The 288,358-nt window shown below is 45.6% G+C and overlaps 1 protein-coding gene and 1 long non-coding RNA gene across 5 annotated transcripts; one reads left to right on the forward strand and one right to left on the reverse strand.

Moving 5' to 3' along the window:
- Positions 1-43,564: 43,564 nt before the first annotated feature.
- On the reverse strand, positions 43,565-47,943 carry LOC119973562. The gene is made up of 2 exons (XR_005462349.1): positions 47,871-47,943; positions 43,565-43,911 (listed from the first exon to the last, which is right to left on the reverse strand). It is a non-coding gene; the product is annotated as an uncharacterized LOC119973562 (long non-coding RNA).
- On the forward strand, positions 47,220-239,431 carry sfmbt2 (Scm like with four mbt domains 2). 4 transcript variants are annotated; one of them, XM_038811888.1, is made up of 21 exons: positions 47,220-47,361; positions 58,959-59,129; positions 74,362-74,456; positions 77,458-77,698; positions 138,027-138,115; positions 138,575-138,821; positions 142,730-142,827; positions 162,629-162,730; positions 163,526-163,673; positions 164,910-164,992; positions 180,745-180,871; positions 187,220-187,333; positions 190,579-190,621; positions 193,446-193,507; positions 195,243-195,382; positions 200,138-200,247; positions 211,046-211,221; positions 212,172-212,332; positions 212,841-213,107; positions 217,104-217,232; positions 233,127-239,431. In XM_038811888.1, exons 2-21 carry the CDS (start codon positions 58,994-58,996, stop codon positions 233,265-233,267), a joined length of 2,709 nt encoding a protein of 902 aa, XP_038667816.1. In that variant the 5' UTR covers positions 47,220-47,361; positions 58,959-58,993; the 3' UTR covers positions 233,268-239,431. The 4 variants fall into 4 exon arrangements, with proteins under 4 accessions (XP_038667816.1, XP_038667817.1, XP_038667818.1 ...); XM_038811889.1 differs by lacking the exon at positions 47,220-47,361 and adding an exon at positions 47,533-48,291; XM_038811890.1 differs by lacking the exon at positions 47,220-47,361 and adding an exon at positions 49,242-49,438.
- The last annotated feature ends 48,927 nt before the right edge of the window (positions 239,432-288,358 follow it).

A 288,358-nucleotide genomic window follows, 5' to 3' on the forward strand; every position in this document is an offset into this window, starting at 1 on the left:
GCCTTCAGATCAGATATTATATTGTAGTCCTGTTTGGCAGGTTCCCCTGGTATTAATTAAAGAAGAGTTGGAAGTTCTTAGTTTGCTTGCCAACATTCCTCTCTGAACCAACGCCATCAAAAAGAGGATTAACTGGTCCTTTGCATTATTATCATTTCTCGGTCATTTCTGGTGAAGAATGAGTAGTCAATTTCTAAATTATTGCTGCTCAAAGATAAACGGTTGTGCCAAGTTATTTGATACAATGCTATGTAAATACGTGTAACCTATATTGCAACTGTCTTTAAATTTAAACAAAATGGGCCCTCAAATGTACTAACGTGTTTTCTTAATTCAATTTCTTTGCAAACCTTTACGTCTTATATTGACAAATAATTTTTTGAATAAAATAGAAATTAAATTCAAACATTTATAAATAAACTAATGCATGTCACAATAATGAAAGGAAAATGTCCTCATTAATAAATGTTTGGCCACTAGAGATCAGAATGGCAGTGATTTTTTTGAGAATCACAGATTGATACAGTGCAGAAGAGGCCCTTCGAATCTCACCGATGCATGAAAGGCACCTGACCTACCTACACAATCCCATTTGCCAGCACTTGGCCCATAGCCTCGAATGTTATGATATGCAAAGTACTCATCCAGGTACTTTTTAAAGGATGTGAGGCAACCCGCCTCTACCACCCTCCCAGGCAGTGCGTTCCAGACCGTTGCCACACAAGGGTGATGAACCATCAATTGGACACGAGACACGATGAAGATCCAAACTGTGGCTTTAATCAGCTAGTTGTTAGCCCGGTGGTCGACCACAGAGAAAAGCCGACCGCCGGGAAACCTGGGTACTTATACGCCGTCTCGGAGGTGGGGTCTACTTGCCTCTCGACCAATTGGTGAGCAGTTACGTGACTAGTCCCAGCCAATCAGACGAGAGGCACATGACCAGCCAGAGCCAATGGGAAACCAATGCTCTGCACCAATGGCAGTGCTCCCACTCATATCACCACAAAGGGTAAAAAGGATTTTCCTCAAATCCCCCTTAAACCTCCCGCCCCTCATTTTGTACTTGTGTTCCCTCGTAACTGACCCTTCAACTAAGGAGATTAGCTGCTCACTATCCACCCTGTCCATGCCCCTCATAACCTTGGACACCTCGATCAGGTCCACCTCAGTCTTCTCTGCTCCAATGAAAACAACCCAAGCCTATTCAGCCTCTCTTCATAACATAATCCCATCCCATCCCAGGCAACATCCTGGTGAATCGCCTCTGCACCCTCTCCAATGCAATCACATCCTTCCTATCATGTGGTGACTAGAGCTGCACACAGCACTCCAGCTGTGGTCTTGTTTCTGTCTTGTCGTCCATCAGCATGTTTTGATGCAATTACCACCAGTACGTTTTAGATCTGGGTCTTTTATACCTTACAAAGGAATCCACCAAACACCGCGACTTGTCCAAACCAGAATCTTTTATTGAGTCTCATGTGGTAAGATAGCAATCTGTTACACAGCACATTATCACGGAGTCTGATTCCTCTGGAATCTGCACTGAGCGCTGGTCATTCACATATATGTCTTATTACCCTCGCAATCGTCTCCTAAAGATGGCCGGGTGTGTCTTCCCTTATATGAAGGTCAAAGGTCATATGACCTTGGTCTTGAGACCACATGATGTGCCTGCACCACCACCTGCTGGTTGAAGGTCACATACCGTCCATCTCTGAAATAGCCCATAGGCGTATCGCAGCAGACTTTGTTGATATTGGGTGCGATTCAGTGGACGTAAAATGAATTCCGCTGTCGGACATGTTAAGCAGGGTGTTTCTCGACAGGTGCAGCAATGGGAAACGCTCTTCGATTGTCTGGCACTTTGCTGATTTTTCTTGGCCTTGGGGAGTTTCTCTCCGCTGAGGCCGCACTTAAGAGAGATTTATGGCTGTTCACAGATCAGGGCGACGTTTTGATCAGCAGGCAAGTTCTTCACCCCCCCCCCCCCCCCCCCCCCCCCACTCCCCCCCTCCCTATTCAGGCCTCCCCTGCTCTTGTGCAATTCACCCCTGTCGGACGCAATGGGGGTCGCTGAATCACGCCCATTGTATTTTTTCAATAGCTCTAATTAAATTATATATTTTATTCCAAGAAATGCTATAACAATTGAGAACATAGGAATTGCTGTTAAAACATAAAATTAACCGGGGCGGCACAATGACGCAGTGGTTAGCACTGCTGCCTACGGCGCTGAGGACCCGGGTTCGATCCCGGCCCCGGGTCACTGGCCGTGTGGAGTCTGCACATTCTCCCCGTGTCTGCGTGGGCCTCACCCTCGCAACCTAAAAGATGTGCAGGGTAGGTGGCTTGACCACGCTAAATTGGCCCTTAATTGGGGAAAGAAAAGAATTGGGTCCTCTAAATTTATTTTTAAAATTAAGAGTAACCAAGGTTACGTAAAAATCATGGTCTGAATTCTCCGTCGGTGGAGCCTTCCACTTCGCCGGCAGCGCACTCGCCCACGGATTTCATGAAGCGGTGCCCACAATGGGAAACCCCATTGGCCGGCTGGCAGGACAGAGGGGCGCGCAGCACCAGAAAACAGGGGATCCCGCTGCTGGTGAAATGTAGGATCCCCCGATGGAGAATCCAGCCCAGAACAGACGGTAAATACACAATAATAATCAATAATAATAATCTTTAAGGTCACAAGTAGGTTTACATTAACACTGCAATGAAGATACTGTGAAAAGCCCCTATCGCCACATTCCGGTGCCTAATCGGGTACACGGAGGGCGAATTCAGAATTTCCAAATTACCTAACAGCACGTCTTTCGGGACTTTGTGGGAGGAAACCGGAGCACCCGGAGGAAACCCACGCAGACACGGGAAGAACGTGTAGACTCCGCACAGACAGTGAGCCAAGCCGGGAATCGTACCTGGGTACCTGGCGCTGTGAAGCCACAGTGCTAACCACTGTGCTACATAGACATAGATAGTAGTAACTAGTGTTGAACAGACCTAGCCTTGAAAAAGTAGTTTTATAAATGTTAAATATCTCCATTGCCATTAACTATTGGATTTTAAACTTTAAAAACATTATCATTTTAGTTAAAACCATTTTCTCGTGGAAGTTCAGCTTCTTTCTTCATCGGATGTTCATGTCCCAAATTGTAGTTTACTTAAGATAAAGTTATTTATTAATGATTTGACTTTAGACCTATTCATTTTCTGGCTGTGGACCTGTGAGGATCTTTTGACGTGATTGGCTGCTGCCTGACATCACAGCAACTCCACGCTGGGAATGCCCCTTCTGAAACTCTGCGACCACCGCACAGTCAAAGGGTTTCTTGCCACGGAGATCACCAAAGGGGCTTTCTTCCTGGTCAGTTCCTTGCTTTGCCACTGACCACAAAATCCAGACGATTGGCAAACGGGCGAAGTGATGGAATAGGTCAGCGTAGTTCTCGACCTTTTTTGGTGCAATGTGTAATCTTTCTGTCGCTTCACTGTGTTTATCTCATCCTGGTTTTAAAAATGACGATTTGACGTTCTACAGCCATGATGCAGGTGGACCTTCAAAAATGGTAAACAGCTAAGTTCATTATTTTTTCTCATTTCAAGTGTTTTGCTTTGTTCCTTGAAACGGAATGAAATGAACATCGCTTATTGTCACGAGTAGGCTTCAAATGAAGTTTCTGTGAAAAGCCCCTAGTCACCACATTCTGGCGCCTGTTCGGGGAGGCTGGTACGGGAATTGAACCGTGCTGCTGGCCTGCCTTGGTCTGGCTTTAAAAGCCAGCGATTTAGCCCTGTGCTAAACCAGCCCCTGCAACTCTAAGGCTTTAAGAGTTGAAAGTTACAGCATGGAAACTGAATATTGGCAGTGTCTTTTCATCAACACCAATAGGCACTATTTAAACTAGACGTAAAATGCATACACATCAAAAACATCAAGCTTAGATCTGAAAGGCCTTTTTCAATTATGAGTGGAGCAATGTAACAGAGGAGAAATAACCGCAGTCTTAAAGGGGCCGAATGCAACATTAATGTGATCTTGATGCCCCAATTATCCCTGAGATTCTTGCACAATTGCAGCAAATAGGCAGGCAGCCTGATTGTGTATCACCAGCGAGAGCTCAGTTATTCTCAAGTCATGTTATCTTGATTCCAATTATCCGCTAGATTTATACAGAAGAAACCTGAAAAGATACTGGTACATTACAGTTTGCTTTTGTTCTTTCCATTGCATCTTTCATTGAATTTCTTTTAAAGCTGATGTTTCTTTCTTTTTTGTTGGTTATATGATACAATCTTCATTTCTGAACTTACAGCACTGCTCTCCCTTATAATTAAGGTCTAAATTTGGGAACTTGCAAATGCATGTCAATTTTCTTTATCCACACAGGAGGTCTTTGATTACAGTGGGTAAACAAGGTTCTGCTGTATTTCTACATTCATCTGTTAACAGCTTGAGATGACTTCATTTGTTACAAAGCACTTCAAATGTAGGTAGCGCAGTCTGCTAAGAAAACAAGAAAGTACAGAATGTGGAACAACCTTTTGCCTCATTCTTTCACAGGTTGTTTTGTCTTATTTTATTGTGAAATCTATCCCAGAAATATATTCATCTACCTGAGAGGATGCCCTGTCTTACTACTCTCTGATCTCGTACCTGCATCATTCATGTGACGCTCTCTTGAAATGTAAATACCTTAATTGAGCTGCAGGGGAGTTCGGTGCCCATTTAGTGGCACCGAGGGTTACCCAGGAGGCAAAGGCAGATGGCAGCCAGGATGGCCATCGACTTGGAAGTGGTCAAACACCCAAATGAGAGGCAATGTGCACGACCGAGTGCCATGTCCCCCGCGTCCCAACATCCCTCACCATATTAAAAAAACCTTCCGCTTCTCGCCGCATTGAACTCGAAACCCGTGCACAAATGTACAACAGATTTTCTGGGCTCACTAATTTACAGACTGGACATTGCATTCTCGCCCTCTGTGACCCATTTAACAAGCTTTTCAAGGAGCTGAATGGTCTACTAATTGGAAGGTGCCTTCCCATCTCCCCCCCACCACCTCACTTCCCTTTTCAAATTTGAGCGCATCCGGGAAGTGTTGGAATCCAGCGACACACCGTGCAGGACTGCGATCTTTGATCTGTGCTTTTAACCTTTGTGGATGCCACATAAGCTCAGGGGACAGGATTCTCACACCCCGGGGGCCGGCCGGAGTATCGCCGTGACCAGCGCAAATCATGCCACGCCGCCCCGACGCCGGTCCGCTGATTCTCCGGAGAGCGGAGACCAGAGCGGCGCCGGTCGGGGGCCCAGCCGCCGATTCTCCACCTGGGATGGGCCGAGCAGCCACGCTAAAAGAGCCGAGTCCTGCTGGCGCCGTCCACACCTGCTCTTACCTGGCGGCCCTCAGCGTGGATGCTTCTGGGGGGCGGCCTGGTGTTGGGGGGGAGTCCGACCCCGGGTGGGGGGGAGGGGCCTACGCTGTGGTCTGGCCAGCGATCGGCGGGCCGGCCTCTCGGATTGGAGGCCTCTTTTGTTCCGCGCCGGCCCCTTTAGCCCCATGCCATGGGTCAGGGCGTCAGGGCCGGCGCGGAGAAGGGAGCCACTGCGCATTGGCGCCTGCCCCACTGCGCATGCACAGACAGGGGAGCCCGTTTGACGCCAGGGATCGGCATCTGGAGTGGCATGGGTCGCTCCAATGCAGTGCTGGCCCTCTGTCGGGGTCAGAATTGCTGCTCCTGAGGCCACATTAACGCATCGAGAAATGCGACGGCGTTTACAACGGCGTCAACACTTAGCCTCAGGATCAAAGAATCCCGCCCCCGGTTTTGGGGTAACATAATGCACCACAGATCTCTGTCAAGGGACGAGCAAGGGAGATGGGATAGAAGCTAAAGTATTTTTTCAACAGTGACGCATGTAAAGTCAGGTGAAACATAGAAACTAGGAGCAGGAGGACACCATTCGATCCTTCAAGCCTGCTCTGCCATTCAGTAGGATCATGGTTGGTCATCCAATTCAGTAACCTGTTCCTGATTTCCCCCCATGTCCTTTAGATCCAAGAGCTATATCAAACTCCTTCTTGAAAATGTACCGAGCGCAATCTAACAGAAATGTTTCTAAGTGTCATTGGTGGCATGTTTTGCTGGGAGTTTCCCATCAGCTCCACCGGACAGATCCCACTGCGAGCTAACGACACTTAGGGCAGGATGCAACTAAATGGGAACAAAGTCCTATAGCGAGTGCCTGTACCTGCATGTTTCCCGGTGTTCCCAGCACCAAGAAATACAATGCTAAAAAATGGCACTGCGTTAGATAAGGGGGTTCAGCGAGGAAGGAGCGGCTGAGGCCCCATATAGCCCCGTTTTCTGCTCTGAGGCTCCGCTCACTGGAACTCTTCTGTGTAGCAAGAGATCGGGACGTCATTTTTAAAGGGTGTCCTGATCTTTAAGTCAGCTCGTGGGTCCCCCAGACCACCCACCTGTGGGCAATTATTGGCTTCCCTGGGGAGGCTGGTAAATCCTGGGAGACTGGTACATACCGGGTGAACTCGCCTAAGTAGGTTTTGAACCCTATTTTGTCGCCTTGAAGCCTAAAGCCTGCGTGCGGTGGTAGCCCTACACAACATTGCAGACCCACACAGCAAGCCGGCCCCAACTATATAGGCCCCCCACCCAAGATCACATGCGCCCGCCAATTGGTGGCCCCCGATCGTGAGCCTGGTCGTCCTGGAGGCCCCCTTCTGTGGCAGATCCACTGCCCCCACCACTCCGAGCTCCCGCCGGGTGGAACCATGAGTGAACCACGCTGGCGAAAACTCGGCCAGCCGCCTCTTTCAATGGCCGCCGACCAGCGCTGCGTCGACCGCGCGCGCGACTGGTGGTGATTCTCCGGTCCGTGGAGAATCGCAGGAAGGCGTCGGACCCGATCGCAGGTCTGACGCCCCATTCCCCACCCCCGCGCCGAGCACGATTTCGGCGTGGAGGCTCGGAGAATCCAGCCCAAGGAGACAAAAACTGCATACAATGTTCCAGATATGGCCTCACCAAGGCCCTGTATAATTAGAGCAAGACATCCCTGCTCCTATACTCGAATCCTCTCGCTATGAAGGCCAACATATCATTGCCTTCTTTACAGTCGGCTACCCCTGCATGCTCATCTTCAGTGACTGGTCTTGTTGCACATTCCCCCTTATTCTTTATAGCCATTAAGATAATAATCGGCCTTCCTGTTTTTGCTACCAAAGTGGATAACCTCACATTTATCCACATTATACTGCATCAGCCACTCACTCAGCTTGTCCAGATCGTACTGAAGCATCTCTGCATCCTCCTCACAGCTTACCCTCCCACCCAGCTTGGTGTTTTCTGCAAATTTGGAGCTATTACAATTAGTTCCCGTATTTAAATCATGAATACATATTGTGAGTAGCTGAGGTCCGAGCACCGTTCCCCACACTACCCCACTAGTTACTGCCTGCCATTTGGAAAAAGACTGTTTATTCCTACTCTTTGTTTCCTGTCTGCCAGTTTTCATTCCATCTCGATACACTATCCCAATCCCGTGCACTTTAATTTTACACATTAATCTCTTATGTGGGACTTTGTTGAAAGCCTCCTGAATGTCTAAATAAACAACATCCACTGGCTCCCCACTCATCCCAGTCCAACGGCGGCACCTCCGCATCATTAAATCTTTGATAATGGATTCTAAAATTTTCCCCACTACTGACTTCAGGTTGACCGGTCTATAATTCCCTCTTCTCTCTCTACCTCCCTTTTGAAATGGTGGGGTTACATTAGCCACCCTCCAATCTGTTGGAACTGCTCCAGAGTCTATAAAATCTTGGAAGGTGACACCAATACACCCACTATTTCTAGGGCCACTTCCTTAAATTCTCTGGAATGTAGATTATCAGGCCCTGGGGATTTATCGGCCTTCAAACCCATCAATTTTCCCGACACCATTTCCTTATGATTTCCTTCAGTTCCCCCCTCTCACTGACAACAGGATCCTGAGCCCGTGTGAGAGCGTCCGGCTACCCAATCAACGAGGAACCATCCTGGGAGCAAATTGCCTACTTAACTTTTCACATCAGTTTAGAAACAACTTCAAAGTATGAAAGAAAGTATTAGGAGCAATAAAATGTCCCTGACTAGGATTCAACTAATGGCGAACAATTCACTTATCAACTTTGTGGTCTCACATTCTATTCTCAATGCTTAACTACAAAAAGGAGAATTTAGCAGCTACCACTCTTAGGAAGATACAAAATTGATGAAGGACAAGCTAATCAAGCCTGCCTTTCTGCTATTCCAGCTGAAGGAGATTTGGACATGACATTGTCAGTCATTTTTAAAAAGAAAGAGAGAGAGAATAATGAAACTGAAAGAATAATGAAACTACATCAGGACATGTAAGACCATGAAATATCAAGCAAGCCTCAATGATTGTGGTCTGGATCTTGTCCAACTACTGTCATTTCCCCGACACTCTTATCTGCTTCCGACTAACAAAAGCAGTTAAGTCAATTTATGGTGAGCAATATCATTATTTTTGATCACACAAAAAGTTAAATGCTTATACTTACTTAATTTTTAAGTATAAAATAAATTAGTTTCTGTGCTTGCAGAGCCAAACTAAAATGAATAGAACATGCGCTAAGACTGAATTTGATGAAGAATGTGAGCCTCTTTGTCAATATGTGGCAATCGTGACACTTCCTCCTCATGTCACAGGTTAGGTTTCACAATAGCATTGCTGCTCGGGTGTAGTTGCGGGATAGAAATGTTCACATTTCATGCTCGTCTGTAGCTTATTGAACCATGTAAAATCACAAAGGTCCAGAGTTCATTCCTTGTCTGTGATGCTTTTGCTGGTCTCAAATAGGATGGCATTATCTACATTACAAGAGGTATGAATGAGCCGAGTTTTGGGAGGAGAAAAATCAATTAGAGTTCCTGTTATAGATCCTTGTACTGTGACCCCTGCCGGAAAGTGAGTGATACACGAGTAATGAAATAAGTTGAAGGACATGCTTGGACATGCCTGTGGTTTTTCTCAAATTAATAGCTTTACCAATACTCAATATTAAGACTCACAGATGAATAATAACTGTGGTAATGTGCGGGAGAGCATCAAGTGCCTGCAATACGAGTCAGCGCCTTACGGAGAGGGATGATGAAGAAATATTGGCAGCTCATTGAGGACAGAGCAGGTTTCTTTGATTGAATTCAAGCACGGGATCATCAAAACAAAATGATAAAACCAGCCGCATGTAAGAGATCTCTTTCAGGGATTGGGCACAAGCTTTGCAGCCTCCTCCTTCTGTTCCGTAAACTTACTTTAAATCGCAACGGGAAAAATCAGTTATTTTAAAAATTCTAGGCAGGTAGGATCTCAGTTTTACATTCTGATTCGCCCGGCAGCGACCAATCAGATAGCAGAAACAAAATCAGATTGTTTCTCGTGTGAGGAAAGAAATGAGAGACTCAAGAGGTGACAGCATCGGAAAGCAATAGTGTCAGGAGATTGAAGAGTTGAAAGAGTGTCTCTGGGACTTCAGAACTAGACCGCATTAACAGCAGAGGCTATACTCCAGCCGTGGAACTATCTGTGAACAATGCCATGGAGGGCTTCTTCGTTACTTTTGTGTTCCCTTTCTTAAATTTTATTTTTCTTGCCTTTTCTCTTTTTCACTGCTTTGATTTTATAGTCTACTTCATTCAAGTTAAAAATTAGAATCAGCTGCTCCCCATAAATACACCTTCTCCACTTGGCCCCAATATTTTATCCCGGAATAGTTATCCCCACTTTGACACCAACGTCCTTTAATATAATGCATTTTTCTAGATTCTTTCCCTTTTCTTTCACACACACACATTTATACGCACACATAGCTGTGATGTTCTTTGCTGTCTGAATGAGGATGGCTTCCAAGCGTAGTATCTCACAAAGAACATCAAGGTATGTTTTGAACAAAGCTAATTTATTAACACTACAACTGGTAAATAGATTCAACTTGCTTACTAGGATATTAAAGACTACAGATAAACTAAAACTGTGATTCGAACAACAGAACTTCTGAAAACACAACTACTCTCTATGCCGCATGATCACCTTAACCCCGAATCACGAGTATCACGTGATCCACATGTATGCGCTTGATCGCCATCCATGGTTCGATGCAGTTACAGTAAATTGCTAACCCTTCATTATCCTTACAATGTACATATTGTCACAATAGAGACACACAGCCAAACACTTTCTTCACCAGCCACCAGCAGTCAAGAGTAAGAATCCAGTGTGGTAAATCTTCTGCCCAATTCAAGATTACGGATGATTACGTTACAACATAAAAAAACAGGAACAGGAATAGGCCATTCAGCCCCTTGCACCAGTTCTGCCATTCAATAAGATTGTGGTTAATCTTCTGCCTGGCAGAACTTGATGCTCTGAGTGAAAACAAATCCATTGATTTCAGTCTTGAATAAACTCAACGATGGAGCATTCACCAATCTCAAAGGTAGAGAAATCCAAAGATGCATAACCCACTTAATGAAGAAATATCCCCTCCTCTCAGGCGTAAATGATCAGTCCCTTAATCCTGAGGCTGTGTCCATGTGGGTTAGATTCTCCGGCGAGGGGAAACAACACCTTAGTGTCTACCCTGTCACTGAGAATCTCTTATGTTTCAAGGAGATCACTTCTCATCTAAACTCCAGAGATTAATTTACTCTGCCTCTCAACATAGGATAACTCACTCATCCCAGGACCCAATCTAGTGAACCTTCACTGTAGCATATCCAAGTTAAGTATTTGTATGCCCAACCTTAATTACCCTTAAGGGGATGGTGGTCAGTTGCCTTCTTGAATCGCTACAGCACAGTGCTGTTACAAAGGGAGTTCCAGGATTTTGACTCAGTGACAATGAAGGAACGATGATATATTTCCAAGTCAGGATGGTGAGTGACTTGGAGGGCAACTTCCTTGTTGTTTTCGAGGGTAGAGATTGTTGGTTTGGATGGTGCCGTCTAAGCAGCCTTGGTGAGTTCCTACAGCGCATCTTGTAGATGGTACACCCGGCTGCCACTATGCATCAGTGGTGGAGGGAGTGGATGTTTGTGGACGGGTGCCAATCAATGGGGCTGGATGGTGCTGAGCCTCTTGAGTGTTGTTGGAGCTGCACTCATCCAGGCAAGTGGAGAGTATTCCATCACACTCCTGACCTGTGCCTTGTAGATGGTAGGGAAATCAGGAGGTGAGTTACTCGGCATAGGATTCCTAGCCTCTTTCCTGCTCTTGTACCCACAGTATTTATATGACTAGTCCATTTCAGTTTCTAGTCAATGGTAACCCCCCCAGGATGTTGATAGTGGGGGATTTAGTGATGGTAATGCCATTGAATGTCAAGTGGGATTTGGTTAGGTTATTTCTTGTTGCAGATGGTCTTTGCCTGGCACTTGTTTGGCGCGAATGTTACTTATCACTTGTCAGTCCAATAGTCTTCCAATATCCAACCTTGAATATGGAGACTATGAGCTGGATTGTTAGTCCAGGTTTTGAAACTGACAACCAAGTCATGCCCACAAGATGTGTTACAGGCCCACCCACCCAGATGTATATAGGGCCAGGCCAATTAATGGCTGAGGTGGGAGCTGCTGATTTGTAATTCAGAAATAGTGGCCACCTCAATATGAAGGTGCCCTTGGAAGCAAAGGCCAATGTATCTCATATTAAGAAATAGCACAGCTGCCTGAGTGTGAATGTGGAGAGGCAGCTCCTTCACTTGATAGCCAACAGCCTTAGATGTGGCCTGGAAGCTATGACTGATGTTGGTTGGGGAGAGTGCCTCACAGGATGAAGTGAGAAATCGCCCCATTTCCTGACATCAGGCAGCCATGGTTACCATCGCCAATGTCTCTTCATCACTTTTCCAACTGGAGATCCCAGTCGGGGCTGGCATGGAGCCTTAATGTGTCCTGTTATTGGATCCATTTTCCCTCAGTTGATTACCCGCCATATGTTTTCTATGGTTCATTCTTAATAATAACAATAATCTTTATTAGTGTCAGAAGTAGGTTTACATTAACACTGCAACGAAGATCCTGTGAAAATCCCCTGGTCGCCACACTCCGGCGCCTGTTCGGGTACACCGAGGGAGAATTCAGAATGTCCAAATTACCTAACAAGCACGTCCTTCGGGACTTGTGGGAGGAAACCGGAGCACCCGGAGGCAGGCCACGCAGACACGGGGAGAACGTGCAGACTCTGCACAGACAATGACGCAAGCCGGGAATCGAACCCGGGTTCCTGCCGCTGTGAAGCAACAGTGGTAACCATTGTACTACTCTGACCCCCCCCATAATCAAAGCGGTATATTTCAATCCCTTCTCTGACCCTGTCTAGAGCAACTATTTTTTTTCCTTGCGCCCATTTATTGTTGAAATTATTCCTAAAAGTATAGGGCTAGATTATCATTTTTATTGGCTGGGTGATAATCTGTTGGAGTGAATCACCCTGAAGTCAATGTGGTGAAAAACATGCGGGTTTTATATCGAGTGGACCTTCTGCCCTGTCAGATTACTATCTGGACATCGAAAGCAAATCTCCTCATCTCTTGACATGCTCTCAGCCTCTTCACCTCCTCCACTTACACAATGGATTTTCTCATTTCAAATTCTTTGGCAGACTTCTGCTTCGGGAGACCATGGTTTGTGCCTCGATGGCCGACTCTGTTAAACATCGCCCAGTGCGGCTCAGAAGCCCCACTCTGGCACACAGAGGGCCGGTGCGGACTCGCTGGGCTGAATGGCCTCCTTCTGCTCTGCGTGGATTCTGTGACCTATTGGACCTGTCAGCTGCTTTGTACCTCAAAGTGTTACTTATTGATTTGGGTTTTAAAACGGGCACTGTCTTCACAAAAACAAATCCACAGAAATATATTTTTCTGGCGGGGGCAAAATGATGATGAAGGCAACATGTGTTGTCTTCATCATGATGATCATTTGCAAGTGACGTGATTCTCCTGAATATAATTTATAGCGCCCCATGTTCTGCCTGTTCACGCAAGCCAAAAATAGTAAGCACTTTATCACATTTCCTTTTAAGTGCATATAATTTGGAATACTACTAACCATATAATTCTGTGTGATGACTACGGAGCCCTGTTATTAGTTGCTTTCTAACTAACACCTGGTCTCTTGCACCATCTGTGAATATTGGAATAAATCTTTCTCCCTTCAAGGCGAGCCTTAAGTTATAAAAAAGAAAAGATAAAACTAAGAATGGTTCTCGTCTTATATGCATGGTATTGAGCTCCCTTGTTCTTATTTCATTTCGAAAGCATGATATCTTTTCAGCAAAGATAATGAAGGAGATCTTCACATTCCATTGCAACATCTGCTTAGATTTCTCTGCCTGCATTCGATCCTGAGTACTTGATCGGTTTTATATTTCATCGAAGTCTCAAAGCTTTCTATTTGTTTAAAAACATATATTAACTGCTTTGGAGAAATGATTAACTTAAAGTCTTTAAGCCCAGATGTTGATGTCACACTATTTACTGTTAACTAAAATTAAGCCTGGAGTTTTGAAGTTCTGTGTGTCTTAACTTGGTTTGATTTCCAGCCGCGAACAGATGGTCATTATAATGCACCCGGAGAGAAAAAAAATCTGAAATTAAAAAGTGCTGAATATTCACCGTGGTTTCAGTTGCAGCTGTACAGACAGAAGTTCATTACAGGACTGACTAAAGAATATTGGGGGATTACAATCTGTAAAGGCCAGGGTTGTTACTATCTGCTTTCATGAAGGGACATTTGGTACATTTCCAAACAATTCTTCTCAGCATTTCACCGATATGTCTAAATAGCACCCTCTGTTTCCAGTTCTTTATTTGTTCCTTGACGTGACACAGAAATGTCAATTTTAACTTGCTTTGGTAGTCAGCGTTGTGGGGGCTGAAGCAGTTGACGAGCCATTCAGACCCCTCATCCATGCCCCCATCCCCCCGTGTATGAGGCCAGAGGATTTTGGCTAGAATTCTCCAGCTGTTGGGATTCTCTTTTCCTGCTGGCGCGCAACCCCACCTATTAATAATAACAATCTTTATTATTGTCACAAGTCGGTTTACATTAACACTGCAACAAAGTTACCGTGAAAAGCCCCTAGTCGCCACACTCCGGCACCTGTTCGGGCACACGGGGGGGGGGGGGGGGGGGGGGGAGAATTCGGAATGCCCAATTCACCTAACAAGCACGTCTTTCGGGACTTGTGGGAGGAATAGGGAGCACCCGGAGGAAACCCACGCAGACACGAGGAGAACATGCAGACTCCGCACAGACAGTGACCCAAGCCGGGAATCAAACCGGGACACTGGCGTTGTGAAGCAGCAGTGCTAACCACTGTGCTACCGTGCTGCCCTGTGGGTTTCCCAGCAGCGTAGGATGGCTTCAATGGGAAATCCCATTGACAAGTGTTAGGAAGAGAGAACCCCGCCTCCGAGGAACAGGCAGCGTGTGGTCCAGCGAATTCCACCCTTTAACTCCCAGATCTCATTTGTATAACCTGACTAGGTCTGAAATCAGGGGCCAAAATGTCATCCCCTAGAAATTGGTAGTCAAAATTCATCTGGTGGGAGGGAAGAAATAGTGAGGCCACTGTCAGGGCTCTGGAAATGACCCATGGCAAGCGAAGTACAGATTGGGGAAAGGACATTGACACTCAAGGAGGGGAATATTCAACCCCAGGACAGAGGGGCACAAGACGATCACTTATGTGATCACTCCTGCCTATTTGCAGCTGGCTTCTACTCACTGACTGGAGTGGAGACCATGTGGTTTGAAATGAGACAAAACAAACTACGTAAAAATGCAAGGCCACCTTCCGAGATGAAGATAAAAAACAAACAAATGACCCTCAGGAGTGTGCGAGGAGAGAGGCATTTCCTGTACTTCAGAGGCCCATTAATACTAACCACTGTCTAAAGAAGAGACATTAAACTACAAAGTACTGGCTATTGAAACAACGGCTGCCACAGGCAGACACATCCAAATTTCCCTGAAAATACACAACAGGTGAAGTATTTTAGAGCAAAACTGCCAGCCATTGCACAGAGGTTGCAAGAAAGTTTTTAGCAGAATGAACATGCTAAAAGCTGGGGTTTCTCCTTCTCTCTCTTTCGGTACAAGTACACCACCCAGTTTGGGAGCCAATTTTAGTAGAAATCTACCGGCGAAATGAGATCTCAAATTTATTGTGACAACTTCTGCATCTGACCACATCCACAAAAGAAACAGATCCAAACTTACCTCAGCATTTAAAAAAATATACCTCCAGGACAACCAATGGACACTTAACTACATATTCTTTTAACTTTTTTTAATTGGACTCTAACCTCCCTTATTTCTGATATCTGTGAAATGTTTATATATTTTTTCCCTTGGGTTTAATGGTTAATAAATCTGTACTTTCTTTTGACGCAATAAAACTTTGTTTGGCTGGCTCCAAACTTGTTGCTCTAAGTTTAAATGGTTAATTACCTTTGGATTCATAAAAAGCGTATCCTCGTGAAAAATAATTTTAAAACTTTGTTACGATCTTGGAGGAGGCTGAAATGGGGGGGGGGGGGCAGTTCAGCCCTTCTCACCTGTTTGTATCAGTTTAAATCCAGCTCCAGTCTCCATTATCTGCTCATTATAAAGATCCTTTAAATTTAGACAGTCTTGATGCCCCTAACTGATAATTGAATTCTATTGGGCTGCTGAAGCCGGGGCTAAGACATGTGATTTAGGTATATTTAATTGTTGCCTGCATCTAATGCAGAAAAACATCATGCTGGCGTGTTGCATTTCCCAGTGTTAACATTCATCAGATTGCTTTTTGAGCCATAAAAAAAAAAAAAATTTGCATCCCATTATATAATACTGCGATTGCAGATTTTAAAGAGCTCGGTTATCAACAAAATATTTAAGCAGAAGGAACGCAGCAGTTTGATATTAATATTCACAAATCTATTTCCCAACCCCAAAGGCTTTTCCTCACGCAAGTGTGAATTTATATCTCGACTGATGCACTTATTAGTGTTGTCCATTGGGTGGGAGTGCTGATATAACAAGGACGCCGAGAACAGACGTTAACCAATGTAAGCAACAATGGGGGAAAAATATGACTGCCTGAATCAGCTGGCGTTGAAGATTTCCCTGCTATATTTCAGCTGACTTGAGTCTGACAATCCTGCGTGTTCAAATAGCGATCTAACCATTCAAGATAACATTCGCAGAGTAATATTTACATTCCTGGGGATGAAGGAATGTGCTTTTTGCTCAATATGCTGGCTGCACAAGCAATTGGAGAGAGAGAGAGAGAGAGAGAACGCGTTTGCAGTGGTCAAATAAAACCTAACATAAATGGCTGGAAAATCAGGAACAACGTGCCTGTGACTTCCTGAAGTATGTTGCTCATGATGTTGCTTCTTGCCAGAAGAGCAGGATGGCAAAAATCTCTCTTACTAAATAATAACCCGGGGGGGGAGGGGGGGGACCAGAGCGGGGGGGGGGGGGGGGGGGGGGCACCAGAGCCATTCGGGCAAAAGTAGAGTCCTTACTTGAGTAGAAAATGTTAGTATTTCAGATTAACTTCAGAATTTGGCATTTGCATCGGAGTCGATACTCAATTTGGCAAAAAAGCGCTAACATTTTGGGAACATTTCAGATTTCAAGCATGTATTTGTTTTAATTTATGCGATTTGATTCACTGACAATTCTCTTCCCAAAATGTTTGAACAGCTTCTATTTTGCTCTTCAGTGTGATTTTTGCCTGCCCTTTTCATCTTGTTCTATGTCAATTCCATCCTTTTCCTTGCTCTTCATGTATTTTTCTAGCATTGTTGTCTACCTATTGTTCTCCTCTCCCCTCTTTGCTCACTTGTCAGTCATTTTCCTATCTGATTGTGGCAGTTTTGATTAAAGTTCCACCAAAAACACAACCTATGTTTTCAGATAGTAATGGATGTTCCCTTGAGCTCTCAGGATTTTCTGTTATTACTGTACACTGCCAGTATGAGTCATTTTCTTCTACTTATTAAGTATCCAGAAAAATGTTGATCCTCCACCACTGACGTAACAAATGTGAAGTGTTGGATATGACCCTTTTGATGGCTATTTTTCTTCAATTCACTGCTTGAAGGCAGATCCAACTCTATAGCAACATGGGTAGAGATGGGGAGGGGCAGGTCCCAAATCCACTCCATCTTTAACAGGCTAAATTGCTGTTAATTCCAATCTACTCCACATCAACTGTCCAGCCAACGGGTCCGCCATGCCCCACCCCTCAAGGAGTCCAAGTTGCGGTGACAACATATACTTTTAGAAAGGTCTTCTCCGATTCCCCCAGCCGCATGTTTTTCGATGGCGCATCGCTTGCTGGCGGCGGGATTCTCTACGCCACTGCTTGTTAACGGGATTTCCCGTTGAAGCTACCCCACGCTGCTCGGAGACCCACGGGCGGGAAAAGTGAATTCCAATGGCCGGAGAATCACAGCCTTAGTCTGGACAATTGTGATGGTAGAGGTTCCAGTTTCTTTCCATCACACAGCCGACCAGGAATATCTGCAGCTCTTACCACCTGCCAATGGCGTATGTTGGAAGGGTCTGCAAGTTGAGTCAGTCTGGCCAAGTTATGAAACTTCCTAGGCCATCAAGTCCTGGATTGGGACTTGAACCTGGAGCTTCCGGCTCAGAGTCAGGGGGTTACACACTGCACCACAAATCTTCTTTGCTGGCTACTTCGCATCAGAATTCCTGGGGATTGGGTCACGAGATGAAAATGGACACGGGACCATTACCGGTACTGGTATTACTGGGAACCCATGGGGCAGGAGCGGATTTTTTAAAATTTGTTCATGGTGTTATGGAACAGGGTTTAGAAAACTCCATTGTATATCATGGAGTTCACCTGACCTACAACTGTCGATTAACTTTGGTTACAAGGAGCACAAGGGCCTACCTTTCAGGTGTTAATCAACAGAGGCCTTAAGCACTTTTAATCAAAAACAAAGTTTATTCTACAAATTTAGTTAACATTTTTATCAATGACAAACATAAATTACCCACACAGCTATACTACTCTATATATAACCCTTAATAAATTTCCCCCTTAAACTGTTCCAATTTAATAACAAGATCCCATAAACCAGAAAACCTTTTCAAAGGTGTGGCCCAGCACACAGCACTCAAGACCTGGTTTAGATGCTCTTGTGTCCTTTCCAAAACAGCAGGTTTGAATTTCTTCCAGAAAACAATTATTTATTTTCACGTTATCAAGTAATCTGGAAACATCTTTTAAAATGCGGAGAGCGAGAGAGACAGGACAAGACTTCTCTGTCTGAATCCAGCAGCTAAATGTGAAAACGAAAGCCACAAAACAGCCCCAAACCAAAGTGAAAGTAAAACACAGAGCCACAGCCCAGTTCCATCCACACAATGACATCACTAAAGCCATGTGATAAGACAAGACATTTCTTAAAGGGACACTCCCATGACAATGGGATTCAGGCATCGCTGACAAGGCCAGTATTTGTTGCCAAATCCTAATTGTCCTTGGCGGTGAGCCTCATTCTCAAACGGAGTGGCTTGCGAGGCCAATGAGGGCAGCTAAGAATTAACCAGATTACCGCTGGTCTGGAGTCGCATGTAAGCCAGGCCAGGTAAAAATGGCAATTTTCTTTCCAGAAGGGACATCAGTGAACCAGTTTATTTTTTGCAGCAATCAATGATAGTTGGCATCGTCACAAGTACTGAGACCAGGGGCGGTATTCTCTGACCCCCCCCGCAGGGTCAGAGAATCGCCCGGGCCTGCGTAGATCCCGCCCCCGCCGGAATTTTCCACCACCCGGGAATCGGCAGGGGCGGGAATCCCGCCGCGCCGGTTGGCGGGCCCCTGCGGCGATTCTCCGGTCCGAGATGGGCCGAAGTCTCGCCTCTGACAGGCCTTTCCCGGCGGGAGGAATTGGAGTACATCTGGTGCCGGCGGGAGCAGGCGGCGCGAGCGAGCCCCGGGGGGTTCCCCCAAGTTGGCCTGGCCCGCGATCGGGAATCACCGATCGGCGGGCGGGCCTGTGCCGTGTAGGCACTCTTTTTCTTCCGCCGCCGCCACGGCCTCCACCATGGCAGAGGCGGAAGAGACCCCTCCTACCGCGCATGCGCCGGGATGACGTCAGCGGCCGCTGAAACTCCGGCGCATGCGCGGCCTCACGCCGGCCGGCGAATGCCTTTCGGCCAGCCGTTCGCGCCAGCTGGCGGGGCGGAAAGGCCGTTTGCGGCGGCCGGCGGTGCACCAACCCCACCGGCGTGGGCCTAGCCCCTAAAGGTTCGGCCTCCGCACCTTTGGGGAGGCCCGACGCCGGGGGTTGGTGCCACTCCGGTACGCCAGGACCCCCCACCCCGCCAAGTAGGGGAGAATCCCGGCCCAGTTTTCAATTCCAGGTTTTATTAATTGAATTTAAATTCCACCAGCTGCCGAAGTGGGATTTGAACCCGTGTCCCCAGAATGTTAGCCTGAGCCGCTGGATCACCGATCCAGGCATATTATCAATATGCCACTGTCCATCAGAACATTACCTGTAAAAATATGTGTCACCATCATTTTGAAATAGCAACGTTAACTGTGAAATGTAGGTTATATTTTTATTTGGTCTCTCTCTCTCACATTCTCTTTTTAAAAACCACACCACTCAATCCCAATCACTATGTTCCAAACAGGGCCAAAGATCTCGACAACATTGTGTTTCATCAAACTGGCAAAGCAACCTATTTATTTCTTTCACCACACATTCTTAAGGAATGCAAACTGCGCTGATCTCTCTCAGCAATAATATTTTTGCCAAGAGTCCTATGAGGTAAATTTTCACATTCACTCCCCAGGTGACATTCTGGCAGAGCAGGTTGCTCATGCATTGCATAATCCAAACAATTTTCATCTTCTTGATATGAATTGGAGAGAAAATCAAATGGATTCTCTAATGGGTGAGCGGTTTGCTTTCCCAAGGACCAGTCAGCCAGTGCAAATAGCAATTCACCCGTATTCTTCTCAATTGCTGAGAAATCTACGTGATTAACTAAGGCCCATAGATCAGGGCACTTCACAAGGTTGAAAATACAAGGTTAGTCAATAAGTATTGGCTAGGTGACGCCAAGGTTAGATATTTAGAACGTGTAGATTATAGAAAGAAGACTGTCTGGGGAGGGGAGATGTAATTAGTTTTCGGGCATTGTAAATAATGAGTTTAGAATATGACATGAATCTTGATTTCTATATGCTGAGGATATAAGCACCTGAAATAGTGGATTCATAGCTCAGGAGGAACAAAAGAGAAAATGCTGCCTGAAGCTGTACTGCAGTAAAAGGCATGCTGTATTCTTAACTTTAAGTATGGCCTGTATTCAGTGTACAATTTTCTGGAATTGATTTTTCTTTGAAACAAATATTAGCAGTCTGCTAAGATGGCTGCCAAGGGTCAGGTGACTTTTGCGATTCCTGCACAGACTACCTCAGACCTCCAGAAAGTAACCATTTTATTGACTATGAGTGAGATGTGGCCCTTGAATAGACAAACAGAGATGAAGCCATTTGTGGAATTCACACCTATTGTTTTTGGACTTTCCCAAAGCTCAAAATCAATGGACTCTGAATTTTAAACCTAAACTGGAGAGTTGCAGAGAAACCAGTTTGTCCTAAGTAGGTGTGAACGACCCACACCGATTCCCCGTTGTGTAGGAATGGTTTTGAACGTCAAAACATTCTGGGTCGGAAAATAGAAGGATTGATCATGTGGTCACCTGGCCAAAGCTGCCTTCAGATAATTAATTTTGTTACCCCAAGCACCAGGAAGAAACCAGTCAGTCTGCAAAGCACAGAGCAAGAAAGGCAGCAGCAAATGCATCAACATCTACATCTTAAGACTGTAGACTGCAACATTGTAAGGTCCCCCAGCCTACTCCTTTACAAGTCCACGAGTGCAGAAACTTGACTTTCTGGTAAGAATACTACTTTGTGACTTGCTAAATATCCACCTCTTTAAGGGAATCCTGAAATAACGTTGATATATGGCAATGGCTATTAAATCCGCTTTGACGAGCATTCAGGAGTGAAAACATTTCACAGGTCCATGAATCCATTGTTTTTGAAGACAAGTCAAATAACTGAATTGCAAACTTGTCAGATTGCACTATTCTCTTGAACTGTATTTTTCTCAAGTGTGAATGAGCGAATGATGTAGTGCTAGACTTTAGGGGTGAATGTGTGAATAAATAATCCTCTTTCTTTAAACTCACAAACTCTTGCTGCAGGTAACTCAAATTGACCAGACACTCAGGGATTAAGAAACACACACATTTTCCCTTTTTTAAAAAAAAATAATTTTTATTAAGATTTTCACAAAATATAAACAACATAACAATATTAACAAAACAACCGTGGTAAAAACCCAAGAACAACACCCACCCAACTTCAAAAGCAACTGCAAACAAAAAAACAAAACAAAAAAAGCCCCAAAAAAAACCCAAACAACAAAAGGGAAAGAGATAACACTCGCCACATCCCACAAACCCATGTACACAGTTCTCCCTCCCACCGAACAAAACCCCCCCCCCCCCCACCTTCCCTCCCCCCGGGTTGCTGCTGCCGTTGGCCTATTTCCCTACCGTTCTGCCAGGAAGTCCAGGAAAGGCTGCCACCGCCTAAAGAACCCTTGTACTGATCCCCTCAGGGCAAATTTCACCTTCTCCAATTTAATGAACCCCGCCATATCATTGATCCAGGCCTCCACGCTTGGGGGCCTCGCATCCTTCCTTTCAAGCAAGATCCTCCACCGGGCTATTAGGGACGCAAAGGCCAGAACACCGGCTTCTTTTGCCTCCTGCACTCCCGGCTCCACTGTAACCCCAAAAATTGCGAGTCCCCAGCCTGGCTTGACCCTGGATCCCACCACCCTCGACACCGTCCTTGCTACCCCCATCCAAAACTCCCCCAGCACTGGGCACGCCCAAAACATATGGGCGTGATTCGCGGGGCTCCCCGAGCACCTAGCACACCTGTCTTTGCCCCCGAAAAACCTACTCATCCTCGTCCCAGTCATGTGGGCCCTATGCAGCACCTTGAACTGGATAAGGCTAAGCCTCGCACAGGAAGAGGAGGAATTCATTCTCCCAGGGCATCCGCCCACGTCCCCTCCTCAATCTCCTCACCCAGCTCACCTTCCCATTTCCCCTTCAGTTCCTCCACCGAGGCCTCGTCTACCTCTTGCATTACCCGGTATGTGTCCGAAATCCTCCCTCCTCCAACCCACACCCCCGAGAGCAACCAATCCCGCACCCCTCGTGGGGGCAGCAAGGGGAACCCCTCCACCTGCATGTACCTAAACATGTTCCCCGGGGGGAATCCAAACTTCCCCTCTAACTCCCCCAAGCTCGTGAACCTCCCCTCCACAAACAGGTCCCTCAACCTCCTAACCCCTACCCTGTGCCAGCCCAGAAATCCGCCATCAATGCTCCCTGGGACAAACCGATGGTTCCCCCGTATCGGGGCCTCCATCGAGCCCCCCACTTCTCCCCTATGCCGTCTCCATTGCCCCCAAATTTTGAGGGTAGCAGCCACCACCGGACTCGTGGTATACCTCGTTGGAGGGAGCGGCAACGGCGCCGTTACCAGCGCCTCCAGGCTCGTGCCCACACAGGACGCCACCTCCATCCTCTTCCATGCTGCCCCTTCCACGTCCATTACCCACTTACGCACCATCGCTTTGTTGGCAGCCCAATAGTACCCACAGAGGTTGAGCAACGTCAGACCCCCCCCTATCCCTGCCCCGTTCCAGGAACACTCTTCTTACCCTCGGAGTCCCATGCTCCCACACAAATCCCGTAATACTCCTGTTGACCCCCCTAAAAAAGGCCTACGGGATAAGGATGGGGAGGCACTGGAACAGGAACAAAAACCTCGGGAGCACCGTCATCTTAATGGACTGCACCCTCCCCGCCAGTGACAGCGGTAACATATCCCACATTTTGAACTCCTCCTCCATCTGCTCCACCAACCTTGTGAGGTTGAGCTTGTGCAGGGCCCCCCAGCTCCTAGCCACCTGGACTCCTAGGTACCTGAAGCTCTTCCCTGCCTGCTTCAGTGGGAGCCTACAAATCCCCTCATCCTGATCCCCCGGGTGCACCACGAACAACTCGCTCTTGCCCAGGTTCAGCTTATACCCAGAGAAGCCCCCGAATTCACTAAGAATCCTCATCACCTCCGGCATCCCCCCCACCGGGTCCGCCACATTCAGCAACAGGTCGTCCGCATAAAGCGACACTCGATGCTCCTCCCCACCCCGCACCAGGCCCCTCCAGTTCCCTGACTCCCTCAACACCATGGCCAGGGGCTCAATTGCCAACGCAAAGAGCAAGGGGGACATGGGACACCCCTGTCTCGTCCCCCGGTACAGCCGAAAGTACTCCGACCTATTCGTGGCTACACTCGCCATCGGGGCCTCATAGAGCAACCTCACCCAACGGACAAACCCCTCCCCAAACCCAAACCTCTCCAACACCTCCCACAGATACTCCCACTCAACCCTATCAAAGGCCTTCTCCGCATCTAAATCCACCACTATCTCCGCCTCCCCTTCCACAGCCGGCATCATAATAACGTTGAGGAGCCTTCGTACGTTTGTATTCAACTGCCTTCCCTTCACAAACCCCGTCCGGTCCTCATGAATGACCCCTGGCACACAATCCTCTATTCTTGTGGCTAGGATCTTTGCCAGCAGCTTGGCGTCTACATTTAGCAGCGTGATCGGCCTATATGATCCGCACTGCAGAGGGTCCTTGTCCCGCTTCAGGATCAAGGAAATCAGCGCCCGTGACATAGTTGGGGGCAAAGCCCCCCCCCCCCCCCCCCCCCCCCCCCCCCCCCCTCCCTTGCCTCGTTAAAGGTCCGGACCAACAGAGGGCCCAACAGGTCCGCATACCTTTTATAAAATTCCGCCGGAAATCCATCCGGCCCCGGCGCCTTCCCCGACTGCATGCTCCCTATCCCTTTAACCAACTCCTCCAGCTCGATTGGCGCCCCCAGTCCCTCCACCTGCCCCATCTCCACCCTCAGAAATCGCAGCTTGTCCAAGAAGTGCCCCATTCCACCCCCCTCCACCGGGGGTTCAGGCCGGTACAGTTCCCCATCGAAGTCCCTGAAGACCCCATTAACATTTACCCTCCTCCGCACCACCTTCCCAGCTCTATCCGTCACTCCCTCAATCTCCCTGGCCGCGTCCCGCTTTCGGAGCTGGTGTGCCAGCATCCTGCTCGCCTTCTCCCCATGTTCATACACCGCCCCCTGTGCTGCGGCGGCCCACCGCCGCCTCCACTGAGCTTCCGCCTTTCTGGTAGTCAATAGGTCGAACCTGGCCTGAAGGCTACGCCTCTCCCCCAGCAATCCCTCCTCCGGAGCCTCCGCATATCTCCTATCCACCCTCACCATCTCCCCTATCAGTCTCTCCCTCTCCCTCTGCTCCCCCCTCTCCCTATGGGACATCTTCCCTTTCAACAGCACATCGATTGTGGAGAGAATGTTTTTTTAAAAATTCATTCATGGGATGTGGGCATCGCTGGCTGGGCCAGCATCTATTACCCATCGCTGATGGTATTTAAGAGTCACCACATTGCTGTGAGTCTGGAGTCACATGTAGGCCAGACCAGGTAAAAACAACAGATTTCCTTCCCAAAAGGACATGAGTGAACAGATAGATTTTTACGGCTATCGACAATGGTTTCAGGGACACCTTTCGACTTTTAATTCCAGATTTTTAAAAATTTGTATTTCACCACCTGCTGTGGCGGGAGTCGAACTCGGGTCCCCAGAGCATGACTCTGGGTCTCTGGATTACCAGTCCAGCGACAATAACACTACACCGTTGCCTTCCCTTATTGGTGTTCGTAGGGTAAGGTATTGTTATGCGTCAGGATTTAGAGAACCCCAAAGTGTATCATGGAGTTCACCTGACCCACAACTTTAAATAGATTTTGGTTATGGGGAACACAAGGCCCCACTTTACAGGTATGATGCAACAGAGAACAAAAAGTATTTTTAAACAAAAACAATGTTGATTCTATCAACCCAGTTAACATTTTATAAACATACAGTGAACAGCTAAGCAACCATCAATTCAAATACACCCCCCAAAGAATAACAGTACTCTATAAGTAGCCCTTAATCTTTCCTTTTACCATCCATAAGACAAAAACCCTTTTTACAGAAGGACAGCAGGTTTAAATTCTCTACTGAGAGCAGTTGCCACTTTGAAATCACCAAATGAACATTATTTCGCTTGCAGAGATTCACACACATCTTGCTGTGACTGCAGCTTCTCCAAATCTAAAACAAAACTAAACAGAGCCACAAAGCAGCTTTCCAGCTCAAAATGAAAGTGAAAATCAGAAAGACAGCCCAGCTCCACCCACACTATGACATCACTGCTGCCATTTGAGAAACCCACATTTCTTAAAGGGACTCTTACATGACAGTGTAGAGGTCTCAGTTCCCTCTCACCCTTGTCCGTAATACCTGATACGGTAAAGAAATGAAGGTTGCGATGGGGCGGGCAATGTTGAAGGTGACAGAGGGCTCATGCATCAGCTGGCAAGCTATATGTGTTTCATGGCAGTATGTTATACTGTTTTGGACATGGATGTGGCATGCACTTTTCAATTTAGACAATGAGCAACATAGAACATACAGTATAGAAGGAGGCCATTCAGCCCATCGAGTCTGCACCGACCCACTTAAGCCCTCAGTTCCACCCTATCCCCGTATCCCAATAACCCCTCCTAACCTTTTTGGTCACTAAGAGCAATTTACCATGGTCAATCCACCTAACCTGAACGTCTTTGGACTGTGGGAGGAAACCGGAGCACCCGGAGGAAACCCACGCAGTAACGTATTGTCACAAGTAGGCTTCAATGACGTTACTGTGAAAAGCCCCTAGTCGCCACATTCCGACACCTGTTCGGGTACATGCCACAATAGCTATCTTGACATTAGTGATATGAAATATATGGCAAAACCAAATTAACTATGATGGAAGAGGGACAGTTCGTGTCAAAAGGCTGAATTGTGTCTGAAATCTTCAGTAGGAGCTAGGCAGCAGAGTGAGAGAGGGAATGCCGATGGTGCTGAGATGAGGGTTTGCTTCTCTCATCAAACTGGTAGCAATAAATTCCTCACAAAGCATCTAATTCCATACTTTCTAATTGCAGTGGATTGGATTGGATTTGTTTATTGTCACGTGTACCGAAAAGTATTTTTCTGCGAGCAGCTCGACAGATCATTAAGTACACGAAAAGAAAAGGAAATAAAAGAAAATACATAATAGGAAAGATTGTAAGTTAAGTAAAACGTGGATCTGTTAGGGAAAGCTCGCCGAGAGTCGCCATGCTTCTTTCTTTTCTTTCTTTTAATATATTTATACATTATACCATTAAAGTTCCACTCTGAGGAACTTTGTTTGAAAATCAAATAGTCACAATAGCTTATCCTAAAGTCCAGGATTTAGCTCATCTTTATTTGAATTACTTCTGTTTTATGGTTCAGATAAAACCTCTGCGAATTGGACAAATCTTCAAAGTTTCTCTTCGCAAGAAAACTACTAGCTTCATTTGGAGAAACTACACTAAGAACAATTGAAGCAGCTTTTTATTTTATGTTGACCATTTAACTTTGAAACATTAAGGGGCACTCCTCTGCTCCCCCCCCCCGCCCCACTAAAACTCCCACCTCAGCCCAAAAACAGGTTTGGTGCCGGGCGACAAACCCATTCCCAGTCCCCAGTCCTGCTGCGCTGACCATGATGGGCCTCCTGCCCACCGACAGCTACATCCTGCGGCAATCGGTCATCTCCAGCCTCTAAGGGGCGCACCCCAGGATGGGCAGTTGGCTCTTGGAGGATAAAGTGTATCTGCTGAGGACCTGGCCAATGACGCCAGTAAGGAGGCCGGAGATTGTAGCAGACACCTGGTACAACGAGACCCATGTGACCACCCGGACAATCATTGAGCGGTGCATCGGTCTCCTCAAGGTGCGGTTCCGAAGCCTTGACCATCCTCCCTCCACGGGGCAGGTCCGGGTAGCCACTCAGCGGGGCCCTCTTCCCGGTCGGTGCCCAAAGGACCCTGGGGTTCACCATGCGACGGAGGGGCAGCTGGTTCGAGCACTGGCTTCCCTGCATCATCTAGCTCTGCCTGTCTTGACGGTTCCCCATGGTCCACACCATTGTGTCGACGCCCTCGGGGGGGGGGGGGGGTTGGATGCTCCCTGGGGGGCAAACGCGTCTCGGGGGCGGGGAAATGTTGTGGGGGGGGGGAGTGGTGTTGGCGTCTACTCACTTGTGCTGCCTGGAGCAGGTCATTGACCTTCTTCCTGCACTGGAGGCCAGTCCTCCTGATCACACTCCCGGTGCTCAGAGCTGCCGCCACCTCGGCCCAGGCAACACAGGACCCTTGGGGTTACAGGACATTCCTCTTGGCCTCCGCGGCGTCTATGAGCCTCCCTCAGTCAGCGTCCCCGAATCTTGTAGCCGGTCTCCTCGGTGCCATTGTTGCGAGCTGGCTGAGTTGGCTGAGCAATTGCAGCTTAAGTGCTGCGCGACCATGTTGGCGGGGGGCTGGCGAGCACGGTGCCGGAGAATGAACTGTCGAGCCTTCATTGGCGGCAAGAAGTCCATGAGACCTCGTTAAGTGGTCCAATTAACGTTGAATAGCGTTGCCGGCTTCGCTGGGTTGAGCGCCGGGAAGCTCGCGGCAATTCCCACTCGCAACAATACTTCGAAATCTTTCCAGAGAATCGCGCCCTGTATAATTTACTTCACCTTGATTGGTGAAGCATTTCACGTCCAAATAACCGTTTGACTGTCAAAGCATTCTTCTAATTTCCTGCTTTACACTCTCGGTAATTCAAAAATGATATCTGATTATTACAACCAGTGGAAATGATTTCTCTCCCCAACTGTTTCGTAACTTTGAACACTTTGAATTAGAACCTCCCAGTTAGCCTGTTCTCCCCCAGTTAATACGGCCCTTGTGTTTCAAGCTTCATTCAAATTATATCCTCTTATCCCTGGAATCATTCCGATAAGGTTACATCAACAGTGAGCCTGTACAATATGAGAATAGGAACAAAAACACTACAAGGATTAAGATTATGATATTTCACTTCAGTTCAAGCATTTGAATTGCACCATTTCATTTGTTTTATTCAGAGAACAAAATACGCACATAATTTTTGCAAAATCCCTGCACAGCTTTGTCATGGGGTACTTACAAGATATTAATCCCGAAATGAATTTTACAAAATGCATTGAGGCTTGGGAACACATAAAAATTGACAAGGTGAAGAAAATAAGCAAGGAACTAACTCCCAGGAAATAATTGAATGTGACACAAGCTGAAATCTTCTGCTGGTGAATTTCTTCTTATCCAAAATATTAAATTTTCCCCCTCATCATAGAATTTACTGTGCAGAAGGAGGCCATTCGGCCCATCGAGTCTGCCACGTTCCTTGGAAAGAGCACCCCACTTAAGCCCACACCTCCACCCAATCCCTGTAACCCAGTAACCCCAGCTAACCTTTTTGGACACTAAGGGCAATTTTATCATGGCCAATCCACCTAACCCGCACATCTTTGGACTGTGGGAGAAAACCGGAGCACCCGGAGGAAACCCACGCAGACACGGGGAGAACATGCAGACTCCGCACAGACAGTGACCCAAGCCGTGAATCGAACCTGGGACCCTGGAGCTGTGAAGCAACTGTGCTAACCACTGTGCTACCGTGCTGCCCCTCTTTTTCTATGCCTGCTTTTGAGTTTCATTTGTCAGTTATTATTTAGTGTCCTCTTTACCATCATCTTTAACCATTTCTCAAGGGCAACTAGAGGTGGGCACTAAAATTAAAATTGAAGTGACTCCCCAGACATAATCCGACAGCCTGGGGGTTCTGACTGAATGCTCCTGCCTGAGGATCTCCACTAGCTGTTCCTAAGCATCCTGGTGCTGCACCGACTTCAACATCAGAAGCAAGGAAACTCATCTCCTTTCATCCTAATCCCTCTTATTTAACCCCTCCCCCTCCATCTATGTTTGTTTGTCCTGTGTGTGCTTGTGCAGAGGGTGTAACAGTGGCATGGGGGGGGGGGGGGGGGGTGAGTAGTAAACTTGCTGCCCATTATTGCATTACAATTACAATTATTGCATATTTCAACTTCATACCTGTTATAAATAAAGTTATTTTCTTCAATTTTCAAACCTGGTGGCGATAACTCATTGAGCAGTCAAGGAGCCAGAAAGTCTGCAAACCTTATGCAAATTATTGGTTAATTCACTTGTGTTGGGACTCCGGGGTCTGTGGGGCTGGAATCGACCGTGCGCTGGCCCAGGGTGTCATGACATAGATTTTTGATTTCTGCGTTTAATTGGGCATTTGCCCTTGTCTGAAGTAGCTCTGGAATTTGCAATTGAAGTATGCTGAATTGTATTAGACCGTGGGTGCGTTTCTCCGTTCCGTTGCACCGGATTTCTGGTTCGGAATGCCGCGGGCTGGTCAATGGGGTTTCCCATTGTGAGGAAGCCCTACGCTGTCGGGAACCCCCACCCCCAGGGTGCCGGCAAAATGGAGAATCCCGACGGCGGAGAATTTCGCCCACAGTCTTTGAGCCAATGTATCAGCACTGGCAATTGTACAGTTAAACAGAATATGTCGTCCACAATTAAAAATGAATGGAGTTTTGTTCTTCGGATTGTGGTAGTTTATATATAGAATCATAGAAGCACAGAAGATGTCTGCACCGGCTCCCGAACGAGCTACTTAGCTAGTCGCATTCCCCAGCCCTGTCTCAGTAGCCCTCTAAATTCATCACTTTGAAATACATATCGAGCTCTCTTTTGAAACCTCCTATGGAATCCATCTCCACCACACTCCCAGGCAGCGCATTGTAAACCCCAACAACTCTCTGAGTAAAGACGTTTCTCCTCATCTCAGTCCGAGCTGTCTTGCTGACCATCTTGAAATTGTAACTCTTGGTCAATGACATACTAACTAGTGGAGACAGAATGTCTTTCTGTACCCTGTCAAAATTGTTCAGGATTTTGAACGTCTCAGTGATGACACCTTTTAATCTTCTCTGCTCTAAGCAGAACAAACCCAATTTCTCGAATCTTTCCTTCTATCTAAAATTCCTCATTCCTGGAATCATTCCAGAAAATCTCCTGCGAGGGCTTTAACATCCTTCCTTAAATAAGGTGCCCAGAACTGAACAGAGTACTCCAAATGTGCTCTGGCCAATGATTTGTAGAGGTGTAGCATCACTTTCTTGCTTTTATAGTCTACGCCTCTATTGATAAACCCAAGGATCCTATGAGCTTTCTTAAGAACTGTTTCAAACTTATCTGGCCACCGTCAAAGAATTCTGCACTTGAACCCTGAGGTCCCTCTGCTCTTGTACTCCCCTCAAAGTTGTACCATTGAACCGAGTTTGGCTCCCCTATGTTTTGTCTCCCAAAATGCATTATCTCACATTTCTCTGCATTGAAATTCATCTGCCAGGTGTCTGCCCATTTGGCCAACTTGTCAATGTCCCTCTGAAGTTGCTCTCAATTCACTATTCCCCCTAGCTTAGTATCACATACAAATTAAAAGATTTTGCCCTCAACAGCCATCTATACATCGTTTATATAAATTAGAAAAAGCAATGATCTCAACACTGAGCCCTGGGGAACACCACTTTCAACTCATCTCCACTCTGAGAAATACCCATCTATACTTCTTTGCCAGCTTTTAATCCATGCTGCCATGGACCCATCAATCCCAAACATTTCTAAGTTGCTATCCAACCTGCCACGTGGCTCTGTATCAAATGCTTTTTGAAAGTCCAAATATACAACATCCAATGTCCAAATATACATCACCTACAGAACTACACTCATCTACTGCCTGTGTCACCTCGTCAAAGAACAGTATAATTCAGGGAACAGTGAAGGAATTAATTTGCAGAGCCAAATTTGGAGACCAAACAATACTGAACAAAAGGTAATTATCCAGAGCAAGGATTAATTCCCATATACAGCTGGCTTTACACAATGGGAGACAAATGTCAAACCATGAAGATTTAAGAAGATTATATATTTAACCTCTCAGAAACTAAGTGTGTAATAGTGGGATTGTCACTCTGTGTGGAGGTTCATACCTTAAATTCCAGGTGGTCCCATCTCACTTCACCTCAGGCTGGACGGGATCTGGGTGGTACTGTGCGTCTTCCCGGTATCTAGATCGGCAGGGCTTTAGCGTCATGGGTAAGGACGCCACATCACAAGGGGGTTACATCACCAGCTGTGGAAACCAGGTAAGTTTAAATGTCTAGCAGGTTTAAATGTCTTTGACAAGGAAAAGGCAAAGTTGTGAATAGGATTGGGGCATAGTTTAGGTCAGGATTGGGGGAAAGGGTCGGGTTAAGATTGGAGGAGTGGTTGGGTAAGGATTGGGTTGGCCGGACCAGTCCCTGGGGGATCAGGACAGGCCTGGGAGTAGGGCGGTTGTGTCGGATTGGGCTTTGAGGGGATTTGGGTTGGACTTTGGCAGGGGTATGGCTGTTGGATTGGACGTTGCTGAGGGGGTCAGGTCGGGTTTCGCTTTCAGGCGGTTTATTTTGGACTTTGGATGGCGGGGGTTGTCAGATAGGATCTTGGTTGTGTTGTCAGGTCGGGTCCGCCCTGGGGCAGTGGGGGGAGGGGCGGTGCGGGATGGTTGTGTCCTGCCTTGGAGGAGTGTCATGGTGTGAGTTAGGCATGGCGGAGAGGAGAAAGACTCCCCATGGCAGTGTGGGCAATCTCATGGGTTGGGGAGTTTCTATCGGGAGGTGTAGTCCCTTTGGGTTGGGGGTGTTTTTTGTGGGTTGTTTGGGGTTTCAGGAAATGTCCCCTGGGGTTCGGGAGTGTGGCGGACGGAGTCCAGCGATGGGGGTTACTGATGTGGGTCGATGCAATAGTTACCCAGAAGTTTGAAATGATTTCAATTCTTTAAAGTTTTTATGGGTATTTATTGATGTAACAGTCGGAACCTTCCAAGGTTTGTGATTTAAATCAGGGGCAGGTTTAGCACACTGGGCTAAATTGCTGGTTTTTAAAGCAGACCAAGGCAGGCCAGCAGCACGGTTCAATTCCCGTACCAGCCTCCCCAATCAGGCGCCAGAATGTGGTGACTAGGGGCTTTTCACAGTAACTTCATTGAAGCCTACTTGTGACAATAAATGATTTTCATTTCAAATCACATTTTAGGATGGTTGCCAGTTCAGGGCGATTGCCCATCTGAAGTTTACATTTCCCGAGCAATTGCTGTGCAAATCGTACCTGGGACTGTCCGAGGGAGATTTCTCAGCACTTCTTTGGGATACCCTCCCAATACAGAGCCCGAGAGTTTGGAAACTACAGCCCATTAATATGTTTGTCTCATTCTTCAGGTGGTCCAAGGCCAGAGCTTCTGACTCCAAGACAGGGACACTACATGAACACTACCCACAGCATCACAAGACGTCCTCAATAGAATCGACAGAGATAACCTATTCCTTTCGTGGGGGAATCCAAAACAAGCACATATAATTAGAGCTAGGTCCTTCAGAATTGATGTCAGGAAGCACTTACTCACACATAGTTTAGTAGAGATCTGGTGCGCGATTCTCCGACCCCCACACCAGGTGGGAGAATCTCGGGAGTGCCGGCCGATTCACGCCACGCCGCCGGGGCACCCGCACGCGATTCTCCCGCCCCCCCAAAACGGTGTGTCGCGTTTTACGACAGGCCACTTGGAGAATCGCCGCTCGCCGTTTCTAACGCTCGAGCGGCGACTCTCCGGCCCAGATGGTCCGGGCAGCCTGCCTAATCCGACCGGTTCACGCCGGCGCCAACCACACCTGGTCGCTGCCGGCGTGAACAGCGCGCGACCACTGCGTGTGGGGCCTGTGGGGGGGGGGGGGGGGGGGGAGAGGGAGTATCGAGCACCAGGGGGGTGCTCAGGAGGGGTCTGGCTCACGATCGGTGCCCACCGATCGTCGGGCCGGCATCTCTAAAAGACGCGCTCTTTTCCCTCCGCCTCCCTGCAAGATCAATGCTCCATTCTTGCGGGGCGTCCGCGGGGAGGACGGCAACCGTACATGCACGGGTTGGCGCCGGCCAACCTGCGCATGTGCAGGAGAGTTAATTTAGGCGCCACCGGCCACGTCATTGAGGCGGCGCCACTTTGACGCGGGTGCCAAGGCCCGGTGAGCGAAATTGACGCGCCGCCGCTCCTGGCCCCCTAGGGGTGGGAGAATAGGGGGCAAGGAGCGGCCTCCAACGCCGGAATGAAACACTCCGGTTTTCACTCCGGCGTCGGCGCTTTGTCTCCCTTTGGGAGAATTGCGCCCCTGGAATTCTCATTCCCAAAAGCTGTTGAGGCCAGGGGCCAATTGAAAATTTTAAAACAGATTGATAGATTTTTGTTAGACAAGACATATGAAGTGTTACAGAACCAAGGCAGATAGATTTGATTTTGATTTGATGTATTGCCACACGTACTGAAGTACAGTGAAAAGTATTTTTCTGCGGCCAAGGGAACGAACACAGTATGTACATAGTTGACCAAAAAAGAATAATCGACAGAGAACATTGACAAATGGTACAACGACAAACAGTGATTGGTTACAGTGCGGAACAAGAGGTCAAACAAAGCAAATACATGAGCAAGAGCAGCATAGGGCGTCGTGGATAGTGTTCTTACAGGGAACGGATCAGTCTGAGTCATTGCCAAGTCTAGTAGCTGTGGGGAAGAAGCTGTTCCTATATCTAGCTGTGCGTGTCTTCATACTTCTGCATCTTCTGCCTGATGGAAGGGTCTGGAATAAGGCAAAGCCTGGGTGGGAGGGGTCTCTGATAATGCTGTCTGCCTTCCTAAGGCAGTGGGAGACATATAGCAGGATGGTTCAGCCAACAACCTGACATTAAATTGAAATCAGTCCTGATCACATTGATTTAAATTCCTGATTGACAGAGATAATTAACTGCACTGATTGCAGGATTTGAATGGAATTTAACAATGTGACTTACGTGGAATTTCTTAAATATTTTTTGTCAACAAAGCTGAGGTAAAAACCGAGCTTGTTAAGTTTTCTTAGTGGCAAGTTTCATCTTAACAGGTTGAGTACCTCGCAAGCGTAGCCCATTCTGAACCGGCAGTCCTCTAACCAAGTCAGATTATGGGAGGTCTTATGACGCAGTGGGTAGCATCCTGGTCTCTGAGCCAGAAGCCCTGTGTTCAAGTCCCACCCAGGAGCTTGATGGCCAAGGAAGGTGGTTCATAACATGGCCAAACAGGTTGACAATTAACCTGCAAAATCATTCCAACGTACCGACGGCAGGATGGTAAGAGCAGGAGGGACTGCTGGTCAGCCATACTTGATGCAGAGTGGTGCCCCTCAAACTTTTGGCCTCTGGCGACAGGCTAGTGATCTGGTCCAAGAAAAAAAACTTGCTATGGGAATAAATGTGGGAAACAAAAAGTAAAACTGTCAGATGCAGTCTGTGTATTTCCTGCATCGATAAAAATTATTCTGGAATTAAATCATGAGGAAACGTTCAGGAAATTGGGCAGTTGTTTTTAAAAAAGGGTATTCCAAGGTTTGAAGATTCAGTTTAAAGTGGACAACGTTCATATAAGGTATTGTGCACAGTTTTGGTCTCCTTATCTAAGGAAGGATGTCTTGCCAAAGAGGGAGTGCAACGGAAGTTCACCAGACTAATCTCGGGATGGCGGGATTGGTTTATGAGGAGAGGTTGAGGAGGTATCCTCCGTAGCTTTGAAGAATGAGAGGTGATCTCACTGAAACTTGCACAGTTCTTACAGGGTCGGTAAAGATGGGATGTTTTGCCTGGTTGGGAGTCTAGAATCAGGGAATACAGTCTCAGAATAAGGGGCAGGTCATTTTCGACTGAGGTGCAGAGCGATTTCTTCATTCAGAGGACGGTGTATCTTTGGAATTCTCTACCCCAGAGGCCCATGGGAGCTCAATCATTGAGCATGTTCAAGACTGAAATTGATAGATTTCTGGATACTAATGACATCTAGGAATATGGGGATAGTGAGAGAAATGCGTGTAGAGGATAAGCCATGATCTGTTTGAACCGCAGAGCAGGCTTGATGGGCCAAATGGCCAATTTCTGCTCCTATTTCCCATGTTCCTTTAACGACTAAGGAAGCCAGCAGTAGGAAGGAAAAGATTTATTTTACTTTTAACAATAATAATAATCTTTATTAGTGTCACAAGTATCGGAGGCACCGTGGCACAGTGGTTAGCACTGCTGCCTCACAGCTCCAGGGTCCCGAGTTCAATTCCGGCCTCAGATGGCTGTCTGTGTGAAGTCTGTACATTCTCCCCGTGTTTGCATGGGTTTCCTCCGGGTGCTCCGGTTTCCTTCCAAAGTCCAAAGATGTGCAGGTTAGGTGGATTGGCCATGATAAATTCTCCCTTAGTGTTCAAAAGGCTCGGTGGGGTTACTGAGTTATGGGGATGGGGTGGCGGCGTGGGCTTAAGCAGGGTGCTCTTTCCAAGGGCCGAATGCTCTCCTTCTGCACTGTAAATTCTATGATACCTATGATGAAGTAGGCTTACATTAACACTCCAATGAAGTTACTGTGAAAAGACCCTCCGGCGCCTGTTCGTGTACACTGAGGGAGAATTCAGAATGTTCAATTCACCTAACAGCACGTTTTTCAGGACTTGTGGGAGGAAACCGGAGCACCCGGAGGAAACCCATGCAGACTCGGGGAGAACGTGCCGACTCCGCACAGACAGTGACCCAAGCCGGGAATCGAACCCGGGTCCTTGACGATGTGAAGCAACAGTGCTGACCACTGTGCTACCATGCTGCCCACAGTAGTAACTATCCACAATCACAGTCCCCGTTGGGACAACCAACATGCCGGTCCCTCCTCAGCCCAGCTTTTATGCTGTTTAATGAGCCCCAGCTGGTTGGGCCTCCGCCCCCTACCTGGGAAGCTTGCCCTCCACGAGCCTCATGGGGAGATCGATAGTGACAGTTCCTATGCCAAAGAGGCTAAATTGCCAGGACACACTAGTTAAAATGTGAAATAAATAGAAGGGAGGTTTATTAAATATGGAATCTCGACAGTGCAGAAGGAGGCCATTCGGCCCATCGACTGCACCAACCCTTCAAAAGGGCACACTACTCATGTCCACTCACCTGTTCAACCGACCCTATCCCCATAACCCCATAACCTAACTTGCACAACCCAGGACACTACGGACCAATTTATCAGGGCCAATCCACCTAAGCTGTACATCTTTAGACTGTGGGAGAAAACTGGAGCACCCGGAGCAACCCACGCAGACACGGGGAGAACGTACAAGCAGTGACCCAAGGCCAGATTGGAACCCGGGTGCCCAGTGCAGTGAGGCAGCAGTGCTAACTACTGTGCCATCAAAAATAACATTTGTACAACCAAAATAAAACAGAGTTGTTGAAAAAGTTATCAGGGAATGTTAATGAGGCAGACAGTATAATTGGCTTCATGAGCCAATCTGATGTAACTCTGGAGGGAAGGTATTGAAAAATATAGTGAGAAGATGGATAAGTACAATTATTTTAGGGGCTGGTTTAGCACAGTGGGCTAAAACAGCTGGCTTGTAATGCAGAACAAGACCAGCAGCGCAGGTTCAATTCCCGTTCCAGCCTTCCCTAACAGGCGCCGGAATGTGGCGACTAGAGGCATTTCATAGTAACTTCATTGAAGCCTACTTGTGACAATAAGTGATTATTATTATTTTATGAATAGATGGTAGGAATGAGATTGCTGGATTGAATGGCCTTTTCTTGGTCTAAAATTGCTTACGTTCTATTTCATTTGAATACTGTAGTAACAAGTTTTATTTTTGTCATCACTTCAGAAGTACAAATTTATCAGTTTCCAATCCGAAGAGATCTTCTGGAATTGTCCGGAGGATTGAATAGGAATCAAACCAGAAAATGGGAATTCTTAAAAGTTGTTTAAGTGAAATGGAAAGAGAATACATTAATATGTCAGAAAGGACTAAAGTAGCAAAAACCTAAGAATACAGTTGTTACATAAAGAGGCAAATTGATCCAACAATTAATAATAATAATCTTTATTAGCGTTACAAGTAGGCTTACATTAACACTGCAATGAAGTTACTGTGCAAATCCCCTCGACGACACACTCCGGCGTCTGTTCGGATACAATGAGGGTGAATTCAGAATGTCCAATTCAGCCAACAAGCACGTCTTTCGGGACTTGTGGGAGGAAACCGGAGGAAACCCACGCAGACAGGCGGAGAACATGCAGACTCCACACAGACAGTGACCCAAGCCAGGAATTGAACCCAGGTCTCTGGCAGAGTGACGCAACAGTGCTAACCACTGTGTGACCGTGCATCTGTGCTGTTAGATGAATTTGAAGTCATGAGAGTTTGGAATCAGAGTAAAATAAAATTAAGGATAACTAAAATGAGGATTAGAAGAGGTAGAAACATTGTGAATGTCAGCAAGAGGTCTTCAAAGAATGTTGTTGTATAATTTTAATAACATTCTTAAAAAGATGGGTTAGAATATGATGGGAGATCAGGAAATGGTAGTTCCATTAAGTGATTTATTTTTTTACATCAGTTGTCAAAAATGAAAGCATGGGCAGATTGCACCTTCTCATTGAGCCAAGAATGTACAAATCTTTTTAACATATACTGATGTAAATAAAGCATATGTTGTAAAAAACGCACAATGTTAAACTTTACAGGATACCAGCAGCAGATGAGACAAACAGACATTAAATAAGTAATAGAAAAGGTAGGTTTTATAGTAGCTGATTTCAGAGATGTGTGTTCTTTGCTTAGAGCCTTGCCCAGGAGGCCACACATCTGAAAAAAGCAGCTGAATAAGCAGAAAACTATGGGTCCCATGCCTGCATTTTCCCCAATATGTGCTTCCAACCTCAGGCTCCCCATTAGGATCACACTTTCATTAAATTGGCTGCATACCTGTCCACCTTACATAGAACATAGAACAGTACAGCACAGAACAGGCCCTTCGGCCCTCAATGTTGTGCCGAGCCATGATCACCCTACTCAAACCCACGTATCCACCCTATACCCGTAACCCAACAACCCCCCCCCCTTAACCTTACTTTTATTAGGACACTACGGGCAATTTAGCATGGCCAATCCACCTAACCCGCACATCTTTGGACTGTGGGAGGAAACCGGAGCACCCGGAAGAAACCCACGCACACAGTGGGAGGACGTGCAGACTCCGCACAGACAGTGACCCAGCCGGGAATCGAACCTGGGACCCTGGAGCTGTGAAGCATTTATGCTAACCACCATGCTACCCTGCTGCCCCTGAACCTTGTTAGCAGAAAATATTCTTCAGCACAATTTGCAATATCTGCAGTTTGATGTCAACCATAAATGTCTATATTACTCCCTCAATTCCAAAGTGTATGATAATCAAGAATGGCACAACACAGACCCCTATCAAATACCAGTCAGTTAGCGAAACTTCCTTTTATCCTGACCATTCTTTTTCTACCTTCTAATCACCTCTCTATTCAAGTGCACTCATTTCCTAAATTCCAGGCAGCGTTATTCTTGCCATAAATCTCTTATTTAGCAATTTTCTTTATTTGATAATCCATATAAACTGCATCCATTGTATTCCCTTTACGTGTCTGCTGTTATTTCTGGGAAGGATTGTGCAAGGGTGCTTCAGTATGCAACCAGTCTCTCAGTATGCAACCAGACCTGTGGTGGGTGGCACTGTTTCATTCATCTTTCCCCAATTGCTTCATAATTTATCTTCGTGATATAGATTTACTGCCCTATAATTTTTCGCTCAACCCTATATGCCTTTCTTTAAAGAGAAACATTGTGTTTGTCATCCCACAGTCCCCCAGCACAAACATTTCAAACATATTGATTTTCAGATGGGAAGCAGCCAAACTACGAATGTTATGGGACATTTTGCAACATTACAGATGCTACATAAATACAAGTTGTTGTTCTACTTTGTGCCTGATTTCTATGCTTCAGTTCCACCCATATGAGTGAATGTTTGTTTCTACCTTTCAACATTGTTAAATAAAAGTGCTCTGTCACTCATGTTTCGAAATGTCATGTTTCACGCACAAATGAATATAAACTGGATTTAACAACAATAATGAAAAAACATGTCGAAAGCTGTGTTCACTTCTGTTCCTTGATCTTACCTTGTGCAATGCTGACATGTCTTTGCTATATTGTCAATAACACAATCCCTCAGTATTATTACCGAATGTTGCAGTGTTTCATTTTTTTGTTAACAGCAAGTGAATAATATTGTCTCCTATTACTAGCCCTGAATGCCAATTGCTGGGATTTTTTTGGAAACTAAGTAGCGTTTGCTTTAAAAAATGACTGGAATTCAAGTGTTGCAACTGCACGAAACAAAGTAAGTTGCTCCGTGTTGAACATACTGTGATGGCAGGCAGTATATTTCAATTTAAGACACTGGTATTGTAGGGTAGAGTGTCATGGATCAAGCAGCACAGTTTTGCTGCGGCTCCTGAGCAGACGTGTCCCACTCTGTAAATTCAACAGTGACCTACGTCATCCATTCCCAGAATCCAAGCTGCAATATAAAAAGGCCTCAATGTTTGAAGCTCTTAGTCAAATACAGTTTTTTCTTTCCACCTTGAACTTTGATAGGTTAGCTCCTAGATGCAGAGAACATCGAGAAAATAAGGTCGAAATTCTTTGGGGATTTCCTCAACTTTCCACCAAAACATTGGTGGAATCTCCAGAGAACCAAAATCGGTGCCTGCCTGTGTCATGGCTCTGGAATTTCCACTGATCTAACACTAATGTTACAGCAGGACATGGAGTGACCCTTGTGGAGATTCTACAAAAAGCATATTTAGCTTGGTTTTAGATGTGATATGACCGTTGGACTTTATAAAGATTTTTATGTTTTAAACTGTCTGCATTTAATTTAAAGTAAGCGAAAATAATTTGAAGAGAGGGATGTGACCACCTAGGAAATCTGCCCAGAGGCAAGCCCATGTGACCTCATGCTAATTCCATATGGGGACAAACTCATGTGATCTGCTTGTTATGGAGACAGAAACTGTTCCAAGAATTTAGGCTTGTCAAAAGTTTAAAAAAAAATTTAATGTACCAATTATTTTTTTTCCAATTAAGGGGCAATTTAGCGTGGCCAATCCACCTAATCTGCACATCTTTAGATTGTGGGGGTGAAACCAATGCAGACACATGGAGAATGTACAAACTCCACACAGACAGTGATCCAGAGCCGGGATCGAACCCGGGTCCTCAGCACCATAGTGCTAACCACTGTTACGCCGTGCCACCCCAGGCTTGTCAAAAGTTAAAGGTCAAAGAATCACCAGAGTGTGCCTTGCTATTGGAACACAATTTGGTTATGGCCAGAAGATTGAGCAATGGGTCTTAATTGTTTAGAAGCACACTTAACTGTTTAAAAGAGGCATTTCAGTGGGGCAGGGAGAGGGGGTCCTAGTGAAGCTGGAACCAGCTTGGAAATTTAAACACAAGATTATACTCTGCTGAGAGTCCAATGTATAAATGGGGTGTGGTTTTTTTGGTTTTGGGACTATCTTTTCTGTAGTTTAGTGTACTAGTCGTCTACTAAATATTGTTTAGTCAATGTTGATTTTAATGTGTTTGTTATGTTAAAAGTCTTATAACATGAAATATTTTCCTGCAATGCTTTCCCTTAGTCACTGCAAAATTTCTAACTCTACTTAAAAAGTAGGCGATGCCGACATGGATTGTAAGAGAAGCATTAGATTATACCTCACAATCCACAGGATATTTCTGATAAATTTACAAAATTAGTGAATTAAAACTCTTTCATTGAAAATAATTATTAGGGCTTGTGGAACTAAATTAGTTGGCTACAAATGGAAAACAGCAAGTGGCAATGAATGGAAGAAGCTGTGTTGGAGGGGAAGTGAGTAGCTGATATCTGCGCTCCTCTAATTCTGACATCTAGAGTATTCCAGATTTTAATTGGCTCACCATTGGTGGCCATGCCTTCAGTCGCTGGGATGATAAGCTCTGGTACCCACCTTAAACCTCTTCGTGGCCTTACCTTTCTTCAAGAAACCTACTCAAAACCTTTTTGACCCAGCTTTTTGTCATCTTCTGTAATATCTACTTATGTGGCTCAAAGCCACAATTTGGTTCAGAATGCTTCTGTGGAGTGTCTTGGGTATTGTAGGCACTTTTTCATTGCAACTTATTGTTTTAGGTTTCATTCTGTTTGTATTTTCCATAGTTATAACATTTCCTGCTGTTACCTCCCTATGGGATATATTTCTCCCTGCAATTTTTGGGAAAACAGCAGTACAAAGCAGAGAATGCTGTTGTGTACTTCCTGGCTACCAAGATTAAATGAAGGCAAATTTATATCCCGTGTGTCAATTGTAGAGGATCTGAACAAATTAATGGGCGAGTTAGAGAGTGTGAATTAATTTCAATGCAGGTAAATTCAAAGTAATAAATATTGGTAAAGAAAACATAAAACAGGTTAGACAACAAATGGATCCACGATTAACCAAGTTTATTTGAGAAAGCCTGATAGGTGTGTTGGTTTGGATTGAGCCCAACAAATGAAGCTGCAGGGCTAAGGGGATAGAGTGAGGGAATGAGGGTGGATTAGATTATTCTACAAAGAGCAGGCATGGATTTGATGTCCAGTGATTCTGTGCAATAAGGATCCACGACACCATAGCTCTGTTAGGTAAGCCAGTGTAATTGTAGTATTGCGCTTCACTTAAAGGTATGAAGCTATTTAATTTGCAGGGATGGGAACCCAACCAAACTAGTTTTAAAAAGACAGTGAAAAGGCATAGTTCTATTTAGAACAGAAAACCTGCAGCAGCAGCACAACTTTAACTGCACTAACGTAACATCATTTTTTCCCCTTAAAGGAGTGACACCTGCCAACCTAACTTTATGAAGCAATACAAAATGAAATAAATCAACCAGATTTAATGAAAGGTGTCTAATCAAGTGAAGTGAAAGGAAAATGTTCCTATTGGTTATATGTTGGTGCTGAAGGGTCATACAAATGCAAAATAATGGCTCAAAAATAGGAAAAGGTCAGATGAAATCTGCCCAATGATTCTATGCATCTTGAATCGAAAGATGTGAATGCAAGTTTTCTTTATTCTTCTGGAATGCAACATGCCAGAATTGAATCGTGCATTCTGTCAAGTTAGGGTGCACATAGGCTGCATTTTCCTGCCTAAGATTGTTAACTCTTCTTGTAGTTTTGACCAGCCAGCATCCTGTTTACACTGGCTAGCCTCTGCCTCGTTGAAACCTCAAGTTTGCTGCCCAGAGAGAGATCTATGTGCTTGTGGGCACTCATGGACTGCACTCTTTACACCTGGTTTAGATTTTAGAGAGCCTCAGTTTGCTTCATGCTGCTGTCAGGTTCCGTATTTACGCAATATTAGTGTCATGTCAGCAAATAGCTGAAATTTCACACCAATGTTAAAGTTCCAACGTAAATGTATCCATGCATTGATATTCTGGAGTTCATTAACATTGAGGGTGATTGACTGTTACTTCAGGGAGAGCTTTATCTTCTGAGATGTTAATATATGTCTCGCTCAGGAGATTAAATCAGTGGGGCATAGTCTATGAGAGTATCAATAATACACAATTTATTGGAAGGGGTGGGATCACTGAGTTGAAAGGGCTCTTTTAGATTAGTACATTCGTTTGTCCATGTTTTTGTTTCCCCCCCAAGCTTCACTCCCAACCGTGGCAGGTAAGCCAGAATGATGGCAGCCTTGGAGTTAGGCTGGCAGTCATCTCAGTCTCTGCTATTATGATAACGTTTCTTGATTCTCCAAACTTCAAAGAGTTAGAGGTACTGCTCCATTTAACTTGGAAGGCACTGCACTGGTCATGTTGAACTTGTGTGAAAATCTACTTTAATTAAAGTTGTACAGATTAAGGCAACAAAAACATTGTAGGAATTCTTGTGTGGAAGCCTTGAAAAATATAAATTTGGACAGGAGGAATGAGCAATTTAAAGAGGAAACATGTCTTGGCCCTGATATGCTGTGCAAATGGGGACAGTAATCACTTTGATTCCTAACTCAGGTATTTGAATAGTGGGTTGAAATGCCCGTTAAATTTAGAACTTTTCCATGCAATATAATTGCCATTTCTGTCAGAAGAATATTGCAACCAAAAGAATAAACATACACCAGAAGTAGATATTCAGGAAATAAAATTCACGTTATTTTCCTTTATGTCAAGACTCACCAAAACATCAAAATAACAATGAGGGATTTTGAAAAAAAGATTCACTTAGGACTCGGTGAAAACTATAATTTTCATCGACTTTAATTCCTGCCATTATCTCTATTACAAAATGTGATTAATAAATAATTGGTTTTATTGAGATAGAAAATAAATCTGCAGCTACAACTAAATATAAGACAAATATAATAATACAGTAGTGTTCATTCACACTCCAGGCCTTTTGGACGTGGACTTTGTATAAGTGTTGGAAGAAGTCCTTGTGATTATTACTAGTATTTTGCTTATGGACTGCACAAATCTTACAGGCACCATCGAGTTGGCTCCACATAAATGTTGTTGCGTGTCATAGGTTACCAGTTGCAGTGAGTTGCAGACAGTTGTCTGTCTCTCTGTGTCGATCACTCAAGGTTAGACAAGTTTCAGATGATTCTCCATTACGCCTGGGCTGTTGCATCGTCTGAAAATTTGCGTGAGAATCAATGCAAAACTTCACGCAAGCCTTGGGGGAATCCCAAGGAAAGTCAGAAATTATTTGCAGATTAGTAAGGATCACTTGGATGCAATACGGTCATTGTAGCTCTGGACCTTTCGAGGCGATGGAAGGGTATCCTGATTAACCCGCAGTTCTGATATTCTCGACTCAGTAAAGTTATTCTGATCGCTCCCATGGAAGCGTAACTTTACTGCGTTGGCAGATCTTAAGTTAAATGAAGGGCGTAACACGTACATTTTAAACCTGCCTTTGGGGACGCTGCTGTTGCTAAGCGTGTAGGAGAGCCATTAACTCTTCAATTGACGTGCTGCGTTCATAAAGTTTACATTTTTTAAAACCGAAATAAAAAGTTTCCCCCTCCTGGGAGTTCCAGTAAACCCGTTTTAGGAAGGTTGCGTGTAATAACCAAGAGTGATTTAAACGTCCTCCGTTCTCAATGTTTAAACAAGTAACTGCAAGTCACAACTTGGTTTGAGGAACATAGCGTTAATGAGAGCCCCCATTATTTGATTGCTGGATTGGCCCCTGCCCCCTCCCCAGTTGAATCTCAGAGCAGCACCTCTCAGGCAGCAGATGGCAGTAGCGACTAAGCTAGGAACCACAAATGTTTTCTAGGTCGGGTATCCAAACCAGAGGAAACTTTGCAAAAGAGAAAAGGCACGCGTCGGAAAGAAGTAGGTTTGTTCCATTAATTAATTGCCCTGCGTTTAAAATAGAAATTGTTTTTTTTCCCCTCTAATTCAGTGTCATTCTCGGCTGGCGAACTGTGTTTTTTTCATTCCAACTGTTTTGGATTGCAAAAGAACCTCCCTCAAACCCCTCAAACTCGCTGCCTATACACTCAGAGACACAATTTCAGGGTTTTCTGATGAGGTGCTTCTGTTCACTTTCGCCGCCGCTTTGCACTGTTCATCTCCCCGCAGGCTTTATTTTTTATTCCAGGCGAACTGGACTCCTGAGGGTTTGAAGGTCTGAGTATTGACCAGTAGAAGTCCCGATCAATAAGTTACTTTGATTTAAATTGTCGCTTTCACATGGCGCTTTGGAAATTGTACACATGTGTTGCGGGAGAGAGAGAGGGATTAAACATTACAATTATAATCAGTGCTGTATAGAAATGCGATGTGCTGGAGGATGTCCTGACATTTTGGCCAGTGAGAGATTGCAATTGTTAGAGGTACATTGAAGATTATATACGTGCCATTGAATCTCACGTAACAAACTTCGAAGTTTGTTCCTCCGTTTAAACCATGCGTTTTCATTCTGTTAGGGTAAGGGCGGGATTTGAAAGGTAGAGCGTCCTTTTAATATGCCTGCCAGAAAAATGGCGATTGGAAATTCTCCGTTCTTGTGGTGTGCCCATTTGTAGTGATGGTTACAGGGAGATGTCTGGGAAGGGTCGTGCCGGTCGACTGCAGTTTGAAGTAGGCTGACGACGGCAGCGGCCAGGGCAACTTGAAGAGAAGACGGAATCTCTCACCTTCAAGAATGCTATGCGGATGTTGGAACCATCCCCTGGGAAGACGTTGCCCAGTGAATTAGCAGACACACACAAGTGGGGGAGAAGATTACGTTCAAAACACAAACATTTGCCCCCATTCTGCTTTTGACAATCGTATTACTGAAAAGTTGGACTAAATATCCCCTTTGATAACTATGGCTGGGGTCCCCAGCAAACAGTTGGGAGTTGGACAGGGAAGAATATTTAGACGCTTCCAGGGTTTTCTTTGCCCGCCGGGGTTTGGAGACATTTCTGGGGGTTATTATCTGTTTGCCCGCGGTTTGATCATCCCAATGATGTTTTTTTTTCGATGGCAGAGGACATGGACAATCTGAAAATTTCCAAGGGAGGAGAGAAGGACCTGTCATGTGGGTGGGGGTTCTTTGACGTTGATTCATCTCTGACTCAGATGTAATATTTACTGTGAGTCTTGCCAATTCAGTGACAAAACAAGTGCAAATTACAGGACATTGTAAGTTCCCCGCGGTAGATACTGACTTGAAATGAAATTTGCAAGGAAACTGACACGCGCACAGATTGTCTTCCCCCCTAATGTTTTTAGCGTGTGCTTTGCCTGATGTTGCCAATGAAGCACATCTTCTCAATGTAGGATGTACATTGGAGATAGATGGATAAGCTATTTATTCACAGGTGTATCGCCAAAGTTCCACACCCGCACTTTGACATTTAAGGAAGTGGCGGTGGAGAAAAACACACACACATAAAAGTGCCAGAGATCCATCTGTACTCAAAACTAATAACAGTTTCGTTGGTGCGGAATGTTGGGGCTGGGGTGTCGGCGGCGGGGAGGGGAGACTGGGCGCTGTTGACGAGATTGTGATCGTCAGCATTTTTAATCTTCACGGGCGAAGCTTTAAACTGTCTGCTTGCTGACTGCTTGCGGTCGTGTCGCTCATATTATAGTGCGCAGCATCGCAAAAAAAAAAAACCCATACCACAAAGAAACGCCATTTCCAGCACCCAAATTCATTGTGTGGATCGGCTTTGAAGAAGTGGAGGCATCACCACAGACATTGCAGCGTGAAATACAACCGTTCATGTACAGGGGGAAGGGAGGGGGAGAACAGGCGGAGCACACGCATTTTAAATAGATATATGCACACATAAACCCTCAGCAATGACCATCAGCGAAAGGAAAAATGAAATGCAAATTTCGCATCGGCCCACGATGCGGGGTTTTCTCCTCACTGAAAAAAAAAACGAGTTTCAAGTTTCCTAGAATGTATCAGTTTCGCAATGGACGAGTTGAAACAGCGCGATCTGCATTATAGGGTTTTGGAGAAGGGGGGAGAGTGGGGGTTGCTCCCTCGGCAGGGAATAGTTGGAAATTTTGTATAGTTGCTCTCTCTCCAACTTTGTTTTTTTGTGTGTGTGTTTCGGGGGGGGGGGGGGGGCGCTTTTGAAAGAAAAAAAAACATCAAGAAAACGTGTCAGTTTCACAAGCGGCCGGATCGAAATGATTTGAAATTGATGTGATCACAAGGGGGTTTCGGGTAATGATGTCAATCAAAAGATTTGGCAAGGTTTTTTTGGTGATTGTGTTCGCTCTTCGAGACAAGAGGTGAGGGGGGGGGGGGGGGGGGGGGGTGAGAGAAAATAAAAAAGTTGGACGTGCATCCCAAAGAATTGATTTGTAATTGGCTCAGTATCAGTCTTCCAGAGAGGAGGAGAGAAGGAAAGAAGGGAAGGGGAGGGAGGGAGGGAAGGGGGTGAATTTTGCAACTGCTGTAAAGGTCATAAGGAGTTGGCAGGAAAATAATTGGTAACGCATGCGCGCCGGGAGGATGCCATATTGGAATGAGGCTGAGAAAAGAAATCGCCTGCTGAAACTGAGCACCGAGAGGAGGGGTAGGGGGGAGGCTTCTTACTCCGGCCAAAAAAACTTGCTGCCGGTGAGTTGGCGCTCTGCCCTTCATCTCCTTTGGGCAGCCGGGCGCCCGGGCTGCCCGGGGCCGTCGTTCTCTGGCCCGCTGCCGGGCTGCGGAATCTTTTTCTCGCTGATGATCCGAAGCTTGTTTTTGGCTTTAGTGGGGGGGAAAGAGAGAGAGAGAGAGAAAAAAAATGACGTTGGGAGCAAGTTGTGCAAAGTGTTTGCCTGTGTCTGCGCGTCTGTATCCCTCTCTCTCTCGCTGTATCAATTTGCTCGGAGTATCTTTTTTTTTGCTACTTTTGCTCAGCACGCGGGAAAATGTATCTATGTGTGTGTGTATCCCCGAGACCATCTCCAGGGTTTTAGGCACCGATTATTCTAAACGCCGTCAGACTTTACTTGTTACGCCCATTCCTTTATTTTGTAAACCTGCCGTGTGTATTTTCTTTTAATTTCCCCCCTGCCCGAAGAGAAAAGCTGATATCCTGTCATTGCTCGTGACCTCCTTTCGATTTTACTAAACTGACCTACCTTTGCGGCGCTGGCTTTGCTCTTAACGTGAGCACCTCCTTGGCTATTTCACTAGCCTGTCTTTTTGTGTGTGTTAATTTCCTGCTAAATTAACCCGCTCGGTAGATTTGGCAGCGTTTTTTTCCCTCTATCGCCTCCCCCCCCCGGGCAAGTTACGTAACTGCCTGTATAAATATTGGACAACCTTGCCAATTTCAATATGGCGGGGAAGGTGGGTTTTATTTTTGCAAAGTGAAGCGCCGAGGCTTTTTGCACGGGAAAAAACCAAACCGCTCCCCTGCCCGACTTTCCTCCAGCGTGTTTGGGTGCAGCGGGAGCTCCTCTAGTCAATGAAACGGTAAATTAAGGCGTCGCTACCCCGGCAAAGTTTTTTCCCCCCGAAGACTTTCTGACGAAAGAACTAAGCTGGCAAAACACCAAGGTACGTCGCTGTGGCCGAGGGCCCGTTGCCCAACATCAATCGGTGATGAAATCAGAACGAATAATGTTGAAAAATAACTGGCCTTGCCATCATTTGTCCCCCGCCACCCCCCCCCCCCAAAAATCCACTAAATCTATTGTCGGCGAGGATCAATGATGATGCATAGCTAAAAAATTGCGATGCAAATTAGGTGCATCGTGTGTTGCATTACTAATTGCGCTTTATTTTCCCTCGAAACCACTTGTTGGCGTTCTAGATTGCATCTCATAATGGAACTGTCTGTGCACAATATGCGACCGTAGGGGTTCTGGGGGTGGAGGGAGAGAAAACGGGTTTGTAAAGAGGCGGTGTGTGGACTTTCGGTTTAACATTTACTTTGGGGCAAGTGTGTGCTGTGGGAGGGAGGATACTGTAGTGGAGTTTCAGACTGAGTTGGGGGGGGGGGGGGGGGGGGATACTTCCTGATTTTAATTTTTTTCCTCTCGCTCCTGTACATTAGAGAGGCAGCTTGTTAAATTGCTTTATCGCTCGTGTCAGGTGGGAAGCTGTTTTGCTCAGAGGTATTTGACCGCGTTGTAGTGGAGTGCTGTGAAATGACATGGACCATCTTTCGGTGCTGTTTTTTGAGCCGGTTGCAACAAATACGCCAGTAAATAATGCTGACTTTGAGGAATAGCAGCGGGGGGTTTAAAGACACAATGCCTTAGACGTAATAATGCGCGATATCGTTTTGAGATCCGAATTGTGTGTTGCACATGTACTCTTGTTTCCGACTAGGCTGGAGTTAACAGCCAGAGCTCCCCCCCCCCCCCCCCCCCCCCCGGGACTGGATTTGTTTGATGCAAATAAGCTACGGTGCGGTCCATCTTTAGCTTTGCGGAAGAAATCAATATGCCGATATTCTTGTCAAGCGCGCATGGCAAAACTCTACTTCTGCTAATCAGACACACTGGTGGATTTGGAGGCGTTTGCACGTCGCTGTGTGTTGTGTGCGTGCGGGTGTGTGTGTTTAAAGCAATTGTTCTTAATCTTGGCTCCAGGGCTGTAATTGTAAATCAAGATGTAACCCTTGTCCCCAATACAGAAAGAGGTTCGCTCTCTCTCTCTCCAGCGGCAAATGATCACTGTTTGGCGCCATATGGACATGGTAAGCTGGGGAATGTGTAGCTCGTGTCAGTACCTCCATTCTTCCACCGGGTCCTAATGCCCGCGTCCCACCAAAGTGAACTGGATGGAAACGGTACTTTGGGGGACATACGGAGCAGTTGATTTTTTTTCTTTGTATTGGTGGGTGCCATTGGGATGACTGATCGATAATGTTTCCTCGTTCGAAGTGACTGTTGTACCTCCCGCCATCGGCGTGTGATTTGCGTTGTTTTGGGCAATATCCAACTGTGTTCGAAATTGTGCATTATTGTGTTGTATTTACCCCCCCCCCCCCCCCCATCTTTTTGGGACGCAAAGCGTTTGTACCAGGACTCGGGGCAACCTGGCAAGCGAACAGGTTGTCAGACGCAGCACCTGTCTGCACAGACCAGCTGATCCTGCAACCTTCCTCCAGCAGTGAGAGCATGAGATTAAATTGCAGAGAGTGAAAGTGGAAGGCATTGTTCCGCCTGATCAATGTTTAGGAAAGTTACTGGTTATCCTGTTAAAATATTGTCTTGTCACACATCATTTCCGGGTTCCCGAAACAAGGCGCAGATTGACAACCAATAGTTGTTAAATTTGCTGAGAACTGCTATTCTGGAAGGCCCCGTGTATTTATCTCAGATCCTACAATCTTTCGCTAGAATGCATGTGATAATATTAAGAAAATGTTTAATACAAATACAGACGTAGCACCTCAGGTTCATTACTTTGAGCCCCTGCTGCTGACGTTCCTGTGATTTTTAAGAGTTAGTTAGCAATTTCGACAGATATATAATGGTTCCTGAACATTTATAAAGTGGCAGCATCGCTTGGTACTTGCAGAAAGCCGAGCTTATAATTAAAAAGTTAGCGTCACACTGTATTTAACATAATGTTTGGGTTTTTTTTTGTTGGAAGTGGGTATTTTAATGTAAATCTTTAGAATGCTGCGTAAAGTGGTTTGCCCCGAACTGTCCAAAATAGTGATCCATGATAAACTCAAAAGTTTTGGTCATTGATTAGCCGAACACCATTGTGTGGGCTGCTCTTGGTGGATCAGCTGCTTTATCGATGATAGTACGGGGTGACCATGAAGCAGGAGACAGAATTACATGAACTTTAAACTGAATAGTAGCAGATCTAAGATCCTGATTTTGATATTATTATAAAACCATTTACCCTTTTTGAGGCCTATAAACCCAAAGGACCGCTCGCTTATTTATAGCTTTGTTTCTTGCATTGTTCTATCCCGGAGAGTCCATCAAGAACACATTTTTAATTTGAAAATTGGTAGGGAGTTAATAGCGGTGGCGCTCTGCTGTAAGGATTAAAGAACCACCAGATCTTTAGAGTCCAAAGTATAATGGATGGATATTGCTATCTTGCACATCAGGCCGGGGAAGCTGTCACGTACTTGCATTGAATCCCAGCCCCTCCCTCTATGGGATTACGCTCGGGACATTGATTCGATGCATAACAAAATGATAAACACACGGATATGTGACTTTTTCAAATTCGTATTTGTTGTGATAGACTTGTGAATAGTGGGAAGTCAGTGGCCCACGAAGGAAAACGGGTAGTTGAGCAGTAAGGAAGAAATGTTAACTTACAAGGGGGTGTTTTATCTGTGGACTTTCTTTGGTATGTATTGCAATGTGACTATGGGTAGTGTGGGAGTACCTGATATTCCCACGTGGCTCTGCTTTTTCTTCTCTTAAACAACTCGCTTTGAATCACCAAATAGGAGAACCAGTGGGGCTTTAAGGTATTTCAGACCTATTTCGTTTCTACTAAGAAGCGAATGTGCTAGTATGTACCACAGTTGAATTCCGGGTCGTATTTTGTTTGTAAGGTAAAGTCGCCACATTCCCCAGGCTGCTTCCTCCCCCTTTCTGCACCGCAAACCAGCTGTCCAGCCCACTGAACTAAATCGGCCCCACTTACTTTGTAAGAAGTAGAATTAAAGATTAAACATGACCAGTGAAGCTAGTTGTTCTTAAAAATTCTAACATGATCAGCTGCTTGAGTAAAAGTTGCCTTATTATTGAGACCTCTGTGTGGCCAGATACTGCATATTGCAGAACATCGCCCAAGGGTCTCTCTCCTTAATCACCCGCACGACTAATATGGTGAGCGTTCTGCAGGTATAAATAGAAGAGTTAAAATTGATGGTTGCAATGGGTGTTGCTGCTGTTTTTAAAATGCAACGTCCCGTTAGAAGTAAATGTGTGTTTGAAGGGAAATCCGATGGTGATGTAACGTTTGTGTGCGTTGCTGAGCACAGCGAATTGATGCTTGATTGAACCTTTTGTTGTCTGGAGTAACCATCACTAACTGCTGAAAAGTTGAAGACAAAACTCTAGGAAGTCTGCGCAGCAGTACATTATGTCATGTTGTTTGCTGTACCTGAGGGGGGCAACATCTTCGTATGTATGTCTCCCAATGGCTTGTATAGTCTGAATTTTGCTTTGATGCTGGGTGCAGGACTAAATGCTGGTGGCACGTTTGGTGAACACGCTGCTTGAGAAGTGTTGCACCCCCTTGTGTCACCGGAGGACTCGAATGATAATTACAATCGGGACACACCCACAGAAGGAAGGGGAGGTGTGGCCAACGTGGTCGTTTAACATTAAAACGCCACAGTAATCCAGCAAGTGTCCAATGTATCTACGAGATCAATCTTGGGAATCCACTGTGATGGGCACATAGGAGAAATTATTTGATCATCAATCAGCTATTGTATCTGCGTTATTTACAAAGCAAAACGGCCAGTGCCATATTTGCATAAATGATACATGCATTGCAATGAGTGGAATCTGCTCACAACACCAGCATGGACAAGGGCCCTTTAATGATATCCCATCACAGCAAATCCAACCATGCAGAGAGCCAGATTGCAAATTAACTTTCGGGGTGTTTTGGAGATGCAACAGGCGCCTTACGTGGCGGTAAATGGGGTGAATGTTGCTGGCAGGAAGGCTGCAGGGCCGCCCGCAGTGCTGCCATCCCCGGGGCGCCGGCGCTGGGGCAGCAATTTTATGAATGAGTGCGGGGGCGGCCAATCAACGCTGGGCGGGATGAAGGGGGGCGGGGCTCAGCATGCGCGCCGCGCGACTGTGGCGGGCACGTGGCAGTGGGGTCTCGAGGCCGCGTTGACGGTTGGTCACTCGGAGCCGGGACGGCGTCCAGGGTGGTGGGGAGGGGGGAGGCTGTGAGCGCTGGGGAGCTCCTCACCCCCCCCCCCCCCATCCACTCACACTCCCCTGGGTGAGTGGGCCTCCTCTGCAGGCCTCACCTCAGATACCTTCACTCAGGAGGCCGGCTGGACTCGGTGTTATGCATTCCCCTGGGGGAGGGGTGGGGTCTTGTTTATTCATAAGGATCTGGGATCCACTGTCCTAACTTGAAAAAGACTTGGGTTCCTCCGGTGCCTCTTCCAAGCACAAGAGGGTCAGGGGTTATGGGGGGAAGGCAGCCATGATTGAATGGTGGAGCAGACTCGATGGGCCGAGTGGCCCGATCCTGCTGCTGTGTTTTTATGGACAGCGCCCCCAAATTCTTTAGATCCAGTCAAGTCGGTTTGAAGTGCAGGCACTGCTCCTATACTGTGTAGGAAACACAGCCGGTTTGCAGACAGCAAGCTCCCGCAAAGAGCAACGCAACGACCACCAGTTACATCCGCAACGTTGGGTAAACATGTCCAGGGCACCAGGGATAATTCACCTGCTCTCTTGAAATAGTGCCATGGGATCTTGGCGACCGCCTGAGAGGACAGAAATCTCTCCGTTTGACGTTTCGTCTCAAAGGCAGTACCTCTGAGAGTGTCGCCCTCCCTTGGTGCTGCATTGGGGTGTCAGCCTTGAATTTTGTGCTTGAGTTCTGGAGTGGGGTTATGGCCTCACCGTCTTATGTCTCTGTTCGGAGAGTTACCAACTGCGCCACAGCTGACCCCTAAAGGCAAGAGACCATTTGGCCCAGTGTTGTATGAGATAGATGTCCAAGGGAAAAGGTTGAAGAAACACCTGGACTGTTTGAGAAGGAGAGCATGGCACACTGGACCAGTGGGTTCCCCACCTAGAATGCCTGGCAATGATATTGCTGTGGATGAACGAAGAGCCCTGTATGTTCCAGGGGGAACAGAGGAAACTATCTGCACGGACGCGACTTTGCAAGTCAAGAGTCAACCTAACAAGTTACATCTACGATGAGAGCAGTCGCTAGTGAATTATGATGCTGCCAAAGGATCAGAAGTCCCTGGACCGACACCTTTTTAAGGGACTGTGCTGAGATCCATTTATATAATATTCTCAAGTAGTTCAAAGGGGGAGGAATGTGCTGGTGTTCCCCTTGAGGTGAGCTCTCAAAGGGTCGTGACCCATAGGGTTAATTGGGACGGTGCACGTGAACCCTGGGGCTGAGTGTGGGGCTTTACTTTAAGTTAGGAGTTTGGAGTCTTGGAGTACTGTAGCCTTTTTCTCTCTGTCAATAGTTATTTGTCTTAATAAACCATTTATTCATTAATCTACATGGTTGCCTGTTCTCAAGATTTTGTAATAACAATTCTCTGATTACCTCTGCTTCAAGGATAATGTCCTTAATTTTTCTAACCTATTCTCAAAACCATTTGACGTTTTCATTATAAGAATATTTGTAACTTTTTTTTTGTTATACTTTTTATATTAACGTTTTCTCCAGGGACTTGTGGCAAGTTACGAGTTTGATTTTTGGCCTTCACTGAGTTAGCCAAACTGAGATGGGGCATTGCAGTTAATTTTCACACCCTTAAATTGGGGAGGGGTCAATTAGCAGGCTTTCCTTCTCCTAATGGCTATCCATTTGATTTCGAGAGGAATGTGTGCATTGATGGTTGGATGAGGACAGGACCTGGTTTGAGTTTCAAGCCTCACTCAACCCTCTGGTTAGATACCAGGGGACAACAAACCAGGGGATTTTGCCCAAGTAAAATTGAGTGTTGAGGATAAAAATGTGCACATAGATTTTAAGGTTAAAAAGAGTCTTGTTTCTGAATAGTTATCTTGTTAAGTAGTGCCATGCTGTTGCAAAATCGAACATGAAGTCATGGCTGCATTGTTTCAGACAAATTTTCTGAATGGTATAAAAGTAGTGAAGGGTGAGCTGATATGAAAGCTGGTATTTCATGTTTGAAGTGCTGTGCTTCACATCGATATGGGGAAGGTTATTTTTGCAATTTGTTCACATGATACTTCTGGCTGATTAATCAAAGGGGAACCAACAAGGCCAAGGAGATCATTCTGGGGCACTCAATGTTTACATTCTGAGTACCTTTGTTAATCCCGCACCTTGCACCTATTTTGCTGGGCATTGTGCATGATTCAAAGGGAAATTAACGAATGAGCACATTCACTTAGATGTATTTTAACAATTAACTTTTGAAATATTGTTTACTTTTTGAAACCTTTATGTAATCAGTGCGACAATTTTAGTGCCAAGCTTGGGAGCAATATAGAATTATTTCAATTAAAGCATTAAATACGTTTAACTATTATGCAATGCAAATAATTGACTTGTTTGCACTAAACTCAATGACTTGTATTTTTATATATTTCATTTCATCTTCAGTCTTTATACCCACAACTTCTATGCATGTATCAGAACATTTACTCTCCCTTTACCTTTCTATTGCTTGCTTTTAACTTTTCCCATTGCTTATCACTTCTCGTGTCCTAGTTTAGCTTCTATTGGAATTCCACTTCAATACATGTCTTTACAGCCCGTTGGATTATAGGGAACATAGGATAACATATAATTATCAAATTGTTAATTTGATTTTGGCAGGAGGAATTTAATTTTCTCTTAAGAAAATGGTGTATTACCAAAATAGAATTATGAGCTGAAACCCACCCCCTTGCAATTGCATAATTCGACTTGAAATATCCTGGCATTAAAAAAACAAATATTTAATGATGTTAAACATTAGATGTTTTCTTGTTGATGACACCCAGGCTTGGAGGAAAAAGTTGCTCCACTATTGTTTGGAATCAAGTGGCTGAACTTTTCCAACTCTATGGTGGCAGACTTGGAGGTATGGTGGCAGACTTCGAGTCAGGGGGGCCAGGAAAATAGTGGAGTACCGCGTTGGGACAGCTCCATGCTATAGCTGATTGGTGCCAGAGGCTCCATAACCGCTAAGACAGATCTCTGCTGTGACTTTGTGCTTTTATCAATCCAGCTAAGAGGTTTACCCTCCAACCTGTTTGATAGAATGCTGTTTTTAAAAACAAAAATCATTAATGTGCAGCCCAACATTGGTGCACCATCATGGTATCTGAGTTGTCTCAGCAGTGCTCACCATTCCTGGTGGGCTGCTGAGGTTCTAGAGTGGGCCCACAGCATCGAGAGTCCACCTGCCATCCTTAATGGTTTGGCAATTCCCGAGGCAACTAATTAGGAGGCTGCCTCCTGGCCTTGCTGCCGACAAATTCACGTACAACCCATATTTAGTCCTAATGTTTGAGGCCAAATCCATGCAATGTTATTTATAGTGGATAATGTTTCTTTAAAATAAATTTAGCGTACCCATTTTTTTTTCCAATTTAGCATAGCCAATTTACCTACCCTGCGCATCTTTGGGATGTGGGGGTGAAACCCATGCAGATAGGGGGAGAATTTGCAAACTCTACACAGACAGTGACCTGGGGCCGGGATCAAACACGGGTCCTCAGCGCCCTAGGCAGCAGTGCTAACCCTTGCGCCGCCATATAGTGGATAATGTTTAAACAGATAATCTCCGTCAAATGACAATTGTCAGCAATATAAATGTGGATGTTGCCACTTTATAGGTTGTTGATTTTGTAGTTCATTGATATTGTACTCCACGCTCAAACACTTGAAAATAAATGACTATTAAACCAGATTTGTAAATAAATATCAATTTACCTTCAGAGCAGCAGTTCCAAGGTAATAGAAAACATAATGGGCAGGATTCTCTAGTCCGTCAGCGACGTTATCCTGGGTGGCGTGCCCTCGCCGGCAGTGGGATTCTCTGTTCCCTCCATCTGCCAGTGGGATTTTCCATTGTGGTCACCCCGCGCCGCTGTGGGCGTGGCTATGCTGTTGGTGGAGAATCCCACTGCACGGAGCAAACCCTGCCTCCCCCTCACCGACACCATCTACAGTAATTTATTATAGCTCTCAGTAACAAATGTACTTTGCATTTCTACTGCTTTCTAGTGTCCACACTGAAATTAGTTAATAAGCACAAGATTGCATGTTGACCCACCAAACAAAAGGCTTGAGCTTGGCTGCAGTTCACCTGGGCCTTCAATGAGCAGGTTTTCTGAGATGATAATAGGTCAAGATGTCAAAACTTTACAAAGGAATGTTTCTTCCTACTCTCCATGGCACTCCTACAAAACTGAAATACTGAGGATGCTGGAAACCTGAAATGAAAACAGCAAATGCTGGGAATACTGAGCAGGTCAGACAGTATTTGTGGAGAGTTGACATTTCAGGTTGTGGTGATGTTTTATCAGAGAGGCCATGTTTGATGAAAGGTCATCTTGACCTGAAAAATTGACTTTCTTTCACGCCTAACCAGTACTTCCCGACTACACTCCCTGCGTGCTAATATCTTTATAGAGTTAGTTGGTAAGCCCTTGTCTGTGTCATTTCATGATGATGTTTTACTTGATAGGAATGGCCTTGCTATCTTTTTCTTTTTCACAGATTGCAAAGAGAAAAGTTCAACTCCGCAACAATTTTATGAAGGAAAGAGTGTCACATGTATTGAAAATAAACAAATACTTGGGAAATCTATCCTGTCATTGCCAACGTGAGCACTAAGCCTGAAAAATATGTGCATATGTTGTCCCAGGTCTCTGACAGTAGTGTTAGGGGGAGATACTGGTGCTACAACGTTTTGTGGTTTTTGTGGAAACATTTCATACTGGGTAATCGGTGTTTTTCAATAGTCCATTTGCAATTGGGAACTTGCGGAGAACCACCAGGAAAATATCTACCTTGAGTTTTCTCAAAACAGTATTATCAGAGGACATTTTATTGGGGAGGAAATCATTTTTCAATTATATTAGAACTTCAAGTCGTCTATTGACAGATTACTTCGATATATCTGCCAAAAATCAACTGAACAGTCACCAGCATGAGGATCAGTGCAAACTATAAAGCATTTTGTGACAAGGTGACAATGTATAGAGAATTAAGATGCCCTGAGTGATTCCAGCATAAAAGTCTTTTTTTCAAATTGTCCAAAAGAAATGAACTGAGATCCCAAAGCTCCTGTGATTTATAACCATTATTATCTTGTCTAATGATGGCATTATAACTTTGAAGTCCCTCCACTTTTATTTAAATAACATTGGACGTCTTGAATGGAGTTTGACTATTCTGGGATTTCTTCAGGGAATGCCAAGGGTTACAATATTGTTGCACTCGATACAGTAAGCTGTGGTAACTTTCCACAATAGGTTAACAATTCTGAATTGATACTTACACATGGAGTATAAGAGCAAATACGTCTTGTCTTGCCGCAGTTCATACCATGTGCACTACATCTACTTGAGGAAGGATAATCAGCCTTGGAGTGAGTGCAACAGAGATTCATGAGTCTGATTCTTCAATTATGAGGAGTGATTGAGTAGATTGGGCATATATGTCCTAAACCATCCTTTTTTTTAGAATAATACCCTAGTTGAAACATATGAAGCTTTTAAGGAGTTGGATAGAATGGAAGGAAGTTTCCCAAGGATGGGGAGTCTAGAAGGGAAGTTGGAGTGAGGACAGTGTCTCAGATAAGGAGATTGGCCTTAAGTTCTTTGATCCCGAGGGATAACAAACACAGAAATATGTCTCACAGGCAACATCATTGAGTTGCTGCGTCACCAAGATAAAATGATTGTTGGTGTTATTGAAATAAAGCATGCTGAATTGTAGCGAAACCTATTTGAATATTGATGCGTATAATATAACTGAGGAAATCTGAGCATGATTTCCACTGTTCAGTTTAAATGACAGTTTTCTCTCATTTATATTGGAAAAACCTGAGGTAAAATCTCAAATTGCACATTTTAATTTCATAGTTCTTTTTGACACTGATGGTGGAGGGACAAGTCTAATCATCTTATATTGTAAATAGTGACAAATTGATTTTGTGAATGTGTCAGTCTGAACTTTATTTTTAGCTAACTCAGTGTAAGCTCTGTGCTTTTGTTCCTGAGAGAAATTTGTCTTTGATGGTTCCACACATTTCCACACATTTAAGAGTAATAGGCTATAGGTAATGTACCTGCAGTTGGATGCAATAGAATAGGATAATCCAAAACAATGGGTGGGATTTTTGGGTCTTTCTTCCTGCTGGGATCATCTGGACCCGCTGAAAGTCAATGTACCTTGCCGGCTCACTGCATACCCTGCGTCCTGACCAATGTTAAGCCGAGAGACTAAATTTGTGGGTAGTTTACCTCCGGCTGCTCTGATGTATATGAACATAATTTTTTTTTGATGATTTGTATTAATTTGCCTGTTGTTTCCTTCTACAGATAGTGTTTAAGTGGCATGACCTAGACCAGAGGAAATGGTTGAATGCTCCAAACAGGCTTTATTGTCCTTGGAACCAGAAAGCAGAAAACCCTTGATTTCAAGTATGCAAGAACCAACAACTTTGAAGACTCAAAGTTCAGCTAATCTAAATGGAGAGCAGTATGGCTCAGGTACCCATTCAGTGTTTGTTATTTAAAAAGCCAGTCGAACATTGAATTTCCAAATATAACTGACTGTGAAGTAAAATCTTCGAAACAAGTGCTGACCCAGGTTTATTCATATTGCTCTGATTACATGGTGTTGTCATATGGAGCACTTGGTGATGCTGATTGGGCTTTAGAACAGTGCTATGATGTATGTGGCACACAACGCTGAGATATAGTGATGAAAAGAGTGAGATTGCAGCTTGTCAGCATAGTATTGCTGTCATAGCACACCAGGGGTGGATTTCAACCCCCTAAAAATTCGTATATAGGGCGGGTTTGGCGGGCTGTTTCCAGTCGGCTTTTTGGGTGAGATCCACACTTGGGGCGCGATTTATCCACCGTGTTGCTCCCGGTGCAGATCTGAGTGCGCTAGTTAAATAGCGGGAGAGGCCAAAATAGAAATTCACGGCGGGCATAACGTGGTGGTTAAACCATCTGTGGTCTGCTGTGCCCTCCACAACATGGCACAGTAGAGGGGCGACATGCAGGAGGAGGAGGAGGGAGAAAATGGCCTCATCTGATGAGGAACTGCTGGACCAGGAGGGGATGGTGGATAACCCCGGGGAGGAAATGCAGGAGGAGCCGAAAGGTAGCACTCATGCGGAGACAAGGGTCCAGCATACCTGGAGGACCAAACCTGTTTCTCGTAGAATGAGGCTTTTTCCATCAGCTCACCCACCCCCACCCCAACGACTGTCCAAGGGTCTGGGTTCTGGGTTCTATCACCCCAGAGTGGTGGGCCTGAACCTTATCTCCAAGGCTGACGTGGCCGCACTTCCAGTTTGAAGGTCGCCAGTTCTACCTGGGATTGCTGGTGCTCATCATATGTAAGACCTGGCTGTATTCAGCAACCATGTTGCATGAGGGAAGGACACTATCTAGAAAGTGGAGGAACGAGTATTGGAAATACTGCCTTCCAGTACCTGCACCGACCCTCTAATAGGACACCCTTCCTATTCCCGTAACCGCACCTACCGTTTTGGACACCAAGTGGTAATTTCTACCTAACCTGTACATCTTTGGACTGTGGGAGGAAACCTGCGCAGAACCCGGGAGAATGTGTAAACTCAACAGTCACCCGAGGTTGGAATCGAACCCAAGTCTCTGGCGCTGAGGCAGCAGTTCTAACCACTGTGCCACCACGCCGTACCTGAAGTGCCTGCCAATATCCTTTTGTTAAATCCAGGGAGCTGATGTATCCAGTTGCTCAATTAGTTCACCAAACCAGGGGATGGGGTATGCATCAATGAGGGAGATGGCATTGATTTTACAAAAATCATTGCAAATCAGGTTTTGGTACCAAGATGGTCGGGCTCACTGAGACTCATCAATAATCCCATCTCCAATATTATCGTGACTTCCCATCTGGCCTCTTGTCGGACTTCAGATATTCGATAAGGTCGGAGCCTTGCCTTACGGGCTGGGTCACTATTGTGTTGTGTACAAATGCCGTTCTTCCAGTGAGACTAGAGAACACATCTTCATTTTGAACAAGAATTCGCGCACCTTTTGTTTCTGTTATGGGTTCAAACCCCCCAGTGACACTTCTAACACGCAGTCCTCTTCCACTGGATCAGGTTTTAGGGAGGCTAAATTCTTTTACAGTAAATTTACATGGTAAATCCGCTCTGGTTTTCAGCGACCTGGTTGCCTTATTTATAGGTAACCAGACCTACCTTTTTGAGATCTTCATAGGGTCCCTTCCACCTCACAAGGAACTTGCATTCTGTCGGCACCAAAATATGATTTCCCACCTTGGGTATGGCACCTCTTGTTGTAAGCCCTGGTCTGGGCCACCTGGGCTTTCTCCAATTGTTCCTTTTACTATTAGAAGTATCACATGTATCCATGTTCTCATTTGATTGACGCATTTGATGAGGACATGGCTGATCCTCCCAGGATTCTTTTGCGGTGTCCAGTAGGCGTCACGGTCTTGTGGAACACAGAAGCTCAAATGGCGAGAAACCTGTCGCAGTCTGAGGGGCAAGTAATGAAAATGGCAATAGCTGGACCCAATTTCTTTTATCCTTTAGCATCTGTTTTAAGACTTATCTTTCCACTAGGCCATCTGTCTGCGGCTGATATTCAGTGGATTCTGAAGGGCCATATGATCTGAGGCATGAATGGGGGTCCCCTTGTCAGTTAGGATCTCCTTTTGGTTGACTGACTCGGTGGAGAAAATAAGAGACATGTTCCTGCTATATTTGTGGTTGTAGTGGCAAAAAGCCGGTTGGCTTCAGGATACCTTGTAACATAATCAACTATCACTAAGGTGTATTGATATCCCTTAGCTGACTACATGAGGGTCCCTACTAGATGCATTTAAAGGGGTGTCTATCAAGGGAAGTGGAATGAGTGGACTCTGATAATCTGGCCTGGCATTCTCTGTAGGTTCTGCAAAACTGTTGCACATAACCGTAAGATAGCAGGGCAGGTGGATACAGTGGTTAAGAAGGCATATGGTATACTTGCCTTTATTAGCCGAAGCATAGAGTTAAGAGCAGGGAGGTTATGCTGGAACTGTATAATATGTTGTTCAGGCCACAGCTGGATGTGCAGTTCTGGAATCCACATTATAGGAGGGATGCAATAGCACTGGATAGGGTGCAGAGGAGATTTACCAGGATGTTGCCTGTGTTGGACAGTTTTGGCTATGAAGAGAGATTAGATAGACTTGGGTTCTTTTCCTTGTAGCAAAGGAGACTGAGAGGGGTCACGATAAAGATGTATAAAATTGAGGGGCACAGATAGTGCAGACAGAAGCAAACCTTTTCCCTTGGTGGATGGGTCAATGACCAGGGGGCATAGATTTAAGGTAAGGGGTAGGAGATTTAGAGAGGATGTGAGGAGAAACTTCTTTATCCAGAGGGTGGTGGGAGTTTGGAATTCACCGACTGAAAGGGTAGTGGAAGCAGAGACCCTGATAATATTTAAAGCATTTTCGATGTGCACTTGCAATCCCAGGGCATACAAGGCTGGGGCCAAGTGCTGGAAAATGGAATTAGAATGGTTCGATGATTGTTTTTGACCAGCGCAGACGTGATGGGCAGGAGGACCTTTTCTATGCTGTAGGACTCCTGGTCAGTAAACTGGTTCAGCAGTCGCTCCTTTGCCTTCTGTACTCCCCAGGTGTCCCCCTAGTAAATGGGCTAGATCAAACACAGTGGGTGCAATTCTCCCAAACCGGGAGAAATCGTAAGGCTGGCGTCAAACCTGGGCGGGTTTGACACCAGACCCCCTTCCCGACCGGGAACCGATTCTGGTCCCCGGTCGGGGCTAGCAGCCCGACGCCGTAAGCTCCGGCATCACGGGCTTAACGAATTTCGTTAAGCCCGCTTGCCCGAGTTAGCGCCGGCTGACGCGTCATATGACGTCAGCCGCGCATGCGCGGATTGGAAGACTCCAACCCGCGAATGCGCGGATGACATCATCGCGTATTTGCGCGAAACCTGCGCATGCGCGGGCCGGGATGCCCCTCAGCCGCCCCGCGAATGCATACTGCGGGGCGGCGGAAGGACAAATAGTGCGCGGGCATTGGGCCCGCTGCCCGCGATCGGTGCCCACCGATCGTGGGCCCATGGCACCCTTGGCACGGCCGTGGTACTGCCGTGCCAATCGGTGCCATGGTTATAAAATGCGAGTGTTTACGGCCATTTTTACGAACGGCCAGACCAGGTGTGTTTGCCGTTCGTAAAAACAGCCGTAAAGGGCTGGGAACTCGGCCCAGCTGTCAGCTGTGAATCGCTGCCGGCCGTAAAAAAACGGCGGCAGCGATTCGTATCGGGAGTCGGGCGTTTGGGGGGGGGGGGGGGGGGAGAATAGCGGGAGGGCGTCGGAACAGCGTGGCCGCAAAATTTTACGAGCCACGCTATTCTCCGCACCGTCGGGAGTGCGGAGAATCTCGCCCAGTGTGTTTTGTTAAGATCAGGGAACAAAAAGCTGTCCCATCTCAATTTCTCCCCTTGTCTCCGTTCTTTTTTTTTTTGAAATAATTTTTATTGAAAAATTTTGATTTTATACAACAACATTGACACACCTTAGTAAAATACCGAAAATAACAATAATATTAACAATCGTATACATTCGCCCCACCTCCATGAACCCCCCCCCCCCCCCCCCCCCCCCGGGTTGCTGCTGCTATTGACCAAGTTACCTATCTCTGAGCCAGGAAGTCCAGAAAAGGCTGCCATCGTTTATAGAACCCTTGTATTGATCCTCTCAGGGCAAATTTGACCTTTTCCAATTTTATAAATCCCGCCATGTCACTGATCCAGGTCTCCACGCTTGGGGGCCTTGCATCCTTCCACTGTAACACAATCCTTCGACGGGCTACTAGGGACGCAAAGGCCAGGACACCAACTCCAAAGATCGCGAGTCCCCACCCTGGTTTGACCCTGGATCCAACCACCCTCGACACCGTCTCCGCCACTCCCTTCCAGAATTCTTCCAGTGCTGGGCATGCCCAGAACATATGGGCGTGGTTCGCAGGACTCCCCGAACATCTGGTGCACCTATCCTCACCCACAAAGAACTTACTCATCCTGGTCCCGGACATGTGGGCCCGGTGCAGCACCTTAAATTGGATGAGACTAAGCCTCGCACATGAGGAGGAAGAGTTAACTCTCTCCAAGGCATCCGCCCAAGTCCCGTCCTCTATATGCTCCCCGAGTTCCTCCTCCCATTTAGCCTTCAGCTCCTCCACTGACGACTCCTCCAACTCCTGCATTACCTTATAGATGTCAGACACCTTCCCCTCTCCGACCCACACCCCCAAAAGCACTCTGTCCATCGTCCCCTGCGAGGGCAGCAAAGGGAATCCCTCTACCTGTCGCCTAGCAAACGCCTTTACCTGCAGGAATCTGAACATGTTCCCTTGGGGAAGGCCAAATTTATCTTCCAGTTCCCCCAGGCCCGCAAACCTCCCGCCAATAAACAGGTCCCTCAATTTGCTGATGCCCGCCCTTTGCCACCCCCTAAATCCCCCATCCGTGTTCCCCGGGATGAACCGATGGTTGCCACCCAGTGGAGCCTCCATCGAGCCCCCTGTTTCGCCCCGATGCCTTCTCCACTGTCCCCAGATTCTTAGGGTCGCCGCCACCACCGGGCTCGTGGTAAACCTCTTGGGGGAGAGCGGCAACGGTGCCGTTACCATGGCACCCAGGCTCGTACCTCTACATGACGCCATCTCCATTCTTTTCCACGCTGCCCCTCCCCCCTCCATCACCCATTTACGCACCATTGACACATTGGCTGCCCAATAGTACCCCAGAAGGTTGGCAGCGCCAGCCCGCCTCTATCCCTTTCTCGCTCCAGGAACACCCTCTTCACTCTCGGAGTCCCATGTGCCCACACAAAGCTCAAAATACTGCGAATCACTCTCCTAAAGAAGGCCCTGGGGATAAATATGGGCAGGCACTGAAAGAGGAACAAGAACCTCGGAAGCACCGTCATTTTGACGGACTGTACCCTCCCCGCCAACGACAATGGCAGCATGTCCCACCTCTTAAACTCCTCCTCCATCTGATCTACAAGTCTGGTGAAGTTATGCTTGTGAAGAGTCCCCCAGTCCCTGGCCACCTGCACCCCCAGGTACCTAAAGCTCTCCCCTGCCCGCCTAAGCGGGAGCCTGCCAATTCCTTCCTCCTGGTCTCCAGGGTGCACCACAAACACCTCGCTCTTGCCTAAATTTAATTTATAACCTGAAAAGGTCCCAAACTCATCTAGCAACTCCATCACTCCCGGCATCCCTCCCACCGGGTCCGCCACATACAGTAACAGGTCGTCGGCATACAACGACACCCTATGTTCCTCTCCACCTCGCACCAAGCCTCTCCACCTCTCTGAATCTCTCAACGCCATCGCCAGCGGCTCGATTGCCAGTGCAAACAGCAAGGGGGACAGGGGGCAACCCTGCCTGGTCCCTCGGTAAAGCCGGAAGTACTCCGACCGCCTCCTATTCGTGGTCACGCACGCCATCGGGGCCTCGTATAGCAGCCTTACCCATCTAATGAGCCCTTCACCAAATCCAAACCTCCACAACACCTCCCATAGGTACCCCCACTCCACTCTATCGAAGGCCTTCTCCGTATCCAGCGCCACCACTATCTCTGCCTCCCCCTCAATCGCCGGCATCATGATGACATTCAGCAATCTCCGCACATTCGTGTTCAGCTGCCTTCCCTTCACAAAACCTGTCTGGTCCTCGTGCACAACCCCTGGCACACAGTCCTCTATCCTGGTGGCCAGGATTTTTGCCAGTACCTTTGCATCCACTTTGAGGAGAGATATGGGCCTATATGAACCACACTGCTGGGGGTCCTTGTCCTTCTTTAAAATTAACGAGATCAGCGCCCGCGACATCGTCGGGGGCAAAGTCCCCCCTTCCCACGCTTCGTTGAGTGTCCGCACCAGCAAGGGGCCCACTAGGTCCACAAACTTCTTATAAAATTCCACCGGGAACCCATCCGGCCCCGGTGCCTTCCCTGACTGCATCTGCCCGATCCCCTTAACTAGCTCCTCCAGCTCAATCGGCGCACCCAGCCCCTCCACCTTCTCCTCCTGCACCTTCGGGAAAGAAAGCCTGTCAAGGAACCTCTCCATTCCCCTCCTCTCCCCCGTTGGCTCCGACCGGTACAGTTCCCCGTAAAAGTCCTTGAAGACCTCATTCACCTCTACCCCCTTCCGCACCACATTCCCACTCTTGTCTCTCACTCCAGCAATCTCCTTAGCCGCATCCCGCTTGCGGAGCTGATGAGCCAACATCCTACTCTCCTTTTCACCATGTTCGTACACTGCCCCTTGTGCCTTCCTCCACTGTGCCTCAGCCTTTCTAGTGGTCAGCAAATCAAATTTAGCCTGCAAGCTGCGCCTCTCCCCCAACAGTCCCTCCTCTGATGCCTCTGCATACCTCCTGTCCACCTCCAGCATCTTTCCCACCAGTCTATCCCTCTCACTCCTCTCGCTCCTCTCCCTGTGTGCTCGGATGGATATCAGCTCCCCACGAATTACTGCCTTCAGGGCTTCCCAGACCATCCCCACCTGAACCTCCCCCGTATCATTCACCTCAAGGTACCCCTCAATACTTGCCCGGACCCTCCTACACACCTCCTCCTCCGCCAACAACCCCACATCCAACCGCCACAACGGACCCTTGTCTCCGTTCTATATCGCAGCTGGTTGTTTACCACAAAATAAGGCCGGGTTAGAGGTGTGGTTGCTTCATTCTGTTCGATATCAATCATTTACACTTGTGCCCAGGCCTGTTTTTAAGGTTTGGGTCTTCCAACTGAGCCATTCCAAATTCACCCCACCATTCCCTTCCCTACAGTTTCGGCAGTTCAATCTCTGGTATCATAGAATCCCTGCCATCCAGAAGGAGGCCATTCGGCCCATCAAGTTTGCACTGACCTGCTGAAAGAGGACCCTAGCTAGGCTCGTAGCCCCACCTAACCTTTGGACACTAAAGGGCAATTTAGCATAGCCAATCCACCTAACCTGCATATCTTTGGACTGTGGGAGGAAACCTGAGCACCCGGAGGAAACCCTTGCAGGCACGGGAGAACGTGCAGACTCCACACAGTTATCCCAGGCCGAAATTGAACCCAGGTCCCTGGTACTGAGGCTGCAGTGCGAACCACTGTGCCACCATGCCACCCCGCACAGTAGACCATCTTCTTCCTCCTCCCCACTTGCCTCAGCTTCCAGGGGTTCATCAGTTGTGGGGAATGGGTGGGGTGGGTGGGGAACGGGGACGGACTGTCCTCTGCCTCATGCAAATATACAGTTTGGTACCACACTTGCTCCCATTACTCTTGGAACAGATTTTTATCTCGAGGAACTATTGCTGGGGTGACTGCTGCTGAGTCCAGTAAAACATCCATGTTCTGATGTTCCACCTTGGCCTGTCTGTCTGCAGAACTGAGTTTGCAGTCCATCTCGTCCTCTCCTGCTATATCCTGCTCTCTGGTATGGGCATTGCACAGCAAGGTGCCCCTTTTCTCGGAAACCATAACATCGGCAGGCGTCTAGTTCTGGAACCCAGCCTTTCGTGTGTCTTGGTCCTCGCCCTGGGTTTATAGAGTCATGGAGCTTAACAACACAGAAAGAGGCCCTTCGGCCCATCATGTTTGGCCATTAAGCAATATCTAATCCCATTTTGAGCACTTGGTCTGGAGCCTTCTATTCTATGGTGTTTCAAGTGCTCATCTAAATGCTTCTGAAATGTTGTGTGGGTTCCCGTCTCTACCACCATTTCAGGCAGTTGAGTTCCAGATTCTCAACACCTCTGGTGGGAATCTGTAGCTCAATGTCTCCAGACATTCCAGACAGAGTTTGTGGGGAGTGATTCTGCTCTTGACCGCCTGTTTGCTCTTCCAACAGCAACTGTTTGGTAGTGGCTTGTGTCTGAGTTGCTTTTTGTTGCGTCCGGGTTATTACCTGTTACCTGGGTGAACTTCTGGATAAGAGCGTCCATGTCTCTTTCGTCTCGTATTAGCAACCCATAACCTATGCCCACATTCTTCACCAATTACTTGCATTTGTGGCGCAACGGTAGCTCATCTGACTCCAGATCTGAAGGTTGCATGTTCAAATAACGTCAGGCTGACGTCCGTTGCTTCCAGGAATTTATGGGCAGCATAGTAGCCCAGTGGGTAGCACTGTTGTTTCACAGTGCCAGGGTCCCAGGTTCTAATCCCGGCTTGGGTCACTGTCTGTGCAGAGTCTGCACGTTCTCCCCGTGTCTGCGTGGGTTTCCTCCGGGTGCTCAGGTTTGGATAGTGGCGCAGTGAGGGAAACGGGACGCCCGAGACGTGAATAAGCAAGGAAACCACCAGTGCATCTCCTTAATCAGTCAAATGAAAGATCAAGCAGATGGGCAGCATGGTAGCATGGTGGGTAGCACTGTGGCTTCAGCGTGCCAGGGCCCCAGGTTCGATTCCCCGCTGCGTCACTGTCTGTGCAGAGTCTGCATGTTCTCCCCTTGTCTGCGTGGGTTTCCTCTGGGTGCTGCGGTTTCCTCCCACAGTCCAAAGACGTGCAGGTTAGGTGGATTGGCCATGATAAATTGCCCTTCGTGTCCAAAAAGGTTAGGAGGGGTTATTGGTTTGCGGGGATAGGGTGGAAGTGAGGGCTTAAGTGGGTCGGTGCAGACTCGATGGGCCGAATGGTCTCCTTCTGCACAGTATGTTCTATGAAAGGATTGAGAAACAAGCAGCAAGAGTTTCAATGTTAAATTAGGCACAGAGAAAGAAATAGAGGGGGAAAAAGATTAGACAAGAAAAGAGACATCAACAACAGTAAACATTTTTCTTTTAATATTTTTTTAAAAACATCACCATTTTGGGAAATTCTCTGAAATATCTCTAATAGTTCAATTTTAATGCCAAATGTTGATTGGTAGTAATTAACAATGATTGCATTTTTTAAAGCGATGTTTTCATTTGTAATGACAATTTAACTTTTTGTTACAAATTTTTAGTTCATAGCTACAGTGCAAATAGAGCAACTACATGCTGTCTAATGGAGATCAATAGACAGTGAGGTGGCGTGGTAGGTGCAACTATACACCAGTTTTGGGATATTGCCATTTAACAACCCATCTACACCTCACCTGAAGCACCATTATTGACAGTAAAATCAGACTCTTAATCAGTGGTGCTTTATTTTTGTTTTCCAAAAGTACAGCCAAAAGAAAAATTACCATCCATGCAGTTACAAACATAAGATAGAGTATTTGCAGTTAAGAGAAATGAGCGTCACATTGCTATCATTAGGAATAATATGATTTCTGATATTTTTGATGCAGTTTATTTAATAAGCAAAGAAAGAGCTTGCAACTTCGCGCAGGTTCGGATGCCGTATTACATTGAGTGTGTTATAACCTGCCTGATTACTGCTGGCTGGGGACTAATGGCAATCCCACAATCCTTAGTGAGTATGAGCTTCCCCAATGAGAGAGGGGGGGGGGGGAGGGGGAGGGGGAATCATTTGCAGAGTCACCTGCATAATAGAGCTGGCCAGTGTGGAACCAGTCGAGAGGAATGAGCAGTGGTGGAGTACTGCTGCTGTTGTATATATGTAATTGTAAATTAAGTTATTTCTTTTGATTCTACAAACTCATGCTGGATTTTTCTTGGCCCTCACAAAAATGTGCCATGTAAATAAAAGCAGAACTTAATGCCAGGATCTTTCAGTGGTAATGGTGGTGAAGCTATAAGTCTTCCCTGTCATTTGTTCTGCATGCGCAGATCAAGGCGGAAATCCATAAATTGTTATCAGTGATTCTCCAGAGGTGTATTGTTGAGGACCCTCAGATTGCAATCTATAGGAAATCTTTGAAATGATGAGAACGTCTTGATGTTCCTTTTTTTTTTACACCTTGTTGAATGTGTGATGAGCTTTTAATGGAGTATGAACGGCCCTGAAAAACTAATTTTACGTGGAATGCCAAATTTCTCCATTTTGATAAAATCCACATTTTAAACTTTTTGCATTTTATTTTATTTTTATAATTTATCCAATCATTTATTTTGTTATCTTAAATTTTACATTAAAGGTATTCAGTGCTTTTAACTTCCTGGTTTGCTGTGTTTAACTACTTTAGTGTGATTCACTGCTTACCTTGTTTACTGACATCAACTGGAGTTGACACCTGGATTTCTCCAATTTATTTGGCATGAGATTTAAACTGTCTTCAGGAAAGGAGAACATGACTAGATTGCTATATCCTTGTGTGCAGCTTTCTTCAAATTCAGCGTGAGATTTATAATAATAATAACAATCGCTTATTGTCACAAGTAGGCTTCAATGAAGTTACTGTGAAAAGCCCCTAGTCGCCACATTACAGCGCCTGTTTAGGAAGGCTGGTACGGGAATTGAACCCGCGCTGCTGCCATTGTTCTGCATTACAAGCCAGCTGTTTAGCCCATTGTACTGAACCACCCCCCTTTACTTTGCCACTGACCACAAATTCCAGGCTATTAAAGTCCGATAGAAGGAAAGGTCATCCTATCAGTACATTTGTCTGTTCCATTATGACATGTAATTGTGTTTTAAATGGTAACCTTATCAAGCAAGGTGTTATTTCAATGTTTGAATGCCTGTTTAATTTAATGAGGCCCTTTTCCAATTGTAAAATGTAAGGTTCTCGCAAAATCCTTACTCATTACACTCATCCTCACATTTAGGAAGGATGGTAAGAAATCGGATCCCGAAGGTAGAGATCTCAGGATTACTACGGGTGCCACGTTCTAGTCAGAGTAGAAATGACAGGATATATAGGATGAATACGTGGCTGAAGGGATGGTGTCAGGGGTTTCAGATTCCTGGGGCATTGGGACCGGTTCTGGGGGAGGTGGGATCTGTACAAACTGGATGGGTTATACCTGGGCAGAGCTGGAACTGATGTCCTGGGGGGCTATTTGTTAGAGTGGTTGGGGAGTGGTTAAACTAATGTGGCAGGGGGATATGAAATGATGCAGGACGTCGGAAGGTAGTAAAACAAGGGCAGAAACAAAATGCAGTAAGGGGGAGAGTGTAAGGCAGAGAAGACATAGTCAAAAATCAAAAAGAGTGACAGTACAAGGTACAGTGACTGAGCGGAGCTCAGTGAATAGGCCCAGTAATACTAAAAGGAATAAAACGGGAAGTAAAAACATAAATGGAAAGCGACGCGGCAGGTTGTGACATGAAGATATGGGTTCAACGACAAGGAACATTAGGAGAAACATTAAGAGGTAAAATTACTTGGGAGAAGTTACTGATCAAGGTGTTAAGATTCAAAACAGGTATAAAAGCCAACATAAGTGTACTTTACCTGAATGCTCGTAGTATTCTGAATAAGGTAAATGAGTCAAAATCATCGTGAATGACTATGATTTAGTGACCATTACTGAAACATGGTTAAAGGATGGTCACGACTGGGAGTTAAATATCCGAGGGTATCAAAACTATTCGGAAGGACAGAGTGGATGGTAAGGGAGGTGATGTAGCTCTGTTATTTAAAGATGACATCCGGGCAATAGTAAGGGATGACATTGGTGCTATGGAGGATAAGGTTGAATCCATTTTGGTGGAAATCAGGATTAGTAAGGTGAAAAAGTCACCGATAGGAGTAGTCTATAAGCCACCAAATAGTAACATTATGTTGGGGCAGGCAATAAACAAAGAAATAACTGATGCATGTAGAAATGGTACAGCAGTTATCATGGGGGATTTTAATCTGCATGTCGATTGGTTTAACCAGGTCGGTCAAGGCAGTCTTGAGGAGGAGTTTATAGAATGTATTTGCGATAGTTTCCTAGAACAGTATGTAATGCAACCTACGAGGGAACAAGCAGTCCTAGATCTGGTCCTGTGTAATGAGACAGGATTGATTCATGATCTCATAGTTAGGGATCCTCTCGGAAGGAGCAATCATAATATGGTGGAATTTAAAATACAGATGGAGATTGAGAAGGTAAAATCAAACACTAGTGTTTTGTGCTTCAAGGAGATTACAATGGGATGAGTGAAGAGGTAGACTGGGCGCAAAGACTTTATGGTGAAACAGTTGAAGAACAGTGGAGAACCTTCCATTGGGATTTTTCACAGTGCTCAGCAAAGGTTTATACCAACAAAAAGGAAGGACGGTAGAAAGAGGGAAAATCGACCGTGGATATCTCAGGAAATAAGGGAGAGTATCAAATTGAAGGAAAACGCATACAAAGTGGCAAAGATTAGTGGGAGACGAGAGGACTGGGAAATCTTTAGGGGGCAACAGAAAGCTACTAAAAAATCTATAAAGAAGAGATAAATAGATTATGAGAGTAAACTTGCTCAGAATATAAAAACAGTACAAGTTTCTACAAAAAAGAGTGGCTAAGGTAAATATTGGTCCTTTAGAGGATGAGAAGGGCTTTTTAATAATGGGAGATGAGGAAATGGCTGAGGAACTGAACAGGTTTTTTGGGTCGGTTTTCACAGTGGAAGACACAAATGACAGGCCAGTGACTGATAGAAATGAGGCTATGACAGCTGAGGTCCTTGAGATGATTGTTATCACTAAGGAGGTAGTGATGGGCAAGCTAATGGGGCTAAAGGTAGACAAGTCTCCTGGCCCTGATGGAAATCATCCCAGAGTGCTAAAAGAGATGGCTAGGGAAATTGTAAATGCACTAGTGATAATTTACCAAAATTCACTCGACTCTGGGGTGGTCCCGACGGATTGGAAATTAGCAAACATGACACCACTGTTTGAAAAAGGAGGTAGGCAGAGAGCGGGTAATTATAGGCCTGTGAGCTTAACTTCGGTAGTAGGGAATATGCTGGAATCTATCATCAAGGAAGAAATAGCGAGGCATCCCATTGGGCAGACGCAGCATGGGTTCATAAAAGGGCAGGTCGTGTCTAACTAGTAGAATCTTTTGAGGACATTACTAGTATGGTAGAAAACGGGCAGCCAATGGCTGTGGTATATCTAGATTTCCAGAAAGCATTTGACAAGGTGCCACACAAAAGGTTGCTGCATAAGATAAAGATGCATTACACTAAGGGTAAAGTAGTAGCATGGATAGAGGATTCGTTAATTAATAGAAAGCAAAGAGTGGGGATTAATGGGTGTTTCTCTGATTGGCAATCAGTAGCTAGTGGTGTCCCTCAGGGTTCAGTGTTGGGCCCACAATTGTTCACAATTTACATAGATTATTTGGAGTTGGGGATCAAGGGCAATGTGTCCAAGTTTGCAGACGACACAAAGATGAGTGGTAAAGCAAAAAGTGCAGAGGATACCGGAAGTCTGCAGAGGGATTTGGATAGGTTAAGTGAATGGGCTAGGGTTTGGCAGATGGAATACAATATTGACAAATGTGAGGTTATCCATTTTGGTAGGAATAACAGCAAAAGGGATTATTATTTAAATGGCAAAATATTAAAACATGCCGCTGTGCAGAGAGACCTGGGTGTGCTAGTGCATGAGTCGCAAAAAGTTGGTTTACAGGTGCAACATGTGATTAAGAAGGAAAATGGAATTTTGTCCTTCATTGCTAGAGGGATGGAGTTTAAGACGAGGGAGGTTATGCTGCAATTGTATAAGGTGTTAGTGAGGCCACACCTGGAGTATTGTGTTCAGTTTTGGTCTCCTTACCTGAGAAAGGACGTACTGGCGCTGGAGGGTCTGCAGAGGAGATTCACTTGGTTAATCTCAGAGCTGAAGGGGTTGGATTACAAGGAGAGGTTGAGTAGACTGGGACTGTACTCGTTGGAATTTAGAAGGATGCGGGGTGATTTTATAGAAACTTATAAAATTATGAAGGGAACAGATAGGATAGATGTGGGCAGGTTGTTTCCTGGTGGGTGAAAGCAGAACTAGGGGGCATAGCCTCAAAATAAGGGGAAGTAGATTTAGGACTGAGCTTGGGAGGAACTTCTTCACCCAAAGGGTTGTGAATCTGTGGAATTTCTTGCCCAGTGAAGCAGTTGAGGCTTCTTCATTAAATGTTTTTAAGATAAAGATAGTTTTTTGATGAATAACGGGATTAAGGATTATGGTGTTCGGGCCGGAAAGTGGAGCTGAGTCAAAAAAAGATCAGCCATGATCTCATTGAATGGCGGAGCAGGTTCGAGGGGCCAGATGGCCTACTCCTGCTCCTAGTTCTTATATTCTCATGTTCAGGGGTTGCTTTAGCACGCGGCTAAATCGCTGGCTTTGAAAGCAGACCAAAGCAGGCCAGCAGCACCGTTCAATTCGCGTACCAGCCTCCCCGAACAGCCGCCGGAATGTGGCGACGAGGGGCTTTTCACAGTAACTTCATTTGAAGCCTACTTGTGACAAGCAATTTTCATTTCATGTTGTTGTGTTTGCATTCCGTTTAGTAACATTTTTTTTCTCCACTGCAATGCTTCAAACTTGCAGGCAATCAGTATTATGAAATCACAAATATTGCTGACTTTTGTACTTGACTGACTGGTCCTGCCAGCTGCAGAGTCAGAAACCATTGCAATTCCTGAAAATAATATTCCTTCAAAATTGTAAAAATGTTCAATATCTTCATAACTGAGTGATCCTCAAAGAACTTTGCTTATGCCAAGTTGGGCTCATCAGGTGCTGCCTGTAAAGGCAGAAAATTGTAATTATGGATAACTGTCAGGTACTTCAGTTTTAAACCATGAAGTAAGATAAACCCAGATGCTAAACCTCTTCTTTATCCTGTTTAAACAGATGTAGGCTCTGGGGGCGAGGATGTTGATTTCAACTGGGATGATTATCTTGAAGAAACGGGTGCAAGTCCTGCACCACACAACTCATTCAAACACGTACGTATGTCAACTCTTGAATATAATGAAATTAATGCCCAATATAATTTTGCCTCATCTGTAGTTTATAATTTTAAGAACTATCTATTTTGGGGCATTATGTGAAGTATTTAATATATTATGCTGTGGTATGTCGTTCATCTTTATGTGGAGCAGCAGGAGTGACTCAAATACGTTTTAAATCAGAACCCACAGTCCAAAGATGTGCAGGTTAGGCGGATTAGCCGTGCTAAAATGCCCTTTGTGTCCAAAAAAAGATTAGGTGGGATACTGGGTTACGGGTGTAGGCGTGGGCTTAAGTAGGGTGCTCTTTCCAAGGGCTGGTGGAGACTCGATAGGCCGAATGTCCTCCTGCGCTAATTCTATGATTTAGCAGATCCCCACCGCGACGGACGCCTCAGAACTTTGTTCATTTTTAGGACTTGTTAACTGTTACGGCAAGTTCATTCCGAACCTTGCAACCATATTGGCCCCCTTACATCTCCGACTCAAGTGCCGACGTGGAGGAAGCCGCAGGAAACGCTCTTCTGCAGGTAAAGAGAGAATTATTGTCTTCTGGGTCAGTAACCCACTATGATCCCACCAAACCCTTACTCGTCACCTGCGATGGATTGCTTTACGATATTGGGGCCGCCCTGTCGCCCTGTCACATCGAGTGGAGAATGGCGTGGAACAGCTGATTGCTTTCGCCTCTCTGTCAGAATGTAAATATCCACAGATCGAAAGGACGATCTGGCAGTGATCTACGCAGTGAAATAATTTCATACATTTACAGCCGCCATTTCACTTCACTTATTACCGCCCATAAGAGATCCTGTCCATTGTCTCCACGAGGATCTAACGCTGGGCCCTGCTGTTGACCGCCTACTAATGTTCATTCGAGCATCAGCCGAGGACCGAGATAGCAAACGCCGACACACTGACCCATTTGCCTTTACCGACTAGTCCCACATTGCCCTCCCAGGATGGACAGAGGGTCGCCACTCTAAACTTCTTGGATTCTGTGCCTGTTATGGTGTCTCGGGTCCATGAATGGACTCCAACAGACCCGATTCTCACAAAGTTATCTGGTGGCAGCGCCTGGATGTGGACATTGCAAAGTTGGTCCAGCGATGTCGAGCACCAGAAGCTCCCACTGGCTGCGCCGCTTCAACCTTGGGAATGGCTTGAATGGCCGAGGGCATAATTGCATGCCAGTTTTGCTGGTTCAATATGCCTCCTATTAATTGACGTCCATTCAAAATGGCTAGAGGTCCATAAAATAGTGGCAGTCACCTCCCGGTCAATCATCGAAATTTTGATTGTCACTTTGCACGCATGGCATCTCCAAACTGCTTGTTGCAGACACCGGCTTTCATGAGTGAGGAGTTCTCGGGATTTTTGAAGGCGAAGTGGGTACAGCACATTCATGCCGTCCCGTACCACTCAGTTACTAATGGTTTATTGGAGGAGGCAGTACAGACGTTCAAAAGAGGCCTCCAGAAGCAGTCTTCTGGTTTGATGGACATCAAGTTGGTTTTTTGCCTATTTTGCTGCAGGACCACCCACACGCAGTGATTTGGGTGGCCCCAGCTGAAATGCCGATTGGTAGGGCAAGCTTTGAACCCGCCTTAGTATGATTTTCCCTGACATAAGTGCGAAAAGTGCATCTCAACCATGAGCTTCAAGGGCGTTTCGCCATTCAACGTCAACCCACCAGACCAGGTGATTTTTCTGCACGTTCGAAACTTTGCAGACAAGTGCTATCCTCCACCAGATGTGGCCAGTTTCCTGTCAAATACAAGTCCCAAGGTCGAATCATGCGAAAGCACCTTGATCATATTTGGTCCAAGTGACCAATTCTTTGAAAGTTTCCTTGTGAGTGTAAAGTTTTCACCCAGTCGACTATGATGCCGCACAAGCGCGAAACGGAGCCCCAGTGGGCCAAGACGGCGAGATGTCTGAGGTCGTGGACATCGATTCGGAAATGGAAATTCGAGCATTGAAAATCTTGATGGGAGTCAAGAGTACAGCAGCCACCGAGACATTCCAATTTGAAGCGGCATTCGCCTTCCAGGTTCACACAACCCAATCCGGCACCTTGTGTGCATGCCACCCAACCAGAATTCAGTGCCCTCCTTCCCCACAGATATCGGAGGATTCGCCTGACTTGGTTAGAGGAGGAGTGGGGGGGGGGGGGGGGGGGGGGCGCAAGTTTCTTTGAACTACTCGACGTGGATTCCATCATGGCCTCCTAAAATTTACCATCAGGACACTTGTCGGCTTGATCGGCACTCCCATCCACCACCTTGTAAAGTCACTCTCTATGACTGGCGCAGTGTACCAGCTGCAAGATGCATTGCAAACATTCACCGAGGTGCCTTTGATAACCCTGTGGAGTATGAGCTTCCTAGACCCGAGCAGGGACCAACATGTTGGTTGTCCAATGGGGACTGTGAATGTAGGCTGTTACTGCAGTGGGCAGCTTATTGTTATAAGTAAAATAAATCTTTTCCTTCCTACCGCTGCCTTTCTTGGTCATTAAAATTGTAAAAAGAATATAGAAGCATTGCAGAAGTTAGGAAAAAAAAATGACTCGGGTGATATTATAACTTGAAGGTTATACTGATTGGGAAAAATTAAATAGGTTGGAGCTCTTTTCTCTCAAAGGCCTGAGGTGCTTAAGACTATGAAAGGGTTTAATACGATCGACTTACAGAAGGTGTCCCCACTTGAGGGACAGCCAAGAAATAGAGGCCTTAAATCTATGATAGTCGAGTAATTGAGGTGAATATCATTGAAGCATGATAAGCCGGAGCAAGGAATAAAATAATGCATTTGATGGACGTAGATGATGGAGGTTTGGGTGGAGTATAAATAGCGGCATTGAACCTCTTTTCTGTTCTATCAGTACTATGTAATTCAGGTGATTCTGCTCGGACCATTGTCCTCCATAAACTGGGACTGGTGACTAGTTATTAACTGAATAAATAATGGGTGTTTTTAAAACATTTATATACAGGTGGAAATCAGTCTCCAAAGCAGTTTCCAGCCAGGGATGAAGTTGGAAGTCGCTAATAAAAGTAATCCTGATACCTATTGGGTAGCCACAATCATCACAACATGCGGTCAGCTTTTACTCCTGCGCTACAGTGGATATGGAGATGATCGCAGGGCAGATTTCTGGTGTGATGTCATGACTGCTAATTTGCACCCTGTTGGATGGTGTTCACAAAATAAAAAGGGACTGAGACCTCCGAAAGGTAGGATTTATGGATTATCCCTGATAATTAGGAATCACAGAGATTGACAGCACAAAACAGGTGACTTAAGTTCTTGGACATGTTCTGAGAAGAAAGCACAAGAAAAATAAAATTAATGTGTAAGCAGTAAGATCAACGTAATATGTTTAGCACAGTGCTGGGATACTGATTCATGCTCCACCCCCTACTGCGAGCACAAATGTTGAAAATGGGTGTGACTTCCCCATCAGGATCCTGCCTGCCATCTTTTAAATTTCCGGTGTCAGCCTGTGAAAATCTGGCCGACCAGAGTTAACATTTGAGGTTGATCACCTTTCTTCAAAACTGAAAACTGTGAAGTTACTACAGAGTCAGGGAGGAGAACAAAAGCAAAGGTTTGTGTTATGTTGGGAGTGCAGGAGAAATTAAATGACAAAATGAATGATGCTGCAAGACAAAAGCAGATGGTAATGGAGCAAGTAATGAAATGATTTGGGTCTATAGGAGGTTGAATTGCTGTTATTTGAGCTGTTTATTGCATGTACTGGTAGTGTATTCACTGGCAATCATGACACCTAGGCTCAGATTTTCACCACAACAGTGAACCTTTCCATCATGGTGAAAATCCCAGAAATGGCCAAAGTATCTCAGTCCCGCTCCTGAACCTAGCATTCCCTATCTTCACTGAGTGGGTCTGGATGTGGGCCGGGGTTCACACATGCACGACTCATGGAGGAAGCTGTCCATTTAAATTGTCAGCTGCTTCCACTGAAGTGGGATTTTGGAATAAATAGGTTAGGATTTGGAGCGTGCAGATTAGAACAGCTCAAAGGAAGTCCGGATTGGTGGATTCTTATAAATAACCAGGGTACTGCTTTGGAGAAGTACATCACACCTTTGGATAGTGTTCCGGTACAACTTTGGGAGAGTTAAGATACACTTGAATGAATGAAATGAAAATCGCTTATTGTCACAAGTAGGCTTCAAATGAAGTTACTGTGAAAAGCCCCTAGTCGCCACATTCCGACTCCTGTTCGGGGAGGCTGATACGGGAATTGAACCGTGCTGCTGGCCTGCCTTGGTCTGCTTTCAAAGCCACCGATTTAGCCCTGTGCTAAACAGCCCCAGTTGGGACTTTGGGATTCCTAAACTGAAGATGGTACATTTTTACGCATATTTGTATATACAAACTGTCTAATCTGTCAAAAATCCATCCAGAAAGTGTCCAAGGATAGTAGGTGAGTTGGCATGAAGTGGGTAAGGGGAAAGGGCAGTGAGCTGGCATGAAGGGGTAAGGTAAAGGGCAGTGGGGGAAAAGGGTTGACATGAGTTAGCACCAAGTTGGCATGGGGCGATGGTTGCCATAGGAGAATGAGTGGCTGGGTGCGCAGGGCTGGCACGAATTGGATATTGTGTGTGTGGGGGGGGGGAGGCCTGAGGGGTTTATTTTGTATTGCTTATTTATTTAAACACCGTTCTTGCGCCCAGCCTGCAGATTGTTTAAGGGTTGTTTCTCTCTTTCCTCTCTTCTCCTCTCCCCCCCCCCCGCCTCCCCACTGAAAATCTGACCTGTGGGTGAATGAATTTTAAATGTTGCCAAGCTAAGAAATCACCTGACTCTGTGCTGACCCAGGGATGGAAACTTGGGCCTTAGTTTAGATGGTTTCACAGCTTCTGGTCTATTTGCAATTATTTCCCACACATTAGGAAAGTTCAGGGGCCAATTCCAGATCTTGCGATTCTACTCCCTGCATTGTTTCTGGTATTGTTTCAGTAATGACAAAATGCGAGCAATCCATTTTCAATATAAACCAAAATAATTTGTAGTTTGCTTTTTTAAGAACTTCATTTATTCTTTTCAGTCAGAGTATGAGGTTGGATCAGCACCAATTCTCCACTTTGTCATTTTTCTTTAAATCATTTGACCATTTTTGACACAATTTGATATTTTAAAATCTTATTTTGAATATTTTGGAAAGTATTAACCAATAAATCATGTGGAATAAATACCATTTATTAATACTATGTTTCCACGCAATGCAGTTGCTTCTCAGTGAAAGATTCTTCTGTTGTTTTGCATGAAGGCATGATTTTCATAAAGCTAAGCCATTTTTCTGCAGCTAAATGTGTGGACCGGTTTTCTCAGCATATAAAATTCTCGGGAACATTACAGGCAATAGTCTCTGGGGTATTCTTGTAGCAGACATTGTTTGCACATGACATCTTGAAAGGTTTGTAAATTTGAAAAGATGTTTGGCATCTGAGAAACAAAATTACACATTGCATAAAAATAATTTATACATTTGTGCCATTTTGTAATTAAATGTAATCAATATAATTTTGGACATGTGCAGACAAGTCTTTATATTTAAGTATTGTGTCTGAGAGACAATTGAATGAGCTATTGTTTTCTCAATTTATTTAAGTCAATCATTTAATTTCTATTTAAACTTTTTTTAAGATGTAATGACTCATCTCAAACTGTTGTTGTGTAACAGGACTTGCTCGGATAGTTACTAAGATGCGATCATTTATCCTCATCTGAAATCTGCCCATTTCAGACCACTACATAAAACGTTCTTTTGCACCAGTGTGCTTAGTGAACTGTAATGATGAATGTCTTTCAAAATGGTATTGTTCTTTTTTCAAGAAAGTAATGTCTTTTTTTTTAAAAAGATTATTTGTTTTTGGGGATTGAACATATATTTGAAGTACAGTATTATATTGTGGTCTTTAACCTGCAAGGTCACCATACTTTGTATAGACATAGCTGGATGAACTTGCATCCTACAGAAGCAGATTTGATGCCAGCCGTGAAATAAAAGGTCTGGGTATTATAGTGAGTAACTCCCTAAATGTTCATGAAGCTGTAGCTAAAGCAAGCTAGGTTCTAGGATGTATTCATTTGACCAATTTACTACAAAACAAAGCATTCCATTTTGTCTTTATAAAAGACCTTGGCTTGGTCTCCGTTAGAATGCTGTGATCAGTTTTGGACCCCTCACATGATCGGGAATTGAAACTCTGAGGAGGGCCACAAGATTAATTACCAATTTAAAACATTTTAGCTATCCAGATGGGCTCAAAGAGCTAGGCCTGCATATATTGGAGAAGTTTAGATTCATGGCACAGTTTTAGTCAAGGTGTGAACCGCGTCATATTTGACAGCAACTGTGGTGCAGCATCTTGCTCTTATTCTCCCTTCTGTTTCCAGGGTGTTCATTATGGTTGACTATGTTGCTCGATCAAATTCCTGCCAAAATGAATTAGTTGCCATTGTGAGCTTTCATTGTGGGTCTTTAAAGAGGCTCAAATTATTTGTTTTGGGTGCAGGAATAGTGATAGATTTTGATTTACTAAGAAGCTGACATCCGTCCTCAATGTAGGTGGTTATATATGGATTTTTTAAAGTCATTTTTAGTTATTTAAAATCCGGTTACACTCCAATTGTAGACTAGGCATAAAACTGCACCTGGTTATTGTTTTGGAATATATTGCAAAAAATGTTTCAGAAAACTGCTTTCCAGAATGCTGCCCGTTTTTGGGCTTGTCACGGACAGTTGCAGACTCCGTCATATCCAAATGAGTGAGTGGAACCTTGAGCAAAAAACCCCTTAAAATCAGTGCCATTTGCAGCCAGATTGCTGATTTTTTTTTTGTGCTTAGTGGAACGCTTCACCATTTTGTTTCACCCTACACCACCAATTCTGTATTGCCATTGATTCTGTCATGCTCCCCAATCACACTCTCAACTGAACCGGACAAGTGCCATCTTTTGACTTTGAGCTTTTAATCCTACATTTTATCCACTATCCAGGTGCTTACTTGACCTTTGCAATATTGCCCACTTCTGTCCTTAGTTTAACTCTTCAAAATGCTGAAACCCATGCACATGCTCGTAGACACCTTGCGACTCCACTGCTTGAAAGCATTGCTTGTAGCACTCCCATTGTGCACCCTCCATAAACTCTAGTTTTTCCAAAGTTTGCTATGTGCCCCACATTAATTCATCCTTCCATTTGTTGACAGCAATTACTCATACAAGATCACAGACTTGAAACGTTTACAGTTTCTCTCCCCATAGATGCCGCCATATCTGCTGAGTATTTCTACATTTTTTTATAATTTAGATTACCAATTCCACAGTACTTTGCTTTTCTATTGCTTCATCAACTTTGCTTTAAAACTGCCTTCCTAAATTTTTTCGCCTTTATACATTTCTTGCCAACTTTTATAAACCTTGGGGCCAATATTAATTCCCAGATAGAAATCTCTTGTGATCTGCCTAGTTTCCACCTAAAAAGGGCATGCATTTAGATATGGGTGTTTGGAATGGCCTTCCAGGAAGTAAGGAGGGTTGTGTCCAATGTCATTTATATCGGTATTTGATCATGGGTGCTGCTGGCTTTGGGTGGGCTGGTTTAATAAAGGAGCTGTTCCTTGAGGAAATAATTTGAATTGATTGCATTTGTCGAGAGTTACTTGGTTCTTTTAAACATGCCTTAAGATAATGAACTATAACTATGATAGATATCTTTATGAAATTGACCTTTGTGGATGCTGATTGTATAGCAAAATTAGGGTACAGATACCCAAAAGATGCTTCTTGGCTTAATAAATGCTCTTGCAACCCAGGCAAATGATGCTTAACTCAGCATCTAAATATTTTATACAAAAAGAAGGATTTCTAGATGATAACACTGTCCGCAAGAGACCTTCATAGGAAGGAGATGCAGTATGTAAAATTGTGCCAGTGGTATTGTGGACTTGCTGCATCAAGTTGAATGTTTGGGCGTAGTGATGACTAGTGTGATATCCCATTAAGGGAATATGCAAATGAACGAGTATCCTGGATCCAGAGCAGCAGGGTCCAGCAGCCTGCTTGCGTGTATGTAGAATTGTAGTTGTGCTGTGCTCATGAGCAATAGTTTCTGAATCTACAAAATAGATCTGTTTGCCAAGTCATCCTGTACTCTATCTTCAAATAAACTGAACTTGTGTCTAGTTTGTCAGTCTTGTGAGAGATTGGTAAGTTTGTGTAAAGCAAACATAGAAATGTAACAAGAAGAGATTGTGAACTTCACACAAATACCACCTATTTGACTTAGTTATTTATTTGGTGACAGACATTTAGGATGGAAATCTCCCAACCCGCCCGCGACGGGTTTGATGGGGAGGGGTGGAGGGGGCTACTAAGGCAGTGAATCTGGCAAGAACCAAAAAGACAGAAACACGCCCATGTTAAATCCCGCTGCAGTTCTCCCAGTGGTGGGTCGCTCTTCCTGCTGACAGGTGTGCAATTGCAATTTGAATTCATTTGCATCTCATGAATGCTGTGGTGAATCACAGTAGTGTAATTCACACTGTATTTCACATGTTGTACTATGTCTCTGTAAGCTCGGCACACGAGCAGTTGCGCTGCTCTGCCACTAGGGGGAGATGCACTGGGAGTGTACGGGAGTTTGTACTGGGCTCCGCCCTTGGCTCCACCCATGACTCCTCCCCTAACCGGAAGTATAAAGGTCGATGCTGAGTGCCTGCCTGCCAGTTCATCTGGAGTTCATCGTGTCACAGGCAGGCTCTGTTGTAAGACGATTAAAACCACTGTTCACTTCTAACCATGTGTCGCGTGAATTGATGGTCTCATCAATTTAATCGTCTTAAGAAACAGTAAGGAACGACTATGGAATCAGCCCTCAAGCCTAATCGACTGGAACTCGACCCACAGGATGCAGAGGCGAAATAAATCTTTTCTCATTGGCTCCGATGTTTTAAGGCCTACCTGGCTGAAGCAAGCACCCCAGAAACGACGGAGGAGCAGAAACTCAGCCTACTGCACGCAAAGGTGAGCCATTGTATATCTACTCAGTTAAACTGTACCGGGCTCATATACAGAGGCCCTGGCCCTACTCGACAAAATGTACGTGAGGCCCGTCAATGAGGCCTACGTGCGCCACGTTTTTACTACTCGCCGCCAGCGCCCCACAGAATCTCTAGAAGAATTTCTAAGAGACTTAAAAGCCTTATCCCAGGACTGTAATTACCAGGCAGTAACTGCTGCTGAACACAGAGAACTTGCTGTCCGCGATGGCTTTGTTGCAGGCCTTAGATCAAATTACGTGCGCCAGCGACTGCTGGAGAAAGGGACTCAAAATTTAGAAGAAACTGTTGAACTCGCTACAACTATGGAGGTCTCATTTCGTAGCCTCACCTCGTTTCCTGCGGACTCCGCGACCCCGTCATGGGCCCCCGACCAGCGACTGCCCCAGGCCTGCGCCGCACGGCCACCCAGCCACCATGCTGCCCCAGCCTGCCACTTTTGTGGCCATTCCCAGCACCCGCGGCAGCGCTGCCTGGCCTGCAATGCGACCTGCAGCAGCTGCGGGCGAAAGGTCACTACGCCAGAGTGTGTCTGACAAGGAAAGCCCTGCCCCTAACCCTCCCGCGGCACAAAGCAACCGCTCTCCACACTCGCAGGCCCTGGAACGCTGCGGCCTATGCCTCTACTCTGCCCCCGCCCGCCACGTGCGATCCGTGGGGGCCGCCATCTTGGCGGAGCCCCACCACGCGGCCGACCACGTGTGACTCATGGGGGCCGCCATCTTGTACGCCACCTTCCTCGCCGCCCGCCACGTGCGATCCACGGGGGCGGCCATCTTGGGCTCCATCCTCTCCAAACTCGGAAAATTTGATTGAAGACTGCAACCTCAGCGGGCACTCATCGCGGGGTCACCCCAGCGCAGCTGACCGAGCCGCCAACGACCTGCAACTCAACGCAGTCACACTGGACCAATCGCGCCCAAAGCATCTCCACAACTCGATGACGACGGTCCAAATCAACGGGTTCATTACACCGTGCCTTTTCGACTCCGGGAGCACAGAGCTTCGTACACCCAGATCTGGTAAGACGCTGTTCGCTCCCCGTTTTCCGTGCACGGCAAACTATCTCCCTCGCTTCGGGTTCCCAATCTGTCCATATCCAAGGGCGCACCGTCGCAACTCTAACAATCCAAAGCGCTAGCTACTCTAATTTTCAACTATACGTCCTGCCCGAACTCTGCGCCTCCCTCTTATTGGGACTCGACTTTCAATGCAATCTCAAGAGTCTCACCCTCAGCTTCGGCGGACCCCTACCCCCACTCACTATCTGCAGCCTAGCCACGCTGCGAATCTCCCCCCCCCCACCTCTCATTGTCAACCTCACTCCGGACTGTAAACCCGTAGCCACTCGCAGCAGGCGGTACAGCCTACAGGACAGGGTGTTCATTCGATCCGAGGTCCGGAGGCTTTTACGTGAGGGGATCATACAGGCCAGTAACAGTCCCTGGAGAGCTCAGGTGGTGGTCGTCAAGACCGGGGGGAAATTCCGCATGGTCATAGACTATAGTCAGACTATTAATCGGTTTATGCTCCTCGACGCGTACCCCCTCCCCAGGATTGCAGACATGGTGAATCAGATCGCCCACTATCGGATTTTTTCCACGGTGGATCTGAAGTCTCCATACCACCAACTCCCAATCCGCCCGGAGGACTGCCATTTCACGGCGTTTGAGGCCGATGGGCCTTTGCTATCCCGTGCCCCGATATGACCTCCCACACAGTCATTAGGGCCCTGCATAGTATCGTCACCCTGTTTGGTTTCCCCAGCTCTACACAGCGACCGGGGTTCGTCCTTTATGAGCGACGAGCTGTGTCAGTACCTGCTCGGCAAGGGCATCGCCTCGAGCAAGACTACCAGCTATAACCCCAGGGGGAACGGGCAGGTGGAGAGGGAGAATGTGACGGTCTGGAAGACCGTCCTACTGACCCTCCGGGTCTCCTTCGGTGTTCCAACGAGCAATGGACCGAATGGTGGACCAGTACGGGCTGCGGGCCACGTTTCCGTACTTGGATAACGTCACCATCTGCGGCTATGACCAGCAGCACCACGATGCCAACCTCAACCGATTTCTCCAGACGGCCCAGAAGCTTAACCTCACATACAACAAGGAGAAATGCGTTTTCTGCACAACCAGACTAGCCATCCTCGGCTATGTCGTGGAAAACGGAGTCCTGGGTCCCGACCCGGACCGTATGCTTAGAACTCCCTCTCCCTCATTGTCCCAAGGCCCTCAAACGGTGCTTGGGATTCTTTTCGTAATATGCCCAGTGGGTCCCCCAGTATGCGGACAAAGCCCACCCACTCTTTAAGGCCACACTTTTTCCCCTGTCAGCTGAGGCTCGCCAGGCCTTCAACTGCATCAAGGAAGACATCGCCAAAGCGGCCATGCGGCCGGTGGATGAAGCCGTCCATTTCTAGGTTGAGAGCGATGCCTCAGAGGTAGCTCTTCCAGCCACACTAAATCAGGCAGGGAGACCAGTCGCATTTTCTCCCGAACCCCCTCCGCTTCGGAACTTCGACACTCCTCAGTCGAAAAGGAAGCACAAGCCATTGTGGAGGCTATTCGTTACTGGAGGCACTCCTCGCAGGTAGAAGGTTCACCCTCATCACCGACCAAAGATCGGTTGCCTTCATGTTTGACAACTCGTAAAGGGGCAAAATTAAAAAAGACAAAATTCAGAGGTGGAGGATCGAACTCTCAACCTACAAATACAATATTATGTATCAACCGGGGAAGCTCAATGAGCCCCCAGATGCCCTGTCCCGCGGGACGTGTGCCAGCGCACAGAGCGACCGCTTAAAAGCCATCCACAATGACCTTTGCCACCCGGGGGTCACCCGGCTCGCCCACTACATTAAAGCCCGAAATCTGCCTTTCTCCACCAAGGAGGTAAAAGCCATCACCAGGGATTGCCAAATCTGCGCGGAGTGCAAACCGCACTTCTACAGACCAGACAGGGCCCACCTGGTCAAGGCTTCTAGGCCCTTTGAACGCCTTGCTATCGATTTCAAAGGGCCACTCCCCTCGACTAACAGGAATGTGTACTTCCTGAACGTCATAGACGAGTTCTCCTGTTTTCCCTTTGCTATTCCGTGCCCCAATATGAAATGAAAATGAAAATTGCTTATTGTCACGAGTAGGCTTCAATGAAGTTACTGTGAAAAGCCCCTAGTCGCCACATTCTGGCGCCTGTCCGGGGAGGCTGGTACGGGAATCGAACCGTGCTGCTGGCCTGCTTGGTCTGCTTTAAAAGCCAGCGATTTAGCCGAATGAGCTAAACCAGCCCCTTGGTTTTTTTTTAGGCTGACCGCACTGCACGTATGCAAATTTCCCCGGAACAGCCAATCAGTAGCTCTGCTCTGCCGCCCTCTGCCTTCTGTGTGACCTCCCACACAGTCATTAGGACCCTGCATAGTACCTTCACCCTGTTTGGTTCCCCCAGCTATGTACACAGCGACCGGAGTTCGTCCTTTATGAGCGACAAGCTGCGTCAGTACCTGCTCGGCAAGGGCATCGCCTCGAGCAGGACTACCAGCTATAACCCCAGGTGGAACGGGCAGGTGGAGAGGGAGAATGCGACGGTCTGGAAGACTGTCCTACTGACCCTCCGGTCCAGGAATCTCCCGATCTCCCATTGGCAAGATGTCCTCCCCGACGCGCTCCACGCTTTTAGGTCCCTCTTATGTACCGCTACCAACCAGACCCCTCACGAGCGGCTCTTTAGTTTTTGCAGGGGCACTACCACGGGGGTTTCGCTCCCAGCATGGTTGAAGACACCGGGCCCAGTACTCCTCCGGACGCACGTCAGGGCGCACAAAACTGACCCACTCGTAGAGAAAGTGCTCCTACTGCATTCAAACCCCTAGTACGCCTTCGTAGTGTTCCCTGACGGCCGTCAGGACACTGTATCCCTCCGGGACGTAGCACCTGCAGGATCCAACCCCCCCACTACCACCGCCGAGGTACCCCTCACACTACATCCTACCCAACTCGCCCCTCCCCGCCCCCGCACCTACCAGTTTGCTACATATTTTTTGTGCGCCCGTGCCAGCTAGCTCCCAGCGCCCCCAGTCAAACCAGACGGGTACGAAGCTCGGGCGGAATCGCCCCCGGTGTCCGCCATCGTACCCCAACCGACGGTGCTCATCCAGCTACCAGACAACTCGGCCACCGGACAGACTCGATCTGTCAGCCACCACCCCCGCCGGACTTGATTTTTTTTACAGGGGGTGAATGTGGTGAATCACAGTAGCATAATTCACACTATTACACATGTTGTACTATGCCTCTGTAAGCTCGGCACACGAGTAGTTGCGCTGCTCTGCCACTAGGGGGAGATGCACTGGGAGTGTATGGGAGTTTGTGCTGTGCTCCACCCTTGGTTCCACCCACGACTCCTCCCCTAACCGGAAGTATAAAGGTCGATGCTGAGTGCCTGCCTGCCAGTTCATCTGGAGTTCATCGTGTCACAGGCAGGCTCTGTTGTAAGACGATTAAAACCACTGTTCACTTCTAACCACGTGTCGCGTGAATTGATGATCTCATCAAATGCTCATTAAAACAGCTGCCCACCTGAATCCCATGCGATCTTTCAATCTTGCATCACACAACGGGAAGAGTGGCGTGCACAAGACCGCCCTCAGTTTGTCAGGAGACTTCAAGGTGAGTGCGACATACAAAGCCTACCTGCCGTAGTGCCGTGCTGATCCTGATGCGGTCTGCTCCAGTTTGCCGGAGCAGGCCGGTTCCTGTCCTCCATCTCCATGGTGAACTCGTCTTCATGGGGCGTACAGTGGTTTCCTTCCACCACGTCCCTCCCAGTAACACACAGCAATGTCTTATCTGGACAGTGCTGTGTTGCAGGGCACATGCAGCCACTGCAGCAAAATGGGGAGAGGGCCTTTAAGTGGCAGTGCACACAGCCTCCAAATGGGGTGGGTACAGATTAGTGTGGCATGGGCGACTCACACAGGTGGTAGGCTCTGGTTTGGGGGAGGGGCAGGTGGGAGGGGGGGGAGCGTGTGTCAATGTCTACCACAACAACGGTTCCAGTATTAGTGGGAGTGGCTGGAAAATAACAGGTGGCATCACTACCTGCACATTGTGAAGCTCCATATAAATTGGAGGCATGTGGATAGGGAGCTGCTTCCAGAGGCTTGTCATTTGCCTGGGACTGAGCAGGTGGCTTGTCTCCAGCAGCCCTTGGAGTCCCTGAGACCTGGGCTGTCCCTGCCTCAGAGCCTAATCTTGAACTACGTCCACCAAGGGGTGTGTCTCTGTGCTGGTGGAGGATGCAGGTGAGGGCCGTGATCCTTCTTTCTGAGTTCTGTCAGACGTACTTCGAGGGCTCAGAGACCTCAGAGGAGCTGGCAAACTGAGGGCGGTCTTGCGCACGCCACTCTTCCCGTTGGTGTGATGCAAGATTGAAAGAACTCATGGGATTCAGGCGGGCAGCTGTTTTAATGAGCATTCATGAGAGGTAAATGAATACAAATTGCAATTGCACCACCTGTCAGCAGAAAGAGCGACCCACCACTGAGCTGGTGGCTGAGCTGTTTGACGGTACCTACAAAAGGACAGTTTTAGTGGATGAACCGAAGCTAATGTGAATTACAGAATTGGGTAAAGTGATGGAACTTAGCTCTGTCCTGGGTTACTGCGAGAGACCATGCTCTGAGTTGCCATCGGTGTGATTCTGGTCCTCAATGGTGAACTCTGCAGTAGCTTCCTCTAACTCGGGAAACCGATGATCTCTGCCATCCCTCCCCCACTCTTTTGTGGACAGACTTGGCCTCTTTGGGGCATAAGAAAGATGTGACCAGGAGGTTGGGTAAAATGCATGTCTTGTGTGCGGTGAGCTCTTTCCAAAAGGGGCAGCTAATAAGAGTTTGAGCAACAAGACCGATGGGATGGTGGGATTGTGAAAGTAAGTGTGGATTTGTGTCCCCCACAAGTGTGTGAAGGCAGTAGCTGTTTGAACACGTGATGCTATGCTGGGAGCTTTATTAGTGGAGGGAGCTGAGAGAGGACTTATCCTGGCGGAGTTGATGAGACCGTCCGCTCTCTCACCGGATGGTGATTTGTGAGGGGTTGACAGCCACATTGGCCTCCCAGGCTGGAGAGGTGTGTATGTCTTTGAGGCATCCCTGAGGTAGAGAACATGCCGGTGGGCTCGCACTCCCTGAATATGGGCCTCAAGGGTCCTGGAACTGAAAGCTGGTGTTGCCTTCTTCCTGAGGCTGCTAGCCCTTTTGCCTCTGGCTTCGGAACATGTTGAAGGGTCTCGAAGACTGGTGCGCTCTGGAGAGAGTGATAGAAGTGTGCTGGACTGGTCTGTAAATATGATGCTGGGTCCTTCAAACCTGTCAGCTGAAGACTCATCAGCTGCTGGCCTGCCAGGGGAGTCGAAGGGGAACCCACCGGTGCATAATTACGGTCCAAGCACTGACTCTGACGCGGGATCTTGCCATTCTGGCCAGCGGAACAGGTGCTGCTGAACTCCCTGCATTTCCTTTCAAAATGGGAGGATACCGTCCATGGTTTTATTTTTAATGCTTTGTAAAAGGCACTTTACAAAAGAGTCTATAAAATTTGAATCCTGTAAGTTTTTTAAATGTTCTATTTAGAAAGCGAGATGATAATGTTCAGAATAGATTGAGTTTCATCGAGTAACTGGCAAATTAAATTTGAAAGATTTCCCTTTTGTGCACATTGCTTTTGCATTACTATTTGCCCCTATGCTTGCATGATATCTGCACTACATTTTTAGATCCATGTGGTGTTTGCGGATGTAAGCAATATGGGATGTCGTTATTGCTTGTGCCACATTTTCATCAAAAAGGCTTGAGCTTTTATAAGTGCACATGTTGGGAGTGTGACGTCTTGAAATTAGATTGCCGTTATGGTGTTACACAGCTGTTGTATTGTTGCTGGACTAATAACCCAGAGACCCAGGGGATGCTCTGGGGATCCGGGTTTGAATCCCGCCACGGCAGATGGTGAAATTTGAACTCAATAAAAATCTGCTGGAGTCTAATGATGACCATGACTGGTTCACAAAGTCGTTCAGGGTAGGAAATCCACCACCCTTACCTGGTCTGGCCTACATGTGACTCCAGATCCACAGCAATGTGGTTGACTCTTAAATGCCCTCTGGGATGGGCAATACATGCTCCACAGCCAGCGACGCCCATATCTCATGAGTGAATAAAAAAAGAACTCAACAAAAATGTTGAATATATAACACCCGCTAAGGTGATGCAAGATCTCTTGGCTGATTTTGGATGGCCCTTTGGATTAAATGCACAAGCAGAACTCCATTTCATTGTCTGTACTGTAAATATTTGGTAATATAAATAAAAGAACATCTATATGTTTGACGCACCTGCACATTACTGCCACTGAACATCTGTGCATAGAGGTAAATATTACTGACAAGATTTTATAATTGGTGCAATGAAGTAATTTGAAAATAATTGATTATTGTTGCAATAATCATGCCCTGTTGTTTGAAAGGCTGTAACTTGTTTCTCAGGGTAGTTAAATTAATGAAATGAGTACTAAATCTTCCATAAAGTCATTCTACTAGACATGTATGGGCGGCACGGTAGCACAGTGGTTAGCATTGCTGCTTCAAAGCCAGAGTCACACGTTCGATTCCAGGCTTGGATCACTCTCTGTGCGGAGTCTGCACATTCTCCCCGTGTCTACATGAGTTTCCTCCGGGTGCTCCAGTTTCCTCCCACCCACAAGTAAAGATGTGCTTGTTAGGTAATTTTGACATTCTGAATTCTCCCTCAGTGTACTCGAACAGGCGCTGGAGTGTGATGACTGGGGGCTTTTCACAGTAACTTCATTGCAGTGTTAATATAAGCCTACTTGTGACAGTAATAATGATTATTATTATTACAAATAGAAAAAAATTCATTGAATTGTCAGATAGTTAAGTTATTAGGAAGGATGTGGAAGCATTGGAAAGGGTACAGAGGAGATTTACAAGGATGTTGCCTGGTATGGAGGGAAGATCTTATGAGGAAAGGCTGAAGGACTTGAGGCTGTTTTCGTTAGAGAGAAGAAGGTTAAGAGGTGACTTAATTGAGGCATACAAGATGATCAGAGGATTAGATAGGGTGGACATTGAGAGCCTTTTTCCTCGGATGGTGATGTCCAGCACGAGGGGACATAGCTTTAAATTGAGGGGAGATAGATATAGGACAGATGTCAGAGGTAGGTTCTTTACTCACAGAGTAGTAAGGGCGTGGAATGCCCTGTCTGCAACAGTAGTGGGCTCGCCAACACTAAATTCATTCAAATGGTCATTGGATAGGCATATGGACGATAAGGCAATAGTGTAGACGGACTTTAGAGGGATTTCACAGGACGCCGCAACATCGAGGGCCGAAGGGCCTGTACTGCGCTGTAATGTTCTATGTAAAGACAGCAAAGGGAAGAAGAATTTCACAGGTAATTGCATTGTATTAAAACAGCAGAGATAAAAAAGGTAGCACTATATATCAAATATTTGTAACCCATTGGCTGAAGCCTTTGAAATTGACAACGATACTGTTACTTTTCGAGTGATAAACTGATCAGTACAAATTTGATGTTGGCGATGAGACTAGAAGCAATTTGCATTCCTGTGGCACCGGTTGAAATTAAACTCTTATGTAAATGTAAAATACAACCTTCCAAGGGTGGGATTTAAAGGTGTTTGTGTGAACTGACCTGGACCTCATTTTTTCCCAATTGATTATTATTTTGATGTGAAAAGATGGCCAAGATTCTGAATATTTATAATCCCATAGTAAGGTAGCCTTAAACAAGCCAAAACTCCTACTTTTGCTGCACTATATATTAGGTTGTGAAAAAGGTCAGTAAACTTTTCTATAAAACCACATCTGTTGAGTGTTAATGAGCAGACTTTTAGTTATTGCGTGTCAGCTTACATTCAGCTCACGTGTCCACAATATTGTCTCCAGGAGAATAATCTGTAATGTACATTTTCCAAGTTTAAAGTTGTGCAGTACAGTATGATATAATTTGTGCGACAGAAGTTGTGTGACTGAAACTAGCAAAATCATTGATGCTCTGAAGTATTGTGGTATTGCTGATCCAAGTTTTGCAATGTGGAGTTATGGAACTGTTAGTTCTGTTTCCTTACTCTTTGTTACTGATCTCAACCCTAATGCACTGGGCCATAGCAATGGATACGTCTGGTTTCTTCTCACTGTTTTAATTCCCACTGGTAGTTCAGATCAACATTAATGGTTTTTCATTGGTACCTGTGCATATTCTTAAAAAAAATAATTTCACAGGATGTGGATCTTGCTGGCAAAGCCAGTCTATTGTAGTCCATCCCTAATTTCCCTTGGACTCTGGATTATTAGACCATTGTGTGTGTGTGTGCGCGCGCGCGCGTGTGTATGTGCATGTGCTCTCCTTTCTAGTCTGATTGCAGCCTTTTATCCACTGCTTGCCACTTAGTGTCTAGGCTAGTGTTTATTTAAAATGTGCTGCTTGAGTTGGTAGTGACAGAATTTTCTGGGGCATGTTGGACTCATTTTTCATAATCCTACACATATCTAGGAGTAATATAAAATCACTGATCGGTAGCAATTTCCTCCTCCCCAAAAAAAACTTTGGCCTGGTATAATTTTTTTTCTCCTTCCCCTCCCAGGCCGTTCCCCAACGTCATCTCCATTGTGTTACTATGAGATGGAAATGTTAGAGGATGTTTCATCTTTGGAATATTCACATCGCATTTAAAGGGAGTAGTGGGGAATGTACCACCTTGTCACTCCCTAAAATGATTTGGCATTCAAATTCCAAGAAATCGCTTCTTGTCCTGTATAATATGAAGCCTTGCTGATCAGACATGATTATGGTGCACTGGAATCACATTAAAATTGCTTGATAACATTCAGTGGTGCAAACGGTATATATACATTATGCAGCTCAGTAGAATTGTTTTTTTCACATGCACAGTTGCAATTTTTGCTATTATTGGATGGCGTGTTTAAATTACAATTTTTTGCGTTTATTCAGACTATTGGAAAATGAAGTATTTTACTGCAGTTGTAACCTCTATTTGCGTAGAATACCTTAGAAATTAATGTTTATTTGCTCAGCCCTGTGGCCTAGCTTGTTGACCATCCTACAGAATTATCTCTGCGACTATTATACCCTCTATACTTCTCTACTACACCACCTACATAATTTTTTTAGTACAATCACATTTTCATTGCAGTGAATTTATATTATGTTATATTATATTGTATTCAGGGGGAAAATCAAGTTGAAAACTTTAGTTTTATCTTTTTGCACAAAAATTGGCAATCAGTAGCTAGTGGTGTCCCTCAGGGATCCGTGTTGGGCCCACAATTGTTCACAATTTACATAGATGATTTGGAGTTGGGGACCAAGGGCAATGTGTCCAAGTTTTCAGGTGACACTAAGATGAGTGGTAAAGCGAAAAGTGCAGAGGATACTGGAAGTCTGCAGAGGGATTTGGATAGGTTAAGTGAATGGGCTAGAGTCTGGCAGATGGAATACAATGTTGACAAATGTGAGGTTATCCATTTTGCTAGGAATAACAGCAAACGGGATTATTATTTAAACAATAAAATATTAAAGCATGCTGCTGTGCAGAGAGACTTGGGTGTGCTAGTGCATGAGTCACAGAAAGTTGGTTTACAGGTGCAACAGGTGATTAAGAAGGCAAATGGAATTTTGTCCTTCATTGCTAGAGGGATGGAGTTTAAGACTAGGGAGGTTATGCTGCAATTGTATAAGGTGTTAGTGAGGCCACACCTGGAGTATTGTGTTCAGTTTTGGTCTCCTTACTTGAGAAAGGACGTACTGGCACTGGAGGGTGTGCAGAGGAGGTTCACTATGATAATCCCAGAACTGAAGGGGTTGGATTACAAGGAGAGGTTGAGTAGACTGGGACTGTACTCGTTGGAATTTAGAAGGATGAGGGGGGATCTTATAGAAACATTTAAAATTATGAAGGGAATAGATAGGATAGATGCGGGCAGGTTGTTTCCACTGGCGTGTGAAAGCAGAACTAGGGGACATAGCCTCAAAATAAGGGGAAGTAGATTTAGGACTGAGTTTAGGAGGAACTTCTTCACCCTAAGGGTTGTGAATCTATGGAATTCCTTGCCCAGTGAAGCAGTTGAGGCTCCTTCATTAAATGTTTTTAAGGTAAAGGTAGATCGTTTTTTGACGAATAAAGGGATTAAGGGTTATAGTGTTCGGGCCAGAAAATGGAGCTGAGTCCACAAAAGATCAGCCATGATCTAATTGAATGGCGGAGCAGGCTCGAGGGGCCAGATGGCCTAATCCTGCTCCTAGTTCTTATGTTCTTATTTATTTTGTAAACTATCTTGCAAATACTGCAGTTCACCAAGTTACAGTATCTAATACTTTTGACATATTACATGGTATGACACCGCTTGACCAAGTGATTGAAATGTAGATTGAAATGTAAACTATGGGGCATTGTCATCTGTGCACTGTCCAAGTTCTTTATTGATCCAGACTTTCCCTTGAAGTTTCTAATTTTGCAATTTGAGGTAAAGGTGGTGCAGAAATCATGCATATTTGGTTGTGGCAAGCCATTACAAATTTAACTACCGGTACTCATCTGCTGAACTGAAGTGGAAGTTTAACAGGTTGAGGTTGTAAGTCTGCGGTTTCGTATAAATATGTAATCTGTTCCAGAAGAAATATTGTAGATTTCTTTTTATATTTTTCTGACTTTTGGCACTATGCATATGCGTTTGAAACAAATATATGGCAGCATTGTTGTAGAAAACTTTGCATCTGTGCGAATGCAATGTATATTTTCTATTTTTGTCAATTTTCTCTGCCCGTTTCCTCCTCCTTGTTCTGAGTATGTTGGTTCCTTGCACCTCCTCTGGTAACTTGAGATTCTTGAGTGAGGAGTGTGTTTCAAATCCAAGTCTGATCCTTTGCTCCCACATGCAACATACATCTATTGCAGCGACATTTAATGGATAGCATCAAGATTGGTGGTACTTTGCCTGACCCTGGTCCATGATATTGCTCTGGTACAAATCAGCTAACTAAGCACAAGCTGGGAATTAAGAATTTGCCTGGTGTATGGCTACTTGTGTTATTAATTCTAGACGGCTACTCACTGACTGAGCTATTGTTTGAATTTCGTTTGTCGATGTTATAATGTGGATTATTGTGTTCTAAAGTAGAACCAGCGCACATGCATGTAAAAGTTCCATTGATAAATTTACTTGTAAAATACTAGTTGCTACATTTGTTGTGTTAACAGTTGGGATTCCTTCTAATGTAGGGTGAAACCTTTTATCATTTTGGTATGTAGTTTCTCTGAGGACAAGTTATTTCACAGTATCTTTGAATAAATAAATATGAATAAATTATGAACGGATTTTCATGTAATAAAAGCAATGGAAATGAGCAATCATAATTTTGTTTCCTTTTTGGGGTGGAAGGTGTGATTTGGGTGAGGGGGTGTCAGATCGTGGGGGCTCTCGGAGGAGTCACGGGGAAGCCTTCTGAGATTGCAGGGTAGTTGTGGAAAGTTGGAGCTGATGGGGATTTTGGAGTGTGTCAGATTGAGTGATTGGGTCGGTTCAAGATCGTGGTTTGGGAGGGGGTAGTGGATATGTAAAGAGGATAACGTGGTTCTGGAGGACCATTTTCCATGTGCAAAATGGTTACCATTAAGTGTGATGGTACTTCATTAAGCATTAGTCACAGTGCCTATAAACTGTTGTTACACCTATTTTATAGTGCAAAGCTGGCACTCTAAATTGAACTGTTAAACATGTTCTGCACCACTGCTTACTCAGAATCATGCTGAGTAGAGATTTTGAACAAACTAAAATCCCATGGTCAAGTACCCAGCATTACTAGAGCAGTGTAAGAATACTGACTGTTGCATTATTGAAGTGCATTAGAGGCATTGGATTTGCAGTGGCAAGTACCGATCACAGTGGGAGTATAGAGACCTAACTTTTCTAGTGCTGTATTATTGTCTAAAGCAAACTGATCATCATGACATTTTGTGGAGTTCTGATTCCCACAGCCTGTTGAAGAATGAAATTGTGGCAGCAGGTCTTTACTTTGTTGTTTTATCACTGCAGTCTTAAGCGCACTAAAATGAGTACAACTCCAAATCTTTAAGGCTGGGATTTTCTGGCACTTAGACATCGAATTTACAGTGCAGAAGGAGGCCATTTGGCCCATCGAATCTGCCCTAAGACCCTTGGCCCTTGGAAAGAGCACCCCACCCAACCCCTTTGGACACTAAGGGCAATTTAGCATGGTACCACTGCAGCTGGTATCTGTTTGGGAGATGCGGTGGGCTAGCCAAAAGTCAATTGGAGTGGATGATCCCAATGGCATGCAGGGCCTGATAATCCTGCCATAAGTATAAGAGAACTAAGTGTTTGTGTCATAGAGTTTTATAGCACGGAAAGTGGTCTGTTGGCCCATCGTGTCTGTACCAGATATCAAGCACCTATCCGAATCCCATTTTCAAGCACTTGGCCTGTAGCCTTGTTGAACCGAATCTAAAATTTTCCACTAATAGGGCAGGATTTAATGGGCCCCTAAGCCCGGTCGCAAACCTCTTAATGGTTGCTAAATCTCACAAGCAACCAAAAATTCAATTATTTTTTTTGAGATTTTAAACAACGCAGCCAGCAGACGTCAGGACCACCCGCAGGATTTTGGAACATGTTATTGGGGAGGGCTGGGGAACATTGCAATCAGCTTCATGCCCAAGAAGGGCTCCAACCTGATTTGAGTTTTGAATCCATTATAATATACTTACTGTGGTTAATGTTGCATCTTCAGCCCTCATTGAATCTTCCCACCCACCAGGCGTTGCATTATTCAAATACATTATTCACTAGTGCGAATTGCTACTTTTTTAAAAACCGGAACTAGGTGTTTCGGAACTAGGTGCTATGACCTTCGAGGCATGAAGGAGGTGAGCATCACTGTCTCCACCTAACACCAGGCAGTACCCAGACAGAGCCCACTTGGGGTTTCCGGAATGGGGGTTGGGGTTAGTGTGGGTGGTCCTGAGGTCTGCTGCCTGCATTGTTTAAAATCGCTTGGAGATGTATTAATCTGATGCCTGGCATTCGGGTGTGGAGTGGCTGCCGGCCGCCGGGTGGGGTGTGATGAATTGAGGTGCCTGCCTAATGGACTGGGTGAATGAGACCCCAAAAGCGCAGAACTGTAGGTAAGTTCCCAACGATACCGATTGTTGCAGTAAATTGTGCTGGGAGAACAATAATGAGACCAATACGACACTGCCATAAAGATGCTCTTTGCCCATACACTAGTGCCTAAACACTTGTACTTGAAAATAGTAGAGAACATTATTGATTTTAGCAGCTGATTTTGGGCAGTTTCAAAGGTGCTGGGCTAGCAGACCTAATAGCACCACTAGGATATGTTGGATGCTTCCTTGGAAGCAACCAAATCTCGTCGTTATGCTCGGGTGATCAACAAGTAGCATATCCTAATTTGTCACACTAGCCAATATGCTACCAACCTTATCTGCAGATGACTATTGTGGGAACCATCTTTTCAGGGTTGGAAGAGATCAATATGCACAGTTGTTCTTTCTGCCACAATAGTTGCATGATACGGAGTGCCATGGGGCAGGCACAGCCGCTCGTGCTCCCAGTCAGCTGTGACTTAGCCTGTTTCCACTTTCTCTTGCTGGCAGGCAGTAGTGCTGACCTTATTAAAATCAACTCCATTTTCCAGTGTTTTTATTGAATCTCTCTTACGCCAACCTTCTAGTTCAAAAATGAAATCTGACGTATGAGTATTTGCATAAAAGCTCTATAATCTATTTATCTGTTAAGTACACTAATCAGGCATCCCAGTATAAAGATACTCAACTAGTACCATTTTTGAATTTTAATAATCTAATACAGTATTTTGTCCAGTTAATTATTTTGATATTATAAGCGTTTGGATACTTGCCTATATGAAGCTGCTAAACAGACTACGTCTCCACAATTACACATGCTTTGAAGTATATGAATTTTAATACTGCAGTTGATTAGCTTAAAATTATAACTTAAAGAAATAGGCGATAAACATTAAAAAAAAGTATAGTATCTAATTAGTTGGAATGCGCGCGCACTTGCGTGCACATAGACTACTGTAACCAGAAAATGGCAAGTACGGAATAAATGTAGCATTATTGCAGTTTTATTATTTATTGTCTTGGTGCACTTCCACACATTTGATGGCTTATTATTTCCAACAAATCTGGAGTCAATGTTTATGCATATTTCTTGGGTTTGTGACTATAGAACCAGTATCCTTCAATTGCATTGCAGAGAATTCTTTATCTCTTCGTACACTTCAGAAGTTCACAAATTCAAGACTGACAAAATAACTGCCAAATCTCCAGTTCTGGCATTGTGCAATATTCCACAGGGCACAGTTTACAAAACACTGGTTTACAGATACAGGACAGGTACCACAAGGTGGTTGGGGGACAATATCTCAAATGGGCATGAATAAATTATATTTCTAGCTTGAGGTGATTTATTCTGATAGTTGCACCTTTAATTATCAAGACAGAAACTACTTTTACATGACCAATGACAGCAGCAAGTGAATATATAGAGTTATCTTAGACATTTATCCGCCGAATAATATTAAAGAGCAGGCTATCTGTACCAACAGTAAAAGTTTCTTGTGAAAGTAGATACTCGTTTACATAACAGATCAGAATTGTAGGATTTCGATTTACTTACAGTACGTATACTCTTCATTTTTCTCCATATGGAAGCAATGTCATACTCGCCCAAGTAAGCAATCTTTAACTACATTCTATAGAACGATTACCAACCAGTTACTCAATTATGGAAGGCATCAAAATGGAGCCTGCTCCTACTTTAAGGTGACATCAAACTCCTACACCTATAGCTAGAGGCCAGAGGGTGGTAATCAAGAGCTGCACTCCTGACTGATTTCTCTCACCCTCTACCACCACCTTAGTTCAGAAGTAATAAGATAACTTCAGTCTCCTAGCTGAGCGTAGCTAACTCAATACATATTTTAATCACAGCTTGAAGTTAAAAGCCTCAGAAGAATGTTTTGGTGAATGAAACATTTTATTGCTTTCTAAACAAACTGGGTTCTAATGAAAAAACAGAAAATGCTGATCGAAGTCAACAGGCCAGACTAGCATCTGTGTAGAGAACAAATAGTTAAAATTTGTACCGCTGATGCTATAAATCTGAAATAAAAACAGGAAATGCTGGAAATACTCAGACTGACAGCATCTGTGAAGAGAAAAACAGCGTTAACCTTTTCTGGCTGACTTTGGTTAGATGGCAGATCGTTAACCTGAAATGGTAACTCAGTTTTTCTCCTCGCACGTTACCAGACCAGCTGAGTATTTCTAGAATCTTTTTTGAATTTAAAATTTTGTGTGTAGATTCTTCATATGAGATCTCATGATATTAATTAAAGTTATGTTTTTAACATAAATACCTCCCAAATAATTGTAAAATTGAAAGACAATGACCTGGATTTTTCTCCACAATGTCTGACATGGCAAAAATGGCGGCTGAGCCCAAGTCCGGCCCCCAAACACTTCCCATTTTTATGGGACTGGTTCATGTTTCGTGCATGTGCGGTTCACAGAGATAGTTGGAAATTTAAATCATTTGCTGCCTCCACTTTAAGTCATATTTTGGTAGTCCAGCAATGTGAAATCTGAAGTGTGCAACATTAATCTGGTAAGAGTTGATCTTGTGCATTTCTTTGAGAACAGGGTATCCCCATGGTAAAGTAAGGTAGCCTTTAGGATCTGGTCCTGGGACATCTTTGTGGGAGAAAATGCGTCTACATAATATGCACGATAGCTCATTGGAACTGTCAATAGACTTGTTAAAATCAGTTGCTAAAACTGTTGAGAGGACCTGGCTAAACAGAGGACGTGGCAAAAGCAGCTGTAAAGGCATAAAAGCTTTGCGCTTTTACATCTTTGCAAATAAATCATACTTTTAAACCATAATTGGTTGCTATTCACCAAGTCTGATGACCTATGCTTAAAGGTCTCCAATATTGGATCATGCTGCATGACTGATTCCACAGCCTTCCATTATCACAGCAGAGTGCCTACCACTTCAGTTTGATTGACAGCTGGAACTGGTATAGACTGGTTGAAGTGGGACTGTGAATTCCAATTCAGTTTAGCAGCACCTGTGGAGAGGGAAACGGAATTAATATTTTGTGCAATGGGATTCTTGTTTGGAACTATGAATTGTAATGCTTGTTATAATGTCAACACTGAGCTGACATTGGTTCTATAAAGGGCCATGGAAGGTGGGTACAGGAGCATTGGTGAGCATGGAGGATGAGGGGTTATGGTGATTGGGTACAGCATGAGTTGGCATGGATGGAGCATGTGTGTTGTTGGTGAGTACTGGAGAATGTTTCTTCTATTTTATGGATAGTGTCAGAGCCCCAAGGCAGGTCTTCCATCCAACCAGCCTTGGAACCAGCCTCCTGCTCACCACTACTAGCGTCAATCGCCCTGACTTCTTCTTATACCCTATTCCCCACCCCACCCTCCGACATCCGGCCCATCATTTTTGAAAACTAAGTTTGTGCAGCCAAGAATTCCCTTAACTCAGTGCACTCAACTCGCGAGCAAATGTCCAGGCCAATAATTTTTGCTGTATAGTGGATTAATAATTATGGTGATGACATAGTGATGTGTATCGCGATGTAACAGTGCCATCAGCAGTCACGTGTTAGAGACTCTGGAGAGCAGATGGTACAGTCTGTACACAAAAGATGTACTTACCCTGAAGCCTATCGCATGGCTAGCATTGCTGCCTCACAGCATCAGGGACCCAGGTTCAATTCCACCCTTGACTCACTGTCTGTGTGGAGTCTGCACATTCTCCCTGTGTCTGCGTGTGTTTCCTCCGGGTGCTCCGGTTTCCTCCCACAGTCCAAAGATGTGGGGTTACGGGGATAGGGCGGGAGAGTGGGCCTGGATAGGGTGCTCTTTCAGAGGGTCAGTGCAGACTCAATGGGCCGAATGGCCGCCTTCTACATTATCGGATCCAATGGATATATTGTTAATCAAGTAGTTTTAAGTAATTTGCCTGAGTCAGACCAGAATATATATGATGAGTAGAGGGAAACATTCCCAGTATAGATTTAGCCGCAAGACCAAAAAATGATAAGACATCAGAACAGGAAAAGTGATGCTATCGACAGAACGTCCACGATGAGAAAGTGGAGGAAGACCTTTAGTAGCAAGAATCTGAAAACAAACTCCGGTGAAAGACACACGCAACTGATCGCGATGATAGCACCAATTGAGCAGTCACTAACTACCCCCTTCTGTGGCTGTTTGCAAACCTTGAATGGCCACCGAGCCCAAAATTTGGAGATGGCATTTTTGCAGGTATTGAGCAGATATGCATGCCGAAGGAAAGAAGCATCAGGTTAGTTCTTTTATGGATGAAAGACAATCTGACACTGGATCAAGTGGTTTAATATGCTAAACAAGGAGCGAGCTAAATCGGCTATAATCTGTCGAGACACAGGTTTTGGATGACTCCATTAGTTGAGTAGGCCCAAAAGCGGTGGGAAAATAGCTTTTTGTTTTCGATGCAGCAGTGAATGATAACGTCTGTGCAATTCCTTGTTGGAGTTGAATATACTTCACCGCCTCGGGCCTTTCTTCAGTGTGTTGAGAGCGCAAAAGATAGCTGGGTGAATGCTAATCTATCCGCTTATTGTTCTAGAGAGTGAAGTGTCAGTATTCTGACCCCTCCTCGCTTGGAGCAGTCTTTGAATATATTCCATGATCCTTACAGTTCAACTGGAGTGGCGATTACAGTCCAATTACCAGTCGCCCTGAAAAGCTGCTGTCCCACTTTGCTGAATGTTATTATTTGGCAGGGAAGAGAATTCATAGAATCCTTACATTCGGCTCGTCGAGACTGCACGGACCCTCCAAAAGAGCACCCTATCCCCGTAACCTCACCCAACCTGCATATCTTTGGGCACTGAGAGGCAATTTAGTATGGCCAATCCACCTAACCTGCACATCTTTGGATTGTGGGAAGAAACTGGAGCACCCGGAGGAAACCCAAGCAGACACTGGGAGAACGTACAGACTCGGCACCGTTGCCCAAGGCTGGAATTGATCCTGGGTCCCTGGTGCTGTGAGACAGGAGTGCTAGCCACCGTGCCACCTGCATGTATTAACAAAGTCCTGAGTTGAGAACATTGTAGGAGATGGAAGCCTTTATAACCGTGACTTTTTTGGTAGGGTGAGGGGGTTGGGCGGTGGAGGTGGATAGAATCTGTAACAGTGAAAGAGGTTGCAGAAGTTCAAAACAGTAATGTAAATAGTTGAGGAAGTAGTTTAACATTGTTATTAGAGAGGTTGATATTATACTATATGTCGTCTTCTCCCCACCCCAAAAAAAAGCATAATAGTTCTGGTAATGAGGCGATGATAACATGATGCAAATGTGACATCAGCAGTCACGTGTTAGAGACTTTGTAGAGAGGCTGGAACAGTCTGTACTCCATAGGTTACAGGGTAAGTACATCAAGTATATAGTGTTAATAAAAGTAGTTTTAAAGTAATTGGCCTGAGTCAGACCAGAGTTGCTCATGAGAAGAGTGAAACCTAATATAGATGAGATGAACCACAAACTGCTTTTGCAATTCTAATAATTGTGACCAGACATTGATGCATTTTCATCATCACCCAAAATATAAACCTTTAAATCCACAATTTTAAATTAGACTCCAAAAGCTGCTGTTTTCAAAGCATTTCAAGTAACTGCCATCTGTAATCATAGAAACCTACAGTTCCCAGAAGGAGCCCATTAGGTCTGCACGACCGTCTGAAAGAGTACCCTTCCCTACCCAGGCCTACTCACCTGCCTACCCACCTCATCTTTGGACACCAGGGGACAATTTAGCAAGGCCAATCCACTTAACCTGCACATTTTTGGACTGTGGGAGGAAACTGGAGCATCCGGAGGAAACCACGCAGACACGGGGAGAATGTGCAGACTCCGCACAGACAGCGACCCAGCTGGGAATCGAACCTGGGACCCTGGCGCTGTGAAACCACAGTGCTATCACTTGTGCTACTGTGCTGCCCCCGTAGAAGCTTTCTCCCACTCCATCCTCCATCTTTTCTGTTTCTCTTGATGTACAATTGAACATGGGCATGACAACTGATACTACAAAGGCTGAAAGAGTGCTAAATACATTCTTTGACTTTTTTCAAAAGGAGACAAATTACTTCCCTGACCTAGAAAGGGAACTAGAGAGTATAGCAAGTTTGAGTTGTGACACAATACTATTAACATTATTTTGAACGACAGTTGACAATAAAGGTAAAAAATAATTATGGGCTGTAGGGGATGAGTTGAGGATTCCTAATGAACAAAGAGGAAATCGCAGTAATTCTTGGACAAATTTTCAGCAGCAAATTTGCACACACTAAGATCCCACATGTAGCAATCAGATAAATAACTGGGTTAGTCTGTTTTGGGGATGCTGCTTTTGGGGATAAATATTGGCCAGAATTTTCAGCACTACCCTGAACTTCAGAAAGTAGAATGATGGAATATTTTAGATTTTCCCGAATAGACATTTATTTTCCCGAATTGTGCTGTACTTTTCTTTGTTCTTTAGGAAGATTTTAGTTTAAACGGGCAGCATGGTTGGCATGGGCTTGGAGGGCCGAAGGGCCTGTTTTTGTGCTGTACTTTCCTTTGTTCTTTGACAGCTGGGGGCCAGTTGTTTAACATCTCATCCACATTGACATCTCAGACAATATGACACTCCTCCTAATGCAGTCAAGTCGAGAGTGGGGATTGAAATCATTTTGTTCTGACTCAGACTACCACTAAAATGAATGCAGGCTGTAAGTCACAGTGGTATCCCCAGAATAGCACTTGCTTACTTTTCCTCAAAAAATCCAGAACTGGAGCGAACCATTTGCAAAAAAAATGTTGTGATGTGTAGTGATTTCTGGTATGTTCTGTTTGCTCCAACTATTAAATTAGAGCAGCAGTACTATCACTTTGCAGCAATGAGCTGCCTACCTTTTTAGTCCTGGCATAACTGTTGGATCTAAATAGGAGTTTAATTCAGCTGTTTAATACTAGAATTTCTGTGCCAGACTTGTGTCACTGCTTATGTAAATTTGGTGTGATTATCCTAGTATAACACACACACAAATGTCAGCATGGATGCTGACTTGCAGAACCTCAAGGTGCTGTTTCTGTTATTCTGTTTGATGCTGTGGAGCAGAAAAAAATATTTGTAGGATTATGTTGATGGATTTGTAGCACAACTTCACATTTGTGCAATGGAATACCAGAGTGAATGCATAGATGGAGCAGTCTGTATTTCATGGATGAGTATTGCAGTCCTTACGGCAAAGCTGTACCTCGTCAAATAGAGTTTGGGATTATTTTGATCTGCTCTTCTTCAGGCATCATGGAGAAATTACTCTGCCAGTAAGGGCAAGGAAACAGTTAAAGAAACAAGTAAGAGGGACTACACTGGGTTCTATGTGTTGAGACGGACTGCCCCTGGGGGGTGGTATTGTGAGCCTCATTATATTGGGCCTCTGCTGCCGTCTCAGTCCTCCGCTCTGGCACCATCAGCAAAAACATCAGGCGACATGCCTTGTCCCCGACAAGCCATCCCTGCATCCTGTGGCGACCCACAAATGCCACACATCCACGATTTCCCAAGGATGTAAGTGTCTGGAAAACACCTGCGTGAATAGCATCTGGTGGTCATACACCGGCTACACATTGAGGAGTGGAAGCAGTCAGGACCTGGAAGCAGCCAGTCCTAGACCTTGTCCTATGGCTAGCACTTGCGCACAGCTCGGGTGCCTTCTCATCTACGTTGCAAGACTGGCCCTGGCCTATGCCCTCGCCCAACCAGAGTCGCCTTTGGGCTCCTGTCTGGTTCTCCCCTCCCTTTATTCTCTATATCATTGGGGGTTCTGACAGGGGAGGTTTATATACTTGCACATCCCTAATGGGCAGGGTCAACTGGATGGTAATGTCCACCTTGGGGGCTCATGGATCCTCACTGGCAGGCGTTGAGGTCTGGCACATAAGCAAGCCTCTCGGCCCGTGCTTCAAGCATTTAGCCCCAAACCTTGAGTATTCATCCCATTCTTTGACTTTGGGGACAAATCAAAAGGGCCTCTCCTTAGAGGGTCGTGACACTACGGTGGGTCACGGGAGGTTTGCTAGGTCATCGGTTGCGGCGTTCCCGATTGCGGGAAGAAGAGTCTAAAGGCTGTGACCAGCTTTTAAAAATGCCCGTGATGACTGCCGTCCTGCTCGTGCATGCCCCTTCACCAGTGCTCGGCCTAAAGTCCCGCGAAGCAGACCCCTTCCTCCTGATGTCACTCCGCGGAACCGAGGAACAGATTCTTTGAAAACATTGAAGGGGTCTTCCCGCCAGGTTGTAGCTGCCAGCAATGCTGGTGTGAGCTCCAGCGCCTCTGGCGAACAAGCCATTAAGAAGAAGCTGGAATCAAGAACAAAGCAGTATAAAGATGATATCTTGAGGTGTCGGTTTATAAAATGTGCCAATGCAAATCAGTATGCAAAGCTCATGGGTGGGATTCTCCGTTGGCGGGATTCTTCATTTTGCCGGCCCCCCTCAGGGGTTTCCCAACAGCGTGGGGCTGCCCCATTGACTGGCCAGCGTAACGGAGAATCCCGCCGGTAGGTCGGAGAAGATAAGCGGCGGGGCGGAGAATCCAACCCCTTATGTTTATATGCGGGGAAAACCCTGGCAAATGAAAATTAAAATCCTCAAAAGTTCAAAGGCATTTGAAGACTAAGCATGGCAAGTTCGAGGACAAACCTCTTGATTTTTTTTTTGAAAGGATGCAGTGAGAACTTGCATTTAGCAGAAATGTTATATTGAATGACAAAGCAAGTGAGTTTGTGAGGAACAAGCAGGCTCACCTGCCTCATTAAAGGTAAGCAAAATTGGTGGCTTGTGAAGTTTGGCTTGCATGGGTTGCAAAGATGTGGGTCACGAAGGATGGCCGGTTGGTAAAAATGGGTGCCGGGTTTAAAAAAAAAAAGGTTTGGAAAAACTGCCTTAAAGGCACTGCGCTAAACAAAAATAAAGAGGAAAACTTAAAAACAGTAAAACAAAATGATGATTAAAATGGTCAATAAAGTACTCGAGACCCTGTGGTGCCCTCGATGGTGCCCGTGGACACCGCATATTCCCACTCCAGAGACACCTGGCTGTGTTCCTCGACTGAGACACTGAGCAACTGACATTGTTAACTTTTGATGGCCAATGGTTTGACAAGCATGAGTCTCAGGAATGTTTGAGGGCACAATTGCATTCTGCTTCATGGATAAGCAAAGCTAATAGGCACCCTTACTCAGACTGCATCATTCTGAGATCTCATTTCTGTCATGTCTCTACACTTAAGACTCCTGGACAGCCCATCCAGACTTTTTGCCATCCCTCCTTCAGATTGAGCATCGTGTTGCCTCAACTTTCACGACCCCATCTATCCAGACCTCCAAGCCACAGGCAGAAGACTAACACAGCCCTCTTACGAACTTTTAAACAATGCAGGCAGCAGAATTCAGGACAAAGACCTTATGGAAAACAAGATAGGACATTATATGTGACCTGTCTTATTTTCTTTTTCTGTTGAAGCCTGTGGAAAAGCAAATCTGGTGGAGTCAAAGTGGCTAGGCCATTCCTTATTTCCATGAGTTTTGTGTGTTTGGGGAAGTGGTGCGGGGGGGATGTACCCATATTTTTATAAGTTTGTTTAGTGTTTGTAGAACCTATCCAGTGCAGATAGTGAACCAAATATTTTCTTCCCTTCTTCTTAATTATTGAGTCAAGTGATGCTCTGGAACGAAAAGGGGGGTCTAGATTTTCCTCCTGAATTACACCCACATTGGGATGAATGTGGAATGGTTTTGTCCCGGATGTACTACAAAACTTTCATCTTTGTTTTCCAACAAATAGCCTTGAGGCCTGCTGGGAGTCTTCACACCATTTAAGGGAATGTGGTTAACCCCTTCACTCCATCTCCTCTCTGATCCACCTCAAATAATTTCCACCATCTATATTAGTAGCATTAGAAACTGATGCCAGTTATTTCTCGGGTAAATATTACATTGAGGCTTTGCTGAAGATTGGTGTTTGTTTGCCCGCACTGTAACTTTTATAGTATTTTTAGACATTGAATGAGGATTTCTACTTTTACACAACTCTGTTCAATGTGCTGCATTGCACTCCATAGAGCTGGGATTCTCAATGAGAATACCTTTATTTTGATATCAGAAAAAGTGAAGGAAGACTTGGAAAAAGACCATAAAACATAGGAGCAGAATTAGGCTACTCAGCTCATTGACTCTGCTTCGCCATTCAATCATGGCTGATATTTTCTCATCCCCATTCTCCTGCCTTCTCCCCACAACCCCTGACCCCCTTGGTTGGGTTGGAGGCTCCTGGAGTTAGCTATCACTACAAAATTCATCTCCTTCCTCCACGTAGACACTCCCTCACCAGAGTTTATCAACTAAGAAGGTTACAACTTGGACATCATCACAGCAAGGAGGGAAATGAAACAGCAGAGCCAGCAATCTACTGCTCGAGTAAGGAAAACACAATTGATAGCTTTTTCAAGAAATATAATTCAACTCCAATTGAATATCCCTTTAGACTGTCTAATGAATTCCTCCTGAATGGGTGACTGCTGGTGCCTACACAGATAAGATGGTTGTTGAGGAAGTGGCAACAGCTATAAAGCTGAAAGCATTCAGTCATTGGAGTAGGTGACCTCCCCTCCGCAAGGAGTTCTTATGATGTGAAAAACTTGAAGAGCTTATTTAGCTGTGCACAAAGTGACATTTGCACTCAGCTACTTCTTCAAGGGTAAGAGCATTGCAATACTCTGACAAATTATATGCAGCTGAAACTACACGAGAGCCTTGTCCAGCCTTTAGCAATCTTCTTGACAATTCATGTCCAACTTCACCCTTTCTGTGGTTTTTCTTGTACACATTCCTATATTAAGTCTAATACCTCCACTTAATGCTAATTCACTGTTAATCCTTCACAGTTTTTCTTCAGTGATGCTGGTTGTATACCAACACATTTTTGGAGGGTTATGAAGACAAGCCTCAATGAGGATATGAATGTTACGATGAGAATTGAAGATGCCTTGCCCCTTTAATAAATGAAACGTCCTTGAGGACTAGCAGAAGCTCTAGTCTGCAATGCAAGTTGAAAGACTGATTTTTGAGTAAAGAATATGTTTAGAGTTCCTTGAGTAGTTAAGCCTTGCAAAAGTAAGTTTTCCTGACACCTGGTTGAAAGGGAGATTATCGAAGGGATAGGAAAATTAGTAAAACTGCATAAATGGTATTGGATGTGTATTGACATCAGAGTTTTTGCTTTCATTGGTCTTCATTGTGATGTTATTCCATTTCTTCCTTTGTTGTGTGATGATTCTTGGAGTGCTGAATAGTATTAACTACTTCTGCTATATCCCATGGACAGTCTGCATTGCTCTCCCTTGTCGAGCCCCCTGAGTTTATTTGCAACAAGCAAGTCTTTTCTGGCAGCAAAGTCCCCACAAATCAGTCGCAAACTCTGGGTATACTTCCAGTTGCTGACTAGCCCCAGGGTTGCTGCTGTTTCTCTCACTTGATTTTAAAAAAAAAAATACCTTCTAAATAAAATGGTGAATGCTTGAAAATCGCAGGAGAAGCCTCAGATAGGCTGTGTATGCATCGAAGACTCTGGGAGGCAGTCACTTTACAGACGCTGCATTTCACAGCAGTGATCTGTGGTATGGCAAAAATAATGGTGAATTGGAAGTCCATTTTGAGTCGATTAGTACAAGCTGCAGAGCCACTGCAATGACCTCCTGGAGCCATTCCCACACAATGGACAATGTGTAAAATAGAAAAAAAGCTCAAACTAAAGCCAAACAAAAAGAAAAGTCAAGAGAAAAAAGAAAAACACGCAGCCGTGTTTTTCATCATTGCTGAATCTCTTCATGGAGTAGAAAAGCTACAAATCCCCAACACATCAATACTATGCATAAAAGACAGCAAACTCAGGAAGATGACCTCCAAATTTCCCAGAAAGAATTGGAAGGCCACAGATCATAGAATCCTGACAGTGCAAATACAAATGAAGTTTTTCATTTTAGTTTCATTTACCACAGAACCAGATAAACAAGTGGGAAAATAAAATAGCCATTGGAAATGAGGGGTCGCACATAGTCAACACTTTCCCAAAAGGATCTTACTAACTGTGGAACATGCTCGAGAATCAGCTTTTATGTAAAGCTGAATTCAGAATACATAGAACACTACAGCGCAGTACGGGCCCTTCGGCCCTCGATGTTGCGCCGACCTGTGAAACCATCTGAAGCCTATCTGACCTACACTATTCCATTTTCATCCATATGTCTATCCAGTGACCACTTAAATGCCCTTAAAGTTGGCGAGTCTACTACTATTGCAGGCAGGGCGTTCCACACCCCTACTACTCTCTGAGTAAAGAAACTGCCTCTGACATCTGTCCTATATCTCTCACCCCTCAATTTAAAGCTATGTCCCCTCGTGTTGGTCATCACCATCCGAGGAAAAAGACTCTCACTGTCCACCCTATCTAACCCTCTGACTATCTTATATGTCTCTATTAAGTCACCTCTCAGCCTTCTCCTCTCTAACGAAAACAACCTCAATTCCCTGAGCCTTTCCTCGTAAGACCTTCCCTCCATACCAGGCAACATCCTAGTAAATCTCCTCTGAACCCTTTCCAAAGCTTCCACATCCTTCCTATAATGTGGTGACCAGAACTGCACGCAGTACTCCAGGTGTGGCCGCACCAGAGTTATGTACAGCTGCAGCATGACCTTGTGGTTCCGAAACTCAATCCCCCTGCTTATAAAGGCTAGCACACCATATGCCTTCTTACAGCCCTATTAACCTGGGTGGCAACTTTCAGGGATTTATGTACCTGGATGCCGAGATCTCTCTGTTCATCTACACTACCAAGAATCTTGCCATTAGCCCAGTACTCTGCATTCCTGTTACTCCTTCCAAAGTGAACCACCTCACACTTTTCCGCATTAAACTCCATCTGCCACCTCTCAGCCCAGCTCTGCAGCTTATCTATGTCTCTCTGTATCCTATAACATCCTTCAGCACTATCCACAACTCCACCGACCTTCGTGTCATCTGCAAATTTACTAACCCATCCTTCTACACCCTCTTCCAGGTCATTTATAAAAATGACAAACAGCAGTGGCCCCAAAACAGATCCTTGCGGTACACCACTAGTAACTGAACTCCAGGATGAACATTTGCCATCAACCACCACCCTCTGTCTTCTTTCAACTAGCCAATTACTGATCCAAACCGCTAAATCACCTTCAATTCCATACTTCCTTATTTCTGCAATAGCCTACCGTGGGGAACCTTATCAACGCCTTACTGAAATCCATATACACCACATCAACAGCTTTACCCTGATCCACCTGTTTGGTCACCTTCTCAAAAAACTCAATAAGGTTTGTGAGACATGACCTACCCTTCACAAAACCGTGTTGAGTATCGCTAATCAACTTGTTCTTTTCAAGATGATTATAAACCCTATCTCTTATAACCTTTTCCAACATTTTACCCACAACCGAAGTAAGGCTCACAGGTCTATAATTACCAGGGTTGTCTCTACTCCCCTTCTTGAACAAGGGGACAACATTTGCTATCCTCCAGTCTTCCGGCACTATTCCTGTCGACAAAGACGACATAAAGATCAAGGACAAAGGCTCTGCAATCTCCTCCCTGGCTTCCCAGAGAATCCTAGGATAAATCCCATCTGGCCCAGGGGACTTATCTATTTTGACATTTTCTAAAATTGCTAACACCTCCTCCTTTTGAACCTCAATTCCATCTAGCCTGATCGACTGAACCTGAGTGTTCTCCTCGACAACATTGTCTTTCTCCAGTGTAAACACTGACGAAAAATATCCATTTAATGCTTCCCCTATCTCCTCTGATTCCACACACAACTTTCCACTACTATCCTTGACTGGCCCTAATCTTACTCGAGTCATTCTTTTGTTCCTGATATACCTATAGAAAGCCTTAGGGTTTTCCTTGATCCTATCCGCCAACGACTTTTCGTGTCCTCTCCTCGCTCTTCTTAACTCTCCCTTTAGGTCCTTCCTGGCTAACTTGTAACTCTCAAGTGCCCTAACTGAGCCTTCATGTCTCATCCTAACATAAGCCTTCTTCTTCCTCTTGACAAGTGCTTCAACTTCCTTAGTAAACCACGGCTCCCTTGCTCGACAACTTCCTCCCTGCCTGACAGGTACATACTTATCAAGGACACGCAGTAGCTGTTCCTTGAAAAAGCTCCACATTTCGATTGTACCCATCCCCTGCAGTTTCCTTCCCCATCCTATACCTCCTAAATCTTGCCGAATAGCATCATAATTGCCTTTCCCCCAGCTATAATTCTTGCCTTGCGGTATATACCTATCCCTGCCCATTGCTAAAGTAAACATAACCGAGTTGTGATCACTATCACCAAAGTGCTCACCTACATCTAAGTCTAACACCTGGCCGGGTTCATTACCCAGTACCAAATCCAATGTGGCCTCGCCCCTTGTTGGCCTGTCTACATACTGTGTCAGAAAACCCTCCTGCACACACTGCACAAAAACTGACCCATCTATAGTACTCGAACTATAGTATTTCCAGTCAATATTTGGAAAGTTAAAGTCCCCCATAACAACTACCCTGTTACTCTCGCTCCTGTCAAGAATCATCTTTCCAATCCTTTCCTCTACATCTCTGGGACTATTTGGAGGTCTATAGACAACTCCCAACAGGGTGACCTCTCCTCTACTGTTCCTAACCTCGGCCCATACTGCCTCAGTAGACGAGTCCTCAAGCGTCCTTTCTACCGCCGTAATACTTTCCTTGATTAATAATGCCACACCCCCCCCCTCTTTTACCATCTTCTCTGTTCTTACAGAAACATCTAAATCCTGGAACCTGCAACAACCATTCCTGTCCCTGCTCTACCCATGTCTCCGAAATCGCCACAACATCGAGATCCCAGGTACCAACCCATGCTGCAAGCTCACCCACCTTATTCCGGATGCTCCTGGCGTTGAAGTAGACACACTTCAAACCAGCGTCCTGCTTGCCGGTGCCCTCTTTCGAACTTTTAACCCTATCCCTGACCTCACTACTCTCAACATCCTGTACACTGGGACTACAATTTAGGTTCCCATCCCCCTGCTGAATTAGTTTAAACCCCCCCGAAGAGCACTAGCAAATCTCCCCCCCAGGATATTGGTACCCCTCTGGTTCAGGTGAAGACCATCCTGTTTGTAGAGGTCCCACCTACCCCAGAATGAGCCCCAATTATCCAGGAAACCAAAACCCTCCCTCCTGCACCATCCCTGTAGCCACGTGTTCAACTCCTCTCTCTCCTTATTTCTTACTTCGCTAGCACGTGGCACGGGTAACAACCCAGAGATAACAACTCTGTTTGTTCTAGCTCTCAGCTTCCACCCTAGCTCCCTGAATTTCTGTCTCAAATCCCCATCTCTCTTCCTACCTATGTCGTTGGTACCTATGTGGACCACGACTTGGGGCTGCTCCCCCTCCCCCTTAAGGATCCCAAAAACACGATCAGAGACATCACGAACCCTGGCACCTGGGAGGCAACACACCAACCGTGAGTCTCTTTCGTTCCCACAGAACCTCCTGTCTGTTCCTCTAACTATGGAGTCCCCAATGACAAGTGCTCTGTTCCTCTTCTCCCTTCCCTTCTGAGCAACAGGGACAGACTCTGTGCCAGAGACCTGCGCCCTATTGCTTACCCCTGGTAAGTCGTCCCCCGCAACAGTATCCAAAACGGTATACTTGTTATAGAGGGGAACGACCACAGGGGATCCCTGCACTGCCTGCCGGTTCCCTCTCCCTCCCCTGACGGTAACCCATCTACTTTCTTCTTTTACCTGAGGTGTGACTACCTCCCTATAACTCCTCTCAATAACCTCCTCCGCCTCCCGAATGATCCGAAGTTCATCCAGCTCCAGCTCCAGGTCCCTAATGCGGCTCTCGAGGAGCTGGAGTTGGGTGCACTTCCCGCAGATGTAGTCAGAAGGGACACTAGAGGTGACCCTTTCCTCCCACATTCTGCAGGAGGAACATTCAACTGCCCTAGCCTCCATTCCCACTGAACTAACTTCCCAACCACTGAAAAAAAAAAAAAAATAAATAAATAAAAAAACTTGTTAGTTTAGCAATCCAATGGACAGAGCTTTTTTTTTGGTTGGAGGAGGAGGATGGGTGGGAGACACTACGTAAGTAGTGTTTCGGGTAAAGCTGTCACTCGAGAACAGCCCCTTCACAAACCACCTTCAACTTACGCTGACCGCACTGCACGTATGCAAATCTCCCCGGAACAGCCAATCAGAAGCTCTGCTCTGCTGCCCTCTGCTGGATGCTCACCTTCCGTCAAACTCCTCGGGTCACTGATGCAGGTGCACCTTCAACTTACGCTGACCGCACTGCACGTATGCAAATCTCCCCGGAACAGCCAATCAGAAGCTCTGCTCTGCTGCCCTCTGCTGGATGCTCACCTTCCGTCAAACTCCTCGGGTCACTGATGCAGGTGCACCTTCAACTTATGCTGACCGCACTGCACGTATGCAAATCTCCCCGGAACAGCCAATCAGAAGCTCTGCTCTGCTGCCCTCTGCTGGATGCTCACCTTCCGTCAAACTCCTCGGGTCACTGATGCAGGTGCACCTTCAACTTACGCTGACCGCACTGCACGTATGCAAATCTCCCCGGAACAGCCAATCAGAAGCTCTGCTCTGCTGCCCTCTGCTGGATGCTCACCTTCCGTCAAACTCCTCGGGTCACTGATGCAGGTGCACCTTCAACTTATGCTGACCGCACTGCACGTATGCAAATCTCCCCGGAACAGCCAATCAGAAGCTCTGCTCTGCTGCCCTCTGCTGGATACGCCACTTAGTTGATGGCTTATAGATACCAGCCACAAGAATCAATTGATCAGTTTGTCAGCAGTGCTGTGCGAAGACCAAGGACTGATTTCTCGGAAGCTGAGCTGCCAGAATGAATAATTGAGGTACTTCTAGCTTGAACGCCATTTGAAGCTTTCCAAAGAGATCTTTTGGTGAAAAAGAATGGTCACGGCAGTGACCGAAGCCATGGTAACGGGACAACAGCCACCTTAGCAGTGTTGGCCTTTGTACCACACATCATCTCTTGCACCTGTAACCTCCAAGCGGCTAAGCATTCGCTGGAACGTCGCTGACATCCCCTCCTGAATCTCACGGCCGTATCCTAGCGTCTGCATCAGCTGTGGGATAACCTGTCCAGAGGCTCGGCATCTGACTGGGACTCAGCTGAATTCTGGGATCCAGCAGACCTCCGACTGCTGACCCCCTTGGATGTTCCTTCCTCCACCTGATGTGCATCAGCAACTTGGAGGTGCTGACCAGATTGTGCACCAGGAGCCTGTCCACTAATGCCACCGAAGGAGGTGTGTGCCTCTACGCTGTTGGAAGGTGGGGGTGACAGCTGTGATGCCTCGCTGATCGCCTCAGCTCTCCTCCGAGGTGGTTTCTTTCCCTCTTATTAAGGGCTATCTTCTGCAGGGACAAAGAGAAGGCTTTGTGAGTCACCGCTTAATGGAACAGGGGTAGCAAGCAGCGTCACCAATACCAACCCGTGTTGCATGCCAGGGTGCTGAGGAACAAGTACGAAGATCAGATGTGGGGAAGGTGCAAGGTGTCAGCCAGTGATTTGAGAAGGGTTAGGAATTTGAAGCGTGGCAGGCGGAACTGATGCCTTGAGAGAAGTGGAACATAACCCTTGCAGCTCGGTGGTGGTCGTTGTTCTTCAGACAGTGGATGCTGATACTCCTGGTCTTGCTGCCTGCACTGACAGCAGCTGCCACTGCTACCCAGGGGTATTGGTGGCCCTGATGATGACTGACGGCATAAGATGCCCCGTCTCCCATTCATCGCGTCGAGAAGCCTGTCTGGGTCAGAATTCCCAAAGCAAGGAGCAGGTATGCGCGCTGCCATGCTTGTTTGCTGACTGGGAGTGAGTCGTGAGGGCACGTTTAAAAGCAGCTCCCCCTTGTTAACAGCGAGATGCTGAGTCTCGAATCTGGCGAATCAGACGGCGAGACAGCCAGTAATGGTGAGATGCTTGTGGTGCTTGTTTTTGGCACAAAGTGCCGTTAAATACAGTCCACGATCTTGCTAACGTGGCAGTCGAGAAACACCCCGCCAATCACACCCAAAATGACATTTCAAAATCTTTCCGTTAATTCACGTCCCAGTTCAATCCAGGGTTAGGAAGATTGGAATGTTGGAACAGAAGTAAACTATTCTTCCTCATATCTGTTCTGCCATTTAGTGAGATCATGACTGGTCAATATTTTAACGACATCTACTCATTATCGTTTTATAATCCTTAAAACACTTGCTGAACAAAAGTTATCAGTTTAAGTTTGAAAATTTCCTGTTAACCCCTAGCTTTAATAATTGTGGGAGACAGTTTAATATTTCCACAATCCTTTAAACTGGGATGGCAGCGGGATGGGACTCTCAGCAGGATGACCAGGGAAAGAGAAACAAAACGACAGTAATAAAAAAAAGAACTGTAAAATGGAAAACAGTTGACAGGGTAATCAACGTTGAGGCATTTGGGACCAAAGTACAAAGAAAAGTTAGGATGATTAAAAATGACAAAGGCAAGGTATCTAAAAATGACCCAGGCAAGTATCTTATTTCACGAAGCATTTGGAATAAGGTAGACAAACTGACGGTGCAAATCAAGGTAACTGGATATCATCCTATGGTTACAAAGCGATCAAAACTGGGAACTTAATATTTGGGGATATTTGACCTTTCGGAAGGAGAGGAGGGAAGGAAAAGGAAGTGAATAATAAGAAATGAAATCAGGACCGTTGTGAGAGACTATCTAGGTTCTGATGATGTGGAATCCCGAAGCTCGACCCTAAGGTTGTACAGTTGGCAAAAATGGCCCCCGGGGAAATTGTGTAGATGACCAGGGTGTCCTTCATGGAGCTGTCGGACAACATGTGCCGTAGGAACGCTGCCTCACCAAGGAGACTGCAGTACCTATGTTGCATTCTTTCTAACTTGGCGCCATGTAGAGGTGGAGGACACCCTCCATGTGGCTTTGAAGGTCACGGTAGTTCTAAACTGTTAAACATCAGGGGCGTTCCAGGACTCAATGGGTGAGATGCATGAGGTGACTGGTGCAATTTATGCAAGGGCCTCTTACTTCGGACCGGCAGGATGAGAGGACTACGGCATTTGGCACCATAGCTGGTCTGTCACAGGAGCGAGGGCAATTGATTACATTTGTGTTCCTCCATGCATCCCATGGGCATCAGGGAGTCCCCTTTCATCAATAAAAAGGGGTTTCACTTCCTACTTGTGAGGCTGGTGTGTGACTACCAGATGAGGTTTAGGCACGTGTGAGCCCGTTTTCCAGGGAGTGTGAATGACGGCTACATTCTCAGGCAATCACAATTTCTTGAAATTTTTGAGGGTTACCCCAGGCAGGGAAGACTTGTAGGAGACTAAGAATCTCCCCTGAGGTCTTGGCTGATGAGTGTGGAAGCCTGACACCGCAGCAGAAACCTGATATAACTTGTTGGAATTAAGGTGTTTTGACCCTGTATAAGCTCATGAGGAAAATACATCACAATTTTTCATTTCCTTATAGGATAAAGTATAACAGTGTAATACTAATTTGAAATCCATGCTGTTGCAAATGTCCCTTAAATATTTTGTTTTCAAGGACCAATTACATGCTTGTATTTTTCAATCCAGATTCCAAATGCACTCAAATGTATTTAAATACCAAGCAGTGCAGACAAAGAAAAATGTAGTGCATCAGTCTGAAGAATGGGCTGATGTCAGAGCTTGGGCTGTATCACTAATGATGTACTTAGCAGGTAAGGATAGGGAGCTCTGAAGAAGAGTAGTACGGATGCAAAACATTAACCCTGTTTCTCTCACCACAGATGCTGGCAGACCTGCCAGTTTTTCCAGCATTTTCTGTTTTAATTCAGATTTCTAGCATCCCTGTCAGTATTTTGCTGTATTAAGGAGGGGAGCTGACCTCTTTTGTGAAAAGTTTATCACACACTGCTGTTTGGTGCTGTCAGACACTGATCAGAAAACCTAAAAGCATCAGAGATCATTGATTGACACAGTGGGACTTGAGATGTTACGGTTGTATCTATTCTGAGACCGAATGACGGCTCAGATCATTATTCAACTGAATTGCAAATTCAGCAGATTTATCTCAGCAATGATAGAGATATACTTACTTGGGTTTTGTAAGTCTAGGAATCGTTGAGTCAATTATAGCAATATATTTTTCAAGTGAATAGTATCCGATAAGAATAGTACCTCGGTAATCTGTAAGAATACTATTTTGTTGATCTGTAAGAATACTACCTCGGTGATCTTTGAGTGAAACTGGCAGCTTGTTAAAACCGATATGAAGGTTTTTCTTAATCTCTCAAATGAATTGAAAACCAAAGAGGTTTTGAAAGCTTGAATAGATAGATTCATGTGTACATTAGTGCAATATAGTGATATTAACTTAATGAAGGAAATCTGAGCACTCAACACTGTTTTGCCTCGAGACAGTATTTTGCAAGTGCCCTGTTTATATCAAGTGGACGAACAAACTTCTCATGGCCTGCCCACCTAGAGACCTCGGAGGAGGAATTATGTGGCAGTGTTGTCATGTGGCCCAGTCAACAGTGGTGGTTCGGAGGATTGCTTGGCAAAATCTTTAGTGGCTCATCATATCACAGTTACAGTATTAGAAAAATATGGGCAACCTTACAGGTGCTTTTGCTTATGTGATGTTAGTGTTGAGTGAATAAAAAGCATCTCCATGACAGTGCATAATGTTACATATCCAGGAAATGTCATGGCTCAAACACTTTGTATACCACAAAGTCATTTTTGCACTATAGAAGTCTCATAAGGCCTGATACTAAGGTTTTTCGACCCACTGAAAGCAAAATGTAAAATTACTGAGGTTTGCTATGAATGATGACCAAGAAGTCCCACTTTCCTGCAGTAGTACAGTAATGAAGTTGTTGATCATAACAATCAATCTCCAATTAGTTCAAAACCAATCCAGAATGACTGGATCCTTTTGGCTCGGATCAAGCCCGAGATCAGGTGTAATGCCTGTTCTTGACAGCTTGAATCTAATACGTCTGTGTTGTGACGACCATGAATTCGATTCAACTTGAATTGTTTTTTTTAAGCAAACGAGATTAAGGGCTTGCCCTGTCCACTCTGCGCACTCTGCGCATTGTCTTTGTAACTCTGAGAAATTTTAAAATAAAAAAAAAGATTAACCCGAGTGCTAGAGAGCTATGACGATCCAAAGTCACCTGCTCGTCCCAAGCCTGCAGTACTTGCCACATGTCACTTCTCAATTGACTGATGTACTGGATCCCAAAATGCTACTTTCTCAAAACAATTGATTTAATTTTGCACCATTTTCCATTTAAAAAATCATCCGTTTAGTGTCAGCAAGCTACTTAACCTGGATAACGTCTCATTTGCTTTTGAGCAGTTATTTTTAGACAACATATTAGATTATTTTTAATAATAATAATCTTTATTGTCACAAGTAGGCTTACATTAATATTGCAATGAGGTTACTGTGAAAAGCCCCGAGTCGCCACATTCCGGCACCTATCTGAGTAGACGGAGGGAGAATTCAGAATGTCCAAATTACCTAATAGCACATCCTTCGGGACTTGTGGGAAGAAATCGGAACACCTGGAGGAAACCCACGCAGACACTGGGAGAACATGCAGACTACACATAAACATTAACCCAAGCCGGGAATTGAACCTGGGACCCTGGAGCTGTGAAGCCACAGCACTAACTAACCACAGTGCTACCGCGCTGCCCCACCCTGTTTTTTATAAAATATACTTTCCCAATCCTGGGCTGCTGAGGCAATTTGTAGCATTGAATCCAGCTGAGTCAACACAGATCAGCAATAATGCTGTAGGAAAGTCATTGATAATAAGTAGATTTGGATTGCTAAGTTTCACATCTTGCTCTAAATTGATTAGTAATCTTCAATGGGCATTGTAATTTGTTTGTCCATCTGCCTTAAGGATGGTTATTAGCAAGTAGTGCCCCATCTTGGGTCAGAAAGGTTCCCATGCGCCGGCTTTTGTATTCTTGTGTCATATGTGGGAATTTAGTTGCATTTTTCTCTGTGACGTGATTGCTTGTCTCTGATTCATAAAATTATTTTTGCAAGTAAATCAACACATTTCATTTTTTCCCACAAAAGGTGATAAACTTGTATTTATAATAAGAGCAACAAACTCTAAGTGGCTGAAGTTCCTCCCTGGAGTAAATTACTCTTAATTACTTTCACTTATAAAGAGAAATGAAAGTTGTAAAAAGGTTTTGAACATGCGGCAGTGTTTGCCCATTATCCAAATACCAGCTGGGTCTGGCAGGCAGAAAGATGACCAGCTGTGTGTGACATTTCATTGTCATTCACTGTGCTCCTACTTGCTGCAATGGGCTATAATTCACTTATAAGTATATTGCTTCCTGAAATTAACCGTATGTGTGAACATCCCCAAATTAATGTTGAGGTGATCATCTATTTTTCTCCCTCATTTTAACAAACTGATTATGCTGGTTGAAATCTGTCAGCAGTACCAAGTATTTCATGAGCACATTATCTGTCTACAGAATAGTTGGTTGTCCGGAATGGTAGAAATATAAATTAAGATTATGTCCTATTTTGATCTATCACTTATGCTTCCACGACAGCTTTTCTGTAATGGATTTATTTTTAATAGAACTTCATTGGTGCAATCAGCATACTGTGGCAAAGATATTCAACGACAAGGGACCTAATTACTGGGATTGTGAAGCTTTGTAGGCTAATCTGTGCCTGAGTGCTGAGCTACCATTTAAAATGCTTGCTGCTTCTGTTATTGAATGGCAAATCTCTGTTGAATACCCTGCTGTATGTCATTCATCTGGAATGAATAGGCAGAAGATGCAAAGCTTTACATATCATCCTTCACAACCAGTTGTTCACTGACTGTTTCGGACAGCATTTTCAAGATCTGTGTTTTGTCTTTTCCTCACCTACTTGATCGGTCTTTCATTTTAGAGCTTTGTCCCAGAGAAATGCTTACTTTGGACATTGGACCTAATCTCTCTCTATCGTTATGTAATCAACAACCACGTTTGTGTAAATTCAATATTAACAGTGAATTTTGCTAGTCTTAATATGCTTGAACTGTAATAGATTTTTTTTCACTAAGTGAGCATTGTTTTCTTTTAAATAAAATTTTTATTGGGCAAACCCATACTGTGATCTGTGACCACAGTGCAATGAAATATAAAGTGAAGATATCAAAATGTGTAATACTGCTTTGAAAGAAAAAGTTGTAAGTTTATCAAATTGTAGATTGCAGCCTTATTTAGAAAATTCCCTGTTGAGATTTTTTTAATACAGTGCATTATGATCTGGAATGCTCTGCCTGAAAGAGTAAACGAAACAGATGCACTAGTAACTTTCAAAGGAAATCTAATATATATTTGAAAATCAAGCCCAATGATCTATTAAATCAAAAATCTGGGCACTTTTGCTTGTTAATAATGTGACCACTGTTCATACATCAGTGGACAAGATGAGCCTTTTACAAAATGAAGGCTGCATTTTTTTTCTATCAGTCAACTATACAGTGTTCATTAAGTGTCCTGTGGGTTATAAGCTACTTTGATTAGTTTTGTAAAATAATACTGAGGTTATAATAACGTTACACTGAATTCTCTATCTCAAACCATTCAATGCGTGCAAGGAACTTTACGCTGATGAAATATTGATTGATTTTTACGGATGGGAAAAGCCATTGAAAAATAAACATTATTTTTGATGGTTTGTCTCAATGAGCAGAATTTTCAGAAAAATGACGGTCATTTTCGGTGCAAACATTTGGTGCAATTCACGGCGGTCCCGGTGTCGTGGTCTGGTCTGCAATTTTCAGGCCAGAGGCGCAAATATTTGCCTGACCGGGAGTCATCTGAGAATTTTGATGAATTTAAACAAATCCAAAAGAGAAAATGCTGGAAAATCTCAGCAATCTAGCAGCATCTGTAAGGAGAGAAAAGAGCTAACGTTTCAGATGACCCTTTGTCAAAGCTTTAAGAACTTTGTAATATATTACAAAGAGGGTTGTAATATATTGTATAAAGCCTAAAGCAACTTTAGAGGTGGTAATACTTCACTTGAGTTGAACCTTTTATGGTTTGGCAAAGGGACCTTTCACTTTGACTAATTCATAACATATCTGTAAAAGGTTTCTTTAAATCTGTGTTCATTTTGAGGCAGAGGAATGCTCTTGCACCTAGGGCCATTATTGGGAATGAATATGAAAAAAGTCTTTTTTGACAGAAATTGGGATAAAAGACTTCTGAATGAGGAGTATAGTACGATTCCATTTTTCTTGACCCTATTACCATAAGCAAAACAAAATGCCAATGTTGCTCTTATTAATAAACAAATAATAGAGAGAAGAATTTGACGAAGGATTCATGGTATTTCACTGCACAGAAGGAAGCCATTCGATTCATCATGCCTGTGTTGGTACATTTAAAAGAGCAATGCAATCAGTCCCACTTCAACTCTGTCTTTGTCCTGCATATTTTTCCCTTCAACTATTTATCCAGTCGCCTCTTCAAAATTGTGACCGACTGTGCTCCCACTATCTTTTTCAGGCAGTGCATTCCATATCATTTTGCATTAAAGCTGGGTCTTGTGTTCATTTGCAATTAGTTTTAATGTGTCCTCTGGTCGCTGACTCTCCCACTAGTGGAAACAATTTCTTTATTCTATGAAACCATGTCATGATTTTAAATATATCAGTAAATCTGTCCATAAATCTCCCTTTAACTGTCTGCTCGAAGGAGAAAAATCTCAACTTTTCTAGTTGGTACGCTGATCCATGCTTGTGGAAACCAGTGCTAAGAGGTGCCCGCTCGGGGTCTCCGAGGCGAGGCAGTTAGATCTTGCACTTTGGGTAACAAGGCGTGAACATATTTAAGTGAGCTTAACTGCATACTTAAATATGCAAATCTGGATTCCCCCATTGTGGGATCCAGATCGCGTTAAATCTTGCGAGATGTAACGAGCTTCGTAAATCTCGCAAGAGGCCTCATGAGATTTAGTGGCCTCGTTGCATCCCGAATCGGACACAAGGCTACTAGATCGCGCCCTGTGTGCAAAAGTACACGTCCCTTATGCTTTTTTAAAAAATAAACAGCTTTTTTCAGCTTGTCCTACCAGCTTCAAAGTGCAGTAAAAGTTGGATATGTTTTATCAAGAAATAATAAGTTGAGAAATAAAAATAGTCAATAGTGCTTATACCAAAAGCTTTGTGAGGAAATGAGTGAAAAGCTTAGCAAATGTTCGGAAGAAAGAACTTAAAGGCTCCCTGTTGACAGTGAAGTATTATTTCTGCAGCACTAAAATGAATAATTAATCCTTTTGGTAACAACATAATTTGGAACCAAATGCACTGCAGTTCTTTGTCTCCCAGAGTGAAATTGTACCTTTATTCCTCTGCACCCAATGCAATCCTTTTTTAGATTGTGAACTTATACCATAAATGTTTTTTATATAAAGTTGTTCAATTCAGTTTGGTTTTGTTATTCCTGTCTTTGGGTACTTTATCCCTGTTGGAATCTGTGCCACATTATGTATTTTTTCAGATGCAACCATAAATTGTGGGCTGCCTAATAGGTAAAAACCACTTACAAAAACGAAATTGAGAAGAAATAGTTACTAATATTGGATTATAGCACCATTACATTGTATTCTGTAGTGTTGTTCCACTGCTGCCTTCAGCTTCCAAGCTAACTGATATAGCCTTTTCCAATGTTAGTGACGTATCCCTCTTTCAGCACTTTATTTATTGGTAGTAAATTGTTTGGAGTTACTGATATTTGACTAGATGCTGCAGGTAGAAAGATCCATGTATGCATTAATATAATCACCATATTTTGTCCAAAGGAAATTGGAATCATCTTGATTTGATGTTGCCGATTACAGTCTCTCTTTGTGCAACAAGATTCCAGCTGTCAAATTGTTTTGGATATATTTGAAACATTTTCAACATATTAGTAGCTAGTATTTTCTTTCTGTCGGGCAAACATTCTAGCCCAATTTCATTTAACTAACTGTGACATTCTCATCTGAAAATATTGGAACTGGAAAATTTGCTCCTGTCCAGACTCTCCTCCTTGCCTCTTCTGCATGTGACAGATGGCGCTATGCATCAGGAGATAGCTGCTGAAATGATACATTTGGGGAAACTGTAGCAGTTTATGGAATTTGAAAGCAAAATAGCCTAAAATATTTGTATATGCTCATCCCATGTAAACTGACAATGTGAATACATTTTCTATTTACAGTGATAGCTCAGTGTTTGTGTTTGAATGCCAGAAACTTATTTTCATCTCCTGAGTTATTTATCACAAAATATGTGACATTGATTCCCCCCCCCCCCCCCCCAAAGCATTGATGGAAGAGAATGTGTTCTATTTTTCAGAGCACATTTGATATGGTTGCAATTTTCATATAGCCTGTATGCACTTGTTATGTATCTTAGAATCGGCGTGTTTTTGTTCATGCCCATATGGATGGATTGGGGTAACTGAACAAAAAATGTGAAGGAGCCAGCACCTTTCTTTGCCAAGTATGTCATTTGGCACTATTTTCGTGCTCCCTGGATTAGCACATTTTTTAAATTTTGCCTATCAGTCTGGCCAAGCTCCTCTAGATATGTGCTGTAGTGTCTGGCACAGGTCTTCTAGAAAGAGCTTCAATTGACTCGTACCTTTGTTTATAGATTGAGTTAGAATATGATTCTTTGACTAACATATGTTCCACAGAAGCACGTGGATATCCATATTATCTGAAGGGTATTAAATTATAATTTCTCTTAATTATATTAACAAATTCATAAGGAGGCAATTAGTGCTTTAAAAATATAATTTCTTTTCATATTCTAATAAGCATTTGCTAACAAGTCACCAATTGAATTTGAATCAATTTCAATATGTCAGCATATTTAAATGACTGTGTTAAGCTTCACTGAGTAAATCAAGATAGGTGGAAGTGGGCCAGTAGCAATGAAATAGAAAATAGTGGAAACATTGTCTTATTATTTTTAAAAAAAATATTTTTATTCTCCTTTTTCACAATTTTCTCCCGAATTTACACCCAATAACAATCAATAACCAACAACAAATATCTCAAACCCCATAACAGTAACAACGATCCCATCCTCCCACCATGCCCAGACAGCCCACATGTTAACATGAACATAAGAACATAAGAACTAGGAGCAGGAGTAGGCCATCTGGCCCCTCGAGCCTGCTCCGCCATTCAATGAGATCGTGGCTGATCTTTTGTGGACTCAGCTCCACTTTCCGGCCCGAACACCATAACCCTTAATCCCTTTATTCTTCAAAAAACTATCTATCTTTACCTTAAAAACATGTAATGAAGGAGCCTCAACTGCTTCACTGGGCAAGGAATTCCATAGATTCACAACCCTTTGGGTGAAGAAGTTCCTCCTAAACTCAGTCCTAAATCTACTTCCCCTTATTTTGAGGCTATGTCCCCTAGTTCTGCTTTCACACGCCAGTGGAAATAACCTGCCCGCATCTATCCTATCTATTCCCTTCATAATTTTAAATGCTTGTATAAGATCCCCCCTCATCCTTCTAAATTCCAACGAGTACAGTCCCAGTCTACTCAACCTCTCCTCATAATCCAACCCCTTCAGTTCTGGGATTAACCTAGTGAATCTCCTCTGCACACCCACCAGTGCCAGTACGTCCTTTCTCAAGTAAGGAGACCAAAACTGAACACAATACTCCAGGTGTGGCCACACTAACACCTTATACAATTGCAACATAACCTCCCTAGTCTTAAACTCCATCCCTCTAGCAATGAAGGACAGAATTCCATTTGCCTTCTTAATCACCTGTTGCACCTGTAAACCAACCTTCTATGACTCATGCACTAGCACACCCAGGTCTCTCTGCACAGCGGCATGCTTTAATATTTTATCGTTTAAATAATAATCCCGTTTGCTGTTATTCCTACCAAAATGGATAACCTCACATTTGTCAACATTGTATTCCATCTGCCAGACCCTAGCCCATTCACTTAACCTATCCAAATCCCTCTGCAGACTTCCAGTATCCTCTGCACTTTTCGCTTTACCACTCATCTTAGTGTCATCTGCAAAATTGGACACGTTGCCCTTGGTCCCCAACTCCAAATCATCTATGTAAATTGTGAACAATTGTGGGCCCAACACGGATCCCTGAGGGACACCACTAGCTACTGATTGCCAACCAGAGAAACACCCATTAATCCCCACTCTTTGCTTTCTATTAATTAACCAATCCTCTATCCATGCTACTACTTTACCCTTAATGCCATGCATCTTTATCTTATGCAGCAACCTTTTGTGTGGCACCTTGTCAAAGGCTTTCTGGAAATCCAGATATACCACATCCATTGGCACCCCGTTATCTACTGCACTGGTAATGTCCTCAAAAAATTCCACTAAATTAGTTAGGCATGACCTGCCCTTTATGAACCCATGCTGCGTCTGCCCAATGGGACAATTTCTATCCAGATGCTTCGCTAAACAAATGAGAAAGAAAAAAAAAGGAATCAGGGATTACCCATAGCCATCTTCAACATACACAGTCCCCCCCCCCCCCCCCCCCCCCCCAAACTAATGTTCGATGTTATCCAGTTCTTGAAAGTGCATAATAAATAGTGCCCATGACTTGTAGAACCCCTCCGAGCTTCCCCTCAGTTCGAACTTAACCTTCTCAAGGGTCAAGTATTCCAACTGGTCCCCTCGCCACGCCAGGGCACAGGGTGGAGAGGCCGCTCTCCATCCCAGCAGGATCCGCCTTCGGGCGATCAACGAGACGATATCTCCCTCCGCACCCGTTTCCAACCCTGGCTGGTCCGACACCCTGAATATGACCTCCCGGGAACCCGGGTCCAGCTTCACATGCACCACCTTGGAAATTACCCTAAACACCTCCTTCCAGTACTCCCCAAGCTTTGGACAGGACCAAAAAATATGAACGTGATTAGCACCCCCCTCGCCCCCCCCCCCCCAGCAACGTTCACACACATCTTCTACCCCTTCAAAGATTCGGCTGATCCTTGCCCTCGTGAGGTGTGTCCTGTACACCACCTTCAGCTGTATCAGCCCCAACCTCGCACACGAGGTGGAGGCATTCACTCTCCGGAGCACCTGACACCAGACTCCCTCCTCTATAACCTCTCCCAATTCTTCCTCCCACTTCGCTTTGATCCCCTCCAGTGGTGCCTTATCCTTTTCCAACATAGCTCCATATACCGCTGACACTGTCCCCTTCTCCAGTCCACTTGCTGCCAGCACCTCCTCCAACAACGTGGAGGCCAGTTCCTCCGGGAAGCTCTGTATATGCTTCCTGGCAAAGTCCCTAACCTGCATATACCTAAACACTTCTCCCTGCTCCAGCCCATACTTCGCTTCCAGCTCCCTCAATCCTGCAAATCGACCCCGAGGAAACAAATCTTTTAGAGTCTTAATCCCCTTCTCTTCCCATTTCCGAAAGCTTTCGTCCCACCTCCCTGGCTCAAATCTGTGGTTCTCCCGGATCGGCATTTCCCTCGACCCTGCCCCCAACCTGGTGTTGGCGAAACTGCCTACAGATTTTCAATGAAGCAATTACTATCGGACTCCCATAGTATTTCCCCGGAGCTATCTGGAGCGGGGCCGTTGCTAGTGTCTTCAGCCCCGACCCCCTGCACGAACTCTCCTCCATTCTGACCCACTGGGAATCAACCCCTCTGACCCAGCTCCGCACCTTCTCCACATTCGCCGCCCAGTAGTAGTACATCAGGTTCAGGAGACCCAAACCCCCTGCCTGCCTTCCCCACTGTAGCAGCACCTTCCTCACTCTGGCCATCTTCCCTCCCCATATTAAACGAGGTAATCCTCCCCTCAATCTCCCTGAAAAAAGACTGGCAGGAAAATCGGTAGGCATTGAAAAATAAACAGAAATCGCGGCAACACATTCATTTTAACTGCCTGCACCCGACCCGCCAGTGACAGAGGGAGACCATCCCACCTCGCCAGGTCGGCTTTCACTCTCCCCACCAAACTTGTGATGTTGTATCTGCAAAGCCTTCCCCACTCCCGGGCAACCTGCGCCCCCAAATACCTAAAATGAGTCCCTGCCCTACGGAATGGCAGCCCCACCACCCCTGCCCCACCCCCGGTTGAGACACTACGAAATACTCACTCTTGTCCAAGTTCAGCTTGTACCCAGAGAAAGACCCAAATACCTGCAGCAACTCCAATATTCCTCCTATCGACGCACTCGGCTCCGATACATACAGCAGCAAGTCGTCGGCATACAAGGACACCCTATGCTCTATCCCCCCCTCACTATTCCTTTCCATGCTCCCGAACGTCTTAATGCGATGGCCAATGGCTCAATCGCAATCGCAAGCGCAAACAGCAGGGGGGGACATAGGACATCCCTGCCTCGTCCCACGGTGGAGAGAGAAGTATCTCAAACTGATATTGTTTGTGCGGACACTCGCCTTCGGCTCCTTATATAATAACTTTACCCAGTTCACAAATCTTGGTCCAATCCCAAACCGTTCCAGCACTGCCATCAGGTACCCCCATTCCACCCGATCAAACGCCTTCTCGGCGTCCAGTGCCACCACCACCTCTGTTTCCTTCCCTTCCGCCGGTGCCATAACGGCGTTCAAGAGTCTCCTAATATTCGAAAACAGCTGCCTCCCCTTCACGAACCCTGTCTGATCCTCACCTATCATCTTTGGGAGGCACCCCTCCAGCCTACCCGCTAGTACCGTTGCCAATACCTTTGCGTCCACATTAAGAAGTGAAATGGGCCTATACGACCCATACCCTGTATCCTTATCCTTTTTAAGCAACAGTGAAATTGATGACTGCCACAAGGTTTGCGGCAGCACTCCCTTCCCTATCGCCTCTTCAAACATCCCTACCATCAGGGGTGCCAACTTATCCTTAAATTTTTTATAATATTCCACCGGAAACCCATCCGGCCCTGCCACCTTCCCCGACTGCATCCTCCCAATCGCGTCTTTTATCTCCTGCTCCAGTATTGCTCTTTCTAATGTAGCCTTGTCTCCCTTCCCTAGCCTCGGGTACTCCAACCCATCCAGAAATTCCAGCATCTCACGGTCTCCCCCGGGTGGCTCTGACCTGTACAACCTCTCGTAGAATTCCTCAAAAACCTTGTTAATCAGCTCCGGAGCCACCACCAACATCGTGGCCCTATCCCTTACCTGAAGAATTTCCCTTGCTGCTGCCTCCCTCCGGAGCTGACCTGCTAACATACGCCTTGTCTCCATGTTCATAAACTGTACCCCTCGCTCGCCTCAGTTGGTGCACCGCCTTCCTGGTGGATAGTCGGTCGAAGCTCGCCTGTAGTTCCTTCCTCTTTCCCAGCATCGCTGGGTTCCCATCCTCCGCATAACTCCTATCTGCCTCCAACATCTCATCTAATAGCCTCTGTCTCTCCAACCTCTCCTCTTTGTCCACCCTGGCCTTAAACAAAATTACCTCACCCCTCACTGCCGCCTTTAGAGCCTCCCAGACGACTGCCATTGACACCTCACCCGTACAATTGAATCTTACATATTCCTTAATTACCTTTTCAATTTTTTCACAGAATACTTGGTTCCCCAAAAGCCCCACATCCAGTTTTCACCCTGGCCTCTGCCCCCTTCTCCAGCACCATATCCACCCAATGTGGCGCGTGATCGGACACAGCAATTGCAGAGTATTCCGACCCCTTGCCTCCAGCCAGCAAAGCCTTTCCCACCACAAAAAAGTCAATCTGCGAGTATACCCTATGGACTGCTGAGAAAAACGAGTACTCCCGTTCCCCTAGGTGCAGGAACCTCCAAGGGTCCACCCTCCCATTTCCATCATTAGCCCAGCTAGCGCCTTTGCCCCCCCCCTGATGGGACCAGTGAGCGCGGCCGTGATCTGTCCAACCTTGGCTCCTGCACCAGGTTCCAGTCCCCCCCACACAATCAGCTTGTGTGTGTGTCCAAATCAGGAGTGGCTCCAAACACCTTCCTCGCAAATCCCGCATCGTCCCAGTTGGGACCGTATACACTTACCAGCGCCACTAATCTCCCGTCCAGTGCCCCGGCCACAATCACATATCTACCCCCCTGATCTGCCACTACCTTCTCCATCTGGAAGCGTACCCTTTTGCTGACCAACACTGCTACCCCTCGAGCCCTTCCATCAAATCCAGAGTGAAACACTTGGCTAACCCAGCCCTTTTAAGTCTCACCTGGTCCTTCACCCTCAAGTGAGTCTCCTGCAGCATTGCCACATCGGTTTTCAGACTTTTAAGATGCGCAAGCACCCTTGACCTCTTGACCGGACCTCCTAGCCCTCTCACGTTCCATGTAACTATCCTTACTGGGGGTCTCTCACCCCCCCCCCCCCCCCCCCCCCCCCACCTTTCTTATCCACCATCAACAAACCGCCGGGCCCTGCCCCATAAGCCTGACCCGCCCCTGTCCATTGTTAACATTGAACCCCTACCCCCCCCTCCTCCTGAAACCCCCCCCCTACCTTTCCCCAGAAACAACATCCCCCAGCATCCAACCCTTCCTCCCCTCTCGCTTGCCTCGTAGGCCCATTGACACCTTCTATCCAGGCTCCAATGTCCGCAGCCCTCTTCTCCTCTCGCCTCTGTTCACTAGCTGACTGACTTTAGCTAGCGAGCGCGGGTGGCTCCCCCCCCCCGCCAAGACATATCCCCTTCCACCCAGTCCCAGAGAGAAAAAAAACAAACCCAACAATCCAACCCATACAATTCACTAACATAACATTTAACCGTCGCAACACAGAGCGCCCATCACCCACCATTAACTTCAACTCTATAACAATACAAAGAGAAGTGGATTACAATACAAATCCGTAAAAAGAAAGTTATAACATTTATACATTTTCCGGCTGTTCAAACACAGTCCACAGTCTCTCTTCCAGTTCCGCTCTTCATGTCTGTCCAAGACCTCTGCCTTCACGAACGCCTCAGCCGCATCCGCTGTCTCAAAATAAAAGTCTTTGCCATTATATGTTACCCTCAACCTCGCTGGGTACACCATACCAAATCGTACCCCCTTGTACAGCGTCGCCTTCACTCGCCCAAACGCCGCTCGTCTTTTTGCCAACTCCACCGTCAAGTCCTGGTAGATCCGGACCAGAGTACCATCCCATCGTATCTCCCCCTTCTGCTTCACCCAGTTTAACACCTTCTCCTTCATGCAAAACTTATGGAAGCAGATAATTACTACCCTCGGCGGCTTGTTCACTTTGGGCTTCGGCCTTAACGACCAATGGGCTCGGTCTAGCTCGTACCGGGAGGGGCTCTCATCCTCTCCCATCAGCTCCGCCAACTTCTTAGCGAAGTATTGTGCTGGCCTTGGGCCCTCTGTCCCTTCGGGCAAGCCCACAATTCTCAAATTATGCCGCCTTGAGCGGTTTTCCAAGTCTTCCAGCTTTGCTCAGAGACTATTAATCTCCACCGCCCTCCGCAACTCATCTCCCATCGAGGTGACCTGTTCGCTGTGTCGTGACATGGCTTCCTCCACTTCTTTCATCTTCTCACCCTGCTCCCTCACCTCGGCCAATGCCTTTGCCACTGCCACCTTCAACGGGGCAGTTATCGGGGCGATTGCCTCCTCCACCAGTAACTTCAATGCGGCCGCTGTCGCCTTTTTCCAGGCCTCCATGTGCCTCGCAAACTGTTTTTCCAGCTCCCCCGCCATCACCTCGGTCATCTTCTCCACCGTAAATAGTACGGCCCTGCTTTGCAGTTCGGCTCCCGCCATCCTATCACCACTTTTATTCGTCTTCTCCTTCAGCGGCGACCCCGCGTTTCCTCCTTTCTTCGACGCTGCTTTTCGCATCCTTTTGCACCTTATTGTTTTTCACATTCTTTCTCTTCTCTCTCTCCATCCACCCTTCTGTCCTTCATCAATCTGAATTATTCTTTTTTTTCTAAAGACAAAGAGGAGGAAAAAAAAACTTCACCAAACTTCTTTAAATTTCTTTAAATCTTCCAGCTGTCTTCCTTTCCCCTCTGTACTCATCCAGAACTCCCCTGGAACCAGGTTCCAGCCTTCTTTCTTCCTCCTAGGTGGGAGCCATCCGTTGTGGGACACCGCTCTTACATGGTGTCCTGGACTCGGGCCTACCTCCCCAGCCTCCTTGTAGCTCCGCCCCCTCTGCTCTGGCCCCAACGCCGCACTGGGCCCAGGACCTCAGCCCCCGCCGCACCAAAACACGCGCGGGGTTCTTCACCGGTTTTTAAACCGGTCCCGCTGGCTGCTGGCGACGGCCCCAAAGGGGATTTCCCCAAAATCGGCGCGACTCGCAGCCACCGGCGGGAGCTCTTTGCGCTGCGGCCATCCTGCGCGCCCATGCCACCGGAAGTCCCGTCTTATTAATTAACTGGAATCCAACTAGAGTAGTTCAAGTTAACAGACTTATAATAGAAATCTATGTCATTATGAAGATTATTTGCTATGAATATTGAAAGTTAAGTTTCCTTTAATATTGGGACATAGTCATTTGAAATATTGTAAATCAAACATACTGTAAATAGCGATGGATAGGTTAACATTGCTTTGGAAAATCCTTAATTTAGGATTGACATAGACTGCATGTCTAAAATGTGAAACCAATGTTTAGTGCAGGAAGACATGTTTCTGTTCACATTGGCCATACGCAGTCTACTCTTCCATGTTTGTCTTAAACTGCTCTGTATGTTCTTGGTAACATGGCTGCATTGCCTGCTTGTTCCTTGCACCGACTTATAAGGTGCATAGAATGATAAACATGCATCTTTGAGCTGGAAGGATTAATGCCAACTTCTACCCCGGTGTAGCCCTATATGTGGATTTCTTCGCTGAAAAATGGGAGGTTTGACTTGTACACTGCGAAAGTGTTACGAGAGGGAGATATTAGGAACTTGGATCCAGAAATTGGATCAAAGATGTAGCAGGCAATTTAGGAGTCAACAGACTGAGGGAAATGCTGCTGGAAGGAATCAGAGAGATACACCCAAACCTGGCCTAAGTTATATTGTCCCATTCAGACTTAAACTCGTTATTGGGAACACACAGGACTCTCTATTCAGCCAGTGTGAAACACTCAAGATCCATTGTCCTTCGGTACACTCTTGTCTGACCAGTCATTAGCCAATTAGAGTCTGATGGCCTCTTTTGTCCGTAAATGGAAGGTTAGTTGCATATTAATAGCATGGCTCTTGTTATTTTGTATAAACGGGAGTGGGAAATCACAGCCAAGATATTGATAATGGGTTCAGGTCTGGACAGCCCAGGAGATGACTTTTGTTTGAGGGGCTTGGGTGGAGCTCAGACAGGGAGAGAGAGGATCCTGTTTGAACAGGTAGAAGAGAAGGATTAGAAAAGTCACAGAGAGGTTATGGAAAGCTGTCACAGAGACGGGCTCTCAAAAAGTGTTCAAAAAGTGTTTAGGGGCCTCACGGTAGCATGGTGGTTAGCATCAATGCTTCACAGCTCCAGGGTCCCAGGTTCGATTCCCGGCTGGGTCACTGTCTGTGTGGAGTCTGCACGTCCTCCCCGTGTGTGCGTGGGTTTCCTCCGGGTGCTCCGGTTTCCTCCCACAGTCCAAAGATGTGCGGGTTAGGTGGATTGGCCATGCTAAATTGCCCGTAGTGTAAGGTTAATGGGGGGATTGTTGGGTTATGGGTATACGGGTTACGTGGGTTTAAGTAGGGTGATCATTGTTCGGCACAACATCGAGGGCCGAAGGGCCTGTTCTGTGCTGTACTGTTCTATGTTCTATGTTCTAAAACTGCAGAAAAAACATTGCTCCATCAATGCAAGTATCAACTTTGTCTCTCTGTGTAAATGGAATGAGAGCTGCATGTTCATTTGAAGTGCTGTGTAATGGGAACTAGTGTATTTGGATTGAGAAACTACCTGTAATCTGTTATTGTTAGGATTGAAGTTTAAACATTGTTTTTTCTTTGTTTTAATAAAATTTGTTTATTAAACAACCATGTCCTATTAAACTCCTGGAACAAATCGATCTTTTGTTAAACTTCAAACATTAAAACTTAAATTAAAGTTGTGGCTCTAGTCCAGGGTCTCAGCAACTGCTGTTAGTTGACCAGGCATCTGTAACAATAGACCTCAATATGTATTTTGCTGCTGAAAAAACAAGGATGACTTTTAAGATGGTCTATGGTGGTTAAAATAGTAATGTTGAAGTTTAAGTCCATTAATTTCTTATTATCCAAAAGTTTCAGGTCTTTGTACACTTTAAGGGGCTGTACCAAACATTTGCTAGATGCTATATCCAGCTGATATGAAACCAGTACTTGTCATCTGGAACCACTCTACCTGGAAAATTGCAATAATGGAACATTATCACATCTTGCTATCGTGTCACTTGCTTGTGAATGCTGAAGAATGATCCACAGTGTTTGCGAAGAGGAAGAAGTAAAACATTTTAACCATTACTGCTGGTCGCACCCAGAAATTTCAGGATTCTTGGGCAGTCAGTTTGTTGTAAATTTTAATGCCTTCGGATATGTTATCTGAGTTTAGGGGTGCTGTATTTCCCTACCGACTGAAAGGACTGTAGGGATCCCACCTATCAAATAACTGGCTTCCCCACAGCCATTTTACTCTGGGAGCAGAATTAACCTCCCAAGAGTGAGACTTTTGCACCTATTCAGGGGAGATATTCTGTGTTGGAGAGCTGTCGGCCAATCTGATTGGCTGGTAGCTCTGCAGTCCCAGCACCAGGTGCGAGTGGTGGTAATTGCTGGGATTACAGGCAGCCCCCAAAACCGAGCTTATGGAGCCAGACTTCAAGGTACGTCTGAGGTATCAGCGGGGCATGACTGGCAGACTCCAGCAAGGAGGCAGGGGAAGCAGGTTTGAGAGGCAGGTCATGAGGAAGGTTAAAGGAAGTATGATCTTCGGGGAGGAGGTGCCTGTGGACACAAAGGCTACACCAACCTGCACAGTATAAACTGCTGGGTTAACCATCTGGTGTGGGCCTCCCCCCCCCCCCCCCATAGGTAAAATAGCGGTGAAGGTAGAATGAGGTACTTGTGCCTTAATAGGCTTAAAGTTGGACAGACTGCCTGACACCTTCCTGTACACCATAAAATGTGAAACTGAGTGAATGGGAAGGCAGCGCATTGTATTTTATGACCTCCACCACCTTCTTCAAACCTGAGAGGGGGGCTGTAAATTCCAACCCTATGTCAGTAGCAAGGGCTCTCAAAATATAGGCTTTTGTGATGCTGAAACAAACGTAGTTTCATCATTTTACTTCTATTTAAAATGCCCTATTTGATATGCCCCGCCCTAACCTTTCTGAAACAATAAATTTAAAGGTTAAATTCTAACAGAGCCATTCTGCCGATGGAACGGAGTCGGAGCAGGAGTTTACCATTCAGTGTTGACATGAGCCTGTCATAACTTGGGAAGTTAGCTAATTTACGTCGGCTCGTGTGCATCCACGGTGTGTAACTAAGCGTGTAATACCTCAGATACATGGGAATGAGGTTAGGAAATAGCTTGGATAAAATTTGACCCTTAGATTGACCATTAGGGGTTCTGGAGGTTTAATGGGTGGGTTTTGGAGGAAACCGATATCTGGTGCAGTAGCAGGGTATAAAATATTGCTGCTGAAGAATGTAATGGCAGTGCCTGAGGATGTCGGCAAGCAAAGTTATAACGGTAATAGCAAGATTGATGAAACGTGGCATACTTTAGGGAGTGGGGGTGGGCCTGCATGTCCTCATAATGGAGACATGGAACAACATGTTATATCTGTTTGGGGCCAGGGCCAGAGACCTGCCGAGAGTGTAATATTGACTTTGTTGGGCTGGCAACCTCCTTGAACCCAGGACTTCTCAAAGTTAAACAACCTCACAAAAGTTAAGCTCCCTTTCCTGCAGTTTTCTTAAATTATAGTTTCTCGTACATCACACGAGCAGAAGATTTAGTGTTTTCTGCCGGGGACGAATCAATGCTCTGTAGGTGTCAGCCCCACTCCCTGATCTGCAGATTCAGAATTCTAGGATCCTGATTGAAAAAAGTATGCTAGTTGAATTGAAAAACCAGCCTGCTAATAACATTTCAGTCACTTAGTGCTTTGGAATTTTTCTTTTGCTGCAATATGAGATGGGCTAGATATTAGATTAGATCTCATTTTGATGGTCTGCTTCTCCAAACTACTTGTGAGTTATCTCATCACCTTTTGCTTAAGGGCAGGTAGGAATACAGATTTCCATTTCCAATTGTACATTATTATACAAAAAAAATGCTTCAATAGAAATTGTTTCAGAAGGACAAACTCAATTATAAGAGACTTTTCTCCTATTGTGCAGAGACATCTGGATGCTCAAGGAGGACATCCTGATTTATTGATTTCTACTCAATGGCATTTATTTGTATTTGTTTCTCAGCTCCTATAAAGTTGGCAATGGCTATGTGGATGGTTACAGAAAACCTGTCAATCCGTCCTGGAACAAAGAAAAATATTGTAATAAAGTAGATAAGTAATTCTTGCAGAGTACAGCTTTGTTTTCCATACAGGTTCAAGTATGCCAAACCAACAAACTAATTTAATAAACTCTTGGATAAAATAACTTGCATTTCTATAGGTCTGCACATGTGTGAAAGTCTATACCCTCTTTGTTATATTTCTCTGGATCACTCATCCAGTTTACAGATGTTAAGAGGGCACTGTTCTCTTCAAATATTCCAGACAAGATCTTCTCATCCAAATAACCTCCTGCTGTGAATAATTTTTCCCCTACTGACGACATTCAGTGGCATTTTGTTGACACTATTGTAAGAAGTTTATTGTCAATCAGAAATGTAATTTTATTCCAAGCTATAAGGTTCAAGTCTTTTTTTAACACATTTTTGAAATAATTTATAGATTTTCTCCAACATTACTTTATACCTAGATTCAGTACAGAGAGAGGTGAAGGGTAAAATGACGAAATATATTTTTTGTTTGTTTTCATGTAGCTATGTTAACATTGTAATATTGCGGAATGCGTTAATAGGAAACAAACCAGTATATTGGCAAAAGGTGATGAAATTAAATGAAAATAGCTTATTGTCACAAGTAAGCTTCAAATGAAGTTACTGTGAAAAGCCCCGAGTCGCCACATTCTGGCGCCTGTTCAGGGAGGCTGGTACAGGAATTGAACCCGCGCTGCTGGCCTTAGTCTGCTTTACAAGTCAGCTATTTAGCCCACTGTGCTAAACCAGCACATCTATGAGATGCACTATTTACAATAATGTAATTAGATTTTTTTTTTTCTGGATTAAACTATCATTTTATTCCACCCTTCCTTTCAAATGTTAAATATAATTTGATGGGGGGTATTTATTTATCTCTGTACCTGACTTCATTAGTAGATAGTGTTCATTGACAGTTTAACTTGTCATTCAACTGGGTTCTTGAGAAAATTAATGGCTATGTTTGGGAAGAGGAGCAGTGATCTGGCAAATTGTGATTAATTTCATTTCTATTGGTGAACAGCTAACAAAACTCTATTTCGAAGGTGACAGTTTATGAATACATACATTATGTAGGTTAAAGATCTTTTGCAGATAGCCTCAAGTTGTAACGTTCTGTATAGTACTTTGTCAAGGACCAACATGTTTGTTTGTGATTAAATGACTTGAGTTATTGATTTTTGACCAAATTACTCGGTTTGTTTACTACATGGTTCAAAACCCATTCCAAGTCCTTAATATCTTTATAGAATGTATTGGGTAGCTTATAATTATTTAACCATGAATTGATTGTGTCATCATTGCGATAGAGGGTATTTTGTAATCTGCTGTGTAATTACTGTGCTAAAGTTCGTGTGATTCATCATATTGTAATCAATTATGCTATTTTGTTAAGGAAAATGCTGTGAAACCTAGATATTTATTCCAGGTGCTTGAAACAATTAAAAAAGTTATCACGTGTTCAATAAAAGTTCACAGAACGCTAACAAGCAACAATATCCAATAAGGTCAGTCTAACAATCTCTGATTGTTTCACCAGAATTTCCTTTCCCTGTCTTGCAGCAATTTGTGAGAAACATGGAGACTGGACCGAGTTTCTAATTCAAGATTTGACTGGTGCAAGGACAGCTCCTGCAAACCTTCTGGAAGGGGTAAGCATTTAAAACAAACATAGGCTAGGATTTGATGGCCCTTCATGCCCAGTGGGATATTGCGATCCCTCTGCTTCCACTTTGGGAGGGGGGGGGGGGGGGGGAGGGGGGGGAGGGGGGGAGGGGGGGGGGGGTGGAGGAGAGGAAAGAGGAGAGACAAACCTTGGTGGAGCCATGAAATCCTGGCTCGAGAATATTTGTATATTTTGGAATGTTGCACAATTTTATTTAAGCGAATTATGTTGCAGAAAAAGGACGCACTCTTGATTTTCAGCATTCTCAGCTTACTGCTTGTGTAAGCCCACGATGCTAAAGTAGGAAATAATTCATGCACGGAATACAATGTAAAATGAGAGAGAAATTGTGTGTAAATGCGTGCAAAATCATGTATTTTTTTTATCTGAAGCATAATTTAAAATATTTTGTTGTAATAAGATTTTTTTCTTTCATTTCAAACAGCCACTAAGAGGAAAGAACACTGTAGACCTCGTGACCCCCAAGTCTCTGATTGAACTTCAGGATTCTAAAAACCCATTTCAATACTGGGTAGTCCGTGTGATTGAGAACGTGGGTGGGAGATTGTGCTTGCGCTATGAAGGATTGAACGATGTTGACAAGCATGACCAGTGGTTGTTTTATTTGGACTGTAGACTGCGGCCAGTGGGATGGTGCCAGGAAAACGGCTGCAAGTTAGACCCACCCACAGGTATATATTCTGTGTCTGGGAACAGTTAAAGAGCTATTGTATAGAAGGTATTCATTCAGTTAATCCTGCTGTTGAATGAAACATGCAGTGTCTAATGAAACTTGCCATGTCTACATTGCAGCATTAACTGTTGCGTATATATGCTGAGAAATGGTTAAGTGGTACAGTAGTCATATAAATGATGTACCTTAAATCAAACAGAGGATGCTGGAAAAGCAGAGCAGGTCTGGCAACACCTGTGGAGAGAGAAACAGAGTTAATGGGCTAGATTCTCCGCTGTCGGGATTCTCCATTGCGTTGGCAACTCCTAGAGATCTTGACAGCGTGGGGCTGCCCACGATGGGAAACCCCATTGTCTGGCCGGCAAGGTGGAGAATTCCGGGGATGAGCGGACGGAGAATCCAGCCCAAAGCTTCCAGTCCAAAATGACTTCTTTGAAACTGGATACTGTAAGACCTGCTGAATCTTTCCATCTTCTGTTTTATTTGACTTCCAGCGTCTGTAGTATTTATGCCTTCCCTGTTTTCCCTAGAAATAGAATGCTGCTGCGCTGAGTCCTGTGTGTCAGTGATATCTTATTCACTGCCAGCATTGAATAACATTCGGACATCATGGGCATTGCAATAACTGGAGTAATAAATGGAAATACAGTTTAACCTGATTAAAGCTGATCAAGTTAATGGATTTTGAGAACCAGTTTTCTTCAGATTCTATGAACAATTTGAGATTGTCTTAAACTACAGGTTGCTGTAAATTACCTAGCACAAGTCATTCTAACCAAAAATTACATTGCAATGTAGCCATTTTTCAAAGGAAATTCATATACATTAGTTATCAATTTGAACCTCGTTAGTTTTACGAATGTTTTGTGCTATATAAATCTCATGGAAATTGTATTAGCGTAGACATATATTCCCCTTCTGACCATTTGAGGGAAGCAGTACCAAAAATCAAGATATATTTTTTCAGGAAATGAACAGATACATCAGTAACCATGGTTGTTCCCCATTACTCTTGACAAGGACTGGAGTCCAGGCATAGGTGGATACCAACACTCCTGAGTTTGGTGATTTTTCCTCATTTATCAGTTGAAAATTTAAATAAGAGATCTCCAGGTGCTTTATTATCTGACCTAAAATTGTGTCTCTTATCAGAGGGAATTGGAGCAGGGCGCTTTGCAGTATTTTCCTCTTGAGGGACAATCCGATTTGTATATTTTTAGGTATGGCGCAAAGTGGGAGAATAGTGTCACAGAGATTTGTGATTTGTTATTGTGATCAAAGTGTTCTGGATGGGAGGTGTGGTGTGTGTATTTTTTTAGCCTCCATGATTGTCCCAATTGAAATTATTGTAGCAGCAATCTTCTGTGAATCTAAAAATATAAAAGATTATTTATTATCCCCCACTTGCCTCGGAGGTTTAAAAGCAACCATCACTCATTCACCTCACACAAACTAACACCCTCCTCACAAAAACGAAGGAAAAAGAAACCATACGATTAATTGTCTCAGTCTCTCTGGCCTGCAGTTTATTGGATGAGGTTGATGCCTTTAATTGAAATGAAGGTCTTGTAGGTAGAGATTTCTTAGATTTTCCAAATAAGGTGGGTGGTGAGGTTGATAAACATCTTGGCTGGGATTTCCATTCTCTTTCTCGCCCCCCACCTCACTCCGGCGACATGTCTTGTGGAGGCAGCCCAGATCCCACCACCGTCAGAAGGATTTCCCTTTCTACGCATTCACTGCTTCCAGGAAACCTGTAGAGGGTGTTCACTGTCAATTGGACTGGAAGATCCGGCCAGAATATTCCAGCCCCTGTAATTGTCAGTTAACTCTTTGAAATGAACCCGGTACAAGTATAGATGAGGGATAATCAACATACAATAGGGGTTCTAATGCCCCACTTGCCTTTCCTCCCCGCACCCCCTAACCAAATAATGTTTATCTGAGGATCCGGTATTTCAGCAGCTGATTGGATGTCTGGCTTGTCATTAAAGATACATAATGAGGCTGGGCAATTTCACATTGTTTGTTAACATAAGATAAAATGGTACCAAGTGCTTGTAGTTTCTGCTATTGATACTTGAAAGGACCTGGATGAATGGCCAGTAGTATAAGTTAGCTTTATTTTAAAGAAACTACTTGCATATCCTACTGTCACTGTAGGGTTCATTGATCATATACTGTGTATACTGAGTGAATGGGCATGGAAGTGCCATACTTTGGCATGGGGGGTGGGGGGTGGGGGCGGCGGCACGCAGATAACGATTATGGGGGACGGGGGGGAAAGAGAGACACGAGGAGCCTTTCAAAAAGGTTCCCTCCTGGAGACTTGTGCAGTGAACCACCTTGAAAAGCTGGCTGACTCCACATAAATTGCAGAGGACTAGAATATACCTATCCCAGAAATAGGGCCAGCCATTGGGAGCTGCTTAGAATCTGACCCAGCCTGGACCCTTAAGAGGCTCTCTTGAAAATCAGAAACATCGTGGATGAGGTCAGGAATCCTGGAATTGGGTCCTGTCTGCCATTTGTAAAAGCTCACAGTATCTCCCCAATTCTGTGACAAATCAGCGTTAACTTGCATATTTAATTTTGTCAGAAAAAACCCCACAAAATAGGTACTGAGTATAAAGAAAATCTGTTAAAGGATAGAATTGATAGCTGTAATATTCCTATCTTTAGAACTCTAAACTTCATTAATCTAATCAAAAATATATAGATTAATTTGTAAGATATTGGGCGAGATTCTCCCATCGGGAGATTAAGTTCCGACGCCGGAGTGAAAACCGGAGTGATTCACTCCGGCGTTGGAGGCCGGTCCTCACCCCCTATTCTCCCACCCCCTGAGGGACTAGGAGCGGCACTGCATCATTTACGCGCGCCGGGCCTTGGCGCCACATAAAAATGGTGCCGCATAAATGACGTCGCATGCGCGGTTGCCGTCCTCCCCGTGGGCGCCCCGCAAGAAATGTCGGATTGATCTTGCGGGGTGGTGGAGGAAAGGAGGTCCTCCTTCAAAGAGACTGGCCCGCCGATCGGTGGGCACCGATCGTGGGCCAGACCCCTTTTGAGCCCCCACCCCCGGTTCTGGATCCCCCCCTCCACAGGCCGCACCCTCCAGCGTTCCCACGCTGTTCCCGCCGTACCGACTAGGTGTGGACGGCGCCGGCGGGAACCCGTTGTGTTGGGCAGGCCCCTCGGCCCATCTGGGCCGGAGAATCGCCGCTCACCCATTACAAACGATGAGCGCCAATTCTCTGAGTGGCCAGCCGTAAATCTCGCCGTGCCGGTTTGGTGGGGGTGGGAGAATCACGTGCGGGTGCCGGGGCAGCGTGGCGGGACTCACCCGGCGCCCCAGCGATTCTCCTACTCGGCGTGGGGGGGGGGGGGGGGGGGGGGGGGGGGGGGGATTGCGCCCAATACATTTCAGTTTATAATTATTTCTTTGCATGATTTCAGCTCTGCTGGACATGCTTCTGCCTTGCCAACAAGAATTTGTGTGCTTGTTCACGCTGTTTTTAAGTTCAAAATCTAATGCATGCTTCATGTTAAAATAATTGTGTTTGAAGTACAGAGTTGTTTGTTTTTCAATCATTAAACTTACTGTTTTTCCCAAAAGTACTGTTCATAAAAATAAGAACCAGTTCATTGCTTAACAATGGAGGGGAAGAAGAAGCGGAAAATTAACTGTTCTGGTACATTCTTGTTTTCGGAACAATCTGTTAATTTAGTCAATTTAAGCGAATGCAACACTGAGGAATAATAGTTTTATTATGGTAGCAAATTGATTAGCCCAACAGTCAGATTAGTTTACAGTTATAAATGTGAATTCCTGTGAGTATTCAAATTGCTGGAAAACCTTTTGGACTATGGTGACTTGTAAATTATTTGTGGACTCCTTTGCAGATATCCAGCTTCTTAAAAACAATACTGAATGGAAAGATGCCCTTGAAAAAGCTCTCTCTGAAGCTGAAAGTTTTTCCTTGCCGCTGGAGGTGTTTAAGGTAACTTTTCATTTAGTCTTCTAGATTTACCATTTAAAGTTTCATCAAAATGATTGAAAATTAATTTACGAATTCTAAAGTCAAAATATAATTTTTAGGTTTAGTTGCTGTCCCGTAACAGGTTAGGTGGATCGGCCATGCTAAATTGCCCTTAGTGTCCAAAATTGCCCTTAGTGTTGGGTGGGGTTACTGGGTTATGGGGAGAGGGTGGAGGTGTTGACCTTGGGTATGATGCTCTTTCCAAGAGCCGGTGCAGACTCGATGGGCCGAATGGCCGCCTTCTGCACTTTAAATTCTGTATGTAAGTGCAGAAAATCAGATAATGTATAGCATGTCTACTCAAATATGGGAGAGTCAGTTCAAACACTATGCTAGCTAATTGATTGCTGGCATTTGCACCCTACCAACATGGAAAAAAGACTGCCTGTGCATTCTTTGCAGAAACCATTGCTGAAGTTGGCTGAGGATTTAAATTAAAAATCCACCTTGACCTGTTGAATTTCACACTTGGTGTTTTTTTAAATACATTTAAAACTTTTTTTTTAATTTAGGAGGATGGAAAGCAGGTGGAGTGTGTATACATACTGGCGTGAACCAGCTAGTCAAATGGTCGCTTTCTGTGTTGTCGGTTCTATATGAGGGGCTGTTTAGCACAGGGCTAAATCGCTTGCTTTGAAAGCAGACCAAGGCAGGCCAGCAGCACGTTTCGATTCACGTAACAGCCTTCCCGAACAGGCGCTGGAATGTGGCGACTAGGGGCTTTTCACAATAACTTCATTTGAAGCCTACTTGTGACAATAAGCAATTTTCATTTCATTTTCATTCATTTCATATGAAGACAGTTTATTTTGAACCTGCAAAATAATGAGAGCTGGATAATATGGTTCAGAAAACCATAGCTGCTGAGGTTGGGCGCTGTATTTTGACAATTCTCATGGGAGTGTCCCTTTAAGATAAGTTTTTGTCTTATCACATGGCTTCAGTGATGTCATTTTGTGGGTAGAGCTGAGCTGTGGCTGTGAATTTTACTTTCGCTTTTGTTTTGGCTGCTGTGGACTACGGACAGAAAATAAGTGTTTTGGCCTGTCTCTCTCTATTTTCATTTTAAATATCTGTTTCAGTAAAAAAAACATTGATTATAGCTACCTGCTTTGGTAACTTATAAGATATAGTTTGCTTTCCGGAAGGGTTTAAACCTGCTGGTGAGACGGGGTCAGAATCCCCGAGAAAGACAGTCTTATTCCAGTGAGAATGCAGAGTGCTGGGCTATGCCCTTGAAAAGGGTTTTTTTGGTCTACAGGATTTTATTTTTAATTGGAACTGTTAAGGGGGAATATAGATTACTGTAGTTGTGTGGCGTCTTTAATGTTTGTAATTGATGACAATTCTTGCTGTTTGTGTTTATATTAATGTTAACAAAGTTCTTAGAATAAAGCTTATTTTGATTAAAGTGTCTCGGACGTCTGATGAATCACACCTGAAGGAAAGGCTCTTGTGCTCATCCCCCAGCTAAATTCAACATAAAGGTTACAGGTCAGGTGGACTTCAGAATATACTTTGGAGTTTCTAAACCCTGGCCCATAACACAATGCTGTGACTTATTTTCCATTCCACTTTATCCAGTAGGGATTTGGTGAAGCATCACCAGCACAATCTGTAAATACAGTACTCAGTCTCTGCTTTCTATGGTACTACAGCATTTCTGGCGAAACACTCCCACTGATTTTTTAAATCTCATGCTGCTCTGTTTTATATCCGTACATGAAATGATAACCTAAATAAACGAGTCATAGTTCCATGTCCTAGGCTGAACTAGCGTTAACCTAAGTAGATTAATGAATAAGGCCAATAGGGCTCATTATGAATAAATTAAACCATTTTGCAGCCAATTGTTGACACTGTTGAATTGAAGGACATGCAGCAGCAATTGTTCCGGGAATCGAACCTGGGTACCTGGCGCTGTGAAGCAATAGTGCTAACCACTGTACTACCCTGCCGCGCACCTGCCTATACCTGCGTCTGGGTTGCCTAGTGAACCATACTGACAAGACTTTTGTATGTGAATTTTCTTTGACTCTGACCCACTGCCTTTCCGGGTGCAGGAGAAGGAATTTGCCTGGCTGGTAACTACAGCCAGGAACCTGCAGAATTTTGTCTCTGCAAGTGAAGCAAGTGGTGTCGGGGGAGGGAAAACAGTGGGCAAAGTTGCTTTCCTCCAGCACAAGGAGGAACTGATAACCAAAGTGACCTTTGCAAAACTGTAGAATGTGGTTTACCTAGACTTCCAAATGGCTTTTGTTAAGTGTTCCATGTGAAAGGCTGTGAGTAAACTCAAAACCGTGGACGGTTCAGGTAAGTGATCAGGTTTCCGTACAAAAAAAGGTGAGGCAGACAGCTAAGAACTGAAATGAAATAGACAAAATATTCATGTGGATAGAAGAACATCTGTTGCAATTTAAATTTGCACAAAGCTAAGCCAAAACAGATGAAAATAAATACGCATTAAACCTTGTGGTGTTGTGGCCGACAAGAACAATTTTATTTTGTTGTAAGAAAATACATTAAACTTATCTACAGAGCTTTATTATTCATGGATTCTTGTGTCACTGACAAGGCTAATAGTTATTGCTCATCCTAATACAACTGAGTGGCTTCAACTTGGCTTTTTCAGTGGACAATTAAAGATCAGCCACATTTGTTGTGGGTCTGGAGTCACACATATAGGCCAGAAAATGTTTAGAGGGAGGATTTCCTCCCCAAAAGGAAATGTATAAACAGATGAATTGCAACCATCAAGTAGTTACTTGAGATTATCTTTTCATTCCATATTTATTTTATTAACTGGATTTCCCAATTGTTGTGGTAAAATTTGAATGCGTACCTTTGAATTGCTAGTCCAAAGCTCTGACTTACTAATCCAGCAATGTAACACTATGCTACTGTAAGTAATGTCAATTTATGATAGTTATAAAGAAGCAGATATTAGGAGGGGGTAACTAAGAACACGGTCTGAGATGGAACTTAAAAGGGTCTGAAATATTTAGAATGGGTCTTAGGCAGTCCTTCCGAGTCGAGGATGACTTGCCTCCGCACTAAAATGAGTTCTCGAGTGGCTGATGCGTGACCTGCGGTCTCTATCACAGATGGGCAGCCAGTGGTTGGAGGAGCAGATGGGTGGGGTGCCTTGTTTGCCACGCGCTCCTTTTGCTGTTGATGCTTGGTTTCAGATTGCTCTCAGCGACGAAACTCTAGGTGTTCAGCTCCTTCATGGATGTTTCCTCCACTTCGGGCAGACGTTGGTGTGCCTATCCTGTCAATGTATTTTGTGGAGGCAGCGCTGGTGATTCTTCAGGGTTTTGGTGTGCCTGATGTACATAGTCCACGTCTCTGAGCCATATGGGAGGGCAGGTATCACTACTGCCCTGCAGACCATGAACTTGGTGCCGGGTCTGAGATCTTGGTCTCCAAACACTCTCTTCCTCAGGTGACCGAAGGCTGCTCTGGCACACTGAAGGTGGTGTCTGCCATGTTTTTAAAAAATCTTTCCAATTAAGGTGCAATTTTGCGTAGCCAATCCACCTACTCTGCACATCTTTGGGTTGTGGGGGGCGAGACCCACGTAGGCACTGGAGGCATGTGCAAACTCTACATGGACAGTGACCCGGGGCCCGGATCAAACTCGGGTCCTCTGTGCCGTGAGGCAGCAGTGCTAACCACTGTGGCGGCCAATGTCTGTCCATGTTGACAGTAGACTCCAAGGAATGGAAAATGGTCACATTGCCCAAGGCCTCAATGTGGATTTTGATAACCTGGTGAGGGAGCAGTGCCGTGTGTATTATAAGGGCAGATTTGTAGAGCGCCTAGTTCTGAAAGATGTTTAGTATGAGGCCCAAACTTGTACGTCTCGGTGAAGGTGTTGGCAATGGTTTGGATCTAGACGTCCGAGTGTGCACAAGCATCGTCTGGATACTGTAGTTTAATGACAGAAGATGGGATGACCTTGGATCTAATCTGCCGACGACCAGAGGTTGAACAGATTTCCGTTAGTTCTGTAGTTTAGCTCCACTCCAGCAGGGAGCTTGCTGAGATGGAGCATTGAAGCAAGGAAGATAGAGAAGAGATCAGTGCAAAGACACAAACATGCTGGACCCCAGTCCGAATGCAAATCAAGTCTGTGAATGGATCCATTGGTCAGGATTGCAGCTGAAACAGAGGAAATGCTTCATAATTGACTGTTGTTTAAAAACAAATTTCCAATTAAGGGGCAATTTAGTGTGGCCAATCCACCTATCCTGCACATCTTTGGGTTGTGGGGGTGAGACTCACGCAGACATGGAGAGAATATGAAAACTCTATACTGACAGAGACCCAGGGGTGGGGTTGAACTCAGGCCCTCGGTGCCGTGAGGCAGCAGTGCTAGCCACCGTGATGCCCTCGTTTGACAGTTGAACGATTTTTGAAGGTCAAAAATGGCCATGTTCAAGGGTTGGTGCTGCCTCCTGTATTTCTTTTGTAGTTGCCGTGTGGTGAAGATCATGTCCATTGCGCCCCTTAGTGGGTGGATTCTGCGTTGCGACTGGGAGGAGCACTTCAGCCACAGGGAGAAGGCGCTTTTAAGGAATAATAATAATCTTTATTAGCGACACAAGTAGGCTTACAATGACACTGCAGTGACGTTACTGTGAAAATCCCAAGATTCTTGCAATGACTTTCCCTGTGGCCCACATCAGGGAAATTCCTCTGTATTTACTGCAGTCGTACTTGTCAACATCCGAGACGTCCACCTCCTTTCACAAAAGGAAAATTAGTTTGTGTGTTTGTGCCAGTTGTGTGTCTCTACCATGTTTTAGAGTTTCAGTGGGGATTCCATCTATTCCTGATGCCTTGTTTTTCCTTAGCTAATGGCCTTTTCTACCTTGTGTTGGTTTCGGGTTGTGCTGAGGTGGTGGCAGGTAATATATTGCAATATGGAGGCAAGAAGACTTGTTGAAGACCTTAACAGAAACTCTGGACACGATTTAGCAGACATAACACAAAGATGGCTTTCTGGCTGGTATGGCGGTATGTATCTTGTCTGCTGCAGCGCCAGGATTCACCCCACTGCACACTGACACTTTGCCGGTTTTTTTGGGTCAGAAGTGTGTCTCCCCGCCGAGGCCACGCTTTAAGCGATTTTCCTGTACTGGCGAGGACCGAGATCGGGGAGCAATTTTTAATCTCTGCACCCACCCCTTTGAGGCCCTCCTCTGTTTTCTGGGCACCCTCTTCACCTCTCCCCTCCCCCAAACTTTCTGTGGCTTTTGGACCCCCCCACTGTCTAATGTGCAAGGCCCCACCTCTGGTCAGACCACTGGCAGTGCCACGCATCACCCTTTCAGGACCAGGGTGGTGGTGCCAGGTTGGCAGTCCCAAGGTGCCCAGGTGCCAGTCTACCACCCTGCCCTGTTTCCCCCCTCCTCCCGAGACTCCTTAAATAAAAGGACCCTCCTCCCGAGACCCACTAAATAAAGGGACCCCTCTCCAGAGACCCCCTAAATAAAGGAACCCCCGCGATACCTCCTAAATAAAGGGACCCCTGCGATTCCATGATTAAAGGGTCCCCACCAAGTGACTCCCCTAAATAAAGGGAACCCCCCCAATCCAGAGACCTGCTAAATAAAGAGGACATCCCCCCTCACAGAATATAGTCTCCCAAACGAAGATTCTCACCACCTTGTCTCCCGCATGAGGGATTCCAGTCTTCACATTTGAAGATCTTGCCTTCGAAGTTTCTCTAAGAGTCGCTCCAACTTGGACTGTCTCGACAGCTACCCAGCTTACAGGATTTCAGTCACCTGCTCCTGAGAGCCTGTTCCTATGCATTCTCAAGTATGCACTTAAGCAGAACTAAAGCTTCTTTTCTTCTCCCCCCCCCCAAGCCGCAATCGCCAGTGCTTCTCTTCCCCCCCCCCCCCCCCACGATCTCCTCCTCCCTGCCGGGATCATTGTGTTTGCTCCCTAACTACCGCGCCCCCCCCCCCCCCCCCCCCCCCCATGATTGTCCAGGATGCTCCCACGCCCTCTTCAGGAAATGGTTGCTAACCGCAGCTCTTTTTCTGCCATGAGCCTCTTTCTATGCTCCTCTGACTTGCTTCCAAGCTGGGACCTCTTCATATCTCCTATCTAGATGTCTTGACTTAGGTGTTCATCCCAAGTCTCATGACTGGGGTTTTTGTGTCTTTTATTCTCTCATTATGCTCCCAACCACCACATTTGCGAAATTCTTGAGGTGAGGCCTGCCGGGTCCTGGAGTTCCCGGCCTCTTCTCTCAAGGTAAGTCTGGGTTGTTAATAGTAGCTGATTGAGTTTTCGTACTCATTCTACCAGCAGTCACAGCATAGAATAGAAAAGATTAAGTATAGTTAGAAGTGTGTTTTTTTTTTGTTGCAGTCTATTTGCTGTGCGCATGTTTGAGGCTAACCTGGAGAACAATCATAATTCACTTTACAAATAGAGAAACGCAAAAGTAAAATGCCTGTTTTGGACTGTTCCCGTTAAAGTTAATAACTTTAATTGACAGGAAAAGTAATATTAATTGGCTTATCTTGCCAACTAGGACTGTACAATGAATTTTAATTTGAGTTTCAATGTTCACACTTTAATATGGCATAAAGATAACTACTCTAATCGGGAAACCAACCCCAGTAGGAAGACTTTAAAAAATATTGATTGCAAGAATATAATAATTGTAAATGTTACAGGAAAACATTTTTGTTTGCTTTTAAAATGAAACTTTCCTTGGATCCTTACGCTGGAATTTTTATTGTATTCCACAGTGGCACACTTCACGTATTATCTGTGCTCTATTACTCTCCAGAATATTTGCAAGATAAAGTTTTTCCTCAAAATATTTTCTAATTTCACAAGCTGTTATGTTGTTGGTATTTGTTTCTTGTGTTATACATGCCTTGACCTGTGTTGAGTATTACGGCCCTAATTGCACGCGGCCAAAATATGGAAACTTGATTATCTTGCTAATTTTCCTTATCCATGAGGGTTTTCCCCATTTATAGTGGGTGGATAATAGAGATCCTACAATATCTGATTATTTCATTTAATTATTATACTGATGTACTAAGTTAGCAAAATAATCAGGTTTTGCATCCTTTTATGCCAATATTGAAGATGTGACTCTTGAAATTAATATAGAAATCTATTTAGAAATTAAGTAAAAATCCTTATTCCTTTGCCCACCTTTGGCTAATTGATGAGCACTAATATTTATTGAGATTTTAAATATGCTTTAAATGTTAACCTAAAAGTGTTTGATATACTTATGGACCCCTGGGAATAACCACTTATCAACCACCGGGGCATTCTTCGATTAGATTTGGATAAAGTCACAACATAAAAACATTATTGCATGAGTAGCACACTGAAAAAGAAGTCCAATAATGGACAGCTGGGATTGAGTTACAGGCAATTGCACAAATCAATTATGGGTGTGTTTTGTGGGGGAGGGATTCAGGTGACATTATGAACTATGCAGATTGATTCATTAGCAGCTGAATCCTGTCTTTCTATTTTTAAACCTATTATTTTGATCATTTGTAAAAGTTTCTTTTATTAATTGTTATATCTACAATGGACTGAGATTGTTCTTTTGTTGTTATTAGTGAAAAGCTTAATGTAGCTTACTTTATGAACAAACATGGAGTGCCATTGCGCTGATGTTTTATATCGGTACAGGGTTATCTGTTTGGAGCATATTTTTTCATATCAATGCATACATGTTGCCAAGCATGTGATGGAGAAATTTCCAAGAAATTGAATGACTGTAAATTTATAGAATGTGTTTAATCTGTGAGAAAGACTGTAACTCTTCTGAAAATGTGCAGTAAATGTTGTAGATGTGGCTGGAGCAAGAATACCATTGCAGCAGTTGTGTTCTGAATGGATTTTATTGCCTTGCATTTCTAGGAATGAGTAATAACAAGAGGTCTTTGCAGAAAATCTATTCTGCTTGCCAATCTGCCCTTCTGGCATTCTGCCAGTTTTGGTTTCATTTTGTTTTTGCTGTAATTGCATGTGGGACGCTGGAAAAAATGTTAACAGTGATGCTGGAAACCCATTATTGACAAATGATTGCTGCAGATGTGAGCTGCAAAGATGAATTCTATTTTGTTTATTGATTTGCAATAACCACATTGTGCTGTCTTTGGATGTTTTTATGTAAACACTTTATGAATCCTTTTATAGCCAATAGTCATTCCACTTCTATTCTAATGATGTTTAGTTAATGATTTAAAGCTGTTTGCAGTTGCTACTTGTATTAACATTGTTATCTTCTTAAAATGTGTGCTTTATTCAGACGTCCTATTAATCCCTTTCGATAACTAAGAGTGATGGCTCAGGCTGTCTTACACTTCAGAAAGTGCACATGCTTTGTGAGAAATCTACCATTTCTTAAACATTTAAAATTAAAAGCAGATGAAAAAACATTAAATTGTCATATCTATTTATTTTGATATTTTGTACTCCAACGTTTGAGGTGAAATCAAGAATTGTTTAATGAAAGATTCAGTGCAGACTTTAGTGCAAGTTCAAATGAAGCAAATACAGGTCACTGATTGAAAACAGTTAATGTCAGAGAAATTATATCGTACTTAAGACCCTTTTAAGGCACTTGATGAGTGTAAACTCAAGTCAAAGCTAAATCCTAAATTCGGTGTGGTACCTATGCATTTTTCAACCTATCAGAGAATCTACTATATTTTAGGAGACAGTTTATTGCAAAATCAAACTCTGTTTTTTTTATGCCTGCTCAATAATAGCTTAAATTGCAGAGCAACTGTGGGAAAATTTAGTGTGCTTTTTCTTGTTGATTTTTCACGATTAACGGGTGCAAAACAGATAACTTTTAACAACTGACACTCTTTCCAATCTGCATGAAGTTGTTGAAAATATACAAGCACAGCTAATGAGTATGAGAAGATCTGCTCAACAATTTAAAAATAGCAAAGAAAAATAGAAAAAGGTGGCTCTAATCCCTGAAGTTTAGCCATGTATTAAATTGGGAAGAAAATACATGTAGTCATCCTTTTTAGTTCCATCTTTAAGCCGGATCAAAAACACAATGCTATGGAATCAGATAAACAAAACATGCTTTTTTAAAAAAGTGTGTAAAAATAAGCCCAGTAGCTACAGGTCCGTCAGTTTAATCTCTGCGATGGGGAAGCTTTTAGAAATGATAATGTGGGACAAAATTAATAATCACTTAGGAAATTGCAGCTTGGGTGCCAGGATTGCAATGCTCCGGTGGCATTGCCAAGGGCAAGGAGGGCCTTTTCCATGAAATGAGGGTGGAGGGGTGTTTGAAGGGTGGGGGTGTGCAGGGCAGGTAAGTAGGGGACTCTTTGAGTTTGGCGGGGGGAGTGATGGCTAGGAGAGGGAGTGCTTTAAGGGAGCTTGAGGAGGGGGCTGAAGAGGGGGGACCCTATAACCGGATGTCCCCACTTGGGTGGTGTGGGGTAGTGTCCATGTGTGTGGGTGTGACATTGCCCATGGGTGGGGGGTGTGGGGGACCCATAAGCTCGCTTGGAGATCAGGCGAACCCAATCTCCGTTCAGCTCCCCAGTGCTAAAAAAATTCTCCTCGCCATGGCCCAATAAAGTGACTTAAGTGTCATTGAATAGCAGCGGGGACCGGCGGGAAACTACCTGAAAAATCTGCCACAAATTAACTCTGAAATTTTGGGGGTGAATCATACCCAGGAATTCCAAATCATAAGAATTAACCATAACTACAAATACAATTCTTCCAACTAATAACTACTGTCAAAGTTGATTTGTGGCAACATGACTAATGAAGAAGCAAACTTTCTAGTGTTCAGTTGAATGCAACATAAACCAAATGTGAATTGTGAGACTTTAGATCATATGAATTTGATCAGAAGCATATTTGTCATTTTGAAGACCATTTCTAAGGGAGTGTATAAAATGTTACTGCAGGAAATTATAAATATAGTCTTAAATATTTAAAGAACCAATTATGAAGATATAAAAATGCAGGTAATTTTAAGCACCACCAATGAGAAGAGGGAAGGGTGAGGATAGATCATCAGGTTCCCGAAACCTGACCCTAATCTGCTGCATATACGACTTTCTCCATTTTAATTATAACTGATAGTGTTTTGATAACCTGCTCTGAAGAGCTGGTTCCAGGGTTAAGTGAGGGCTTTGTTCTTGATCTTTGGTAAAGTTTCTGCCACCTACATGGGTTCTGAGGGTTTGGACAGCTAAAGGGAGACAAAAACAGCAGGACTCCTCTGCAAGCAAGTGTTTTTTTACTGCACTGCATGTGGACCAGGAGGAGCAGGACTTTCGCTTGGCCTCTCAGGTAAATCTTTTCAGAATATAAAAATAAAGCAGGAGTAGCCCACCCGGTCCATCTTGGGCCTGCTTCGCTGTTCAATTTGGCTGATCTTGGGCTTTAATGCCATTTTTCCACCTGTTGAGACCTAATATCTGTCTATCCCTTAAGTGTATTCAATGATGGAGCATCAACAAAGAATTCCAAATATTAACAACCCTTTGAAGAAATTATCTGAGTTCTAAATGATTGGCCTCTTACCTGAGATTCTGCTCCCATGTTTTAGATCCCCTGACCAATGGAAAAGCCACCCTATAAATACCATTCTAATTCCTTTCCCGCACCTAGTGGTGCTTTATGGTACACTTTCACCTGTTTCCTTAGCTAGTTATACCTGGAACAGATCGGTAGGTAGTTTGCCACTAGAGGCTTATAGCTTGAGGGGCACCACTCTGCATTTAACGTAGCCTGATCAGGAGTCTCTCCCGCTCTTAGCTCCAGCCATTGGCGTATTGGAAGGATTTGTAGGGGAAGCTGTGGTGTAGTGGTATTGTTGCTGGACTAGTAATCTAGAGACCCAGAGTCATGGTCAGGGGACCCGGGTTCGAATCCCACCATGGCAGAGTGAAATTTGAATTCAATAAAAGAAAATCTGGAAATGAAAGCCATGAAATAGCTGCCCATGAAACCATTGATGATTGTTGTCAAAACTAATTTGGTTCACCAATGTCCTTTATAGGGACGAAAATCTGTTGTCCTGGTCTGGCCTACATGTGACTTCAGATTCTCAGCAATGTAGTTTACTCTTAAATGCCCTCAGAGATGGGCAATAAATGCTGGCCCAGCCAGTGACGCCCACATCCCATGGACAAATGAAAAGAAATTCTCCTCCCTCTGCCACAAGATTGCCAGATCCTTGTTCCCCCTCCCTTCAACCCCTGATCCTTATTGACAAAAGATTGTACAGTTATGTATGTCATAATTGAGAAAACTGATATTGTCATAGGCTTCACCCACAACAAAGGTTTAGAAGCCCATCAGTTGTCATAATCTAGCAGGCAAAAGATTAATTAATGTGTCAACAATGAATGGAAATCAGTGGTTTGAATGAGGCAATTAGATTACTCTTCAAATCATGTCAGTTCCGGAATACAATTAATTAAAAGCCTTTTTTCTATCCTTCGGAGTAGCCCATTTCTTACACATCTTGTTATATTGATTATTATCTGGAAAAGTAGGTACTTACAGAAACTGAATAAGCAATAGCATTGCTTTTTTTTCTGCATGTCTTTTCAGTACCACTCGGGTTTGCTATGACAAGCATAAGTGTATTTTTAAAAGTAGCCTTGACATGTTAGCATTTTGGAAAGTAGCATAATGTGAATAAGGTACAACACTTCTGCAATTAACTTTTTTAGTCCTGAAGGACAGTTTCAGTCTTTGATTTGATTTATTATTGTCACATGTATTAGTATACAGTGAAAAGTATTGTTTCTTGCATGCTGTACAAACAATGTATACCGTACATAGGGAAGGAAGGAGAGACTGCAGAATATAATGTTACAGTTATAGCAAGGTGTAGAGAAAAGATCAACTTAATAATTGAATTAGAACATTGTTAGAGAATTTAACACGGTTGGAATGAAGTTTTAAAAGCATAGAACGAGAGTAAAAGATAGAATTAGAGGGTATGCTGGGCATAGCTTGCAAGAAATCACCTCGCTCCGGTGCCATCTTGGATAATCTTGGAAGCCCTATAATTGGGATTGATGATGAAACTTGCATTTAAGTTTGAATGTTCTTTCGATAGGTGAGCCTTCATTTTATTATTTATCATGTGCAGGAGGATTTTGAATGCCAAATGAGATGCAGTTGATTTAGAAAAATGTTACAGAATTATGGAAAATATACTTTTTCCAAAATGGGCTAAAAGCTCCCAAAGCATAGCACATACCATTTTGGAGATGCTACAGTCAAGAGCAAGTATATTATAATCCATTTCATGAATTTTCTTTTGTTCTTGGCGTGTGGGCAATGTTGACAAGGTTGCATTTATTCCTTTTAATAGCCTTGACCAGTTGGCAGGGAGTCTTCTTATTAAACCACTGGTAAAACACTAACCTCTTAATGGTGCTGTTATGGCACTACATTAGAAATTGTGGAATATTGAACTATGGAGGAATGACCTATCTATCCAAATCTGGATAGTTTGTGCCTTTTCCTTCATAGTGGTGGAGGTTGCAGAAGAAATTCTGTTGAAGTAACCTTAGTGAATTGCTGCTGTACACCCTTCGATTATGTACTGATGCCCCATTATTGGATAGTATGGCTATTGAATTGAGTGACAGGACAGCTGATCAAGCAAATTTCCCTGTGATGGCTTGTGTTGAGTTTCTTAAATGTAGCAGTTACACCTATATAGGCAGGTAGTGGGTATTCCATCGCTCGCTTTATTTGCGTCATATAGATGGTAAAAAAGTGAGGGTTAAATAAGTGAACCAATGTAGAATACCCAGCGTTTGCCCTACCCTGTCTATATGGCTGATCTAGGTAAGATTTTCATCAACAACCACCCCCAAGATGTTGTTAGGACAATTCAGCAGTGATTTTTTTGGAGCCTTGAGGGCGATTATCATTACTTGGAACTTGTGGTGTGGAAATTACCAGCCATTTTCTGTTCAAATACGGTGTTATGCCGAACCTACTGTAGGTTGGAAAGCACTGTTTCATTATCAGCCCAATTCTAAATAGCAAAGAGCACTGCAAATAATAAGAACTCGGCCCTAATTAAATATTATGACACTTAAATTCATTGATAAAGCAGCTGAAGACGGTTGGACACGGGTTTCTTTCCTCAAGGTCACAAATAGTAACATCTTGAGCTGCAATAATTTGGCATCTGACAGCCACAAATATCGTCCTTTGTGTCTGTAATGACACAGGTGCTAGATTATTTTTCCCCCTTTATCTCCATTATGTTACAGCTCCTTGCTGCCATATATATGGGTTGAATGCAGTTTTGGTCTTGAGGCCAGTCCACACTTGTCTCTCCTGGATTTTAGCTCTTCAATGTCGAGACCAAAACTGTAAAGAGATCTGGACTGTGATTGTGACCCCAACTGAGCAGCAGTAAGCACATTGTTAGTGAGTAAATGTTGCTTGGTGGAAGTATTAATGTTTATTTTCATCACTTCACTGCTGATGAGGAGACTGATAGATAGGGTGGTGATTGACCAGATTAGATTAATCCTTTCTTTTTTTTTGTGGACAGGACATATCTAGTCAATCAAGTCAGGTAGATGCTAATGTCATAACTGTACTGAAACCTTGGCTGAGGGAGGAGTTGGCTCTCTTGTAAGCCTTCAGTACTACAGTCCGTGTTGTTGGAGGCCAAAGAATTTGTCCATGACTTTCTAGTTGCATTTGTATCGATTGCAGCACCAAGTTCCTAACCACCAGCCTGCAAGTGGCAAGTATGTTAGATACTTTGAAGACCTAGCATTGCTCAAGTGCTAACATCTTCATTTATAATATTTGTATGTAATGAATTTGTGCTGGTATTATAGTTAATAGTCGAGGGGCGGAATTCTCCGACCCCCGGGGGATCGGGGGATCATCCGGGGCCGATCGGCGGGCAGGCCTGTGCTGTGGGACCACTCTTTTTATTTCGCCTGCCATGGCCTTCACCATGGCGGGGGTGGAAGAGACCCACTCTCCTGCGCATGCGGCGGTATGATGTCAGCAGCTGCTGACGCACCGGCGCATGCGCGGACTTCCGCCGGCCGGCGAAGGCCTTTCGGCCCCAGCTGGCAGGGCGGCAAAGGCCGTTCGCGCCGGTCGGCGGGGCGGCAACCACTCCGGTGCGGGCCTAGCCCCTCAATGTGGGGGTTGGCCCCTAAAGGAGTGGTTGACACTACGCCGGGACCCCCCGCCCCGTCGGGTAGGGGAGAATTCCGGCCGAGGTTCCTGACAGAACGTTAGTTAAAAGAAAGCCTGCATATTTCATCTTTTAAAATTAACTGTTGTTCCAAAGTGCTTTACATCCAATGCAGTAAAGTGTTGTCACTGTTGTAATTTAGGAAAGGGGCAGCCATCTTGTGCACAACAATCTTCCATAAAGCGCAGTGTGATAATGACCAGATGATAATTTTGAGATGTTGTTTGAGAGATAAATATTGGCTAGGGCACTGGGGATAATCCCTTGCTGTTCTTCAAAGTAGTCATGAGATCTTTCATGGTCATTTTGGAGATTATGGGCGGGATTCTCCGACCCCTGCTGGGTCAGAGAATGGCCGGGGGTCGGCGTGAATCCTGCCCCCGCTGGCCGCCGAATTCTTCGGCCCTCCAAAAAACGGCGAGGTGAGAGTCGCACCGCCCGCCTGGAGAATGGCGGGGACCGGCGCGACTCAATGGGCCCCGGGGCTGCCTGAAGTCTCCGGCCCGCGATGGGCTGAAGTCCCGCTCGTTTTCTTCCGGTCCCGCCGACGTGGATCAGACTAGGTCCCTTACCAGCGGGACCTGGCGGCTCGGGTGAGCTCTGGGGTCCTGGGGGGGTGTGGGGCGATCTGGCCCTGGGGGGTGCCCCCACGGTGGCCTGGCCCGCGATCGGCAGGCGGGCCTGTGCCGTGGGGGCACTCTTTTACTACTCGTCGGCCGTGTCAGCCTCCGTGATGGCCGACGCGTAGGTGACCTGCGCATGCGCGGGAATGACGTCAGCAGCCTGCTCGCCGGCTGGCAGAGTCCCTTCGGCCCCGGCTGGCGTGGTGCCAAAGGCCTTCCACGCCAGCCGGCGGGGAGCAAACCACTCCGGCGCCAACCTAGGCCCCTGTGTCATGCCAATCCGTCCCGCCGGGACCTCCCACCCCGCCGGGTACGGGAGAATACCGCCCAAAGTGTTAAAGATCTCATTTGAAAGAAAACCACTCCAATAGACCCACGGTACTGCACTGGGGTGTCAGCCTAGATTTTTGTGCTGAGGCCTTAGGGTGGGACTTGAAGCCACAATATTTGAACTCTGGTGAGTGTGTTACCACTGAACCAGCCTGAAACATTGGTAATTTTCCTTTGTCCTGAAATTTTGAGTATAATAGCTTACTGATATTAAAGTAAAAAAATTGAAGATCTCAAATAAATCTATAACTAACAAAGTCCTGGGAGTCTATTCAATCTGGGACCTGCGTTTAACAACCTTGTTAAAATTAAATTAAGACCCTGAAACATATAATTTTATTGCTGGTGCGTAAACCATATTTGTACTGTAATGTGTAATCTGGTGTGTTACTTAAAATTTAGCTATTTTGTTTGAATTTTGGTAACCTTTCACAGGTTATGTGCACTATTATTCTTGAACTGATTTGAAGGTAACACAGGTGGTCCTTTTGACTTAAGCAAAAATAACCATTGCAAAGGGCTGAGCCAACACGGTGAAGGAAATTTACGGCTGGGGTTGAAAGTACTTTTTAAGTTAATTTTATGTAATGTTTTACAATAAAAGTTATTCTGCCAACACTCGACCCATTCATCTAAAATTCCTTTCTTCACTCTGTGTGATAACTCATTTCCAATCCTCAGACCAGATCTTGCCAGCAGAAGCTTGTTGCTTTAAAGAACAATGGGCACAGTTTCAAATAACCAGATCATGTTAATGCTATAACTAATCTTGTAGCTAATAAACTGGCATTTCAGGGTTTTCAAGAGTAGAAAATGAATAGTAAAGGTAGGATTATGTGTAAATTTACCAGTAACAGTAAAAGTAATGCCCAGAATGTTGATTTTCATTTTGGATATAGCACTCAATATATCCATATTAAATTAATCTTTTGACTATTTCAATATTTAGTGACTAAAGGAATGTTGTGCAAGTACTTTAGCTGGGATTTAAAGGCCACGCTGCACCCGAAAAGCAGCTCACCGTGGCGCAGCATATAGAAGTCCCCCGCTCCCGGGATCCACCTGGCCCACAACGCCTCACAAGATATAATGCGATCTTGCCACTTTTCAACAAATATGTATATTAAAGCTAGTCTCACTTTAATGTGCAGATCCCCGAGTTACCCGAGGCGTGGGATCAGCCTCCCTCACCTTGGAGACCTCGGATAAGTGTCATTCAGTACTGGTCTCCACAAACAGGAACCAGACGGGATGGCACTCGTGGGGTCACCCAGGCATTGCAGGCCCCCTAGGTGCATGTCTTTGGGCATGGTGGCAAGCTGACATTGCTGCTGCCAATCTGGCAGTAACACCTGGGTGCCAACATGACTGCCAAAGTTCCCAGGTGTGCTGGCAGGAGCACTGCCAGGGTGCCAGGTTTGCACTGCAAAGGTGCCAAGCTAGTATTTATTTTGCACGGGTGTGATCGGGCATGGGATGCCTTGCACGGGTGTTGGGTGGGGTGCTGGGGCGGTTGAGGTTCCTCCCATGGTGCGTTGTGGTTTGAGGGGGGAGTTGGTCGCTTTGGAGGCCTTGGGAGATCTGGACGCCATTTTTAAAATGGTGTCTCGTTCTCTCGCTACACCTGAGGAGTTCTGGCGAGTGGAGCTCCTCAGTGCACGAAACAGGGCTATGTGCGGCCTCGGCCGCGCGTTCCCCATTGAAGCCCTTTATGAAACTCGAGTCACGCTCTGTAGCATTTCTCAGCACTATGAGAAACACGCGGCTATAAATACTCACTGTAGGACTTCTGTTCGCATTTAGTAAGATCGCACCCACTGTGTTCAAATGATAGTGTGCACATAATTGTGTGCACATAAACGTTAGAGGAATAGTGATAGAAGCAAACAATATCTGCCATCAGTTAATGAGATAAATAATTCATTTAAATGCAGTAGGGAGCATCAAATACAGTGAGATTATAAATCACTTTCAATTATATTAGCTTCAAGTATTTGTATATTTGGGTCTACTGTACAATTGAAAGCCTTTGCATACGTACTGAAGATTTAGAGGGTATGCACTTGCCTGTAACATGTTTCTGTCATATTTTCTGCATTAAATCCGTTGCAAATCTAAGCTCATGAGACAATCAGAAAAGCAGCTTGTTTATATAATCATGTAATTGTGAAAAATGCTTTTTGCCTTCAATTCCTTGGAGGGTTATTTCTGGAAGTTTGTGAAGAACATAATCTTTTGAATTTTGATATGTTCAGTTAGACATGTACTTATTACCCTTGTTATTCAGTCTAAATGTTTCCATTAATTCCAGATGTGATAATTCTAAAGTAAGTGTATGGTCAGTACATTTCACACTTCTAGCTGTTTTCAAGCCAAGAACATAGCAAATAGTCTGGTCATGTGGTGGACTTGTTTGCCCACTCCCTTCGGATGGTGCCAGACTTTGGACCCACTTGCCACAGATTCCAGATTCTGGCTGCTCATTGAGATCATTTTCAAAATTGCTAGACTTTGGTTCTTCCCATATTTTTGAGCCCGCCCCTCTTTCTTCCAGTCCCTGCATCTACCAGACCCTGCATTTCCTGGACCTTCTATCCCAGTACTTTTACACGGGCTTATTCCCTGATTCGAGGACACACCGCTATATTCCAGTGTTCTCCGATCTGGAGCTCTCCCTGTGCTGAAATAACGTAGAACCCGAATCGATGATCCAAACAACATCCTTCAAGAGTTCCTACCTCTTATGATGTTCACAATTGTTGACAGACTTTAGTAGCTGTCTCTACTGCCACACCTTGCTTAAATTATACCCCCTCTATTATATTCCCAAGAATGATGTTTTGCATCAAGCCATATATTGCATCTCCTCCCCATGATACCGACGCCTGTAGATTTGTTCTTCCCCATAGCCCAATCTTCCAGGACTGCTCCAAAATGACACAGTTGTCACTGCAATTAATCCTCCACATACTTAACTCCAAACTACTGCGGTTTTCCTGCTATCTTCAGGTTGTCTGTGATTTTGAAAAAGAACGGGGTAACGATTAAAGGCAAAATCGAAACACAACATAATAAAGGCCACTTATTTACGTTTCTCATGCCAAAAATGAACAATGATTGAATTCGTTCTCCAAAGCAAAGCCAAAATCCAACTTCTGGATCGGAGACACAAATCATTGTGCATTACATGGCATAACACTATTCCTATTTGAAGCAGTGTGTTCACCTTAAATCAACATGAAATGCAACAATTGATGCACTATGCAAAAAATCTAAGGTCTTATATTTTGCATTTACATCTAGCCTAATGATGATTAATGCATAAATAAAAGCAGATGTGGGACAAAGATTTATGTAAAGTAATCTGTCAGTGATTGACATAGATGTATTGATGTAACTGCGGTGGGCAAAGGTAGCAGATTTCTTTCTGCAAGTCAACGTTGAGGGAGAATATATTTATTCATGCACTCCTGTTTTTTAATTTCTAAACATGACCATCACAGCAAGTCATATTTGTTTACATGTTGGGATAGGAGTTCATTTCCATATCAGGATAGTAATTGTTTAGTGAAGTGTCTTGGATTATCTTTTGTTTTCCAGTGCTGGAGAGCACTGAAAACTGAAGTGTTCTTACATTTGAATGGTATCAGTAAGAGAGAGTGGGATTTGTAAAATAATACGTTGCGAATCATCCCATTAGTGTTGCCTGTCTCTGCGCTGGAAGGAAAATAATTTATACACACTTCTTATGGATTTCATGGCTTGTAGATTCTTTGCTCTCCTGGGTTGCCTAGTATTTAATTAACTTAGACTGTTTAGGCTGTGGCTGCAAATTCCAATATATAGACACATTTTGAGGTATTATCATGTGCAGTATCTTATCACAAGAAGTTTCTGGGGCGGGATTCTCCAGTGTACCAGTCCTGTGTTCCTAGGCGGCACGCCCTCGCCAGTAGCCGGAATCTGTGTTCTCGCCACCTGCCAATGGGATTTTCCATTGTGGCTACCCCACGCTGCTGGGAAACCTGTGGGCATGGGTGTGCCGCCGGAGGAACGGAGAATCCTGCTCCTGGAGTTTCTAGTTTTTCTATATTTGAAGAAACTGTTGAGAATTCCTTACATTAATGTCCTAAGTCAACTTAATACTTGGTAATACCAGAGAGAGCCTTCAGTGTAGCTGACATGATAAATCTAATTTTACTTACACTATCAGCAGTGGAATGTTGGGCTATTTTTGCAAAAAAAATCATCAATATTACTTAGTCCAAATCTCCAACATTCTCGAACCAGAAGTATTCTGCATTACTGAAACAATAGTTGTAGCTGCATTGAAGGTGTTTGTATTTAAAGGCCATCTCTTTCACCAAACTTTTGGTCATCTTCAGCGTCTTACTGTCAGAATTTGTTTGATAACGCTCCTGAGGGATGCTTTATGCATTGAAAGTGATACAACAATAACTTGCATTTATATATTTCACTGTTGCCCTGTAATTCTTTGAAGTGCCATCTCGTAGCGGTGAATTCAGCAGTCCTATCGTGATTACTTTTTTTTTAAACCCAGGACCAACCTGATGTGAGGGACCATTGTTTCACAGCTGGCATGAAGTTGGAGGCAGTAGATCCAAGGGAGCCCTTTTCCATCTGTCCTGCCACAGTAACCAAGGTGAGCATCAAAGACTCTGTCATCAGACTAATTAGACTATCCTTTGGAGATGCTCTCTCTCAACTTAAAATGTTGCATTGTTGTTTTATAGTAATGTACTATTCCAATTTACTCATAATATCAGTCCTTTTTATAAAAATGTGATTGCTTGTTGCAAAACATAAGCAGAACAGATATCTAAATTCTGGAATAAACCATTTGGATTATAGTTTAATTTTAAAAGGAAACATTTCGAATTAGCAATGCACTTTAAGTAGTAAAATAAGCAGTAAGGTTCCCTTCAACTAACATCTATACCTGCATTAAAGTTGCTACTTTTTTAATGGGTGTCATTGAAACCATATAAAAATAAGTAATCGTACAATAATAATCTTTATTAGAGTCACAAGTAAGCTTACACTAGCAATGAAGTTATTGTGAAAATCCCCTCGTCGCCACACGATATGGCGTCTGTTTGGGTACACAGAGGGAGGATTCAGAATGTCTAATTCACCTAACAAGCACGTCTTTCAGGACTTGTGGGAGGAAACGGGAGCACGCGGAGGAAACCCACGCAGACTCGGGGAGAACGTGCAGCCTCCACACAGACAGTGACCCAAGCCAGGGATCGAACCTGGGTCCCTAGCGCTGTGAAGCAACAGTGCTAACCACTGTGCCAACATGTTGCCTGTGGTGTGTGCATTAGTGTGCATGAATATTAAGAATGATTATTTCAAAATAATCAATCAATTTTGAGCATATTTTATGAATACCAAACATTCTTTTTACAGAAGCTACCCGCTCTTATTCTTACAGGTTTTTAATGATCAGTATTTCATGATCACAATTGATGACTTGAGGCCAGAGGCTAGTGAAAACTCTCTACTTTGCCATGCTGATTCACCAGGGATCCTTCCTGTTCAGTGGTGCCTTAAAAATGGGGTCCATCTGACTCCACCCAAGGGTTTGTATCTGTTTGAATTGTAAAGAAAACAAAATTCAGTATTATTTTATTAAACCATTTTTTGTTTACTTTTTTTATTACAAATTTTAATACCTAATTCAACAAAATAAAGGGCGCGATTCTCCACCCCCCCCATGCCGATTGGGAGAATAACGGGAGGACCTCTCGACATTTTTCACGCCCTCCTGCTACACCCCCCCCCCGCCCGACCCACGTCACAAATCGCCGCTCGCCGTTTTTTACTGGGAGCGGCGATTCTCCGCGGCCGATGGGCCGTGCGGCCGGGCCTTTACGCCTGTTTTTTCAAGGCAGCAAACACACCTGCTTGCTGCCGTCGTAAAAACGGGCGCTGGATGCCCGTTTGGGGCATCCAGAGGCCTGTTTGGGGCGGGAGCACCACCGTTGTGCTCGGGAGGGGACAGGCCCACGATCGGTGCCCACCGATCGTCGGGCCTGCGTCCAAAAGGGACGCACTATTTCCCCTCCACCGCCCGACAAGATCAAGCTGCCACATCTCGTCGGGCGGCGGTGGAGAAATGCGGAACCGCGCATGCGCGGGTTCCGTCAATGGCGTGATGATGACACCCGCGCATGCACGGGTTGGAGCCGGCCACGCGTTATCTTGGTGCGCGGCCTTAACGACGGTCCTTAAGGCCGCGACGCCGTGATTCCCGGGGTCCCGCTCCTAGTCCCGATTGGGGGGGGAGAATCGGGTCCCGGGAACGGGCGTGAAGGCTGCCGTGAAACACAGCCAGTTTCACGGCAGCCTTTATGACTCTCCGCATTTGCGGAGAATCTTGCCCATAGTTTCTCACTAAAACTTCGTACTGTTTCAGTAATGTGACTGCTAGCTGTTGCATAGCAACAGTGATGAAAGCGGAGATAAAGGACATCTTTAGTAGTTTGATAACTTGCGGATTTATATCCTTCCTGAATCCGTTACAAAGCAATCCTTTATATCAAATGCTGATTTAAACTTTTTACCTGCTTTTAAAAATCCTACAAACTGGAATATTATCCCTCTACAAATTGTTCACATTAATTATCATGTAAACTATTTGTGTTGTGCATTATTCTGATCTCCAGGAGAGTCAAATTGCACTCCCCCGCTGTATCAAAAAAGGCCATGGTGAAGTATCAAAAGATTGCTGACATGTGTGCCCTAGCATCAGTAAGCAACATGAGAGTAGGAATATGTGCTTATTATTGTTTATATGTTGTCTTGTAATTTTGCAGGGTATCCTGGCTTAGACTTTGACTGGGCTGATTATCTTAAACACTGTGGGGCAGAAGCACTTTCTCAATACTGCTTCAGAAATGTAAGTTGTGGTTTCCAATACAATTATACTGCTCTACAATAAAACTTTCACTGAAGAAAATGTCACTGCTCCGGGAAAATAATCATGGAAGGTTTACATAATTAAATTTCAGTAAGTAATACCAATAATATGTTTTGGGTTATAAAGAGCATGAATCCTAGCAAATATCTTTGACTAATGAATATATTATGAAAATATAACCTTGTGAATTTCAAATTGCTGAATTAGTGCAGGAATTGGAGTTATTTAAATTGAATACAGAAGAACCTCTTTAGGTTTCAGTTAAACAACTCACTGGAGGAAGAGGCTGCGCAAATATCCTCATCCTCAAAGCTGGGGGAGTCCAGCACATCCATGCTAAAGATCAGGCTGAAGCATTTGCAACAATCACAGCCGGAAGTGCCAACTGGATGATCCATCCTGGCCTCCTCTGGAGGTCTGCAGTATCATAGATATCAGCCTTCAGCCAATTTGATTCACTCCACGTGCTGTCAAAAAACGGTTGAAGGCACTGGATATTGCAAAGGCTATGGGCCTTAACAGTATTTTATCAGTAAAACTTTCTCCGCCCCTAGCTAAGCTACTTTGGTTCAAACTGCAACACTATTGTACCCGGTAGTGTCGAATATTGCCCAGGTATGTACTGTGTGCACACACAACTTGGCCAGTTACTGCCCTATCTGCCTACTGTTGATTACCAGTAATGTGATGGAAGGGTCATCAACAGTGCTATCAAGTGGCATATGCTTCGCAATAACCTGCCCACTGACGCTCAAATTGGTTTCTGACAGAGTCTTTCAGCTTTAGTTACAGGTTTGGTTCAAACACTGACAAAAGAGCTGAATCCCAGAGATAAAGTCAAGAGTGATTGCACTTGACATCAAGGCAGCATTTGATGGTGTTTGGCATCAAGGAGCTTTAGCAAAACCAGAGTCAATGGGAATTGGGGGATGGGAGGAGGGGGCAGAATTTTCTGCTGGTTGAAGTCATACCTGGTACTTGGAAAGATGGTTGTGGTTGTTGGAGGTCGGTCATCTCACGGAGGAGTTCCTCAAACTCTGAGGCCCAAACATCTTTAGCTGCTTCATCAATGATCTTCCTTCCATCATAAGATCAGGGCCGGGATTCTCCCCTACCTGGCGGGGCGGGGGGTCCCGGTGTGTCGGAGTGGCGTGAACCACTCCGACGTCGCGCCGCCCCAAAGGTGCGGAATTCTCTGCGCCTTTAAGGGCCAAGCTCTCACATTGAGGGGCTAGGCCCGCGCTGGAGTGGTTCCCACTCCGCCGGCTGGCGTGAACGGCCTTTGGCAGAGGAGGGGGTCTCTTCCGCCTCCGCCATGGTGAAGACCATGGCAAAGGCGGAAGAAAAAGAGTGCCCCCACGGCACAGGCCCGATCGGTGGGGCCCGATTGTGGACCAGGCCACCGTGGGGGCTCCCCCCCAGGGTCAGATCGCGCCCCCCCCCCCCAGAGCCCGCCCGCACCACCAATCCCGCCGGTCAGGTAGGTGGTTTAATCCTCGCCAGCCGGAGAGGCCTGTCAGTGGCGGGACTTCGGCCCATCGCGGGCTGGAGAATTGCCACGGGGGGCCCGCTGACCAGCGCAGCGCAATTCCCGCCCCCGCCGAATCTCGTGGGGGCAGAGAATTCGGGACACAGCGGGGGCGGGATTGACGCTGGCCCTGGGCGATTCTCCGACCCGGCAGGGGGTCGGAGAATCACGCCCCAGAAGTGGGATGTTCGCTAATGATTGTTCAGCACCATTCACAATTTCTCTGATAATAAAGCAATCCATGTCCAAATGCAGAAAGACCTGGATATTATACCACCTTGGGCTGACAAGTGGCAAGTAACATTCACGCCACACAAATGCAAGGCAATTACCATCTCCATCAAGAGGCAGAAATAATGTTGCACAGTATTTAAGTTGGAATTTAGGTTTTCATTGTTTAATAGATTGCACTTGTTGTTTAATAAATGACTCAATATATAAGGGGGATACAGGTTGCACTGTTTCGTTGTTGAAGCGATTACTGAGCACAAACATGGAGTTGAGGAAGTCAAGACTTGCTTCCTGGTTCTTTGAGTTACTATTAGAGCTTATCAATGGTAGCAGTGGATGGTTACTGCCTGTAAGAAAAACGGATTGCAAACTAAGATTTATTCAGACTAAATACTATATTCTGAATTCTACCCTGATGTGTCATTCAAAGTAACAGGGTACAGTATCGGGGTATGACTACCCACAATTGTTTTCTGAGCAATAACCCTATGACAAACGGAAGAATGAAGTTACCATGTGGACATGGGTTACATCCTTGCCCAAGGAAAAAAAACAAGAAATGGCCTTGGCACTTTTACTACTATATGAAAGCAAAGTAAGGCACCAGTTTTTTTCAGAATTGGAGCCAGAGCATTTAAACTCCGATAAAGGTTGAATAAATTATTAACTTTCATGTAAAGGTTTTACAAAAGGGATGACTTGTTAAATGCTTATGAGGCTTGGTCAAGTTTTGACAAATTTAGTAAGTGGGAGGATTCCTCCATAGAAGAGTACATTATGGAATTTAGCAGATTGTATACGAGACTGTAAAAATTCTGTCTAGCAATTCCTCAATCCGCCCTGGCGTTCAAGTTATTGGACTGCTAAAATTACAAATATGGATAGGCTTCGGTTTTGACGGGAGTTAAATTTGCTACCTGCTTAAAAATAAATTGTCATCAGCTCTAAAAGAATATTCCTGGGCAAATATTCCTTCCAACAGTGTTCATGACACAATGGGCCGATCGGTAATAAGACAGACTATGGAAGACACAATGTTAGCACGTTGGTCTAGAAACAGGCTAGAAGCATCCAGACAAAAGAAGATTTGTAACTAAAAATAATGACTACAGATACACCTTTTTAACAATTATGGCAGGAGGAATGAATTGGAAATTTTCAACAGAAGATTGAACTCCGAAATGCCCACGGTGTGGTCAATTGGTGTTTTAGGAATGATTCAAAGTTCCATCATGAAATAAACTGGACTAAGAGATATAATAAGGTGCTTGAAACCAAACATGTGACAGAAGACTCTGAAGAAGACTAAGATATTAAGCAAAGAGATGCCATTACCTTAGTAACAATAAGTTTCAGTCCGGTGATGAAAGTGTTGTGCCGCATTAGATAGCGGATGTATATCTACAGTATGTGGAATGGACTGGTTGAAATGTTACCTGGACTCCTAACTGACAAGGATCAGAACAAGGTTAAGGAGTTCCACAAGTTTCAGTTTTGGGGAGGCTAATACCCTTCAATCGCTGAAAAGAGTAGTGATTCCTTCTAAAATCGCCTGCAGGAATCATTTTATTGGCATGGATGTCATATCCAGTGAAGCATCTTTTTATTATTGAACCAACCATCGATGAAGAAAGCACATATGAAACTTGACATAGAAAACGACACGCTCATCCTATTTGGAAAAACTCTGGACTTGCAATTTACACAATCTGGACACTTGTATCCCGCTAATGAATCTAATTTTTCTTGTAAAGAAATTAAGGAAGTACTGACAGTATTAGAGAACAGGAGTCTAGAAAACAAAGCAGCTGATTGTATTAAAGTTGCAACGGCAGTTTGCCCATCAGTCTTCGCAAAGATTTAAAATTTTGCTCGGGCATAGGTATAAGAGATGACGAATGCACCAAACTGCTGGAACAGATAAGCAACAGATGTGGGGCGAGATCTAACAGCCTTGGTGTCACGACAAGGCCTCCAGCAAGATTAGCGACGCACGAGAAGTCTCGCAAAATTCAACTGAGCTTTGTGAGACGTCGCAACCTGGATCGGGCACAGATCAGCATATTTAAGCTCATTTAAATATACATTCACCAGATTCTCTGGTTTCCCGGGAACTAACGGCCTCCCTAGCGAGGCCTCGACTGGGCGTTCACAAACCTGGACCAGGCGTAACGGCAGCTGGCGGGATTCTGGGAGAACTAACTACTACAGTTTACAGAGTTGGGAAAGCTGAGGACCACTTGCGTAGCTCAGAAGTGAAACCAATATTGGTACACACACCTAGAAAGATTCTTCCAAAGGTAAAGAGATCGACTAAACGGGACCGCAAGGAATAATTTCACCCGTAAAAGAATAAACTAGTGGGTGCTCAGGGATGATACTGGTTCTGAACCCAATGGTTCCATAAGAATATGTGTTTATCTCACACGACTCAACTAAGCTGCGGATAGAGCAGCCCATCAAATGGTATCAGTAGATGAGAGCTTGGCTAAATTAGCGAATAACTCATTAGACTGTAAATTAAATGCTAAGAGTGGAATCTGACAAAATCGAAGCTTCCCATGATGCTCAATACCATTTGGAGAATTATGTTTCAAGAGTTTGCCCTTTGGAATAACATCAGCTCCAGAAATCTTTCAAAACAATATCAGATCTTTTAGAGGGCATCCACGGAGTTGTTTGCCACATGGATGGGATTTTGAGCACGAGTCCAATCGAGCCGAGCACTGAGTGCGAGCAGTACTGAGAAGCTGACAAGATGCAGATTTGACACACAACAGTGTTGCAATCCCAATTGATGTTATAACTGGATGGGAAGATCCCAGAATGGAAACGTGGCTCAAAAGACTAACTTTTACTTTTGTTAAATTAGATTTGGAGGAACAGAGTCACTGGGCTGCTAATTAGTTTTCACAACAAGAAACATTTATTAAACATAAAAAAATGGATTATAATACAATACTCCTTTAATCCCCCTTAAATTAACAATTACAGGCAGGTTTTAGATTAACACGGATGACACAGTACATTTGAAGGTATAATGGTATCATTAACACCCAAAGATGCTTTGACGCGCACATGATGACCACCATAGTCAAATACACACTCCTCTTTGAATCCAAGTTAGTGGGCGGGATTCTCTAATCCCGCGGCAGAGTGCCCACGCTGTCGTAAACGCCGTCGCGAACGGGCCGCTGCCAGAACTAATTCTGGCCCCAACGGTTCATGCCGCTCCAGCTGCAGATCCCGGCGCGAACTGTGCGCCGCGGGATCCACGCATCTGCAGTGGTCTCCTTCAACACGCCGGCCCCGACGCAACATGGTGCAGGGCTACAGAGGCCGGTGCGTAGGAAAGGAGGCCCCCAGCAAGAGAGACCGGCCCACCGCTTGGTGGGCCCTGATCGCGGGTAAGGCCGTATCGGAGGCCCCCCCCCCCCCCCCCCCCCCACAGGCCGCTACCCGACCCTTCCACGCTGAGTTCCCACCGGCTCAGAGCAGGTTAGAACAGCGGCGGCGGGACTCGGTTCTTTTTTTCACGGCCATTCGGGCCGGAGGATCACGGGGGGGGGGCCACGTAGAGCGGCCTGCGACCGGCACCACACCGGCGCCAATGGCTCGCGTGCCGGCATCGGGGCGCCGTGGCCCGGTCGCGGACTATTCTCCATGACTGGGAGAATCCCGCCCAGTGTCTTTGGATTTTCCTCAGAATTCCCCCAGATATTTGTTATATGAGAGTTTCCAAACTTTCTGATCAGGTTTTCCATTAGTAGGTTGCATTCCAAAATCAATGTTTTTCAAAGCACTCTTTTGAACAGAGCTACCACTCTACTTATATTAACGAATCCACTCTAGGTGCTCTATCAACCTCTTTTCGGATTTCCTTGTCTTGACTGCTTTTACACACATTCTGACAGCCAGCCACTGATTGCTCCAGATGTATTTCAATTAACATCTCACAAACTGTAGTAAAATCTCTCAAACCTTGCAACCACTTATGGTAACTTTCTGAATTCTCACTAGCCAGCTTGTTTACAGTTCTGTAACTTGAACTGAACGGTGCCCTGTTCTGCTCCCAGTTCCACTTTGTACCTTTGATCTCAGGCTCCCTGGTAACCGCTCTTCATTTCTTAGTTTCCTAGATTTCTAGCACTGGCTTTCTTAACCATTAATCCATTGTATGGCTTTTCTTCTAGCAAAGCTGAAATAGATGTTTCCTCTCTCGCTGCATGTCACCAACTGCTGTAGCGGGAAGCTTTTTTTTCTTCCAAAGGCCTCTAGTTACTGAGCAACTATATTTACTCTTCATGCATAGATCTCCTTGTCACAGTTGGAACTGAAACCGATCTCCACATATACAAACACCTTTGTCCAGCCTGAATCTAACTCGAAGGCCCTTCCAGACACACAAACATTAAATGAAAACCACCGAAAATTACATCTTATTTCTAATGTTTTCCCATACAAATGTAAGTTCCTTAAAACAACCTTTTTCCCTATCAACAGTAAATGTGAATTTTCGCTGACACCGATATCAGGTTTCTTCGTCACAATAAGTGAGTGCATCAGAAATAAAGGTGGATCCACTGAAAATCAGTCATCAATGAACCTCAATCTCCAAGAAACATCACGAAGTTAGAGGTTAAAACGTCAAATCAATGGAAAAATGTCTTATTTTTTAAAAAACAAGCTCAACAATCCATGACATCAGTTATTTCGCCAAGACAATGACTGCTGTTGGGAAGAAGCACATCAGATACCATTTGAAAAGGCAAGGATGATGCCATCAGAGATGTCAGCTCTGATCTGGATCTGTGATCTGGAATTACTTACAATAGTAACAGTCGACACATGCTCTATAGGATTGGGCGGACTATTGTTTCAGGTACAAAAGAGATGGATAATGCAGACCGGTTTGTTATGTATCACTGCCATTAACAGATACAGGGAAGAGATGCGCAGTAATCTAAAAGGAAGCACGAGCAACAGTGTAGGTATGCAAGAAATGTGCTGATTATCTTGGATCTTCACTTTTTAATAGATACAGACCACAAACCCTTTAGTGATTCTGCTGACTAGGAAAGAGCTTGCAGCAAAGCGATCAGGAGTTGAAAGTTTTAAATTACGATTGGTGAGGTTTGATACTCATATGTTCAAGGGAAATAATCGAGCACAACAGATGTATTACGATGCATTGAAAAGAATCCAGAAAAACGCAATATTGAATTTGTGTGGAAGAAGCTGAGGTTTTGCTAGATTGACAGCCCACACATTTCTGGGAATTACACGAACATTAAGTGAAATCGGAGAGGCTCCAAAATCAGAAGAGGAATGTAAGCAGATCTGAGAATTTTTTATTGGAGCATCGGCAAGATATTCCTGTTATTATATTCCTGTATTAGAGCACAACTGCCAGTCCCAAAAGTATTGAGACTTGATATCTTACAACACCTATGTCAAGAACATTTGGGTATTACCAAGTGCAGAGCCAGAGCATGGTATTTAGTTTAGTGGACTCATCTCTCAAAGTAATTGGAAGAAATTATGTCCAGTATATCATGGGCGGCATTCTCCGAAATGGAGACAAAGTCACGACGCAGGAGTGAAAACCAGAGTGTTTCCCTCCGGCGTCGGAGCCCGTTCCCCGCCCCCTATTCTCCCGCCCCCGGGGGGCTAGGAGCGGCATTGCGTATTTTACACGCACTGGGCCGTGGCGCTGCGTAAATGGCGCAGCCGGTGTCGCGTAAATGAAGTCATCCGCGCATGCGCGGTTGCCGTTCTCCCCGAGGACACCCTGCAAGAAGATGGCAGATGGATCTTGCGGGGCGGCGGAGGAAAGGGGGTCCTCCTTTCCCCCTCCTCATTCCCGCACAGTTCCCGCCGGCAGCGACCAGGTGTGGACGGCGCCGGCGGGAACCTTTCAGGTCGGAGCAGCCGCTCGGCCCATCCGGGCCGGAGAATGGCGGGGGTACCGGAGAATCGGCATTCTGAGTGTCTCGGGCGATTCTCCGGCTGGTGCGGCGCAGAACATGATGGGGCCATTCTCGCCAGTTGGGAGAATGGCGGGACGGCGTCGGACCGGCATCGCGCGATAATATGGCGCAGCCGGCGATTCTCCCAACCGGAGCGGCCTCGGAGAATCGCGCCACATATGTTCAATTGACAAACCGAAATCTGAAGAACCACAAATGTCATCATATTTTCCTAAAAGCCAAGTAAGAAGAAATAGAAGAGCTTCGATTGCAATTGAGCCACAAAATAAGAAACTATGACTAAGACTGGAGAGGTCGCAATCGTCACAATCGAAAGAAGGTATGGAAGCAGGTGATCCTGAATCATCCACCAGTTTGTATTCTGTTGAATATCAGAATAAGAATGCATTATTCCCGACAGACAAGAAGAGAACTAGATACGGTGGACTCCTGAAGGTATCACAACGCTTTGATTGTAAGAGAACACTGAGGGAAGAGGAGAGGAAAAAGAAGAGAGAATGGAGAGAGAAAGAAAAACAATATTTAAGTTTGCAGATTATACAAAGATCTGTAGAGGGACAGGCAGTATTGCGAAAGCAAAGGGGCTGCAGAAGAACTTAGAACGGCTAGGAGAGTGCGCAAAGAAGTAGCAGATGGAATACGACGTGGAAAAGTGAGGTTATTCACTTCTGAAGGAGAAATGGAGGCATATAGACTATTTTCTAAATGGGGAAAATGCATAGGAAATCAGAAGCACAAGATACTTGGGAATCCTTGTTCTCAATTCTCTTAAGCTTAACGTGCAGGTTCAGTCAGCAGTTAGGAATGCAAATGCAGTATTAGCGTTCATGTCAAGAGGGCTGAATACAAAACCAGGGATATACTTCTGAGGCTGTATAAGGCTCTGGTCAGACCCCATTTGGAGTATTGTGAGCAGTTTTGGGCCCCGTATCTAAGGAAGGATGTGCAGGCCTTGGTAGGGGCCAGAGGAGGTTCACAAGAATGATCCCTGGAATGAAGAGCTTGTCGTATGAGGAACGGTTGAGGACTGCGTCTGTACTCATTGGGGTTTAGAAGGATGAGGGAGATCTTATTGAAACTTGCAGAATACTGCGAAGCCTGGATAGAGTGGATGTGGAGAGGATGTTTCCATTTGTAGGAAAAACTAGAACCAGAGGACACCATCTCAGACTGAAGGAACGATCCTTTAAAACCGAGATGAGGAGAAATTTCCGAGGCCGAATCACTGAGTGTCTTTAAGACAGAGATAGATAGGTTCTTGATTAATAAGGGAATCAGGGGTTATGGGGAGAAGGCAGGAGAATGGGGATGAGAAACATATCAGCCATGATTGAATGGTGGAGCAGACCCGTTGAGCCGAGTGGCCTAGATAGATAGATAGAACAGTACAGCACAGAACAGGCCCTTCGGCCCTCGATGTTGTGCCAAGCAATGCCTAATTCTGCTCCTATGTCTTATCCTGCCGTCTTATCTAAGAAAGCAAAAGAGCCTACAAATAACAAATCACTGAAAAGTTCAGAATGAGTAAGAGACTGAAGAACTGTTTCCAAAGAACATTGAAGGAACTTGGGAGGGTGATGGATTATGTTAGACAATGCCCCATCAAGAGTTAACTGTAACAGTCTATGATGTCATGGAAGGAAATGGCAAACACTCATGTGATCAGAGGCGAGTAAGCCTAGTCAAAAGCTACTCTGAAGGATTATTCCCATAACTGTAAATACGTTACATGAAAGTTAGTGTTTTGCAGCCAGCAATCTCAGGATTTATTGAAACTAATCCAATCCAACAATGCAATAATATACTCTTAAAGGAAGGTTGCATTCCCTCCTGGACAATTTTTAGTTTCATTGCTAGAAAAGGAAATGAGTTGCAGGCAAACCCCTCGGCTCTCTGAAGTCTCCTTGAAAATATGGCTGAAGGACAAAAAAGGAAAATTATTTTTTCAGCCATTGGTGCTAGGATTCCAAAGTACAAACTCTGCTGGACATGGAAAGGTATTGCTGAGATTGTCGCACCAATGCCACAGCATGTGGAATTAGTGCAGCATACACATCATTACCAGGTTTTCTCTCACAACAGTCCATTCCCTCTCCTCCCCAATTTCTAAGCACTAGGGCTTAATACATCTCTCATTATCATGACAAATATACGCCAGTATTCACCTGAAAAATGTTGATGTCCGATGCTAAAAAGGTCTCGCTACGCAACAGCACTTTGCTTTTTCTTTTGGTCTCTGGGCGATTCTGTCTGCAGAGGCCGCACTTAGAGTGAGTTCCTGCTTAGCAGGAGAGGCTCCTCGCAGGTCAGGAGCCATTTTGGAAGGCTTCCCCAATCTTCTCCTCTTCCAGGCCCGATCCCTGGCAATGCCAACCTGATATCTGGGCACAGTGCCACTACCAGCCTGATATGCGGGCAGGGTGCCTGATTAATGGTGCCAGACTGGCATTGCCAAGTTGTCTGGGTGCCAGGGTACTGCCCTGCCCCGACCACCCAGGGATCTCCCCCAAGGGCCATTATGGCTGATCCATGTTTGTGTAGACCAGTATTAAACGGCGCCCTGGCGAGTTCACACAGGCACGGCAGGGAGTCCCAGGCGCTGGGAGAATCCGGCAAATGTATATTTAAATGAACCGTATAGCTCATTTAAATGTGCTGATATGGGTCAGATTGGGTCAGAGGTCCAGATTGTGATGTCTCGAGATTCCTTTGGATCTCACGAGACGTATGGAATGTCGCAAATCTTGCAAGAGGCCTTTCGCGAGATTCAACAGCTTCGTCCCAACACCAAGTCTGGCATGGCAAGGCCGCTGAATCACGCCCTTGGACTCAACTCTTCTCTGGTCTCTCCACAGAACCCGCTAGCACAATTCCTTTCTCACTTGGTAGCCTTTGGAAAATCACCAACCTTTCTCATGGCTCCTTCACTTTACACTCTACCTGTGCTTTGCAATCAACACCTCACCAACTTGATTCCATCTTCTCTCTGCATGTGCGCCTTTTGTCATAAATACTTGCTAACTCTATGCTCTGCACAACAACAAGGGAGAAGTGTGAGACCAGGGAGTTCGTAGAAGGCCTTATCCAAATCACAGGGCCTGTAGGTTAAGCTTTAGATTCTTGGATATTTCTGAGCAACAGTGCATGAGATGGCAATGTTTCACCAGGCAGGGTGGTGCTGACATAAACAAAAGAGAAAATGCTGGAAAATCACAGCAGGTCTAGTAGCATCTGTAGGGAGAGAAAAGAGTTAACGTTTCGAGTCTGATGACTCTTTGTCAAAGCTGACATATGTGGCTTGTTGCAGCAGGTAGAAATATTGCAGTAGTTTCTGGAGGTGAAGATTTGCAATTTACATGCAACTTTATAAAAAATTCTCAGAACGTTTACAAGATATGACTTTATTGTGAAACCACTTTTATTCTGTAGACAAACGAGGCGACCATACTATGACAGCAACATCTCCATGAACGGCAATGAGAAGAATTACTATTTAATTAATGTTTTTTAATGACATTTGTTAAGGAGAGCAAAACAAAGCTCCCCAGTGTCCTTCAAGTATTGCCATGGGATCATTAATGGCCAAGTGAACCAGTAAAATTGAAACCTGGATCGTGATCTCTGGTTTGAGGCTTGAATGAACAGCAACCTGACCCAAAGGCATTGTCAAATGAGCCAAATTAATCCACAACAGAATTATTATCCAACATCAGTATCGATTTCTCTCAATTGTGGATCAGGGCGGCTCAATGGCACAGTAATAATAATCTTTATTATTGTCACAAGTAGGCTTACATTAACATTGCAATGAAGTTACTGTGAAAATCCCCTAGTCACCACACTCCAGCGCCTGTTCGGGTACACAGAGGGTGATTTCAGAATGTCCAATTCACTGAACAAACACGTCTTTCGGGACTTGTGGGAAGAAACTGGAGCACCCGGAGGAAGCCCACAGACACGGGGAGAACGTGCAGACTCTGCACAGACAGTGACCCAAGCCGGGAATCGAACTTGAGACCCTGGTGCTGTGAGGCAACAGTGCTAACCACTGGGCTGCTGTGCCGCCCAGATACCGTGGCCGCTATGATCCTGCTGTGGCCCTGCTACATCATGGCGCCTGGGGCCCCTGTTCAATTCTGCCCTTGGGTCACTGGAAGTTTGCATATTCTCCCCGTGTCTGTGGGTTTCCTCCGGTGCTCTGTATTCGTCCCACAGTCCAAAGATATGCAGGTTAGGTGGATTGGCCATGCTAAAATTGCCCCTTAGTGTTCAAAGATCTGCAGGTTGGGTGGGGTTACGGGGATAGGGCGGGCCTAGTGCACTTTCAGTGGGTCGGTGCAGATTCAATAGGATGGATGCCGTCATCCCATACTGTCGGGATTCTGTGAAACTGAGTGGATCAATGTTGTAGAATATGTTTGCCTGAAATCTAATTTGACATTAGTTATTGTAGATGAATCACATCATTGTCTTCACATATACTCACTCCCAAAAGCACGTCTACGGAATGTACCGTAAATTCATAGTTTACTTTTCATCACCAGATTTAAACTCTGACAGCTGTCACAACAAAGATTTACTAACTTGCATAGATGAAAGTTGAACATATCAGTTCAAAGATTATTGCAGCACAAGCTTCACTTTGTCTGCTAAACATAGACAAAAACTGAGGTTACCCAGTCATAATTTAAATGATAGAACAAAACATTTTGGGGGGAATAAGCTCAAAACTTGTAATAGTTCTACTTTCAGTGGACCACCGGCACCAATCTAAAGAAAAGGCTCTTAAGACACATACAAGCAGGAGTTGGATGCTTTTTGAATGGATGATGGGGTTATGCTGTTGACAGAGCTGGGAGAACCAGAGTATCAGCTATGGAAAAGATCACAGGATTAGCCTATGCAGTGTAGCAGTGAGACTCTGATTGTTGTAAAAATCCATCCAGTTCACTAATGTCCTGTTTTAAGTCTGGCCTAACCGTGACTCCAGACCCATAGCAATGTGGTTGACTCTTAACTGTCCTCTGAAATGTTCAGTTAAAGGGAAATTCAGGATGGGCAACAAATTTCTACTTTGACAGCGACACTCTTTAATTGAAAGAATAAAATATTGTGAGAAGGTTGTAACAACTGATGGATAGGCTCCAGCTAAGAACAAACCAGGTAAAGCAAAAGCTAAAATGTTGGTACTGTGCAGAAAAGTTAAATGGACAGGTAGACGAATGGAGGAGCTGAACAAAGTGGGAAGTAATCACAAATTCTTCAGGTGCCTCTGGTAACTGGACTGTCTGGCCAAATAACAACTGATAAAATATTTTGATCAGTCTTTCTCTACGTTGTGTCATAGTTTTGAATGAATACTCTACCTCTCATCAACTCACTAGTTATAATTACATTTCTATACAGCACATAATTGTGTATTTTATACCTTGGTTTTGAATGTTAAATGTTCAGTGTCACAAAAATCAAATCATACCTTGGGTCGAAAGGGCAGGTAATGAATCTATTTCCAGGATGTGCAGCTGGATTTTTGGTTCACCTCCTTTTATATCTCTCCATTATTTGCAAATGAACCTATCCTAGGGACTTGAGGGGATTTGCAGCTAATTTCTTTGCCTTAACAAGATTGACATATTTAATTCCTTATAAATCTTAAATTAACTTAAATATTTTTTTCTGCATTGAAGGAGCGTATTGAATTAATTTTGTGTTCTGGCATTTAAATCCAGCTGACAGAGACTAATGAATAGATACATTGGGTAGGTGTGGGATGGGTAGGATGTAAATTTACAAACCAACCCACCTTAAACCTGCCCGCTTGTGGTTTTAAAGGGGGTGGGGGTGGGAGGGGGTGAGTAGGATGGGCAACAATCCACTTGCAGAAATCGAGATCCTGTTCAAAATGTTTTGACTCCTTGATGCTCAGCCGATTTGAAATGTAAAGTGCTCTGGGAGCACACAACTCCAGTTTGGCATTACTCTCCTCGAGGTTGACATTCATATAAAAGTGCTTTTCAGTGGTGAGATGTGCTTCTCATTTGTTCACAACTAAATAACTGATGTGTACATTTGAGGTGCGTTTTCTTTTACACAGAGCATTTCATGCCCATTAATTAGTGTTTTAATATTCTATCTACAGTATTTATTTAACTATTTTCAGCATAAATTCACCTGTTTCAAGTCAGCGCTTCATTCTGTTACTCTGCTGCTAGCATGTCCGTGTTAATTGCATATCTTTTTGATAGAGTGCAATGCACTAAAGCAACTGCTGTTATATCTACAGTTTCCCATCGGATATTTGCCAGTGTTGCTAGGTAATTTGATACAATTTGTTGCTAAGTGAGCACTGGCACAGAATTTTTTGTTCTGACATTGATTTTGTGTAGGTTACCTTCAGGCACATCATAAACAAAGCTATTGAAGCATATATGAATCCTGCTAGACTAGCAGACGGTTTCTCTTATGTGCCATTAGAAACTATTCAAAAATAAAAGTGACCAGTCTTAATGCATTTACCTCTATAATGAACATGTTTGAAACATTTTAGGATACAAAATGTGATATCTTGCATACATCTGTCCAAATTATTTTTTTAATAGATCTGAAGTAGTGGCAAATTAGGCGTAACTAGAGTAATTGGTAGAGATTTGGAACTCTTTCCTACAAACAGCAGTTGAAACTGGAACAGTTGTTAATTTTAAATCTGAGATGGATAGAATTTTGTTAAGCAAAGATATTAGCGATATAGGCCAAAGGCAGGTTTATGAAATTAAGCCACCGATCAAACCTGATCTTGTTAAATGGCTGGACAGGCTTGAGGATCTGAATAGCCTACTGATTCAACCTACTGTTGAGCTTTGGACTTGTCTTGTCTTGCAGTTTGAGTACAACTCAAACTGGCAATCATCCACATTGCACATGCTCTAAAATCATGGCCGGGATTCTCCCCTACCCGGCGGGGTGGGGGGGTCCCGGCCTATTGGAGTGGCATCAACCACTCCAGCGTTGGGCCTTCCCAAAGGTGCGAATCCGCACCTTTAGGGGCCATGTCCTCACATTGAGGGGCTAGGCCTGCGCCGGAGTAGTTGCCGCTCTGCCGACCGGCACGAACGGCCTTTGGCGCCACGGCAGCTGGGGCTGAAAGGCCTTCGCCGGCTGGCGGAAGTCCGCGCATGCGCAGGGGAGGGGATCTCTTCCGCCCCCGCCATGGTGAAGACCATGGCGGGGCGGAAGAAAAAGAGTGCCCCCACGGCGCAGGCCCGCCCGCCAATCGGTGGGCCCCGATCGCGGGCCAGGCCACTTTGGGGGCACCCCCCGGGGCCAGATCGCCCTGCACCCCCCCCCCCCCCAGCGTCCGCCCGCGCGCCAATCCCGCCGGCACTAGAGGTGTTTTAATTCCCGCCGGCGGGACTTCGGCCTATCGCGGGCCGGAGAATCGCCGCGGGGGGCCCGCCGACCTGCGCGGTGCGATTCCCGCCCCCGCCGATTCCCGGGTGGCAGAGAATTCGAGCCACGGCAGGGGCGGGATTGATAAATTATTCAATTATTATTATTATAATGAGAATGTTTCGGAATTATTTTAATACCCTCCAAATTTATATTAGAACAAGTTTAACCTTTGGCAAAATAATCGAGTTGCATCTTTTAAGAACTGAATATTGATGAATTAAGTATCATTTCGTCTTTACTTATGTACTTTTTGTAGAATTATTTGAGTTTTCTGAGTTCTTTGATTAAAGAGCATTTTTAATTCAATCATATTTTGAATATTTTTTCAAAACTTGATTACATCAAGAATTCACACCTAATTATAAGGTTGTTTCAAAGCTGCTGAATTTACAGTTTCAGAACATATAGCACACAACCTTGTAAACACGTGCAGCAAACTGAGGCTGCTTTACGAGTTATTTTTCAAGTATACAAAATTATTAGAACACAGTTTTTATGTAGCACTTTCTGCTTTATGTTCCATCCATTTTCAGACTTCACTGAATCGAGGCTTCACCAAGAATATGAAGTTGGAGGCTGTTAACCTCAGTCATCTGGCAGAAGTATGTGTTGCTTCAATCACAAAAGTAAAAGGTCGATTAATGTGGCTTCAGCTTGAAGGTAGGATGAAGGAAAATAGAATTATTGGAAATCGCAATTCTTTGACTGGTTAATTTTTGTAGCTGGTTGTCCTGTGACGAGGCTCTGTTGGTTATATGTGCCGAAGTTTATTTTTTTAAAAGTTCAAACCGTATTGATTGCCATATCATTATGCATGTCAGGCATTAAGTCCCAGATCCTTTAATCATTTTAATGACAAACTGGCCTCCAATAAACAGCAACGCTGTGGGCGGGATTTCAGGAAGGTGAGGGGGTTAGCGTGCCGCTCGGCTTGGCGTGCCCCCCCCACCACCCCGGTCTGATTGGTGTCTGGTATGTCTATCAGTGGCAGAACTCAGTGGTGGGTACTGCTGCGTTGCAAGTACGTCCCAGGATGAAGACAACATGGATCTGAGAGAGAGGTGAGCCCAAGGTTTTGTACAGGGAGATCAGAGAGCCGAGGGAAGGTGATCATCAACTCATTCCATTACTTTATTCTCGAGGTGAGGGTACAAGCTAAGTCGCCTTCTGCTGGTGTGTTTATTCTTCGGCATCTTTTCTAGTTTATTGGATGTCTTTCCCCAGCCTCAAATTATTTTACATGGGAACATTAAACTCTCTATGCTGGAGGTTTATTGGTTGTCTTCACAATTGCTGCAACTTAAATTTTAGAGTGAGCTGCGTACTTGTTATTCTTTCTTAACAGCATCATGATAAATAATATGGTACTCATTACTTTTGTCAATTGGCTGGGAGATTGCCACTTGAATTGGCAGAGGAAAAATCTAAAGGATCCTGTGTATGCCGTTAAATCCATGAACCATAGTAATTACAGGCTTGTTCCCGGAAAAACTAGAGACGGGATTCTCCGATCCTGGGACTAAGTGTTGACGCCGTTGTAAACGACAGAGCGTTTTACGACGGCATCATCTGGCCCCTCAGATCAGCGATCCTGCGCCGCACAGGGGACCAGCACGGCACTGGAGCACCTCACGCAGCTCCAGCTGCTGATACGGGCGCCAGCATGACCAGCGCTAGATCGCGCATGCGCGCCACGGCCGGCACGAGTTTGTGCATGCGCGTGGGTTCCCTTCTCCTCCGCGCTGGCCCCCAGGCAACATGGCGGAGCCTTACAGGGGCCCGGCGCGGAGGAACATAGGCCCCCCCAGGATGAGCCTGCCCGCCGATTGGTAGGTCCCGATTGCGGGCTAGGCCACCGTGGGGCCGCCCTGGAGTTGGATCTCCTTCCCCCATACCAGGAAGGCCCCCGCAGCATGGACACCGAGGTCCCGCGAGGTAGGACCACATGCGAACGGCGGCGGTGGGACTCTGCCGAACCCGGTGGGCACTCGGCCTTTCGAGCGCGGAGAATGGCTGGGGGGGGGGGGGCAAATTGCACGGCCCCCGACCGGCGCGACGCTGGCGCCGATTCTCTGGTCACTGGAGAATCGTCGGAGCGGCATCCTGTGATTCGAGCCCCCCCCCCCACGGCGATTCTCCGACCCGCCGCAGGTTTGACTTTTATATGACTACGTATGGTATATGTTCCTACGTGTATAGAATGAATGAATCTATTTTGTAAGATAGAATAAAGGATAATTAATCAGCTATAATAACATTTCACTTATAGCGGGATTTACCTAAGGGTTCACGCCAAATGGAAATTCTGGTCCCACGCCAGCGCAAAGATTTCCCAACGACGAGGGGTGCTGTCAACGGAATTTGGCGGGACCGGGTCCTCCAGGAGATTGGGTGGGGACCTGAAAGGGAGAGGGTGCTTTAAGGAGGCTTTAGGGTGGGGGGGGCACTGAAGAGTGTCCGTGTGTGTGGTGGGTGACACTGCACACGGGTGGGGGGTAGCTCACTTAGAGATCGGGGCACCCTTTCAAAATGGCGGCCCGATCTGAGTTCAGTTCCCCAATGCTAGAAAAATATTCTCAGTGCGGGCTAAACCAGTGAGAAACTCCCCAGGGCCCAAAAAACGGACGAAGTCATTTGGATAGGGGTGGGGACCTCGCCGGCAGAGCTGGCGGAAATCTCCCTGGAATCTCCCCGCCACAACTTAATGTAGAAATTTTGGGGAGAATCACGCTCTCGGTGTACATTTATAGTACATCTCATTGAGTTCTTTGGTTAGCAGTTGTATTTAGTTCTAAATCAAAGCAAGTTATAACCAAATATAACACCTCCAGTAACATTTGGAATATTGTGAGTAAGTCTAGGCACATTCCTCAAAGGATATTGATGTATTTCAGCGGATTGAGATGAAACTGATCCTGGGAAGTGCATGGAAAATTAAACATGGAGAAATATCCTTTGAATGGAAGAATCTAATTGGCTACTGTGAATTTGAAAAATCAAATTTTGTGCACAGTTACGGAAATTGACATCTTCCCTGATTAATGCAACGTTAGCCAATGAGTGACTCTTCATTCAATCATTTGAGGTGCAGAAACACTTTAAACTTGGAAGGGGCCAGTCTAATTTTCAGGCATGGTTAATTAAAAGTTCCAACTGCACAGATGAGATTTGAAATCAATGCACAGTTGAAATTTGGAATTAATGAGAGGGGAAAGCAAATGGAATTTACTTCCAATTTTTGATTGATTTAATCATCCTATTCCACAAACAAAAAATCTAGAGGTGAAAATAGAGACTGCAAATTAGTTACATAAAAGATATATAGTTCAATTTTCACTCTGGATGGAGTCAGGCCAAGTAGAAAACCTCCATTACAACACCAGCAGTTCACATTTTATACTTAAATAAATAAACCCCAGTTTTTGGAAAGAAATTGTAAGGTTGACATACATGTTGCAATTTATGGTAATATAGACACATTTTGCAGTGCAAGCTTTTGTTAACGTAGCAGGTAGCAGAGACAGAAAAATTGCTTCAAATTTTAATCTAATACATTCTATTCCTACCGTGTGGGCTCTCTTAAAGTCGAGGCTTTTAATTTATAAAATCACAGTAGCGACATGGCGCGATCGCACGGATGTAACAAGGCCGTTAAATCTTTGTGATGCTCAGGACACCTCGTGAAATCTCACTAGACGGCGTGATATGGATCTCGTCCTCACTGATAGAATCCAGATTTGCCTATTTAAGTGAGCAGTTAGCCGGGATCGAACATCAGTGCTTGGGAAACCTTGTCATGGCACCTTTTAGCACTGGTCCGCACAAACCTGGACCAGGCATAACAGCACCTGGAAGGGTCTCCAGGCCATCGGAAGCCCATGGGCGGTCGGACTCTGGGCAGAATGGTGCCCTAGCAACCTGACACTAGCAACTGGACACCCTGGCCGTGCCCAGATGACTCTGCCAGATTGGCACTGCCTGGGTGAAAGGCTGGCAGTGCCCAGATGGCAGGTTGCCCATTCCCTATGAGGTGGGGTGAGGGGGTTCAGGACCCCCTAATAAGAACGTTGGGGGGGGGGGGTTTCCGAAGGCCATGGTGGAGGGGGGGGGGGGGGGGGGGGGGGGCGGTGTTGAAAGCGAAAAGATCAGGGCGCCATTTTTAAACGCAGCCTCAACCTTTTGACCCCCTTCCTGAACACCCCAACCTGTTAGTTAAGCTCATCAGTGTAGGAAAGGAAGGTAACTCGTCAGAGCATCCTCGCTAAGGCCAGAAACAGAGACCTGTTTGATAGCAGGGTTGCTGCAGAACGGAACTCTTTTTGTTCCTGTTAAATGATGCCCATAGTCATGATGCCCAGGAAATGTGGTGAAAATTCAAAACTGTATTAGTGACAATTATAAGAAGAATTACCAACAGCATCTTGAACAAAGAATGGAAGTTGTGCTTTCAGTTGACAATGACAGACATTTATAGTTATTGTAGAGTTAGGTGGGGAAGGTTAGCACCCTAAAGGAACAGCAGATAATGCAGCTTGGCAGTCAGGACCGGCAATGGTAAAGTCTTTGACACAAAAGAACTGCCTCATCTAACCATTTATCAGTTGCATGCAGTTGATAAGGTTTGCACTCTTCATGTCACTTTAATTTGTTTTTTAAAGTTTGCAGTTGAATCATTCCAAAATATTTACTGTTTTTCCTGTTGAACAATGACCAGAAACAGAAATACATTATAATTTCTAGGCGCTCCTCCCACTTAAACAAAATGACCAAGGGACCACATTCATTTTAGAATAATTTTTATTTCAGCTGGAGCATTTCTTCAGTGATTAAATAAAGGTGAATTAAACAAAATGAAGGCAGGATTTTGTATCTGCTCATTTCTAACTTGTCCAAGTTGTTAAAAATATACAATTTTAAACTGAATTGTTTGCATCTGTAATCTCCACACAGAAATAAATTAAATATTAAAAAAATGAATGGCATTGCTTTTTATTTAAAAAAAACATTTTGATGGTATCACTCCTAGATACTTGGGCCCTGACTTTTGACCCCGGGACGGTTTTGCCGAATCCAGAAATTTCCTACTCGATGAATGTGTCCTTTAAGAATGCCCACCCGCGGATCAACTTTTTGGTCTGGGGAGGGGTTTGGGCGAACTGCAGCAGGTGTCGGTGCAGGCGACCCCTGAACAAGGTGTGGGCTGGCAGGTGTGGAGGTGGACTGGACAACAGGTCTGTCTCTGTGCCCTGACACTGTTTAAATAAATAAAAGCTAATAAAACCAAAAAATTACTATATCCCTCAGACACTTCCAATGCCACATCTATGCCAAGCTGTCAGCCCAAATCTCCACCCTCCCATACCTCCATGACAACTTAGTGCTAACCCATACCTTCTTCCCTTTTCCTTTACCCCTCCATGCCAACTCAGCTAGTATCCTTCATTGATCGCTTTAACACTTTTGGGATAGCTTTGACCAGTTTGGCAGCTGGACAGTTCCTTCAAGTCCTTGACATTGGGAAAGGTGGCACTAGCAAGGTACTAGGTTGGTATTTTGTCATGGTGGCGGGTGGTCTGTGGTGCCCTGCACGGGTGTTTGGTGGGGGTGGAGATATCTTGGGGGCTCAAGAGATCAGGACACCATTTTTAAATGCTAGCACCAGGAAACACATGGCTAAACGCTCGCTATGGGACTTTGTTCCCATTTAGTTAAATCGCACCCAGAAACATTTCTGTTAGAGCGTGCCCAAAGGAAAAGTATCTTTCATTCATCCTTCAGGTTTTAAGTTTTCATTAAAGGTGTGTAGCCACCTGGGATGGCCACTTACAAAGAGAAACATGGCCACTACAAGGGAAGTATGGCCACTTGCAAAGAATCACGGGAAATATGGCCAATGCAGGATCCAGACGAACTCAGAGCTTAAGTGTATATTTGCCACTAGAGAACCAGACACTATCGAAACCCCCAGTCGATTTGCATTCTAATGGCCCATTTCCCCAGGACAAAAGACTTGTACTCAGGTATCAGATACAGACCCACTCCCTTCACCCAGGAAACCCAAACAGCCAAGGTCAATGACCACTCAGGACATGCCCAGCCATCAAGGCACCTGCCCCTTTATTGGCTAAAATCGAAGGCCGTGATCAAAGCCTGCCGAATTATTTGGTCCAAAGCTAAGGACCGCCCAAAAGAGCGCGAAACTCCCAAGGATAAAAAGAGTCACTGCCATGTGTCCGGTCTCTTTTGGCCCTGGTGCACCGGCACTCTCTTGGCCCGGCGTACGCCTGATACCAATTGTAGCACCACAACTTGAAGCAAGTTCAAACCAACGATTGCTACCAGACGGAAATGAAGTCACTTCTCCAGACCCAGCCATGCAAGATCCGAACAAAGGCCTTGTTCCTCTGCATAAAGCCGGGTGCCTGAAGTTAAGAACAGGTTATTGTGGTGTTAGGTGTAATTTAGCTTGTAGTGTTTTATGTTGCATGTCGAAGTAATTCTTGTGTGTAAATAAACTATCATTGAACTTGAACTAACTAACTGGTTGTTGTGTCTTTGATCGATATCCGGTAAAACCTTGTGGTGGTATCATTTGATACCTGGCGACTCTGAAAAGCAATATCATCATTAATAACTGTCATATCAGTATCCAGTTAAAAAAGAGCAACATTATTGGCATCTCCGGTGTAAATTGGCACCATTATTGGTGATGCTGGTGAGATAGTATCCCACTCATTAAAAAGAGAAACAGGTGGCTGAAACTGTAGGTCATGTTTGTTGAAGAGGGACTATTTCAGGTGATAAATTTGGTATTTTGTTAATCTGACTTGACTAAATGTAATTGGATTTTTTGCTTGATGTTTCTAACATACATGGCATATTCAGACTCATTGGTAAACATAAAACTAAATAGCCACTCCTTGATTTTGGCATGAAGTACTCAATCAACAGAAGCAAGTAATTATTTTTAAGCAATTGCATTTCTCATATAAATCAATTTTATTCCAGACTGTAAGAAATCTATCCCTGAATACATTGTTGATGTCGAGTCAATGGACATTTTTCCTGTTGGTTGGTGTGAAGCGAACAGATATCCTTTAACCCCACCATATCGTGCAGTTTGTAAGTACCATCAAGAAAACACACTATTAAGATCAAATCAACTCGTCATTTTAAAAAAAAATTCTTTGTGCACTTTTTTTTTCACCTCTATAGCTATAAGCTAGATAATTTTAATTTGGGACCCTTCAAGTGGTTATCTCCATAAACTAAGCCAAGATATGTCAACTTTTATTGAATTTTAGCCTCGCAGTACAAATCTCCCAATATAGTTTAAATTGTTCTGATTGTCTCTCAATTTGGGTTGCCATACCTTCTGTTGTAACACAACTCTTAAGTTACATTTCAGCTTGCTTTCAGTTTATTCTCTAGGAAGACCCTCACTCCATGGGCGGGATTCCCTGACCTCCCGCTGGGTCGGAGAATCGGCGTGCGAATCGTGCCACGCCGCCCAGGAGCCGGCACACGATTCGAATCGGCGCTGGTGTGGTCGGTGCGGTGCCAGTCAGGGTATGCGTCGACTCTCCGGTATGGGCCAGCGCGCCGATTCACCGGCCCGAATGGGCCAAGCAGCTGTCAAAAGAAATCCGACTCCCGCCGGCACCATTCTAATATCCTCTGAGCCGGCGGGACCTTGGCGTTGAAGGGTCCGGGGGCAGCCTGTGTGGGGGAGGGGAGAGGGGGTCCGACCCCAGCGGAGGCCTCCGTAGTGGCCTGGCCCGCGATCGGGGCCCAACGATTGGCAGGCCGGCCCCTCTGGCTGGGGGCCTCTTTTCCTCCGTGCCGGCTCCTGTAGCCCTGTGCCATTTGGCATTGGGGCCGGTGCAGGGAAGAAGGCCACCGCGCATGCTGGCGTTGGTGCCGGTGGCACTGTGCATGCCCAGACCCCGTGGCGCCGGGTTCACGCCGGGATCGGCTGCTGGAGCGGCGTGGGCCGCTCCAGCGCCATGCTCATCCCCTGGGGGCTGGAGAATGGGATCCCGGAACAGGCGCTGACGCCGGAGTAAAACACTCCCGTTTTTACACCGGCGTCGACACTTAGATGCCCGATGGGAGAATCCTGCCCCGTGTTCTTGTACACGTACGACGATGGTGAGGGAGGCATTTAATCGGGCAGGAAAGTGGTGGATGGGAACACTGCAAAAATGCAAATGAAAGTCGCTTATTGTCACAAGGAGGCTTCAAATGAGGTTACTGTGAAAAGCCCCATTCCGGCGCCTGTTCGGGAAGGCTGGTACGGGAATTGAACACGCGCTTCTGGCCTGCCTTGGTCTGTTTTAAAAGCCAGCTATTTAGCCCTGTGCGAAACCAGCCCACTGTTGCCTTCCTCCTATTGCCTTTATTAAGTTTGTGGCGTGAAGGCCCATTAGTGATCTTCCTGCTCTGCTGCCAATTGAAGCCCTTAAGTGGACAATTAACCAACCACCAGGAACTCATCATGGGGGGAACCCCAAACCCAAAAGTTGGCGGATTGCCTGTGGTGTCCCGGGTGTTTGCCGTTCAAAGGGCTTGGCAGGCAGCTCTCAAGTGTGTGGAACGTCTGTCCCAGTCTCCTTGATCCTGGGTAAGGCCCACTACTGCACATTTAAATGCTTGATTGTAGATAAATTGGCAAGCTTTTCCATAAAAATATGATGTGGGGCTCTTGTTAGCCCTACAGCTGATGGGCAAGGCCCCCTCCCCCAAATCCCTCCATTAAATACTGCCAGAGAGTAAAAATCGATTACCTTAGTGTCTGAACTAATTTCAATCTTTGCAAGTTAATTATTGTATTCCAATTCATGGTAAGATAGGTGGGGCGGCACAGTGGTTAGCACTGCTGCCTCACAGAGCCAGGGGCCTGGGTTTAATTCCAACCTAGGGTGGCTGTGTTGAGTTTACACATTCTTCCTGAGTCTACGTAGGTTTCCTCCGAGTGCTCTGGTTTCCTCCCACAATCCAAAGATGAACAGGCTGGGTGGATTGGCCATTCTAAGTTATCCCTTAGTGTCCAGAAAGGTTAAGTAGAGTTATGGGGATGTGTCAGGGGAGTGGACCGAGGTACGGTGCTCTTTTTCAGAAGGTCAGTGTAGACCTAATGGGTGGAAATGTCACCTCCTGTGCTGTAGGGATTCTGAGGTGCGTAGCCTGATGGTGGAGAGGAATGAGAAATAACACTAAGCACTCCAAAGATAGACTCCTAAGCAAAATTTTTTGTTTAACCTGAAGTTGTTAGTTCTGCTAATTCTTACAAATTCCAAGGCATTTTTACACATAAATTGCAGTAATTCTAGATTTTTCCACTTGAACCATGAAATGTATATACAATAGAGAGACAGTCAGTAAAGTCGTAATCAAATGAAAGTGAATTTAATGTAATGTAAAGGAAGGGATACATTTTCATGGTGTCAGGATGACTCCCGAGGAACTTTTCAGAAATGGCAGCCGGGAGCCGATTCCAGGGTTTCTGACTCCATTCCCGAGATTTCCAATTTTCGTGAGTGCCTTAAGGGTGGCAGGTTCGTTCTGGTCAAAAGCCCGTACCATGCACTCCCGACCTGGAGGGTCTGTTAATTTAACTGGGGCAATGCCTCGCAGCACTGAGGTGGGCCTTTTAAACAGGTGCCGTCTTAGCATCCAGAAGCTCCTGTGACTGTCTCCCAATCTTTTTCCTGGGTCCGCTGACCCAACTCCAACTCAGGAATTTTCCAGATTCCCATTTCCTGCCTCAAGGATGAAAATCGAGGCCAAAGTGTTCGAGATAAACAGTATGTGGGATTAAAAGCTCAACTCTGATCGAGCAGGATGCTAATATCTGAACCATCTAGTTTAATCTGAGACGAGACATACAGAGTAACTAATGAAGCTTGTGATGGGGCCGAAATATTATGGTTTCAATCTTCCTGATATTTGCTCCAAGGAAGTTATGACTGATGTAAAACTGGATATTGGGCAACTGACAACAACCCGAGATGCAGTGGAAGGGTGGATAAAGGTGGTGAAGCAGTCAAGCTGGCTGTCTCCATTGTATATCTGTCCCTTCATAGATTGAGGTTGATTTTCATATGTCTTTCATTGTGCGAGTGAAATGAGAACACCATCCATTATTGAAGTCATTGGAACAAAGTAGTGGTAGAGTATGAATGTGCTGCTATTTCGTATTACCCACTTAGCACCTCTGCTGAAAATCTATTTCAACCATGTAGACTTTTAAAGGGTAGCTGTCCGCCTTGATTTTTTTTCTCCAGGGGCAGGACACTGACTTGTTCTTGTCGCTGAAAGATACTACAACTCACAGGTGGATAATTCTTCTTTCTATTAATTCACAGGTCAGAAGCAGAAGAAAGTTGCAGTAGTGCAACCAGAAAAACAGTAAGTTTAAGAATTAAATTAAGATCTTGTGCTGCCAGAATCAGAATCTGTGTTGCTCTGGTGTACAAAGCTTTGTGGTCAATTCTACTATCTGTATTGGTGATCATACTGGAGAATAACTTTCCTGCTTTGCTTAAATGTTTATTGGCTTTGTAGTGTTTTATAATCATTGAATATGTGCATTAAACTAGACCAAACCTGATTTCATTCCAAAACACACTTTTCACAATAACTTCTTCATTGCAGTGTTAATGTAACCCTACTTGTGACAACAAAGATTATTATTTTTAGGCATTTCCACACCATTTGAAAAATCTATTGCAATGTCTAAAACTTGCTGAGCTATAATTTTCCTCACTATATTTTTTTACAGCTCTTTTAAAAGATATATCAGAAACATATCAGATTCAGTACGTGTCCTGTGTTTCCAATCTGATATTCATATTAAAATAAATCTCAGTTAAACTGTTGGTTCAATAAGTAAATGAAGCATAGGAACTTATTAGCTATATAAACAAGGACCGGGTCCTATCCCTTGTGATGCTAAGTTCATCTCAGACAGAGTGGAAGGAAACCCTCAGAAGTAATTTCCAAAATGCATTGTGATATCAGGTGAGGGGACCATTGGCTTCAGCTGTGATGCTCCTCATTCAAATTACCCAATGACAGCTGTTGTCCACATTCACACGTGAATTGGGTGAAATAGTAGAGAGGTATTCTTGTTCATAAGAGAGAAAATTTGATTCTGTGAGGTAAAAGGAAGCAATATGAAATCGTGGGGGATAAGAACCAGTTAAAAAGCACTGTGGCAAAGTGTAGAAAAATGTATTTTCCCTTTACTGCGGAGTGTAACTTTGAGCAGCAATAAATATCCCACATTTTTATTTTGGATGGTCAACAATAGTTTAGAAATCAACAAAGGCAATCCACAGAAAATATAACATAAAATAAATCAGGTTTAAACGGTTTTCTTGCAAATCACAAGACAATTAATTCTGTACTAATTTTAAAACCTAGTAATTTTCTGAATTATGGGGTGGGGTGGGTTCTCCAACACCCCCCCCCCCCCCCCCCCCCCCCCCCCAATCGGGTCGGAGAACCGCCAGGGGTCGACGTGAATCCCGCCCCTGCCGTCCTCCGAATTCTCCACACACACCCCCCCCCCCCCCACCCAAAAATCGGCCCAACATGAATCGCGCCGCCTGCCTCGGAGAATGATGGGGTCCGGCGCAACACAACAGGCCCCGGGGCCGCCCGAATTCTCCGGGCCGCGATGGGCCAAAGTCCCGCCCATTTAACGAGGGTCCCGCCGTCGTAAATCAAGGTTGGTCCCTACCGGCGGGACCCAGCTCCGTGGGCGGCCTCCGGGGTCCTCAGGGTGGGGGGGGGGGCAATCTGGTCCCAGGGGTGCCCCCACGGTGGCCTGGCCTGAGATCGGGGCCCACCGATCCGCGGGCGGGCCTGTGCCGGGGGGGCATCTATTCCTCCGCATTGGCCGCTGTGGTTCTCCGCCATGGCCGATGCGGAGACTAACCCTCCCGCGCATGCGCCGGGATGACACCAGCACCCGCTGGCGCTCACACGCAGGCGCCAACTCACGCCAGCCGGCGGAGGCACTTCGGCATTGGTTGGCGTGGCGCCAAGCCCCTTACCCGCCGGCAGGCGGGGCGCAAACCACTCCGGGGCGGGCCGAGTCCCTGAAGGTGTGGAGGATTCCGCACCTTTGGGGCAGCTCGTGCCGGAGTGGTTGACGCCACTCCTCGGCACCGGGACCCCCCGCCCCGCCGGGTAGGGGAGAATCCTGTCCATGGTCTTACCTCTGGATTAAAGGAACAGGCTAGAAGCCTGTTCTTAGATGTCTGCTCAGAACAACTACTAAAAGTACTCAAGACTGCTACGATGCTTTCTGTAGAATCTCTATACTGCAGAAGGACTACCGACCCTCTGAAAAAGTACCGTACATAGGTCCGCTTCCCCCATTCCATCCCCATAATCCAACCTAATCTGCACATTTTTGAACTGTGGGAGAAAGCCAGAGCACCCGGAGGAAATTCAAGCAGACACTGGAAGAACATGCAAACTCCACACAGACAGTCGTCCAAGGCATGAATTGAACCTTCTGCTGAGGCAGCAGTGCTAAGCACTATGCCACCGTAATGTTGTCATGCTGTAGTAAGGAAGCACCTCATTTCTATTGTATGCCTCCACAGTAGTTAACTGAAGAGGAACTCCTGTGAAGGACATAAATTTGTGCAATTCAACTTTGTCAACACGCCAATTTGCCTGGTTGGTCTACAATCAATTTATATTTAAAAATATAAAGATGTCAATCCAATCCTAAAACAATCATTGCTTTTCTGTTCAGATTAACAGAACGTGCCAGTATAACAATTGTCATGTGTATAGCCACTCCATTAAGGATATGGCGGAAAGCTGCACAACAACCCTGCAAAAGAACACTTCATCCATTTTACAATAAAACCTGAAGTCCAGTTTGTTTACATTTTGGATTCTAATATGCCACATTTACAAATTCAAATATTATACTTTGATGCAATTTTGGGACAACCACAGCCTCCTAAAATATTGTTTGTTTGAGGCATCCAACCCCCTGCTTAAAGTTCAGGACAACAAAACAACCTTGGGCATAATTTTAGTTAACCCACCTAGTGGGAAACTGGCTGGATTGGATCAACGATGCTCAGTATCACACCATACACTAATTACTGTGGTCGGTTGAGTGAGGAATGTTTTATACAAGGGCTTTAGTAATATTGTCAGACTTGCAGTTTTGAATTTTACTTGTTTTGTTTCTAATGAATAGACTGAATTCCACACCTGTGGAGCCTGTCCCTCATGACTCGTGCCCTATTGCAACCGAAGCTGGTAAGTTAGTCATGAATGGTTATTGTTATGGTCAGGAGGGGGAGTTATTGTAAACTGCGTTAATTTCTCTTCACCTCCCACCCCTAAACAGAAAAGTATTTTTGGTTTGTTCCCCCCTTTTGTATGCAATGGTGTATTTCCCAACCCCTAAGATTTTGAGTGATCCAATTTTCTATTCACAACCACATCACAAACGTGAGGTTGGATAAAATCCGAGTAGGTTTATTTGCACACAAAACGCACGAGGAGAGCCACAATGTTGTTTCCTTTGCATTCATGCAATAAAAGAGGGATAGAGGAAAGAAAGATTTACTGTGCAGAGACCACAGGAAAGGAATATTGCTTCACGCGGTTTCCAGTTTCCAGAGTCCAATGAGGTGTCCATTCATGAAGGTCTGTGAGATGATATCTGATGCCGGTTAATTCACTGTTACAGTGGTATTGACTTCACACGATAAAATAGACATGCAAAGATAATTCAGTCTTGCCGGCGATGGTATCAGCTTCTCAGTAGCAGCAGTGTAGATGGGGCTAAGGGTTCAACCTGAGGCAGAACTTGTGTGTGATGTTGTTAGATGGTTAAAAGCAAACTGACTTTGCAGTACAGCAAGGCAATATTACTGGTTCCAAAAACTAGACGTTCAAGTCACATGACTCCCACCTCTTCAGTGTCTTTGACAAGGGGTGTGTATCCGTTGTCTGGGTCCCCGAGATTGTGGAATGTCTCAACCTTAAAGAATTGAAAGAAAGGTGGGGGCCTTTTGTCTTAGCAGATGAGGAGACTCCTGTTGGCCAACTTTGGTTACAAAATGCAGATGGCCTTTGTATAGCTCTCTTTGAATTTGATCTGTGCAGCTCACATACATTGTTTGTGACACTTCAGAGATAACGAGATGTGAATCTCTCCGATACTGCCAGGTAGCTCCTCCTGTTCGAGGGTCACAGACTTGTTTAAATCAGCCATGATCGGTGTCCAGCTTTAAATTTTGAGAGATAGCTATAGGCATATCTCTATATATTTTATAAAATATACAGGGTGAGGTCTTAGTCCCTCACTATATGGATAAGGAACCAAATCAAGGTTGGCCAGAATGATTGAATTGCAAATTGTAGCCTAACTAGGCCAAGTGCAGGAGAATCGGGCTGTTTCATGCCAAACACCCAGTTTACATCCTGCCTGATTTTATACACTCCTTGAAGTTGGGAGGAAAAAGCCTGAAGTAAAATTACAACCCCACGCCAACCTAACCATTCCCAGCAGGTGTGGAAGGTTACGATTAAGCATGAAGAATCAAATTGAAGTATCCACACAAGTGATGCAAGACTGTAAGGGGGCTGAATTATGAGGACAGACTGGGGAAGCTTAAGCTGCAGTCTATAGAGAAGAATGTTAAGGTGGACTCTATAGGTCTTGACCATACGTTGTTGAGGCCAGGATGGTTTTCAACAAGCCATTATGTCCATGGCAAATTTATCATCCCAAATTTATACTGAGGCTTTCTTTTGCTCTCCACTACTGATCAGGTTGTGGATCTGTGTTTACACACAGCAGTAATTGTATCTTGTTTGTATTTGATCCATTGGTTTTCATTAATGTTATCATCTACTTTTATTTTGCTGCAGCAAGTTCTCAAAGCTTTACATTATAGGTTTGTTTTCGGGTTGGGTCTCCTCAATTTTAATATATTCATTGACAAGAATCTAAATCATGGTAAAGCTTATTGCCTTTCTCTAGGTACCACCAATGGCAAGTACTGCTGTTCCAAAATATATTTCAACCATCGCTGTTTCTCAGGTCCATATCTAAACAAAGGACGAATAGCAGAACTTCCTCAATCAGTTGGACCTGGAAAATGTGTGCTTGTTCTGAAGGAGGTAGGCCAGATGGAAAATTTAAAATCATATTACCTAGCTAACCAGAAGGTTTCAGAAGTTGAGAGCTAATATTTTCTTGAATAAAACCATGATACGCAAACGTTCACTTTTGAAATCCCAGCTCCACCCTAAATAGTTGAAATAAATCCAGTATTAACTGTCGTAACTTAGTAAGATTGGTAGCAAAATAACATTAATTTCAATTAGAGCCTGAGTACTGTAGAAAGGAAGAGCAATAAAAACAGGAAGAGTGGATTGGCCATGCTAAATTGTCCGCAGTGTCCTAAAAGTAAGGTTGGGGGGGTTGTTGGGTAACGGGTATAGGGTGGATACGTGGGTTTGAATAGGGTGATCATTGCTCAGCACAACATCGAGGGCCGAAGGGCCTGTTCTGTGCTGTACTGTTCTATGTTCTAGTGAGAATGAGGGAGATGCAGGAAGAAGAGGGTGAGGAAATACACATTTGAGACCAAGGGCCAGATTTTCAAAGCTGGGTTGGGAAGCTACCACCAGGAAGGATTTCCGGTTACAACCCCTGCCTGAGCTGCGTTGCTCTTACAATTAGCTTTTTAAATGCAAGTGGTCTGATTGGCAAAAGGCAAGTTCGGTACCCAATTAGAAACACCAAGAAATATGAGCTGCCTACCTGACACCAACAACAAAAGCAGATAGCAGCCATGATGGGGGCTGCCTCTGCCTTGCTGATTAACGGGCAACACCAAACACTGTCTTGCTAGAAGAATCATGCTTCTGTTTTTAACAAATAACAAATTTTCAATTGATCCTAACAGGTGGAGGCTAATGAGCACCAGACTGTTCAGATTCACCAAAATAAAGATTGAAAATCACGGGTGGGATTCTCCCGTACCCGAGTCCTCCGCACCTTCAGGGGCTAGGCCCGCCCCGGAGTAGTTGGCACCCCGCCGGCTGGCGGGATAGGGGCCTGGCGCCGCGCCAATCGGCGCTGAAGGGCCTCTGCCGGCCGGCGCAAGTTGGTGCATGCGTGGGAGCGCCAGCGCATGCTGGTGACATCCCGGCACATGTACACAGGAATTCACTTCCACACTGGGAATGGCGGATGATCACAGCCTCTGGTACAGAAGGAATCGAGTGCCCCCACGGCACACGCCTGCCCACGGATCGGTGTGCCCCGACCATGGGCCAGGCCACAGTGGGGGCACCCACCGGAGCCAAACCCCTCCTGCGACCCCCTAAGAACCCCAGAGTTCGCCCCCGCCACCAGGTCCCGCCAGTAAGGGACCAACTCCAATTTACGCCGGCGGGACCGGCATAGAACGGGCGGGACTTCGTCCCATCGCGGGGCGGAGAATCCGGACAGCCCCGGGGCCCATTGAGTCACACCGGACCCTGCCATTTTTCGAGGCGGGCGCGCGACTTACGCCGGGCCGGTTTCTTGGGGGGGGGGGGGAGTGGGCGGGAGAATTGGGAGGACGGCAGGGGCAGGAGTCACGCCGACATCCCAGCGATTCTCCCACCCGGCGGGGGCCCCACATTCCCAAATGCACCTTCCCCTGGAAACTTAATGGCCCAGTATTGCGGAAAAAGCAGTTTGCCAGTTCCATCCCCTCCACCAGCCCTTTGAAAATTTGAAATTGTTACGGAGGTATTAAATAATCCCCACGAACTGGAGGACTATAATTTTCAAATTGCACCTGGTCCTAAACGAGGGCATTTGAAAATCTGGCCCTAAAAAGTCCAAAGATGAGCAGGCTAGGTGGGGATCGTGTGTGTGTTTGTGTGGTGGTGGTGGGGGGTGGGGGAGGGCTGGTTGTGGTGCTTTTCAGAGGGTTGGTGCACACTATGAGCCAAATGGCTTCCTTCTGCGTTGTAGGGATTCTATGGAGAAGACGAAGGAGAATTTCCTGGGGTGGGGAGGGGGGGGGGCTCCTTGGTGCAGAGGCCTCTATAGAATGAGGGTCTTTGAAAGGGGGATCGTGTCACCCTCGTACGGTAGGGAGAAGGTAGTAACTCAGCAAATGCCATGGCGGGGGGGGGCGGGTTGCAGAATTGCGTTAGCAGGTTGGGGAAGCTATACATAGAGCGAAACGTGCTATACCTGGTTTCAATTTCACATTTGAAGTACACAAGCAGGAATTTAAGTCACTGAGGAAGAATCCTGGATTGGGAGATGCGTCACATTTTGGAATTTTCCACAACACTGTTTACAGGAGCAACCAAATTTTTAACAATCTGAACTGAAATTATAATTCATTGCGGATGCAATTAATTATCTCATTCTATGTTTTACCGATCAGTTTAAACCAAGAAAGGTTCTCTTTGTCACTTTGAGTTTTAAGGGCAGCACAGCAGCACAGTGGTTAGCATAATGGTTTACAGCGCCAGGGTCCCAGTTTCAATACCCAGCTTGGGTCACTGTGCGGAGTCTGCACGTTCTCCCTGGGTGCGTTTTCTCCAGGTGCTCCGGTTTCCTCTCAGAAGTCCCAAAAGACATGCTGTGAGATGAATTGTACATTCTGAATTCTCCCTCGAACAGGCGCCGGAGTGTGGTGACTCGTGGCTTTTCGCAGTAACTTGATTGCAATGTTAATGTAAGCCTACTTGTGAAATAAAGATGATGATTATTATTATTATTAAAATAAGTATTTTTCTTTACCCTGAGCTCATCCATATAGGTAGAAGTCAATGCCCTTGCTACCTGTATGGTTGTAAGAGGTGGCTGCAGGGTAGATGAGGAAACTGACCTTGGCACATTGATACAGGAAACTATTCAAGCGGGGAGAGTTAATCCGAATGGAGTGGTAGTCGGGAACAGTATAATCAGGGGAATAGACACAGTTCTCTCAAGCCGAGAGCAGGAGTCCAGACAGCTGACATGCCTGCGCAGCACGGGGCTTCAGGATATCTGCTCCGGGGCTGGATAGAAACTTGAAGTTGTTGTGATCCACTTGGGCACAAATCTATTAGTAGAATCAGGAAAGCGGTTCTGCTGAGAGAGTATGAACTGGTCTAAAATTAAAAAGCAGCACCTTACAGATAATCTCGGGATTGCTACCTGAGCCACAAGTAAATTGGCACAGGGCGAATCATATTAGAGAGTTAAGTACTGGTGGGAAGGAATAGGTTTTGACTCCGTACACTGGTAAAATGATAGCTGTTCCATTTGAGATGGCCTTCACCTGAACCATGCTGGGATGAGTGTTCTGGTGAATTGTATAACTAGGGCGGTAAAGAGGGATTAAAAAATGAAGTCCAATAAAGGGGTAATTTAGCGTGGCCTGCACATCCTTGGGTTGTGGGAGTGAGACCCATGCAGATATGGGGAGAATGTACAAACTCCACACCACCAGTGACCTGGGGCTGGGATGGAACCCGGTCCTCATCGCTCTGAGGCAGCAGTGCTAACCACTGCGCCACTGTGTTGCCCGCGAGAGAGTTTTTTTAAACTAAATAGTGGGGGCAAGGTATCAGGTTTGGGGATATGTGATGAACAGAGAATGCAAGACAAAAGAGCAAAGTAGCAATAAGGGAAATGATGATCAGAATGGCAGGAAGGGACAGAATGTACAAACCTAAGAGTACGGAGCGACATGCTCCCCGCCAATCTGTCCTGCAATCATAAAGGGTTGTGGGGCACCTAAAGGGGGCCAAGTGTGACTTCCACCCCTCACTGGGGAACCATAGTGCCACCCTCTAGAGCTGCTGGAAATAAGATTGCCAGCAGTCCTGACAGCGCCAAGTGTGCCAGTGGCTGCTGCCGGGATTGCAGGAGAAGGAAGAACACCTATGGATCCCTGGAACCTGGAAGTCTCAGTTCCTGGGAAGAAGGCTTTGGGTAGTTCAGGGAGTGGGTGGGGTGCAGGCAGGGGTGGGTTGAAGCCTGTGGGCGTGGTGTAGGAAAGAAGTGTCTTCAATCTTAGGGGGGGCCCTGTGATAGGCAAAGGACAGCCCCTGAATAGCAAAATCCCCCTTCCTGCCCTTTCAAGAACTTTTTTAAAAAAACCATGTGCTGCTCCTGCCTGATAGACCATACCAAACACTTTATTGTATAGGCAGTGTATTATCAAGGTCAATTGGCACGATAACCAATTAATTAACCTTGATTACTTATTTGAATATGGTGGGCTGCCAATTTTGGCATTACAAGGGTGAGTTCTGCGGGAAGTTGTTGGGACACCTCCCCATTAAGTACATCCCTGCCCAAAACCCACCCAGCGGGGGAACGTAAAATACATCCCCCACGTCGTGGACAGTAATGAGAGAACTAGAACAAGTTTCTGTCCCTGAATTCCAAAATTGTAGTTCCTTGGCATAAAGTTGGATCCAGGATATCAGCTGCCAAGGAAAGCATAAGTTAAAATATTTTGTAGAACTATATTTCCTTAAGGCCAGGTGTTTTGAATTTTCATTTGTCATTGTTAAAGCCAGACTTTTCAACATTGTCACCAGCTGTGCAAGAGTTTTCTGAAACCAATATTTCCGATATTAATTAAATGAAATGAAAATCGCTTATTGTCACAAGTAGGCTTCAAGTAAAGTTACTGTGAAACTTCTAGTCGCCACATTCCGGTGCCTGTTCGGGGAGGCTGGTACGGGAATTGAACTGTGCTGCTGGCTTACCTTGGTCTGCTTTCAAAGCCAGCGATTTAGCTCTGTGCTAAACCAGCCCCCATATTAGAAATATTTAGACAAAATATTCAGTCTTTATATTTTGTTTTAAAGTTTGGGATACTGGCTCTCGAATTGATCTTTGTAACTGTTCTTTACCTTAAATAGGTTCTCACTCTGTTGATTAATGCAGCCTACAAACCAGGCCGGGTGCTCCGGGAATTGCAACTCGAGGATGACCCAGAATGGAACTGTCAAGAAGAGACACTAAAAGCTAAGTAAGTCGAACAGGGTCTGCTTTTCTGAAGATGTGATTAGTTGGCTTGCTGATAAGTAAATTACTGAGTAATGGTGGGTAAATAACCCCCAGCGTGCCCAATATGTGTGTTGCACAAGGTGACTAACTTGTTTCTTAGTCGACCACAAGTACTGTTGTGCACCTTATGAACCACAATTGATGTTTAACAGTTTGATTCATTTTTGCAATTGAAAGTATTTTTTTTGTGAGCGCTTCCTGTCACAAAATTATGATACACGTACTATGGAACAGGTGTCCAATCCTCTTATGCAGTTGTTTCGTAATTGGTGAGTATTGTGTTCGGGCTCGCTGGTGGACATGCTGCTAAATGATAAAAATAGCAGGTAGCAAATTATTCCTTCTTCAGAAATTATCTTCAAAAAGTACACATGTTAGCTACAATGGCAAAGTGTATTAATTGAAGGTAATCCCTTGGGGAAAAAACAGACATAACTGAGATCGAGAGAATATGTGCAAATTATATTTGAAAGAAAACATAGTTTTAGTGGCACTAAATTTGCAATGTCAGTTGACAATGGAAGAAGAGGTAATTGGACATCCCTGGAAGCTACACTGAAAGATAGACTGCGTTCCCATTGTACAAATCCAACGCAGATGTCTCTTGGAAAATGCTGAGTTATTATAAATCATATTTTGGCATCTTGTTACATTCCACCAGTGATGCATCCCACATGTCATTCTGAGTTTTTCTTTTTTCTTTTTTGTTGAATCATGGAGACCATCAAAGGTGGCATTACTCTCTCTCTGCTGATGATTCTGTACTTTACAGCGTGGTTAGCTTCCAATTTAGATGTCAGCCTGCAAACTATTCAGGCTTTCATGGGCAGACTTTTAGCCTGTTAACTTTGAATCTGAAGTCCAAGATGGTAACTCAGGTGTGTTGAATGTGAGATTACATACCCACTTTGAATACAAAAAGATTTAATGCGCTCTTCAGTCAAACATTCAGCTCCTTGGCTTTGAAAGTCACATCTCATCTATGATGAGGCAAAGACAGCTGGAAAAACTCAATATTTTGTGAGTTCACAAGAAAACAAGGTTTTCACCTTTGGTAACTTGATAGTCTGAACACTAATGGAATATGTAACAGTTTGCCAAGCTATTAGAAAACCTCATTTTTGCCTCTGGACTCCGAACAGTCCAGTCCACTACCAGAACCCAGACTTACTCCAACATCAAAGAAAGTAGGCAATATTTTTAGTCCTCAGGCAATTAGAGGAACACCACAGAGGTGTTGGCATTTAGGCATTAGCTCCAAGTTTATATCAGGAGTACCAAAGCTGTTCCTGTTGCACTTCTGGTTTAGCTCAGTTGACTGGACAGCTAGTTTGTGATGCAGATCAAGGCCAATAGCACGGGTTCAATTCCAACGCCGGCAGAAGTTATTCATGAAGGCTCTGCCTTCTCAACCTTGCTCCTTGCCTGAGGTGTGGTGATCCTCGTGTGAAATAATCAACAGGTTAGCTTGCCCCGTCAAAGGGGAAGGCAGCCTATGGTCATCTGGGACCATAGTTACTTTACGTTTTACTTACACTTCCATGTACTGTGTCAATTTTGGAGCAGTCGTATTTTAAATCAGGAAGTTCTAAAATGTTAGCTGTAATGAATTTATGTTCTGGGATTTAGGGTTTCATATAGAAAATAGTCTTTGCCTCTGCAATTGCTATCTTGTTAACCATTCCTATGATGTTTTGAAGTCTGGTTTTCCTTATGCAGATAACTAGAAATTTATTTCATGTTAGGGTGTGATGTTCTAAAATAATAAATAGCTACCTTCATGCACTTTGAATAATTTCCTGTTGCTATTAAAAGAATGTCATCTTGCATTCATGTGATTTTAAGAAGATGAAGAAAGATTTTTTTTTCATTTGGATGTGAATGATTTATTGCTGAAAGCTTTGGAGTGCTTGGATTCTTGAAATAAGCAAGCTTTGCAGTGCTTAGTTTCTTGAAATAAGTAAGCACTTGGATAACAAAGGAAATGTCTACTTCTTTCCCCCTTGGTTTTTTTGGACGGACTTTCTAATTTGCCATGATTTCATATGAGCACTTAACATAATGCAAAAGCAAAATACTGCAGAGGCTGGAAATCTGAATTAAAAACAAAAACATTTTGGAAGTACTCAGTAGGTCAGGCCACATCTGTGGAGAGAAGCAAGAGTTAACGTTTCAACGATGACTCTTCATGAGCACTTTTCATGCTTGTTCTACATTCTTCAGTGTGTGTTATCATTCGACAAATGTTAGCCATGTTAATCCGATTACTGTTGGTGAGTTAACATCTGTGTACATATAGCAGACAGAGTAATTAAGTACAGGCGGTACATGCATTTATACATGAAAGTCACTGAAAAAGTACCTTGTATATAATTTGCACATTTTCTTAAGATTTTCTATTGTTCTAAAGAAGCAATTCTTTGAGACTGCATTATTAATTTATTCTGTCATGTCCAAAGATGTGCAGGTTAGCTGGGTTGGTCATGCTAAAAATTGTCCCTTAATGTCCAGTAATGTGTGGGTTAGGTAAGGTTACGGGGATATGACAGGGCCTAGGTAGGGTGCTCTTTCAAAGGACGGTGTAGACCCGATGGACCGAATGGTCTCCTGCACTGTAGAGATTGTATGATTCGGATGGGGGGGGGGGGCCAGGCAAGACCAGTATTTGTTACCCATCCCAAATTGCAGTTTAACTAAGTGTCAAGCCATTTCAGAGGGCAGTTAAGAGTCAACCACATTACTGTCAGTCCGGAATCACATGTAGGACAGACCAGGTGAGGACGGCAGATTTCCTTCCCTAAACAGCAACAGTGAACCAGATGGGTTTTTTCAACAACCAATGACAGTTTCATGGGTGCCATTACTGAGACTAGTTTTACAATTCCAAGTTTTTGTTCATTGAATTTAGATTCTACCAGCTGTTGTGATGGGATGACATTTCCAGAGCATTGGCCTTTGCATTATAAATCCAGTGAATTACCATTACACAACTGTGAATTGCCTCATTAAAGTTGATGTTAACTTATTTTTTAAAGTTAAATTAGTTATTTTATACCCAAGGTTTGTATTGTGAGGATGTTCCATTTGTGTTTATACATGCACTACCAGCTTTTGTAACAAAACAAAATGCTGACGGGTTCGGAAGTACCATTTTAGATTGTACCATCAAGTTTAGCACAGCTATAACATATTGTTGGTTCATAGAAAATGCTTTAATTTATTTCTGATTGTACAGTGTGTATGTGTAGAATTAGGTTTTATGCTTTTATGAACTACCTTTTATAGCCTAATTATAGCCAAGTTCCGCGCACGTGAGTGCGGCCTCAACCAGGACCTGGGATTCATGTTGCGTTACATTCATCCCCTACCATCTGGCCTAGGCTTGTGAAATCCTACCAACTGTCCTGGCTTGAGACCCCCTATCTCTGGATCTGTAAAGACTTAATTACCTGCAAATGCTCACGTTCTAAGCATTGTCTTGCATCTTTGAATTTTGTCTATATATATGTTTCTGGAACATACCTCTTCATTCACATGAGGAAGGAGCAGTGCTCCGAAAGCTAGTGTTTGAAACAAACCTGTTGGACTTTAACCTGGTGTTGTAAGACTTCTTACTGTGCTCACCCCAGTCCAACACCGGCATCTCCACATCATGAACTACCTGATTGAAACTAATTTAAAATTTAAATAATGATTTTCTATCTATGTAGTGTATGTTAATATTGATATTGAAGTGCCATAGGCAATTAATTAAAAAGCCTTTTATACATAAAAGCATAATTAGCATGTAAAAGACTAGAAGCCCAAGTAGTTAAGCTTTTTTGTTTTAATGCAGTAAATACAGTGACTAATCAAGTTAAATTGTGGTGTCTAAATAAAACGTGTAGAAATAAAAACAGTTAACTGGTGTGAAGTGATCCTTTTTTAAAAAAAAATTCAATAATTTCTCCAACATATTACAATTTTCTTAAATTAATGTCGCACTTTTATATTTTACCTTCCCACTCTTTCTCTCTCATTCCCCCACAACCCTCAGCGGAGGTGCTTGCTTCAAGTGCTTTAAAGGCACAGTGAGACTATTTTATTTCTAAAGTAATCAAGTTGTTCTACAAGGCCGGATTGTGATCTTCTAGTTGCATATCAACAGTTTCCATGCCGTGCATAGAATTTCTTATGCTGTAAGGAAGTAAATCAATATTAATATGCTTATACAGGAATACAGAAACATTGTGGTTGGAAACATGGTATCTGGGCCCACTTAATCTTGGGAGAAGGCCCACATCAATCTCCCAGCAAGTGTAACCCCCCCACCAATTAAGTGGGATAAGAATACAAGAACTAGGAGCAGGAGTAGGCCATCTGGCCCTTCGAGCCTGCTCCGCCATTCAATGAGATCATGGCTGATCTTTTGTGGACTCAGCTCCACTTTCCGGCCCGAACACCAGAACCCTTAATCCCTTTATTCGTCAAAAAACTATCTATCTTTATCTTAAAAACATTTAATTGAAGGAGCCTCAACTGCTTCACTGGGCAAGGAATTCCATAGATTCACAACCCTTTGGGTGAAGAATTTCCTCCTAAATCTACTTCCCCTTATTTTGAGGCTATGCCCCCTAGGTCTGCTTTCACCCGCCAGTGGAAACAACCTACCCGCATCTATCCTATCTATTCCCTTCATACTTTTATATGTTTCTATAAGATCCCCCCCTCATCCTTCAAATTCCAACGAGTACAGTCCCAGTCTACTCAACCTCCTCGTAATCCAACCACTTCAGCACTGGGATTAACCTAGTGAATCTCCTCTGCACACCCTCCAGTGCGAGTACGTCCTTTCTCAGGTAAGGAGACCAAAACGGAACACAATATCCCAGGTGTGGCCTCACTGACAAGTTATACAATTGCAGCATAACTTCCCTAGTCTTAAACTCCATCCCTCTAGCAATGAAGGACAAAATTCAATTTTCCTTCTTAATCACCTGCTACACTTGTAAACCAACTTTTTACGACTCATGCACTAGCACACCCAGGTCTCTCTGCACAGCAGCATGTTTTAATATTTTATCATTTAAATAATAATCCCTTTTGCTGTTATTCCTACCAAAATGGATAACCTCACATTTGTCAACTTTGTATTCCATCTGCCAGACCCTAGCCCATTGACTTAACCTATCCAAATGCCTCTGCAGACTTTCAGTATCCTCTGCACTTTTTGCTTTACCACTCATCTTAGTGTCGTCTGCAAACTGTGTAAATTGTGGGCCCAACACTGATCCCTGAGGGACACTACTGGCTTCTGATTGCCAACCAGAGAAACACCCATTAATCCCCACTCTTTGCTTTCTATTAATTAACCAATCCTCTATCCATGCTACTACTTTACCCTTAATGCCATGCATCTTATCTTATGTAGCAACCTTTTGTGTGGCACCTTGTCAAAAGCTTTCTGGAAATCCAGACATACCACATCCATTGGCTCCCCGTTATCTACCGCACTGGTAATGTCCTCAAAAAATTCCACTAAATTAGGTAGGCACGACCTGCCCTTAATGAACCCTTGCTGCGTCTGCCCAATGGGACAATTTCCATCCAGATGCCTCGCTATTTCTTCCTTGATAATAGGATGGTTGAAGGGGCTGACTAGGGATTCCCAGCCACCGGTGGCAGGTTGTCAAGTAGGCTCATTTATGAGCTAATTGTCAGCCATTATCCCTGAGCCCATTAATTTAGTGGTTGTTCAGAGATTAAACAGAAGGTCCATCGTTTTCCAGTGCACTCAGAAATGTGTAGCCGCTAAAAGCCACTCCTTTACTCCGACCTCAACCCCTCCTGCAATTCCCATCCCTGAGATCGCCATCCCGCTCTTGCTCACCTTTGGCATGGGGTCCCAGGCTAATCCTGGGCATCCGAGGGATGCAGCTAATAACTATCGCTGCAGGTCTGCCACCAGGGCTCTCAGTTATGGGGGGTGCCTGAAGGGCGTGTGATTTCACCAGGCCGCCCCCATGGCACTGATCGGGTCCGCACCAGTTTTCTGTCCAGTGGGTAAGACTCCCTTTGGCCAAAAAAAATCCCAGGTATTATTTTTTGAAAAATGACGCAAGAGCTGGAAATGGTTGTGCCTTTGTAGTTCGCTAATATGTTGAGAACAGTGGATTAAAATACCAATTCAGGAAATACTGCTTCTAAACCGTTCGCAGAAGAAAAAGAAAAGCGATTTATACAACAATAAGAAGATGCAGAAAAGCAAATCAAAAGGTTGATAAGAGGGCGAATGCAATACCTACAAAAAGCATAGCTAGAGTGGCAAAACAGAACATTCAAAAATTCCTGTGTTAAAGAGGATTAAGAATTTGGGAAAATTAGGATTAAGGAATTAAATTGGTATGAATGTTTTTTAAAAAAGGGGAAATGAAGGGCAGCTGACGGGAGGGATTTTGATATGCAAATCAGTGACAGAAGCAAATGTTTAGGTTTGTGGCTAGTGGAAAACAATAGGGTATAGAAGAAGTGGAGAGATGAGGCAATTGACTCATATATCCTAAAAGCTGGATCTACAAGGTGGGTAACGTCAAAGGGAAAGAATGATATATTCATAGCACATTAACTGGAGAATGAGAGAAAATAGCACCAACCATCACAGCCATACCCAGCTGCAGAAACAGTCTCCTGAAAACAAGTTATTGCTAAACGGGCAGCCACTTGAGATCCAAAAGTGAAACAGAAGGTTTCACCTTCGCTGAAACTGAAGATGATTTTCCCAAACATGGCCAAATAACCTGTGCATGGTAACTATCTGCTGGATTTAACTCATAGTGTTATATAATATTGGACGATATTTGGGAATAAAGGAGTGTTGAGTTCAGGAAACATAGATAGTTGGGAACCAAGAGGTAACTTCATATACTCTGTGTATAGCCATCAGTCTAATTAAGTATTGTAGTATATTATACAGGTAGTCCTTTTTGTCCTGTTTTTTTTTCTTTTAAGCTAATAAATATTCTTTCTTAATTTATTAATTAGGGGCAGCACGGTGACAGTGGTTAGCACTGTTGCCTCACAGCTTCAGGGACCCGGGTTCAATTCCGGCTAGGGTGACTGTCGGTGTGGAGTCGTCACTTTCTCCCCACGGCTGTGTGGGTTTCCTCTGTTTCCTCCCACAGTCGAAAGATGTGCAAGTTAGGTGGATTGCCATGCTAAATTTTCCTTAGTGTCCAAAATGGTTGGGTTGGGTTGCTGGGTTATGGGGATGGGGTGAAAGTGTGGGCTTAAGTAAGGCGCTCTTTCCATGGGCCAGTGCAGATTCAATGGGCCAAATGGCCTCCTTCCGCACTGTAGATTCTTACAATTCTATAATTGATGCAATGACTGAACTATTCCTCCCTGGTTGGCATATCTTTTCTTACAGTATACAAATTGAAAATATATACTACTTAAGAACCGGTGTTCCAAGTTACTCTTCTGGTTTTTGGGATACCTTTGCACTTAACATCAGCAGGGTTTTTAACAGGGCTCTATATGAAAAAAGGTGAGAGCATCAAAAGATACCAACAGGAGTGAAACTTAAAAATGAGTATGTGAAAATTTGGATACAGACAGTTTTCTGTCAAGCTGATGGATGGTATATGGTGGGAGGGCATTCAGGAGAGGGTTTGAACAGTCGTGCCTGGAGGTAACAGGTTTCAGCAGCAGGTAAGCTGAGGCAAGTATGCAGACGGTTAATGTTAGAGGTGGAATTAGGTGATCATTGTGATGGAGTTCACGTGAAATCAGGAGCTGAGCTTGGGATCGAACAGGACATTGAGGTTGCAAATAGTCTTGTTTAACTTGAAATGCTGTCAGGGAGGGAAATAGAACTGGCAACTGAAAGTATTAGGAGAGCCAAAGAAAAATAACTTTGGTTTGTGTTTAATTGAAATAAATTGCAGACCATCCACTACTAGATGTCGGACAGCTAGTCTGACAGCTTGGAGGCAGTTGGGGGATGGAGAAGGAGGTGGTGGTTAGGTGGAGCTGGGTGCTGTCAAGTGACCCAAAGGAATATTTTATAACCATTTTGTTTCTTCAGTATCCTTTGCAATTTTAAATTTAATGTTCAAACCTGAAGTATGTTTGCATGTCAGTTCCCATAATTGACATCTATATTTCTGATCTATGAGAGTGTAATATAGTATTGGGAAATGACAAGATGCCCCATTGGAGCGGCCCTAAAACCTGAACTGCGTACAACTACAAAAAACAACCTTAGAATAACCTTAAAATACAGATGATTCCTTTTCAGCACACTTATAATGGAAATTATGTCCAGCAAAGTATGTACACGGTTGTGTGGAGTTATGACAAGACTGGAATTGAAACTAACCATAAACTGCTTATTGCCAGTCCCAGTTTCTTTAGACTTATTGATGTTGTACTTTATTTTTATTTCACTTTATTATTATTTTGTACTGGCTCTAAAAAGAGAATTGGCCAATTGTCTGAGGAAAGAAAATCTGCAGAGCTACAGAGAAAAGGCAGGAGAGTTAGACAAGGCGATTTGCTCTTGCATAGAGCTCGTACAGCCACAACAGTCGAATGGCCTCTGCTGCTGTAACCATTCTGTGATTCTATGATTTGTAGTGCTTCTCTTTAAACATAGTGAGTTAGTGATGTTCAATTCAGTTTTATATGGATCTACTGATTGCTACAAAATATACAGTTCAGTACATTACAATCCTTTACTTTGTGATCAGAGCTAGTATTGAATGCTAAGCCTCTCACCAGTCAGCCCTGTACTTACTGACCTATATTGGCTATCTGATATCTTTTTTAAAATAAATTTAGCGCACATAATTCTTTTTTACCAATTAAGAGGAAATTTCGAGTGGCCAATTCACCTACCCTGCACTGGCTACCTGATACCTAACATCCTTCTTTACATCTGTGACCTGTTTCAGTTCTAGAGCCTCCCGAGAACTCTCTGTTCATTTGTCTATCCCCTATTTTCTTCATCCCACTATTGGCATGAGCGTTCAACTGACTAGGCCATAGGCTTTGGAATTCCTTTCCACCCCTACCTCCTTCAGATTTTCCTTAAACCCATTGCTGATCCAGTTTTTAGCCACTTATCCAAATGTCACCTGTGGCCCCTTGAATCTTCTGTAACGTATTATTTCACCATTGTGTTCACTGCAAGTCTCATACTCATGATTGCACTGCCGTAAAACCTCTGCTTTCCATCTCCTCTCCTGCTCGAAGACCATCCTTAAATATTCAGTTTGACCAAGGTTTTGCCCATCCTTTGCAATATCTCCTCATTTGGATCAGCATCCAATTCTGCCATGCATATCGATGAAGTTCTTTGCACCGCTTTTCTACATTGAAAGTTCTCTATAGATCCAAGCTGTTGCTGCCAATAATCATGGCAAGAAGCCATAAAAGATTTCCTTACCATTGACAGGTTTGCTGTATTGATACAAATGCCTGTTTTAGCTTTCAGCTTGATGGTACTAATTTCTTTAATACTCTCTCTTCACTGAAATAAGGAGCTGTTGTTCCAGTACATTGTTCACGCCTGAAGCAAATTGTTACTTTTGATCAACTGAGTGATAATGTGCATGTATAGCAAATATGTTTTTGTTCTCTTGAATATCTTATTTGAATAGTAATTACAAATTCAAGGCCACAAAATGTCAGTTTGTAAAGATGATTTTGAACAAAAGACAGATCTCAAAATCCAGAGTCAAAAATATTTTGACCTTTAAATGGAAAGACACAACCGCAAGGAACAGTGTGCTTGAAGTTTGTGGTGAACCACGTATTGCTACTATAATATATATATTTACCGTTATTTGTTATTCGTCCTACTGCTATCCACCACTGTATATATGTTCACTGTTGTTCTTATTCACTGTTACTTACTGTTGTTGTGTTGATGCTTCTGTTGGCTCTGCCTGTGGCTCCGCCCCTTGGGGGAGGTATATAATTGGCAGAGCTGTGGCCAGCTCTCAGTGCGGCAGCAGCAGCAGCCTGTCATACTTCTTAGCTTATTAAAACCACTGTTCTCTTCTACAACTCAACTCGTGTGAATTGCTGGTCCATCAAAGTTGAACGAGCATGTTAACTGTTACTTATACAAATAAGAATGGAAACATCCTTAATTTATTTTAAATAGTAAAATTCTTTCTCCTGGACATGATACTTCAGTGGTTTGCAAGACTGCTTTCACATAATTAGTCTGGTATCACAGAAGCTTTGTTTTAAACTTTAAAAAAAGATTTTTGAGAAAATGTCTTTCATTGTAATTTTTGTAGTCTGGCTAAGTGGATACTTTTCAATTAACATTCATCATAGGATCACTGGATAGCCATTGGGAACTAGAACTCTGATTAATTATCTTGCTAATCTAGGAGCCGGGAAGGCAAGTGTAACACCCCTATTGCTGTTCTGACTGGTTTTCTGATTCTGTACAGACTTGCGACTGCAGGTGAGACCATTTGGGTCTTTATGGCTCTGCTGCTCTTTGGAAAAATTCACGAAGCTTGAGCTTTTATCACGGAAGGCATTTAAAGTTTCTGATCACACCAATTTAGTCAAAATTGAATACAGAAACATTAGATTGCAGTTTTACTTCAAGTGAATTAAGTAAATTCAGGTGAAAGTGTTGAAATAATATTGTGATAAATAAATCAAGCTGAGTAAAAATATCTTCCAGGCCTTGAGCTGCATACATTAAATAATGAATAAATTGTTTCAAATCGATTATTTTTATCGTTTATTCCAAGGTACAAAGGGAAAACATATAGGGCAATTATGAAAATTGTAAGGACGGCAGATCGAGTTGCTGATTTCTGCAGAAGGACTTGCATGAAGTTAGAATGCTGCCCAAACTTGTTTGGACCACTCATGGTTACTGACAAATGTCCCGAGAATTGCTCTGTTCACACAAAAACAAAATACAGTAAGTATTATAACTAGATAAATATTACAACCACATATTATGGCTAAGTAGTTCTTAGTAGATGCGTCAGAAATAGTGAGCTATTATGTTTGATTCTGTTGGAAGTAAATGGTTTCTTTGTACATGGGCATAGCTATGTAAATGCAAGCATTACTAATTTTGAATCTTTCGATGCCCCAGTCATTACAAAGGCTTCAACTGGCCTCAAAATCTTTTTTGCAATACTTTCCATGCTAATAGATCTTTGAATCAAGGCTTTTAGTCTTATTAAAATGTAATTTGTATCCTCTTGGGCCATTGAGTTCTTTCTATTATCTCGGACTTTGAAGTAAGGCAAGAATTGGAAAGGAGAGGAAAACAGTACAAGATGTTCTGTACATTTTGAAGTTGATTACAGAAAAGCATTATGTTATGGGAACAATTTGCTTTTCCACCTTCCTAGTTCAACATTTGTTTTTCTGAATACAGCAACTTTGGATTAATATGGATGTACTACTTAATTACTTTATACAGTTGTTGGTGCTGTGTTTGTTGGTTGCTGCACAAATGTAGAATAGGAACTAAAATGCTTTTAATTGTGATATGCATCCTGCAGCTTTAAGATATTTGGACAATAAATACAAACCTATTCTGAAAATGTCTTAATGATGAATTAGTATACTAGTGGAAGTTATAGAGCAGCCTAACATTTTCTGAAGGGTTATTGTCATTTGAAGTATTTTGCAAATCAATTTGTCAAGTTCATAAGGTGAACAATACAATCACCAATTCATCATTAACCTGACCAATTTTTCTTGCAAATTAAGATGAGGAAGAAAAGTTAAATTCTGCAGCTCCCAAGCATAGTAGATTTGAATTGCTTGATTTCTTTTTCCAATAATAACAGGGAAGTGATGCCCTCGTATACATTCATTCACTGAGTATATTTTATTGATTTTTTTTTGTCCCAGCTTATTACTATGGAAAAAAGAAGAAAATCATCAGACCTCCTGTTGGACACAGCAACATAGAAAACAACAATAAAAAACCTGCTAGGCGCAGGAAAAAGCGCAGGTCCTGTTTTGTCCAAAAGAAAAAGCGCTCATCCACTTCAGTGGACTATGTTGCACAGGTATCAGATGGATTTTATTTACAGAGGCAACTGCAACTAAGTTGCTGACTGAATGTTATAACTGTGCTAACCACAAATAGTTGGCATGATTAGCATTTGCTTATTATGTAGGGTTGTGGTATTTTTTCTCTTAATCCATATATAATTGTACAACTATATAAATGTAAAATATTTAGGACAGAGGGCAAGAGAAACATGTTTTCACAGAACGTTGTCAGACTGGAAGAATTGCGAATTCACCATATTAAAATTTAAGGATTTAAATAAGGTTGAAGACAAAGGGGCTAAAGATGTATGGGATTGGGGGAGGGGTGGGTGGAGGTCACATGATATTAGAACAAATGCTTCAATGACGGGTAAACACCAATGCGTCTATACTTCTTGTCGCTTATGCCGAGTTTAAGTCAGAAAACAAAGAATAATGACTGATTCTAAGGCTTAGCAAATACAACAACATCTGACTTTATTTGTACTTGCACATTTTGTATTTATCCAAAATGAACTACAGGAAAATGGAGATGACAAAGATTATGGCCAAGACATGATCGATGATGAAACAGGAAGCGATGGAACAAGCTCTGAACAGCGTGATGATCAAACCGACACATCCTTTGAGATGCCCGATGTCAAACCAAAACGATTAAGAAGACTGCGATCAGCTTCAGAACTACCCAGCCCTCATGTAGTAGACAGGGCAAAGCGAAAAAGAAGGGCGGGAACATCATCACTTTCTGAGGATGACAAATATGATTCTCTTAAATGCTCAGCACCAAAGGTAAATTGTATGATGTGTTCTTAAGTGGTTATTTTGAGTTTTAAAATTGTATTTATACTTTAACGTAATAAAATGTCCCAACCTGCTTCACAGGAGCATTATCAAACGCAATTTGGCACTGAGCCACATGAGATATTAAGGCATATAACCAAAAGCTGAGTGAATTTTAAGGGGCATCTTAAAAGAATCATAGAATTGACAGTCAGAAGGAGGCCATTTAGCCCATCGAGTCTTCACTGGCCCTTGGAAAGAGCACGCTACGTAAGCCACGCTTCCATCCTATCCCAGTAGTCCCACCCAACCTTTTGGAGACTAAGGGGCAGTTTATCATGGCCAAGCCACCTGCCCTGCACATCTTTGGGCTGTGGGAGGAAACCGGAGCACCAGGAGGAAACCCACGCAGACACTGGGAGAACGTGCAGACTTCACACAGACAGTCACCCAATGCAGGATTGAACCCGGGTCCCTGGAGCTGTGAAGCAGCAGTGCTAACCACTGTGCTACCGCAGGAGGAAAATGAACGAGAGAGATGGAGAGATTAAGGAATGGAATTCAGGGTGTATGGCCTTGACAGGAGAACGCACAGTCGCCAATGGTAGAGTGACAAATATTGTGGATGGAGGAGTGCAAATATCTTGGATGGTAGTGTAGCTGGACAAGGTCTACATAAAGATGAGGTGATGGAGGGATTTGAAAACAAAAGAGCAATTTTTAAAATTGCAGTAAAACTGAAAATGCTGGAAACATTCAGCAGGTTAGGCAGCATCTGTATCGTGAGATAAACAAAGTTAATATTTCAGGTCTGTGATCTTGTAAAACTGAGCTGGTGCTTAACCAGGAGCCAATGCAAGGGGCGATGAGTCAATGGATTTTGGCACAAGTTTGGATACAGGCAGCAGTGTTTTAGCTGACTTCAAGTTTACAGAGTAGAGCGTGAGAGGCCAGTAAGGAATGCTGTGAATAGTCAAAACTAGAAGCAGCAAAGGATTGGATGAGGGTTTCAGCAGATGAACTGAGGCAGGAGTAAAGTCGGACAAGGTTAGAGATCAGGGGCGGGATTCTTCGACCCCCCCAGCCGGGTTGGAGAATCGTCAATCCTGTCCCTGCCGTGTCCCGAATTCTCCGCCCCCAGAGATTCGGCGGGGGCGGGAATCGCGCCGGTTGGCGCCCCCCCCCCCCCCTCGGCGATTCTCCGGCCCGCGATGGGCTGAAGTCCCGCCGCTGTCAACCCTCTCCCGCCGGCGTGGATAAAACCACCTACCTTACCGACGGGAGCAGGCGGCACGGGCGGGCTCCGGGGTCCTCGCGCGGGGCGATCGGACCCCGCAGTGTGCCCCCACGGTGGCCTGCCCACGATCGGGGCCCACCAATCTTCACCGTGACGGAGGCGGAAGTGACCCCTGCGCATGCGCGGGGATGACGTCAGCAGACGCTGACGCTACGGCGCATGCACGGACTTATGCCGGCCAGCGAAGTCCTTTCGGCCCCGGCTGGCGTGGTGCCAAAGGCCGTCCACGCCAGCCGGCAGAGCGCCAACCACTCCGGCGTGGGCCTAGCCCCTCAAGGTGAGGGCTTGGCCCCTAAAGATGCGAAGACTTCCGCATCTTTGGGGCGGCCCGACGCCGGAGTGGTTCACGACACTCCACCCCGGGGTCCCGCCGGGTAGGGGAGAAATCCCAGCCCAGGTCATTACTGGAATGAAGGAGTTGTCTTGAGAGGAAAGGTTGAGCAGGTTGGGCCTCATTGGAAATTAGAAGAATGAGCACTAATTTTATTAAAAATATAAGAATTTGAGGGATTTGACAGGGGATATGCTGAGAGAATGTTTCCCTTCCTGGAGGAATCTAGAACTAGGGGACACAGTTTAAAAATAAGAGGTCTCCCGTATAAGACCGAGATGAGAAGTAATTTCCCCTCTGAGGGATGTTAGTCTTTGGAATTAATTGGGAGATGCTTCATTGAATGTACTCGAGACTGAATTGACGGATGTTTGATCCACAAGGGAGTCTAGGCTTATGTGGAGGGTAGAGTTAAGGGCACAGTCAGATCAGTCATCATATTTAATGGATGAACCAGCTCATTGGGCCAAAATACCAGCTGCTTGATCAATTGGAGTAGGCGGTGGTCTTAGTGGATATGTGGTTGGAAACATGCCAGAGTTAAATGTGGCATCAAGATTTCAAATAGTATTTTGAGCCTCGGACAGTTACCAGGCTGAGGAATGGAATTGGTGGCTAGGGAGTAGGGAGCATGGTTTGAGGGGGAACCGGAGACAATGGCTTCAATCTTCCGAATACTTACTTGGAGGAAATGTTTGCACTTTAGTTACTGAAATTGGGTGAAGCAGTTTGACAGTTTAAAGACAGTTGGGAGGCCAAGGTGGTAATTGAGTTGGGCGTCATCAGCAGCTAGGTGGGAACTGCCAATTCAGTAGATTTTTAAAGCATTAAAGTTAACCTAACAATATGTAAGGAAATGTCAAATTGGATCAGCTGGCCACTTTGCACTTCACTGAATTTAACCCAATTTTACTTTCCAAAATGGAGATAAGATCATTTGTGATGTAAAATGATCCGTCGATCGAATCCCATCAGTTCTCTGCTGGGCAGGTTATAATTATCCCCAGTGTGATTTCAACAAATCTAACATTTATTGGCAATTTCATGCAGCATGGCTTTTCTGTTCATAGCTCTGCTTTGTTGACATTTATATTTGTTTAAAGGTTTACCAGTTAAGTTGATTTTTCGATGAAGTCCAGTGCAGACTGGGTATGCAATTAAGAATATTTTTCTGAGATAATGCTCCTAGCACAGGTTTAGTTTTATATAGAGACCCGATTTATGGGGATGGAACCATAAATTAAGTTGGTTACCAAGTAAGGGGACACATATTCTGAGAGATATTTAAACCCGCCATTAGCCTTTGCCAAGATTAGAGAGTAAGAAATGACTGCCGCTCCTCCCATTCCTTTTATTTTGTATTGTAATGAACCCTCTTTTTGGCAGGATCTTATTGCACTGTTAATGCAATGTTAATTAATTTTAATTTTAATTAATGTTAATACACTGTTAATGTTACCTGCTGGAAATGCAAGTTATGAGAAGACATCAAATAAAGATCACTGATTTTATGCATTTAATACTTTACTATAACCTGAACCTGAAAATCCAAACTCTTAGCTATGATAAAGGCGTCCTTTACATGTTTTAGTGTAGCAATTGTAAAGTGAAATGGTTAATTTCCACAAAATTAAACATAAAAATGCATTAATTATTTTACAAACACTTGAAGTCTTAATGTCCAGTTAAATTGCTACAAATTAAACCTGCTCATTAGTTCTGTTGTATCAAAATATTATGCTGCTCTTATGATTAATCAAAATGCTGTATGCAGCACTGCATTATTATAAATTTCTCCCCTCTTAAGTTAAGCCATAATGGTGTATAGTTCCACAGATACTACCAGTCTCTTGTATATGTTGCCATTACATGTGAGTTTAGCTAGTGAATGTTGGTAAATTATTTACTTTGGGAGAAAGGAAAATGAGAGCTGAGCTTGACCCACAGTTCTCACCTGAGTCACATTTCTGCCGTCGAAGCAGGAATCCCCAAATATTAATCAGGAGCAGATGGCCTTGGTGATTTCCATCCCCTTTCTCAATCTCTGCAGCAACTGTAGTGCCCCACCACTGCTCAACTGAGATTAGCTACCTCCCTAATTTGTTAGACAACAAATTCAAGCTGGGGCTTCCTGCAACTGTATAACTCAGCAGTGCATTTATACCTATTGAAGTTATTGCATCTTTAATCATTTTATGTGTTAGTTTTAGAAAAAAACACTAGCTACGTGTAGGCCCTTATTTTTCTTTTGATGATTTTAGATGATAAAAGATTTCAAAAAGAAAGATATTGTCTGAAAAGAATAAATAAATATAAATATTTGAATATAAGTTATTTCAGCCCAGTAATCAATTTGTTGTTTTTGTATCTCCTGCAGGAAATTAGACAAAGTGAAGAAGATAAACTTGTTCTGGAAAATAATCCCTTGGAATGGTCAGTGGCTGAAGTTGTTAGATTTATTAAGTCCACAGACTGTGCACCTCTTGCAAAAATATTTCAGGAACAGGTAATTTTACAAATGGATACCTATCAAACTTTTAAGGACAGTTACTTCAATATTACTGTGTATTTAAATAATTTAGCACATCTTGATGCTCCTCCCAGTGTATAATAAAACAAATCCTTTGTTTATAAGTTTATAATGGGGGGGGGGGGGAAATCAAGAGACAACCATCAATTTTTGTTGTAATTCTGCCATCTCGATATTAGGAAAGATGCCACTATATTTTCCTGTTTTTGCTGAAATTTGTTTTGTAGGAATAATGTCCCGAAAGGAATAAGGCAACCTGTGTGATTTTTAGTCCACCATGATAACTAACTTCCAGCAAGTGTGTTAAAGTCAATCTGTCTTTTAGCATTGAACATACCAAGCAGATAAAATGGTTCAACTTATTGGTACTTAAATTTAAAAGACCCCAGAAGGGGTAAAGAAGGAGGTAACTTGATTGTAAATTATTTGCTGATATGACCAGGGAATTAATTTTGCATGAGAATACTTTTTGTGTATAATGAACGCCTCCGAGATCAGCTGGTCTATATTGTGAATTGAATCATAAAATCAATTGAAATGAATCCTTTGGAGTGTAAAGCATTCCAAATGTTTGAAAGCAACAACTTTCCTGTAATGTAGAGGAAGTTATGATTGCTTCATTATTATAAAGGCGCACTTTCACAGACTTCATTATTGAGCACAAAAAATATTTATTAATAAGAATTGTCCAGCAGTTGCATGACTGTAGCTAGCTTCATACAGTGATTCCCTGCTTAGAGTCCCAATTGGTCCCTCAAGCTGGGTGATCTTTTCTGCTCTGTTGTCCTTAAAGGGACAATCACCACATCCGTCCCTTTTAACTCCTTTACACAAACTTCATTAATTAAATAACTCAGTCCTAAATCCCAACTAAACATTATATACATGCATTGGGCAATTACAAATAGTCTTTGAAGATTTTTTCTGTTTATTCTGGAGCAACTTAATTCTGTGGTCTGAGATGCTTCCAGCGGATCGACATTAACTGGAACTGCAATAACGGGTACCTCTTCTGGCACAGGCAGTTCATCACTACTTCCTTCCACAGAGACATCAGTTATGTCTACAACAGGTCGATTAGATACTTGTTCAAAAACATTTCTTGGTGGCAACACTGACTGCTGGAGCATCTCTCTACCCCTAAAGTGGTCCATGTGTTTACGAACGATCCATCCCTCCATGTCTACTTGGTATGACAGGGGTCTGGTCTGAGACATCTTGCATGAAGGTGTTCCGTGTAAGCTTGCTGTTGACTTGAGTTCTGTCCTAGACTGTTCTCTGACCATGTGACTGCATCCATCACTTTGTGGGCAATGCCACTTTCCAAGCCCAGGTTGACTCTTGTTCTGCCAAGCCCCTTACATTAAAATACATGGAGGCACATATCATCCTAATACAACACTGTTTGGACAGTACTTTCATAATCTTGGTCTGTCACATGTGAGAGAATGGCCGTGGTACTCTGTTCCTGGTACTTTGGACATGTGATAAATTTCTTATCTTTCCAGCATTTCAATTGAGCATCTTATTCATCGAACATTTTATCATATTGGTTCTTGTGCTTTTCTATTAGTGACCATTTCAGCAATCTTGTTCGTGCTCGCAATCTACGTTTCTGTCTCATTTGCTGAGTCCGCTGTAAATTTCAGTGCTTTTACCTCTTCAGTTAATTTCTCATTGTCAAGCTTCCCTTCTTCAAGCTCTTGCTCTTACGATTCTGTTCCTCACTGGACTTGTTCTTATATTCTAGTTGCTTTTTGATGGAGTTCAGCTTATTCTACATTTGTCTCATCAATTTCTCCTTAACTTAATTTTCTAAATTTTTACAACTTTTAAAAAGTTTGCTGTCAGTCATTTTATCTTGTTGTTTTAATGTCTTCTCTCGCGCTTTAATTATTTTTTTCTGATTTCTCTTTACATTCAGTAGTACCTAGTTTTTTCTGAGATCTTTGATTTCTGTGTTTTTTCCAAGGGAATTCACGTTCTTAATGGACACATCCATTTCACAAATGTAACCTTCAGTTCTACTTGTCTTAACACGGAGCGGCACAATGGTTAGCACTGTTGCCTCACAATGCCAGGGACCCGGGTTTGATTTCGAACTCGGGTGACTGTCTGTCTGTGTGGAGTTTGCACATTCTCTCCGTGTCTACGTGGATTTCCTCCGGGTGCTCCGGTTTCCTCCCACAATCCAAAGATGTGCAGGTTAGGTGGATTGGCCAGGCTAAATTGCCCTTTAGTGTGCAACGGTTAGTTGGGGTTACAGGGACTTGGCGGGGATTGGGTCCGTGTAGGGTGGTTTTACGAATGATTGGTGCAGACTCGATGGGCCAAATGACCTCCTTCTCCACTGTAGGAATTCTACCTTCAGGCAAACCCTTTTGGGTTCATTGATGGTCAGGTCTGTCACTGATAAAATGTTAACTTATTTCCATTCTGCAATTTTCTTGTTTCCCCTCTTTCTGGGGTCTTTCATTAACTCCTCTTTCTTGGGTCTTTGTTGCTTATGGATTTTTTTTTTTAAGTTGCCCCCTTTCTGGGGTCTGTTTTTTGTCCTCTTTCTGGTGGGTTATTCTAGTGCCTCCCTTCTGTGATCTCCATTGCCTCTTCTCTGAGGGCTTCCATTGCCTCTTCTCTGAGGGCTTCCATTGCCTTTTTCTTTTAGGCCTTTGTTGCTTATGGTCCTTTTTTTGAAAGTCACCTTTTTAATGGGTCTTCTTTAATTTTCCTGTCCTTAGCCATTTTTTCCTTCTTGTGGTTGCCGTGTAAAGAGCATTGCTATTTTGAATGTATGACCTTTTTAAGGGTATTACTTCTTTAATGCTTAGTAATCATTTTTCCCCACACAGGCTGTAGTTGCTCAGATAGAGTTGGCTTCTGTACTTTGCAATATCGCTGCAGGTGCAGAGTGTTCTGAGTTGTTTCTTATTTTATTCTTAAAGCTGCAGCACTGCTTTCTAGTGCCAGCTGTGTTTTCTTTAAGCTTTGGAGCTTTTTTAACTGCAGGAATTCCTTGCTCTTCATCCAGTTTCCTTTATTTTAAAGGTTGAGAACTTCTCTGCTTGAGCAGCTCACTTTGACCAACATTTTGTGCTGTGTGCATTTCTTGAAAAAAACACTTTGCAGCATCTCTTTGTTTTTTTTACTTAAGTTCTACTTTTTTTAAACTTAAAGCCACAGCTCTTGCTTCATTTCTCTTGTTTTTTCTCTATACATTCCTTTCTAACTTTTGAGTCTACCGGCCAATTCAGTTTCTTCTGCGCCTGCCCCTCAGCTTCCCAATACGCTGAGCAACCCGGACCACCTACTAATCTACAGTGTAAATAGAGGTACATTTCTGCATCTCGCTCACCCTTCTTGGGGATTCTGACTCGTGCGGGGTGGGGGTCTTTCCGTGTTCTCTCCATTGCTCACCCATCTTGCAACTGTCCATATTTCCTCATTATACATTACTCATGGTCTGGCAATATCTCAAATGGGTATTTGCCCAAAGAGATATTTTATCCTCGTTGCCAGATGTAATAATACACTTTCACAGACTTCAATAATGAACACAAAAATGATTCATTGTTAAGAATTGTTCAACAGCCGCATGGTTGCAGCTAGCTCCCCACATGTCTTAATGATGAAGAGGATTCCACCCCCTTGGGTGATTTCCCCATTCAAGTCCCAATGGGTCATCCAAGCCAGGTGATCCTTTTACGCAGTGTTGCCCTTAAAGGTACAATCACCGCAATTATGTTATGATAACCTTCACTTATCCTTATACAAGATAACAGATTACACAGAAGTATTGACCTGCTTTATTCATAACCATGGAATACTGATCAGGTTTTGGTTTTAAATTCCATGCTTGTTATTTCTGCTCACTTGCATTGTGTTTTCAACAAAACTTGCCTGAAATTGGTGACGGCGATGCAAAAGAACGAGGGGTTTAACCGTGAATTGCATTTTGTGCAACTTCCACATATCTGTGATCTTTTGCGCATGTTTAAAGAAAAATAGGGCTTGAAGCAGATCCTAGGTGAATATTTTCCGGCCAGAGTTGAACTGCACTTATTTGCGTTCAGGAGCGCTAATGAGGACGTGATGCGCCATCCTTAGCCATGCAAATTCATGCATGGGGAGGATTGCAAGGGATTCCCGGGATTCTCACTATTGGGCACTATTTTGAACGGGCGGCCCGATAGCGAGGACCTGGGGCTGGTCACTCCTGCCCTTCAACATCGCAATTCAACCCCACCAATTGCGCACTTCCATACTCAGGCCACCAGATCAGGATTTCTGGGGTCCCTCCTCCAAGCCACCCTTGAGACCCCTTAAATAAAGGGACCATCCCCTGCAGAGACCCCAAAAACAAAAGGTCTCCACTCCCGCTCCCCCCCCACAGAGACCCCCTAAATAAAGGGATCCTCGCCAGAGACCCCCTAAATAAAGGGATCCCCGCCAGAGACACCCTAAATAAAGGGACCCCCCAGACACCCCTAAATAAAGGCCCCCCCCAGAGACCCTCTAAATAAAGGGATCCCCACCAGAGACCCCTTAAATAAAGGGATCCCCCCAGAGACCCCCTAAATAAAGGGATCCCCCCAGAGACCCCCTAAATAAAGGGATCCCCCCAGAGACCCCCTAAATAAAGGGACCCCCAGACACCCCTAAATAAAGGCCCCCCCAGAGACCCTCTAAATAAAGGGATCCCCACCAGAGACCCCTTAAATAAAAGGTCCCCCCGTGCAGACTCCCTGAATAAAATGAATCGACCCCACCCCCTGTCAGAAAGCTCCCCAGAAGAGAGACCCTTGTCTGGAAACTACAGAGGTCCCGACAGAGGCAGTGAAAAAAACTACTGCATTAACAATTTGCATCGGGATTGGTGAACACACCCCAAGTCCTCTTTTGCATTCATGCCTCACGTGGGAAATGTACATCATGAAATCGTAAATTGTAATTTTACGTTTGAAAGTCATGGGCTGACGATGTGCAATGGCATGCTCTAGAATTTAGAATTGTTTTAATATCATAACGTGCATTCACTCTATTGAAAATGCTGAGCTGGCCATTATTTGAAGCACTATAGCTTGCTTTGCCTGGTCTCCAAATCTACAGTACAAATGATGCAGCAATAAGCTGCACGCACTCATTACACAGAGCAGTGATTCATTCCAATAATAAGAACATTTTTCTCCTTAATAATTAAGATATTATAATCAGTGGATAATTATGTCTAATAATTATACATTCACCAAGTATTTATATAAACTTCTGTGAATTAATTTTAACACTCAGTGATGTTTTTTGTAAATAATAAAGATTTTCTCACCAATTACACACCCTTCTCAGTCAATTTGCACATTTCTTATAGAAACTGACATATTCCATGGGTGTAGCACCGACTACATTATTAGAATCTTGCATTCATCTAGAAGTAGTCTCAACAGGACTTAACATTTAGATTAAATCATGTTTGAACATGCAGTTTATTATAGAGTACAGAAATGTAATTATAGAGATTATTCGCATTGTTTCTCTAATGTTTCTTTGTAGTTCTAAGAAATTGGATTAATTTTCAAGTGTTTATAATTACAAACATGTCATGGTTAAGGTACAGACCGCTGTTGTGTTTTTATTCCACGTCGAGGTTTTGTTTTTGACTTCTTTGACAGGAGTGCAATTTTCACGTGTTGCTATCTGGCCTGATTTGGGGAAACAAGGTCATGTACAGTTATGCTTCATGAAACATTTGCTAATTTAATTCACACGCATCAAGTAAAAAAAGCAAGCTTTGTCTATTTGGTAATCCCCTGTGTACATGATTTGTTTTTACATTTATTACAGTTTTCTGTGGTAATGTGAACTCTTGAATTCTGTGTTTACGGTGGGATTCTGTTGGGGGCATTTCTGTTTGTCAGGCAAGAATTTACTACAAAATGATTTTTCTCCACAACATTTTGTAGTGGTGTTACGATGGAATAAGCACTGTTTCTTCAGCAGAGGTATGGATGTTCCAAGTTTTTGTAGAAATTTTCAGGCGGTCCATCACGGGGCGGAGAATCGCCGGGGGTGCTGCTGCCAGCGGCCGCCGACCGGCCCGGCGCCGGAGAGTTCGGCGTCAGGGAGGCGAGGCAGGATTCGTACCGCCGCCCCCCCCCCCCTGGGCGATTCTCCGACCCAGCAGGCGGTCGGAGAATCCTGCCCCATAGTCTTACATTGGATGTGGGCATCATTGGCATGGCCAGCATTTGATACTCATCCCTAATTGCCTTTTGAACTGAGTGGCTTACTAGGTCATTTCAAAGAGCAGTTAAGAGTCAACCACATTGCTATGGGTCTGGCGTTAAATGTAAGACAAACCAGGTAAGGACGGCAAATTTCCTTCACATTAGTGAACCAGATGGGTTTTTATGACAATCGATGATAGTTTTGTTACTGAATTCAAACCAGCTGCTGTGGTGGGATTTGCACTCGGTTCCCAAGAACATTAGGCTGGCCTCTGGATTATTAGTTAAACAGAGTAATGATGTCGAGATGCCGGCGTTGGACTGGGGTGAGCACAGTAAGAAGTCTAACAACACCAGGTTAAAGTCCAACAGGTTTGTTTCAAGTTGCAAGTCAGGATGCTATATGACTTGGAGGGGAACATGCATGCATCTACTGCCCTTGTCCTTTTAGATGATAGAGGTCACGGATTTAGAAGGGGCTATCTAAGGAATCTTGGTGAGTTGCTGCAATGCATCTTGTAGATGGTATACACTGCTGCCATTGTTCATTGATGGTGGAGGGAGTTGAAGATGGTGAATGGGATGCCAATCAAGCAGGTTGTTTTGTCTTGAATAGTATCGAGCTTCTTGAGTGTTGTTGGAGCTGCTCTCATCCAGGTAACTGGATGAGTATTCCATCACACTCCTGTCTTGAACCTTGTAGATGGTGGACAGGTTTTGGGGAGTCAGGAGGTCAGACACCTGCGCACAATTCCCAGCCTCTGACCTCTTCTAGTCATAGTGTTCATATGGATGATCCAGTACAGTTTCTGGTCATTGGTAACCCCCAGGATGTTGATAATGGAGGGAAGGTCATTGATGAAGCAGTTGAAGATGGTTAGGCCTGGGACACTTCCCGGAGGAATTTCTGTAGTGATGTCCTGGGACTGAGATGACTTCAATCAGTAGAGTTTTCCCCCGATTCACATTGACTTCCGTTTTGCTAGGGCTCCTTGATGTCATATTCGATCAAATGCTGTCTTGTTGTCAATGACAGTCACTCTCACTTCATCTTTGGAGTTCAGCTCTTCTGTCCATGTTTTGCCAAAGGTTGTAATAAGATCAGGAGCTGAGTAGCCCTGGCGGATACAAACTGACCATCAGTGAGCAGGTTATTGCTGAGTAAGTCTAACTTGATAGCACCATCAACAACTTTCCATCACTTGGCTGATAATCGGGTAGCGTGATTAGGCGGGTAGAGTGATTAGGCGGGTTTTTATGTCCTGCTTTTTATGGACAGGACATATCTGGACAATTTTCATCATTGCCGGATAGGTGCCAATATTATAGTTGTGCGGAAACAGATTGGCTCAGGACATGGCTCGTTCTGGAGCACAAGTCTTCAGAACTATTGCTAAAATGTTGTTGGGGCTCATAGTTTCTGCAATATCCAATGTCTCCAGGCGTTTCTTGTTGTCATTTGCAGCAAATAAAATTGGCTGAAGACTGGCATCTGTGATGCTGGGGATCTCTGGAGGAGACCGAGATGGATCATCCACTCGGCATTTTTGATTGAAGATTGTTGCAAATGCTTCAGCCTTGTCTGTTGCATGGATGTTCTGGGGCATCCAGGGTGGTTTGGGGGTTGTGCCACAGGGAGTCCACAACTCAGTGGGGGCTCACTTGGTTCCCCTATGCCGACTTCCGCCTGGGCGACTGCCCCCTCCCCAAGCCAGATTCAGTGCCTGCCACTCCGCAGTGGTGAAGGGCCGCACCTTTGACAGCTGCCTTCCCCTGTGAGGGAGGGGGCGTACCAGAAACACACAGTGTCAGACAGTCTGACACGGGCAGCACAGGGGGTAGGCAGGGCCTTTGTCAACAGGGTACCGGCCGTGACGGGCGGTATGGGTGTTGTATTGTGGTGCAGGGTGTGGTGTGAGCAGACTGCCAGTGGGTGGGGTTTGAACACCCTCTGGGTGGGCGAGGTTACGGGTGTGTGGTGCCAGGGGCACAGTGCTGGCTAAGGAGATCGTACAGCTTCATGCAACACTGCTGGCTGGTCCTTGCGGTGGGGCCCACAATGCTCACAGCCTCTGCCACCTGTGCCCAGCCCAGTGTACAACAGCAGGTGGCAGCCTTCTTCCCACCCTGGGGAACAGGGTGCCCCGCCTCTCCTCCACATCATCCAGCAGGGTCTCGAGCTCTGCATCTGCGAACCACGGTGCTGCTCTTAGGCTGCCATCTTATCGGCTGGAACGAGTGTGTGTGGGAAGTGGAGAGCTTTTATGTGGTTGCAGCTTGTCAGTCTCTCTAGTGCCAATCCCAACACCAGCAAACCGGACATTGTTTTTCATTGGAATTACTCTCGTTCGACATGTGCCAGTGCTAGCCCATGAACAGATCCTGAATTGCTCGGTACCGGCGCCGCATCTGTGGTCATAGAACGCATTCAGTCCCGGCGTCCGCATTTAGTCTCTGAAATGGAAAATCCAACCCAGAAACTAGTCCGTTAAATCACACCCCATATCTAAACTTGTTGAAAATAAAATTAAGGCGATCTACTCCACATCTGTGGGGTTGGCTAAATGTGGTTGGTGAGTGACTACACCTTTGTTACACTGAGATCTTGAAGATTATGCGCAGCCTATTGAATGCAAAAAACACTAATTAAAAGAAGCTTAATAACTCTGAAGCTAAAGACTAATATTTTCCAGTAAACTTAATTCTGGAGGGAAAAAAAGGATTCGAAAGAGAACTGCAGAGGTTTTCTAAATCAGCCTTATGGTTTTATTTGAACACAGCAGGCATTTGTACTATTTGGACAGCCCAGATAAAATAAATTAATAGATCTAATGGTCATTAAACAGATCTTAATAGTACTCATGGGGAGAGCTATATAACATCCTGGATCAGGTCAGTATCAAAGCACTTCACTTCTACTGTAACAGAATCTTTGATTTTTGCTCTCATCAATTGAATGTTGTCAGTATAAGTCAGGGTTATCAGTCAGTCTCATCTACACTTTTCCTATATTTAGGATTGATTTGTGACCAGTCGCACACATCAAATGGATCTCTGAGAGATTTGCTGATAATTTACACGTCATGAATACCTAAAGAGGAGCAGGAATATTATTTAGTGTTGTGTATTTTGTTCATTGAGTGGCATATCTTCTACTTTTGGTGAAAGAAGATTTAATTTGGCAGCAAATTAAATTTACCTTAGTCTATTGTTTCCCAAAGCATAGCTGAAGAGCACAATGCACAATAGAAAATTAATCAGTGCTCTCAAATATTTCCAAGATCCCAACACAAAGTCTTGGACAATGGGACACTTAACTACTAATGCTGCGGAGGAATCACTCGTTGAAAGACTGAAACTTTGAGGAAGGTTGAGAAGGACCAGTTTCTAAACAGAGGTCCAAGCTACAGAAACACTCTTCATTTGCATGCAGATTAACATATCACTGAGCCAGTTTACTGATCAGAGAATACTGTGACATGCTGTTATTGAATGGTTAATAGACATGATGCTGGCATTTGGTCCAGGTAGTTTAACGGAGCCCAACTTGTGAGTTATCTCGCACAGATAACTGAGCATCAGTAATTGTCTGCTTTGCATTCCCACAGAGACCAAATGCTCAGAGCTGTTGCCTCTGCAGTGATAGGCTTTGCACATAATCATCTCCTATGAATACTCGTACTGCTCTGTGGGCTTTGAGAACTAAATTCCAATACATTGTCATGGTAAACTCTTTGTGGAAACATTGATACGTGAGGAAGTGACTCCATGGTCTTAGAGATGTCCAAAGGATGTCATGAATGTACGTAGGGAGTAGTACAGGCTCATTACCCACATGAGTGCAAATGGGTTTTGTCAGCGTGAAATTAATTACAGCTTGTATTTAATAGTAAAACATCCCATGGTGCTTCTCAGAAATCTTCACAAATAGCATTTGACCACGAGGGTTACCAGGGCAGATACAGCTTGGTCGAAAAGGATAGGTTTTAATCTCGCTCAAATAAGAATAAAACACCTTTAAAAAAAAAAAAAAAAATTGTGCTCAAAGTAGCTAAATTGTGCTCAAAGTAGCTGTATCACAGGCATTGATGCATCATCTGTAGCCAGAGGTATCATTCCTCCTCTATCTTTCTTACATGTGCTTTGTAAGCCATTTAATTTCTTTCCTCATCTCTTAGAGGAAGGCCTATAACAAAATGGTATGTCACTTGCTTTCATCATAGCCACTCGATAAATATAAAACACACTTCTTGATGCATTTCTTCGAGGAGAAAAAAAATGTCAGTTGACCAAAATGATGCCAAACCATACCGAGTTTTGAATTTAAAAAATAAGCAGATAGAAAAAATAGTCATCACATGCATTATAATATTACATAACTCCATTCCGGAGCTCAATAGAAGAAGTGGGCAATTAGCACCTAACATTTATGCATAAATAGTTACTTGGGTTGTCCTCCTGGTCTTTACACTTCATTTATTTTACATAGATTCATAGAAGATAGGAGCAGGAAGAGGCCTTTTGGCCCTTCGAGCCTGCTGCGCCATTCATCACGATCATGGCTGATCATCCAACTCAATAGCCTAATCCTGCTTTCTCCCCATTGCCTTGGAATCCCATTCTCCCCAAGCGCTATATCCAGCCGCCTCTTTCTTTATTAAAGTCCAAACTGAAACTGAAGACTGTCAATGGCAACATGTAACATATGTTGGTTATTTCAACCTAACTTCTGTTAATCCAATCCCAAGCCAGTTGAAGTATGAAACTAGATACTATTAATTTACAGGTTTATTCACAGAATGGTTTAGTCAGTAGGAAGCAGAAATATATAATGCTGCAATGTCACAGCAACCTCTCTTTATACTCTTTTGTAAGGCAAATGAACAAATATAAACTTATTAACTAATTGAATGCCTCCCGAAGGAGACAGTAATAAAATCAAAACTTCAAAGGAAATGTATCAAATTAAAATATGGTTCCCGGGGCTGATGTACTCCAGCCAATCTCATGATACCCTTGGGTGAAATAAATGGCCAAATTGGCGCACCAAACAAAACCAAAACTCCAGTGGGAAGTTAAATCAAAATGTGGATTTGGGGGCAATGAAGCACTCCAGCTTCTGCGGTATCCAATATTTACAGGAGGCCTCAAACAAACACCTTGTGTTGCCTCTCCAAGGATACACGGCCGAAAACGTAGCCACGGAAGGGAGGCAGACAGTCTCTCTCTCTCTACCCCCTTCAAATCCATACTCAAAAAATTAACCAAATAATCATTTTTTAAAAAACAATTAAACCAACTGATAGCCCCTAAGAGGCACTGCAACTTAAAATAAATTGAAGGAAACTAAACAAAAGGAATTACCTGAACCTCTCGAGGCAATTTTTGGAGTGTCGGAAATCTCAGGACTAATAGAAAGGGAAAGAGGTGTGATGTGGTGTCCTTTGATGGGAGTGGGGCAGCAGCGAAAGTCTTCAAGCTGCCCCCTTACACGATGCTTCCTCCACCTGTACCCATTCCGCTTCTTTCTCTCCCCACCATTGCCCAATCTTTTTTATATTAACTGCCCAATAATAATACAAAAGATTGGGCAGTGCCAACCCTCCCACCCAGCCGATTCCTTTGTAAAAATACCCATCGAATTCGTGGAATTTTATTCTCCCATATAAAATCCGAAATTATTATCCATTTTATACAAAAATATCTTGGGTAGAAATATCAGGAGGGATTGAAACACAAATAAAAATTTTAGTAGGATGTTCATTTTGATGGTTTGTACCTGCCAGCTAATGAAAGTGGAAGGGTCCAGCTTGTTAAATCGTCTTTTGCCCTCCTCCACCAGGACTGTCGGGTTCCATTTATGCATTGTGGCCAGCCATGAGCCACCTGAATACCTCAATATTTGAATTTATTTTTGCTTAGTTTAAATGTGTCTGAGGTTTATTGAAAAGCCCTTTCATTTGCTGACCAGTTGAGACACCTGAATCATTATGGTTCACTCTTGTAACTCAATAGGTTTTATTGGCCATGACTCCGAGCAGATACGGCTCTATCCACCTGGTTTGCTCAGAGTTGTGTAAATAAAGGTAAAGTCCCAGATGATCACAGGCTGCTTTCCCCTTTGAGGGGGAGAGCTGACTGGTGGTGATTTAACCTCCGGGTCACCACACCTCAGGCAAGGTTGAGAAGGCAGGGCCCTAATGAATAACCTCAGCCGGTACGGGAATTGAACCCGCGCTGCTGGCCTCGCTCTGCATCTTGAACCAGCTATCCAGCCAACCTGGGCAAGTCCAAATGTTGCATGTCAGATTAGCTCAGCTAATTAAACCTAATCCTGCAATTCAGCAGGTCATAGTTTCAAGTCCCACACCAGGATTTTAACACAATCTAGACTGACACTCCAGTTTAGTTCTGTTGGTTGTACTTCACTATTGATTGCTGCATTTCAGATGATGCACTAAAATTGATGTTCCTTTTTGGTCAGGTAGATGTAAAAGGTCACCCGGAGCTACTGGAAGAAAAATTGGAAGTTTGCTCAATCCTCCTTCCTCAGCCAACACAACCCACAACTAGCTATGCCTCTGATTCACTGTTGGATGTTTGTGTGAAAAATTGGTTGTGTATGCTTATATATCAATAGTGCTGGCAAATAATTGTGTGCTTGGAAAAGTCCTAAAGTTGTGATCAGGAGTATAAATAATTCCATGTACTTCAAGAAAAGAAATAATGTGATAAAAAAATCTAGTCGCTACTGGTGATCACTGACGTGTGTGTGGGGAGCTGGACTTTGCACCCCTCACTTACCCCAAGGAAGAGGGGAACTTCCTTTTAGGGATTAGCTTGTGCTGATCGGTGTCACCTCCTCACCCCCCCCCCCCCCCCCCCCAAAGATCAGACCCTCTTTCTGACCTTCCCCAAAGCCATTCTACCTCCGCCCCCTCGCTGAAGTCTCCCAGCCAGGCCCATCCAAGATGCAGGACTTAACTCTGGTCCAGCCTGCAGGACTCTTCTCCCACAGGGACTGGCTGTCGTCCCAGCATTGGCGACCATTCGGTTTTGGCACTGCTGGGTTGACAGAGCTGCTGACCAATCAGAGTGGCTGTCCACTGTCTTAAGACAGAGCTTTCTTCAAGATTGCAGCAGAAGTCCCACTCTGAATCGATTAAGGCTGCTCCCTGCATAATATCTGCTTCTGAGTCGGTTCATGAAGGGCCTGTTCTGTGCTGTACTGTTCTGTGTTCTTATTGGTGAGCGGGGAATACATCGCCCCATAAAATCCACCGCTGAGTGTGTGTGGTAAATGTTGATTTATTGAAGTAAAATCGAAGTAAAGTTGCAGATTGTACAGTTTAGGAAGTCTTTTTTAGTCACATGATGTACCATATTTGGTGTCCCTGCTGTGGGAGTCTCATCAACACTCATCATCTGCGAAGTACAGATAAGGAATTCTGGTTTTGTAGATCCACCTTCCTAATACTCCACGCAGTCATCTATGTGCAATTATCTATGGTAATCTAAACTGTCCAGACATGATTCTCTGCTTCCACTGCACTGTAAATTGCACCTAATGTGTGATGTCCATCAATGGGCAAAATATTTGAAGTAAAATCAGAGAGACTATATCCATTGTTACTTTTTGTCAAAATGGAAGTTTGGTTAAAAAAGGTAAAAGCTCAGGGGAATCCAAGGAAAAGTGCATAGCTGAATCCAAAATTGGCTCAGTGACAGGAAGTATAATAGTCGACAAGAGGTTGTGACTGGAAAGCTATTTCCAGTGGGATTGTGCAGGGGCAGCACTGGTTTCCTTGCTGTTCATGATTAGTTATATATTTTTTTAACTTAAAGGGTCATGCATGATTGAGAAATTTGCAAAAATTGTTTTTGTAGTTGATAATGAAGAAAGCTTAGGCTGCAGTAAGATATCAACAGGCTGATCAGGTGGGTAGTAAAGTACAAATGGAATTCAATCTGGAGAAGTGGAAGAGCAATGCATTCGGAAAGGGCAAACAAGGCAAGGAAGTGCAAAATAATTGATAAGATTCTGAAGTGTAGAGTGATAGAGAGACCTTGTCCATGGATCGCTGGCAGGATAAGTAGATAAAAGTGGTTCAGAAAGAATACTTTCCTTTATCAACTTCGTCTCCAAAATGGAGAATCCAGCTCATTGAATTTATGAGCAGGGACAAAATGCTAGAAATGTATCAAACATTAATTAGGCCACAAGTAGAGAACATTCATGCAATTCTGCTCACCACATTACAGGAAGGATGTGATTGCACTAGAGATGGAACAGATTAAATTTACGAGTCTGTTGCTAGGGTTGGAAATTTCTAACCATGTGGAGTGGTTAGGCCGTGGTTATTTTCCTTGGTGAGAGGATTGAGGTGTACAAAGTTAAGGAGCCTGGATAATATAAAAAGGCTCTATTTCCCATGTCAAAGAGGCCAATAACCAGGGGGCATAGATTTGAAGTAATTGGCAGAAGGAGTTTAGAGGGGTTGAAGAATTATTTTCACCCAGAGGACAGTGGGCATCTGGGAACGGTGGTAGTGGCAGAAAGGGATTGCATTTAAAGGGTATTTGGATACAGACTTGAAATCATGTGACTTAGCTGTGGACCAAGAGCTAGAAACTGGGATTAGGCTGGAAAACCAGCATAGACTGAATGGGCAGAATGACCTCCTCAGCCCGAAATTTTCATCATCCAAATGCTTTATCATTACAGGCTGCATCAGAGAACAAATGGTTGGTTTACCTGTTGTCCAATGGACAATGTTTTAGAGATCATTAGCAAAGGGTGGGATTCTCCAATCCCCCAGCCGTGTTCCTCGGCGGCGGCATTCTATTCGTGTTAATGGCAGCACACATGTTTTCCTTTAACATTGGGCAGCAAGCTGAACAGTAGTAATAAAGCAGCAATGCTGTTACCACATGTAAATCTTCGGTGCATTTACTTGATTTAAAAGTTGACCGTTTTTAACTATCTCTTAATCTGAAACATCTTTAAAATATATTAAAGTGTAAATCAGTGAAATCCAGAAGGGCTATGCATTAATAATTTCCCTTCTGTTCTCAGAATAGTAAACAAAAACCTAAACTTGCTTCATCCCATCTCTCTGGCAAATAAATGTTTTAAGAGGACTCCTTGTTTATTTAGTCGAACATCATGTTCTTTTTTTCAAGTATGAATCACAATGCTATGTTCACAGAACCAGTGCAAATTTACTTTCAAAAATGTAAAAGTCAGCCAAAATAAATATACATTGATTCCTTGGCTGCAATCACACTTGCATTACTGCCAGATGAAGCAAGGTAAGTTAATATAGTTCTTCGCTATGACATACATTCAGGAGCATTATTGCCTATGTAAATGCAATTGAAATGCAGTATTGCACCTTTCTTGGCACTTGAATTCATGTTGCTCCAGAAAGAGCACTGAATGGAAGACCGATATGCTATTTTTCAGACAGTGTGGGGGTTCTGTTCAATTTGCAAAGGGTATTTCATGGCAAATTAGAGCAGGTCGCCAATATTTCCATGTATAAATAAAGTGAATTGAGAATTAAATTAATCAGTATGTGGAAAAAGCATTTTTAATATTCTGAATTTGGTGAATTACTGGAGCATTTATTTATTTTTATTGATCTCGCAGGACATTGATGGCCAGGCACTGCTGCTCTTGACCCTGCCAACAGTCCAGGAATGTATGGAGCTCAAACTCGGCCCTGCTATCAAATTATGTCATCATATTGAGAGAGTGAAAATTGCTTTCTATGCACAGTACGCAAACTAAATTTGTCGCCATTCCTTTTTTTGCCCAGAATCATTCTAAAATGAACATTGGACCAATGTGTTCAGGTTTAACACAACGGGCAGATTTTCATCTGATAACTTGCCAGTCAAGAGAAATGCTGTGAAATAAACTTTGTGAGCATTTTTTAAAAATTTGCTGCTCACATTGAGTAATTTGATCAAAATGAAGTATAAAAAAAAAATAATCTAACTGTAAAAGGGCCTCTTTTACAAGAAGATGGATACTACACATATTTCAATGGAATCAGACATCAGTTGGGATGCGATGACGATGCAATCAAATGTTAACCACCAGAGATTTCTATAGAAATGAGAATGCGGATTTCAAAGTGATAATATCAGCTATGTTGTCAAAGATTCTTCCTTTGACAGGTTTTCAAGACTTGCTGAGTCTTCATGCTTTAACTCCCTATTAATAAAAATGGAAGCATGTACACAAATTGGAATCAACAGAGAAGGAAGAAGCCTGATCCTGGATGTACTGGATATACTTCTGACAACAATCTGCTGTGCTCTCCAGTTGAATGATCTTTCTGTACATTACTCGTGTTCACTTTGATTCGGTTGTGCTTTATAGTTTGCCAATTGATTGTAAATGTCATCAATTTGAGTTATAAGGAGAAACTTTAATTTCCGTGGCACTGTGCTGTTTAATTTAGGTTTTGAGAACCAGAAAATATGATGGAGCAGTTTTACTGCCCTTTATTGTGCAGATGTCTTTAAACCTGTGATCAATCGCAGCCAAACAATTAATTCAATTCAAGCTCCCTGAAGTTTGAAGAGATCAGGACTATGTTTACTTAGCTAGAGCAAATTATTAAAATGAGAGTTGTGTGAAATTTCTCTACAGGAATGCTTTGAGTTATTAATGTCTAAAAATTAGGAGGTTTCATACACTGGTACAATATAAATTATCTTTAAGGGAAACATGAAACGGTGTAAATTGTTTTGCGTGGAAGATGGGAAAACAAGGTTTGGAGAGGACAATGTGATCGACCCCCTAAATTCCAAATATTAAAACTTCAATATCAATAACTTGAAGGGATTAACTGTTACTGCACTGCAGTGTGTTAGTATAGGAGTTTTGCTAGATTTTACATACTTTAAACTGATTTCACAACATTGCTTTCACCTTCAACATCTAGAAGATATGTTGTAGACATTACGGTGAATTGAATCACTTGGTTGAATATTTGCACCATATTCTTGGTGGAAAAATTGCAGGTTCTAGATAACTTAAGCAATGAGTTTTCCACCTAATTGTTAGAGAGCCCTCTGGCACATTCTTGGGAACTCAAACCAACCTTGTGAACTACATTTGCATTTGTTGGAGAAAAAGTTTCTTACTGACACACAAAATCACATGAAATAGACACCTGATAATTTCAATGACATCCTTATGGTCTAAGTACCCCAGCTTTAAAAGAAACTTTGCTACACAGAATGAACGTCCAGATTGTGAGCTAGATTTTTATAATTTAAAGTTTTTCAAATTGCATTTATTTAGCTCCTTAAAACATTGTCACAATATATTCATACTTCACAGCGAATTCTAGTTGGAGGGCAGTGTCTTTGGAACATTTTTGTGGTGTAGACTAATATATAATTAAATTGTGATATATCTTGTGTTCAGGGACATTTAACTTTTCTTCAAATAGTTCACCCTTTTGTTTTCCGTGTCCTTCTCTTCCGTGCAGAAAAAAAATTGAAGAAAAACATTTGAAACAATTACAGCTATAGTGTATGACACACCTTTGCAGTCCCATAAGGACTTAATTAAAAATGGTCAAGGCTTCAAATTTCTCCACCACAGGCCATTTAATGTTGAGGATAACTGTGGTGGTTACTGTCACCTGGCAACCCTTGTACTGTGCACATCAGAGACATTGTTGAAGGGTTCAGGTTTGCTTCTTAACTATTTATGTTCAAATACTTGTGTTGCCATAAATGGTACATAAAAATTAAAGTTACTAGATATTTCAGCTAATCTGCTCATCATATCCTGTGTGTGTAATATTCACATTAACACATAAAAATTGTATGCATTCAAGGAATGCATTTGGTGTTTCTGCCTAGAATCAATGTGGTAATCTTACTAGTTAACTTTAAAACCAGCAACTACAAGGTTGATCTGAAGCTATTAAATGACAGACTGCACAGAGGAGGTCCCCATGTTCCAGTAAACCACATGTCATAAAGCGCAGATATTCAATGTGACCTTTGCTTGATGCTCAATGATGTGAAAACAAATCTTTGGATCATAAAGTCCTGAAGCACAACAAGGTTGTGAACAAAAATAACACAAATCAAATCTTCAAACATTACACTCTGTTTCATAGTACAGGATCAGAGAATAAAATCATGTTGCACGTGCGTCTTCTATGTGAATCCTTCAGAAGCACAAGTTTGAAAATCTGTTGTTAAATTGAGTTTTTGTTAGATCAGGAAGGTGATTCTAAAGTAAGCATATTATCAAAAGTGTCTATGGGGGTGGGGGATTAATACTAGTAACCTAGTCATTTGAGCTTTTTATTTGAAAAAAATCATGTAATAAAAATACCTTGCAATTTTAAAGTGAGATCAGTTTTTTAAAGTGTAATCCTGTTCCACATATGAAAACATACATTTGTCATAGAGTATAACCTTCAATATCCTGCACTAAATAAAAAGCTGGTATATGTTTAGTTAAACATTCAGACTTGGCCTTGACTGTTGATGATAACATAGTGATTGAATTGTCTAAACATACAATAAGACAAGTTTAAAAGATATGAAGGCTGTGAACATTCTTTTGAGTTAATTTTATTTAAAAATATTTCACAAGACACAAATGGGGAAAAGGCCTTCCTTAAAATATCCAGCTTAATTTTTAACATTGGGACAGACTTTAATAACGATCTCTATAGCCACCCAGGAGATTTGATTTTAAAATTTACCTTTCTTCCAGAAGAATTCACATTGAATGTATATTGGTTCGAAACAGAGTTGTATGAAAGGGAGCTGACAGCATATAAAGGAGTCCGAATCCAGGACATTATACATTGGAGTAATACGGAAGTGTTCTTCACTGTATAATTTTACACAAAGAAGGAATCCATTAAATATGTAAAGAATATATGCCTTTTCATAACTGCAGGGCTGTTTGCTGACTATTGCTGGAACCACATCTAAATGGGTCTGCTATTTTCCTACAGAATTACCTCAACAAACATTGTGCCATTGTTACATTGACATTGGTAAGATTGGTCTGTGGGTACGATGTTGCATTTAGAAGTAATTTTGTGAAATGAGCCCTGTTCATTATCTTCAAAATGCAAATATGGTTGAAAATCTCTTCATTTGTATTTACAAAAAACACAACATACTTAGAAAAAATGATAATTGTGGAGTATTTATTGGGTCAGGATTTAAAATCAAATTACTTAATTCCTCACTAATAATGTGTAATGAATGACTTTCCTCTCGCCATTCGATCCAGCAACAGCATTCTGCCACAATGGTTTTATATTCGAATAAGCGAGTACCTTAAATTAATGTATTAAAGAATGTCAGCAAATGAAGTAGCTGGATTTTCATGAGGTTAAAGTCAACACCACTATGCAAGAAATATTCAGGAAAAATGCATCCACTGTAAACACTTAGAAAATTACTGAATTTCAACTTTAGTGAGGACACGGAATGGGCAACAGCAGACCAGCAGCTTTCCATTAACCTAAATGGAAAGGATGATTGGGCAGGTGTATAATTGGTGTCCAATCCGCTCCTGCCCACTTTATGCCCTACCAAAGTTGAATTTCACCCCATTGGTATTAAAAGATTTGGATGTAAGTTGCTGCAGAGCAGTTACTGATTTTTGTTTTATCTTACTTCTGTATGGACTTACAGTTTGTATATGTGGTAAGAAAATTGCACATTCCATTTTAATGTGTATATGGTGTTCTATTGTTGTATTTTTTAAACAGAGTACCTATATCAGAGTTTTTTCCCAGATCAGTAGAATAATGTGCAGATGACACTGAAGGTAATGTGTGGAACTGTGCATTGTATTTAGTTATCTTGCATGTTATACTTAATAGAACTGTAATAAATATTGCTATTACTGCTTAATTTCTGAAGAACAGTATCTTGCTTTGTTCACTTACTGGATCATTTTACATTTTGTATACATTTTGAAGAATTAACCCTGTGCTATCTACATTTCACAGCCTTGGTCAAGTATCATGCATATGTCTTCTGAAGCTCTGTTTTAGCTCATTAAATTACAATAGTTCCCTTGCCAGAATTTAATGTTTGTACAACCAAGAAAAAAATACACTGACCTATTTTGATGATATTACATTTAGTCGTTTATAATTTCAGTAAAAAATGTTTAGAGAGCTTGTCAAAGGATTGTGATATTCTAGAAAATGTTATGTAATTTTTCAGTAGTGAGTCATTGTGGACCAGGTCAGAGTATACTGTCATATTTTTAAAAGGATTAAAAACGCCAAAGAATTACTGCAGTTGCTCTTTGGGCCCACTTTCTATTTTATGAATGGGTTCATTTGCATTTTCTATGACATCTTTTATTACTAATGTGTTTGTTCAACTGGTTGAAATTGAAGCTCATCAGTGAGAAGCAGTAGTGACTCAGATCTCTTTCTCGCTGAACAGACTGATGATAGGAAGGGCACAAGAAAATCTTAACTATTCACAACTAAGCACAAACACTGGCTATTTTTGCACTACGATGATTACCAAAATAAAAATTATCAGTGCATTGATGAAAAAGCAAGAAATGTGTAGCCGTTATTCCTTTTGAGTTATAGGTTATGTAAAATAAATGTTGCCACAGTCCCAGAGGACCATAGGCTGTTCTCCCCTTTTGAGGGGGAGAGCTGACTGGTGGTGATTTAACCTGAGCGTCACCACACCTCAGGCAAGGGGCAAGGTTGAGAAGGCAGGGAGCCTTCATGAATAACTGCAATGCACTGGAGTGATGGGTTGGTTTCCTGAAACAATGTCAATTATTAGGAAAGAATGTGACTAGATCATGTCAGGTTAGCTTTAAAATTTTGTCTTGAATATTAAAGACGTCAAAGACGAATGAGGTGTACAAGATGCAATCTGCAGCACTTGTATAAGGGAACTGTTTTAATATAAAGATAAAAAGTTAATGTTTAAATTGTTTTGCCGCTGTTTAAACTTTGATCAAATTAATGATTTTTACCTAATCATTTGTGCATTTAGTGCTGTGAGCAGGGTCTTCAAACTAGCAGCAACCCAGGTTAGGTTCTACCAGTATGTACAGGCCACCTTTTCTCCCAGACCCCCATCCGTTTCAATCCCTATGTGCAGTGCATTAGAATGGATTTGTTGCGGACGACCTTTTGCTGAAGTATTTTGGGTAGAGTAAAGGCTATGTGATCAGCAGGCAGCCTTTGTGCTTCTCATACCTCAGAAATTTATCAGAATGTACCATTGGCTCGCAATCAAATGTTATGCAGCTAGTGCAATGACAAAAAAAAGGTTTCGGTTTGAACCAACCTATTGGGTCACCTGAGTTGCTGTCGTTCCGAGATTGCAACTGAAAGTGATACTGTGCAACAATGGGAAACGGTGTTTGATCTGAGCAATCAACTTATTTATGTTTCGCCTTCAATTGTTGTAACTTAAATATTTTGTAACTGAAAGGAATAAATGTTGAGGCAGGAAAATAATCGGTAAAAACCTCATGAAACTTGTAAACATTCCTTACAGAATGGAAATGCTCTTGTTGCTTCACAGACAGAAGCCTAAATTTTCTAACTTGTTGTTGTAATGATTATTAACATCAACATTGAAATAAGTCCGAATAGAATGTGTACTGACTTTGCATATATTGCTTGGAATTGTACTGTGCTCCGAGCAGATATTCTGCAGATTGGATCAATTCCTTTAGCTTGCAAAATAATTTGAATTTTCCAGTTCAAACTGCCATTTTTCTTCTATGTTTCCCTCTTGGCTGCATGATTAGGTTCCTGGCCCAACGAGCTTGAAGGACGTATTCTGTATATACATTTCCATGTAAATAAATAAAACCTTTATTCAGAGCTATATTTTGTTTTTTTTAAACATCACCCTTTTTACGTTGCAAGACGTCTAATAAAAGTTATTAAAACAAAATAGAGCTTTTGTGTTAAGCTTTCATTTTCTTCTCCAGAATATTACTAAAATTGGGATCTCATAAAACTAAGATGCAGGTATGCATTCTCAGTAATTTTGAAAAATATGAATTATAATTGTTACCTGATGATAAATTCTTTTAGTACCCAGTTCTTTTTTTTCTTTCCAATTAGTGTGGCTAATCCACCTACCATGCACATCTTTGGGTTGTGGGGGTGTGACCCACACAGACACGGGGAGCATGTGGAAACTCCACACGGAGAGGGGGGCAGGATTGCACACGGAGGGGGGAGCAGGATTGCAGCCGGGTCTTCACTGCTGTGAGGTAGCAATGCTAACCACTGTGCCCCCTTGTACCCGATAAGTTAACAATGCCACGTTTAATTGAGGACTGCATCCAGAACTAATAATGGACAGACTGGAAATTAAATCGCATCATTTATAACTACAAAAAAATCGTGCTCATTCATCTATAATTTTCAGAGTCCAATTCCTTTCCTTGAATAATATGATAAGAAGTTGTTCTCCAATCTACGGATATCAATGAGCTATTGAACTTTGTCATTGTTGAATGAATGGGCACATTTCCCTGGGGCCTATGGCATCCAGTTTTCCAGCACAACCTTAAGTGCATTGATCTTTTGAAAATAATTAATGTGGTTACATCTAATCAGAGATGGATTTACAGTGAAACCCACTATGCCTAGGCACAGGGCCCTGACCCCGGGGGGTGGGGGGAGCATGCCAGCTGATGTCTGGGCACCAATTAGCGTACTCTACATTTGCTGATCGGCTCAATCAGCAGGCATTAACATTACAGAGTGACATCAGTCAAGCCCCTTTAGACCATGAAAACCAGCTAGTCTGAATGGTGAAGCGCGTGTGAGGGAAGACTGGGCGAGGAGGCAGAAGGTCCTGTGTTTTACTTTTGCAATTAAAGGCACAAGCCAGCAGGTTTCTCGAGCCAGGGCTGTGGATAGGCCAGCGAGCAACAATGGCATTGCAACCGGTTAAAAGCCAAGGTGAGCCAGCTGGTCAGTAGCTGTTGAGCTGAGAGGGGAGCAGGCAAGGGGCTTCTCGACCCAGCATAGGCTGTGGGAAGGCCAGTCAGTAACGACAAGGTGCCTAATCAAGCCTTGCCAGCAGGAGGAGATAACGATTGAGGCAGGAGGAAGCCTTAAAGACCCTTGCGAGCGAGGTTAATGAGTGGTAAAAATGAGAGAATGTTGGGTGGTGAGGATACCGGGGGAGGAGAATATAGGGCTGTGGTTAGGGTTGCAGATTTGCACTAAAGCAGTGATGAATTTGTGTATTTTTATGGCTTGTGCTTTTGTTCTGTGGGGCGGGGTCGGAAGAGTTGAGGCATCATGGGGGGTGGGGGGGGGGGGGGGGAGGGCCCCAGAAATTATTGGACAGGCCCCACAATGTGTAAATCTGCCTCTAATGAAGCAGCCTTCGTGACAAACCTATTCCCCAAAACTGGGTCTGCAACATCCTCAGAATTGTTCGTGCAAAATATCTTTATTTCAACTCCCCATGTTTTTATTTTCAGACATAATCTATATTAAAGAACAAATGCTTGAATTTATATCACAGCTTTCACAGGATGACACAATTCACTGCCACTAAATTGCTTTTGGGGTACAGTCATTATGTCAACAACTCCTTCGCTGCCCTTCCTGGTTCCAGGCACAACTTAAAAAAAGAGCCATACCATCACCACTGCTTCAATATTATTTTTACCAACGCTGACTTTAATTATCTGTAATCTGATGTTTACACTTGTTTCCTGGGTCGCTGAATGTTCTCCGTTTGGGAGACTATGTGCACCCACCGGAGCTGAATTGCACCAGCTTTACGATTCCCTTGCGATCGGAAGTGGGAAGGGATTCGGCGTTCCATGGCATTCAATTTTACACATGGTGTGGAATACGAGGCATTCCCAGGGAATCCCGCTACCGGGCTGTCATCCCACTATTGGGCAGCCTCTTGAGCTATCTGTCCGATAGTGTGGCCTCCGCAGCCGCCCACCCCCACCTCACTGCAAATCAGCCCCAAAGAGGTCACTGCAGTGAAATCACACACCTGAGTGATTAGAATGTACTTCCTTTCTTTGATGTGGTTAATGTTTACAAATATTGGGGTTTCACCACTTATGCCACTGGGGTGTAAAGAATATGAATGAATCAAAACTGCAGATGGTTTGTAGAAGCTGTCAATCACAGACCACCACTCGAAAGCTACCAAGGGCTTGCGGCTACTGGACCTGTGGGAACCAGATGCAGCGCACAGCTGCTCTCCTTCCAGGAAAATGAAATGAAAATCGCTTATTGTCACGAGTAGGCTTCAATGAAGTTACTGTGAAAAGCCCCTAGTCGCCACATTCCGGCACCTGTTCGGGGAGGCTGGGAATCGAACCGTGCTGCTGGCCTGCCTTGGTCTGCTTTAAAAGCCAGCAATTTAGCCCAGTGTGCTAAACCAGCCAAACCAGGAATGGACATGTGGAGCTGCAAGGTACGTATTACAGCTATACGGCGGGATTCTCCCGTACCCGGCAGGGCGTGAACCACTCCGGCGTCGGCAGCCCCAAAGGTGCGGAATCCTCCCCACCTTCAGATTACAGATTATTACAGGTCGGCGCATGCGCTGGAGCGCCAGCGCGTGCTGGCATCATCCCCACGCGTACACGGGAGGGTTCGTCTTCGCATCGGCCATCACAGAGGACACAGCGGCCGATGCGGAGGAATAGAGTGCCCCAACGGCACAGGCCCGCCGGTGGATCGGTGAGCCCCAATCGCAGGCCAGGCCACGTGGGGGGCACCTCCTGGGGCCAGATCCCCCCACGACCCCCCCCCCCCTCCCCCCCGGAGCCTGCCCGTGCCGCCAGGTCCCGCCGGTAAGGGACCGACTCTGATTTACGCCGGCGATACTGGCTACAGGCGGGCGGGGCTTCGGCCCATCGCGGGCCGGAGAATTTGGGCGGCCCCGGCACCCATTGAGTCGCGCCGGACCCCGCCATTCTCCGAGGTGGGCGGCGCGACTCACGCGGGCTGGTTTTTGGGAGGGTGGGAGAATTGGGAGGACGGAGGGGGCGGGATTCACGCCGACCCCCGGTGATTCTCCCACCCGGCGGGGGGTCAGTGAATCCCACCACTGCCCCTATCTGGACTTCTGTCTACCTTCCAAATAGGGATTCTGTGTGGGGGAGTCTGGAGAGGGTCCGATTATCAGGGCCCCTGGGGTGTTCCCTTATTACAGGAGTACCTGGGGGTCTCCCTATTACTGGGGTCCCTGTGGGGCAGGGACTGGGGGGGTCTGCTGGAGGAGGTGTGGGCACGTAGTGCTTTATTGGGGGGGGGGGAGGATGGACTCGGATGGTCTCTGCCAGCATAGCCCTGGCATGGTGGGCCAAGGGAGTAACTGTTTCCCCCCCTTGACCAACCGCAAGGTCCACCACGTCAAGGCCACAATTGCTAAGACCACCAGTGATCCATGGCCACGTGATTCCTGGCCATGTGGACTGGAGAATAATGGGAGGCCGGAGCATAGGGCACCGGGCCCGCTAAATAGGTACAAATGGATCTTAATGATCCATTTGCATCTCCCCACCGGTGTGTATCATGGAGCTCGTTCACGTCGCCAGTGTGGGGTGTCGGAGCATTGCTTTCTGATCAGTAGCCAGCGCCAACCCGATTTTCCTCTGAACGCCTGGTTCTCAGTCCCATCGGGGAACACGGGATGGAGAATCCTGCCCAATATATTTCATAAATTAACATTTCCGCAAATAATCTATCAATCAGAATCCAGCAATGCAATGACCATTAGAGCCAGACACACAATCACAGAGATATCGAGGGTTATTTTCAACTGCTAGCTGCCTGCTTCTCACAGGAAGAGGCCAGAATCTGAAATTGACGGAGGACGGATACTCTGCTTCGTCCCGCAATTCACCCGGTTACAATTTTCACACTGACCTGTAACTGAGTGAGGGGCATACCCTGCAAGATGCACATAGGTGCTAAAATCTGTGGATTGGGATTGCAGCCGCACACCTATTGCAGTTTTCAGCCTGAGCTGTGTGGAGCTGATGAGCCGGTGTTCTGCACCAATGGCAGGCAGCTATGCTAATCATACCACCACAGGAGCATGCTCCAACCATGCCGGTGTTCTGCACCAATGGCAGGCAGCTATGCTAATCATACCACCACAGGAGCATGCTCCAACCATGCCGGTGTTCTGCACCAATGGCAGGCAGCTATGCTAATCATACCACCACAGGAGCATGCTCCAACCATACACTCTCTCTTTGTGTTCATCTTTGGTCTGCTGCTGGCCTATGTGACGAGCCCCATCACCCAGGGCTCAGTTTACACTTCATTACTTGAATATGTGCATTTGTGAAAAGTTAATTCAAATGTTGCTGATTTGTCGTGGGCCACGATCTGTTCCCTCCGCCGTAGGCCAGCTCTCAACGCCTACCAGAGCTGGCGAGTTGTGGATGGGAGAGTCGCATAAGTGAGGCGGTGGGCTGCTGGGAGTGCCAAAGATACCTTTCACATTTAATCAAAGACATCTTGCTGTTCCAATATTTTTCAAAGAAGGCACATTGTATGAACATGCAATTTGTAATCAGAGTTCGGATTCTGTTCCCACAGGATGTGATCCAACACTGCATGTAACAGTGTTAATTTATCTTTGTCCTTATCCATGACTAACCAGAATTTAATGCAGCTCTTTTCAAAAGCTGTTAATGTAGCATTAACCATTTTAACTGGGATTCCAACATAAAGAAGTTCTTCAAATGTTGTTTAAGATTTAGCCATTTAACAGTTGCATTCCTCTTAAAATCCCGAGTTATGTGATCTATCTGATTATAAAAAAAACTCTTACTACTTTCAAAGTTGGATCTTGCCAATGTAGCTTGATCACTGAAATAAGGGGCGAGAGATCAGAGTCTGGATTCTCATCCTTAAGGTGGCTAGCGAGAATTGGGAAAGTTCCCGGGTTGGCCGACCCCACCTTGGGCGAAAGAGTCAGCATGGATTGGATTTTCATTGTGTGGGGGAACGGAAGCAGGCTGGAGCTGGCATAGCCAATCTGGCACAATGCACACAGGCCATCGCATGGACTGCCAGATCCAGAATTGGGCTGTTTAAAAGGCCCAACTCGAAGGTGTGGGACTTTGTCCAGCTTAAAATAAAAAGAGAAGGGCCTTCCAAACCCCGCGCCTAACAGCCCCCAAACCCTCCCCATGCACCATTCATGCTTCCTTATGCCCAGCACCCAACCCCATGGCCCCACATATACCAGATACAAAGCTACATGCCTCCACACCCACATGCCACCTATGTCAAGCTCTTAACAGAATAGATTATCATGAATGAATGGTTGTTTTTTAAAAAAACAAAACATTTTTGCACATATTATCACTATAGGGGTCATTAGTTTCATTCAGTGTACAGTGGGTCAATAGGCATGGAATGGGCAGCATGGTAACATAGTGGTTATCATAGTTGCTTCACAGCTCCAGGGTCCCAGCTTCGATTCCTGGCTAGGTCACTGTCTGTGTGGAGTCTGCACCTTCCCCCCGTGTCTGGTGGATTTCCACCGGGTGCTCCGGTTTCCCGCCCACAGTCCAACGCTGTGCAGGATTGGCCGTGCGAAATTGCCCCTTAGTGGCCAAAGGTATGCAGATTAGGTGGATTGGCCATGCTAAATTGTCCTTAGTGTCCAAAAAGGTTAGGTGTGGTTGCTGAGTTATGGGGATAGGGTGGAGGTGTGGCCTTAAGTTTGGTGCTCTTTCCAAGGGCCGGTGCAGACTCGATGGGCCTAATGGCCTCTTTCTGCACTGTAAATTCTATGAATTCTCTGAAGATGGAGATTTGAAGGGTTGGGGTACAGGGTTGGGATGCAGTTTATGATACACACCAGGCCATGCCTACACTTTGAGGTCTGACAGCATTCAGGCGTGGGAAAGGATCACAAGGTCTGAACAGGTGTGAACAGAAATGGTGGGATCATAGGTATAGAAAGCTGGAGAACCGAAGGAAGCCATTCGGCTCACTGAGTCGAGACTAGCTCTTTTTAAGAACATGCCTGTTAGTCCCACTCCTTTGCTCTTTCCCCATATTCCTGCAATCGTCTCTCCTTTAAGAATATAATCAAGAATCTTTATTACTCACTTTTGAAGGGCAGTATTGATCCTGGATCCACCTCTACCAATCAGTGCCTTCCAAATCCTATTGCTTCTGGTTCTTCTGTACCCCCACCCCCACCCTAAACCTCTTTGCTCTGCTTATTGACCTTTCAGCCATTGGAAATATTTTTTCACCATTTTACTCTATCTAAACACTTCATAATATTCTCTACTCCAAGGAAAACAATTGTGAGGACGAGCAAAGCTGATCCCTTGTGTGAAATGTGAGGTTTGCCCGCTCAACGTGGTGCCCGATCTCTGTGGAGTTGGCTGCTGCTTTATCAGACCCCTCTCCGCCAGAGTGATGGCTAAACCACACCCGCTCATTCTTTTTCTTTCAAGAGGCTCAAGATCTGGGGAGAAAACTGATCGGTGCCACTGGACAGCTACACACCAGTTTGCAGCCTGAGTCTGACCTGTCAGTAGTGCACTATGATTTCTGTCTCACCTTTTACATTTTTCTGATGACAACATCATTTCAATCTCTGAAATACCCTTTATGATGCTGTCATATGGAGCCTTTGTGAAGCATTGATCCCTTCAGCCGCTGAATATCAAAACAGCACATTAAAGGGAATATCGCACGGCTGGGAATATTTACGTAATTTATCCTTAGCCTCAGGAATCTGCTTAGAAATGATCAAAGAAGAATATTCATTATCAGAAAACGTACGGATAAGTTAGAAAGAATCAGGGTTGATGTTTGCCTTTTTCTCATCCCCGCTGCTGTTATTTGTTTTATATTTAAATATTATCATCACTACATGAAAAGACAAATTGAACGGATGTCTTTGCCTATTTATAAAAAGGCAGTGACTTGCAATAAGTTTATCGTTAATTGTTTCTCCAAGTTCAGAAAATATATACGGATGAGCTGGGCCATTTGTTCTACCTGAGGTTACCCTTTGAGAAAAACCTATAGTTCCATTATTTAATTTTTTACAGAATTTACGGTGCAGAAGGAGGCCATTCGGCCCATCGAGTCTGCACCGGTTCTTGGAAAGAGCACCCCACCCAAGGTCAACACCTCCACCCCATCCCCACAACCCAGTAACCCCACCCAACACTAAGGGCAATTTTAGACACTAAGGGCAATTTAGCATGGCCAATCCACCTAACCTGCACATCTTTGGACTGTGGGAGGAAACCGGAGCACCCGGAGGAAACCCACGCACACACGGGGAGGATGTGCAGACTCCACACAGACAGTGACCCAAGCCGGAATCGAACCTGGGACCCTGGAGCTGTGAAGCAATTGTGCTATCCACAATGCTACCGTGCTTCCCATTATCGCAGCACTTAATTCTCTCTTATGTTATTCGTTTAACCTGTCGTTGCATAAAGAGGTTATTTATATTGATTCTAAATCTGTCTTTCGTAAGTTCCATTGCATGATGCAGCACAGAAAGAGCCCGTTTTCTCATCAGGCCTGTTCCCACTCTTTGCGACAGCTCTGCAATTAGCCCCACTCCACCATGTGTCAGCCAGTAATACTCTCGCCTCTGAATCGAAAGGTGCAAGTCCACAATAGCACAACAATCGGGGCGGACACTGCAGCAAAGAGCGGAGGGAGTGCTGCACAGTTGGATGTTCAATTTTTTCAGACAGGAAGTTAAGCGGAAGCCCCAACTGCCCGCTTAACTGGATGTAAAAGGTCCCATGGCATTAATCAGAAGAAGAACAGAAGAGTCATCCCGAAAGTCAAAACGCTGGTCATTCAAATCTTCATCCACGTGGACGCGACTAGAAACTCCCGCCTATAGATAATAAAATATCAGTCTTGGGTCTGAAAAGCAGCTGAGAGCCGCTATTCTCCACATCCGCCCTTTAACTGATTGTTCTATCCGTGTCACTACTCCTTTAACCCCATGGCCTTTCATTTTGCTATAAAGGCTATCCGATGGCACTTTGTTGAACGCTTTTTGGAATGTACGTGCACAACATCAGCAGGTCGACCCTGATTGACCTTTCCCATTACTTCTTCAAAGACAACAAATCAAATTAGTCAAACACAACCTTCCTTTCAAAAATTTACACTGACCAGTTTGAACTTTGTTCTCCAGAATTGTGTTGTAAAAATAGCCAGTGGGCTTAGAACATAGAACAGTACAGCACAGAACAGGCCCTTCGGCCCTCGATGTTGTGCCGAGCAATGATCACCCTACTGAAACCCACGTATCCACCCTATACCCGTAACCCAACAACCCCCCCCCCTAACCTTACTTTTTAGGACACTACGGGCAATTTAGCATGGCCAATCCACCTAACCCGCACATCTTTGGATTGTGGGAGGAAACCGGAGCACCCGGAGGAAACCCACGCACACACGGGGAGGACGTGCAGACTCCGCACAGACAGTGACCCAGCCGGGAACCGAACCTGGGACCCTGGAGCTGTGAAGCATTGACGCTAACCACCATGCTACCCTGCTGCCCCTTTTTTTTCTAAAAATAAATACAATAAAAATAATAATTGATTTAACCGCCTCAGCGCGCCTGACTTCGCAATGCTCAAGACATCTCGCGAGATTCAAATGAACCTCTCAAGAAGTCGCGATCCGGATCTCACTCTTACGGGGCGTGATCCAGATCTGCCTATTTAAATAAGCCATTCATTTTCACCGAATTCTCCTGGCGCCTTGGACCTAATGGCCGCGACTTGTGACCTCGCCAGGGCCGCAACATGGACCAGGCACAACGCTACCCGGGGGGGGGGGGGGGGGGAGGCGATCCCGGGGCATTAGAGGCCCTCGGATGGTCAGGGACAGGGCAGGGTGGTACCCTGGCATTCTCAATGGCAACTTTGCACTACCAACCGGGCACCCTGGTATTGTCACCTAGGGTGCCCAGGTGGCATGGCCAGGCTGGAAGGGGAACTGCCATGGTGCCAGGCTAGCAGTGCCAAGGTGCCAGATTGTCCACGCCAGGTGCAGAGCCCAGGGTGCCTTGCCCATATGAGTTTGATTGAGGTCGGGGGGGTGCTCGATGATCCCAGAGGTGGTAGGTTGGGTGAAGTAGGGTGGGGTCCGGAGACCGTGGTGAGGTCGCTGATGGGGGTCCGCGGCTAGTCTGACTTCAGTGCGGCCTCGATGGGGCATTCCTCGCCAAGGCCAAAAAAAGCGGCCGTTGAATAGCGGGAACTTTATTGCCGCTGCAGGCACTGAGAAACGCACCTCTAAACATACCTGAAACGGGACTGTGAAATATTTTTGTTAAATGATGGCCACTCTCCTTACAAATTCTAGATAATATCGGAAGAGCTGAAGTGACAGATGGGCCAAGAATCTGGGATTAAGCAAATGCAGTTTCCATTTCAATATTGCATGTGGACATACAAACTCGAAACAGTGAGATTCCAGAATCAAATCAAATAATAGCAGTCAGCCAGCATACATGGGGAGGGAAACAGAGTTAACGTTTCCATTCCATGGGCTGCCAAAAGCAGGATCAGGCACAAAGTGTTTTCAGAGCTCGAGGCCCATCAGTTGGACATTTAGGAAGGTTTGGATATTGTATTAAAAGTTATGGATAAAATTTAAAGGAAAATTATCTAATAAATGCAAAGAAGGCAGGGTCAGACTGATAAATTTACGGGATTCTCCATTTGAGAGACTAAGGGCTGACGCCGGGACTCAATGGCGGGTGTTCCATGGTCCCAATGAGGGTGTGGGGGGGGGGGGGGTCGTGGTGGTGACTGCCGGAGCCATTCAGGACATGCTAATGAAGTTAAGAGAACAGAGACTGAGGTGTTGTTCAGAAGAATTCAAGGAAGAGTAAACAAACTGTGCTGAGTTAAAGAGACAACTGCAGTAACCAGATTTAAAGAGGGAAAGCTGACTTCAGAGGTAAATTGAAAGTTTGATGCTGTTTTAATAGAGCCTGGGAATAAAGAGTTAAAGCAATTCTGAATAGTTTGTACAGCAGTCAATAGAAAGAAATCTTATAGGTAAAATGGCGTAAAATTTGAATACTGGATCCTCTGTTAGACATGGAGCGAAAGCTTCGTTTAAATGAGTCATTTGGAAAACCTGGACTAGATTTCGGAATGCAAACTGTTACTAGAAAGCATTATTGTGAAAGAAGATTTTAAAGCGTGTTTTTGGGAGTGGAGTTTGGAAACATTGTGGGCGGGATTCTCCCGAATCCCCGTGATGGCCCGGCACCACCGTGCCACAAACCACTCCGGCCTCGGGCCAACCGGAAGTTGTGGAATCCTCCACAATTCCGAGGGCTAGGCTGGCACCAGAGGGGTTAGTGCCACGCCAATCGGCGTGAAGGACCGGTGCGAGTTAGCGCATGCGCAGAACTGCCAGCGTGGTTCCGCGCATGCGCAGATCGGCCAGTGTATTCCAGTGCATGCGCAGGAGGTTGTCTCCTCTGCACCGGCCATGGCGAAGCCCTACAGGGGCCGGCGCAGAAGGAAGGAGTACCTCCACGGCACAGGCCTGCCCACAGATCGGTGGGCCCCGATCGTGGGCCAGGCCACTGTGGGCCCCCCCCCCCCCCCCCAGGGCCGGATCACTCCGCGGCCCCCGAGGTCCACACCAACCGGCCTACCAGCCAGGTCCCGCCGTGTGAGACGACATCCAATCCACGCCAGCGGGACTGGCCAGAAACCGACAGCCACTCGACCCATCGGCGCCCAGAGAATTGCCGGGGGGGCCGCTGCCAACAGCCCCCGACTGGCGCGGCGTGATCCCCGCCCCTGCCTGAAAACCGGCACCAGAGAATATGGCAGCCGGCGCGGAGCAGCGGGGCGGGATTCCCGCCGCCCCGCGGGGATTCTCCGACCCGGCGGGGGGTCGGAGAATCCCACCTCTTGTCTTGCATATTTCTGAGGAGAAGGTTCAGAATGGAGTGTACAGATTTGACCACAGCCAATCTGTGTGCTGAAAGGGACTTTGTGTTAATTAGACCATTTTAGTTTAAGAAACGCTTTGTGATCCATGTTTATCTTTAAATCTGTGTGTACTTGTTAAGCTAAGGGGGGGGGGGGAGTAAAGGGGTATTATATCATAATCCAATTTTTATCATGTTTAATAAATATTGTTTCCTTGTTGCTAAAACTAATTATTGTTCCTATAACTCCATTCCTCCACGATTTAAAAGAAAGTAAAAGCTTTGCGATTTGTTGAGTCAGAGTTCCATTCTGGCATTCTCGAGCCCTTATATAAGTGGGATCATAACAATGCTACTGTCAGCACTTCTTCAGTCCTTAATGCCACCATTATCATCCCCTTTGTCTTACGTCCATGGTATCTTTGTCGATCTCTCCTTAGCTCTGACCTACCCTGACCTTCTCTACTGCCCCACCCTCTCTCCGACTATATATTTCATCGCATTTCTAACCCGCCTTAGTTCTGTAGAACAGTCATAGGGCTCAAAATGTTCATTGTGTTTCTCTCTCAACTGCCTGACCTGCTGAATTAAACCTTCATTTTCTGTATTTAATTTCCAGCATATTTTGCTTTGATAAGTTATATATTGTAAACAGGATCAGCTGAGACACTCGTGTGACAGTTAGGAGATAGTGACCTGTATGGTTGTAATCTGTGAATGAATCTCTGCTGCAGGCGAAGAATTATGTCTTGTTTCATACCTTACCATCTGGTTTGGATCCATTTAGCATCAGTCAGATACAGACCCGGGAAGGGAGGCAGAAAACAACACTGGCGGCCGCAGTGGAGAGCCTGGTGCACGACATCAGCAACATGAGTGGAGTTGTCCAAGGTGTGGCTCAGTCAATACCGACCATGGCTGAGGGCGTCAGCAGCATGTCCCAGTCACTGGGGGGCGTGTCTCAGTCCCAAGAGGACCTTGATGAGGCGCTGCGGAGCATGTCCCAGTCTCAGGTGGGCATTGCTGAGGCCCTCCAGAGCATGGCTCGGTTGCTGGGGTGGGCGCTCACTTAACTACAATTGCCAACTCTCGATTAGCAGCCTTGAGCCGTGCAGCCAGAGGCCTTCACGGTCAGTGGGAGTAATGGGGTGTCGGTGGGACAGACAGGCAAGGGTTGGGGTTAAGACATCCTCCTCCCCTCCCACCAGCTCAGTGCCCCTCCCACCCTGACTAAGGCTGTCCCCCCCGGCCCCACCCCTTGAGCACTGAGGCAGCAACCCCACTGCCCCCGGGCTCATTGCTTCGGAGCAAAGATGGCTACTCGCTTCCTTGGTATACTAATCGGTGCCTGCATGGCCACTTAGTGGGGAGGCGGATAGATCACGGAAGGCCAGTAGGTAGGGAGTCTTTATTCCCATTAGTTGTACGGAAATTGGCGTTAAGTGGCGATGATTGGTTTCTCACCATGTTCCGGCAGGATCCTGAATTCGACAACGGGTCAGTTAGATCCTAAACCGTTTGGCGCCTGGAGCGGTCCTCGATTTTGGCCTCTCCCGCGAAATAATGGCCAGGTTGTGCTTGAGTGAGAGTCTAATGCGGCCATTAATCACATCGTATGTATCTGCTGAGAGTTTGCCATAATGTGTGAATGCATTGTGGGGGAGTTTAGCTGTGGGGGGGTTTAGCTGTGGGGGGGTTGGGGGGGTAGCTGTGGGGGGGGTTTAGCTGTGGGGGGGGTTAGCTGTGGGGGGGTTTAGCTGTGGGGGGGGTGGGGGGTAGCTGTGGGGGGGTTTAGCTGTGGGGGGGGTTAGCTGTGGGGGGTTAGCTGTGGGAGGGTTTAGCTGTGGGGGGGGTTAGCTGTGGGGTGGTTTAGCTGTGGGGGGGTTTAGGTGTGGGGGTGGTTTAGCTGTGGGGGGGGTTAGCTGTGGGGGAGGGTTTAGCTGTGGGAGGGTTTAGCTGTGGGGGGGTTAGCTGTGGGGGGGTTAGCTGTGGGGGGGTTTAGCTGTGGGTGGGGTTTTAGCTGTGGGGGGGGTTTAGCTGTGGGGGGGTTTAGCTGTGGGGGGGGTTTAGCTGTGGGGGGTTTAGCTGTGGGGGGGGTTAGCTGTGGGGGTGGTTTAGCTGTGGGGGGGGTTAGCTGGGGGGGGGTTTAGCTGTGTGGGGGGTTTAGCTGGGGGGGTTTAGCTGTGTGGGGGGTTTAGCTGTGGGGGAGTTTAGCTGTGGGGGGGTTTAGCTGTGGGGGGGTTTAGCTGTGGGGGGGTTAGCTGTGGGGGGGTTTAGCTGTGTGGGGGGTTAGCTGTGGGGGGGTTTAGCTGTGGGGGGGTTAGCTGTGGGGGGTTAGCTGTGGGGGGTTTAGCTGTGGGGAGTTTAGCTGTGGGGGGGTTTAGCTGTGGGGGAGGTTAGCTGTGGGGGGGTTAGCTGTGGGGTGGTTTAGCGGTGGGGGGGTTAGCTGTGGGGGGGGTTTAGCTGGGGGGTTAGCTGTGGGGGGGGTTTAGCTGGGGGGGGTTTAGCTGTGTGGGGGGGGGGGTTTAGCTGTATTCATTGGTTCATGTTTAAAGTACCTTTTCTGCAGTTTTGTGTATTCATTAACTTCTGAGTAATGTTTAATTAGTGTTGATTTAGATTTTTTACAGTGGAAAGTCTTAAAACATGAAATCTTGTCAATAAATGATTTCCATTAGTTGCTGGGACATTTCTGCCTCAGTTTAAAAGTTGGTGGTTTTATTGGGGTAGAACACAACTTCAGCACATATTACATTTAATGTCAGGGCGGCACGGCAGCACAGTGGTTAGCACTGCTGCCTCTCAGCTCCAGGGACCCGGGTTCAATTCCGGCCTCTGGTCACTGTCTGTGTGGAGTTTGCACTTCCTCCCAGTGTCTGCGTGGGTTTCCTCCGGGTGCTCCGGTTTCCTCCCACAGTCCAAAGAATGCAGGTCAGGTGGATTGGCCGTGCTAAACTGCCCCTTAGTGTCCAAAGATGTGCAGGTTAGGTGGGGTTACGGAGATAGGGCAGGGGAATGGGTCGAGGCAGGGTGCTCTTTTGGAGGGTCGGTGCAGACCTGATGGGTCGAATGGCCTCCTTCAGCACTGTAGGGATTCTCTGAATGGTAGTACCTTAAAATCAATGACAAAATACATTGAAATGCATTGATGCATCTTTGAAATATGCCATAAAATAAAACAATTTCTGTTTGAGTCAAAGTTTTCACCTCTGTCTATTTCAAACAAGTTTGTGAAGTCACTTCTGCCTATTGTCTCTCTTGCATGAGAGTGTTGCCTGGTGTTTTCCTACAGGGAAGGAAATGGAGAGTCCCTCTCGATTGATAAGAAAGAAAGCTTTCAAAGCTGGTCTCCATTACGCATGAATGGAACACTTAACCCTGTTTCTCATGTTGAACAGTCACAAGTTATTACAATAGCATGACAATCTATCTGCGTCTTTCTCTCCAGTTAGACATGGTGCTCAATTTTAAACAGCTTCAATGGGCGTGACACTAACTAAACACTGCCAGGAATTTACCTAAAAATTTCTCATCTTCAGCCTGCTATTCCCCTGAATCCACCACCTGGTCTCTAAGGCCAGTTGCCACATTAGCCCAGATGCATTTCACTTGTCAGAAACTGAGCAGTGTTGGGTTGGGATAATACTTGGATGAGAAATTGCCCAAGAATAACCACGACAATATTCACCTCACATACCGGGGCCGGGCCGGAGAATCCCCGCGACCAGCGCGAATCACGCCACGCCGCCCCGACGCCGGCACGCGATTCTCCGCAGACTGGAGAATCGGCGCCATTGGCGCCAGCGTGGTTGGCACGGTGCCAGTCGGGGGCCACTCTAAGCAGCCCCCCCCACTGCCGATTCCTGGCCTGGGGTGGGCCGAGCGGCTGTCGTAAAAAGCCCGAGTCCCGTCAGCGGCGTCCACACGCTCTCAGCCGGTGGGAACTCAGCGTGGAAGGGTCGGGGGGTGGCCTGTGGGAGGGGGGGTCCGACCCCCGGGGGGGTCTCCGATGTGGCCTGGCCCACGATCAGGGCCCACCGATCAACTGGCCGCCTCTCTGGCTGGGGGCTTCCTTTCTTCTGCGCCGGCCCCTGTAGCCCTGCACCATGCTGCGTCAGGGCCGCCGCATTGAAAGGAGCCACTGCGCATGTGCGCGTTGGCGCCGGTGCCACTGTGCATGCGTATGCGCAGACCCCGTAGCACCCAGTTCACGCCAGGATCAGCAGCTGGAGCAGCGTGGATCGCTCCAATGCCGTGCTGGCTCCCTGTAGGGGCCAGAAGTGCAGATCCTGAGGCCGTGTTCTCGACGGCATTTCCGACGGCGTCAACACTTAGCCTCAGGATCACAGAATCCTGCACCTTGTAGCTGTTAACTTTAGTTTGGCACTGGTGGAGCTCTGGAAACAGTTGCCTATTCATTAAAGGACACTGGGGAAATTCCCACCTTTCCTTACCCCGTCATTGATGGCTTTCCTTTCAATTGCCGGTTCCCAAAATCTGGAATTTCCTTCCTAAATCTCAGCAGTGCCCCTCCCCAGCTTTCAAACCCTTCTTAAACCCTTCTTAAAGCCGATTCAGTGAAGATGCTTTTGGTCACCCCCCCACCCCACCCAAAGTCTCCCAATCTTTTCTTCCTCAGCTCAGAGTCTGTTCATCATCACACGTCTATGAAACACCTTGAGGTGATGTTATACAGAACTGGGCTTTCCTTCTCGAACAGGGTGATGTTGAGCTAATTTAATTGAAAATGCCAATATTGTGAAGCAAATTGAGAAGTTGATGCATGCAACATGTTGTACTGCTGAAGGGTTCCAGAAGATCAGAAGGAGGTCTTAGGTTACAGGAGGATATAGACGGGTTGGTCAGTTGGACAGATGGAATTTAACCCTGAAAAGTGTGGGGTGATGCACTTTGGACGGAGTAATACAACAAGGAAGTAATCAATGAATGGCAGGATACTAGGAAGCTCAGAGGAACAGAGGGATATTGGGGTGCTTGAAGATCCTTGAAGGCGGCAGGACAGGTTAATAGGGCAGCCAAGAAGACATATGGAACAATTGCTTTTATCAGTCATGGTATAGTTTATAACCGCAGGTAGGTTATGTTGGAGCTGTACAGGTATTTGGTTAGGCCTCAGCTGGAGCACTGTGTGCAGTGCTGGTCACCGCTCTGGAGGAAGGATGTGATTGCACTGGAGGGGGTGCAGAGGAGGTTCACCAGGATTTTGCCTGGGCTGGAGCATTTTAACCACAAAGAGAGGCTGGATAAACTTGGGTTGTTTTCTTTTGAGCAGAGAAGGCTGAGGGGGGACCTGATTGAGATTATGAGGGGGGTGGACAGAGTGGATAGAAAGCAGCTGTTCCCCTTAGTTGAAGAGCCAATAACAAGGGGAATAATTTTAAGCTGAAAGGCAGGAGGTTTAGAGGGGATTTGAGGAAAACTATTTTCACCCAGAGGGTGATGGGAATCTGGAATGTACTGCCTGGGAGGGGAGTTGGGACAGGAAACCTCACAATCTTTAAAAAGTACTTGGATGAGCATTTGAAATGTCAGAACATTCAAGGCTATGGGCCAAGTGCTGGGAAGCGGTACAGGCTTGATGGGCGAAGGGTCCTGTGCGGTAGGGTCCTCTTATTCTTCCCGAGTTCTCCTGATTTTTCAGTGGTAATATTGTCAAAAGATCCAATAAAAGGTCTACAAGACCCAATTAAACCACCGTTTAACTTTCTACATTGCAAGGAACACAACTATTGATGATATGGGGCTGGTTTAGCTCACTGGGCTAAATCGCTGGCTTTTAAAGCAGTCCAAGGCAGGCCAGCAGCACGGTTCAATTCCCGTAGCAGCCTCCCCGAACAGGCGCCGGAATGTGGCGACTAGGGGCTTTGCACAGTAACTTCATTGAAGCCTACTCGTGACAATAAGCGATTTTCATTTCATTTTTCATTTGATGATGTGATCTTTCCCCATGATCTAACCCTTGGAGTAACATCCTGGTTAATCTGCACTCGCTCTCACCAAAACCAATAAATACATTCTAAAAAGTTACAGAGAACGCTGTAAAACTCAGCAGGTCTGCCTGAATCTATTAGGAGAGAAACGCTGGCCGTGATTCAGCGGGTGAAGGTTTCAGTCTGATTTTGGACGTGTTCGGCGGAGTGTTCCTCGGAGGCTGCAGCCCCGCTATTTAACAGACTTGGCCGGTTTTTTTGACCTCTGGGAATTTCTCCCTGTCGAGGCCAAACTTAGAGAAATTTCCTGGAACGGCTTTTCGCAGATAGGAGGCCATTTTGTCGGCAGCTCTGATCTCCCACCTCCCCACCCATTTCAGGACCCCTCTCGCTTTATTGATTGACCCCCCCCCCCCCCTTCACACCACAAATCCTGCAGAGGCATTTGGGAAACCCCCTCCCCCATCCAATTGGCAAGGGCCCCCATCCCCCCATGTCCGACTTCGGCAGTGCCAACCTGGAACCCTGGTCCTGGCAGGCTGGCAGTGCGAGGAGGCCAGGCTGGCAGTGCCATAGTGTCCGGGTGCCAGGGGAGTGCCAGGGTTATACCCTGCTCTGTCCCTGACTACCCGCAGTCTCCAATGGCCTGTGAGACCACCCAAGGAGCGGTTACGACCGGACATGTTTGCGTGGACCAATACTAAACAGCACCCCAGCGCAGTCTCGCAGGTATGGCCGTTGAGTACTGGGCACCGGGTGAATCTGGAGTCCGGGTATTTAAATGAGCCTCAAGGTTTATTTAAACATTCTGATCTGGACCTTGTCCAGCGAGGGCGGTACCCAGATTGTGTCGGGCAGAGCGAGTTGGGTGACTTGCGACGGGCCCAGCGGCAGGCGGGGAGCCCGATTTGGGGCTTTTGCACGATTCACCCATTGCACCCGGATTCGCAGCGTGAGCAACAGGGGCGCTGAATCCCAGAGTTAATGTTTTGAGTCCTTTGACTCTTCGTCAGAACTGAAAGGAGGGAGAATGTAGAAACTGCAGCAAAAATAGCAACTTTAAGAACACAAGGCGGATAACCCAGTGTGAGGGGGGTGGGGGAGGTGGTTCGCATTGAGGCAATACATGTACGGAATATTTAAGATAGAGGAGGAAGGCCAAAATCTAATGTTGAGTGCCCAATTGGAAGATAAGGGGGGCGATTTACCGAGCCATGCGCCGGAGAATGGCCGCACTGCGTCATGTCGCCCTGCCGCCGGCGTGCGATTCTACGAGGTGCGCAGAATCAGCGGCATTTGCGCCGGCACTTTTGGCGCAGCGCCGGCCGCGGGCTGCTGGAATCGGCGGGACCGCCGATTCCCCAGCCCGGATGGGCCGAGCGGCCGCGCGGATATGACAGAGTACCGCCGGCGCCGTTCACCCCTGGTCGCTGCCGGCGGGAACTCTGCACGAATGGTTGGGGGGCGGACTGTGGGGGAGGAGGGGGCTCCTACACCTGGGAGGAGGCCTCCGATGGAGTCTGGCCTGCGATCGGGGTCCACCGATCAGCGGGCCGGCCTCTCCCACCTCCCCCCGGGCCTACTTCCCTGCACAGCGAGCCCTGAACTCTGACACCATGTTGAGTCGGGGCCGGCTCGCTAAAGAAGCCCCTTGCGCATGCGCAGGTTGGCGTGGCCCAACTGCACGCAGGTTGGTGTGGTGCCTATTTGCCGCCGGGAAAGGAGGCTGGAGGGGCGTTCACGACGCGCGAACACTTGGGCTCCATTTGGGAGAATCGCCCCCAAGATGTTGTTCCTCCAGCTTGTTCTGGGCTTCACTGGAGCATTGCAGCAGGCCAAGGAGGGGCATGTGGGCATGAGAAGGTGCTGAGTTAAAATGGCATGTGACAGGAAGACTGGAGTCATGCTTGTGGACTGAGTGAAAGTGAGTCGGCGTTTAGTCTCCCCAATGTAGTTGAGACCGCTTTGGGAGCAGCGAATACCATCGACTACTGCTTTCTAAGGTTTAGTGTCCAGAACTGTACACAGTATTCCAGATGCGGCCTAAGCAGGGTATTCTCAATCTGTAGCAACATTTTCTCCCTTTAACTCTGGAGATACAAAAAAATTAACAATCCACCAAGATTTTCAGTGATATTTTATGTGACCATTACATTTTAAGTGACATGTGTACATGGAACCCCACATTTCTTTCGACAACCACTGTTGCTAGCTTTCAGCCATTTAAATAATATTCCAATCTACCCTTCTTTTGGTTGCTAATGAATTACCTCACACTTAGCTGCATTGCGATCCATTGATCACAGCTATTCTCAGCCATGTGGGAAGCCTGGCTGATATTTAAAAAATTGTTGCACTCCAAATACTGACATCAGATACAGGCTAGGCATCAAACCTATGACTTTAGAGCTACACCATGCACTGTCATTGTTTATTGGCCCAGCTAGAGATGTGGAGGAAAGAATATACTCATTGTTTCTGGATTTTGTAGGTGTGAAAATTGCACCATGCTCAGTGGTTAAGATCGTTCTTAAATTTGAAGAGTTATAGATGACAGAAGGGCCTGTAGACTGTGGTCAATAGCCGTTAAATCAAAAGTTATGATCAGACTAAATAATCAACATTTATGCAAATACACATTTACGAGACAATAAAAGCTTTGACTAGAAAACGATCATAAAAATGCAATGCTGTGCCATATATCAACCAAAAAATCCCCAAAACGGTGACAAAATTGTTGCAGTAGTGGCTACCCAACAGAATGACAGCTTGACTCAATTTAAATCGCGCACAATGATTCATTGGAGATCCTGACTGTACATGGCTTGTTCCGCTGCCCCACAGAATGAAGCACCTCATTCTGTGGTAGAATGTGCATGGGAGGCTTTATGAGCATTGTCTAAATTAAAGCGAGGATGAAAAATCTAGTGAGTTGAATTAAGGGATTGGGAGAAAACGTTAGCTTCAGGTATAAATCAAGGAGGTATAGTCAAGCCACGGGATATTAGCATACAAATACTTTAACATAATGCAGGAATTTAGCTGTCTGCTGCTTTAATGAAGGCAATGAGCAACATGATTCAAATCCGAGAGCATGTTGACTCATGATCAATATTTAGAAGCCAAACACAGTTGTATTTAAAGTCCATGTGTTAATGTGCTTTGCCACTGAAATTATTCCCACGCATTGAATTCCTGATTTCAACCAGGCTGCCATTAGCATGTGACAAAATTCCCATGTATTTATCCACAGGAAAATAGCTACCTCAAAAGAAATGCCCTAATTCGAGGCCACGGTTGTCAAGAGATGATAGGCGGTGAATTCACTGCCCTCCTCAAGGCTGGTCTGGAGGCCGGGTCGCATTTAATTGGGCAGGAGGGTGTTGGGTGGGGACCCTGCTACCTTCCCACCTCTGCCGCAATTAACTATGCTGTGGGAAGGCTAATTCACAGAAGAATGGCCTCCTCCGGTCCTCCCCTAGTCTTTAAGAATGCAATCCATGGCTGAGAGGAAGTGGTCGAGCGAGGGAACCATGGGTTACTAAAGCAGTTGAAACACTTGTCAAGAGGAAGAAGGAGGCTTATGTAAAGATGAGACGTGATGGTTCAGTTAGGGAACTTGAGAGTTACAAGTTAGCTAGGAAGGCTCTAAAGAGAGAGCTAAGAAGAGCCAGGCGAGGACATGAGAAGTCTTTGGCAGGTAGGATCAAGGATAACCCTAAAGCTTTCTATAGATATGTCAGGAATAAAAGAATGACTAAGGTAAGAGTAGGGCCAGTCAAGGACAGTAGTGGGAAGTTGTGCGTGGAGTCCGAGGAGTTAGGAGAGGTGCTAAATGAGTATTTCTCGTCTGTATTCACACAGGAAAAAGACAAAGTTGTCGAGGAGAATACTGAGATACAGGCTACTAGACTAGAAGGGCTTGAGGTTCATAAGGAGGAGGTGTTAGCGATTCTGGAAAGTGTGAAAATAGATAAGTCCCCTGGGCCGGATGGGATTTATCCGAGGATTCTCTGGGAAGCTAGGGAGGAGATTGCTGGGCTTTGATCTTTAAGTCATCTTTGTCTACAGGAATAGTGCCAGAAGACTGGAGGATAGCAAATGTTGTCCCCTTGTTCAAGAAGGGGAGTATAGATAACCCCGGTAACTATAGTGAGCCTTACTTCTGTTGTGGGCAAAGTCTTGGAAAGGTTTATAAGAGAGAGGATGTATAATCATCTGGAAAGGAATAATTTGTTTAGAGATAGTCAACATGGTTTTGTGAAGGGTAGGTCGTGCCTCACAAACCTCATTGAGTTCTTCGAGAAGGTGACCAAACAGGTGGATGAGGGTAAAGCAGTTGATGTGGTGTATATGGATTTCAGTAAAGCGTTTGATAAGGTTCCCCACGGTAGGCTATTGCAGAAAATACAGAGGCATAGGATTCAGGGTGATTTAGCAGTTTGGATCAGAAATTGGCTAGCTGATAGAAGACAAAGGGTGGTGGTTGATGGGAAATGTTCTGACTGGTGTCCAGTTACTAGTGGTGTACCACAAGGATCTGTTTTGGGGCCGCTGCTGTTTGTCATTTTTATAAATGACATGGAGGAGGGCGTACAAGGATGGGTGAGTAAATTTGCAGATGAAACTAAAGTCGGTGGAGTTGTGGACAGTGCAGAAGGATGTTACAAGTTACAGAGGGACATAGATAAGCTGCAGAGCTGGGCTGACACGTGGCAAATGGAGTTCAATGCAGAAAAGTGTGAGGTGATTCATTTTGGAAGGAATGACAAGAAGACAGAGTACTGGGCTAATGGTAAGATTGTTGGTTGTGTGGACGAGCAGAGAGATCTCGGTGTCCATGTCCATAGATCCCTGAAAGTTGCCACCCAGGTTGAGAGGGTTGTTAAGAAGGCGTACGGTGTGTTAGCTTTTATTGGTAGAGGAATTGAGTTTTGGAGCCATGAGGTCATGTTGCAGTTGTACAAAACTCTGGTGCGGCTGCATTTGGAGTATTGCGTGCAGTTCTGGTCACCACATTATAGGAAGAATGTGGAAGCATTGGAAAGGGTACAGAGCAGATTTACAAGGATGTTGCCCGGTATGGAGGGAAGATCTTATGAGGAAAGGCTGAAGGACTTGAGGCTGTTTTCGTTACAGAGAAGAAAGTTAAGAGGTGACTTAATTGAGGCATACAAGATGATCAGAGGATTAGATAGGGTGGACATTGAGAGCCTTTTTCCTCGGATGGTGATGTCCAGCACGAGGGGACATAGCTTTAAATTGAGGGGAGATAGATATAGGACAGATGTCAGAGGTAGGTTCTTTACTCAGAGAGTAGTAAGGGCGTGGAATGCCCTGCCTGCAACAGTAGTGGACTCGCCAACACTAAACGCATTCAAATGGTCATTGGATAGGCATATGGACGATAAGGGAATAGTGTAGACGGACTTTAGAGGGATTTCACAGGACGGTGCAACATCGAGGGCCGAAGGGCCTGTACTGCGCTGTAATATTCTATGTTCCATGGTGCCAGTGCATGCAGAATGCACTGGGGTATTCATTGATCTGACGTTTGACTGGAATGGCCATTTCAACATCAAAGCTACAAGAGGAGGGCAAGGTATGCTGTCACAGGCAGCTCACCTCCAGATCACTCTCAGCCTGCAAGCTAACCCACTCTTTATGACAGTCTGACTCTTCTGGCTGGTTACACATGCCCCTCTTTCACACTGTCTCTTGTACTTCCTCTCAGTGTACTGCTGTTGTTCTGCGGAACAGTCATGGGACTGATGTGTTCCTCCTTTCATGGTTTCTTACTCCTGGCTGGGAGCCATTGCAACCTGGAGCCTGTTCCGTGGATGCTTGGCATTTTTCCTGTTCCACTTTTATTATACTCTGAGAGGGAAAGCAATTTGCATCCACCCATTGCTGTTGTACCCAGTCCTGCAACTGCATCCCCACTGATCAAGAGGCTAGCTTTCACTTCACTTCTTCATTCTTGGGATGTGGGCATCAGTCAGCAAGGTCAGAATTTATTGCCCGTCCCTATTTACCTTCTTGAACCACTGATGTTTGTGTGGATCGGAGGGATTTTACTGAGGGATTTCCAGCCTTGACCGAGCCATGGGGGAAGGAACGGAGATAGATTTCCAAGTCAAGATGGTGCGTAACCTGGGAGGGGAATTTGCCCGTCTCAGTGTGGAGAGAGTGGATCTTTAGATGCATGGGGTCCCAATCCTGCAGAGCTGTTTTGTCCGGGACTTTTCCGAGCTTCTTGAGTGTTGTTGGAGCTGCACTCATCCAGGCAAGTGGGGAGCATTCCATCACACTCCTGATTTGCGACTTGCAGATGATTGACAGGCTTTGGGGAGTATGGGGCGGGATTATCTGGGAATTGGCGCGATGGCCCGACGCCGGCGCCAAAAACGGGCCCCCCCCCCGGAACGTCGCAAATTCTCTGGCCGGGAATGGGCTAGCAGGGGACGTCGCGTCACCCGTCACGGACGCGCGCGGCATCGCCTCCCCTCCGGGGACCCGGCAGAATGGCCGCCCGCCACGCAGCGCTGAGGTTCCATGTGCGGGATATCGAGGCGCTCCTGGATGCAGTAGAGCAGAGGAGGGAGGCGCTGTACCCCGGACACCGTCACAGGGTCACACCACGGCTGAGCTGGCGCCAGTGGAGGGAGGTGGCAGAGGACCTAAGCGCCCAGGCCGTAACAGCAAGGACAGACGTCCAGTGCCACAAGAAGGTCAATGACCTTGTCAGGGCAGCCAGGGTGAGTACCCCCTCCCACCCCCGATGGGCGGCACAGCCCGAGGTGCAACCGACATGGCTGCACCCACCCATGCAGCCTGCAATGGCAGGATGGGTTGTGAACCTCTGCCAACATACACACAACCACTGGTCCGCATGTATATGTCTGCCTAACACTGTTGCCCTTTATCCCTGCCACCCCCCCCCCCCCCCCCCCCAGGAGAAGCTCACGACAACCGGGAGCGTGAGAAGAGAGGGCTCTGGACCTTGGAGGCAGACCCGAGAACCGGGAGGTTGCTGATGTAGAGGTCGGGGGCACACCACCAAGTGAGATCCCCCATTGCCTGACCCCTTTCCCTCATATCCCCCTTCCCCCAATCCCCCTTCACTCATATCACCCCTTCCCCATATCCCCCTTCCCTATATCCCCCCTTCCCCATATCCCCCTTCCCCCATATCCCCTTCCCTCATATCCCCACTTCCCCATATCCCCCTTCCCCAATCCCCCTTCCCTCATATCACCCCTTCCCCATATCCCCCCTTCCCCATATCCCCCCTTCCCCATATCCCCCCTTCCCCCACATCCCCACTTCCCCAATATCCCCTTCCCCCATATCCCCCTTCCCCCATATCCCCCTTCCCATATCCCTTCCCCATCCCCCCTTCCCCATATCCCCCTTCCCCCACATCCCCACTTCCCCATATCCCCCTTTCCCCAATCCCCCTTCCCTCATATCACCCCTTCCCCATATCCCCCCTTCCCCATATCTCCCTTCCCCCATATCCCCCTTCCCCATATCCCCCTTTCCCCATATCCCCTTCCCCCATATCCCTTTCCCTCATATCCCCACTTCCCCATATCACCCCTCCCCCATATTCCCCATATCCCCTTCCCCATATCCCCCTTCCCCATATCCCCTTCTCTCATATCCCCACTTCCCCATATCCCCCTTCCCTCATATCCCCACTTCCCCATATCACCCCTCCCCCATATTCCCCCATATCCCCTTCCCCATATCCCCCTTCCCCATATCCCCTTCTCTCATATCCCCACTTCCCCATATCCCCCTTCTCTCATATCCCCACTTCCCCATGTCCCCTTCCCCCAATCCCCCTTCCTTCATATCACCCCTTCCCCATATCCCCCCTTCCCCATATCCCCTTCCCTCATATCCCCACTTCCCCATATCACCCCTTCCCCGTATCTCCCTTCCCCCATTTCACCCTTCCCCCATACCCACCTTCCCCCACATCCCCACTTCCCCATATCACCCCTTCCCCGTATCCCCTTCCCCCATATCACCCTTCCCCAACATCCCCCATATCCCCCTTTCCCCATTCCCCCTTCCCATAGCCCCCTTTCCCTAATATCCCCCACACACCCACCCAGGACACACCCACCCAAGACACCGACACCCAAGGCACACCCACCCAGGACACTGACGCCCAGGACACTGACGCACGGGACACAAACACCCAGGAGACCCACATACAGGACATACCCACCCAGGACACACCCACCCAGGACACACCCACCCAGGACACTGACGCCCAGGACACTGACGCCCAGGACACACCCACCCAGGACACTGACGCCAGGACGCTGACGCCCAGGACACTGAAGCACACGACACCCACACACAGGGGACGGATGGACAAGAATCACCACTCCAGGGGACCCTGGACTTCGGGTCGGATGAGTAGCACGACACTACGTCACTGCTATCTCCTACACCCTCCACCATCGCAGAGACACTCACCTCGGTTGGGCACTTTAGCGATGAGGCATCTGGGACACTAACTGGTGCGCACAGTCATCCCGGTAGCATAGGTGGAGGCAGGAGCAGCCGAGGGGCCGGGCGGTCAGAGGGTATGCTGGCGCAAGCGAACATCTGCCGCCCAGATGGGTCCCGAGTTCCTGGAATTACCACACCCACCCATAGACCCGATGCAGTCACGGAACAAGGGACGATCGAAGGGGGTGACGGCCGGCTTGTGGCAGCTGCAGATGCAGGTGGAGGAGTCCACCTGCATCCAGGAGCAGGGAGTGGTGTCGGTCATGCGTGCCAACCAGGCCGAAGCCGCACGGGTGGCATCCACGGTGGAGGCAATGGGTGCGACGGTGTCAGACATGGTTCGCAGTATGCAAGGCCTGGGGCGTTCCGTGCGGGTGGCATCCGTGGCCCAGGACATGGCTGCCCTCTCACAGGAAGCCATGAGCCAGAGACAGCAGCAGATCGCAGAGGCACACAATGCCATGGGCCAGTCTCAGCAGGCCATGGCCCAGTCTCAGCAGGCCATGGCCCAGTCTCTGCAGGCCATGGCTCAGTCCCAGCATGCAATGGCCCAGTTTCTGCAGGCCATGGCCCAGTCTCAGCAGGCCATGGCCCAGTCTCAGCAGGCCATGGCCCAGTCTCTGCAGGCCATGGCCCAGTCTCTGCAGGCAATGGGCCCATCTCTGCAGGCCATGGCCCAGTCTCTGCAGGCCATGGCCCAGTCTCTGCAGGCCATGGCCCAGTCTCAGCAGGCCATGGCCCAGTCTCTGCAGGCCATGGCCCAGTCTCTGCAGGCAATGGGCCCATCTCTGCAGGCCATGGCCCAGTCTCTGCAGGCCATGGCCCAGTCTCTGCAGGCCATGGCCCAGTCTCAGCAGGCCATGGCCCAGTCTCTGCAGGCCATGGCCCAGTCTCTGCAGGCAATGGGCCCATCTCTGCAGGCCATGGCCCAGTCTCAGCAGGCCATCGCTGAGGGCATCGGTGCCATTGCCCAGGTGCTACCGGCGTCGCCCAGACACAGAGAGGGATGGGCAACTCCCTGAGCTCCATGGCTGCAAACTTGCAGACCCTTGTTGATACGAGGGCGGGCCTCCAGGACTGGCAGCACCAGGTTTCGGGGAGGGGTTTCGGATGCTCGGTCCGTTCGCTTCGCCGACCCATGTAGAGGCACGGGGGCCATCGGGCACCCCGAGGGAGAAGGAGGTGCTGGGGCCTGTCCCGATCCCCCTGTAGGGGAGGTCCCGGAACACCACGCCATCTCGGACTTCCCCCCTTCCGTCCCAGATGCATCTGGTCGGCAACGGGCAGGACAGGCTGGCAGCTCGCCATCTTAGTCGCCCGAGCCGCAGCCTGACCCATCTAAGCCGGACCGCCCCAGGAAACGGCCGCCAAAGGGATCCCGAGTCACAGGGCAGGAATCACAGGAGTCCACCTCCAGTTCTGCTGTACAATCTGGGGAACCACCTAGACGTAGTCAAAGGGCCCGTAAGGCCAAAACATTAGACACTGAGTCAGTTGGCATGGGTGCAGGGCACAGGTTAGTTATAGGGGCTAGAGCAAGTGTATGATCTGTTTATAATCACTTTCACACCTACAGAAGTTGCCTTTGTGTTCTGTCCGATGCGGCGGGGGTGTGAGGTGAGGGGTGATAGAACGTCGGCCTCAGGCCGCCCTCGTCACCCCCCGGGCAGACGACGGAACCCTGCGCTGCAGTGTCACGGCCACATGCACGGACTGTCTGGGTGGAGGGTTGTCCAACGATGTAGAGCCCAAAGCTCATTGCAGAGCGGGGTTGTCATCATCCTCCATGGCCTGCAATAGACCCGCTTCCACCGGCGACCGTGTGAGCCCGGCCCGTTGTGCTGCAGGTGGATCTGCAATGGAGGGGTGGTGTGCATGCGGGTGGGGTGGGGGTGGTTGGTGTTGGGTGGGTGGGGTGAGGGTGGTTGGTGTTGGGTGGGTGGGGTGAGGGTGGTTGGTGGTGGGTGGGTGGGGTGAGGGTGGTTGGTGGTGGGTGGGTGGGGTGAGGGTGGTGGGTGGGTGGGGTGAGGGTGGTGGGTGGGTGGGGTGAGGGTGGTTGGTGTTGGGTGGATGGGGTGAGGGTGGTTGGTGGTGGATGGGTGGGGTGAGGGTGGTTGGTGGTGGGTGGGTGGGGGGAGGGTAGTTGGTGTTGGTTGGGTGGGGGGAGGGTGGGGTGAGGGTGGTTGGTGGTGGATGGGTGGGGTGAGGGTGGTTGGTGGTGGGTGGGTGGGGTGAGGGTGGTGGGTGGGTGGGGTGAGGGTGGTGGTTGGGTGGGGTGAGGGTGGTTGGCGGTGGGTGGGTGGGGTGAGGGTGGTAGGCTGGTGCCATAGTGTGCAGTCTGTGCCCATACTGAATGATTTTCACGCCCCCTAGTCCGTGAACTGGGCGGCTATCAGCCTGTCCCGTGCCCGCTGGCCCAGCCGGTAACGGTGGGCAGCCACCCGTCCATGTCCAGCCTGTCTGTCCTGACCATTGCCCCCATCCTCCTAATCTGGGGAGGTCTGTGCCTCATCTTGCTGCTCCTCCCCTTCCCCCTCCTCTATCTGCAGCACATCGCCCCTCTGCTGGGCAATGTTGTGCAGGACGCAGCAGACCACAACGATGCAGCCGACCCTATCTGACAGGTACTGGAGGGCCCTCCAGAGCCGGCCAGGCACCTGAAACGCATCTTCAGCAGCCCAAAGCACCTCTCTATCACACCACTGGTCGCTGCATGGACATCGTTGTAGCTGTTCTCCACATCAGTCTGTGGCCTACGTATAGATGTCATCAGCTACGACCGCAACATGTAACCCTTGTCGCCCAGCAACCAGCCCCTCAGCCGGTGGGGGTGAAAGATTGCGCCAATATGAATGAATCATGTACACTGCCCGGGTACTGGGTGCAGATGGCAGGATCCTCATGCGGTGGTCACAGACCACCTGGATGTTCATGGAATAGGTCCCCTTCCTGTTCGTGAACACGGTCCTGTTATCCGCAGGTGGCCGCACGGCGACGTGTATCCCATCGATCGCCCCCTGGACCATGGGCATCCTGGCCACGGCAGCGAATCCCACTGCCCGGGCATCCTGGAGGGCCCGATCCACAGGGAACTGGATGTAGCGGTCCGCAATGGCATATAGGGCGTCTGCCATAGCACGGATGCACCGGTGAGCTGATGCCTGCGAGATGCCGGACAGGTCCCCACTCGGCGACTGGAATGACCCCGTGGCATAAAAGTTCAGGGCCACCGTAACCTTGACAGCCACGGGGAGAGGGCGCCCTCCCCCAGTGCCACGCGGTGCCAGGTGTGCCATGAGATGGCAGATATGGGCGACGGTTTCCCGGCAGACCCTGAGTCGCTTCCTGCATGCCCGGTCCGTGAGGTCTTGGTACGACCAGCGGGACCACTACACACGGGGCCTCATCGGGCATCTCCGCTGCCGTGGCATCACCAGCACCTTCTCCTCCTCCTCCTCGTCCTGTCGGGCAGGCAGCCCTCCAGCCTGGGCGGCTGCCACCTGCCTCCCTGGCACGCTCCTCTGCTGCAGCCTCCGCCCCCTCCCTGCTGCAGCCTCCGCCCCCTCCCTGCTGCAGCCTCCACCCCCTCCCTGGCACGCTGCCCTGCTGCAGCCTCTGCCCCCTCCCTGGCACGCTCCTCTGCTGCAGCCTCCGTCCCCTCCCTGGCACGCTCCTCTGCTGCAGCCTCCGCCCCCTCCCTGCGCCAGCCTCCGCCCCCTCCCTGCGGCACGCTCCACTGCGGCAGCCTCCGCCCCCTCCCTGGCACGCTGCCCTGCTGCAGCCTCCGCCCCCTCCCTGGCACGCTCCTCTGAGGCAGCCTCCGCCCCCTCCCTGCGGCACGCTCCACTGCGGCAGCCTCCGCCCCCTCCCTGGCACGCTCCTCTGCGGCAGCCTCCGCCCCCTCCCTGGCACGCTCCTCTGAGGCAGCCTCCGCCCCCTCCCTGCGGCACGCTCCTCTGCTGCAGCCTCCGCCCCCTCCCTGGCACGCTCCTCTGCGGCAGCCTCCGCCCCCTCCCTGGCACGCTGCCCTGCGGCAGCCTCCGCCCCCTCCCTGGCACGCTGCCCTGCTGCAGCCTCCGCCCCCTCCCTGCGGCAGCCTCCGCCCCCCTCCCTGGCACGCTGCCCTGCTGCAGCCTCCGCCCCTCCCTGGCACGCTGCCCTGCTGCAGCCTCCGCCCCCTCCCTGGCACGCTGCCCTGCTGCAGCCTCCGCCCCCTCCCTGCTGCAGCCTCCGCCCCCTCCCTGGCACGCTCCTCTGCGGCAGCCTCCGCCCCCTCCCTGCGGCAGCCTCCGCCCCCTCCCTGGCACGCTGCCCTGCTGCAGCCTCCGCCCCCTCCCTGGCACGCTCCTCTGCGGCAGCCTCCGCCCCCTCCCTGGCACGCTCCTCTGCGCCAGCCTCCGCCCCCTCCCTGGCACGCTGCCCTGCAGCAGCCTCCGCCCCCTCCCTGGCACGCTGCCCTGCTGCAGCCTCCGCCCCCTCCCTGGCACGCTGCACTGCGGCAGCCTCCACCCCCTCCCTGGCACGCTCCTCTGCTGCAGCCTCCGCCCCCTCCCTGCTGCAGCCTCTGCCCCCTCCCTGCTGCAGCCTCCGCCCCCTCCCTGCGGCACGCTCCTCTGCGCCAGCCTCCGCCCCCTCCCTGGCACGCTGCCCTGCTGCAGCCTCCGCCCCCTCCCTGCTGCAGCCTCCGCCCCCTCCCTGCTGCAGCCTCCGCCCCCTCCCTGCGGCACGCTCCTCTGCGCCAGCCTCCGCCCCCTCCCTGGCACGCTGCCCTGCTGCAGCCTCCGCCCCCTCCCTGCTGCAGCCTCCGCCCCCTCCCTGCTGCAGCCTCTGCCCCCTCCCTGGCACGCTGCCCTGCTGCAGCCTCCGCACCCTCCCTGGCACGCTCCTCTGCAGCAGCCTCCGCCCCCTCCCTGCGGCATGCTGCCCTGCTGCAGCCTCCGCCCCCTCCCTGGCACGCTGCCCTGCTGCAGCCTCCGCCCCCTCCCTGGCACGCTGCCCTGCTGCAGCCTCCGCCCCCTCCCTGGCACGCTCCTCTGCTGCAGCCTCCGCTCCCTCCCTGCTGCAGCCTCCGCCCCCTCCCTGCGGCACGCTGCCCTGCTGCAGCCTCCGCCCCCTCCCTGGCATGCTCCTCTGCGGCAGTCACTGCCCCCTCCTTGGCACGCTCCTGTTCCTGCCCCCCCCCCCCCCAGGGCAACATGTAGAAGTGCGGCTCCTGCCACGGCGGCTAACATCGCTGGGTGATGACCAAACATAACGGCCTACAGGGGTGGGGCGAATAGATGACATGTCACCATTGCCCGTACCCCCCCTACCCCCCACACACAGCCACGTGACATGGGGCATCTGGCCAGGCGGCACCCTCCCCAACCCCCCACACCCCTCTCCTCCCCGGTGCGCACCCTCCCCATCACTCGCCCTCCCGACCCCCCTCCCCCTCCCTGGCACCCCCTACTCCTCCCGGCACGTACCCTCCCAAACCCCTCCCCCTCTCCTCCCCGGCGCGCACCCTCCCCATCACTCGCCCTCCCGACCCCCCGACCCCTCCCTGGCACCCCCCCTCTCCTCCCGGCACGTACCCTCCCAAACTCCTCCCCCTCTCCTCCCTGGCAGGCACCCTCCCCGTCACTCGCCCTCAGAGCATTTGGCTCTGAGTCTGGTGATTTTTGGCTCAAACCTCAGATCAGAAACAGGAGCACCACATCTCTGGCACTTCTGTGCAGGACTGAGGGGCTGCTGCACTATGGAGGGTGCAGTTTTTTCAGATGAAATGTGAAACGAGGCCCTACATACTGAGGGAGGTGGAAATGATCCCACGGCCTCTATTCAAAAAACATCAGGGAAGTCCTGCAGCTGCGTTGACCAACATTTATCCCTCAGCCACCACCTAGAACAAACACAGTTTATTGCTGCCAGGGGGAGTTTGCTGTATGTAAATTGGCTGTTGTGTTTCCTGTGACCTTATAGAAATGTTCAGCATGTAAATAGTTAATGTCATGTTACAATTAGCCTCTAGATGGAGCTAGGGGCTCGTTTAGCACACTGGGGTTGGTTTAGCACACTAGGGTTGGTTTAGCACACTGGGCTAAATCACTGGCTTTTAAAGCAGACCAAGGCAGGCCAGCAGCACGGTTCAATTCCCGTAACAGCCTCCCCGAACAGGTGCTGGAATGTGGCGACTAGGGGCTTTACACAGTAACTTCATTGAAACCTACTTGTGACACGAAGTGATTTTCATTTCATTTCAATGGAATTTCCCCAGTATAGGATTTGAGATTATCTTTGAGGGTTTTAAGGTCATACTTTGCAGTTTCCCTTGGTAACAGTTTCTGGCACTGTGATGAATGTAGAAATTGATATATATTGGCCCGTAACATTTGAGTATCAGCGGAAGGGCACGGCCCATCGATACTGGAAGAGAAAGATGCACAAAAAGCTCGACGAGCTTTCTGGGTCAGGGGCAACCTTGAGCCTCCAGTGGAACAGTCTGCGCAGTTTCTACATAGCCACGTCCCTCTGTGACGCAGCCGCTACGGGAATGCCCACTGAGGGCAACCATTTAAACTGCAGGTTTATTTTGAAGGCAACAAGTGTTTTAAAGGTGTGTAGATTGTTTTAAGCAGTTATTTTTGATCTATCTTTTGTACAGGCATTGCTGTTGTTATGTGTTCTTTCAAAGTCATGTTTTATTTTTTTAAGATTAAAGGTGATTATTGTTTATAAAAGAAAACACATGGTTTGTTATTTGTTTATATTTGTGAAACTATTTAAGTCTGCACTATATTATTATACAATGTTATGTGTGGCATGGTTAGACGTGATTGTATGTTTTAATTTAGATTGTGATCATAAGATTTTAAAAGCCCCCAGGGCTTTTTGCTGTCACTGTCCTTGTAACATCTGATTTTGTTTTGATTTGTGTTTATAGAATCATAGAATCACTGCAGTGCAGATGAAAGCCATTCAGCCCATCGAGTCTGCATCAACGCTCCAAAAGAGCTCCCCTACCCAGGCCCACGCCCCGCCCTATCCCTGTAACTACACCTAACCTTTGGACACGAAGAGGCAATTTAGCAAGGCCAATCCAACTAATCTTTTTTTGAGATATTTTTATTAGGTTTTTAATCTTTTATACAATATATAAATCAAAACAGCAAACCTTGTATCAATGCACTCAACAAGCCCCAGCTGACCAAATACACTGGCTTGCAAAATAGTGCCCCCCCCCCCTTTAGCCGGCTCGCGAGCCCCGGATCACCCCCCCCCTAACAGTGCCCCCAGCCCTTGGCAAAGTCCCTCCCTGCCTGCGGATGGGCCCTCCCCCGACCGTGGCGGTGCTGTACTGAGTCAGCAGCCGCCACGCTGAGTTCCCGACGGATGATACCACACCAGACCGACGCCGGCGGGAACTTGTCCAGTCGGGGCGGAGCATCGGGGGGTGGGCCTCAGGCAACGCCCTGAAGCTGTCGATACGGCGGGCGGCGTACTCTGTGTGTATGCCGTTTGGAGGGGGCAGTGCCCCTGATTTGGTCAGAAGCGGGTATTCTTTGGACGATCGCCGAACGCGGTTTCAGTGTCAGCGACCGGAGCATCCCGCCCAAGATTTTGATACCATGTTAACATGGGGGGGGGGGGGGGGGGGAGGAGGGAGAGGGAGGGAGAGGAGGGGGGAGAGCAGAGAGTGTCCAATCTCCAAATGTAGCAGCTGCCAGATGAATTCAGACTGCTGTCGGATTTTGAAATCAAATTTAACTTAGACTCAGAGTCTGACGAAGCACGAGACCACTCCAGGCCCAAGTGTGTTCAAACAAGATTCACCAATTATTGGGTTATCGAGATGACAGCAGAAATGACACTTAACCAGATATGTGCGGCCGCTTCACAGTGAAATATTCAATCTCATTCCGCTGGGGCACTCTCTCTCTCACCAAAATTCATCTTTATGGGGCTGGTTTAGCACAGGGCTAAACAGCTGGCTTTTAAAGCAGACCAAGGCAGGCCAGCAGCGCGGTTCAATTCCCGTACCAGCCTCCACGAACAGGCGCCGGAATGTGGCGACTAGGGGCTTTTCACAGTAACTTCATTTGAAGCCTACTTGTGACAATAAGCGCTTTTCATTTCATATTCTTGCTGCTTCGGTATTGTTGAAAATCAGGCCCTTTCCGAATCACTGGCCAGTGGTATCCCTGAACTGTGATTGGGCCATGCAGTCCATGATTAGTTTCTGGTTGGCTAGGTGAGCCATGGAGAGTGCATGGTCATCTCCTGATGTCAGTTCTTCCAGGATAGGAAGCTCATTGTCTTAGACTTTGCATATTTAGTGTGACTTCACAATTAAATCAGACACTTATATTGTCTGTAAGCAATATGGCTTAGATCCGTATTTAAATGTCGTCTGCTTTTTTTAAGTGGACATGCTGGCATTGGACTGGGGTGAGCACAGTAAGAAGTCTTACAACACCAGGTTAAAGTCCAACAGGTTTGTTTCAAACACTAGCTTTCGGAGCACTGCTCCTTCCTCAGGTTCCTGAAGGTCTCCTGGTGGGTGATACGTTTAACTGTGGCTGCCGTGTTTAGAGTGGCTATTTTTGTTGTGTTATGCTTCTTCACGTAGCATAAGCTGCTTCCTTGATGTATACTCTGACAAAGGAAGATTCAGAATTGGAAATAGATTTAACACATTTGTTGAACAGTTAACAATTCTCCTACTTGGGTTCGACTCTCCTGCTAATATAACTATAGTAACACGATCTAACTAACCAGTCTGCTCTAGTCCATGCGGTGGGTGTGATGCTTCCTGATCTGCCCCTGTCTCTCTGAGTGTTGCCTATGGAAAGAGAGAGAGCATGTGTGCCCTGTCCTTTTATATGGGTAGCCCCTTTGTGGTAGTGTCACCTCTGGGTGTGTCTTGACTGCCCATTGGTCATGTCCTATCTTACTGGCCTATTGGTTGAATGTCTGTGTGTCATGATGTCTCTGGTGCTCCCTGTAGTGTTTATTTTGTTCTAGTGTATCTACATTAACCCCTTGTGTATTTACAGTGATGCATATCACCACAATTTTATTTTTAGGACAGATTGCAAAGTTATTTGTAATTTAAAACAAAGCAAAGTCAACATAATACAGAGGATTCCACAATGGGTAACACGTACAAATCTATACAAAGTGTGCGTAACGTAAGTGGATTACAATAATGAACATTTAAAAGGTGGGCTGGGTAAAATATCATACAAATTCAGTTATGGGTTGGTACAGTCACAGTGATTACAGTCAAACGGATTGGATAGTTCCAAAATGAATGATCCACTAACAGACGTTAAACCTCTTATGAAAGTGCGAGTACATTATTTGCTTCAGTATCATAACTAAGCCAGACTGCCAACTCCTACACTGTCCTTGCATCATCTGGGGCTGAGGCTTGCCCACCTATACCCAGAGGGATGTCTGCATCAGGTTCCATATTGCCCTCCTCCACCCCTGGTGGCAAGTTATCTTCTGGGTGAATGCCAAGTCCATGTTGAATGTAAAAGTTGTGCCCTGCACAACACTGCAAATGTTTGGCTCCTTCGATGGCTGCCATTGATATTTGGCACCCCTCCGTCACCAGCTCTGGTGTTGCGAAGTTTTTAGCATCTTAATCCTGTCGGATGTCTTCACACGGAGTCTGCCAGGGTAGGCTTGCAGACCACAAAGGTACAAACAAACAAGAGCATTTTTGAAAATAAAAGCAAATTACTGCAGATGCTGGAAACTGAAAGAAAAACAGAAAACACTGGACAATCTCAGCAGGTCTGGCAGCATCTGGGGAGAGAGAAGGGAGCTAAGGTTTGGAGTCTGGGTGACTCGTTGTCAAAGCTGGCTAGAACTGGGAATAGGGTCAGATTGTTGGGGGGGAGGGGGGGTGCGTTTAGTCTCTCCTATGTAGAGTAGACCACATTGGGAGCAGCGAATACAGTAGGCCAGATTGAAGGAGGTGCAAGAGTATTTAGGCGCTTGAATGGTGAGCAGGGAGGAGGTAAAGGGCCAGGTGTTACACCTTCTGCGATTGGGTGGGAAGGTGCCTTGAGAAGAGGGTGAGGTGTTGGGGGTGATGGAGGAGTGGACCGGGGGAACGGTCCCCATGGAATGCTGACAGGGGTAGTGAGGGGGAGATGTATTTGGTGGAGGCATCATGCTGAAACTGGTGGAGGGTGATTCTTTGAATGGGGAGGCTGATGGGGTGAGGAGTGAAGACAAGGGGGACCGTACCCTGGTTCTGGGAGGGAGGGGAAGGGGTGAGGGCAGAGGTGTGGGATGGGTCGGACACAGTCCTGTCAACAAGAACGGGTGCAAAAACACGACTGACGAAGAATGAACACATGTCAGCAGCACCATTTTGGAAAATGACATCATAGGAACAGATGTGATGGAGGTGAAGGAATGGAGAGAAAGGAATCGAGTCCTTATAGGACGTGCAGTGTGAAGGGCTGTCGTTGTGCTTTATTGGAAAGGTGTTTACTCTAAAGGCTGTGAGGAAAGACGGCCCGTCTGCCTGTGCAAACATCCAATGATATCACCAACATGTCACGTGATCGGACTCTTAAAGTGAGCTTATCCTAACTAGGAACTGACATGAACACACAACATTCCTACACCAGACGGCTCAACCCCAGCCCCCGGATCACTTTGAGGAGGATTTAGAATTATCCTCGGATGATGAACCATCACTGCGTTAACCTGCACACTCCACTAATACAGACATGCGCACCCCGGTGGGACATGGAGTAGACTCGGGGTCACAACAGGACATTGTAGTCAGGAGGCATCCTCCACTCCTGTTGCTGATGTCGAGGCTGCGTTAGGCACAGCGGTTGCGTGAGAAACTTGAGAAAATTTTGAATGCGCATTGACGTTCACTCGTGTTGATTTTTCACTTCTGTAAATATATGAAAATCCACTTTGATCATCAGTTGCACAAATTCTCACACAACCTCACCACAGTGAGTAACCTTTATTTCTACATCTGCAGCATTAGGAAAAACACGTTGTGCCACTGATATTTGGCTAATACACCGGATGGCCTTTAACCCCAGACAGACCTGTTTTGGGCCCTGGAGAATTGCTCAGTTAGACATTACCCCCTGTCCAGCCTCAATCTAACCCACCCCCTTTCATCAATCAACCCCCCCCCCCTTCCTGCCTCTATCTCTCCCTCCCCCACCTCCCCCTCTCATCACTCCTCCCCCAGTCCTGCCTCCATCTCACTGTCCCCCTCCTCCCCCTCATCAATCCTCCTCAGTCCTGCCTCAATCTCCCCTTCACCCTCTTCCCCCTCATTAATCTCCCCCAATCCTGCCTCAACCTCCCCCTCCCGCTCTCATCAATCCTCCTCAGTCCTGCCTCAATCTCCCCTTCACCCTCTTCCCCCCTCTTCCCCCTCATTAATCTCCCCCAATCCTTTTTTTAATAAATGTTTTTTATTCAGTTTTCATGTTTTATATTGAACAAATTACAAATTGTTAGAGAGTGAAAAAAAAACACGCAAAAATTAACATATATATTTACAGGTGAGCATCTTCGTAGTAATAACTGTGGCCTCCCCCTCTTTGCCGGCATACATATTTTACATTCCCCAACATGTTTATTGGCATTTATTTAGTTTGGTTTTGGGCCTTAGCTAGCCATCAAACCCCCGTAATGAGCCCGTAGCCCCCCCCCCCCCCCCCCCCCCTCCCCGCCGGCTACCTTCCCCCGACTATTCTTCCTCTTGTACGTTGGCCACAAACAGGTCCCGGAACAATTGCATGAATGGCTCCCACGTTCTGTGGAAGCCGTCGTCCGACCCTCGGATGGCGAATTTGATTTTCTCCATTTGGAGAGAATCCGAGAGGTCGGACAGCCAGTCTGCAGCTCTGGGCGGTGCTGCTGACCGCCAGCCAAACAGGATTCTACGGCGGGCAATCAGGGAGGCAAAGGCAAGGGCTTCCGCCCTCCTCCCCAGGAATAGATCTGGCTGGTCTGAAACCCCGAAGACCGCCACTATCGGGCATGGCTCCACCCTCACCCCCACCACTTTGGACATAGCCTCGAAGAAGGCTGTCCAGTACTCCACAAGTCTGGGGCAAGACCAGAACATGTGGGCGTGGTTGGCCGGGCCTCTTTGGCACCGCTCACATCTGTCCTCCACCTCCGGGAAGAACCTACTCATACGGTTTCTCGTTAAGTGGGCTCTATGTACCACTTTTAGTTGCGTCAGGCTGAGCCTTGCGCACGTGGAGGTGGAGTTGACCCTATGCAGTGCTTCGCTCCAGAGTCCGCACCCTATCTCCATCCCCAGGTCGTCCTCCCATTTCCTTCTTGTTGCGTCCAGTACGGTGTCGTCCCTATCTACCAGTCGGCCATACATGTCACTACAGTTCCCTTTCTCTAGGATACTTGCGTCCAGTAGGTCTTCCAGTAGTGTCTGTCGTGGCGGTTGTGGGTACGTCCTTGTCTCCTTTCGTAGGAAGTTTTTGAGCTGCAGGTACCGTAGCTCGTTCCCCCCAGCTAGCTGAAATTTCTCTGTCAGTTCGTCCAGTGTTGCGATCCTGTCGTCCGTGTATAGGTCCCTGACTGTCAGTGTCCCCCCGTCCTGTCTCCACCTTTTGAAGGTGGCGTCAGTCAGTGCTGGTTTGAACCTATGGTTGTTGCAGATGGGAGCCTTGTCCGACATTTTGTTCAGGCCAAATTGCTGCCGCAGTTGGTTCCAGGATTGGAGGGTGGCTGTCACCACTGGGCTGCCGGAGTGTTTTTTGGGTGGGGATGGGAGTGCTGCCGTGGCGAGGGCCCGGAGGGAGGTCCCCATGCAGGAGGCCTCCTCCGCACGCACCCACTCGGCTTCTGGCTCCTGGATCCATCCCCTTACTCGCTCGGCTGTTGCCGCCCAGTGGTAGAATTGTAGATTCGGGAGGGCTAGCCCCCCCCTGGATTTTGTTTTCTGTAGGACCTTCTTTGGGATCCTAGCATTTTTACCCCCCCATACGAACGCCATGATAAGTTTGTCCAGCGCTATGAAGAAGGCCTTGGGGATGTAGATCAGAATGGATCTAAACAGGAAGAGGAACCTGGGCAATACGTTCATTTTGATCGTCTGGACTCTCCCCGCGAGGGAGAGCGGGAGTGTGTTCCATCTTTGCAGGTCCTTTTTTACTTCCTCCGTCAGGCTGGTGAGGTTCCATTTATGGATCCCTTTCCAGTCATGGGCTATTTGGATCCCCAGGTAGCGGAATTTATGTCGGGCTTGTTTGAACGGCAGCCCCTTTAGTGCTGCCCCCCCCCCCCCCCCTTGCTGGTGTACTGGGAAGATCTCGCTTTTGCTCATGTTGAGTTTGTAGCCCGAGAAGGCTCTAAACTCTTTCAGGAGCGCGATGATTCCGTCCATGCTGCTTTGTGGGTCCGAGATGTAGAGGAGCAGATCGTCTGCATAGAGTGAGACTCTGTGCTCTCTGCCTCCCCTTCGGATAGCCCTCCAATTTTTTGCTGCCCTGAGCGCAATTGCTAGCGGTTCGATTGCTAGTGCGAACAGCAGTGGGGACAGTGGGCATCCTTGTCTGGTGCCCCTGTGCAGCTGGAAGTATTGGGAGTTGGTATTGTTGGTCCGTACACTCGCCATGGGGGCGTTGTATAGGAGTTTTACCCACGCGGTGAACCCTGTTCCAAGTCCGAACCACTCCAGTACCTCTATGAGGTATTTCCATTCGACTCTGTCGAAGGCCTTTTCTGCGTCCAGGGAGATGATCACCTCTTGTGTTCTCTCCCCGGAGGGGGTCATTATCACGTTCAGCAGGCGCCTGATGTTTGAGGTGAGCTGTCTACCTTTGACGAAGCCCGTCTGGTCCTCTGTGACCACCTCAGGTACACAGTCTTCTAGCCTTTTGGCAAGGATTTTGGCCAGTATTTTGGCGTCTGCGTTCAGCAGAGATATGGGTCTGTATGACCCACATTCCGTTGGGTCTTTGTCTTTCTTAGGTATCAGCGAGATTGAGGCCTGTGCTAATGTGGGTGGCAGTGTGCCCCTAGCTAGCGAGTCTGTGAACATCTCCCGCAGGTGTGGGGCCAGCGCTGTCGCAAATTTTTTGTAGAAGTCCGCCGGGAATCCGTCCGGTCCCGGCGCCTTCCCCGTCTGCATGGAGCTGATACTGTCCATGATCTCTCCCAGTGCTAGTGGTGCTTCCAGGTCCCGTTTCCTTCCCTCTCCCACGACTGGTATGACCAGTCCATCAAGGAACCGGTTCATCCCAGCCTTCCCCGTTGGGGGCTCTGAGGTGTACAGCTCTTGGTAGAAGGCCTTGAAGGTTTTGTTAATCCTCTCTGGTTCTGTTTCCACCAACTCTGGTACCCCTGATTTGCCCAATTTCTCTGGTGGCTGCCTGCTTTCTCAGCTGGTGTGCCAACAGGCGGCTGGCTTTGTCATCTCCCCCAATCCTGCCTCAACCTCCCCTCCCCCTCTCATCAATCCTCCCCCAGTCCTGCCTCAACCTCCCCATCCCCTCTCATCAATCCTCCCCCAGTCCTGCCTCAACCTCCCCATCCCCTCTCATCAATCCTCCCCCAGTCCTGCCTCAACCTCCCCTCTCCCTCTCATCAATTCTCCCAACCCCCCTCTCCCCCCCCCCCCCCCCCCCCCAGTCCTGCCTCCGTCTCACCTTCCCCCCTTCTCTGCTCGGTGTTCGCTCCCCAGTCCTGTCTCCCCCACCCTCCCTCCCCTCTTGTTATCCCCCTCCACCAGTGCCTTGGCCTCCCCCTCCCCCTCCGCTCGTGCTGACTGTGCCCAGCCTGTGTGCAGCTTTTGCTTCAGGCTCCCAGTGTATCTGAGTGACCCATGTGAAAGGGCAACAAATCAGCCTCACTGACCTTCACGTGATGGATGAAGTGATGCTGACCTGGTTTAGGCCAGGTATATACAGTAAATCAAACCGTTCTAATTATCCTCTGGTGGGGCACTTGATGTGGAGAGGGAGCGTGATTCTAGCATATTGACCTTTTAATGAGATGAGCATTAATGAGATGTTAATGAATGCAAATAGAGTTCCCGACATTCCTTAGAAGTAAACGCGATCCGCCTTGAAGCAAAATTCCAAACTATTTTTCAGGCAGTGGGAAATTGATTTTTCATTCACATCAAATTGAGTGGACCCGGCCAACACAATTCCTGCTGCTGGCAGGAGCACAAGATTCCGCCTTGCAAATGATAAAAACTCGTAAAAGTCCTTCGCAAACCTTTCAAATCCCCCAAACATTTTTCAAAGTAATTGCAAGTGTGCCATGCCACTACTGCTTCCGGGTCAAAGGCCATCACACTTCACTGCGTTTCTATTTGAGTATCTCTCCACATGGCGACTGGATCATACAGGCATGAGTCCAAGTCGGGGTGTTTATCCAGAATTCACTGTTTTACTTTGAGGTGAATGTGGTGATATAGTTATGGGTCAGGGTTTAGAAAACTCCAAAGTATACTGTGGAGTTCACCTGACCTATAACTGTTTGTTGAATTTGGCTAGGAGGAGCAGAAGAATCCTGCCTTTCAGGCGTTATTCAACGGACTTCTGAGGCGCTTTTAATCAAAAAACGAGGGCAGCACAGTGGGTAGCACTGCTTTGCACATTCTCTCCGTGTTTGTGTGGGTTTCACCCTCACAACCCAAAGACGTGCAGGGTAGGTGGATTGGCCACGCTAAATTGCCCCTTGATTGTAAAAATTAATTGGGTACTCTAAATTTATTAAAAAAACAAGCTTTATTCGAAGAATTTAGTTTGTATAAACACACAGGAAGAACTTTTATCAATTACAAACACCCCACACAGCTACTGCAATCTATGTATAAACCGTAGTGAATTTCCCCTTAACTGTTCCAATTCAATACCAAAATCCAAGTAAATCCAGAAACCCCTTTTCAAAGGCGTGGCCCAGCACATGGCACTCTCACTGGTATAAGACTTGTTATTGATACTCTGTTCCTCTTTTCAAATAGCAGATTTTAATTCCTTCCAGAAAGAAATGATCTCTTTTAAGTTATCAAGCAGTCTTGAAACAGCTTTAAAAATGAAGATAGAGACACTTCTTTCAACCTGTGCAGTTCAAACCAGTCCAAACTCAAAGCAAAAGTAAAAACTTATAGAGCCACAGCCCAGCTCCACCCACACAAATGACATCACTGAAGCAAGAAACTTCAGAGAGTCATGAACACAGCCCAGTCCATCACGCGAACCTGCCTCCCATCCATTGACTCCGTCTACACCTCCCGCTGCCTGGGGAAAACGGGCAGCATAATCAAAGACCCCTCCCACCCGGCTTACTCACTCTTCCAACTTCTTCCATTGGGCAGGAGATACAAAAGTCTGAGAACACGCACTAATAAACTCAAAAACAGTTTATTCCCCGCTGTTACCAGACTCCTAAACAACCCTCTTATGGACTGACCTCAATAACACCACACCCCTGTATGCTTCATCCGATGCCGGTGTTTATGTATTTACATTGTGTACCTTGTGTTGCCCTATTATGTATTTTCTTTTCTTTTCTTTTCTCTTCATGTACTTAATGATTTGTTTCAGCTGCTCGCAGAAAAATACTTTTCACTGTACCTTGGTACATGCGACAATGAACCAAATCCAAATCCAAATCCAAGCCATGTGATAAGACAAAAACTTTTCTTAAAGGTACACTCCCATGACAATATGCATGTACACATAAATATATATAGTTGTATATCATTGCACATGGTGTTGGTATGACCTCCGACCAGCAGGTGGTGTCAGACATCCATCACGTGACTGGAGCCACCCGCCATTTGGTAGTAGGACGTACGAGAGGATAGTCACAGTTAGAGTAGTTCATCATATAGAAATCATATAGTAGTGATTGCCTGGATAGTAAGCTGATTGTTATCTTTGTGTTTTAAAAAATCACCTTTTAGTTCAGCGACTGGATGTTCTGTGTGCCTCATTGCAATGGCCGTCTCACAGAACACAATAGTGAAGATACCTTTCCAACCATCTTGTCAAGTTTACCGTTCATGACCCTCTCAGCTGGCAGAATGATTCGTCCTTTACGCAGGAGGAGTTTCTGGACTCCCATAGCACACGAGTGAAGGAGTCACTCACTCCCACCGGACATAAGAATCTGCTGGGTGCCAGTACAGAGTTTAGAGCCAACTCACCAATTACTGCTCACACGGACTGGCAGAATGGTGACGGAGTTACTGCTCACACGGACTGGCAGAATGGTGACGGAGTTACTGCTCACACGGACTGGCAGAATGGTGACGGAGTTACTGCTCACACGGACTGGCAGAATGGTGACGGAGTTACTGCTCACATGGACTGGCAGAATGGTGACGGAGTTACTGCTCACACGGACTGGCAGAATGGTGACGGAGTTACTGCTCACACGGACTGGCAGAATGGTGACGGAGTTACTGCTCACACGGACTGGCAGAATGGTGACGGAGTTACTGCTCACACGGACTGGCAGAATGGTGCCGGAGTGGTACAGCTCCTGATTCTGGCGGGTTAATCTACCACCATTGAACCTAAGGCTCTGGTGCATAAAAATGTGATGACCTTAGATGCTGGTCTGCGAGGAGTGGTCTGAATGTCTGTCAGTGATCTGACTGTCTGAAAAGAAAATACATCGGCGGTATTCTATGTTTCCCGACGCCAAAATTGTGTTCGGTGATCGGGCGGAGAATGGGCTCCGACGCTGAAATTGGGGCCGGCGCCGGTTTGACTGCGGTCAGCCATTCTCCGCCCCCTCCATACTGGTGTCAACGTGACGTGCGCTGTGCGCCGTTGCAACGGTGTTGGCCCATCCGCAATGCTCGGTTTCCGATTGGTCGAGTTCCCGCCGGCCGGACCAGGTATGGTCACACAAATCGCGAACCCAGCGCGGCGACTGAGGACTGTGTCCAGTGCCCCACGTTGGTCCGGGATCCGTGCCGCTGGCCGAGGGGGTCTTCTGCGAGGGCTGGGGGAACTGGTAGGGGGTGGCCAGGGGGTGATCAGGTAATGGGCTATGGGGTCGCGGGTTGGGTCCGCGCACGGCCGGTGCCATGTTGTGTGGCGCGACCTCTGCAGGTCATCAGCCGTGCGCATGCCTGGCCCGGGACCCAGCCATCTCCGGCCGTTTTCGGTGCGGGAGGCGGGGGTTTCACTCGGCGCCGATGCTAGCCCCTCACTGGTCCCGGAATCGGTGAGGGTTTTACGATGATTTGTTTGGTGGTAAAAGACCACACATGCTCTGCTGGCACTCGCATATAGCCGCTGAAATGGAGAATCCAGCCCAATGTGCCTCTAAAAACTGCTTCTGCAGCAGTTTGTGCATTAAACCTCAGGCACATCACAAAGCATTTTGTCACCAATCAAGTACTTTTTGAAGTATGGTCACATATGCAATATGGGAAACATGGCAGTCAGTTAATGCACACATCTGCAGCTCCAACAAGTTTCATTCCCTTCATTTAAGGATCAAGCTTCGAGGGACTGTGACAGATTTATTTCTCAATTCACCAGATATGGCCATGAGCCACAAGACCCGAAAGAAAGGACATGAAAGGAACTTTCAAATTGAGCAGACAAAGTGGACTAAATTCGGAAAGCACTAACAAAATACATGGCTGAATTGAGAGCCATTTACAACGTAAATGAACACTTCATTATTCGGTAACTGAAACCAGGATGTGGTGTCTGGGGCAATTACTATTCAGAGTACTTCATTTTTAAAACAAAAAAAATCAATGCGACACAATGTTTTCCTCGTTCAACCGTGAAAATAGTTCTAAAGCGACAAACCAATCACATTTAGAATGTGAAATAAAGGTCGACTGTAACCCTTAGCTCAGCAGATAAAAAATATAGAACAGTCAAGAAGTCTGATTGGTTAACAACTGAAAATGAAAGCGACAGAATTCAGCGTTTTCAGCCATTCATTAATTTATTTTTGGATGTCCCAGAGGACAATACATTGCATAACCACTATTACACAATGGGAAACCCCATTGGCCAGTTGCCAGAACAGAGGATCCCGCTGCAGACGGGGGCGTGCCGTACCGCAAAATGGGGCTGGTGGAACGGAGAATCCTGCCCATGATCTGACTCCTGTCAGACCCATGCAGAAACTCTGCTTGTATGTCTTCAGAAGATGCTTCTCAGCTTGTTTGAGCTCCCTCTTGTTCTCAGACAAGTCTGCACTGCTTCAAAGACTGTTAATCCCTTTTAACGAAACTGCAGTGAGGGTAAAACTGCTTCACTTTTGGACAAGCTTCATTCAGATCAGAACTGAACTGCTTCCTGCAAAATGCCCGATGCCTTATCTCCATTGTTGGCTCTGGAAAATCACAGACACTTTGACCAGTTTATTAACCAAACATTTTAGCTCGGTATCTTTATAGACAAGGTCAACACAAGTGTATAAATTAAGTTACTTTATTCGGCAAACAGTAAAACAGTTACCCATATATTAACCCTTAAATTATCCCACGAACAACAGCCCCAAGATTCTTATTACTACCGTGCCGATGAACTCAGTTGCGCTGGGAGTCTGATTTTCTGAGTCACAATTTCCTCAGGATCGTCTTAGGCGAAGGTGGATCTTGCATGCTGCTTCCTTCCTTCTGGTCACTCGTCTCGATTCCCTCGGCATGATATCTTCACTTCTGGGAGGTCGGGGGTTCGAAGCTTACCCCCGCTCCTCATGCCTTTCCAGAATGTTCTCCGGCCGCCAGCCGATGAGGTTACAGGGTGGGAGTGGCATCGCCCAATGGAGTTATTAATGGCCACCCAGCAAGACATCCGGGGGGAGGGGGGGGGGGTCCATATCCTGGTGCATTGTTTGGATGTAACCTTGTCCACTCAAGAGAATCGATCCATGAATAGAGCTGATTATCTCTTAATGGCCGATTGATTTACTCAACCATATGAATAGAGCCAATGTCTCTTAATGGGTGATTGATAGGCCAGGTCCCGACATGCCCTGGCAGCTTGTCTGAGCTTCAGTGTATTCGAACTTGGCCAAGTTCAAATTCCCATCAGGCCGTTTGTTAGAGCTGGCTGCGGCTTGATGTAAAATATCTCTCCCTCTTCTTGTGTGCCAGCTCCTCCTGCATGAAGATAGATGGAGAAAGTGCAAGCAGGACGTGTGCCAGGGCAAATGATAAGGATGCCTGGTCTGTGTGGATAGCGAGTGGCGCACGATCTGCAGGGGAGATGGAGATGTGTGTGGGAGAGCGAGTGGTGGTGTCCCTTGAGCTGGCAGTGAGTGAGATCCCTGTGGATGTGAGTGTGTGAGTTGAGATTGACGAGAAGGGTGACTTACACTGGCAGCACCGAGGATATTGTCCACCCTCTTGCAGCACTGGTTGGCCATCCTCCTCCGCAGGGCATTGCCACTCACAACCGCTGCCACCATCTCCCATGCTGGGTTTGCCACCTTGCTGCTGTTGGTTTCCTTTCTGTCTGCGGGGATAGGGGCCTCTACATCATTGAGCAGTCCCTCCAGGGGAGGCGTCTGAAACCGTGGGGCCGATTTCTTGGCAGAACATTAATTACCGGCAAACTATGAGGTGTGGCTGGCTTTCACTGCCGCGCCTTTACACTGTGGCACCCCGATGATTGCAGTGCTGAGGTTATTGCGCACGAGCCAATGGCTGTGCCAACAGCGATATGGCATGGAAGCCAATTATGTTAATCTTTAGTAATAATAATAATCACTATTGTCACAAGTAGGCTTCAAATGAAGTTACTGTGAAAAGCCCCTAGTCGCCACATTCCGGTGCCTGTTCGGGGAGGCTGGGATGGGAATTGAACCCGCGCTGCTGGTCTTGTTCTGCATTACAAGCCAGCTGGCATAAAGTGCTGCACTGTACGGCAGGGAAAGCTGCCGTAGCCGTCATCGGACTCAATGCTGCCTTTCCCGTCCGCCGCTGGCCTTTGCTAATTTCCGGGAAAATCTTACCTGCAGGATTCTGCGTCACTATCCCAAAACTAATACTCGTCCCTCTTTCAATATTACACCGGACGGAAACTGATTCCTTGGTCATTGTTGCAACGGATGCGGGATCTTGCTGTGCGCAAATTTACTGCTGCGTTGAAAAGTCATTCATCGTTTATAAACTGCTTTGCAGAATCTCGTGGTCATGAAAGGTGCCATATCAATGCACGTCGTTCCTTCTGCAGGCTATCCCTTCACTAATACAATTCTTCTTCTTTTCATTAGTCAGAACATTTCTGCTGCTGTGCTGCGTGCTCAGCCTGAACTTCCGTCACCTCTTCCTCTTGGAATTGAGCAGCACAAAGCCGTGACCAACCCTTCAAAGTAGCTGAACGGCTGGCAAGCGACTGATTACTGCATCTCAGTCATTGATCGGTGCACAGGCAGAATGAACACTGCTGCATTTTCTTGAAAACTCAAGTGCATTCAAGTGGACTTCCACCTTGACGTGGTGGGAACGTCCTGTTCATCCCGAGAGCAATGCTGTTGAGAGTCTTCAGCTCCTGGCAGGGTCACCCATGACGATAAGGTCGGAGGGGAGGAACCAGGCAAAATGCGATCCAAAACAAGTTCTCGACAGGCGAAGAAACTCGCTGGTATCAGCGGCTGCGTTGGTGGATGAAGGCTGCAGCAGTGGGATGATCCCCAGTCGTTAAGGTTCCCTCGCCACTAGAACTGGGCCTACCCGCTGTCAAGGACAGTTTCTGCTGATGTGCAACGTCATGCGCACGTTAAAGAATGTCTCACACCCGGCATCTACCGAGAGGATGTCAACCCACTCCCCAAGTCAGACGAGCTTTGCAGCGATCGGTGAAACGCGACAGGGACAGGACCATGAGATCTGGAAGTCCATGGGCTGGATTGCCCCGCCCCGCCCCGCCGTGCCGCATTTCTATTTCACCCTGCCGGCGGGATGCTCTGTTACGCCGGCCGGTCAATGGGGTTTTCCATTGTGGGGCAGCCCCACGCCGTCGGGAAACCCCCGGGCTGCTGGCAAAATGGAGCATCCGGCCGGCGGAGAATCCAGCCTTCCTGGCTTTGGACCGGCACTGAGGCAGTGGAGTTTGATTCAGTCGTGTTGCTTCACAAAGAGGAGAGAGTTTTGGCAGTTTTCTTCGTGACTGAGCCGCCCTCATCAGGGTCCGCTCTGCTCGCCCCGCATGGGGAAAGGGCCGGAAACGGTGCCCCAAAAATAGCCTGTTCCATCCCTAATCTGGCTGGAAAGCTCCATTCAACAGGCTCACGTACCTGCAGTCAGAAAATTAAGGTTAAATTCAATTTTGGAACCTGGATTGTACGAACCCTCATGGATGATATGCAAAACAATCGACTGGATTGTTGCCCATGATCTCAGGCACTTCAAAGTGAAGCCGCTGCTCTGCAGAGACCCGAAGAGTAGGCGACGGGCAGCTGAGGGAAGATGGCGGTGGTTACACCTTCTTCTGGAGAAGAAAACCAGGATGCATGGAATTGGATTTGCCAACAAGAACAAACTTGTCAATCGACTCTCAGAACTCCCTGTCGGCAAAAATGAACACCTCATGATCCTTCGTCTACAACTTGTCAGGAAACAGCAGGCCATGGTCATGAGTGTCTGTGCCTCAACCCCCCCTTTGATGCCAATGATGAGTCCAAAAGAGGCGTCTAATCCATCATGGACACCATACTCCGCAACACTCCTCATGAAGATAAAATCATCCTCCTTGGGGACTTCAACGCCAGGGTGGGAAAAGACCCCCAACTCTGGAAAGGAACCAACAGAAAGGAAGGAGTTGGGAATTGCAATTCCAACAGAATTCTACTGTTCGCGAAATACTCGGAACATCAGCTTGTCATCACTAACACACTGTTCCACCAAAAATAAGTTCAAGACTTCCTGGAGACACCTACGATCAAAACACTGGCACATGATCAACTTTGACATCCTCTGTTCCAGAGACCAAGAGGATGTTCTCACCACCAAAGCGATGACCAGTGCAGATGACCGCTGGGCAGATCACCACTCATCCACTCCTCTATGTCCATCAAACTCCACCAGATGCAGTGGAAGATGAAGAAACAGATTCGAACAAAGATCAACGTTGAGCGGCTTCAAGAGCCAAGCATGTGGCAAACTTCCAATAATGTCTTCTCCAAAATCTCCAAAGTGTCCCTTCTGAAATGAAAAATGAAAATTGCTTATTGTCACGAGTAGGCTTCAATGAAGTTACTGTGAAAAGCCCCTAGTCGCCACATTCCGGCGCCTGTCCGGGGAGGCTGGTACGGGAATCGAACCGTGCTGCTGGCCTGCTTGGTCTGCTTTAAAAGCCAGCGATTTAGCCTAGTGAGCTAAACCAGCCCCAGTTCTATTGGAGTGGAGGAAAACTGGAAGGAGCTGAAGACAGCCATCATCTCAAGCTGTGAATAAACC

Source organism: Scyliorhinus canicula, chromosome 11, assembly GCF_902713615.1.
Source record: "Scyliorhinus canicula chromosome 11, sScyCan1.1, whole genome shotgun sequence".
Lineage (NCBI taxonomy): Eukaryota > Metazoa > Chordata > Chondrichthyes > Carcharhiniformes > Scyliorhinidae > Scyliorhinus > Scyliorhinus canicula.

Excerpts from the sequence above, each read along its gene's own strand:
- sfmbt2 (XM_038811888.1), top strand. The coding sequence starts at position 58,994 with ATGGTTGAATGCTCCAAACAGGCTTTATTGTCCTTGGAACCAGAAAGC. Across the intron at positions 138,822-142,729 it reads CAAGTTAGACCCACCCACAG|ATATCCAGCTTCTTAAAAAC; the intron begins GTATATATTCTG and ends ACTCCTTTGCAG. Across the intron at positions 190,622-193,445 it reads GTAGTGCAACCAGAAAAACA|ACTGAATTCCACACCTGTGG; the intron begins GTAAGTTTAAGA and ends TCTAATGAATAG.